The sequence below is a fragment of the Eleginops maclovinus genome, chromosome 13 (genome assembly GCF_036324505.1).
Source record: "Eleginops maclovinus isolate JMC-PN-2008 ecotype Puerto Natales chromosome 13, JC_Emac_rtc_rv5, whole genome shotgun sequence".
Lineage (NCBI taxonomy): Eukaryota > Metazoa > Chordata > Actinopteri > Perciformes > Eleginopidae > Eleginops > Eleginops maclovinus.
The window spans coordinates 14,579,702-14,817,341 of record NC_086361.1 but is presented as its reverse complement, the minus strand read 5'-3'; the positions used below and the strand labels follow the sequence as shown (position 1 = coordinate 14,817,341).

At 40.6% G+C, this 237,640-nt stretch overlaps 5 protein-coding genes across 7 annotated transcripts; 2 read left to right on the top strand and 3 right to left on the bottom strand.

Annotated features, from left to right (window-relative positions):
- Positions 1 to 63,544: 63,544 nt before the first annotated feature.
- On the bottom strand, positions 63,545 to 191,991 carry triqk (triple QxxK/R motif containing). 2 transcript variants are annotated; one of them, XM_063898463.1, is made up of 4 exons: positions 191,693 to 191,991; positions 80,896 to 80,970; positions 72,258 to 72,343; positions 63,545 to 65,288 (listed from the first exon to the last, which is right to left on the bottom strand). In XM_063898463.1, exons 2-4 carry the CDS (start codon positions 80,954 to 80,956, stop codon positions 65,181 to 65,183), a joined length of 255 nt encoding a protein of 84 aa, XP_063754533.1. In that variant the 5' UTR covers positions 80,957 to 80,970; positions 191,693 to 191,991; the 3' UTR covers positions 63,545 to 65,180. The 2 variants fall into 2 exon arrangements, with proteins under 2 accessions (XP_063754533.1, XP_063754532.1); XM_063898462.1 differs by lacking the exon at positions 191,693 to 191,991 and adding an exon at positions 83,423 to 83,601.
- On the top strand, positions 137,412 to 144,031 carry cibar1 (CBY1 interacting BAR domain containing 1). The gene is made up of 9 exons (XM_063898500.1): positions 137,412 to 137,547; positions 138,500 to 138,734; positions 138,846 to 138,914; positions 139,959 to 140,060; positions 140,272 to 140,277; positions 140,812 to 140,916; positions 141,209 to 141,322; positions 142,286 to 142,405; positions 143,620 to 144,031. The coding sequence occupies exons 1-9, from the start codon at positions 137,519 to 137,521 to the stop codon at positions 143,737 to 143,739; spliced, it is 900 nt and encodes a 299-aa protein (XP_063754570.1). The 5' UTR covers positions 137,412 to 137,518; the 3' UTR covers positions 143,740 to 144,031.
- Positions 176,835 to 184,391, top strand: trib1 (tribbles pseudokinase 1). The gene is made up of 3 exons (XM_063899102.1): positions 176,835 to 177,523; positions 178,318 to 178,610; positions 181,820 to 184,391. Exons 1-3 carry the CDS (start codon positions 177,203 to 177,205, stop codon positions 182,292 to 182,294), a joined length of 1,089 nt encoding a protein of 362 aa, XP_063755172.1. The 5' UTR covers positions 176,835 to 177,202; the 3' UTR covers positions 182,295 to 184,391.
- A 14,858-nt stretch (positions 191,992 to 206,849) lies between the features above and the next one.
- lratd2a (LRAT domain containing 2a) lies at positions 206,850 to 208,789 on the bottom strand. The gene has a single exon (XM_063899961.1). It carries the CDS (start codon positions 208,276 to 208,278, stop codon positions 207,451 to 207,453), a length of 828 nt encoding a protein of 275 aa, XP_063756031.1. The 5' UTR covers positions 208,279 to 208,789; the 3' UTR covers positions 206,850 to 207,450.
- A 2,800-nt stretch (positions 208,790 to 211,589) lies between these two features.
- fam91a1 (family with sequence similarity 91 member A1) lies at positions 211,590 to 237,414 on the bottom strand. 2 transcript variants are annotated; one of them, XM_063899550.1, is made up of 24 exons: positions 237,141 to 237,414; positions 235,710 to 235,794; positions 235,223 to 235,374; positions 232,265 to 232,322; positions 230,126 to 230,193; positions 229,734 to 229,847; positions 229,137 to 229,227; positions 227,998 to 228,060; positions 227,421 to 227,527; positions 227,244 to 227,282; positions 225,401 to 225,513; positions 223,981 to 224,087; positions 223,332 to 223,444; positions 223,114 to 223,200; positions 222,827 to 222,956; positions 220,440 to 220,588; positions 219,727 to 219,861; positions 218,417 to 218,530; positions 218,200 to 218,272; positions 217,221 to 217,367; positions 216,667 to 216,768; positions 215,962 to 216,085; positions 215,795 to 215,864; positions 211,590 to 213,791 (listed from the first exon to the last, which is right to left on the bottom strand). In XM_063899550.1, exons 1-24 carry the CDS (start codon positions 237,210 to 237,212, stop codon positions 213,606 to 213,608), a joined length of 2,499 nt encoding a protein of 832 aa, XP_063755620.1. In that variant the 5' UTR covers positions 237,213 to 237,414; the 3' UTR covers positions 211,590 to 213,605. The 2 variants fall into 2 exon arrangements, with proteins under 2 accessions (XP_063755620.1, XP_063755621.1); XM_063899551.1 differs by having other exon boundaries at positions 223,332 to 223,441.
- Positions 237,415 to 237,640: the final 226 nt, after the last annotated feature.

Here is a 237,640-nt window from a genome sequence, read left to right as displayed (position 1 = left end):
GTGTTGACAACTTTATGTTTTATTTATGGTCGTTTTATATATATTTTGTTGAGTTTCTCTTGGATAACTCAATTATTTGATTTCACAATAGCAGATTGAGATCTGCCAAAAGCCTACAAATATATTTAGATTCAATTAAATACCTATTGTTAAATGAGTATGGCAGTACTGTAGAGGACTTTTGTTTCTTATCAGCTAATGGATAAAAAGTCAGTGTTTCCTTAGTGGTTGCAATCATCACACTGTCCAACCAAATTCCTCAGAGGGAGCCTGCTGCATTCACCAAACTCAACGTATCGAGGGAACCCTCCCACCTCTGGTATTGAGTTAACAATGATATTACCGCATGTTGGATGGGATTTTAGATTTTTCTGCCTGGATCAAGAACAAAAAAAAAGTACTCTACAGACAGGAGAAGAAAAGTAAAATTGGAAAGAGGACCAAGGATTATTGCGAGGTAAACAGGAGGGAGATGACTGATTGAGAGAAAGGTAAAGTGGGGAGATTGGGTGTCTGAAAATGTCTGCGTACCTATGGGATTGTAAAGTATTTGTCCTACACATGTATGTATAATAGCTGCCGAGGGTTGCTATGATTGGCGTCGATGCTCCAGGCCCCATCCATCATCATCACCCACCTTGCTACACCTCGCTTGTGGACCCGACTTCCCAACTTCCCGCAAATCATCGGCCAGATGGCCCTCACCAACGCTCGCCCGCTTTATACACCTGATATGAAGCTATCCGTCATCTGATAACGACCGAGCTTTGGCGGTCCCCCAGCTGGGGCCTCTGCTGCAGCACTGGGCACTGGCGGGTATCGGGGATTGGGTGGTGGCGGGGTGGTGCACAGGCTGACTGCCCCTCTGATGGATTAGTGCCAGGTAGTGTGGCTGGGGAGGGGGTGGCAGTGCTGAGAGGTGTCCCCTAATAGGATTCACAGTCATCCAGTGGACCATGGAACAGGTGGAAGGAGTGAGAGGGACAACGGGGAGAAAGAGAGGGTGTGCAGTGATGAAACGTAAATCAGACAGCAATATAAATAGGAGAAAATGGTGGAAGAGCCGTTAAATTAAAAGAGACTATCCTCCCAAGAAAAATGACAAGATAGGTTATTTGATTGAGGATCTGTTTTTACTTTTAAGTTGAAGTCATTTTTGTTTATACTTCTAAAAACCAAGGTGTTTTCAAATCACTAGGACATGACATCTTCCTGTTTCATACCCACAGTCGATGTTTGTTTCTTCTAACTGAAAACAATTGTTCCCTAACCTCAAGAAGTTGTTGTGCCTTCACTCAAAACTTAAACTGTGGCACTGTCAGAACAGAAAAGGGTTTTGTGCAACAGTTATTTATAGCTATAGTGATTTATGTTTATGTTTGCATGACTGAACAGGGGTGTCACTGATTTATTTCGCCTGATTTTTTATGAAGACAATGCTACTATTGAAATATTTCAGCTATAGTCTAAAATAAGGGCAAAATCACCTTCAGCTGACTAATATGATTGCCATTTTCACATTGCATGAAATGTATTCAGCTCTAAATAACTCTTAACATAATTAGATAGAATACTTTAAGTGTTAACAATATCTTGCTGTGGATGATGATTGACAAGATAAAAATGCCTTAATGGCTTATGTTGAACATTGTGTAGCAGTGTTTCTGACTTACATATGCTACTGCACAGCGAGGGAGGCTGGCAGCACCGATACATTACACAAATACACATACCCACACATTCACAGACATACATTTATTCTGCCTCTCAGACACACACACACACACACACACACACACACACACACACACACACACACACACACACACACACACACACACACACACACACACACACACACACACACACACACACACACACACACACACACACACACACACACACACACACACACACACACACACTCACAGAGTAGCAGTTCTCATTAGTGAAGTCAGTGTGCTCTAGGCAGGCAGGAACCCTGCAGCAGTCTTCAGGAGTCAGAGGAGCCATTTGTCAGTGGAAAACAATTAGCGGGGAATGATCCGTTCCATTGGTTTTAATGAGTACAGCCGGGTCACTCTGCTCGCAGCAGCAACACGCAAAAGGTCATCAAAGGCTGAGAGACACGCACAACCAAGTCACATACGTAGGCGCAGAAACACACGCGCCACACACACACTTCTATTCATTTTCACCTCTTTGGGTTGCTTCGAATGTGCTGCATGCACACACGCTGATGCAATCACAAGCTGACAAATGGACACTCCCTGACACCTCACCCCCAACCATCCATTTCTCATCCCTTTGAAGCAATCCATCTCCCTCCACATCATAGCAGGCATTGAAAAGCCATCATGATAAGTGAAGTCTTGTATTATGTTAGGAGGGTATTGTGCATATGTGTGACCTTGGAAAGTACCTATGGCATGCTGATACATTATGTTTGTGTGGCTTATTAGGTGCAATATGGTAACTATAGTAACACAATGAAGAACAGTACAATAGCATATGGGAAGAGCATGTCAGTAATGGAAACGCTTGAATGTCGAGTACAGAGCTTCTGAGGTTGTTGAATAAACTACACTCAGATCTAAGTATAAAGGAAATCCATTGATCATGTAAATGTCGGTCTTTACCGTGTGACACATGCTGCACTACGGTAAATAAAACAAGTAGGATTTTGATTTATGTTGGAATATTAAAGACTTAAATTCAAAATGACTCTAATGGAACTGCTAAATGGTTGTGAAAAAAGCAGCAGAGATAATTAGCTACTTTGGAAGTATTTAATCTGTTTACCTGGAGGTCAAGAATGATTGTTCAAATTATGCCGGACTGACTCCATATTTAGGTTAATTATATTAAACCTGAGGCACATTAACCAAAGCAGAAAGATGATTGCCTCATTTGACTTGAATGTCGCATGGACGTATGTTACAGGCAAATATCAGTGACATAAGACATATACTGTAGCTATTGATGTAATAATTATCAATAGAATATATTCAGTGTTATATTAGTGGTTCAGCCAATATGTTTCTTCAACACTTACTAAACCTTATGAACATAACTTTTGCAACTTCAAAGTTTATTTCTAATAAAATAATTAAAATGCAACGTTTCACAACATTTTAATATTGAAGTTCTTTGACATTGAGGGTTTTTTCATAAAATCATTAAATGCAAGTTCATGGCAACAATATAAATAAAGGATTACAAAGCTATTAACTCAGTCTATTCCATCTTTTATTGAGGAAACATAAAGGCTACGGTATTTTGACCATTTAGTTGTTGAAAGAGATGTAGACCAATACAGACACAAAACAGAGATAGGTTTTGTTTCATGCAACCATGTATTAATTTTACAAGAGGTGAATTATTTAGCTCAGATATTCAATGGAGACACTAATTGCTCTGAGGCACTGACCTTCAGCACTGCCCACACAAAACACCAAAATAACATTCTTTCAATCTGCTGAAGCTCTGCTCCTTCTGATTTTTCACTCGATACAAAACACTCTAACCTCCATTTTTCTCCTGTCCACTTCCTTTAACCCTTAGATACATCTGTGTGTGTGTGTCGGTGTGTGTGTGTGTGTGTGTTTGTGTGTGTGTACATCTACTGCATGTAGAATACTACATAAAATCAGACCCTTTTATTAAAAATGTTTTTCAAATGTCTCCATATCCTCTTCCCCCCGCTACGTAAACCATCCAAAATTTGCCCTGTAATTCAGACACACTTAGAAAATGCAAAATGTTAGGTTGCACATACACGACACTCACTGTCAGTGTGTAATACCTCTGGTTTGAGAGGGAGAGAGAGAGTAAAATAAATGGAGACCACCAATAGAAACACATCAGGGTTCATGCGTTGTTCACACAGGAACGGGTTGTCCAACACTTCACTGCCCTTAATGGGCACATTAAGTGAGCAACAGCCATTTAGCATAACAGCCCACCTGGTGGAACGGCAGCCCCCGAGCCCTTCCCCCCATCCCACGCTGAAACCATGGATAGACCTCATGAGGGTTTGTGAACACTGTGACAAGTAAATTGGGGTGGGGGTGGGACTTAAGGTGTTTAAAATTGGAAAGCCCAGCCCAACACAGAATCCACTGAGTTATTTATTCTGTAAGCTCAGTTTCATTTTATGAATTTGAATGTCTCACCTTTAGATAAACAATTATAGTAATGTGCTTTCCCCTTTCTGTCCGAAGCCCATTTCACCAGACGAGCAGAGCACTGCTACATACCGCTAACACTTTGTTCCCTAATTAGCACAATTAAGCATAGAAACAAATACAGTTGTAGCTCTGTGGATTCACTGACTTAACATTTGTTGAAAGCAACGTCAAACATGGATATATGTATTTTAAACATTACTGGAAGTAAACATTAACTAAAACATGTACCTCTCCAGAAGTCAGTTCTGGGGTGATAGGTAAAGCGTGCTTAAGTTCACACGATACAGGGACAACAGGGAGTTTAAGACTGGAGACACCAACCAATTGTTTCCAAAATACAAGATTTTGCAGAGTTTTATGACCTGTTCACAATAAAGCATCCGACCACTGTTGCAAAACCAAACAATGTTATTTATGTTTTAGTTGTTAGTATTTTTTTCTATGAATGGTGTGTGTTGTTTTGCTTACAATACCCAAAAATGTCTCATTTTCACTACAGGACAAATATTCTTCATTTGTGTTCAGCTCAGATATTTCAGAAAAGCATGTGTTTATGTTGCAACTGTAAGTGGTTGTAATTGTGGACATGACTTAGAGAATGTCTTTAATGAAGACATGTTGCCTGCATTATTACGCTGCCTTCTCGCCCTCTTTCTCTCCTTTCTTGCTCACGCACACATTTGCTTGCAAAGTGCATCGGCAAATGAAAGGACGTGTCACGGCAATCGGAACAATGTAATTAAAAGTGAGGGAGAGAGGTGGAAAGTCCTTTATGGTGATAATGTGGCACAGTAATTAAGGGGAAATATCATGACCCTAGTGCCCACAGCATTTTTAAAAAGAGTCATTTAAGCCCGAGATTACACAGTGATTGTCAAATCAACGGAGGAGAAGGAGGGGGAAGGACTGTGGAGAATAACCCTGTCTTGATGGGGTGCATCGGTGATATAAAAGGGACAGATTCAGTATTCATGTACACGCCTGTATGAGTGTGAACTCAGTAAATTGACTGCAGGTATGAGAGTTGTGAAACATGGATATATGTATTTGTATTTCTCCTACAATTTATCAATCCTACTAAAATCATCCAAGGGCTTAGAAAATCTAAAAATGTGTTTTGGAGCATATTAATACACATTCGCCAAGTGCAGTATATTGTAATGTGTGTGGTGTTATGGCACTCACTAATATTTTGACAATGTCAAGCTCCAGTTGCAGAACAACCACAACTTGAGGAGTCAGACAAAGTGGAAAGGTGGAAGGAGTTAGACAAAGGGAACAAGGGAAAATAAAAAAGGGAGAGATCTTGATAATGACAAGCACTTCACAGTCAGATCCGACCTCCCTCCACCCACGCACCCCGATGAGATAATTCCTTCTACAAATTGCAATCAAAGCTCAGAAAAACACTTGAGGAGCAGGAGCCCTTTCAGCCATTAACTCGCCAGGTCCTGGGGTGCTGCTTTTTAAATATTACATTTCTTTGAATGTGTTTTCTGCATATTGTTTTTTTATGTAATTATTATTCCTATTTCTCTTTGTCTTCAACTCACCATTAGCACTGTTTGGGATTTATTAATATTCAAGCTAAATTACCTCATTGACAAAAGAATATTAAAAAGTTCATGCACTTAATCATCCCAGGTCCCTTTGTATACTGACATGACCTTGCTAAAGTGTGTTAGACAAAGCACCACTCTCACAAGAAGGCTGCCAGTTTGAGCGGTTTTCTACTGTTTACTGTATCACACTGTGAACAGCAACACATGATGTTTGCTCATTAAAGTGTAGGAAATAAAAATGGAAAAATATACAAGCTGCAAAAACAACCAGCATCATTAAGGACACATCATGAAGGAGTCACTATTGTTGTAAGCAACCAGAAATCCAATTAGAAAATGCTGAGTTTTGATACTGAGTCCATATTGTTTACACATCCTGTCTCCTATTTAGATACTCTGAGACCCAACATTGCAAAGCATAACTAGTACATCCATTAACCAGTGTGGTCACCCATTTCTCCCGAACATGTGGGTGTGCTGATGAGAAACATCATGAAATGGAACAAGCACAATCTGCACAGACGAGTGAGACATGAATGGGGATGTTAGAGTGAAAGTGCTTTGTGTGGGTGGAAGAGATGGCCAATGTCATATTTTCATGAACAATAAGGTGAAATGTGAACAGGTCAGTGGCTGTAGAAGTAAACAGCATTCCTTAAGGGTAATGTGGCAGGCCATTTGGACATTATTGTGACCCGCCTGTGGTTCCCCATGCAGGACCTGAAAGACCCTGAATGGCAGAGAAAAGAAAGCTCAGTCCTCTGCTGTAGATTGTGTGTCAAGTGGCTCTATTTGTCATAATTATGTGGTTGTAAAGGGAAAGTCTATAAAAGGTCTAATCAATCTGATTTAATTAAGTGCAGTCAGTCATTTGAAATGAGCAGAATAGAATTAATAAGCACATTGTAAATTTGCATTTAAACCCATGTAATTATGCCAATTCAGTTGCCTCAAAAGCACACTCATTTTTTATCACAAGAACAGAAAAAATACGGAAATATGTTTTCTTTATTTAATTCTGTATCAATATGCAGTGAGAAATGGCTAAAATAATGCAAATACTATGTTAGGTTTATTGTATAAAAAAATATTAACATGTCCTCTGTTACATTATTGCCGATGCTGTATTTAGCGTTGTTAGGGTGCTACGATGCTTTAGTAATAACAATTATGGATCTTAACATTTACATGTTTTTGAATATGTCAGCGCTTGAATAATTGCCTTTTCCCATTAGACAGTGTTTTATTAATCATTACGTTTGATACAATACAATTTTCTGTTGCAATATTTGATTTGGAAAGATATGCATGTATCTGAAAGGAAACACCTTGATTATGTAGACAATGCAGAGCACTGTGTGTGGATGTGTAGTGGAAGGAAAGAGGTTTCTTGCCTGCAGCTCTCCCTAGCATCACTCGAAACACGGTTGGTGTTGGGGAGTTTGGAGAGTATAAGATGTGGGGGTGAGAAGGAAAATTAAATGATCACATATTGGTTGGCGTGATAAGTGGAGGACCGGTTATTGGCTTACTGATGGACCGGCTGACTGACAAGGTGACTGTTTGTGTGTTTGGTCCCTCATGGATGATTCTCTGAGAAGCATTTCCTCCAGAGAGCACGGCATGGCGTTCTTTCGACTTGTTTTCATTGGAAAACGCTCTGCAGAAAACATCCAGCAACTCTCAGTCAGCCTCCTCAGAGATTAGCAACTTCACACTGCTTTTCAAACCATTTTTTCCTATGTTTGAACAGTCCTGCTCTAAAACTGTAGCTGTGATATTGTAATTGTTCTCACAGTGCAACTTTCCCTTTATTGCTGATTTGTTTAAACCCATTTCATGCACATTTCTTAACTGTGCAAAGCATGTCAAACATAATTTTACATGCTGTGTGGAGAAAAACGTACACACAAATAAACATCACAGCCTTGTCGACCGAGCTTACCTGCCATGGAAACAGCTGAAATTAACCACCTCCCACAATCCTTTGTTCTATTTACGTTTCAAATTCCGCTTGAGCAACTCCACCTCTCCCACTGAAAACCATATGGGCATGATGCAGGCCTATGCTCTAAACAGATATTACACTTTCTGTCACCAGCAGCGCTGCACATCTGTCTTTTAACAAGCACCAGCTGAAAAGGGTGGATTTTTTGGGGGCAGAAAGCGTGCTTGTGCGTATGTGTGTGTGTGCAAGAGAGTGATAAAGAGATTCGTTATTAAAAGAGAGAGGAGTGACTGTCGGCAGAAAGATGCCTACGAGGTTTTACAGTATCTTACACATCTATGTTTTTTTTTCCTTGATATCACAACGGTGCCTTGCTCTCCCAAGATTTCCCAGGCGGCGTTGAATCATTTCCAAGCAGCTTCCTCCATCTTGCCGCTAATCAACAAAGTTAATTTGTTTCCCCGTTTATTTTTACGAATCCTCAAGCTACCACACTTTCCCTCCGTTCCACAAAATATTTCTCTAGCTAACTGGCAAAAGCTCTCTTCATTTATCAGATCCACACAGCCGGCTTATTACAAGAGTCCTCTTATCTGTCATATTTCCTTCCAGTAGCGCTGCAGTGGTTACAAATGGGACTTAGTCTATCTGGCTTGGAGCTGATGAGGGGGGAAATGAAATTATTGTGATTAGATCTGACCCATATGCTGGAGTGCTTGGAGTGTGTGTTGGTGCATGTGTGTGTTGTGTAGGCAGAGGTAGAGCTACTTTATTGTGGCTCACACTGTGCTGGGTGGCAGTGGCTAGCAGCAAGATTAAGGCATTAGGCAGGGCTTGTACCAATGAAGGTGGAGGATAATAAGAAGCAGATCTTTTTCAATTGGTAATATTATGTGACGTTCAGCGTTTAACTCGTCATCTTTCTTCTTTTTTTCTCTTTCTCTAGCTCTCTCTGTTTTCCTCTTTCTCTCAAACACCCCCCCCCCCCCCCCCACACACACACACACACACACACACACACACACACACACACACACACACACACACACACACACACACACACACACACACACACACACACACACACACACACACACACACACACACACACACACACACACACACACACACACACACACACACACACACACACACACACACACACACACACACACACATCCCTTTGCTCTTTCTGTGAATAATTGAACATCTAGCCTGGGCCAAGGTTTAGCGTTATCATCTAGCGTACCGTCTGACTGCCAATCAGTTGACTCATCTACTCTGGTGGGGAAAACAAACAAGAGGGCACTGATGCAAGCCAACAGACGGCACTCCAAATCCTGAACCAACAGAATGAATAGAGGCGTGTTATCTCCAGGCAATCCTTCCACAATGAGAGAAATACATGGATTCAAAAGATGCAATAAATTGATTAAAGAATAAACAATTCAATGGAGATCTGACGCATACTGTATGTTTGCAAGCAGCAGTGATGAAGTTAATAAGACATTCTCCACGGGGAAACATGAATTGCTGCTTCTTTCTGCAGGATGTTATGATTCATGGTTTACAAATAGCTGTATTAAATACAGACCTAGCTTCTGGTTTGGCCTTCCACGATATAATCAAATCCTTGATAATAGTAAAAACAATATAACTGAGTTTTGTTTATTCAAATGAAAAGTGCACTCATAAACAACATTTTGAATGAATCTCTACATTTTGTAGCTAAATTAATGATGATATAATGCCCTTTATAACCCTGGTGATACTATTCAATCAATTTGCAATCAACCTATGGAGTGTCTCATACCAAAGAAGTGTACAATGTTTTCAAAAGTAGCCCCAAGCAAAACAAATGGAAGCACATACACAATGACATGTGGCTTTATATGACAACGCTTCCCTTCTACCATCCCTCTGCATCCCTTCAGAGAACATCAAGGCTCTGCAGCACCAGTCTAAATGTCACCACGAGGTGCCCTCTCCATACTTAACGTGGCCCAATCAATAATCGTTGGCCAGGAGCGTACAAAGAAGAATAATGAGCAACAGGCTTGGTGACACACACATACAGACACACACATTCATGAGTGTCAGTATTTTTCCTTGATGTCAATGTGTTGTTCTAGACTGAATATTTCAAAGCCATTCTTCAGCTCCACCCATTCTACATGCTACAAACACATTGATGTTTGACCCCTAACACACACAAATACATCCTGAGAAAGAGAGAGAGCTTTCTTCAGCTCATGCAATGAAGTGCACACTTCAGATGGTTTACACCAAAGAAGACATTGAATTAGCAGTGCAGTTTTAAAGCAAAAAAAAGGGCCTAATTTGAAGCATATCAAATTAAAACGTCTCTTAAATGTCAACTTTTCTATCAAAATATTAATAATAACAAAACAGGTAAATGAAAAATGTCCCGCCAGCAGCGTGTTATCTAAAAAAGATTATTTTTTTATTTCTGACTGAAATGATTTACTGAACTATAAACATTGATAAAAGTTTAATTATTCGAGTCACTTACTTAAAACATTCCCTGGTACCAGCTTCTCCAACATTTTCTCTTCCATTTAATCGTAAAGTGAATATTTACTGTTGATCTGACAAAACCAGTCATTAGATGAAATCTCCATGGGCTGTGAGAGCTTGCCAAAAACATGTGTCACTATTTTGTGGACCTTTTAAAATATGAAATAAAAGGAAAAGAGAAAATTTAAAGACTCAATTATTAGTTGTCGTGGACTTATAGTCTTTGCTTTCCTTAGAGTTTTCATTTAATTCTGCTTATCCACCTTATAGCAACATAAAGTAAAGGAAGAGGCTAATACTACTAAAGTCAATACGATTTTAAATATGTAGATATGCTGCAGTCGAACAAAGCTCCTTTAGCATTAAACTCTTTTCCACTGCAATGTTTATTTCTGTCCTTACTCAAACTGTCATCTTCACCAGAACAAGTCCACTGCTTGCGTTACAATGATGACGGTTCACAGAACATAAGTGGGAATTGGATTCCTGCGCCTGGTTGTTCCCATTTTTTTTATTTCTCTGTAATGGCCTTAACGCAAGTGGTTCAATGAGGCTGTGCCCCGCTCATTTCATTAGCATCAAGTCCTTGGACAAGGCTATTCGAGGGCCTTCGTACGCAGCTTGTTTCTACAATAATGGGCTATGAGGCATGTAAGTACCGAACAGAAGAAACAGCAATATTTGAAACCATTTTGAAAACCATTAAGCTTGTCGTGTGTGCATGTTTAAGTAAAATGCAGCTGAGAGGTTTTGTACCAAAAGTCTTTGACGCATGAGGACGACTGTCTTTTTGTCTCTCAACTGTTATGTGTCTCTGCTCTAAAGTTTAATATTGGTCTAAAGCATTTTTTTTCCTGTTGTCTCTCTGCTTTTAAATTCATGAACAGTCCTGTCTCTGTATATGTGATATTCTGTATGATAATATGGACTTATGCAAATGTGTGTGCTCACTTTTGTGCTTTTGTGTGTGAATGTGCACGGCAAGGCAGATTAGCATCTCTTGGCCTCTAAGTGAACACATCTGCAGTCAGGGCTCGACATCTGGATCTCACATTTTCTCCCACCATCACTTCTCCCGCTAAAAATGAGCATGCAAGAGAGGAAAGGAGCGAGTGAGAAGGAAGTGCTACTCGAGCAAAGCATTCCACTCAAAATCACTTTTTACCTTTGAAGCCTTTTTTTCCCCGGGTTCTTCCTTTCTTATTTAACTATCCATTTGTACACACTCACATCTTTGGTGTCATAAAATGTATGTGAGCCATACACACACATTTATTTTACTATTAGCTGAACATGTTCATGGGCACGTAGGGCTGTAGCTACTGTATCGTAAACCTCGGTTTTTTCATCATCCAAAAAATACCATAACAATAAATAAGCAATTTCACAAAAGGAAAACTGTTGAAAAAATAATCTGACCTCAAGATCCATTCTACAGATGTAATGGAGCATTTGATATCACGTGAAATGTTACTTGTGTGTGTAGAAACATGAACCTGGACCTTCACCATCTCTAACCCCAACCCTAACCCTAAACCATAAATGTTTATTTTTATGTGGAACAGATTTTTCCCATATGGGAGGCGAGTCACTCACTAATAATCGTGCGAACAGATTATAGTCCCCACAACATGATAAACTCAAAGAAAACACACGCACACACACACACACACACACACACACACACACACACACACACACACACACACACACACACACACACACACACACACACACACACACACACACACACACACACACACACACACACACACACACACACACACACACACACACACACACACACACACACACACTCACTCCAGGCTGGATGGCAGCTCTTCAGCTGGGCTGATTTAGCGGTCACAGAGTCAAGCTCTCTGCGCTCTGGGACAGACAGTTGGTCACAGAGCCCGTCCAAGACCCATTTAGCCCTCTCACCCAAAACAGATGTCAGAACATAGGCCATAGAAATTCAGATCTCACACATAGTTTGACCCAAGAGCTACATGACATACCTGGGGGATACTTGATGTACAGAAAAACTGTTTAAATGTCAGATAAGGCACCTACAATATGTACTTTTTACTTTTAGAGGTTATCACTGTTTAGCAAAGTTTTCTGAAGGGCATTAGGTTTCTCTGCCTTTTTACCCCTCCCCTCTTTCTCATAGTTCCCCTTTGATCATGATACAAGTATATTCATTTCAAAAACTCCTGAGGCCTTCTTTCTCCTCCCTCCTCTATCTCTCTCTTGCCACCATCCATTAGATGACAAGGGACCAGTTCAGAGTCCATATCAAAGCCCATCTGGGTTTGAAGTCTGTCTTTCTCTGCCTCGCAGTCATCCTCTGGAGTCGGTGTACAGCCGTCCATGACCGCCCCACTGCTCACTGCTCCCAGCCCCTTTGACTAAGGAGGGATTCTGGGACTCGAGCCTCAAGGTGGGTGGCTAGATAGAGCATGACCTGACTCCATGCTGGTCAATACTTCATTATAAGGCCCATGACCAAAACTAAGCGACGTGTGGAATGAAACTGTGTCATACTGGGTGTTTATGTTTTCTATCCCCAATGCCAGATGAAATATAATATCAGCATAGTGTACTTATTTAAATACAAAAACAAATAATGCATGGTTTATCTAGGATATAACCACTTTGAGAGAGATGTATCTAATGGCGTTTACTGTAACATAAACAGGTCTTATTGTTTTTTCAAATTCAAGCGTCATTTGTGTTTATGCGCATGTTTGTAATATCAACCGTTTCCTTATTCATATGGCTTTCTCGACCGTGTGTTAACATTCAAATGGATTGGTTACTGTATGGGTTTTGACAAATATCCTCATATGGGAAACAGCAGCTGTGAGTCTATGAGGCAGAAAAACTCCAGAATGGCAATGTTTTCCTCGTGTGAAGCAGACACTCTGGAGGGTACAGGCAGCAACACACCCACACACCCACGCACGCATGCACCCACGCACGCACGTGCACACACACCCACACCCACCCACGCACGCACGCACGCACGTGCGCACACACACACACACACACACACACACACACACACACACACACACACACACACACACACACACACACACACACACACACACACACACACACACACACACACACACACACACTACATTGATTTCATTCAAGTCGTCCCTCTTATTTCCAGTCAAGTCAAGTTTACAGAACACAAAAAACGTTTTTAGAAATGTGATATGTGTTTCCGTAAAACTCAGATAGCTGAAGGACTATCACAATGCTTTTTATTCTTATCCCTATAAATATAAAACAAATGTCAATGTTTGTCATGCTTCCCTAATATAATATCTTTACTTGCACGCCTTGTACGAGCTTGTTTTACAGTGGCATGTACGATGTAGAAATTATGCGATAGAGACACAGTATGTCTTCTTCACACACTTGCTGACACTTTCTCTCATAACTGCCAACCACATCTCAATGCCTGTGCAGTGTGACACCATCACAATACCCCTTGTCTTCTCCCATGAACTCGCACACACATCATACACTTGATAAAATATTAACTAGATGCGTCCATTAGAGCTGCCAGCCCCTCTGAAATAAAGCTGATGGATTTACAAGTTCACACAACTGCTTCAGCAAAGGGACCCACAACTCCCCTGCCTTTATTTGGTGCTTTTCTTTTTTTTCTCAGTAGCCCCTCTGTGACCTCCTCCAGCTGTTTAAAGTACAGCTCTGTCTCTGGAGGAGAGGGGGATGGAGGCATTCTCCTAATTCCCTTACCACACACATTTGTACAAACTCCCTGTCCAATTCCAAAAGTCTTCACCTGAAGCCCCAGCTAAAATAATCAAAGCTAACAAGGGACTCCAAGAGCAAGGCCAATAGCAACAATAGTAAAACAAGCCAGAGAGAAGTGAAGTTTAACGATGGATAATTATTCCATTCTTTAGGAATTTCGACATTGTTTCTCTGTGGCCATGTGATCTTGAGGTGAAATGAATGGCCTTCTATGGATAACCTATCCCACAATTAAATTACGCCAGTTGGCTTATCTTTTATGTTTCTGTTGTTTCTACGTGCTCTTTGCCTTTTTGTCACTTTCATATCATTCTATTGATTTGAACAGAATCACTGTTACCCGCCTGCTTACACAACACCAACTCATGACCTCTGTCGGCATGGGGAGGAAGGCCAAAAGAAGACAAATGTCTGCTTTTGTGGAAATGACACAGAACAGCTACTTTCTCCTCATACCTTTTCCCTTTTAAGGCCCTGCTGGCTGTGAGAAGCTCAGCTAGTCAGCTGCATATAAATTCAGACGGCTCCAACTCTGTTCTGGGTCCCATTCTCAAACCGGGGTTACTGGCAACAAGCTCATTGATGACAAGACCATTTCTAGTCGGCTTGCAAGCTGCTGATGGAGTAAGTGTAACTGATAATCTGTGACAAGAATAGGCTAGCTTGCCAGAAAATGCAGAAAACTGCAGACGGAGACTCACCTAAACATGAATCTTAATCCTCATTCTTCTCCAAACCACATCTCTAAATCTAAGTGAATGGCTTCACCACTGAATCAACGTGCAATTTAAACGGGAGGCTTTTATGTCAGCTCTAATGTGATGAATAGTTTAAACGGCCTTAACATGAACTCCTGTTGGAAATGACTGCAGCTAGGGCAGATGATAAAACAAGGGAAAAGTTCAGCTACTTGTAGTAGGGAATTCACTTAGGAGCGATAGATGAATTTAAGCACACATTACCTCGTTCAAACACTTAAATACTACAAGAGATCAGAGATAAGCTTTCAGCCAGTTCTGCAACACTTACAGTATCTCGACATCGCAACGTCAAAACGGCGAGTCCTTTGAGTTGCCTGAGTGATCACAGTGGCTCCTAGATGTGGGAGTTGCTTGTCAAATAAGACAGGTAGATAGGATGCTGACAGGCAGCAAGGTAAAGACGCAGGGGAGCGTAGACCAGCCATTAGTGCGGATTGATTTAGGTTGAGGAGCCACCCACGTCCGCCTTGGCAGGAGCAAAGTCGAGGCCAGCAGCTGTGAGAAGCACCAGGTTAATTAGCGGTGTGTAGGTCTGTTCAAGTGTGCGCGCTGTGTGCTAATATAACTCTTCTTTCCCTTGTGGTGTGTATATGACCAGATGTGTGCTAAATTACACACATTACAAATGCCACCCCCCTGCAGACCCAGTCCCCCACATGGGTTCACATACATGAAAACACACACAGACAGAGAGAGAGAGAGAGAGTAGCATCGTTGGCAAACAGCTGGCTCCATCATGCTCCACCATTGGTTTGATTAGAATAACTCCATCCCAGTGTCAGAAATTGCATGTGGAGACAAACACACCAACCCTATAATCATAGATGTGTGCAAATGTATGCTCATGCTCATCATTCTCCATCTCTTTAGCTCTGCAATGCCTGATTTCTCACCCGTGGCAATATAAAAAGGATCAATTGTGGTTGTCATTAATCAGCATGGCCGCCTGGCAGTCTCTAATTCATATCTTTCAAATGCAATGGGAAGAAAGTAATAGGTCACAAATTATACACAGGGAGCCTTGTAAGGCATTGGAGACAGTGGGTTTTAACAGAGCACACACTGAGTCACATTGTGACACACACGTGGCTGAACAGACAAGAACGCACATATACACACTCCACGCAGAGGAGTCACACACCTTCTATTTCTCCCCTGGTGAGAGGTTTGACAGGACCTGAGGTGAGGAGAGGGGTAGCGAGGGGAGGAGGCAAGAGGAGGGCAAAAAAGCGAGCAGTGAGGAGATGAGTGAGCGACTGTTCCAAGTCCTTTAACAACAGCACGGCTAAAATGAAGCAAGATGTTTTCCCTCGACAGCCGAGCTCTGTTTTAGTGATGGCGGGAAGCAGCTGTTGGACTGGAGCCACATAAGAAAAGAAACCACAACAGAAACCCTCGCCATTCTCCTGAAATCCATTCCTCATCAGTTTAGTGATAAAAGCTAATGGAAAAAATCTTGACCCAGACAAGAACACAAAGTGACATTTTCAGTCGAATGAATGTCAACAGTCCAAGCCTCATCGTTCAGGGAAAGACGCACGTAAAATATTGGTAGTGGCCTGGATATCTCTTCATTACAAAAAATACGATGCCTTTGAACTGACATTGTGTTTTGTTTTTCGGATCACAAGTAAAGCCATGTAGTGAAGCATGTAGAACACACACACACACCACCACACATACAATTCAACACACTCTGATGTGATGCAACTCCCACATATGAGTTGAATTCAGCATGTGGGATCGAGAGCTGAATGATATAATTGTCACCAGATGTAACGGCCTGTTGAGCAGCAAGTTCTGGTTTCTAAATAAACAGGCTTTATGACTCACAGTGGTGACGGAGCTCCGGTTTCCCCTGTTGAAACACAAATAAATAATCAAGCGCACCCCCTCAACGTTCCACCATTACCATTTTGTTCTTGGCAAGTTGTTGCAGGGGACTGTATGGTTCGTATTAGCCTGAAGGGAAAGAGCTTTTTCAATATGGTTCTGTATTTTGTTTGTTTTTTTGAGCACAGTCTTGCAGACATACAGGCGCAAACAATACAAAAACCACACACTCAACGTGAAATAGTTTCTGCAATATTTAGCTTTTTCTCTTTTTCTCTTTTGATATACCTATATCTGCCATTCCTCTGCAAAAATATAAAAGACATGCTGCTGTACAAGTTGTTGAGTAACACTATACTTCTTGTTAAGAACTCATTGCAGAAACGACTTCAAACATTGAAAACAATATTAAACCATTTTAAATGATTGCAAACTCACAGAAACTAGTAGTAGTTTGACATTTTCGTTTAATTTAATTTCTGGCAGAGATTAAGGGATTGATAATCGCTTCTGTACGCAAAGTGTTTGCTCAAGCTAGCAGTTGGTTAGCTTAGCATACCATACTTGAAACAGGGTTAATCAGGATCCATTCAAAGATCTCCAAAGACCTTAAAAGCTCAATAATAAGCATGTTGTTCCTTTTTTTCTCTCCATCCATTCAAAAACAATATGTGAAACGTGCATGGATGGATTTACGAGTGCACTAACTTCCGGACACAAGTCTTGTCACTGCTAGTGGCAATTGTTTCGAACTATTACAGTCCCCTGCCTTCTCAGTGAGTCATAATTGGTATTTTTATGAGTTGCAAAGCACTTCATTGCTTATAAGCCACTCACAGACTCACAGGTTCATATTTAGCAGGCTGCAGAAAAAGCTGTGCACCAGCTATTCCTTCCAACCATTGGGAGTATTTGGAAGTAATGCAGCTGCAGGCGTTTAATCCTGCAGATGCACACATTTAAAATCTCTGCTATTAAATTGGACTCATTCGGGTACTCTTTATCAATGACATTGTGGGTCTTTGTTTAAATGTCAAGGCTCCATAGCTGTAAAATATTCAGTATGAAGTACATGAAATGACTGTCTGTCCCCATTTACAGTAACACAACCGGTGGCCAATTTTTTATAACATTTCGTACTGTTAAGCAAACGCCAGCCCTTCCTTTTTCCCCAACCCCTCTCATCACATATGCAATTATCCACTCAGTGTGCTGGGCCCAGTGTCAAACCTGCAGTACCCACGACATCACGCTCACATTAGCCCGTGCGTATTAGCCGTCAGTCTTTTTGGAGTCCAGAATGAGTGCAGAGCATCTTTTCACCTGCCACGTGCCAGCAGGTAGAATTTTAATAATTGACGGCCAAATTATAGAGATTCTGCAGAAAGGAGACAGGTTAATAGCCTGTGCAGAAGACAGGAGTGAGTGTGATTATGAAAAGCATATGCTCACACAACTATGTGTGAAAAGAAAGAGCGAAACTACATACAGCAGATCTATATACAGAAGAAGAAACTACATACAAGACATTATTCATATTTCTAATGCAATAAACTCGACTCATTCTCTCCATTTAAAGAGAGCTGCGTCCCTTGATCTCGCTAATAGTGAGAGGTTAGCCATGCATTGAACTGATGAGCTGTGTGGGGCACCCATTAACCATTAGTGCCGCTATGAATCTTAATGAGCCGATAAATTCTAATAAAGCGGCGACAAACACACAAAATGGAGATGTGAAGATGCGTTTTATATAATGGAACACAAAACACAAAAGGACAAAGTGAGAAATAAATCCTGGGGTCGGCACTTAGATGCAGTAATGTGAATGTGTGGATATAATCAAGTTCAAGGAAAATTCAAACGTTTTAAACTTTCGCTTTATCTACAAAGGGGATTCGAGTGCACACGCTGCTTTTTAATAAACAAATGTTACACACATTTTCATCCAACTTTCAAAAGTCCTTCACTTGGCAATTCAACAATTTCACAACCCAATATCCATGTATAGAGAAAAGTCTTAAAAGAAATGTTATTTATTTGTTGCATTAGAATAGGTCTGAAAAAACAAATACCTCCTTCATCATGCAGTTTTATTGTTCTTCAAATGGAAGGGAAAACTCACAAAAAGAGGACAGCTATTAGTCTCCTGGAAGAAAATCCAAACAAAATGAACAAACGCAGCTTTTCTCTGACTACAAAAGACTGTCGTCATTATCAGTATTGACGGATTCCAAAACATTTCTGCAAAAACATAACGACAGTCGTAACTACATTCTATGCATTGGGTGCAATCCACAACATTGTGGCAACATTTTCTATGCATGGGTAACAGCCAAGAATCAATCTGGTGTTGTCGACGCAAGGAACTCAAAAGGAGAGAAAATTGTTTCGGGACTGAGTTGAAAACAAAAATCAAGGATCTAGCTGGGTGTTGAAAATAAGTCAAGGTGACTTCAGGAGATGGTGACAACAATAGTTTCAAAACAACAGACTTTCCATTGTTTGTACTTATTGATTTGTTGGACTGATCCAGTTAAAGAAATGTGATGCAAATAAAACAAATAGCTTAATACACTTCCTCACATTAGAGGAAGAATATGGGTTCTTTCTAACTGTTTTTTCCCCTGTCAACTCTACTCTGCTTGTAAACACCTTCATTTTAGCCATTTGACTGTAAAAAGAAAATATCTCAAATAAATAGTCGAAAAAAAGATTGGTTTTGGCTCCGACACATGCAATCACATTAACAGAGCACCACTTTTCACATTTTCTGTTCCCTATTCAAGCCTGATGATTTTCTAAATTTCAAAAGCATTTTGATTTCTGCATAAGCAACGTCAACCCCCTAAAACTGCCACTTATCCATCAAGAAAACTCAGGATGTGGTTAAAAAAATAAAAATAAGAAATACACAAAAAGAATGACAGCAGGTGTTTTTAAAAAAAAGTTCCCCATCAAATATATTCAAGCCACTTTCTTTTTAAAAGTCAAGGCAATCTTTTCCATTTGACATGTCCTGTGTACTTTGTTGAATAAAAAAAATGTTACTTTTCAGAGTTTATTGTAAATGATAAAAGAATGTCAATCACTACGGGCTCAATCAGTGCAGTTGTGAAGATGAAAAGAGGCTTTTTTAAATGAATTGGATTGTTTGTCATTTCAAAAGTGGCAAATAACAAAATGGAAAATATGAAATGGTTTGTTTTGTAAATATCAATTTGTTAGGCACCACACAAAAAAGAAAAATATTCAGATCCCACAAACTGATTAATCTGTTCGCGCTTTTACTCAAGGACACACAGTCGACAACACAAACAAATTCCAAATATTTCTCGCTGCCATTGTTTTATGTATTTGGCTTTTGTGTTGAATAATTCCAGGGTTATTCAGAGGGGCCACAACTAGAATTTCGCAATTTTGAACATCAAACATGTGTATAGAAAATAAATTGATGGTTAAGATTATGGTTTTGAACAAGGATTCACCAGATAGGTAGAGCACATGACATTTTAAACATGTATCTGAATCAGTGAGATCAGGCTCAAAACTCATATAAATTGGGTTGATGAGATGGACTTGGAATGGGATTACTGTGTGTTAAGTTCCAGGTAAGAAAAACATACTGTACTGCCCTAAAGTCAGTGATATACAGTATTTTCTATTCATAAATCCAACCTGTGGACCCGCTGTGTTTTCACTTCCTCCATGGTTTCACAGCATATTACTCTAATCTTCCTCCCCCTTCATCCCCCTCCACTTCCCCACCTTCAGTAGCATCTTACCTTGCCGTCCTCCCTGCCTCCCCTTCTGTCCCCTCTCTGATATACAAACAGTACAACAGCTGGATGTAGATTGCTTCATCCAGGCTTGGCTAGCTACCAACTTTCTCTCTCTGCTATTTTAGGCTCCTACCTCCCTTTCTCTCTGTTTCTCTCTCAATTTAGTAGAAAGCATAAGAGACTGTGACAGATGTTGAATCCCTCCTTCTCTCTCTCTCTCTCTCTCTCTCTCTCTCTCTCTCTCTCTCTCTCTCTCTCTCTCTGACTCTCTCCTCTCCCCTTGCTCTCTGTTTTATTGGTGAAAATTTGTGCAACAGCCATTGACACAGATGTTGGATGTTGTACGCAGGACCCAATTCTCTCTCACTCTCGCTCTCTCCGAGTCTGCACCTGTGCAGAGTCTGTGCCAAGCTCCTGTTGCGTCTAAATGGGAGGTCCAAACATTCCCGGAGCTTAGCTCATGAAAGCAAATCTCCCATTATTATAAACTGTATTATGGGCTGTCGCTGGGGCAACCCTGTTGGAGAGTCACCAGCAGCTAAATGATGCGAGAGGTCACGTGCATGCAAAAGCATGTAAATACTCACATCTGCATGTAAGTGTATACATACACAGATTTACAGGCGCAGCAGTCTGTATAGCTCTGACCTGTAATTAGAATGACAGACATATATTTGTATGCATAAAGTTTCCTATTATCTGTACATGCTCACACAAAAATAAACATACACACACATCGATCCGATCGAATATTGCTTATCACACTGAAAGATGTTGTGACCGAAGTTTGATAAAAGCTTTTTTGTGTGATTTGGAAACTATGATTGTCATTCATGTAGCAGACCAGCTTGACAAGGGGAAAAAGTATTACTATTATATCTTATTGAAGTTTAAGGCTTAATAATTTGTCATTATTTTATAACTTTCTACCCTATATATAATATATTTTTCTTGAAATCAGTCAATATCAAATAGAAACATCTTCACCAGCACAGGCAGTGAGTTTTGTTTTTAACAGAAGGATGTTTAGGGCACTGATGCACAGCTGTGCCTGTTTTAGTCAGCAGGAAACAGATGTTGCTCTTCTTTTTCCTTCTTTGACCAATGATTTCATCAGCTTGTTTTTTGATAACCAAAGACATGGTGAGGAAAGGAAAGAAGTGTGATACTTTCAGGTGTATCATAGATTTTTATGATTGACATATTCAATGTATTACTTTGAAATATACACAAATCTATACTGCAGGAAAATTAAAAAACTTAAGGGAATGAGGATTATTTAAAGAAGTTAGTTCTAGGTGGGAACCCAGTGGGGTATTTCTCTACATTATTAAATATCTGGCTGAATCAAGTTTAGGAAAACAAATATTTAGTTATTTATTATCACGAGTTTGTCACTGCAAAACTGCTTCACCAGGAGTGCATTTTACGATCACACATATACAGAAATCTGAAATAATAACAGGTGCGAAAGTATCAAACACTATTATTTAACAAACACTTTGCTGTCGTACTGCTTAAAAACTACACCATACCTGTGACATATTTCAAGACTCATCTTCTGTTGTACATATTTGAACAGTATATTCTTCTAATACCTTAACAGAATGTATTAAATATTGTATGTACTGTATCAAAGTGGTGGATGTTTCATATATCAAAATCTAAAATAAATAACAGATGGAAGTGAAGAGGAAACTGAACCATGGAGGAAAAGAAGATAGGTATACTGTAGGACGGATGGCACAAGTTGAGGATGCAAATGAACAATATGTTATGTGTGTGTTCACCAAGGGAGAGGAGTTCAGGGAGCCAGATAGAGAGGGAGTAAAGGATGGAGATGAGCGAGAAAGCTGAAAATGAGTGTGAAACAGATCGGAGGCTGTGTGCAGAAGCAGCAGATGGACTGGGGAGCAGCAGAGCGAGGCGGAGGAACACAGCCTTTGTTCTCCCTGCTGTCTGTCTGCCTGCGTTTTCTGCCTGTCTGCATGTCTGCCTACCTTTCTGTCTGCCTGCATCCTGTTAGTTTGTTTGGAAAAGCTCACCAATACGCTCCTGTTTCCCTCATGGGGTTTTATTTCTCCTCTATTCTTCTTTCAGTTTAAAAAACTCTCCCATCTCTTCATCTCTTTTTCCTCACTGTACCTCGTTCCCTCTACCTCACCTTCCCTTTAGTCTGCCTCGCTTTGACCTCCAAACTACCTTTTGTATGTCTGTGTCTTTGTTCAGTTTCCCGTTTTTTACTTGATTACATCAACAATCCTACTGTCATTTATCCTCCTACCTTCACAGCATGTATGGTCCCTGGAGACCTTGAAGACCACCTCTCTCTCATTCTCTCTCTCACACACTCTCTCTCCCCCTTGTCTCTTATGGTTGCCCATAGCCCAGATGTTATGGCACATGCCATTACACCTACACACCATTACTCCTAATGTCTCACTGGGGTGAAAGTATGCACGTGGCGGAGCTCATCTGTGACAACAATTACACACACATGCACATCACACACACACAATGGCAAATGGTAGAGGTAGATTTGTTTTTATGCTGTTGGTGCTTTCACCCAAATAGTTTTTATACCTTAAGATTTTAAGACTTTGTTGTATAAGTTGATGTATGTGTAGGATAGCTTGCATCACAACATTTGTAGTAATATTTTAGTGTGTTTTAGTTTTGTCAAGTACAAAAAAGTTAGTAATCTCCCAAGTGGCATTTAAGTGATATCTTCTTTATCGTTGCATTCACATTTCAAACCTACAGTTGTGTGTGTATGATTCCATCTGAGCCACCCTCCACAGATCATCCCAGCTCTCCTCACAGTGGGGGGGTGCAGTGCCATGCCGTGAACAAAGGATTAGGATGAGACAATATATGTGTGTGTGTGTGTGTGTGTGTGTGTGTGTGTGTGTGTGTGTGTGTGTGTGTGTGTGTGTGTGTGTGTGTGTGTGTGTGTGTGTGTGTGTGTGTGTGTGTGTGTGTGTGTGTTATTGCACACATAACCCTATGTCCTCAGGGCTGACTGCTGCCTAGACTCTATTCTATCACCATCCATCTCTTGCGGTGTGTGCATGTGAGTGTGTGTACACGCGTGCGCACTGATGCTATCATCGTATTAACATAGATGACAATCTGGCGCGAAGGTGCTGATCAAAGATAAATTTTCCTCCCTGGCTCGCCTCCCGTTAATTACGCCATCTGTGTAGGAACGCAGCGTCCCGAGCGCGGGGGAGGCCGATCCGTCAAACGCTCCCGCTCTCCGGTGCCGACAGTAATCCACCAGAGACTGATCGCCTCCAACCCTCAGATAGGTTACGCACACATGGACGCGAGGGCACGCATATTCAATGCTCAGTAACACACACACATATCCCAATACAAACTGTTTTTGTGCTTTAAAAACCTCAAACCACACACACATGCAAACGAAACCCTCTGCTCACCTCTCACCGCCAATCACACACATTTCAACACCTCTCATGCAGCATTTAAGTCAAATCTCCCTGACAAGTTGCCATTTGGCCCATGTCAAAAGCAGCTTTCAGAGTTCAAGTTACACTTGGTTTAGCTGGAAGCCAATGGAGCTGCACCAACAGCTTATACTGAACAAGGAAACTCCTGCACAGTCAGGGCTGTAACAAGGCAATAGGTGTAGTTCACTGAGATATGATATACTTTTGGCAACTCAAGTCATTTTCACAGACTTCAGGCATTCAACCAAGACTATGATATATTTACGGAAGTGCAGCCTCAACGCACAGGACATGCAAACCCTGGTCTCAAGCCGGAATTATGCCTGTCCTTCAACCTTGTCATGCTTTATGAAAAGAAGAGGGAGAATGAATGTACAGGTATGAATTAAACAGCTTCACAGTAACTTCTGTGCATGCTTTCAGACAGACATCTTTCTGTTGGCAGGTTTCAGAGCCCTGTGCTTTGTTCATACCACTATTTACCCACATATGATAGGGATCTAGGCTCTGTTAATACACTCATATGTTTCTGAAGAGCAGTTTCGAAGCACTGCTAACTCCAACAAACTCAGTGCAGGGAACTAGCCACCCAAAGGTAACCAACATGGTACCAACATGTCACTCAAAGTCGGTACAGCCCTAATTATGCGTAACTTCAACCCTTGATATAATTTAAATGAGTAAGTAATGTAAAAAATATCATCTGCCGTACAGTACAGTTGTTACAAATTAGAAAATTACCTAGCAAGCATTTTTAATTTAGTGATATACCATCTAAATATTTATTGAATATAGCCTCAGCAATGCACTACGACCAAATCCATATACTTGTTTGCATTCATTTATATTCAATATGAGTAATCTTATCAGTGACTAACAAGGTAATTGTATTACTCTGTACATGAGGGTAACATGGAAAAACATTCCCAATAGGACGGTTAGTAAGTGCTTTAATTGACAGATGAACACAAAGGATGGAGATAAAGAAGGCTGTGCTCATAATGGCACATCACATCTCAGAGGAAAAGATAAAACACAAGTAATTATAGGTATAGAATATGACTATCTTCAACAGAAACCACAATTTAAGTTCCAACAAATTCATTACAGTGATAATTTGTATAGTACGCAGCTCCTTTGGCGGTCACTCATTACAGTTTGCCACTCTAGTTGCAAAAGATACTTAAACTACAAACTTTTAATGCCTTACCATCTGTAAAACTGCACATGATTATGAATTTTCTCCACTGGAACGCAGTACAAACAGTAATATAATATATCGTGATTCTTTTAATTGTGTATTGATTATTGCTGATTTTGTTTCTTTTTTTAATGTTTAATTGTGTCAACTTACCTTCTGTTGCTGCCTCTTGGCCAGGTCTTTATTGTAAATGAGAATCCATTCTCATTTGACTGATATGGTTAAATAAAGGTTAAATAAAAGAAATAAACACAAGGTAGAGTTGTGCCAAGAGGAATTTCTTTCCTCCAGAGAAACAGAGAAAGATGATTGTCGCCCCATGCCCAACGCTCGTGCCAGATGTGTGTGGGGGTGCTTTACGAGGGGGCGCTTGGCACAAAGTGCCACTGTGACGGAGACGCACACGCCATTAATCTCCCTCTTCTGGGATGCTTGGATGCCTGTATGCTTTAAGAGTCCTCCATCCCCCCTTACCTCTACCCTTCTATCCTCGTCACTCCGCTATCCCAGCATTCCATCAATCCTCCCATCTGTTATGCTGTAAAACACTGGCTATTTTTTTTATATATCTCTACGCTTTTCTAAATGAAAACTTGAGCTTCCATGCATGCATTTCACTCACTCCATCACTTACTCATCCATCCATCCATCTCCATCCATCCATCACTTAATTTAATTTACTCCGGCTCCCCTTAAAATATCTCATCTTTTCCTCTTCCTCTCCTCCAGCTCTCCCACCAGTCAAATGAAGCAGTCACAGCTGTGCAGCCATTTCACGGGGGGCCGCACTGATCACACCATTACGATTATTGACTACATTAAGCAAAGACGGCGTGGGGGCTGGTTGTAACATTGACCACAGTGCTGCGTGATCAATAGAGCCTTTGAGGGAGAGAAGGAGATGAAAGAGCTTAAGATTTAACACACCAGTACTTTCCATCAGGTGTCTGATAGAGGACCAATAAAAAGAGTTGCATACCACACTAAACAATATGTTCGACATGGTAATTAATCCAAACATTTGAAGCAGTGGACGAATATTACACATCTATAATTTCCTTTGAATTCAGAGGTCAGGCAATCCAAATGTGCTTTAGCTGAGAAGGCAAACACAAACAACCAGTTTACTTAAAACGTGATTTCTGAAAGAATGCTTACATCTTCACTGAGTAATTAATTACCACATCTACCACCCACCGGTGTCCTTGGGGATTATATTTGACAACCAGACTTTAGTCGTTTATGTGCTGGGGCCTTTGAACACCAGCAAGAAACACTGATGTGCTTCACACAAAAATCAAGGTCATCATTAAAATTTCAAAGACTTCAAAGCAATTCAGTCTGCCTAAATTGACCATTAAGATATAAATATATAGTTTGGCATTTTTTAATATTCTCTTTCATCCCTTGAATCGTTTTCATGCGATGAACCTATTGAGGGAAAGGTTTTTTAGGGAGAAGCTCTGGTAAGCCAAAGCACATCAGAGGTATATGTTTTGTTCACTGATGTGTTTTCAAAGTAAACAAACCATAACTCTTTTAAACAAATCAATTTCTATTACCTAGATGTTTCTGGTGCATCTATGATCATTTAAACTCTTCAGTTTTAAGTTAAAGCTCCCCTTGTGTTTTCTGCGTGGTGTGTTAATGTGCCTGGGCTCATCTTGTCTGGTTGGGCACTTGTGTTTATAATTTTGGGGCATTTTCAGAGCGCCATGCTCTCCCAGGATCCTCCTGGAGCTTTCCCAGATGGCCTGCAGAACTCCTACCCGTCTCTGAACTGGCATCGCTGCCAGGCCCGGCGCCCGCTTGCAGGGCGGACAAGACTGGGGACTTGGCACATTTACTACTGTCTCCCAGGACAAAGAAACAACTTTTGGAGGTCATCTCGTGTTATTGGACCAGCTGCACTTTCATCAAACTTGGGGATTTACAATACTCATTTAAAAAACTTGTAGAGAGTCAAATGGTTATGTCAAGCATTTAACAAATTCAAATATGCAAAAGTATTATGTGCTTACTGTCCTAAAAATACACAGAAAATAAACCTGTAAATATGATTTATTTCATTCACTTACAGTACATTACTAACTATGCTGATTTCAGTGACTGTGACTCATCAACAAGGCAGCAGAATTTGTATTTATTTAGTTATAACAATGCAGGATTGTGAATATATATTTAATAAAGCATGTGTCTATAGATGCTGTATGACTGAATGGAAGTAATTACATTTCTTCTGTCAACAATCTTAAGTAAAACCAAGGTGACATTCACTTGTCTCTATTCCTTGCTTTGCATAAACCCAGCTACAAACCATGCTATGCGACTATTTTGAAACTTTTCCAATGATTTCTTTTTGGGATCAGAACTCCAAATGTGGTGTCAGGAGAAAATGGAGGGGAGAATAAGATAGAGAGCAGAATTAAATGATACGGAAATTAGAGTAGGCGTAAATGACTCTGCGAGGGTGAAGGACGGAATAAATTGGATTGGACTGATTCTGCAGCCAGCAGATAAAATCCAGCAGGGATAAAACAGGACCATATAAGTTGCTTCATAAGACAACATGTGCATGTGAGTGTGTGCACATGCATGTGTGTAAATATCATTTTGCACACACACACAACCAAAACGCATTCATTTGTTCATTATTAAAGAATAAAAACTTGTAGCTTCTTTTTTTTCTGTCACTCCTTCTAAATTTCTCTTCCTATCGCTCACACAGACACGCTGACAGACACACACAACACAAACACGTGCATACAAGAATACCCTAATAGCATGGCATGCTGGTGACATTTTTGTCCTGGACTCTTTTCCTGTTGTTGTTTTCCTCTGAGAACTCCTGGGGCTGGGGTTTAGAAAGCTGTACGTACATTAGTGTGTGTGTGTGTGTGTGTGTGTGTGTGTGTGTGTGTGTGTGTGTGTGTGTGTGTGTGTGTGTGTGTGTGTGTGTGTGTGTGTGTGTGTGTGTGTGTGTGTGTGTGTGTGTGTGTGTGTGTGTGTGTGTGTGTGTGTGTGTGTGTGTGTGTGTGTGTGTGTGTGTGGTGGTGGGGTTATGTGTGTATGTTGCAGGATGTGTTGCTGTGATAAAACACATTCCTGCACGTTGCTATCTCTAGCAACCTCGCTACCCTAACATTTCCTCCTGCTCGAGCGGTGGGAGTCCTAAACCAAACCTGTTCTAGTCATACCAGCCTCATCCTTTCCTTTCCCTGTTTATTGTGTGTGTGTCCCTTTCTAGAAGAAGTGTTTATCCCCAAGGTAAAACATGTCAAAGAGTGAGAAAAAGATTGGTAGGTTTAGAGGGAATATGATAGGAGTAACAATAAAAAGAGAGACAAACAAAAAAAGGGAGAGTGAAAGAATGAGAAGGCGCCACAGATGGGTGAGGATCAAGAAGGCAACTGGAAGAGCATCCAGGGACACAGTCAAAGGCAAGCCCTGAGGGGAGTGGAGAGAGAGAGAAAGACAGTGTGTGTAAGAGGAATGAATAATCCCTTTCCCTCTAGAGAAAGCTCCTGACCCCAGACAAAGAGAATTACTTTTTGCATCAAAAAATGGCAGGTCAGCCAACAGTTGATAGAAAAAAGGATCCAATCGTCATCATGGGTTCAATTGTCCAGGGTGATACTATTTCTATTTTGTTGAAAATCTATTCATGCAGGTCAGGTTAAGGCAGGTTTTCAATATTGGATTGGGTTCAATATGTTGGACCTCAGAAGACCTCTAGTCTGCAAAAAAATCTATGCATCTAGGTATAACAGCATCGCCCCTGTTATATCTACCACTGCCTTAAATCCTATTTCCATAACTTCTACCACAGTATGGATTATAATACATTTTTTTAAATATGGGATGCACAGCAGTGAAACTTAGCCTGAACCTCTGTTGAAAAGTCGGAATGAAGTCAAAGTCAGATGACCTCTGTGCCTTCTGTTAAATGCTACAAGTTTTAACTCACCCCGAAGAAATGCGACCTCCAGAGCGCAGCGAGAGCGTCGCCTGGTGAGTTGCTTTAATTACTTCTCTACCTCCCTCGCCGCTAATACCTTTATTTTATTAGGCCTGATCTGATTCATATGCATAGTGCAGACATAATTTTGATTTGAAATTCTTTCTTATCTGCGGTGGCTGGGACTACCCCTGCATGACTGCATCCAAAATCAATTACCTTGCTTGGTCCCCTGGCGAGCATTTTGCAAGGAACAGAGTGGCACAGTGCGCAGGTTTGATCACAGACTTTTAACCTTAAACACAACGTTGTTTTTCACTTTGAAGGACATCTCTGATTCTGGAGTGATGTCGTGTTTTATGAATGAAGAGATTGTTGTATCACTTCAAAATATTCCCTCATTTAAATCACTCACTGTGAAAGCTGGTTAGATGGAGAGATTTTGTCACGTCAGTCAGGTTGGAACCGAGACAACCAGTGAATGCTAAATTCGACTTTTAAAGCTCTAAGTTTCTCTTCCTCCTTTTATACTCCAAAGAAAACAAGCTGCCTCCTTTACACACAAATACACCAAACTCTGGCTGGCAGCTTACCCTGTGATACGGCATCTCGCCATCATATTTACAGAAGGGTAACACCTGTGTTAAATAAACATCCCCAAAGATGTTTGGCTATTCATTTGCAGCAACTTCTCGTTATGGATCCATTATGGAAAGTGCCCAATGCACGGGGGTGTAATGACACAGGCAATGCTTGCTGTAAAACAGTGGCATATGGCTAAACTACACAACATTAAACATTTTGGAGACTGTGCCTCCCCGGTGCCTAAATGGCACAGCGCTTTGGCAAATAAACCATTACGCAGTGTGAATGACTTATGGACTTCTGTGCCAAGCTGAGCTTCTTAATCTACTGAGACAAACAAAGCAGCAAACAAAAAAGAAGCAATCTGCATTATAAAAATGTGCAAAGATACACACACACATGCTACATCTGACACTTTACATGAACATATTAAAACAACATAATTACAGCAATTACACATATGCAAAGATCCAACTTTTCAACCACCCATATTTAGCAAAGAAGTCCAAAAATGTGTTTTCTTTGCTTCGTCCTCCAACTTCTCGTTTGCCTGCTGAGGTGTTCCAGGCCCAGCAGGGATACATTAATATAATCCCTTGAGAGGGTCCTGGCTCTGCCTAAGGGCCTTCTCTCACTTGGCAGTTATTGATGTAACTCTACACTAAGTGTGGAATAAAAATCAAAATCAGATGCCCAGGTCACTCCAATTTGCTGCTTGCAATGTGGCAGTTAACCTCCAAGCTCATCTTTATATTGAAGCCCCTGCTCTGACCCCTGAAGATGAGCCTTGACACCCCTACCAAACTAACCTTTGTTTCAATCAACGAAGGTTCTCATCATTACCAAAAAACACTTTTGAAAACTGTATGTGGACAGCTGAGACCCAAACATAATTTCTCTGATGATTTACAAACCATTGAGAGCAACTTGCCTTTGGTTACAGGACCATGACCCCAGAATCAAATGGAGTTGCAAAATAATTTCCAGAATATAACAACCATAATTGCTCGTGAGAGGCCCAGTCTGACAAAGACTGGATTATCATCCGCCATACATACAGATGCAAACAGAAATCAACCAAACTGGGAACTCAATATTTCCAAATATCCTTAAAATCAGGTCAAGCATGCCCTCAGTGTTTACTGAACACCAACAGCATGAAGAACCTTCTAAAAGGACTTGTACCAGTAGCCTAAACACATGCAACCTGAGCCTTTCTAACATTTACACACAGACACACAGTCTGCAGGCAATCATCAACCAGCATCGCAACTGCACATTGAGCTGGAAGACGAAGTGGCCTCGCAGCCTGCCTCTGCATCTACTTCTCTGTGCAAGGCATGTAAACCGCCTCAGTCATGTAGTTCCAGCCATTTCTGTATGATTGATGCGAGTGCTTAGCTGGACGACAGAGGTCACAGAGCCTGGGAGATTGTTTTAGCCCTACCTGCTCCTCTTTCCCACTTCCATCTCTTTTCTGTTTCTCTTCCTCCCCTCTTTCTCTCTCTCTCTCTCCCCACCTGGAGAGTCGTGAACCCTCTCCACACTCCACCACCTAATTATATCCTGGACGTGTAAATGTATTCATATTCATGAAGGCACAGATGCTAAATTAACTGTGGCAGGGACACGTTGCACTGTGCCGACTGCACAATCTGCTTCCTCCACTTACAGAAAGGAGGGAGGGAGGAGAGGGGCGTCGGATCTGGAAGAGAGAACACCGGGGGGAGAGATAGAGTTAAACAAAGAAGGGAAGAGGAGGAAAAGAGATGGAGATGAAAACAAAACAGGGAAGAGAGGAGGAAGTGGGAAGGTGTGGAGGAAGATTAGGCAACAACAGATGGTTCAGAAGGTGAGAGCCATGGTTACAGCAAAAAAAAATAAAATCACTTATTCAATCTCAACAGTGACTGAATCACCTGAAATGTCACCATTCCTGATACCGCCGAATGCCCCCACCAGGCCCCTGCCGTCCTGGGCCCAGTCACATGGGCCTAGGCGGTGATGAGTGACAAATCAAAAAGGCAGAGTGCATAAAAACTTGGAGCCGGTGGCGGCAGAACGGCGCACAGGGAACTCAGGGGCAGATGGAGAGAGGTGCAGTGGTGCGCAGCGAACAGATGGCCGTTCCGAACTTGATATATGAAATTAATAACGTTTCTCAAATAGAATTCAGAAACAGGAATATATTACCTGAATTTTAATAAGTGATTTTCTCTCTTTTTTTTGTTAAGACTGGGGGTAGCTGGGGGTAGAGGGGATCATTTGCATGTGTGGGGGTAAACAAATGCAATGTGTTCAATTGTAATGGTTGTTTTTTTTCCCTCCCCCAATGGAAAAGCAGACAATGGAAGGTAAACGATGGCAGCTGCATTGTTCAGAAAAGTGGCTCCTAGTCATTCTTTTGTGGTACTTGGAATCACTTACATTTGGTAACTTCATTCTGGCTGAAGGCTTATTATATTGCCTACTTCCAGCATAACTTTATATAAGTTTTATTACTCAAAACTTCAGAAATGTCTTAAAATGTTTTATTTACAACTGGAATTTGAACTCTACAGTAATCTTTTCCTCCAATACCTGAATAATGAAGAAAAATCTTTGAACCGAACGGTGACTGGCTTACTTCTGCTTGAGGTCTTTCGTTCATATTTCAGAAATTGAAATTGAGTGAGAGGTTTGGCTACTTCAACAAAGAGCGTTACTCACTGCTGCTTGATTTGCTCCGACCAAAACCCGAACCATGCATATTCACAAACCTGCAGCACAGGGGCAGAGCCTATTCAGTAGCATATTATTTCCCCATTAATGCTGCGATCAGTAGGACTGTGATGAAAGAAAAAAGTCTCAGAGTAAGTTAGAAAAACCAAACCTGTATCAATCAATCAAGAACTGTATCATATATCTAACATTCATTTATAACAAATACAATCCTGCCTGAGTGAGTTCACATCAACACAAGAAGCAGACGAAGGACAGCAAAAAGTAGTGGTAGTCTGGGAACAGGTTGTTCCTAATCTGCCTTCCACTCTTCATGCTAACCTATGCTAACCAGCTGCTGGCTGTACCTTCGTAAAGACATGTAAGTGGTATCAATCTTCTGATTTTATATTCGGCAAGAAAGCAATTGAGCGTAAGTCCCAAAATACAAAAGCTATTCCTCTAATGCATGAGGAAATGAACTGGAGCGTCTTTCCTGTCGGAGCGAGTTAGGAGCAACATGTCCCGCCACTGAGTCAGTCTGCTCGGAGAGAGGAAACGGACCTCCTTGCATAGACTTTACTTAACTGCTGAAGCCAATTACACTTAGACTGTAATGTTTCTTTACCAATATCAGTGGTGTTAAAAAGGAATTCACTTTTGTAGCCCACAAATTGAATACTTTAAAGATCCAGTACTGAGAAATAAATCAAAATGTTATGCTTGGTTATAAAAATGCTCACATTGGTAGAGAAGAGTGCCTATACTTTAATGATGTTATCATACTTAACCTTAAAGTCAAAAAGCAATGATGAGAGTTTGAATCCCAAGGCTTCGAGAGTTGGAATAGGGCCATTGTAGAAGTCAGTGCAAATGACAGGCTGCAAGTCAAGAAACTAAAATGTTTTTTTGCACAACCGAATGTTTTTATGGCCTCAAAATGACGCTTGTGCATCGAACCAGATCTGTTTCTCTCTCTCTGCTAAATAATCCCAGATTTCAAGCAGGAAACGATGGCTCCAGGATAAAAAATGAACAGCATATGTTTGGAGCTGCATCAGTCTGCCTCATCTCCACTGTACTGGTAAGATGCATTAATGAACAGAAATGTTGTCTTAACACATGATAACGAAACAAACACATGGCCTCACATTTGAAAAATGGATGCATAATGAGAAGCATTTAATTCAAATACAGGCCCCTTCCTTACTACACTTTAATCAAAAATACACCATATTAAAGATTATAGATTCTTGACTATATCGTTCATTACTCTGGATAATCAACCTATTCATCTCAGGCATACTGGATGTTTCAATATTTTAGTGTTCATGGGAAGGTTATATTTTGGGGTCATTTGAGAGGGTGTCAGCGCTGTTGTTGGTATAACTCAGAGAAACTGCTGAAACGGATGAATATGCAGCACAAAGCTGGTGACAGTGATACTGTACCCCTGCAATATGTAGTGGGAGTGGTAGCATGAAAAACTTGGAACCGGTTCAGGCACACAGTCTGTTCACCTTCTTGGGTAAAATGACAGATGGCCCGGGTAGCATTCTGCAGTAGAGCATAGCACAGCAAAGCTTCCATGTCATGAAGAAGTTTGCATGTGTGGGAGTTTTGACAAGCTCTGGTCTACAGCAATCTGTGCATGCAGACATATGCACCTGTGCACTCATTCACACATAGAAACAAGGTAAAGCCGCCGCTACAAACCATTTGTTTTCCCTCCGAAACAGGTCGCTAATGCAAAATCTATTACCGTCGCAGCGTTATTATCAGTGGCGGTGGGGCAAGTCAGGAGCTTCAAGGTACGTCTCAATCCACGGGGGTACACGTTCCCTCCAAAAACAGAAGGTAGAAGTTGGCGAGGCGTTGTGCACATGGAGAGTGTTACTTACTGGTTATTGTGGTGGTCATACTGTGTCCCGTATGGCAGTGTATAAATGAACAGCATGCAAACACCTTCTGTCCAAACATCTGCGACAGGCACATTTTTAGGCTGCCATCCAAAAACTAAAAAAAGATGGAGGCAGAAGAAATAAAATCTCTCTAGCTGCTTGGCTCAGCTCATCTACTCTCAGTCTGTTGGGTTATTATTATTTTTTCCCCCTGTCATTCAATCTTTTAGAGCCATTCTCTGAAAAGAACACACAGCAACTTTCATATAGTTTGAGTTTCAAGGATGTTTGCAGACATCCGATTATAAAAGAAGTTCTGTATTAATAAGAAGCCTACCAGACAGTGTGCATTGCCTCAATGGGAAGCCAATGCGCATCTTGAAAAACAAATCCTCTATCGCTCATTGGAATTAATTTGCTGGTAGAATACACAATATAATACAATCTCATAAAACTCACATTGTCAGTTAAATGTATGCTACCGTAAAGTCGGTTAATTAGACTCTGTCAATGACTGCAAAGTAAAAACCAATTGTAGATATATTATTTATTTATTTTTAAATAAATGTATATAAATCACTGTTTAGGGTAGACCGATGAAATTGTAACTTCTCAAGTTGCACCAATAATGAACAAGACAAAATCATTAAATTAAAAAAAAGGATGTTTTTAAGTAAAACCATGAAATATAATCACAAATCTTCAGAACAATAAATAAGTAAGGTATAATGTAAACACATTTAAATGACCAGCGGTTTTGTAGCAGGCATGTAGAGGGTGTGACAATAGCAGGAGGGATAGTAAGAAACTAACTGAAACTAAAGGTTCATAGATATCATTTTTAAAGACCATATTTGTGTTATTATTGTAGTGGCTTGAAAGATGCAGATTACAAGATATTACATTTAATTAAATGTAATTCAACTTAAAAAGGTACACTGCCTGCTTCAAGACAAAAGCTTACGGACAAATGAAGTTGAGTATCGTTTGTACTCTAAAATTATGAATTCAGGGAACACTAAATAACCATCATTAAAACATGGTAAATTGATAGTTTATCACACTGGAGTTGATGGTTTTGTTTAATGTTTAACACATGAGGGATAGAACTATGATATTGTTTTTTTCCCACGGGAAATTTCGTTTCTGACTCTGAAAACATTATGCAATATTCTTTTACTTATTTTCCTTATAAAAAGCAAAGTGTGAGCAGTAAAAGCATATATAGGAGTGAGCTATCCTAATTATTTTCTTATTATTTTGAGTAATTCAATCTAGCTTCAGATTTAAACACTCTACAGTATCTATTACAGTTCTGTGTGTTCTCTAGTCACTGAACCTATCTGCAAAGATGTTTTTCATCTACAAGTCACATGACCTGGCCAACGCTGTGTACACAAGTACTTGGCACGACCATACATAGCTGGCCAAGGAGGCGCCTGTTATAAAAATACACAAGTGGAAGCTCGGCCGCAGAGACTCTGCTGCTCCTTCTCAAGGCATCACGTCATGCATTCCTTCTGTTTTCACTCATTTTCCAGCATTTTTTGTAGCTGAAGCTTTGCCCCCTGAACACGACTTATAAAAGACATCCAGTGTCAGCCAATTATTTTGGACTTTGATGGTCATAAATCAAGGCTGACCAATAAAAATGAAGACAGCCAAGTATAATGTTCGTGTGTGCCTCCAACTGGATTGTAAATGAAGCCAGATGGGCTGGGAGAGTGCCACTGAACAGAGCTGGATCCCATCACTAAATGGCTGTGTGTGTTTTCCCCTTGTGCACAAATTACGGCATCACCTCATTCAGCGGCATAAATCAAAGCCCAAGCTGTGATATGCGCAGGGCATCTCTCCATCTCATTACTAAAATAAATTCTCTGGCAGCCTTGGATGTGTGAGCAACTGTTGATGCTACCACAATCGGCACTTTTGTAGCTGCTTTTATTTTGAAGCCGTTTATGTGATCTCAAGCAAGCTGAGGCATGCTTGGAGATGAAACAGACCCTTGGAGTGTTACCTCATAGGGGATGTCTGGACACTTATTGAGGAGGACTGACATGTTTGGATCTGGGAGAGACTGAGGGGGGGAAGGCAAGAAGGAAGAAGAAAAGTCAGGTAGACATCGGATATAACTCAAAAAAAGGACAATAGGCAGAGTTGGACAGTGACAAGGAAAAGCGACAGGAGTGATGGATATGAATAGACAGATGTATGTGAGCAGACAGACACCGGCAGAGAGTGATGGAGTTATTTTAAAGTATTCTCCAGCAGACGTATGAGCTCTATATTTTCCAGACACACAATGCTGACCTTAATTCGTATGCTGTGACTTCCACTGTAGAGCGAAGAAACAGAACCCTCTGCGAACCTGTCTTTCTCATTCAATGATAAGACAGATTCCCCTTTGAAAAGAATGGTTTCTCTGCAACCCTCTATTCATCATTCAAAAGAGTACAAGGGAAGTTATGATGTTTTTGCTCTTCTCAGTACAGCTCAAAGAGAATATGACAGGGATAAGGGTTCTTTGTGGATTTAAATTAGGGTAAAGAGTTTTACATATACCATTCATGAATTTCCAAGGTCAGGGAAGCATGGCCAAGCTAAACAAGATTCCCCACTTCACGGGGCTAGAGTACTTCATCAGCCCGTAATGAAACAACACAAGGGTTGAAAGATCGTCCTTACAGCAGAGAATGATTCATGGGGGAATGAACGGCCTGACCTGTTACGCTTTCTGCATTATGCTTTCTGAAAGCGAAATACTCTCCCACTGGCACCTGATGAAAGGAAGCTTTCAGTCAATATTTTGGTTTGGCGTTTGACACTGAAGGTCATTGATATGAGTCTTTTAAATATGTAGGAGTGGGAGCTTTTGCAAGGTTGCTGACAAAGTTTGTCACCTGTCAGTCAAACCCAGCACAAACAGATCTATAACATTATGCAGTGGATGGTAACTGAGCAGCAGTGTTGCCGCAGGCGGATTGCTCTCCTTCTCCATCTCACTTTGCTCAGATGTATTTTCTTTCCTCAGGGAACTGATTAGCGAATATACAGCTGATTGGTTGGAGCCTGAACCTTTCCCATGTGAATGCTAAACCAATCAGTCAGTCCAGTTTCAAATCAACGTACTACAGTATGAGACTAAAGTATTTATTAGTTTGAGCCTTTATGTTTACTGCAATCATGGGAGATGTGTCAATTGTTGTAAAACTTTTGCTCTTATCAAATTAAAGATTGCTGATCCTTTTTAAATAAAATTGGCTAGAAGTGAAAATCAGTAGTAATGCAGGTGTTGGCGAAATACAGAGATAGAGGCTGAATAATGCAGATATGACCTGGTGTGCAGCATCTTTGGGTTCAGTGAGAGCCTAGAATAACCTTTTCTGTTTTGCAGGACCGTCTGCCCAATGTTGGAGTGCAGAGCATTGCCATGAGGCATACCAGGCATGCTTTCTGGCACAATACACACATCATCTGTTACACACTCAAGGAACTGTCGAGGTACGCAACAGCAGGCGTCAAGCTGCAGACAAGTCATATATCTTCCGGGTTTTGCTTGGAGTAGGTGATGGGGCCTGTGTTGGTATTTGTGTGTGTGTGTGTGTGTGTGTATGTGTGTGTGTCCAGATATGTTTGTTCCTGCATCTGAGTGTGTGTATAAGTGTTCCTGTACATGGTTGTTTGTGTGCATCTGCCAACGTTCATCGCAGTGCCTCAAACAAAAGAGCCCATTGGTTCATGTGGAAAAACGAGGACTTAAAGAGCAGAGGACCTGGGTCTTATCATTCCAGCGGTTTAACACTAGCCAGACCACCTCTCGCTAACTCCAGGCAGCAAATTAGGATCAGGGAGCTGCCGACTGGGCCTGTCACAGGGATGTGATGAAGAGCAGGCGGGCTGGGCTGCTTCACAGCTCGCATGGACCATGATAGGAGAGGAATGCTCCCCGTGTGCAGCCAGGATAAGTAGTGCAGGAATGGGCGGTGGTGCTTTTGTTTCACATCAGAAGTCCTTGTAGAGATACTCGACATGTAAACAATTCCAACAATGGGATGCTTTATTAATATAGTTACTCATCTGCCAGCAATCTGTTGCATTGCAGTGGATTTGAGACTGTATGGAAAGCAGGACAAACTAAACAATATGCCATACTGTACACACTGATAAAACAACACACAATGCTTTCTACCAACTTCTGAATGGGTTTAAAAATCAGAAATTATTATTAGATTGTTCTTTTAGCTTAACTTTATTCATTTGAGATAATCACCTATCCTGCATATATACAGGTGTTGCGATACACTGCCACTCATGCTAACCGTGATGTTTAAATGAGTTAAATATTAATGTTATTTTAATAATACACTTACAATAATATTGTGTAATAAATCCAGCCATTTTGTTCTGCTTTATTGCAGTTTGGTGTGGTAATAGACTCTCTCTCCACCTCCCAAACCTTATTTTATGAGTAATATTTAATTACGATGCATTTAAAACAAAAGTTTCAGTTAAAAGCTAACTAAGTTGAGTTAGCACTGTACATTTTTCTGGTTGGGAATAAAAGCTGCATCTGAAGGTTTAAGCTCCAGGTTTCAGACTCTGTGGCCTTGGGAAAAAAGGTGTGCTGATGCTGTCTGGTGTTTAGATCAGCTCAAATATTGAGATATAAAAAAGCACACCTACACTTACACACACCCCTGCTACTGAACTTCAGTGTTTCAGATATTAAGTCCCTGCCATGATAATGTGACCACTCGTCACCTCTATTATTTCCCATTTCAAGGTTATTTTCCTCCTGCCTTTCGCTTGCCCTTTTCCCTGTCTCGTGCTCTGTCTCACTCCATTTCCCCTCCACACGCATACAGTACTAAAGACATTGCATATATTTTACTTAGAGGAAAAGCATCTGAGTCACTCTGTTCACTTTGGACATGTGTCAGGTTGAAAGACATACTTCACTAGTCTGTTAAACACCTTAGCTAGTCTGAGGACTTTGGAAGGTTTCCCATATCTTTTTCCACAGGCCGGTTGGATGAATTATGTTCGTGGCAATACTCTCGATTTTTCTGTCGTATTTTATCCCTCCTAGCTTTCTGAAGTAAAATTGTTTTGATTTTATTTCCCCCTCAATGTTTCAAAATGTCTGTAATATACCAATTTACTTTAAACCAGTTTTCTCTGTCAAAATATAAGTTTAATTGAGCGTCTGTCCGGTGCAAAAGACAGACCTATGTACCGAACTAGTCTTTCCTCAAGAAAATATGTTTTCATGCCAAAAAGAATAAAAAATACTCAAGGGATCTCTTACAATTACCAACATTGTGTGTTTGCATTACCAACACAGTGGCCCTGAAGTAGGATTTAATGCAATAAACCGTTGCTTTGCTGTCGTATATTCCCCAAGTAACCCAGTTTTATTTGAACCGCTTCTCAAATAATTATCCTAAGAGATTCTACACAAAAATAAACACACACTCATGAACTCACATAGGTGGAAAGGGAACTAAAATAATGTTTATATAAATTCTTCTGGTTTAACCTTGAATGAAAAATTAGAAAGGTACTTTAACTGTTCTGCAGGTGAAGTCCATTTATTTAAATCCAGACATATGAGGAATACGTCGCCTCATTACAGAATATAGAAATCTTAATTTGAAAACTTTATAAAATATTTTCAAGAATGAATAGTCTTTAACTGGATTGCCATTGCTTCAGCATTGCCGGAAGATTACCAACTATGGAATATGAGAAAAATACAAATACTGTGAAAAAACTGTGTGTGTGTGTGTGTGTGTGTGTGTGTGTGTGTGTGTGTGTGTGTGTGTGTGTGTGTGTGCGCACGTGCGTTTGTGCACTTAGTGCAGTGGGATTGAAGCCAGTAGTCCCTCATGTAACCCTCTGTCTCCATTCCTTATCAACAGCACTTTGTCGTCCCCGCTCCTCTGTCAGTGCTGTGTGTCTGCACCACCTCCCTGCCTGATATCCAGCAGCCGCCTAAATACACCTGCACTGTGTCACACTGCCGCCACTCTGCCCTGCTCTCAAATCCCATATTTCAGCTCCAACCGCCCTTGCTTGTAGTGTCATTTACTTGCATCCCTCAACAGTTTCCACAAAGACCTGATGTATTCAATTACACATCAGAAATGGAATCAATAATCTGTAAATTATTTATACTTTTCACTGAAATGTGTAAAAACATGCTATAGATCATTCCATATGCAACCGGTAAAACTTAATAAACAAAGTTGTGACTTGATCTCAACTTTTCTCAGAAAAAATATAACTCAGTCAAATGAATGAAGATACAAACAGCCAATGCTTAGCTAGGCGTGTTTCCACACATGGCAGAAACAAATTGGACAATTAAGCATAGCTGCATGTCTCTCTGTTCTAGCAGCAACTGGATTGTGATGAGGAAAATGAGAAAACCATTATATTGAATTTGCATGCAACACTTTGAAAGCTCAAGCTGTTTTTTCCTCTTTTGGAGTTCAAACCAGTGAGAGATAAAAAAAAATAAAATTGTTTGACGAGTACTGCTGTTAAATTCATGTGTAAACTGATGTCTTTAAAGCAATGAGATAGTCCATGGAACATCAATCCTTTCTCCTGTTTGCCATTAAACACAGCTAGATGAAAGATCTACTGTGTCTTGCTGTAAGCCTCTTAAATGTATCCCTCTACACTCTACTCTTCTCCAAGTCACCAAATGTTTATCACATTGCTTCTCATATTTCTTTCTTCTGCTCTTATCCCTTCCAACGCTCCCTTCTCTAACATACTATAGTGTATATCTTTCCCCTCCATCCCTTTAGCCTGCTAGTGCTTCACCTTTCAGCTCCAGACTGTCTGGTTTTCATCAACAGAGCACGCTGGCAACATATTGACGCCCACCAGGCGTGCTACAAGTGAGGAGCCTGCGGTGGCTGATAACCTGCCTTGAGGCTGCCCTTCCACAACCAAAAACACTCGCTTTCTTAAAGCCCCCATTACAGCAGGACAGAACAAATCATGTCTTGGGACAAATAAAAGTAAAAACAATGTATAAAGAATTTTAACTATTTCAAACTTCCGTTCCCCCACATAAACACGTTTTATTTTTTAGTCCTCACTTTGACATGGTGGAAGATCTCCCTGTAAATTAAAAGACTTGAGGTCAAGACCAGCAGGCTCTACTTAAATATCCCTGGGAATGAATTTTGATTCCAACCAGCTGTGCTATAGTGTAGGTTAGTTGCTGTGTCACTTCTGGGGGGAATGTTAAAACTTATAAAAATGAGTCAGTAAAGTAGCACAAACACACCTCTATACTTTTTGTCTGTTATAGTTGAGCATATTTCCGACCCAGCCTGGTGAAAAGAGTGGCATTGCCAGTTAAGGGTGATAGCCGCTGATGATGGCCACAGACAGTATAGCGCCATGGGAGCTATTTAAAGGCTGCATGCCATAATGGGTGAAGTGCTGATGAAGTGGTGTGTGTGTATGAGTGTGTGTTTTAGTGAAAAATGTCCATCCTAGTTTCTAATGGTCCGAAGCTATGTCTTTAAACTTCTTGTTAAGTTCAAAACTTAAAGATATTATGTTTAATAGGATATGAAAGAAAAAGGCAAGCAGGACATATCTATATCTGAGAGTCTGGAAACATTGTTAGCTGCCAGTTTTGTATGAAATATTACTTAAATTGATCCATCAATCGTCAAAATGATTTTTCTAATTGCTGATTATGGCAACAGACAATACAGCACCATGGGGCCTATACAGGAAGCATGCCATCATGGGTGAAGTGGTGACAGTGTGTGTGTTTTTGTGTGTGTGTGTGTGTGTGTGTGTGTGTGTGTGTGTGTGTGTGTGTGTGTGTGTGTGTGTGTGTGTGTGTGTGTGTGTGTGTGTGTGTGTGTGTGTGTGTGTGTGTGTGTGTTTTTTGCACAAAGAGCAAACAAACCCCGGGGGAGGGTCAGGTATGTTGGAATGAAATTAAGGTCTAAAGCAGTTGCCTTTAAATTCCCAAAGGCTACTGTCTGATGTAGTATTAACACGTGATTGTATTTGAACAAGGACTAATTTTAAACAAATTATATACATTTTCTTCAAACTGTATTTCTTTCTTTGCACTCAATGGGGAACAATTTGAGAAACAACTGACAACATAATACACCCAAAACCCTTTCCATAACCCTGCATCTCTTTAAAATCAATCATCTGCCACAAATCACTCTCTCATGCTTTTCCCATCCACCTCATGTCCAACTATTTGTCATTCTCTCATGCAAAAACTCTACACCATATAACACTACAGACAGATCTGAACACAAGACAGGGCGACGCACACAGGAGAGTTGGGTGAGTACTTTAACAGAGTTGCTGGAACGAACAATAGCGTGGTGTGCAGGATGCTCTCTCTGCCCTCTGCACCTTTACCGGCAAACAGAAAAAGGAGTGAGAGTAGTAAGTGGTTTAAGATGTGTGTCTGTCTTGAGATTTGAGAGGGGCACGCATCTGTGTGTGGGCGAGAGAAACAGCAGAGTGTGTTTTGTGAATGATGATTACATGTTAACATGTACATCTATGCATATGTGCTAGTGTCTGACTATGTCAATATATAAGTTTTTCTCTGCCCACGCACTTATGCCTGGGTGGGTGGGTGTGTGTGTGTGTGTGTGTGTGTGTGTGTGTGTGTGTGTGTGTGTGTGTGTGTGTGTGTGTGTGTGTGTGTGTGTGTGTGTGTGTGTGTGTGTGTGTGTGTGTGTGTGTGGCCTATGTTGTGTAGGCTCTGCACCAGCTGTGTGGGCCATGTGGAGGAGGATGTATCAAGAGGTCAGGAGCTGGCAGCTGGCAGAGAGGGAGGGAGTCCAGCGCTGTGTCTAGAGGCACAGACATTAGGAGCTGCTTTAACACATTGCTCAGAGTTGTATGTGTGTGTGTCAGATGGGAGTTTTGGAGAGAAAAAGAGAAAGCAAGAGGGAACATGAGCGTGTTCTGCATGCCTCCATGTCTATTAAATCAGATAAGCGCATTAACACTTGCACAAAACACTCCCGAGTCATAAGAGTTCCTCTCTGTTGATAGTTTTTCCCCAGAGTACGTGCACACACTTAACATCCACACGCTGTGCTGAGTTTGTGGCTGAGCTGTCATTAACACCTTCAGCAGGCATCTGGTTTTCCTCTGACATCACTGATGGTTTTGACCTCTGGAGTTAAGGGGGCACACACCAGTCACATGTGTTGTTTCCAGGAGCCAACATCACCACGACATGTCACACACAGGATATGGCAGATTAAAGCTTTGATGTTTTCCTCTATACTAATTGGATGTTGGATAATTCAGGTTAAATCAGGTTTATTTAAAGAAAATCCTTATTACCTCTGCCAATGAGATTTTGTTTTAAGCTCGGTTTGTCAGTCAGTAGGATTACGGCAAATCTACTTGCATGATTTTTATGAAAGTCATTGAAAGCAACATCTTACAATGGCATGGGGGAAATTTTGGATCACCTGATCTCTTTGAGCAAATAGCAAAAAATAGCCTGAGCAATAAAGTACATCTACAACACATCTGCTTTGAATTGTTCATAATCATGTACTCAAAGCAATAGCTGAGATCTGGGAGCACAACAACATCTCTTAAACACCTGATTTGGCAACAGATGAGAAACCAGAAGGATTGTAAACTAACCAAGAGATAGTCAGACAATCCAAACCACAATGGGGGTAGAAGAGCAAGTAAGTGCACATAAAATGGCAATAATAGCAACTTATTCCATGGGAAAACTGCATGCATACAACTATGGGAAATAACAACCAGGAAGCTAGTCTGCAAACAGTGATATAATAATTGATAATGGTTTTTAAAGTTTGCTTAGTGTGTGGGTCAGTTCAATCATTGTATCCCAAGGTCTTAGAAATGGACTTGTGAGAACCATGCTTTGTTTTACCAATACCAACGATGGAAACCGGAATTATCCTTTAATAGTCACTTGGTGTTGCCATATTTTCTCACATGGAAGTTGCTCTCACTGAACGCCTGTTCCAGTAATTAGATTTGATTACACCAATAAAAGAAGAATATTTACTTTCCCTCTTGAAGTAACAAATATGTTTTAAGCCAATGGTGATGGCCAAAAAACAGTTGTGAAACATTACTGTCTATAGAACTGTAACCCCTAAATGTTATCCAATATTCTGTAATTTTCTAAACTTCACAAACCAAAGGCCATTCCAATCAAACCACCTCTAATCATTACTGTCAGTGACTCCCTGAGGTGGATGTAATGTGTCTTGCTCCCTGATAAAGCTTCTGTGTGCTGGCAGGACTAGAAATATGCTGCAACATCTGTGAAGCTACTTGTGGTCCTAACGTTTCACTCCGCTCGAAGCTAAAGCAAACAAGGGGAAACATATTGGGAAGGAATTAAGGGCAGATTTGAGACAGGCTGTATTGTTAAGCCTTCACCAATGACATTTCTGTTTCAGACAGCATGACCTGGCAACCGCTTCTTAGACCTGGCAACCTCAGCCAAGATTTGCGAGGTACTGATTTGCATGTGTGGAGGCCTAAAATGTACATATATTAGGAAGTGTACTTTTTGTATAGAACTTTCAAACTGCATATACGTTTAAATGTTTTGTTAAGAGAGAAAAAGAAATAACACAGAGGAAAACTGGGAAAATTGCTAAGATTTAACCTGCAATTTGCCATAACATTTAAACCCATTATGCACCTCACTATTCTTCCCATCCGATCTGATAGATTGGAAGTAAAATCTCTTCCGGTCCTCTCACATATGCACTCATGCATATGCACAAAGACCAGCAGACAGAGCGACACCCGCTCATTTGTTCATTGGCTAGCTGAAAAACCGAACAGATGACGGCTTCTCCTTTCGGCGTGCTGCCTGTCGTGGTGGCCGCTGCGGTGGTTGGCGGCAGCGCGCTCATCATTCCACAAAACCCCAGCCAGATGTCCCCGAGCCTGGGAGGCAGGTGGGCCGGGGCCCCCCTCTGCCGCACCGCGTCGGTGCTGGCAGCTCTTCAAACCTGCTGGGTATAACCTTTAATTCACATGCTTTCCCTGGCACGGCGGGCCGAGGGGCTGCCATCTGCCCCGCCTGTTGTGGTATACAGAGAGAGATGGAGAGGGTAAAGGAAATGAGAGAGAGCTGTGTGTGTGTGTGTGTGTGTGTGTGTGTGTGTGTGTGTGTGTGTGTGTGTGTGTGTGTGTGTGTGTGTGTGTGTGTGTGTGTGTGTGTGTGTGCGCAGTAAATGACCGTAGCCCAGAGGCCCCCTCACAGAATATTGTTCTGGTGGTCCATCACTTTGGTATAAGACACACTTGGCCAAGATGGTACCCACACAAACACGCACACACATACAACACTCGCGCTGCCACGATCAGTCGAATACTTGATTAATCAGCAGAAAATGTCTGCTAAATATTTTTGTATGATTTATTGATCAAACTAAAGTACTTTTTCATGCAAAAAAGAAGTTTATAGCCTCTTCACTTCTATCTGTTTAACATCATATTGAAAAAAATATCTTTGGGTTTTGGGCTTACAAAACAAGACATTTAAAGTCAACCATAGAATATTTATTCACGCATCAAAATATGAATGCAGACAGTAAGCCTATACACAAAATCATCTTAACTTCATGCTTACTATTACAGCTACTGTATCCTTAAGGAAACACATGCAAACTCAAGATGGCTCACCGGTATCCAGACTAAAATAGAAGAATTTTAAATATGCCCTAATGGTGACTGTTTAATTATTGCATCAAACATCAACACCTTGTTGAGTGAACAAATCACTGGTTTGGTTTCTCTGTGCAGATGCTCACCAGATGCAGGGATTTCCACTAGACTCAAACACTACTCAGATTACTTCACAGTATCCTTTCATCTTCTAGCTCACACAACCTTTGTTGCCTTTCGGTACACTCCATCATGGAGGAAGGGCTACGCTGCTTGGCTGAGAACAGATGTCATTAATAATCCCCAACATAATGAAATGCCACTGATCCCCAAGTCATGATACAGGCAACAAACATGGCAACACTCACCCTGGATATGAGTAGTAAAATGGGGCTGCTTGATTTGTAAACACACGGGAAAAATCATATTACAATGTGGGGAATTATTGCCAGACTGAATTAACTGATAAGATCATGAGGAGCGGGAAAACAAATTGAAAGTGTCTTATCGCTTGAAGAGGGGTAAATCTCAAAGAATTGTTTTTGCACCTCGTTGCCATTTTTATTCCTCTACATCAGGTGCTATGCTTTTAAATGATATGAGGAGGTTTGAATTTAGATGTTGAAATAGTTTATGAAAGCAAATTATGTGTTTCTATAAGCTAAAAAGCTAACAAAAAGCCTTTGAAATAACTTTAATTTAATTGAGGTAACACAATATACATCCAATATACTGTTATACATATAGCTGGGGAGCAAAATTATATATTCCTGAATGTAAACTGTAATAACACAGCCACCATTGCCACTTAAAAAACGAATTCAAATAATCTAAAGTTAATTGGTTTGAAATGATATATCAAATCCTAAGAACACATTTTCTTATAAGTTAATTATAGAAACATGTGTTCTAAAAATATAACAACCTGCATACATTATATTTAATTGTTGAACGATGAGTCAGACAATTTTGTGAGCATCATCACACATTTCTAATTCAGTTCTGTGGCCTGTTGGTGTGTCAATATGCAAATCCATGTCTGGGTCTGATTTTTCACAAGACAGTTTAAAGGCAATCTTGTCCCATCCCTACTTTCTCCAGCTTCAGAGGAAATGGAAGATAAAAAAGGAGAGTGTGTCAGAGAAGCAGAAATAGGGAGAGAGAAGAGAAAAAAGAAGACAGAGAGGGAAAATCGAGTGAGTCAGATCCAAGGAATTAAATAAAGTGTGAGAGTGATAAAGGCAGAGAGAACGAGAGCCGGACTTTGAGAGGAGAAGAAAGATGGTGAGCAAAACGCAGCACATGCGAAAGATAATGAATAGAAAGAAAAGGCCTGAAATAGAAAATAGGAAGAAGTAAAATGGAGAGAGAGAGAGACATAGAGAGGTGCTGCAGAGAGGCAGCCACAGGCCTGCTGCGCGGTGCATGGCGGAGGCTCATCATTCAGCTAATTATGATCAGGCTTTTCCCTGCAGGCACAGCAGCGCTGGAAATGGAAAGTCTTTGTTCTCACACACCCCAATGGAAGCGATGGGGCATGGCGCCATGCAGATGAGATGTGTGTACACACAAGTACACTGGTATACAGACACACATATACACAAACACAAGCAAGCGTGCAGCCTCATTAACACTACATGCACGCATTGTGCTTACTCCCACACTTACATTCTTGTGTGAGGAACACACACAATCACCATTCACACCACACTTCTCTCTTAATGCATGTTGCCAGACGTTTATACATTCCCCCTAACACAAACACACACATCTACCTCTAGCCCTCACTTATCAACTAGCAGTGCCCCACACACACACACACACACACACACACACACACACACACACACACACACACACACACACACACACACACACACACACACACACACACACACACACACACACACACACACACACACACACACACACACACACACACACACACACACACACACACACACTCTTATGGACTCAAACATGCAGAAAGACAATTTTACACAAACACTTTTTAACAAGAAGGCAAACTGTAGGAACTTTATGATGATACTATCAATTAAGTTTGCACCTACTGAGCCAAGTTATCCATCTCTATTACAGAATACAGACCTCATTTGAAAAGACCAGCGGGGTATTCAATTAGAAAAGGGAAGCAAGCAAGAGATTTATATCCAACAAAGACCAAATAGATTCCAAAAGGGTAAAATCAAACTTCTCTCTGCCAAATATTGAACACTTTATTCTTAAGCAGACATATGGGGTCAAACATCAAAGCAAAATATCCATAATGTCCACAACTACCTGTCAGGACCACGCTGGGAAGTTCATGGCCGGTGAGCAGCACTCATTAATTGAAATTTATGGGTTTTTCAAACAGCTAATTACAAAAAAAAGGACAAATAATTGCTTTATAAATAAATAAAGCAAAAGAGAGGCATGCCAGGATATTGCCACTGAACTGAATACATAAGTACACCCCTAATTTCTCACAATAGTTTGAGAGGGTCTTGTCAAAGTATTCAAATGACTTCTGAGAACAAAATGATGAATGCTAATGCTGTAATTAAAACTACAGTATTTACATTATGCAACTGTCGTAGCCATTAAATCAGGATGTTAATGTGTATGTTCTTTATCTGTTTTGATCAATGCTTATTATATGACAATAAAGAAAAAGCAACTTTGTAATTGTGAAAACACTTTTAAGCCTAATGAAACATATCAATGGAATGGAATGGAACATATTACCGTTGTAAACCGACTATACCCTCTCGATCTCATATAGCAAAGAGAGATCTGGGATCAGCCTGATTCATTGATTCTTTATCTGACGGAAGTTTTTGCAAGTTACAATCAATGGACCCCGGCCATGGCTCTGAAATAACAGTAGCCAAACTGTTCTGTGTATTGATAAATCCATGTTGCTGTCCGTGGTGCTGAAGTAGCAGACGGATTTGTAATGGTGACTTTAACTCTGAGTCCCGCTGTTCAGTAAATGTTGTCTTGGATCTATGTTCTATGTTCTAAAAATAGAGAACCTAAGGAGTCCTTCATTGGGCGGTTATTTCAGTGTGAGGAAACATTGCGGGACATGGAATTGCAAATGTGCGAGGCAGGGAGGGTCTAATGCAACAACACTATTAAGTTGCATGAGGGGAATTGAAGGACACACAACTCAAACTCAGGATCGTTCTGCTTCTGATGTTTTAGTTCAACCAATTTCTTCTTTCTAATGACTTGTAAGTGAGTCCATCAACTTTATTGAATCATTGTGGTCATACCTAACCACAATGACTGTCGGGATACACTTTACTTTTCAACTGTTATAGCGAAAATGATGTAATGTTTTACAATGCCAATAATAAAGTGGGCTGTATTTTGTGGTCAGAAAAGAAATCTGCAGTGATGGACTGAGCTTACACGGCCACTTTGCCTCAGTATTGCTGATAAAGCAATGTGCGACACAAATCACCTGAAGGAAAAGGACTGGAATAATATAGGCCAAGAGAGAAGGAAATAGCTTGAGGAGAGATTTGATTAACTACATTTTGAACTGAGGAGAGCAATAACTAGCTCAACTCTATTCAAAGGTTCTGATAAACAGAACGTCACTGAAATCAGCTTACGGGAGGGAACAGCACAAAGTGAAACCTCATTGTACTGCAGCTCAGAAAAGCAGTGTGTGAACAAGCAGAGCGATATCTGATCTGAGGCTGTGTGTGTAATAAATAAGAAATTGGTATAATTTGTTTTGTGAAAAATGAATGAATGCTTCATAAGGACACGTTGCAGACAAGTGACTCTGAAAGCTGATGAAAGCAAAGGATTCCTCAAACGATATTAAATATTTTTGCCATCAAGACTCAAACAGTTGGTTTGCTTTTAAATCCTTAAAAGGTGGTGAGCATGTTCGGCTGACGTGTGTGTAGGCGTGACACGAAGAGGATAACAGTGGCTTTGCTAAAGTATTGAATGTCTTTAACCGCATAGAGGCAAATAATTACATTAACATTTATTAGTGTGTATTGTTTTCATGAACTCTACTAGTGCAGCCCCCTGGCAGAGAGCATCTCTTGGCATGGCTCTGAGCCTCTCTCCTCTCCCCCTCTCTTGTTTACATTACAAACACATCTGCCTTTCACGCATAAGTGGCTCCTCAGAGTTGTGCAACAGTAAACGATATCCCCCTGCTCCCAGATAGAGGGGTGTGTATCGCAGAATAACGTCCCCAAAGCTGAGAGGACTTGGCAAAAACACACAGGTTGTTTTAATGAGCTGCTTATCATTGGGCGGGTGCCTGGTATGTGTGTGCGTGTTTGTGAGTGTGTCCAACAGATTTACACATATTCAACCAAGACTTTAAGTGTGCTTAGCTTCCATTACTGTGCGTCTTTTGAACCAGCCTATCTTTCTAATAGCTGGTAAGAGTAACAAAATGTCAGATAGCTATGGAAACAGTGAAGTGTATCAGTGGATGTTGGAAATTGACTTCTCAATAGTAACTTTTAGATGATAGTAAAATAAGTAATCCAAATGTGTGATTTATCAGATTAAAGATTTTCTATTGAAGTGTTTTTTTAAGATATACAAAAAGACAAACAAATGTACAATGATTGAAACATACATCAATATATGAATAGCTGTTTACAAAAACTTAAGCAAACTTCACTTCACATAAAAAACAGATATTTATTTTCTGAATCATTACTGATGCACAGTACACACACAACTCTGTCTGTAACCTTTGTGAAACTTCTTGCTGCCCAGACTCTCATTAGAGCTGAATCAATATGCCACAGAATGGGACACCTCTGAGAGGAATCTTGATGGGGGAAATTATGTGCCATTACCAGGCAAATGCCTTTTGCGTAATTATTACGTGCAGGACGTGACTACAAGCCATTATATAAATGCCCCATTTGTACTGTGCATGCATATTGATGCAGCTATACGTGCTCATTACTTCACTGCAACCCAGGTTTCTGGTGGGCAGGTGGTGAGGCTTTAAGTCCTGCAAGTTAGTGATGATATATGTTAAAATGTTGACTTGTTCTTTCCTTTTATGAGGAGAACTGTATACGCTGCTGTGAATGGCCAATTAAAGCAAAACTGTCAGGCTCATCAGATAATAATTAATACCAATATGAATAGATTGTATTTAGGTGCCTCAAAGTACCGAAGGACACCTTACAATTCAGAACTAATACAGTTAAATTAACTGAGGCAGAATATAGAGATTATACACAAACAAACCATTGTTGATGCGGAGCAGGTCATGGTATTTGTCTTTAAATAAAATGTGTTTCTATAACCAGGAATACTTCGCCCTCCAGTATTTTACTTCAAATTAAGGAATTAAAAGTAAGTGAGTAAACTTGGCACTGAATCGACCACTTTCCAACATTGTTATTGTGTAGCTGCTATACTAAGTCTATGACTCAGTCTGCAGGGAACAACAACAGCTAAATCAAAGAGCATCACTTGGAAATTATACATCTCTTTAATCTGCTGTACACGGGCATGCTGGGAAAGTGGGTTTGAGGTTATGACGGCAAGACATAAACACTGTCTCTCCTTTCTGAAACCCGCTTCCACTCCCTCCTTCTGTACTAAGTGCCTGGATGCGTGGCAGAGATGGCCGGAGGCGTGCAGAGAGCAGCGCACAGCCAAGCTGCGAGGCGGCTCCCCAACAACGCAACTAACCACATAGTCAGTCAAGTAGCCGAGCAGCCAGACCGCCAAGCAGCCGAGTGCCTCTGTCATGCTGCCAGCTCTCCGTTTCCTCCCAGTAGCTACAATGTGGGATTGTTTACAGCTCTTTTTATAGTCCAGTGAATAAGCCCTTATTTTCTCCCAATCTACCCCTGCTGTGAGAGCCAGCCCAGACAGTGGGAAGTGGCCCCGGGAAGTCGGAATTATAATTGGCAATGTGTGTAGAACCACCACACACACACACACACACACACACACACACACACACACACACACACACACACACACACACACACACACACACACACACACACACACACACACACACACACACACACACACACACACACACACACACACACACACACACACACACACACACACACACACACACACACACACACACACACACACACACACCCACACACACACACACACACACACACACACACACACAGAAATAGGAGTACATAGCAGGTACCCACACAGTGCTTATCTACAGTTAATACACTACAATACAATACTTCACTAAATGCCTGTCGCCATACACACCCTCACAGAAGAGACACATGCAAAATCCATAAAGGAGCTCAGACTCCTCCGCAGCTTTACAGCTTACCTTGAACTAGACTTAATCTTTGCCTGAAATGTATCCTCAATGTGCAATCTGTGTCTACAAGCACTCTGATTGGCTCTGGGGTGAGGGTTCAATGGAAGACCTTGGGATGCATAACGTCTGCATGTGTATCACAAGATTTTACACTGATACAGAAGGAAACACCTAATTTAATCTAAAAACACTGTGAGGCTCCCAGTAGAATAAACCTGATTATTGTATTTGTAGCACACTTCCCTACTTTCACAAAGAAGTCAAATTGGCAAGACTATTAAAGTGTATTTGTCTCCAAGACACTTTACAGATCTTTATCTTAAATGTGAGACCTAAAAGGACAAAAGTTAAATCGACCATTTGGGGAGCCACAATATGCAAGTGAATAAAAGTAACTGTTAAGTGTCGATGGCGGGATCTTCACATTTACTCCAGAATATATGTTACTGTGACTGCATGTCCAACTGATTTTCCAAGAAGCAGACTGGGTTTCAGACTCTCAAACATGGGTCATAAGGGAAATAATGGGAACAGTGGGTGTAATCGTTTTGCCTTTTCCTCCAGCAGCAGTTCCAGGGGTCCTCTTAAGTGCTTTTCGTGTCTGTGCAACATGTGTGAATGCGTCGTATTCCATTCTATTTCACAAATGCAATTCAGCCTTTCAGAGTAACAACATAAATGAGATGAATAGGCCATAAATTGCGCCACATAAGATTTGCGACGGAGGGCAGCACATGCAGTGGAGAATTGTACTGAACTGGGAAAAATGGTTTGTATTCTCCTTCTACGTCTCACAATCCCTTATTTTCACTTGTATTTTTTTTAACAAATAGGTGATGTTTAATGTTAAGCCGTAGTAAATAAACACTGGGAGCAACAACACCTTTCATATTCAGCTGATGCTTTGACAACACAATAGCTATGGGCGGAGGATGAATTGGATCATAGCTCTGCACAGAATCCATTGGAGCACTACAGGAACCCCATTTATCTGTGCGTGGTACTCAGATTGTGTTATCATAGCAACGACATCCTCTGCAAATCGGAGTTAACATGAAAAACCAAGCTTAATATATTTGTTTTTTTACATTGTCAATGCTTCAGCAACAGGTCACAGCTCAGGTAAAAAAACAATCGAGTATAAGTGAATACTTTTCCAAACGCAGTATGCTTTCTAGGTTAGGAAGCACTTGAAATTGTAATGCCGGATGTAGCAAGAACATCAACAGGTCATGGTATCACAACAATTTATCTGTTGTGGGAAACGCATTTGTGCAGCATACTGAAATTGTGTGTTTGTATGAGCTAAATGTTTTTGATATATCCTTCAAAATAATTAAGAAAAAAATAACACGGCGATTCTCAAATTTAAATCACCAATAATCTAGTTTAATCCTGAGAGACATCCATGAAAGTCAAACATGAAAACACCCACTGTCTGCTCCTTTTTTCAACACACTACTGTTGCCAAGATTGCCAGTTGCCATTCATCAGAACAACAAAGAGTCAAGCTAATTGATAACATATGCATGTCAATTGATTAAAGCCTGATTTCAAAGGGATGTGAATAGATTGAACAAGATATGGTCAGTTTAGTAGCTTGTGTATGACCTGTGTTTGCACATATGTGTTTACTTATTTGTAATATTTTGGTGTCTGTATGAAGTTTAAGTGTTATTTTCCTTGAAACCAGTGTAAAAACATAGGCACCTTAAGGCAGATAGACTGCTTTATCATGCAGTGTTTATATTTCAACAAATCAGTGTCAGGCTAGCTCAAAATTGGTTTGCACTGAACAATTTGAAGCTTCTGTTTGGGTATTTGTTCAAAGATAAATATATTCAAACAAAGGACTGTGTAACATGGTGGTTATTTTCTAAAATTAAACTTTTATTTTAAACATAGTTCCCTTTAGTAAACTGTCTTATTGTTTGGTTTGATTGCAGGGAACAAAGCACGGGTTATTTCCGAGGCAACAGCTTTCTGCGGATCACACACATGCAAACAATGAGGCACAATCCTCTGCTCTTACACAATCAAACTTGACCTTGCATTGCAATTTGTAATGAGTTTATAAATTGGGTTTATTGATTATTTTCTTAATATTATTCAACAACAGCAGAATGTTTTGTCATTTAAAGAGCAATGCAGTTAAATTAGAAATGTATTTCAGATCATATTATGACTCAGTGTGTGTTGATAATTTCACACAGGCAGGGTGACACTACAAAGATGGTAAAAAAAACCCTGCAAATTAGCAATGCATGCTAATTAATATATTCCTCCATATGCTCTGGTATTAATAATTGTTAGTGGCAGTGCATCTCATTATCATTCATGCCAGAAAGACATTAATAGAAAAAAGTGTGAAGAAGTCAAAATAATTGAATATAACATGACAAATAACAAAAATAACATTCAACGCTTATAAAACGGTCGGAAAAAGAGGTTAAGATGTGTTCTGATAATGAGGAAAACCAAACTAACCAACTAAAAACAGCAGAAAAAGAAACAAGGCAAAGAGAAAGGGGAGACAGATGAACTCTGAAGGAGGGACAGAGGGTGCGCGGGAGACAGGGGAGGGTTAGCTGGATGAGCTCACCTCTGGCTTGTGGGTGAGGCAGGGGGCAAGTATGCAGGGGATGCTCCCTGTTTCACCCTGGCACTGGCTTGCGTCGAGGCCTGGGATCCGTCTGGCTCACCCCCATCTTACACTATCTGCAGTTCAGGGAGGGGAGGTTGGGTCAGGGTTAGGGTGTGGGGGGAGTTTGTGTTGTGACTGAGATGTGTGGGGGTGGGGTCAAACATTTAAAGGAGGGGGTATGATGCCAAATAGTGTGTATGTGCGGCAGGGTGAGAGGGGCGGGGCAGAGGAAGGAGAGATGACCTGGGAAACTGACTGAGGCAGCTTCAACCAGCTTTAATAAGTCACATGTGGCGCGCGCGCACACACACACACACACACACACACACACACACACACACACACACACACACACACACACACACACACACACACACACACACACACACACACACACACACACACACACACACACACACACACACACACACACACACACACACACACACACACACACACACACACACACACACACACACACACACACACACACACACACACACAAAGAAAAGAAGCTGTGAGGTAGTCTGAAGTCTGCTACAGCTGGCAAAGTCAGTGAAATGAATGTAGGGGAATTCTACAAAATGAAGTATTGTTGTAAAAGATGCTGTAAGAGCATTATGGAAAATATAAGATCTGTAATATACATCTTTATGTACATAAAATACAACACAAAAGCTATAGCTGATGATAAACTTTGTCACTCTGTTTGAGACTCACTTTGAGCTAAAGATAACAGACTGTGAAAATCTATTTTCTTTTACTTACATTTCTGTGTTGTTTTCACCATCTGTTTATGTTGCAGGGTGTCACGAATTTCACTATTTGGTCATTGAATTTCTTTAAAACCGGAGAAAGGTATATATTGTTGTTTTTGTTTGGTATTGACAATACCCTAATGTTTGAATATCGATGCATCAAAGTCCTTTTGGAATAAACAGTATATAAAAACAGTATCACAACAACAACTGCCAATCCAAACTTTAATTCAAGGACCTGCCAAACTCACGGCATCTTCTTTCAATTACATTCTTTTTGTGTATTGTTTGTCATCTGAAATAAACTTTTTGTAATTTGTTTGCTTTGACTACAACAACAAACAGAGATGTATTCACTTCTTTGCTCAAGGAAGTGCTTTTTATTATTTCCAATAATTTCAGTGCACATCAAAATAATGGAAAGCATTGTTCGCTGCAGCAATATGTTTTCAATCTGAAAATCAAGATGTGACTTGCAGCAGAATGTTGCTTTCCTCAGATGCTTTGGATAAAAACAATTAGTCTCAGATGTTAAGAAGAACAAATATTTATATAAAACACATTGTTTGTCCTTAACAGAAAGTCACATTTGAATTAAGAGACATCCAGAGTTTTTTTGGAGGGTGTATTATGTAAGCAGCTGCGGTATTTTTTTGAGGAGGAGTGTTTGTGAGCTAACCAAATTGAGGGGAAGGGAAGGAAGCAGGATGTTATTTGACTTTAGTTGAAAAAATAATCATGTAGTGCATTATAGTCAATATGTGAATGTGATCAATCATTTTGTGGTGGTGGACACACTGAAATGGGCTGTGGTGGGGCCTCTGACAGAAATAAGGACAGTGTGAAAGCAAATACAGGATCAGTCCAGTGGCCAACCATGTGTTTGTGTGTGTGTGTGTGTGTGTGTGTGTGTGTGTGTGTGTGTGTGTGTGTGTGTGTGTGTGTGTGTGTGTGTGTGTGTGTGTGTAGGTAATGAAAGGCCACAGGTGTGTATTATCCAACTCCATCATTAAAACAGGTCCAGTACAAACAGGTGTCCCATGCACACACTCACATAGGGCCCTGTGATGTGAATTAAATGTAATGACGCACAGCCACTGTGGTGTCAGAGCCGACCTTCAGAAAGGTATTGGTATTAAGCCTGTCTGTGTAAATTTCACTCTCGCCCCAAGGCCTGTCAAGCGCTGTCTCTCTCTTTCTCACTCACTCACAAGGTGTGTGTGTGTGTGTGTGTGTGTGTGTGTGTGTGTGTGTGTGTGTGTGTGTGTGTGTGTGTGTGTGTGTGTGTGTGTGTGTGTGTGTGTGTGTGTGTGTGTGTGTGTGTGTGTGTGTGTGTGTGTGTGTGTGTGTGTGTGCAAGTGTTTTTAAAAAGGGAGGATATTTTGAAGTCACATGCAAATATCACAGGAAGTTTTTTCTTTCCTCCTTTGGAGGGCGGACACCTGTGTAAACTGCCGTGTCACTCGATATTTCGATGTGTGTGCAGACAGCCCGGCCTGTCAGGTGATGTTGATTCTGTGATAACTCCAAGCTCTTTGTACACAAAGGACTTAACAGCTCTGTAGAGCTAAACCTTACTGGTGTGTTAATTGTCCCACCAGCAATAAATTAGAAGTTCTAATCTTTTAATAATTACAATAAACGTTTGTGCTATAATAATAGATTAGCTCAATTCAAGCTTGTGTTATTACTTTTATAGCATCTCAGTGTTTGGATAATAAGAAACAACAAGGCCTAACAATGGGCTAAACACAGACCAATGCTTTCAATGTCTGTTCTCCACACAAGTATATTGAGTAATATTTCGAATAATATAAGTGTTACCTTGAAGTCTCTCTACTCTTTAGACTTTAGTAGGTTCATGATAGAGCTGCACAGATTGGAAACATTCTGACATTACAATATAAGTTTTCTCCAATACATGCGATATACATGCAACATTTTTTAGGTTACATTTGTCTTAAGAGTACATTTAAAAAGGTAAACATGTTGTTCTCTAGTAAACAATTGATTCATAAACACAGTGGGATATATTCACATGAATGGTGATACAATACGAAACAGAAGAATCTCATCCACAAAGCTGTTAATCTAATTCGACTGGTTCGACCCAATTGATTACAAGGCTAGATATGACGTTTAGGGGTTCCTTCTATGACTGTTCATCCTGTGGTGTACTGGAATTTTGTGAAATAGTAATGGTCAGACAAAAACACAAATGTTAATCTGATGGGAGGAAGAGGTACCCTACAAGTATCACCTCATAAAATGGAAAAGTAAAATGGAAAAATATTGGCCATTGGCACAAAATGTCATGGCATTTCTTCTAACATTTGTTGAGATATTTAAGCCTGGACCAAAATGGACAATCGATTAATCAACCGACCAGCATTGCCCTTGCTTTATTTAATGTGTCATTGGTGTTTCTTCGTCCACCAATGACACATTAAATTAACAGGTCTTAAAACAAAAAATCTAGTCACAAATATAAATGATGAAATGTATATCCAAGTGTCAGGGCAAAACAAAACCGTCAAACCCTTGCAGGCACAATAAATCCAGCATCTGCTGCCATGAAACATCTTTGAACACGGACCATTGCCCGTGGTCTCACTACCCTTTGACAGAGGATCTAGAATGACACAAGTGCAGAGATGAAAAAATGAAACAAGAGAAAAGAATGGCCCTCTGTCTTCCTCTAAAGCCCCTCTGACTATATGGTATCTGCCCTGACCTCAAGTGACCTTTGGCTTAAGGGGACAAGAAAGAGAGAGAGTGGACAGTGATGTGCAAATAGAGAAGGCAGTGTGTAAATCTGTGGGACACAGAACAAGAAGAGGAAAAGGGAGAAGAGAAAGAGCATGTGTGCCTGCTCTCCTTTTTCCCCCCGGGGTATGACTCCTGTGGCTCTGACTCTTCTGAATCAAAGACACTGCACCACTATAATCTCTGAATGACCCTCTCAACGTTTCCCAAAGGTAACCATTATGAGTCCTTGCTCAGGTGGAGAATAGAAAGTATAACGACTGCTGAATACAACTTATGTGCACATGGTCCCTAAAACACAGACTGCGTTCAGGCTCGTTACCCCTGTGCCATGTGATATCTGTTCAGGGTTGTTTCACCCACAAAGAGGGAACAAGTGAACAAGATGGAGAGGTGAATAGCGAGATTGATGGCCACCATCTTTTTGGACCGTGTATCATTTGCCATTGTCACTGTTGCCAAAACACTGACTGCTGCTTCAGTCCGTTAAATGTCATTGCTAATGATGTGGGTTACGTTCCTATGGGGTTTCGTAGCCTGCCCAAGTCAACTCTGTACCTGCGTGAAGACGGGAGAATGGCTAATTAAGAAGACTGAAATGAGAGAACAATCGCTTTTGGTGATTTCGATCAAACTGCAATCTTTTTCAGCTCATTGTTTTGGTTTTATAGCCCAAGAAAGTGTACACAATAAAGCATTTCTCATCTTAAGTGTCAGTATATATATTGGTGGAGAACAAAACAGAGTGTGCTAAGAAACAGTGAATGAATAATAGAGAAACATTTGTCAGGTGGCTATACACATATATCAACAAATGAAGTTAACATGTTACAAAAGCAAGGCAACCTATGCATCACTTACACGATTACGTTTCCGAGCTTTTTTTAAACTAGCTTGTGTTTGGAGAGCCTGATGGTTGAGAATCCACCGAGTGAGCCACTAAGCTACTTGAATGCACTCATCAGTGCTTGCCTACTCTCTGGAACAGTGACTCAGTGAGAGAGGCGGGAGCTGAGATCTCCTTACTTATTCCAGTAAAAAATCACAACAAACCAAAAGAACCGGAGACAACCTGTTTGTGTTATTCCCTCAGGTAATCCCACGCTCACTAGTGCATGGCAAAGAAAGACCATTGTGGGAAACACAGCAATTCTGCTCCATTTCTAGGAGGCCTTTCTTTTCTCACTGCATCAGACTTTGTCTATATCTCACAACACACAAAGGGAAGCTTTAAAAATAAATCTAATATTGTAGCTTATTTCTCTTATCCGAGACAATTCAAAACATTTTTTAAGTCTCCGAAATAACACATTAAAAGCAAACATTGCTCAAGATGTGTTTGAAACAGTCATCTGTGTTGCCACCAGGGAAGGTACACTGATCTAAACAGACAAGCCATGGCTAAATCTGGCATCTGCCACTGAAGCTTATTCACTGGAATTTAGCTGAAAAATCTCTGATGCACACTGCGGATGATGAAACACACTTGAAAAGGCAAAACAAATGGATGCCCAAAATAATCAGCCTTAGAGAATACAACTGAAGTACCTGATACTTATTAGCTTAACGCGCTAACAGAGTCCTCAGTGCTCCCCTTTTCCATTTAACTGTTGTGTACAAGAGGCCTGATTCTCAGGTGAGTCGGTCTCAAGTGGGTCCGACTTGGATGGTTTACTCAGTGTGTCGAATCTCCTGGGAACTGAAGGATAGGATGTCAGCTGCTGCTTCCTGCTCTAGCCAGTAACAGGAACTGGCAGTGTTCCATTGTGTGTGTGTGTGTGTGTGTGTGTGTGTGTGTGTGTGTGTGTGTGTGTGTGTGTGTGTGTGTGTGTGTGTGAGCTGTCAGACTGAAGACTGGGCAACAAGCCCAGGTACAGCAGAGCCCAGGTGTTCCTCTATGAAGAACACAATGAGCGTGTGCAAACATGGAGGGACAGACAGGCAAATGGAGAGGGACTGGTATCAGAGAGCACACCTGTTGAGCACCTGCCCTATCCGCTCATGACACACTGATTACGGATGCAGAACTAAAACACACACACACACACACACACAGCCACAGCCACAACTTGCACATGCACATTTTCTTCAAATAATATTATTGTAACACCTTAAAGGACGACCATTGGCGTATTTAGGGTTTAACATTGACTGTTCTATCAGATCAAACTGCTTTCCAAGTTTTCTATCACTTTGTCCCTGCTGTTCATCGCTCTCCCGCTGAGTTCTTCAGTCTCTGTGTCATTAGGCAGCGCATCAGGGATTAAGAAGGCGATGGGGGGATGTGATTCGCAGCAGAATCCTCTAAGTCTGGCATTACCACACACCTCACAAAACACAGGCGAGTTTCTAATCCACTGCACAGCAAAATCCTGCTAATGCATTCATATCAGACACACAGGCAACAGAGGTCGGCAGAGAATTAAACAGCAAAGCCTTACTGTCAAGTTTGGTGTTGACATGGTCATGTTTGTTTTTCACATTTACTGTGGTAGATAGGTAGGAAGATGATTTGTAACTTCTACATATTTCTATTACACAACGGTATTCTACATTACTGTGCACTCAGAATTATTAAGCACGTTATTTAATAGGGTAAAGATTTAAATATTCACCACATCATCCTGAGACAAAGACGCTTTTGTGTCTTCTGTCATTATGACCCCCTGACTCTGGATGTATGCTTCATGATATTAATCCATACATATTTTAATTCTTAAGCAGAACTGCAGAAGGGGTGCAAAAAATGCAGCAAATCAACGAGATGTGGAAGAATAAATGGTGGAAAGAGGGGAGAGAGAAAAAGGGAGGAGACATTGTGTGTCAGACTAGCAGAAGTACTTTATGACATGCATCATCGGCCCTGTCTTCTCACTATATCTCCCTAATGGGAGCGCAGCAGGGTGTGTTTATGTGTGTGTGTGTGTGTGTGTGTGTGTGTGTGTGTGTGTGTGTGTGTGTGAGAGAGAAATAGAGAGGGAGCAATGAGTCTCCCTGTCAGAGAGACTAGTGAAGAGAGTGTGTGTGTGTGTGTGTGTGTGTGTGTGTGTGTGTGTGTGTGTGTGTGTGTGTGTGTGTGTGTGTGTGTGTGAGATAGAGATAGGGACTAAATGAGCTCCTGGCGGGACTGACCCTCCTCACTTCTCACCGGTCCGTCAGAGAGACTGAGCGCTCCACTGGAGCATAGCCAAAGGCACTGTGCTGAATACTGAAAACACACACACACACACACACACACACACACACACACACACACACGGCAACAGCAAAAGTCCCTCCGTATTCTCACACACATAAAAATGGCTCCAAACCAGAGACAAAACAGAAAGTATGCCGAGGTCAACTTACATTTATGTTCACATGACGTCATGGTCATGGACAATGTGACAAAATGCACGTGTTTGTTTATGTCTAAAATAAATAACACGAGAGCCAAACCTAGCAAGCTCGAAATGCACAGTGTCGAGTTCACCAGCAGTCATAATTATGATTCATGTCTCAGTAAACAGCCTTACATGTATGAGAACGTTTCCTACCAGCTTAAGTGTGGGAAAGTGCGGGAAGATTTACGTTTTTGTGTGTGTGATGGTGTGTGTGTGTGTTGCCTTGTGCAAGTTTGAGGCTAAGTATAATTACTCTCGGTGACATCCCTCACATGACTAATGAGCAGGATTTGGGCGCGTGGCGTTTAGCTCATTTGTCACAGGATGGTAGGTAAAGCTTTGGTGCGTTCAACTCCTGTGGAACGCTGCTAAGGTCATGCTAAACGCTCATACAATGCTACTGCCTGATTAATTTCATACGTTTGACTGCCGTGTGCAGGAGTCAGTGAAACGCCGTCAATTAGTAGAGATATGTCGAACGAGGAGTGCTGACGTCACACACGTCTCGTTTTGTCATGGGTGTGGATTATCTCTGCTGTGCTTATCTCGAATCCACTCAGGAAATCCAGAATAAACATCCTACCAGTTACACTTGTTGACACACAAGCTCTTTTTAAGGAAAGGCCATGACATTAGGACCGATAAAGACATTACTATAGTCAATTCTATTTAACAACCTATTACTGATTAAACACAGTTTTTTATAACTTGAATTAAAGCAAATTCAAAGAAGCAATAGCAAAATTAAACCTAATAAAAGTTAGTATACCATTGGATTTATTTTACTTTTAACACTCGAGGTAACGACAACCTGTACTTGACAGATAAATATAAACGTTCACGGATAAAAAAGTATAAAACATTTCTGGTACATATTGTCAAGTTGTTATTGTAAGTAGACACTGCCATCGTGTTTAATTGCAACACTATTATTTAAAATGTGCAATATTTGTATACTGTTGTCCACTTTTATACTCTTCAGTTTTAGAGGCAACAAATACTTTAGTTTTCATCTTTAAAACCATAAATATTCAACACTAATTATGCTTATTTCACTGTAATGTAAAGCACTGTGTTGCATTAAACGTTAATGAGTATTATTAAAACAACAAAACCCAGAAATACACTGCCCGGCCAAAAAAAAGGTCACAAGCCTGTGGGGGGCAGTGCTATGATCTGGGGTTGCTGCAGTTGGTCTGGTCTAGGTTTAGCAACGTTATGTGCCCAATGAATGAGGTCAGCTGACTACCTGAATATACTGAAGGACCAGGTTATTCCATCAATGGATTTTTTCTTCCCTGATGGCATGGGCATGTTCCAAGATGACAATGCCAGGATCCATCGGGCTCAAATTGTGAAAGAGTGGTTCAGGGAGCATGAGACATCATTTTCACACATGGACTGGCCACCACAGAGTCCAGACCTGAACCCGATTGAGAATCTATGGGATGTACTGGAGAAGACTTTGCGCAGTGATCCTAATCTCCCGTCATCAATACAAGATCTTGGTGAAAAATTAATGCAAGACAGAAATAAATGTTGTGACATTGCAGAAGCTTGTGGAAACGATGCCACAGGGAATGCGTGCCGTAATCAAAGCTAAAAGGTGGTCCAACGAATATTAGAGTGTGTGACCTTTTTTTTTGGCCAGGCAGTGTAAATATACAGAGATTTCTTTTTCTAATGTAAGAAGCTGACACGTCTTGGTTCACACTTAAGATGTAATACAAATGATAGAAATAAATGTATTGAAACCTGAAAAGGTGCTTTAATGTCCTTCCACATTATATATCTTCACAGAAAGATACAGGGTTTTAAATCTTCAAAGCAATTTGACAAAGAAACGCAAAGAAAATGTATTGTATCATCACACAGTAAATGAGAAATAATGGCAAAACAAACCATAAAAAGGATTGTGTACCAATTGAAAAAATGACTCAAATTTCAAACCGTGGCTCTGAATAAATGTTGTGCTGCCAGATCTTATCCATTGCGCGGAAGTCAGATGTAGTTCGTAATGGTGACCTTTCAGATAACAGGTGTCCGGTATGAAGGTCTGTTAGGTCGGGCTACCTATTGTTACGCATGCGAGTGACTCAGATCAAAGCTCCTGGTTGAGAGTAAGGGGGGGCTTGCTTATCATAATGGTTTCTTGGACATGTAGTCTTTTACTAGAGGTTAGGGGGTCATGGGAGAATAGAGAGGAAAAACGCAGAAACTTAAAGCTCAAAAATCAGTCTCACATTTAATCTCAGCCCATACACATGAAGCACAGACACAAGACTTGTTACTGAAAAGAGACCTGGTCGAGGGGAAGGGGGGGGACATGTCAGAAATAAGCAACTAGGCCTCTTGTGTATTTGATATTAGCCTTTCATGCATCATATAAAATAATCATATTAAAAACAATGCTCTATTGCTTCGAGAAAACAGTATTGCTACTGATAGTTAAGGTTGATGAGTGCGGAAGATAGACATGGAATGGAGAGTGATAATAACTTGGAAAACGTTGCAATTTCAAACAAAAAAAGAGGTAAAGGATTCAGTAAAAGCTCCTGCCTGCACTGCGAACAAAGAATCTCTCAAATAATGAAAGCACTTGGACTGAGATGCTTAAAGGAAGGTCAGTCGTTGCACCTTGCAGTGTATGTGCATTGATAAAGAGGCTTTGACAAAACCTTCACACAATACCTACATTTGACAAGAAGGGAAAATTATCAAGGTGTTCCTTAAGAAGAATATACAGGCTCACCTCAAATCAGTCCCCGTACATGTCGGTAATTTCAATACAAATGAACGAACAGGAATCATATTTGTAATGCTAATCCTGTGAATGTCTCTCTTCGTGCAGCGAGTGTGTGCAGCAGGTTGAATGTGTTGTTCTGTATTCTGCACACACATTCAATCAGGGTGAGGGCTTTGTGGATTCTAATCTCACACTTTGTGATCTGCAGATATCTGGGAGGAGAGGTTTGTGCACTGGAATGTGAGGCGAGTGTTTGTCTCGATGTGACGAGAGCTTCAGCGGGAGATTTACATTTTTCTATTAGTGGAGAAAACAGTGGGACATGATTCTGCAGAATATGATTAGCAGAGGGTTGGTGTAATTGTGTAAAAAGGAAAGAGAATCAAAGATAGACACTCATATCTAGACGGAGGGAAAAAAACAAAGAACTAGTATAGTTAGTACTAGTCAGTATAATACATTTGAGTGCTCCCATGCAGAAAATAAAGGAAAGGAAGAAATTCTGTCGAAAAATGTCCTGAAACTTGAGTTATTTTATGCATTGTGTCATTTCTCCTTAAGGTCATCGAGGCACCAAAAGTGAGTTCAAAAGCTGACAGACTGTGTCCCGTCCTGGTCGATGAAGTGTAGGTCATTAATCCACATCCACATCCAGGTCAAGCTCTGTGCTCAGGTTGAGGTAGAAGAAGGCGTAGACGCAGAGTACAAAAAACAGGATTGCTGCTATGACCAGGAAGGCATCCTGAAAAGGAGAGAGAGAAAGTTTTAAGATACATTGTTCACCTGCAGAACTATTTATATATTCATCTGCAGGATCCCGTGTCTTTCTTTACTCACAGGAACAGCTCTACTTTGGCATGGTTCTGTTATTACTGTCCTAATCTATCAGTGTTGTTATTCTATGTTTGCCAAGTCCCTGTGTGTTTCTTTTCATCTCAATCTTACCAGCCTGACTTTGGGTAAAATAATATATAGTTTATTAGCTCATTTTGAAAAGCTGACAATAATTATTTCAAGAAAAACAATGTATTAAACTTATTTGTACCATACATCTGATCGTACCATACAGGAATCATCTCTGACTTACAGTTTAGTAGATCTCTGTTTCAGTGGTAGGATGACACTGCAGCAACACACTCTGACTATACTGTAATTTAATCAGGTTTGCTTTGATCAAATCCTAATATTTGATAATATCACTTAATTACATTTGCATATTTGACATGAAATAAATAAGCAACTGCGCAGTAATCTGAAAGCCATGTTAATGTTTAAAAAGGTTCGCAACTCATCATCATGTGTCAGGGTTTCCGTCTTCACAAGCACACAATAATGGCATTAATAATAATATCCACTCGGAAAATAATTTTTTCAAAAGCCTTGTTTACAGCGGTAGTAAACACAACATTACTACTAATGGAAGACCAAACAGATGTGTTTTCACATGTTTTTGCATTTGTGTGGAAACAGTTTCACACTCTTTAGAAGTAAACCAGGTCCCCGCAGTAGGTGTTCTACCTCTAGTGAGACAAACACTCTCAACTGCTTAGAGAGATTCCCTGTGGGAAACCGTTACCTGTCGAAATAAAAGGAACACTAACAATACATTTACTGAAGTAGAATTAATGTTGTTATTTATTTGTTTATATAAAGTACATTTTGTTCAGGTGTTGTTGAATTAGAAAGCTTCAGTAGCTCCCTTTCACACACTAATGTTGTGGGACAAAACAATCTAAGAGACCATTTGGGTCTGTATGGATTACTCCGAGGAAAGTATGACAGGGCAACACATCCCTTACTGGTATTGATGTTTAAAGATTACGTGGAAATGTTGCAGAGTAAATCTGGAGCCACATCTGAGATAAAAAAAAGTGGCATTCCATTTCACAAAGCAGTCATTTAGTGACCGCAGTATTTTAGTCTATTCTATCTGCCATCAGTCTCCACTGTTCTCCTGCCTCTTTGACTGAAAAGTTCAACTTTCTTCAACAAAATGGCCTAATTCTTTTCTTTTTTTTCAGATTTTCTATTGGTTAATTGTCAAACAAATTGAAGCTTTCCAGAGGAGTGGCATTCAACTTGAAAATGAGAATTTGGAGCGCTTGTTCATTATGTGGCGCTCACACGATTACAATCTTCATCAGCTGGAGTTTCATTAGGGCCACTCAGAGTATTGAACAATGCCAGTTATTTTTTATCAAGAGAACTCATTAGCAGCAAACTTTCTAATCAACACGGGAGAGCTTGGAGTGCTTTAAAAGGGTGCAGAGTACTGTCTGATTGGTGGTTATTCAAAAAGAAATATTTGATTTGAACATAGAAATGAGTTATTACATGCAATCTGGGCCACAACAACAAAAGGTGACAAGGTGGCAAGTGAATTTAAAACATGATTTTCATTCTACAGAAAGTAATTCATACCCTTTGATGACATTTGTACAAATATTTAGAATGTTATGCTTCAATTTATATATTGCATAAGCATCTAAATCTACCTACTATAGTTAAAGTAAAGGGAAATGACGATCACAAAATCAGCAAACAAGAAAAAATGAATGAAAATTTAAGAAGGAATCAGTTCTGTAATTGCTATACGTAGCACGCACGCACACACAGAGACGACTGCAATTCAACCCACTGGCCAGAGAGGAATGACAAAATGAAAAACAAGAGTGAGAACGAGCGAGAAAACAAGTGAGAGATAAGGCTCGGAATAAACGAGGGGTGGTGGGGGGCTAATAATAATTCCCATCCGTCTAAGGGGGTGCGGGGTTGTACGGGGGGCGACAATTAAAAGGCGTCACGGCTTCCACAGCTATCTGTGTACATGTTGTAGTGCCTAGTCATCAGCAGCATTGGTCTTCATTAGCCTCAGCCCACATTTATCTACATCCCGGCAGCCTCCAAACAGCTTTAAGTCCTTGCTTAATTGGAAAACTTTTAAATTTCATGCACTTTAGTTTCATATATTAACCGCCAGGCTCCTACCGCTTGATTTACTTTTCTATTTCGCCTCGGCCTCAGAGAAGAGAGAACTGTTATCAAATCACGGCGGCTTGATTGTTTTCCGCTTCTTTTTTTTTCTTGTGTTCTCTCGCAGCTTCGGAAAACAGGACAAAGAGAAGCGTTTGTAATGCTGCCGACATTATCGCAGAGAATATTTTGAGCTTCTGACGCAGGTAAGCTTTTCGTTGAATTGCCGCTGAAACAAAAGCACAAGCAGCCATGAAATCGCAATCCAGGTTTTCTTTTTCTTCCCCTGTCTGTGCTTCAGGTTTGAGAGAAAAGGACGACAGCTGGTTACAGTGACTCGTCTATGAAAACAAGCTGGAGGGGTTTCGGTGAAAACACTTGAGTTGTAGGAAGCACCTGCACTTGATTGAGATCATTGTTTTCGAGGAGAGTGGCCTACTGTGTTGACTCTTGCCTTGTCTCACAAATAAATGTATGTGCGCCCACTCAAACGTCCACACACACTCAGACAAACACACAGCCTCTCTCTGCCCACATTCTGATGGAGACACCTGGAGCGGGCCCAAGCACCATCATCTTCATCATGTGGCTCTCTCGGCACCGGCGGCAGCTGCAGCGCACTAGGCATGCTGGGATCTGGGTGCCTGTCACCCTGGCGACAAGCCACTACTCAGCAGACATCCCCTCATCTGGTCCGCCTTTTATTCTCCTCCTGGGTTTGTGTTTGTGTGTGTGTGTGTGTGTGTGTGTGTCTGTGTGTGTGTCAGTCCGTATGTGACTATGTGCTAAGCAAGAGAGATTCAGTGTGTGGCTGTATGTGGGTGGCAGAGAGACAAACAACTGTTGTTGCATTTGGGCTGCGGTTGGTAAGCAGGTCTCGTATGTAAAACTCAGAGTGAAAAACAAACAACCATTAGGTTATACTTCATCACTGGTTAAATACAAGTTGGACACGTATTGTTATTATTTATGGTTTGAAGGCAGTGTTAGAAGACCTCCATGTTCTGTAATGTAAAGTTACTGTTTTGTCAAAGGAGTACGGTGGCTTCAAAAGGAATATAGAAAAACCCTTTTATAAGGAAAAGGCTAAATAATGACTATTACACTTAGTTGGGTATTTCTTTTTTGGGGGGTAAAATATGTTTTGTTGCCCCATCAACAGCAGTACATTACTCCTGTCTGCTGTTCCAAACTTGGAGCATGCCAACTGCTTCACATTTCAACACTCATTCATTTAAAACCATTCCTAGCCTGCAATTCATAATTATTAGTCATTGATCTACTGATTTTTCTTCTCAGTCACGTAATAGTGAAACATGCCAAATTACATTTACCTAGAGCAAAGGGTAAAAATAATTGTTAATTTTACATGACCAATGGTTAACAAATGTAACTGAAATAATTACTTGATTTGATTAGACTAATGAAATAATTAAGGGATAGCTATATGTAAAAATGCGATAAAAATAGCTCCAAGCTGTGACCCACTTTCAGTTTGTGGCTTGCTGATTATCTTAAGTGGACAAATTGGCCCGTTACATACTACAGCTAAAACCATTTTCTTATACGACCATTCCCTTTTTTACGCATGCTTTAGGGACACTTAAAAAAAGCATCTCCAGGGATAGAAAAGTCTTATCACAACTCATTGAGTCTGTCATAAAGCCTACTGTAAATTAAAGACATAAAAGGCCATAAAACCTACAAATGCCCATGTGCTATCTGTCTACGCTCCTAAGCAGCAGTAAGGTGTGAATAGGCCTCATAAACCTAATGGCCAGCACAGACAACAGATTCAGGCTTCTTCAGTGAGAGGCTGGTGCAGATGCTACAGTTTGGCAGTTTTCAGCACACCACCACAGTTCTGACTTTTACTCAGCTGATTAGAAGCAATGGTGCTCAATCTGCTTCAAGCTTCATGAATCAAGTTCATGAAAAGTTTATCTTTAAGGAATGTGGCGGAAAAAGACATCAAACAAATGCAAAAACAAAAAAATTCAATCACATTCTATGCAGACTAGACTAGATCCATTTATGACAGCTGGAAGATACCTAGAGTTATTATTTGTATCCTTCATCCGGCAATCCCATAAGCACATTTTTCCAAACTTTCTAGGCTCAGCAGCTAAATAAAGCAGAAGGAAAATAGTGCAGGACTGAACAGAAGGCTAGTATGCCAATTAGACAAGGCAGCAGGCTTGTTTCCTGTGCTGCAAGCTAGTGTGCTGGAGCTACTTCGAAGGCGCCTCTTCTTCTCCTGGCAACCTGAGGAGAGACTGCAGAGAGAGCACTGCCATCCAGAGTTTGAAGGAGCAGGACAGGAAATATGTCTACACTTGCATTCGGGAAGTAACAAGCTATTTCCGTAGACACACCGTGACTCAACGTGTTAAAAATAACACCCTCAGCCATAACATGTGGCTGCTTTCTGCCACTTCAGAGGTGGAGGTTTTGTGCAGCCCGACAACTGATCGCTGTTGTGGGGAACAGACGTTCGCTCTCTCTTAGTCTCTCCATCCTTTTTGCTGCCAACTTCCCCAGACTGCCCTGCTACGAGGACAGCCCCAAGACAGCCTGCCCTGGCAGCTGCCAGATTCTCTGTGCCCACATGTCTGCTGGTCCTTCTGAGATGCCAGCTGCATCCGAGACCAGCAGCTCAACCAGGGACATGGGGAAAGAATGAGAAGGGAAAGGGAAGGCGAGAGGAGAGGAATCCTAATGCACACTGGAACATGATTTAAAAACCTGCTGATAAATCATTGCTATCAACCAAAGGAAGGAGATACAAAGACAGGGAGGGGGGCTTTTTACTGTCATCACAGAGCTGTGTTAAATCACAACTTTTTATTACGCTAAAACGACTCGATGGGAAAGCAAGCGTGACCAAATATCCATTACATTTGGGCTGAATTTCAATCGAACTCGGGGGCCAAAGGGTCTAAGTCAGTTTAATATCCTTGTCCCAGAGGTATTTTTAATCCGACCTCTGAAAATTCCCCTCGTCTTGGGTGTGAAAAACCTGAATTATTCATAAGCAATATCAATATTTCAAGATATGGACTAATCTAATTGGATTAAAGACATGCTTAATGAGGCCTTGCGTGTCTAAGAGATGCATATTTTAAAACCTGACCATTTCACCCAGTGTTTAATCTTCACTATGATTTGTTCTTCTCTGTGTACTACGTGCCAACTGAGGTCTAATGAGGAAGTGAAGCCTTGTGGCTTTTTATGTACTGTACAAAGAACCAATTCTCAATGCCACAAAGAAAAATAACTATGCGCAAAACAGACAACAAGTCTCATTTGAAGCTGCAAGCAGGGAAATGCAGGTCCTGTCACACCCATGTGCCTATGGAGTACCGGAGGGAGGTAGGTTGACGCTACCATGCATTGAGTTGAAACAAACCCTATGTTCCTCTATATGAGTGGAACACGCATGTTTTTTTCCATGTACATCTGACAATGTTCGTCACATGAGGCTGGCTTCCTGTTGCCAGTAGTAGTTACAATGATTATGACTCAATGTTAAAGTCCACAGGCCTCGACCCTTGAGCATGAACCATTAGGAGTCAGAATAAATTCAACTAATCCAACAAATAAAATAAATCTCTGAGGATTTTCTGGAGAGAATGTCAAGAGTTGATATTTGTGATTTTAACGCTCGCTCAATGAGCCAATGAAAAGGCTTGTTCAAAAAGGCCAATCGAAGGGATCTTAAAATCGGTCAATCAGAAGGCTGTGATCAACAACCATCAAAGGACCAATCAGAGGGCTGCTTCTTTTGTAAGTTGTGCTAATAAGGCTCATTACTACATCAACGCACAATAATCATACCAGTTAAATACTGTAGGTTTAGCACTCTTAATTGATCCCTCTTTCTCCGTACTCGGACCCTAATTATGTTTTCTTACTACTGACTTTCATTTTGCAATAGCTTAAAGAAAAAGCACTGAACACCTTCTGTCATGTATCTGCAATTCCTAAGGGGTTTTAAAAACGTTTGACGGTAGATTCAAATGCTATTATATTGGCATTGGCTAACCCTTTATGGAGCGATCTTGAAATAGTAAAACTGTTTATTGGTGAGCCAGCAGAATAAAGAAAAGCATAAACAGCAGTACCATGTTTGCCAGAGTGATACAGGAGGAGTCATCCATCTTTTCCAGCATAATGGCAAAGGAGAGACAGACTTTTCTATCAACACCTACCCACCTTTTACTTTGGAATAACCCAACTCTTTCTTTATTATCACCTCAGTATTCCTGTTCTTTTTCCTCTGTGCTCATATTTTCCACTGTCTCTCCTCCCAAATTACTTCTTCACCAGTAAATGAATAAGGACCCCCTTGAATTTCAATCTTTTCAGGAATTCATTATGTGTAATGTCATCTTTTGGTAGACGGAAGAGACTTTTGTTAACTTTATTCTAAGGAGGACTCTTCTTTTTTTAAAGAAAGTTTTCCACACTTGTTCAGATCCTTTAAGGACAGGCATGGGGGCAACAGCACATCATTACAGCTGGATGTGTATTGTTATACTCATTCATTAAGACATGTCAAGGTTGTAAAAGAGCGAAGAGCAACGTATATGAACGTGATCTATTGAGAGACACTCTCAAACAGGTAGATGGACACACAAATAAAAAGAAGAAAGTTCAGGTCAGCAGAAACAGAAAAAGATGGGAGATAAAGACGTCAGTATTCCTGAAGAGAATTGTAAAGACCAGCCAGTCTCACCCTGAATCCAGAGGAATTCTTCTTTGCTTCAGCTCTCAGCCGTGTTAGCTTTAAATCTGACTTTGTCTTTTTGTAGTCCTGTTTACCTGAAAGACAGAAAATAAATGGGGTACACATTTAAAATGACTGTCACACATGTTTTTGGTGAGTTTAATTGGATATGTTAAGCAGACTAGTTTAACCTAAAAAGCAGAGCCAGGCTTGCAGTTTCCCCTGTTTCCAGACTTTATGCTAAGCAATTATCAATTAGAGCAATATTGATCTCATCCTCTAACTCTCTGCAAGAAAGGGAGTAAGAATTGTTACCAAAATGTTGAAAATATTTTTGTTAGTCTGCTGCAATTTCAAAACCCAACTGCAAAAGCTGCAAAAAAGTGAGGCAGGTGAGAAAATAAAGATACGTGTAGTTTATGTGAATTGGAGTTTCTCAATCTCTGCAATAACATTTACCTCCACACTGGTTCTGCACAGAAAACTAATATTCAGAGAATTATTTCTGGACTGAGCAGCACACAGTTCACCTGTGCTTGCTTGAGGCTCAAATCTCAAGTGTGTGTCTTGTGAGCAAACAGGCCACCTGGAAAAAACCATGTGTGTGTTTGTGTGCGTTTGTTTCACATGCTGAGCTGGCTGTCCTGGTCTAATTAGAAACAACACACTGCAGAAACGGAAACTACTGAAAAGGAACGTTGCTAACAATAGGGTGGAAAGGCAACAGCTTGCTGAACAGAGTGTGTATGTGTGTGTGTGTGTGTGTGTGTGTGTGTGTGTGTGTGTGTGTGTGTGTGTGTGTGTGTGTGTGTGTGTGTGTGTGTGTGTGTGTGTGTGTGTGTGTGTGTGTGTGTGTGTGTGTGTGGTTGTGTTCTACTGTCCTTATATTTGTGTGAACCATGTATAGACAAGGACAAGGATTGCAGACATTTTTGTGAGGTCCCTAAAGATGTTTTTATTTTAGAACATTTAGTTAATGGTAAATTTAGAAGAGGATAATGTTAAAATCTATAGTGAGAGTTCAGATAATTACATTTAAGCTAGTAGCTGGGAAATAAATGGATGGAAAGGTACAATACGCGTGCGTGCGTGCGTGCGTGCGTGCGTCACAGACAAAGCCCCTGGGTCAGCTTTAAGGCTTTCTCAATGGGTGATGTGACAGGCAGAGGCTACTTGGTGTTTTTACTCCAAGCCAATTAAGACTCATCTACAGAGAGGGAAGAAGAGAAGGAGGAAGGAGAGGGAAAAGAGTCAATATCCATCTGGAAAGGTTGTGTAAGAGAAAAGAGTGAAAATGAGCTAGTGAGAAAGGAGGGGTGAGGAGGTGTGTACGTGTTGTGTTTCTGTAAAACAGAGCTGCATATCATCGAGTATCATGTCTCTTGGGGAGCAGAGGTTCTCCTCTTCTGTGGACAAGCCATGCAGGAGAGACGAGATAACCATAAGCATGGTGTTAAGCACCCTCCCCCCCACACACACACTTTTTTTCACCCCCCTTTTTCTGAAATCTTGCACTCCATTTCTATTCCTTTCTCGATTTCTCCATCCCTCCTGGTCCCAAGCTCCTCCTCCACCTCCCTCTGACTCAGTGGAAGGTTAATAGAAATGGGGAGCATGTTGCCAGAAGCAGAGAGTGAGCGAGTGGGAATTTATTAGGGGAGGGGGGGTCACTGGATGTCTCCTCTTGTCAGAAAGTGAAGCGGGAGAAATTTGATTGGAGGGCACCTCAGGTTGCTCACCATTCACATACATTCTGCAGGTATTTTCAGACTGCAAACGGCTGGTAATGATCATGTAAAACTACAGGAAGCTTTATCAAATACTACAAATTATATATTAAAATGAAAAAATACAGCTTGTAAAAAATATATAACATGCACAGACTCTACTTGGCTGCAAAATACACATTCGTAGCACTCCTTTCGTATGATTTAACTCTTGTTAAGAGCAGTGTCACAGTGGTAAAGGGAAATGAATCGGTGTCCCTTTAAAACTAGTTGGCAAACAGATGAAGCTAACAGGCTAACCACCAGAGGAAAAAATGCTAGTTCTAGTCACTCCTATTTTCTCTTTACTTGTGGGATTACCCCCATTTTTTCTCAGTATTGTCCATAATGTCATTAAATAAAGGGTGGAAGAAGCTCTTCAAACTGTAAAGCTTGTTAACTGACTGTTGCTTGACAACTAACTGGTTCTTGATCAATGGCCCAAATTGATCTTTACCTGAGCGGGCAAATCCACTGGTCACACTATTTTATATGACTGGGCCTTTATGCTTATACATGTACCCTCTAATAAAATAATATAATACCCTCTCCAGGAATCCTGGGAACATTCTTCATATACTTAACAGGAACAACAATTGAAAGTTGTTGCCTGGTGGAAAATCGTAGGCATCCATAATCTTTGTTTTGCAACCTGTCCTGTACCCAGCCAGTCAGGGGGAAAAAGTTGTAAACTTCAATTTAAAATTGATGCCCACAACTTGAACAAGTTCATTGTTGTTTTTTGTCTCGCTGTCTGTCCTTAGGGAACAGCTTCTGCAGTAAAGTTCCCGAGGATACTCAAAGACAAAATCATTTTGAAACTTAAACAAGCTGGAGTTTACATTTCCTTTGCAGACTTTTCAGCATTTACAACAATTCCCATAAACGAATTTAACAACATCCACCTTTGCTGTCTTGCTGTTTTTCCTCATTCATGGGGCTGAAATTGTTGCTACATGAAGAAATTATGTTTGTATGCAACCATCTGGTAAGAATCAATACTTAATTGGAGCAAAATAAAAGTAATTACACCAAGGATGAATAATTGATATGAAAGAGAATGCCAGAAAATTACACCAGGCTGTGTAAAATATTGTAATGTTGTTGTATCACAGTGGTTCTTCTTAAAGCCTCATGATGCCTCTCCTGTGGTTTGTTTGCATATATCATGTACGCACATTCACACACAGTCCTGATGATATTGCATTTGGCCTATGAGCACTGCTATTTGTCATTGCTGCACCGGCTCTGTAGACACTTTCTGTCACCAATTATCTATCCTCCCATCCCTCCCTACTGCTGCCTGCCACACTGAAAGGCCATCACTGTCCTCCTGTACAGCAACGACAATGGCGTGTCTGAGAGAGAAATTAGGACTTGTAAGGCAGCGCAGAGTGCCTGCTGAGAGGCTTCCCTGAGTGTACCTTTCATTGAAGACATCACCAATTTCATGTCAAGGGGGAAAGAGGAAAATGAATGTGATCCCCCTCCCCCACTTACTGTACATTCCCTTAGATGTGTGCTTTATGGTTTTTCCTTGCTTATTTGCTGTTGCATTTACCTGTAAATGGTGTCGAATTAAGGCTAAGGAGAAATGATTTTTATCTAGAGCTATTGTTCTGCTTAGCATAACGAGACAGGTAGGGGGTATTAGCTAAAATTAGCCTCAAGTGATTGAGCACTCATGGGAAGGAGGGGGTAAAGGTATGTAATTTGTGTCATCTCAATTGGCCATTTAAGGGAAGCTAGGGGAAGGGTAGACAGTTAAGAGTGTAACAGTTTGTGTGAATGAAAAAAACATCAGTAGTAAAAAGGAATACAAATAAACTCTGACCATAGGAGTAATGATAAAGTGTCAAGATGTTGCATTAAATGCATTCCTGCCTACTTGAACTCCAGCAGTGGAACAATTGGAAGCGGCAATTGCTGCAATTCTTTGAAAACTTAGTTGTTTAGTCACAAACAAAACAATTAAGGGAATGTAATTCATAGTTCTTTGAGATATTATAAATACCAAGGAATAAGATATTACCACTTTACAATATAACACTCAGCAATAATAAAGTGGCGACCTGATATTTACAGTAATTAGTTCTGTAAAATACTTCTAGTGGTCAACAAATCAACATTACAACCAAATCCCTTCTAACTCTGAATGTTTATACATACGACATGCACAGTTTATAATGGGAGGTTTTGCCCTTTCTTACATTGAAAATAAAATCCTTCTAGGTTAATTAGGTATTAGCTGAGGTACTGCACCACCTTTGCGTCATTTTGAGCGAAGACAAATCCTTTCAGAGTCAGTGGTGGGCCGTCAGGGCCAGCAAGGCCTTCTCTGCTGGCCTAAACATCATCAGAATATAAATTAAATGTTGATATATTTTTTCCACAAATACGTATTAAATTATTCCCCATAGTCTATTCTCTTCATTTTATAGCGTTCGTCTTGGCTGCGCTGCTTCCAGCCTCAGAACGAGATTTGGAGGGCTGGCCTTTATGTTAGAGCTTTTATCCAATCATATTTCAGCCATAATGTGTTGCTAGGGTCAAAGAAATCTGCCCTTAGGCCTTCAGAATCAACAGTGGGGCGCCTGTAGCTTAAAGTGAACGCAAACAAAACTGTGGCGTTAACCAATCAGATTTCGAGGTGGCGACAACGGGCCAGTTAGCAGCGTACGCTAACGTTAGCACGTGCACATCTTCTGATTGGATACGCACTATTGGAGCAGAAGTCAGGCAGAGGCAGACATACATCTATGGCAAAGCAGCAACAAACTAGAACTTGGCGGCTAATTTTGTAAGTTTTGTACAGCAGTTTTTTTCAAGCCCTCAATGCTGAAGGAGGATAAGAGAATCAATTGATCGAAGATATCTATACAACTGCATTTTCATTAGCGAACTTTCTAGTAAGACACTCTGATCACGAACTACGACTCCACCTACGAGCCTAGCACAGCAGGGAAACCATCACTGTACCCCTGAGCACGACAGCCTCGAGAGGAGCAAATTGTATGCTGCGCAAGTGCCTGTGAGTTCACTGAGTGTACCAGAACATCACCAATTTATGTAGGGAACATGAAGGGATAAAAATGAGGAACCCCTCATACTGACATTCTTATTCTTTTTGTTTCTGAGCCAACCAGAATGTGTCATTAAGCTAGACAAAATACAGACATGTTTTTACATGGACGTTACAAGAGCTAAATAGCAAAACGGAGGGGGTAGTATTATGTGCTATTGCCTTGAAGTGAGTAGAAGGATGAATGATGATCAAAAAAATCAGTAGTAAAAAGGAACACATATTGACCTGGTATGATAAGTGTGATGTGATACAGCGTTGCACTGATGAGGGACAATTGAAGCCAATGCTGCACTTGTTGTCTGCTTATGTCACAACAAACATGTCAAGGAATGTTCAGTTCTTTGGGTCAAAAAATCATGATTAATTTACATATAACTGTAAATGGCCTGATGTACAGAAATTATGAAAATACTTCGGGAAATAATTAATATCAATCCGTTTACTTGAATGTTATACCCTGCAAAGATTCAAGTATTTTTCACGCAATCTTAATATTTTGATGGGATTGACAGGCAGGAAGGTGTCCTGGTAAAACTGTTGTTCGCCTCGTGCCAAGTTAGGATTCATTCAAGACCTCGCTTGCTGAATTTGAGGTTACCTCATACAGTGAACTTCATTCTGGTTTTTACCTCTGTTGATGTTTTCATGTCAACTACAACGAGAATAAATTGCTCCTCAAATTCCAAACTCTCAAACTCCAGTATACAACATACAGCAACAACACCTCTAGCTGTGTTGGTCTGACAGATGCAGAAAATAAAAAAATCTACACAATATTCACCAACATGTAACAGTGACTTCTACGCCTTTATTGCTGGCTTGAAAAATCAAGTTAAATGTTTAAACTGGTGCAAATAATTTAGTGATTAACTTTAATGCCATTTATGAATTCATTAGATTCTATTATAACGTTGCTGTGCTTACGCATGGATACTTATATACTTATAGTTCTAAAGAAACAATCCATTATTTATTGTGTCGTGTTTTGAATCACAACATCTACAGATGCTTGCAATAACACGGTCTGTTGGTATATGTCAAATCCAGCCAGTACTGTAATGTTTAAAAAGCTGCTGTGCAGGAATAATTGTTACAAACAAGTACATAATTGTGTCAATTGCAAACCAAATACACCTGAGGAGTTCAGTGTGTGTGTTTTTGAGTTTTTGTGGTGTGGGACCTAAATGGGGTGATTTGGCCAGACAGACCACTGTCCGTTACTCTCCGAGAGCCCTGGGACGAGGCGGGCAACACACTGACAGCATGTCAGACGGTTCCTCATGTTTGCTTCTACGTGGCATGGCAGCCAAATAGTCAGTGACCACATGGTGCGCATCGCTGGCATCTGCCCGGATGGATGGTCGAGGAACTGGGGGGCAGATGCCAGAAACATGGGAGAAATGTATGCCTTGTCCTATACCATCATGTGCAACGAGGTGAGAGAAGACCAAATATCACAGTCTATGTGAGATTAAGAGCTGAATAAAGATAATCTACAATTGAAAGACAAAAAACAACTATACTTTTATGATTTATTGTAGTCTACAACAACAACTGAGTACATTTCCAACTACATCAATTCTCAACTTTGCCCTACCCAAAATCTTGGGTGTGGTTATCCCTGTCAAGTAGACTATTTGCCCGATTTGTTCAATAGGCAGCTGCTATCATAACTTGACCAGTTACATGTAGGAACATACAGCTTACCTCTTCTGAGGCGCAGTCAATTATAACAGGCTTAATAATGGTATTTAAAGGAAAGTGTCAACAGTGGCCCCTTTATGGTCCATTGACATGACAAAAGCTCTCCAGCAGAGATGATAGTGGAGCTCAACCACCAGCCTGGACTACTGCTGATGCTCTATGAATAAGCCATTCTTTCCAAAAAGCATAAAAAGTGTTAGAAATTAAGGCTTGAAAGAGGCAAAGGCAGAAAGAGGACCATGGAAGAGGATTAAACTGTGGGAAATGAGCTTGTTATTTTAGGTTTCCCTCTCTTTTATTGAAGCTGCCTAGTTTTACACACTAACAGACAGTAAGGGGATGTCTGTGGACTAGATATTTTTCAGTCTGACTATATAAAACATATACAACCATCATGCTGCTCTATGGCACCTTAGCCCTATTAAGGATGCAATAATAAACGGGAGAAAGACAACAATCTCAAAAGGTTATGCAATGCCTCCAATATTGCTATCAAAATAAAATAAAATAATGTAAAATAATTAATGTTAACCAAAAGGAAAGAACTCTTGAGAGGCACTCTTTGACAGAAAGGTTACAAATCAGTGCACAAACTATAAGACCCTCTCATGACTCAAGTTAACACATAAGTAACACCAGGAAATATAAAACCTGAATAATCAGAGGGTGTGAACCACCAGGGACCCAACATACCATCATCCACCGGGGGGAAGGGGACACTTCCACTTTTAAGAACAATGTAGGTTGGTTCAGATTTGTTTTGATGTTTGGTTTAAAGACATATAATTCATCTCCATTTAGCCTAACCTGTAACACTTGTAACCTGCATTTCTTCAATTTTTGCAACACAATAAATAATGGTACGTAAGCAATACCATTATCTCTTCCTATCCACTCCTCTAGTCAAGAAAACAACTTTAAGAGTCCTTTAGAGAAGACTTGTGTACAGGTCAGCTAACACATAAGTTCCTCTTAGAGATGCTATGAGATCCAATACCAGGGCTTTAAGAGTCTCACTAAATCTAGTGGAAAGTGTTCTTTCGTGGACTTTTAAGTGGGCATCTTTTGCATCTAATTACACTACTCAGTCACATTAGATGTACACAATAAGCCACTCCTGGGATTGATGTGGAAACCTTAAAGAGAACAGACCTTCCTTTTGTGTCTGTGTCAGTCATAACTTCTCCCCATTAACCAGCTTTGCCACTGGCGACCTTTTGGTTTTCACACACAAGAGGAAAACAAAAACAAAATGACATGATAGGAGCTGTGATCTTCAAGCAACCACAGCTGGCATGCTAAAGGGGAACACAATTTTGATTGATACCGAACATATTGCAATTCTGAGGCCTTTGTGATGTAAGGGGAAGGATGGGAAACAAAATACGGCAGCAACAGAGTGGTATAAAAGTTTGATAAAACAGCTCCTGACATCAAATCGAAGGAAGAAGCTTGTTAAGCACGGAATTCACTATCTGCCAGTAATGTGACCTCAGATTCTGCTTGCTTGACTTCAAGTTAAATTCATTCTAAAGCTCGTATACTGATTCTCCTTTGGTAGATCTGGTCAAAGTTTTTCCATCAAACACAAATTAGAAAAATGTTCAAGCACTGTGTAAATAGATAGTGCTCATGTTTGGATTTCCAACGTTAATGAAGTTTGGGATACATGTAAAACCACAAAAGAAATGTCTCACTGCAACACATTCGCTTGTTTCTATGAGAGAACACTGAGTTAATTACAGTTCCGTGGTTAAACTGCCAGCACATCCAGCACTGAGCTATGTTATTTATTAAAAAGGAGTTACACAAGAAGCCAAAAACCAATCTCATCTGTCAAAAAGCATTTTGGTCTAATTTACAGAAATTATTGTTTTAATTGTTAATTAATGCATTGATTATCTTTTTGATTAAACTATAAATCATCTAGTTTACAGAATGCTATATTAATAGATCCCTTATTATTCAGTTTATGTTATGAAATAATAAAAGCTATTAAATATCTAACCCATGTTTAAAGATGAAATAGCCTGACAATACCAAATGTTGTTTCTTGAGTTATTTCAGTTGACATGGATGAACGAAGACTCACCAATCTGTTTTCTGTACTGATCAACTGGTAACCTGGTCGCAGTGGCATCCTTCTTCCCCATTCTCCTTCTTCACCCTAACGACAAATGAGGAGAATAAAACACCTTCTGAGTGAGAGAGTCTTACAGCTGGGCTTCAATGCAACAGCAGATCATTTAGATTCATCAAATACGAATATAGCTCTGTTCCGGCTACTGTAGCTGGATATGACTTGTGAAATCTGCAGATAGGATTCAAGTTAATACACAATCATACATAGGGAAGAGTAGTCAGTGTTGATCAGGCAGATGGTTTATCTTTCACATACATCTGCTAGACATAATTAAATTAATTCTCCCTATCTTCCATGTGTGATATGCTCGCAATATGCACACTTCCTATCCATCTCATTTAGCCTAACACCATTTCCCTTCACACCATGAGCTCTCTTTGATTACCCTGGCAGCACAAAGGGAAGATATAGAGTAAAAGCATGGAGTAAGACAAATAGTATAGGCTAACATGTAACTATGTGACAGCGTAAATGTCAGTTGGTTAATGTCAAAGCATGCGCATGAATAGCTGTATAGTCTCCAGAAATAACTCAGATTTTATTATACTTTTCTTTACAAAAGTGCTAAAAAAAAACTCAGTGTGGGTGTTACATGCATCCATCGAACATGTTTGTTTCTCAGTGAGCACTCTGCTCTAAATTCCAGACAGGTCCCCTCAAAACACACTGCATCGATCAATATTGTAGCCTTTTGTTTAAAGTAGTGAAAAAAGCAAGTATGAGTCGAGGGGCAGATCTGTGCTCTCTGATCATACTAAAGTCTCTTTGACCTGGCTGAAAGACTTAAGCATGAGTGGAAAGAAATGCCTGATATGTTTTGACAAATAGTGCTCCCAATATCTGTCAATTTCTGCCAGAATAATGATAATTGATATTCGTTTTTAAAGAAGCATGTTTACGTTTGATAGGAAGAGAAATGTGTGAGCAGGCGTGCACAGGGGAGAACAGAGAGTTGAATACGAATGGAATAAAAAATATATCTTTGTGCATCCAAGAAGAACAGGAGTGGTGAAGAGTCTCAAGGTGCAGCAGGGGAATAGAGGAAAGAGACTGAATTAGCATGTTCAAGGAGCGTGGCTGGCTGCCTGTGCCGACTGATGCCTTCTCACGGGAGACTGCTGCCTTGGGAGACCTGAATTTTACCTCACACTAAAAACACCGTTTTCTGCTACATTTCAAACACGGTTAGTGCCAGCAGAGAAAGAGGATGTATGCCATTGTTCTCCAGCGATTGGAAACCAGAGTCAGCAAATTAAAGGATGCGAGAGGGAACAGAGGAAATTGTCCAATTTTAATGTTTACAGTCAGACACAGTAGGACCTTGAAAGCTGTGTTTTACTGTGTAACACATCACAGTATTATATGTAAATTGTCAAAAGCAACACATTTGAAGCCTCCATCATCGCCTATGGTCATTCCACTCTCACATTAGATTACTAACAGACTAACATGGATTTGGCATTTGCAACAGTGGGGTATAAAGACATTGGGCTGCACAATTTGGGAAAAATAACTATTTACATTTATTCTGTCTTATATTGAAATGTGATATGATTCGCGATGTTGAATGAATGATAATTTCTGAAACACTACCCAAATGATCAATAAAAAATAAATTGAAATGATGGGGATCTCAACTAAACAATGATATGTTATTAAATCTGAGGATTACTGAAAAAAAGCTCTGCAGCCTCGCAATTCTTCATTTAGAGTAACATTTTCACATGTTATGCTTTTATCAATTATTGCCCTTACTGTGATTTGGATATTGCACAACTCCATATTGTGATTTTGATTAAAAAGTCACAAGACAAAGTCTCTTGAATAGTGCTGCATGGAAATTCACTCAATTGCAAGTTTAAAAGGTATATGCGTTATCAGTGATGCTGTCCTGCAATAAAAACACACCCCATGAAGTGTTCAGTTTTACAGAATGTTTTTATTTTATTTCTATTTAATATTAAGAGTCACTCATCTATATAATATTGAATGATTTCAATACGTTTTAAAGTGTTATGTTCATTAACTTTACAAATCAGTTTTAACAAAAAAGTAGCTTTTAAATGTTCTTTAAATCAGTAGTTAATAGAGGTCAGAAGTTTTAGCCTGCATTATCTCAAGATCGATGGACATATTGAAATAGGAACTGAAAGTAGGTACAGGCATCCCTTATAACATAGTTTGGCGTTTTGGTGAAGTGTGTTCTCAGAAGGCGTGTTTCTGTTAGCGTAGTGGAAAATGACTACATGCACTCTAAAATGGACAGACTCTTAGGTTTCTGAAAAACGCCGATGCTTGCATTTCCACTTGTTTCTTTCTGCAGTCGCTAACACGAGGAAGAAGTAGGCGTTTGCGAAACGCTTTTGCAGGGCAACGAGGTTAGCTTTCGAGCAAACTGATAGCATTATTTACTTCCGAGTGGAGATGTAATTGACAACATGCAGCATTCATTCATTGTATTCGCGAGGATACTCACACTGCTCTTGTTTATCGAGAGAATGTGTCGCTTAGTAGAGCTGTTTCTGCATTAGGAAATGTCGGGTGCTGTTTGTGGAGACGCAGAACGACAGCACTGACAGTTTTATTGCACTTTGATCCAAATGTTCCCAAAACGCCAACACACCACTACTCCCAATCCTAGTTCCTGGTTTCCACGTCCACGCAGATGATTAGCAGACCTTTGATCCAATCAAATTCGGTTATTTCTTGAGTTGCCCAATAGCAACAGAGTAGGGCGGGGCATTCAGACCAAAACACAGGAGCAGCACGTGATATATTATGTTTGCGATAATGGTAGACAAAAAACAGCTTTGACGTTTTTATCCAAATCAGTTTTCATTCATAAAATTCTAAAAACAGTTACAACATTTCATTATATGCTGTATTCTGTTGTAGGGAAGTACAATGGAGAAGTGAAAAGTAGGCTACATTTACTCACATACTAATATACACTATTATATTATAATATTACATTAATATCTTACATTACAACGCATCTTTAAGGGGTTTTTACTTCAACTCCACTATATAAAGGTAGACTTGTCAATATAAATAACCTAATGCCGTATAAGATGCTAACACTTATGATTTTGAATGCAGGGCCTTTACTTCAATACTTGTTTTTTATGGAATTGGTACTTTTAGTCAGGTAAATTATTTCATGCTTATTTCACCATAGAAAATATTGACTATATTGACCTTTTACATGCCTTTCATCAATGAAAAAGTCATATAACATTGACTCGTTGGCCTTAAGTCATTATAGCCTTGTCAGATTACAACAAATGGCATACTTATCCATGTTGAAATGATGTTGTGACAATTAAAGGAAACAACAGCCGACCTCATCAAAGACGAGGCAATCTCCACAATGTTTATTTCTCTTTCATTAGTCTTTTTACATGTTTTCTTTGTTTACTGTGTAGAATTTTATTTTCCCCATAATTGCATTCAGCCTCATTGCTGCCTAGGGCATTGTGCAGATTATGTGTCGACTTGCCACCGCATGTAACTTATTGAAATTTAAAATGATTTTCTTCTCTCCCATGGGCATGCCTTTTGCAATCAGCACAGCAGTAACTAATAGATGTAATCTGCCTATAATGTGCCTGCATAATGCTTTACTTTATATTAAGATGCCATTGATAAAGAGCACTTTACACAGCTCGTTGATGGATGGACACATGTGACATTTCTCAATGGTTATGTATTTATCCATAGAATTATGGCTCAGGAAACAAGAAATTCTGCTGCATATTCAAATGAAACGCTTTCACTCATTGGAGCGTGTCACTAAAATTACACAGAAGTTCACAAAAGGCATGTACTTGAGCATTTTCTAACCCATATACATTTAACATAGGACCAAAGGTTTTGTAAGTCCAAAGGCTGCCATGACAGTTAAGTCAGAAATGTTAACAAATAGCCTCAATAAGAACTCTGAAATTGTTATCTTAATATCGCAATACCAGCACGAGTGTAGTTAATGCAGAGCTCTTAATGTTCTCTTGTTATACTAAATGTGTGTGATTAATTTCTCCCATTGAGTGAAACAAACCAACGTGCTGTGCCTGTCACATTGATAAATATGAAAAGCATTAGCATTGACTGCTGGTGTAAATGAAAACTAGGCAGGATGGATTTAACTGTTGAACAGTTTTAGTGCATGGGCTATGCACATCACTGTAATGTATAGATAACACATCCCTCAGGGCCTGTTAGCGTGAAGTGAAAAATTTCACCAGTGATTGAGTACGCCCTTATACATTAAATAGAACTTTAGCCATACTAATAGCTTCTGTTTTAAGTGACCACACCACAGAGACAGCAATACATAGAGTTAAGCCTTGGCAGTTTTCCTAACATTATCATCTAGTTTTTGATATCTATTTGGGTGTGTGTCTGCCCATCTTAATGTGTGTCTAGCACATCTTTTCTGTTTCTCCCCCCATCGCTATCTTTGAACATCACTCTTTTACACTCAGAAACACTCCCTCTTTTCCTCTCTCTCTCTTTCTCTCTCTCTCTTTCTCTCTCTCTCTCTCTCCATCACTCCTTCCCTCAGACAGTTAGACAGCCTTTAATTGCCAGACATTAAAAAGAATGCTAGAGAAGAAGAATCCCCTGGGGCCATTGGCAGGCTAAATGGCAGCTCTGCAGCCGTCGCCTCCTCCTATATGCAGCAATGAAGACGTGTCAACATAGTCTTGGGCAATTTGCAGTCATCATCAGGGGGACTGATTAATTTTCTGACTGTGCGTCAGTTGTAAACAGCAAGATTTTCTTTCTACATTTTCATGTCTTACTTGAAATGTTCAAAGAACAGAAGTGATCAACAGTCCACACAGTGTATTCACATGAATACCTACCTTAATCCACCTGTTTAAGATGTGGATTATTTTAAAAGGGGCTTAATTCCAAAAAACATACCAGCCTGAGTTGAAGTGCCTCACTGCAAACAATAAATTGTTCTTCAGCCCCGGAGGAAATCCTTTGTAACAAGGTGTTATGGGGGTTAAAGAACTCTGTACTGTTTGGTTGAAGGTACTTTGTCTGCAATTCTATGCTAAGAGTTCAATTATCCGCAACTGCACTTTGGATCAGAATCAAATGGCCCCCAGTTCGCTGAGCATGGCAGATCCCTGCAGGCCGCACTTAATCACTGATCAGGTGTACATTTGAGGCAAGAAAACTGTAAACTAATAGATATCTTTCAGATTAAATGTATGTCATACAGTGTGAGATAGATCTAGCAATATTTTGGTCACAATCTTTGTGCAGTTGTACACACAATGACTGTACAGTATTAATTCTGAGGCATAAAGTTTCCAATGTAAATTGGGGAAAAATCTGCATGTGGAGACACTTCAACAACTCATGTCATCCGTCTGCCCTGCTCTCACATTTTGAAAATGCAGCCGGTGTATTTTTGCAACAATTCATATTAATGCCATATTCAGATGGATTTGTTTACAGAAATGATTTGTAGCAGCTGTCATATAGTGAGAATTTAGTCATAAATGACTTACAGTAAGAACATTTTAATGCAGACATAATTGGATGCCAAAGCTTTAGAACAGCAAATGGTAGACATACAGTGAGCTCTAGGACCACAAGTTTGACTGAATTTCCCATATTAGCAATTTTTCATGAGCCTCCAACGCTTGGAGTCTCGTTTATCTGCCCAATATCATGATTACATAATTATAGCCTTAAGACTGACATGAATCCTTAACTTTGATGCAATACAAATTCTAGCAGTCCTATAGTTGTACTGAAATAGCATTGCACGAAAACATTTTTTAACAATACGTTTTTCTACAATAAGACACTATCACACACAAAAACACACTGTAACACGTTCTCTCAAATATGTGTCGTATGAATTATTGGAGGCTGAAGTTGAGTGTTCCCTTTTCATTTCCAACCACAGTTATATTATTGGTTTAGAGGAGAAGACACAATTCTTTCTCCTGTTTAATATTCTTATCTTGGTTTTCCCGCTATGCCTGCAGTCTGCGGCATGCGTCGCTCCCCCTCTCTATCTCCCAGCCGCAGAGTTCACTCTCATTGACAGAGAAACTATATCAGCACAGATACAGAGTAAAATGAATTTGGGGTTTATGAGACGCAAGACCTCATATGAGAAAAAAAACTGACGTAGAGAGATAAGTTATCGTACAATGGATTTAGTCCTGTTTCACTTCAGTCATTATCCTGTTGGCTGGGAGTTCTCCAGTGTGTGGGGAGGGTTTGGATGTGTCAGGACTATTGGAGCAGACGTGTCTTTGTGATCTGCAGCACTTGGCAACACTTAAGAAGATAGGTAGGGAACAAAGTTTGGATTCAAACACAAAAGTAACCTACAAAAATGAATAGTTATATCGCAGACTTGTCTTTAAAATAGTTTGAGGGGAAAATATGTGTACATTTCTGTTAGCATGCAGCTCTAGCATAGTCTTTTAGTACAATCCTTACACACACCCATTGAGTGAAAATAAAGGCTGCGTCCCTTTGACAGGGCTCTGATATTAAAATGAGTCCGTATGAAGTATTAACAAATTGGCCGATGTCAGCATTCTCAACCAACTCATGGTGCAAACATTAGCTCAATTAGTTAGCTAGCTTAGCTGAATCGATGGTCTGGGGTTAGATATGAAATGAACACTTTTGTCTAGTTACTTACAAAAAGAACTTGTGTAATTTTTTTTGTGGTAAATACACCTCTCTTTTTCTTGTTAACTGCTTATGTAGAGTAAGAGCAGGAAGCTTGATAGGCATGGCAATTTAAGCATAGGGTAACAGGGCTAAGTTAATTGTCATTTCTGAACTTGACATTTGCCAGAATTGAGATATAATTAGATGGTGAAAGAAGTGAAAAAAATGTTGTATTGCCAGAGATGACGTACAGCTTAGTATATAACATTCAGCTATAAATGTAAATGAATCCCAATTATCTTCTATAGTATGGTGGCTAGCACTCCTGTTACAGATGATATGCGGCCTTGCTATTCTCCCTCATCCACTGTTAGTTGAATGACTGCAATCCCTCTTAGATAAAAATGGAAGTCCTTGCGGAGAGCAGTGTCTACTTCATTCCCCCGAACTCAGTGTTTGTGTATGTCCCCAGCTGTGTGGTGGCTGTCCATACTGAGTTTTAGTGTGTATGCAGGTGCTGCAGCTGGATCTCTGCTATAGGTCCCCCCATGGACACACTGCAGACCGGCTGACTTGCCTAGAGTATTTCTTTTCACTGTTTACTCTGGCAAGTTAAATCTCGGCCCTGCTGAGAGCTGTTCTTGAGGTGCTTAATTTTTGTCACTTTGACTCATGCGGTGATCCACACCAGGACAGACTCATGAGCACTCATTCTTTCTTTATTTATCTCAAACACACTCACTGACTCACTCTGCAAAATACCCATAATAATCCACATGACACACACACACAACCATCCACATAATCCTACGCTACCCTGCCAACAAAATTTGGTACACCCCACCACCACCACGCCTGGTAGTCTTGAGACAGCTGCAGAGTTTTGACATGTTAATTTCAGCCCTGAGTTGACCCCCAGCTAATTATCCTTCAACTCTGTAAACACTAGTAGCACCAGTTAACACCAATTAATGGCCACTAATCATTGCCAGATGCTGCACCTTGAGTAATTTGCCCCACTTCCTACTCTTGCACTTACAATTTCACACATTTAGTAGATGCCGGAATTCTATGGTTTTTGAACCCTTGCACAACTAATACCAAGGACGTTTGCGCACCACTGATTTCAAGCTCAAATTTGTTCACGTAACATTATTTAGTCTCCAATTTGTCTCTATATTTGATAATCAAGCTGAATGTCTTTCTTCACCCTAAAGTAGTCTAAATGTGGCCCTACAGTAACTATTACAATATTAAGTTAATGCAAGTGAATTTACCAAAATATACATTATAAACAAGTATGGGGTTTTAAGATGACAAACAAGGAATCAGATGGTCTAACACTCTACAGCCTGGAAATACATCTGACAATATTTTACAATGCATGCATTGTTTTTACTCCTTTAAATACAAACAGATAAAAAAGAGTTGATTATAAAAGCACATTTTACTAGATCCCAAAACAAGGTAATTTCTGAGACGCAAATAATCAGAAGCTTTACTCCCCATTTCTGTCTGCTCTGACATTATTCTTGATTTGCTGCTTCATTGTTTGTATTGATTAGTCGAGTGTGTAGTGCTTGCTGTCTTGCCTGCCAACTGTACTGTTGCCAAGGGAAAGCATGAACAAACCTCTGCCAGCACCAGCCTCCTCCGGCAACAGCTGTGCCACATATGCTGCCGATCAATATAAACAAACGTGGCCTCCCTGCACCAGGGATACAGATTGACAGGTATGATTCATCTTCAGTGCTACTGGTGGGAGGTGCAAGTAATAATAAGCAAAGACAGAGCTTTTTCCCGTTGCAAGACAACCACTGGGGTTAGTAGGGGTAGATCGGGGAGATCATTCGCCCCCCAAGGTAACTGGCAGGGTTCCCCGTATAACCCCTTACGGTTTTGCTAAGGATTAGAGCAGCATGAAGCCACCAGGGCTGTAATTTGTGGCGTTCCGTACACAGAGCGAGCAGCGAAGATGAATGGGGAACGTGCATGGATCATTGGTGCTGTGCCAGTCGCGCTGCAACTGAGCATATTCAACACAGACAGTAGGGAAGATCACAGTATCCTAGTGATTCATGAGACTCTGCCTTTTAATAAGAACTCTGTACGCTGCACCATTTCAGCGTATGAACATCTCATCAAGTGAATGGTTTTTGATGCATTTAACTCCCACAATAATGATGAAATTTCTATGCAAGCACCATTTAAGGATTTTGATCATTGCACTGTGGTCCTTAGAGGATACATGACAGGACATCAGCGGCTGGTACATCAAGTATGCCATCACTGTCTCAGGGGCACGGCTAAAGACACGGGCCATGGAGGACAATAGCTGCTGAGAGTGGGTACGACGTCCGCCAGATGAAGAGTAATGGCTTGAAACAATATTTCCCAAAGGAGTGGAATTGAAATCTGAACAGTGTGATCGCCATGTAATTTGAAGATGTCATATCAGTTTTGCTGGAGCCACCACAATATGAAGGAGCAACGAACAACCACAGAAGGGAATGGATAACAAAGATAGCAATACTGTTTTCATCAGCTGCAAAAACCTGGGTTATCTAATGGCGAATGAGTGAATAAGTAATTTCTCAGAGTAAACATATAATAAAATCACAAGTCTGTGGTTTTCATAGACCTGTTTACTTAAAAAAATCTGCATAATGGAACTTATTTAGGAATTTTGGTGAGATCCGCATTACTCGTAGGTCACAATAGAAGTGACTTTAGCTCCTTTTCCAGGTGTTTTGGTGAAAAATGTGTTTAATATAAGTAATTAGTTAAATAAGTGTCCAGAAGGCCAATTTGAGTTTAAACAAGTATTCTAAGTATCCATATTTCACTCTGTCACTCATTCAGTATATTTACAAGGTGCATGATTCGTGATTTAAAATCTTAATCTCATAATTTTAAAAAAAGTGACATCCATTCAACCTTAAACGAACAACAGAGAGACATTAAATATACTTGCTCACAAAACTCAAACAGTCCTTTCTTTTGATGAGTTTTGCCCGAGGTGGAATTCCTTTTTTAGTTCTACTCCCAAATTGTAATTAAGCAAACTTTAATTAAATTCCATGCAATAATGTGATGCTCTTAAAACCAGATATTTGCAAACTGGTGTCTCCCTGAGCCAAGATTATTGGAATAATTAATAATAAAATGTCTTTAATCAGTGCGACTGATATTGAGCTACTTAATAATCAGGGTTGATATTTAGATAAGGGTTGATTTGTGCATTTAAATTAGACCCATTGTGCGGTGCAGTCATTAACAAGACCATGACTCTGCTGGAAACCGCTATCACGCAGGCTGTCAAAAGTCACTAGTGACAGTTTCCTCTGTGCTTCACACACTGACATCACCGCGAGATACTGCTGCGAGAAATTAAGTTCAGAGAAGTTCAGGCACAAGACGGTTATATTAGTTAACTAATGGTTACATTTACTCTACATGGGAAACATAGTCAGAAGAGGAAGCAGTTATTGGTGTGTTAACAAGAAAACACTCCTACCACAAGTAGGTTGACTTCTTAACATGGGCGGTTTCTAGGCGGGGCCAACAGGGGCCAGGGAGTTTCGACCCCTCCAAAAGAATAAATATATGATGATACACTTTCAGGTAAAATACTTCATTACTTTGCTGTAACCTCGGCCAAAGTTAACAGGGACTTTTTTTCCAGTAATTAAATGTGATAAGTAAGTTACTGAAAAAAAATGTTGTGACTAAAACAAACCCCAAGAAAAATTTAAACAAAGTTTGGCTGCATATAGAATGTATTTATTACCCCAAACGTCTTTTAATGTTCTGTATGTTGGGCTAAATTGTAGCAACGGCATTGACACAAACTCTGTAAATCAAACACCAATAATGGTATGTTATGTTTTCTTTTTACTTTACACTAAACTAAAAAGGTTCTATCTCCTTCCTGCATTAAATGTGCCCCCCCCAGTAAAAATAGTCTAGAACCGGCACTACTTCTGAATCCACAACAAACCTCAAAATCGAATACTAATGCATCTGCTACCAAGGCCATGGCAACAGTCTTTTTTCGCCTATTATTTGACTGGAGCTGCACAGCTGTGGAGATAATTTATTTGTTTACTTTATTTACCAGTCAATTACATTTTAATGTGACTTGCCTAATGTCCGCATTCTGTCTTCAGATGTGGCCCATGTAATGACTGTGACGGTTTAATTATACAAGATCCTAATTGTCTCGATGCAAAGCCCTCCATTACAGCCGCCTTGAATCTATACCATCATCGTGAGGGAATGAGGATAATTTGAAGTCTTTGTCTGATGGCTGATATTATAGCTCACTAAAACCATGAGGTAAATGTTGCCCGTGGGGCCACAGACAATGACAAAAGGTTGGTAGGTAGCTATAGCAAAGTTGGAAATTGGTCAAATGGAGGCAATGTTGGAGCGAGTCCCTGCACCTGAAAACAAAACAGCTAAGATGGAGATGTAATGTACATTTTATGGCAACAACAGCTGCACTGCTTTCTTTCTCACAGTGAGAAACGCCCACGTAGTTATCATTCTGTCTCTGTGCGATATTGTTAAGAGGAAATAGAATATTCTGGTCATCCCTCGCAGTTTGCTGGGTGTATTTTAGTCCCGGCGTGATGCCATTCATTACTGCCCTGTCAGAGCTCTCACGACTCGGGGCTCAACATCTAATTGAGATGACATTTCCAAATACACACACGCTGCCTACACTGCCATCAGCTATGAGGAGTTTAAGCCACACACACAAAAAGAGTCCTATATACTCAAGCAATGATATAAAACCTTTATAAGGGCTTATGGCACCGTGTAGACGCCTGGTGCAGCAGTGACTGCATTATTTTGCTCTGCACACAAAGCTGGAAAAGTCTTCTTGAAACTTCTGGAATGTGTTCTCTTTATCTTTGGTATCCATTGTCAAAAGGGTTGTGAAATGGGAGAATAGACAGAGGGCTAGGGACTTAAGAAGCCAGTGGTAAAAATGAAAGACAGAAGATCCAAATATTTTTCCAGAGATTGCAACATTAATAGTTTCCATTTTTTCTTGCGCTAAGGGGGGTGCTGCCTTTATAACTGCATACAGCTCAAGCCACTCATTCAAAGCCTCACCCATCACATAATGAGCTTTCTGAGAAAGAGGATAAACTATACTAATTTATAAACTGCTTATTTTAATTATTAGAGGTGTTTAGGATTAGAAGATGAATGGGATTTCTGTAATTTTTTCAACATTTTTTTTAGTTTTTTCACATTTCTTAAAATATCTGGGTATTTATTAAACCAAAACGTATTTATGTTCAGATCACTTCCAGTGTCAGATCCTTCAGTTTGTTGTTTCATTTATTTAGTCAGCTAGAAGCAGTGGGAAACATTTTCATTTGTTGTTAACTGAGGGTGCTGAATAATGATTTGATTAAAACACAGACATGCGGCGCACACACACACACACACACACACACACACACACACACACACACACACACACACACACACACACACACACACACACACACACACACACACACACACACACACACACACACACACACACACACACACACACACACACAGTATCCTCAAAACATGGGAGACATCGCACATGAAAGGTGCTCGACATCAGAGGGAGTCAAATTGGCCTTGGCTGGGAGGATTGGTCCAATCAACCTCCAACCGTATAATTAGTAATTAGATTGGGATTAGAGTCAACTCTGAGTGGAGGAGCGTGGCCAATTCAAATCAGCATATGAAATGTGATTAAATTAATAAGAGAAAAATTGAAATATTAATGTCCTTTTTTTCCACTGGGTCTCAGTTGGGTTTGGTTGAACTTTGGTTACTTAAAGACTCACACAGAGTCAAATATTGGTGACTATTTTTTAATAATGTTTCTTGTATTATACAAAATAGCAGACCGCTTTATCTGAAATATCACCCCCCCCAAAAAAAATGTTCACATATATGGGATAAAACTTTTGTTTGTGATTTTTGGAAGTTCATTTTATCCAACATTCATCACACAACAGTTTTTATGACTCAAACAGGCAGCTCCCTACTGTCTGCTGGTTGTGTTGCTTTATTTAACACGTGTGTGCCATGAGTTTTAAGAATAGATAGATGGTTTTTTTTCATTGTAAATACCAGTCAAATAAAATGGGGAAATTATACATTTGAAAATACAAAACTCACTTATCTGAGAAGAATAGTAGGCTGATATAATCCCTTGCCAGCTGATTATTTGGACTGTTACTCTGCTGCCTCCTGCCCGTGCGGTTTTTCCTTCCCTGAGATCGTCTACACTTGCTGAAGCTAACTCCTGATCACCTTGAATTTTCACACTCTAGTTTTGCAAAGTTTTCACCGATCGGTGCAGGCTGGACTTCTCGGACTAATGGCCTGAGAAGCAGGAGCGAGTGCTTGACTCAAAATTAGACACGATGATTGAGCCCTTTTTGATTCAAGCCATAGGAGCCGCAGATAATTTACAATCAGCCTCCCTTTCAGTTCTCCAGTAACCATTTATGTCAAAAGTTTCCTGCATGATTAGTGCTTAGGCATTAAAAATGATTAATTCTTAACAATATGCCTGTCAGTATGATCAGGATTTTAAAAAAAGGTTAATAAGCGTAGTGATCAAAGGGGTTCTTATGTGAAGTTGACAACCACTGATTTAGAAAGGGCAGGTATTTCTACTTACTTATTAATAAGAGCTAATTTAAAATCTGTCTAAATTCCATTGTTCAAGCTCACACGATTCACTTTAGCCTTGTGTCGATGTACATTGGTGACCACTTCTTTGAAACCTTTCATTGAAGGTGCATCTTCCCTTTTCTGGCTTTAAACGCATTTGGTTATTATCATTTGGTTTCTGCTTTGTATTTAAACTTTGTTAGACACTGCTGGGCTTTTGAGAATGCATAAAAAATTCAGCAACAACAAGACATGTATGAACAGAGGAAGTTAAATATTAAAGATGTAGAAGTGTGTTGTGTTTTAACAACAGGGAAAAGTGGATTTTTACCAGCAGCAAGGTGTGTTTTACAGAAAACAATAACCACAAGTAATTCCTGTGAAAGTTGGATCCAAAAACAGGTAGACCAAGAGAGAAGAGGATGATGGAGAAGAGAGTCAGATAAGTCAAGCATGTGAAACGTGCTAATAAGTATGTATAATACCCCTGGCTGTGCCCCAAGCTGACTGCCTCAGCCTCAGGTCACTGCTGCCAATAACCTGATACTGTATCTTTTGTTTAGAGTATTAAAGGTGCAGACCCGAAAAGTTCAGGGGGACCAGAATTGTGAATTATTTCCAATACATATTGACAGCTTTTATAACTGTTTTAATTTGGATAAGATTCATTTGGCAATACATTTCTATTATATTTTAAAGTAATGTTTTTTCTGAATGACAAAACACACTTTAAAAAACACAAAAATGTCACATGTTTTGTTCATGTTTACAATGTTATATAGCTAAAAAACTCCAAACACTGATTCACATCATTTCATTCATTTTTTCACAGTCAAAAAATATAATCAAAACCAATAAACCTACCATTCTTTTTAATAACAGAAAACGTTCAGTATGGCTTTGATGGTTTGATCACGACACCAGAAGATGTGTAATTTTAATTTTAATGGATACACGCTTGAAAGCTAGCCTATTGTACACCATATTTATTGAAAGCGAGTGATTCTTGGCACAGGCACCCATGATGTTTTATTAATGAAGTTGCTTGTACTACAGAGGGAGGGGTAGAGAAACTCACGCACACCGCTTGCGGGACGTGATCACTCAGTACATTAAAATGTATGATACAAGGGAGTTAGCGAGACGGTTATCTACGTGGAGAAAAAAAAAGAGGAATAAATATTGAAACATCCTTATGAAATATTAACGCCAACACAAACAATGAAAGTAACTAAGGGATTTAGGAGTGGCCAAAAAGCCTGCAGGGGATCCAATTTCAAAGGCGGAAAAGCTGTATACAATCTTAGACATCAGGGGGAATAGGAGCAATTTTCTAAAGCATTTCAGATGAACTGCTTCACAGCATGAGAGAATAAATATTTCTTTGAGATCACAGGTTTCGCCTCAAAGACCAAATTATGTGTTTTTAATGCCTCACCGGAAGACTGAGGAGCAGAAAAAAGAGCTGTGTATTAAATTTGATGACTCCTGAGCTCTTTGATATATCGGGGGGTGAATTTTGTGATGCAATATTTACCTTAAAGAGCGCATTCATTCTGATGGACAGGTTTGTCACGATGTATTCATTGTTGAACTGGTAATGTTTCAATCTGCTCCTTTGATTTGCCTGTCATCTTATCATTCCTGGCTGTAGCGATTTTCCAGTGTTTGTCTTCTCCCTACCTTTTATGTCGATACCTAGCACACAAAAAGTAATGTATATATTGAGGAATACACCTTCGTGGTTCATATTAAACAGGTATGAGTACATGTGTTTTTCAGTGTCATGTTGCTTGTCTGCTGTCTAGTTTGCAGTGCCAATTTGTTTAGCTTTTTCCTTCCATCACGAAAAAGCTTGTACTGTAATTGTTGACTTGCATACAATCTGATACTGCTCTATGGATCCAGCCTGCAAAAAAACAAAACAGAATCCTCTTCTGAGGATTAGAGAGGGCAAGACAAGTCTAACCTCTCAGACAAACTCTCACTGCAGGAGCAAGAGAAGGAGACAAGGCCAGCATGCTGATTGATACACTTTTGATCTCTGTACAGTGTTCGGGGAGCAGAGCTATCAACTGTGGTGAGATTGTGGAGAGAGATGTTCTCTTCTGGGAGAAACACATTTTGAAAGATACAACACGCTATCCATTCTAAACCAAACCAATGTGATACACTGCACATTTCTAAAAGTTTCTAAGTGTGGAATCAGAAAGAAGTTAACATATCAATTTGCAAAGCCCTTGTGGATTCATGCTTTGCTATATTTGAATACAATGTGAACTGCACTTTTTGTTTTATCATGGCTATATTCAAATGTACTTTTCCAACACCTTTTATCATTGTTTTTTCAGCAGGATGAGGCCTTATAGCAATTGTCTGGCTTTCCACAGATTCCTTTATTGCCACCTGACCACACAACCTGACCACGCAACATACCTGGTATACGGCAGCTGCACCGCCCTCAACCGCAAGGCTCTACAGAGGCTGGTTAAAGCTGCACAGAGCATCGCCAGGACGGAGCTGCCATCCATCGAGGACCTCTACACCCAGCGGCTCAGGAAGAAAGCCCACAGGATTGTAAAAGAACCCCATCATCCCAGCAACAAACTGTTCTGTCTGCTGCCGTCTGGCAGGCGGTACCGCAGCATCAGGTCTAAAACCACCAGACTCAGGGACAGTTGGACAGTTTAATTCCTCAGGCAATAAGCACTATTTAACACCAGAGCTTGCACTATTTTTCTTGTTGTTTTTACGATTTGTTTTAATGTCTTTTAAATTGCACTGTTGAGGAACCTGCAATCATAATCACACCATAGTTGTGTATATTATGACAATAAACCTTTGAATCTTGAATCAAATACAAAAGGACAGTAATAGGATTCCTTCAGAGCAGCTAGAGCATAAGGTTTCTCCATGTTCTCTATTCAACGTTTAACAAGCATGATGGAGAAATTCATAGTAGTAGTACCATGCACAAAGCAATTCTCTTGTAAAGTTTAAACAAGAAGCATTAGGCAAACAATTAAAATGTGTTTTAGGGAAAGCCTGATGTGATGGCAAATGACAGCAACTAAAAGGATTGTAACCTTCCTCCACGCAGTTAGGATCTTCTGAATTTCTCTCCCAATTTAACTGAAGTTCCGACAGCATCCGTCATTTTAATTGGACCAAGAGTGAGGTTAATAAGACTGCAGCGCCTTATTAAGGAACAGAATGCTGGTTTGGTCGGCTGGATATACCTTCCTAATGCTCCTTTACCCAAACATGCACATACATTAAGAATAATCATGCAGACACTGCAGGCGGAATATTCAATATGCATTGTTTTATTACTCAAAAGATAGAGAAAAGAACGCAAGACAACAACACATTATCTTCCTCGCCCTGGTCACACCGCCTCCTCCTTCCCCTTCCTTCCTGCCACCACCGTAGGATATCGGAGTCTCTACCAATCCATCCTAACCACCTCCACCCCTCTGCCATTTAAGTACCAGGCCCTCAGGTGGGAGCCTGAGGCATGGGAAGGAACGTGTGTGTGTGTCTCGTCTATGCGTAGGAGTCCACAGCTGCATGGCGCGTCTGCTTCCCTTGCCTGTAGACATGCTGCCATTCATCGCCTCATTACCATGAAGGAGAGGAGCAGAGGATGGGTGAAGGTAGGCTGCACACGCTGCAATCAGCTCCCTGTTGCTGTTCTTTACGCACTACATTTCACATTTTAGTTTCTGCATGCTCCACAGCCTCCAGTTCTAAAGGTTACCACATTAAAATTAAAATAAAAACACTTAGTTTGAGGATGGGGGTGTGAATCATAAACTTGAATTAGCAGGAAATTGGCTTAGGGTTGATTTTACAATACTTTAAAACTCTTAATGCTAATGTGCTGACACTATCTGCATAGTAGTGTGTCATGTTATGCAGACATCATCACTGTCATTTGTTATTATCTGTCATTTATTATGATTTATGACCTGGATTCAAAAGTCGGTTGTCTGTTTACTGCCAGCCTTATGGGGGTTTTTGTTGTGTTGCCTGCACAACCTTTTAAAGGCCTAAAGGTAGATTGGCATACCGCATAGGAACTCTTCTGCAGGCTATCTTGGATGTTATAGTATTTAACTATTCAGGTCATTAGTGCATTTTTCCACATAAGTGAACAGGAAATGGTGTATGGGAACAAAATGATATTCACAAGTACAACAAAACATACATATCTGAATTATGAGTTGTCAAAACAAAGCACATACAAGATATATAATTATTCTGTTAATCTTTGTCAGGATATTGTTTAATAACTCTCTCTTAGATCGAGGGTTTCAAAGCATACATGCTTAGCAAATAATGTAACAAGATGAATTTCCATACAGTGGCGTCTCGGCGTTTCAGCGCTATTTAAAGTTCGACCATAAATTAAGCAATAATGCATTATTCATGGCACCAATTCTACACTCTCCCGGGGGGGTTATGCAAAGTGGGGATCTCTCTCTCTTATTCTATCTCTTATCTATCTCTCTCGCTCCTTGGCAACTGTCTACATTATCTCGCTAATGGTCTGAGTCAATGAGTCACTCTTACACTCAGACATGTCCAAGCCGCGGGATTGTACAGGTTGTTGAGACAAAGTTAGCAGCAAATGAATTGTGTCTCGCAGAGTGCAGGAATTCAACATGCTGAATAATATTATTGTACGCAAAACACTGATTTGACTTGCTTTGATTTAAATACTACACACCTTTCAACATTTGTTTTCGTTTATTATATCAATGTTGGTTACAGTTAGCTCCAATAAAGTAGCTTTTCATTCAGCAAACATTTTTTATTTGATATTCTCAAGACAATACCTTCTCATTTGACTGCAAACTTTAGCTAGCTGTAAAACCAATTCGCATCTGCACTCTTGGTTTTGTGCAGCAGAACACAGAAATGAAAGAAAGCGAGGTAGAGCTAGAAACGCACAACACAAAGAAAACAATCATTTTCTCCAATGGAGAGCCAAAGGTTGTAAATGTGAAGATGTGAATGTAGCATGGTGTTCCTCTCGATGGGGGAGGGGTAGATAGTGGACAGAGCAAGGTTGCTTACCAGAGCCGACCAACGCTGAAAGGAGGGGAAAAGTGTTGACAGCAATTTCACCGCAGGGTAGGAGCACACACAGAGCGCCCCAGGTACCCGGCCCATACACAGTGTCTGATTGCAGTAAATTGTGGTGCTGTTTTTAGTACACAAACAAACCTGACTGTGTGTCTGGCTGCTCCTACACTGAGCGGGTTTATTGAGGACAGAGGAGAAGCAAAAGGGTCTCCTGGTGACTGTAAGGGTTTTAATGCAAAGTATAATATGCTTTTTAGTGTGTTTTATGTTTCAGTGAGGAAATAAAAAGAACGGGGATATTGTCATACAATATACAGTATATTGTTCATATACTGTAGGCGTATTGGAAGCCTGTTTGTGAATCTTAATTAAGAGTTTGTTAAATGCATTATTCATACGTATGTTTTACTACAATATTCAAATACATGGATAATGTAATTTTGTGAAGGAAAGTGCTGCGTACTGCTCTGGATGAACAATCCATTATAAAACAAAATGCACTCCCCTAACTTGCATTTTACAATCACACTGACTGCCATTTTATCAGTCAAAGCTTTTTATCAAAAGCTCTGCACACTTAAAGGTTACTACAGCAATACGCTGTAAGAAAAAATTATGAAGCATGGCCATTCTAATAGGCTACGACATCTGAGATTCTCACTTTGTCTAACAGTGCACTTATTTTCCGGAGAGAAAAGTGTTTTCCTCCTATCTCATCCATCTCGCTTATGCAAATGAGTGTCTTAATTTGGTTAGGGGCAGAGTCATGTGGGAGATAGGAGAACATACAATTTAGTTTACCTTAATGGGGAATGTTTTCAGCCCAGTTAACCAATACAGAGGCTCATTTAGTCATGCAAGAAGCAGGAATGAGGAGGCTAATAGAACATGAATTTGACCACAGCGTAGAAAAACATCTTGCATTTAAAATTAAGTGCTGGCTGCAAACTGAAATGCACATCATACATGTTCTTCATATATCTTGAATGTCTCTTTATAATGTATTCAAAGCTGGAAAATAAATTCCTATCCGAGTTGCACATTAGTAAAAACACAGTTAAAATAAGACGATGCATAACAGTCCATCAAGCCGCTGCAGCTAATTAAATATTTGTTATTTATGCGTCACCACATGCGTGCAACATAACATTTAATGTAATGTAACACTTCGCTGCAGATGGAGATGTGAGCAGCTCCTCCACACAAAGTAACAATAATGATCTGAAAAGGTTCGGAGAACAAAAGGGTGGAGGTATAATAAGTTCAGCTGCCTCTGACCCTTCTGTGATAGCCTGCACAGCGAGAGGGCACAGGAGAGTAATTATAGTCAGCTGAATTCAAAGCATTTATCGGTGAATGTCCACTCTCTGTGTGGTACGCAATGCTCCTTTCTCATTCTTTCTTTCCAAGATGAATTACTTTTTTTCCTGAGTTATTCTGTGGTCAAGGACATTTTTCTGCGAATTCAGTCATGAAAGCTTTGTGCAATTATACATACATGCCTTCGACATGTTACATATACAGTATGTCCTTTCATTGAAATGCATGTTTACCATTTGCACTGATAAAGAATTTAATTATTCCTGCGTAGGGACATGCTACATGAATCATTTTTTATTCAATTTAAATCTTTATGTCTTTAAATAATGATTCATCTATAAAGATACCGCAAATCCGGAGAAGGAAACTAAACAGTAAAGGAATATAATATTTATTTAGCATATGGGAGTAGACAAGATTTCATTGTGATCATGAAAAACATATTGTATTATCGCAACATAACAAGTTATTTTACTTTTTTTCCTCATGAAATTATAACATTGTTATAAAAGTAGAGTTCATTATGCCCACCTTATGAACAATCTATTTCATGATTACAGTAAAATAAGCCATTTTTTCTAGCTTTGTGTAATTGAGCAAACATCTATGTATTTTAAAATAATAAAATATCCAATAACCAGAAAGCAACCAAGTTGGAATCAAAGAGTTAAAATAATTAAGTCTTTCCTAAAATGAACTATTGCTATCGGGCGAATGCATGTGCAACCTCTAACAACACCACCACCCACCACCTCTCTATCTCTGCAGCAGATTCCTCCATCAGTAAAGCCCGAGAGTCACACCAGCACGCTCCACTGCGCCCTCTGAAAGGAGGTCAGTGTGAAAGGCAGCCCGAGGGACTCTTGGTGTGTGTGTGTGGGTGTGTGTGTGTGTGTGTATGTGTGTGTGTGTGGGCAGGTAAGTAGACATCCAGGTTATCGCCTCGTAGCCATGCCAGCTACAGCGCATCATTACCTGTGCACTATAATGGTTGTGACATTCACCTCACACTCAACTGGGGTCATTCACCCACTCAACACACACCAACTAAGCACATGATTTAAAAGCGAACAAAATAAAGTTATACAAGAAAAAACCGGTGAAATAATAAACCAGAGATGGTGTTTTCTTTTTCATTTTGCTTTCATTAAAAGTAAGCGTGCTTTCACCAAGTTATTTTACACATTACTGACTGTTGAGATACAATGAATCAGTTCGACATTAACTCACACTAGTAGGTTTTGGATAATCTGCACATCTTTGTGTTATATCATCCCACGCAGTTCTTCATAGCCTCGCAGTGTCTGTGTGTGAGCATTGGAGCCATCTGTTGGGGTAAACGCGTTGTCACAAACAGTGGAAGTGAGATGGCAGCGAAGAGACGCTCGCCCTGAGGCTCTTCCTCTATCATCACTCCTAGTATCCCGCTGTGCAGACCATGAACATTAACTTCCGAAAGCACTCTGGGTAATCACTTGCCGCCTCACACTAGCCAAAACAAAGATTGCAGGGGATTTTCTGATGCACACAGTTGGCACATGGTGCAGGAATTGACAGTGAATGAACACTTCATTGAAGAATGTTTTATATAAACAGCGAGTGTTGAGAATCAGGCAGACGTGAAATGGAAAAAGTGACTTAATTTGTTGAGAGATCAGCGTGGCAGATCTTTTGTTGATGTTCATGCTAATGAATGCTTATCTTGAAACCATACCAATTTCTAGTAAGCCTTCATGTCCCCAAGGGCGGTGCTTGGCATCAAAAGACAATCTGTGGCACAATGCTAAGGTGGATGTACGGAGGCGCTAATCCACTTGAACAGTTTTTTTCCTCTGCTGCCTTTTGCAGCATTGAAACATCTGCTACAATATAAAAACAGACAGGGTGATATATGAGGAAGCAGACAGGCAGCTGTTGAGAAGATAAACAGGTAGACAGACAAGGAGACAGGCAAGCAAACGGACAGAAGCACGCACACAAAGTGTACTCCATGCAGCATCATCGGCCAATTTATTTTCTTCGAACTCCATCTGGACATGGGACAAATAGAGTCATCTGTGGTCCAACGAGGTGACTATAATTTGTTTGCCTGCATGGCTGTAATATTCTGTTTCTCTCCAGGTTAGAACACAATTACTTCCTAGCAAACAGGGCTGGACCATATCGGCCACAGCACTCAGTCCGGCCATCTGTTGCTTGCTTGCAGAAGGATGTGAGCATGGTTGGAAAAATGGCTCCTGATTAGATGTTTCACAGAGACTATCCTATGCCCTCGTCTGATACACGTATGGACATTGAGACGTCAAGAAACATCTATAAGCATACAACGCTCAATCATGCTTGCACATTGTAGACACATATGGTAGACAAAGAATTGCACGCATATGCAAAGTAAAGCCTCACTGGGATTTTGTACTTGAAGTCGGCAATCTGGCTAGAAAGGGAGCAGCTTAGAGTTTTTTTCACCATTATAATACTCAATACATATGGAATGTGTTTTCACCCAAACTCAGCTGGATGCCCACTCTCCTGAAAGTGTCTTTGTGTCTTTCTGCAAAACTGTCAACTTTAGCTAGAGAGAGACAACTTTTCCGGAGCGATTTTCAAAGAAATTGTTCCGGCTCCTGATGCTGTTCTAAATTCATGCACTTCCCAAGAGTCTTTTCCTCTAAAACTACTATTGAGATGAACCCTAAAACAAAACTTATTGAAATTATCAAGAAAACATTTAGAGAAGAGCTGTAAACATAATCATATTAGATAAACTGTATTGTCTTTATGCCAACAAGCAAGAGCGACACACCAGAGGGTGGCTGTTTGTTTTACATTTGGCGCAAAAAGAAAGAGTCCTCGTAGCAACAGAAATCAGCCCCTGCACTTCTAGCCCTTTGTGTGTATAAACCATGCCCCCTTTCTCATTCCAAATTATACCTTCTTTTGGTGCAGCCCATGAAGAAATAAAATAAATACAATAAGTAAAACCATGCATAAGCTAATTAGCAGCAGGCTGCTTCACAATGAAGGAAGAATACAATTAATCAGGGTGTGTGTGTGTGTGGGTGTGTGTGTGTGTGTGTGTGTGTGTGTGTGTGTGTGTGTGTGTGTGTGTGTGTGTGTGTGTGTGTGTGTGTGTGTATGTAGGGGGTTGCAGATGAACACATATGCCGGCTTTTTATTGACGCTCCCTTTGTTTTGTCCCTGTTAATCTTCCGCCTTGTGTTTTTATTCGACAACATTGTTCTATGAAATCAGTTGTTTGCATGCTTACAGTTTTGCATAAACGGAGGCAATGTGGGCTTATTTTAAATGCATTCCTTATAATAGATAATGCATTAGGAATAGGCGGTTGTCTTTAATCACATTTACATTCCCTGGTAGGTAACGTACCACAAGTGTATGAGATAAGGCGGTCTGCTTTGTGCTTTCAAGCTCGGTTCAGTAGGACTGTGTCCACAGTTGGACCGCTTCCAGATGCAACTCACAATGTAATGATGTAGGCCTATTAATAGATTGGATACAGTGTTGTCTGCTACAATTTATTAAACATGATTAAACATCTTGGCAGCAGTTCCAGCTCTGGTAACAAACCCTGGAATGAAACAACCTAACTTCTCACAGTTATAATCAATTAAGTTGTCAGTTTGTTGATTAAAGTTCTGTAATGAAAAGTCTTTTGTTATTTTATAGTAAGTCCCCGAAAAACTGGAACGAGGCATCTCTCCTCATTTAATAGAGTCACATAGTATATTTGTGATCCAGACGTTAATACGCCAGGATGATTATCAGTGTTAGGCTGAAATCTAATATGAATGAAATCTTTATATCTTTATTAAACAACACATCATTTTCATCCTTTGACAATAGCACCGTCTGATGTTAACTGTGGAAACTGTGTGACAGTGAAAGCATCAAAGTCTTCTTCAACAAAGAGAGCTCTATGGCCGGGCTGATGGCCTAACGTGTGTGTGTGTGTGTGTGTGTGTGTGTGTGTGTGTGTGTGTGTGTGTGTGTGTGTGTGTGTGTGTGTGTGTGTGTGTGTGCGTGCGTGCGTGCGTGTGCGTGTGTGTGTGTCCCTCCCCTCCTTCATCCGCACATCAGAGCGGGGACAGAGGCTGGACCTCATCTCACCTCTCAAAGAGCTTCATGACCCTGTTGCTCCCAGCTGCATTCACGCCGCCTGACACCAAGTTCAAAGTCATTTCTTTTCAGTGCGTTGGTGTGTTGTGTGTGTGTGTGTGTGTGTGTGTGTGTGTGTAGGGTGGTAGGAGAGAGTAAATTAGGGAGTTTGTTCAGGGTGTAGTGTGTGTGTGTGTTTTTGTGTGCACGCAGGAGTGTTCTAGTACAACTCTTGTGTTCATACTGTGTGTGTCTTTACAGTTTGTGTTTCTCTTGTGTGTTATTAAAGCCTCTGTTTAGCTGAATGAACACCGGTCTCAACAGCCTGCTCTCAGGTTGATCCACCTCTAGTGGAAATACAATAAAAATATGTTGAATTGTGTGTAGCTTTAGAGCAGCAGATATTTTACACATACAGTATACATATACTAAAACTGATATTTTGCCCCATGTGAAAACAAATAAAGATATTTCTCTCATCGACTGAGAGTCAGAGTCTCACGAATATGCCTTAAGAGAGTAAAACCACCCCATGGCAACAGTGCCTTATCAAAGAAACTATAAATGTGGTAATTCACATAGTGTAATAACAACATGAGTTCTCTGTTTTGTTTTATGAATACAAAAACCTTCAAATGTACATCATGTTTTGAAGAGAAGACAGAAAGAAATGAGAGAAGAAGAAAGCTGCACAGATGTAGGTTGATGCACCTCAAAGGAGTCATCTTAACCCCATTCTCTCCCCTCCATTTATTTCAGCACAAAAGCATTCTCCTCTGTCTACAAGACCCATTTAACACATGAGTGGCAGCGAGCTCACAAGGGGGGTGAAGGTTCATAAAATTGATGTACCTCGACATCAGCTGACCTCTGTCAGATAGTCCTGTCGGCTGAGTCTCTCTCTGACGCATGCAGCAGTTTCCTGCTCAACCAAACTCTTTATATTATCCCTGCTAATGCAAGTCCCCCCAAAATTCGAGAAGCAATTTTTTAAGACCGTTTTTCAGAGGTAATTGATCATATGTTTGAGGAGAGCAAGGCATCAATTTTATTGCAGGGAGATTTGTATGGAGGTTTTTAAAGTGACGTTTCACAATGTAGACGAAGGCAGGCTCAAAGAAACGCCACCATAAAAGATCGGAGAAGCATTTCCAACAGAAAGGTTGGGTTAAATAGAACGTGTCAGTATTCAGCAAGAGAAACTAAAGATATATCATCAAGTCGATCCTGACAAAGTTGAACCAGGTAGAATACTATTACCAGTAAAATGCTGATCTCCATGGTGCTCAGTCAGAGCAGACTACCTAAAGATACGTCTTTCACAACGTCGACCAAAATTACTCGCTCTTTTGGACTGGATTTGCATGTGAATTGGAAAAACTGACGCTAACATACTGGGCAATTTTTCATCTTGTATAGAGCACCATTGTGCAAAGCATTCGATCAATTTGTCTTGCTGTGTAATACCAAAACTACTCCTGAAAGATTTTGCTCTTTTTTTTCTAAATATATGAAAGCCTTTACGTATCTTAACAGCTTTTTTAAATGTATATCACAGATTACTAGTTCTGTTTTGACATTATGTTAAAGAAAATCTATTGCATTGACAGACACCTTAAGTTGTATTATTTAATTTTGACTGAGATGTGTTCAAATTAAAATGAGTAAGCTCATGCAAAAACCTTGACTAGAGTCAATAGATGTTTTAATGCATAGGAACAAAGCGGAGTCAGGGAGGCAAGGACACGCAAAGAGCTGACTTCACTGGCGTTCTTTCAAAGCCCACAATAAAGCTTGAGACCTTCCATGTCATTGCCATGAAAAATGAAAGCTTTAATTTGTCATTGTGTGCAATGCCAGCAGAGGAAATAAATAAGACACAAATGAGTCCCCCATAGAAGAGCCACAGCAGACAGAAGTGAGCAGAAGTAATTGACAAAACATTTCTTAATAGGCTTTTCATCGTGGATGTCTGAAATGGCGGCGGATTTTCTGCTACCGCATCAATTAGTAAAACTTTTCTTTCTCTCGCCACCGCCTGACACAAAAAGAAAGCCTTTTATAATGCTTGCCTTTCAAACAGGCTGTCGACAAAACAAGTTCTGCCTGCAGTTGCATGCTATTGAGGACCTGAGAGGGAGAAAGCAGCATCTTGCCAAAAGGGCTTGAATTGGGTGTGACCGAGTTTGCTTTCTGGTCTCTTTTTCCCTATATGTGCTCTGAATATGGACCTTTCGACATACAGTAGACGGACTGATGAGGTTACTAAACAAATAAATCAATTTCCATTAATAGCCACATACATTGTCAGACTTGATTCACATAGTTTTTATCCAGGCTAATTGAAATCATATTTTAACATATTTAAAATGTTTTGTTTCTTTGTCACAACTTTTATATGACATCCAAACTAACTCCAGTTAAACCACACTAGTACACACTAGGGGATAAATGATATCAGCTTGACCAAGCCTGTATTTTACTGAAGTGGAATTTTGACTTTTTAAAGAATGCTAAAGCAAAATAGAAAAATACAAACGATCACACATACAAATCCACCCATCTGCTCTTTCTTTCTTTCCCATTACTTGGCAGATGAGGCTTCAGCATCAGGATCGCCAATCACTGCTCTGGTCTGTGTGTGAGAGTGTGCGTGTGCGTGTGCGTGTGCGTACATGTGTCACACAGACCTTGCACCCCTAAGTTCTTCGCACAGCCGACAGCTCAAAGCGGGCTGAAAGTGCTGATGGCATTAGGCTGCACGGGGGCCAGGAACCAGCTGGCCACCAGCTCCCAGCAGCCCTCCCAGCCCCAGGATAGGCATGAAAGGGCCCCTCAGACCTCTGGGGAGTGCTTAGTGTCTTGTCGGCCATTGTGGTCCTAATGGTCCCCCGCAGTCACACTCAGCATTCATAGCTGGCCATTATACTGGACCGAAACCAATCGCTTTGCCACGCCTGTTGGAGTCAAGAGGGGACGTAGCCTCCTGTTGAAGCCGTGACAGCGCTAAAGAGCTCGCTCAAACTCGGACACGGGACTCTCCAGTTTTATTTGTCTCGCGCTCTGTCACTTCTCTTCTAGTCTCTTTCTATTTTCTGGTCTCTTTTGTCTCCCCTCCACTCCACCCGCTCTCTCTCTCTTTCTCTTTCTCTCTGGTCAGCTGCTTGACTGTATGGGGTTGACAGGGCCCTCCAGGCCCACCAGTAGCCGCCACCTGTCCACCTTCCAGAGGATGAAGGGTCACACAAAGACACAGTGGTCGCCATAAGTCTGGAGGGCAAAATAAGATCCTATGTTGTTACTCTGAAATAAATTGATTTTTCACACTTTTTTTTTACAAGTCAGGGGTCATTTTCTTTAATTTAGGTCTGTTTTCGAGTTACATATTTTACTATGTATTTAGAAGAAACCATTTATCCCGAAATGAGAAGATTTCAGCAACATTCATAGCAATGTATCATAGCTGTTGGCATCCTGTGTCTCCTTGAAAACTTTTATTCAGGCTGATTAAAGGCTCACAACAGGGTGCCTGGTAATAGCATTTGTTACAATAATAAAGAGCGCAGAGAAAACGGAACAGCAAAATAACTAATTCCTCCCTGAGATCACACAAACAGTGAGGCACAGCGAACAGCTAACATGCAGCACAGTTACTTCAGCGTACAAAGCACTAATGTACAGTCTCAAAGTCACCCCATCAAAGCTGTTATCATCTGGGCGGCGAAGCACTTTGATGTCCCAACTGTCTCTCAGGTGCTCACGGGCCAATTAGTGCGAGTTCTCTTTGTGCGGAGGCTGTATACAAGTGACCTGATGCTCGATGTCACAGTGAGTTCAAAGGGCTGACGGTGTCAAAGAAAGTCCCTGTGGGGACTACATGAGTGAAAGTACAGCCTCTGCTATGCAAACGAAAACCCCCCCAAAGCCCCAGAGCTCCAGGCAGGGGAACATTATCATGTGGAGCTGGTGAATCTCTAATGCGGAGAGGAGGAGATGTTTGCACGTACGCAGGAATACTCAGGAGCACCAGAACAGAATTCTCCCAATTTTAAAAGTACACAGACTCGCTTACACAAAGAGATGAGGAAGAGACTATGGAGAATAATTCAGCTTTGTGAGCAGGGAGGCAGGTAAAGTGTGGATTGAAATTCAGGGAGTGGCGAGAGATTTGTCTATAGGGAGGAATGATGGGAGAGTCAGAAATACAGTTTGAAAAGTTGGGTAACTCATACCGAACAATTCTCAATTCTACATCGCAGAAAGGGATAACTTAGTATTATCTTTCCTAGTAGTGTGCCTTGTAGAGTCGTGCAGCAGTAAACGCCATTTAAACTCGGTAAATGCCTGAACATCCTGATAGGACTTGATAAAATAGGGGAGCTTATATTTTAACGATTTAGGGCTCAAGTTAAAGGAAAAAAAGATCTATAGCCCCGAATAATGACAACAATTTGTCTCAGGATATACCAGTAATCCTAGCTGCTATGGGGAGCCATCAGCAAAGTACCATTTTGGTTTCAGGACCCGTATCTCCAAGAAACACTTCTATTGTGCGTCCTCTAAAAGCCTTTTTTTTTTGCTGCAATTCAAGATACCATTTTATGAAGATGCCTCAGCAAGAACTATTTTGTTGAGATTGTTGTCATGTGGGAATGCAGGCAATACAACTTCAAAAGTGTGTTTGGACTTCTTGAACAATTGCAGTCTGGGGTGAAATTTAAAAGTAAGGGCTTGATGAAAGTCTTTGAGATTGTTTGCTGTGAGTCTGCACCCACCAGGGGCCGTGGAGAAGGCAGCCTACAATATTAGTGAGTTGGGAATGGAGAGGAATGATGAGAGGGCATTTAATGATATAATGTGTGTGGACCTCAACTTATAGCTCAACTTCTGAAATGTGTCTCTTGTGATTCCCCTAACTTTATGAAGGTGCAATATTTAATTGCTGAAGTGGATCTTTAATAAACTTGCTGTAGATTCTTAGCAAGTACTTAGATTCAAGATTTGGTCAGAAAGTACTTACAAATTTGAATTTTTTTGTTGATTATTTTGTCTCTGAAGTGTTTGGCTTGAAATAACAAACAGATCATGCACTGTAGCATGCCATACACCCGTCTGTTTCAGCCCTGTCCCAAAAGTGCTGATTATGTGTCCGTAGCTTTAGATGCTAATGAGCTGCTGCTGGTCACGCCCCCTCTGTGGATGATTGGTTAAAAAAAACACAATGGGAGGAGATTCAGGTGATAAGGTGGTTACTTTGGTTGTTAATTGGCTCATGGTTACACAACCCAAGAAAACAGTGTGATATCACAAAGTGGCCAAAATCTTATCAGCTCATTTTCAGACAGGTTTCTATATAAATGGATCAGGACAAAAAGAGGGAGAGTCTATTTTCCCGAAAACTTTCCAAATCTCTTAACATAGGAAGGACACATATTTATGAATAAAAGACATGAAAAAGTGGATTTTGCATATTAGGTGACCTTTAAAATTGTGTGCACCATTGATTGATTCTAATTGCATTGACATGTGTTGAGGTGAAGATTCTTGTGAGACAGCTTGTACTCTGGTTTATGTCCTTCACCAACCAAAACAAGTGTTCAGTTTCTACTATATGTGTGTATACTGGAGGGGTACACCAGATTAATAAATGAAATAATAGGAACTTGTGTGTAGACAACACACCCGAACACGAGAACACACATTCAAGTTTGGCGCGCAGTGATATAAACACACGCAGACACACATATACACACTTGATTTTCCCACTCAGCAGTGCGGATAGGATGTTGGCCCCCTGCAGCATTACCTGCAGCCAAGTCAGAGAGCACCATTACATTTCAACATGCTTTCGTCTGCTCCCCATGACCCAGGAAGTGTTTAGCATTCTGCTCACACAGCAAACAGCAACAACTCAAGCGCACACAATCCATCCCCATCCTGCAGCCTGCTCTCTGAGCACACGCATACATTGTGAATTCTAGCCTATGTGCATCCGTTTAGTATATAAAAAGAGACATTTTGTTTTTAGCCAAAGGCATTTGTATTGGAAAAAGTACGTGTCTGTTGACGTCTGTCTCTTTCTCTCGCTGCTCTTTTCTTTTGAAGTTCAAAGACGCTGCACTCGGTGACAGAACACAGAGAAACTGTCACGCCACCCCTCAACATTCTTTTTTCTCCCATTTTTTAAGTGTCCTACTCTATAAAACATTCCTCTACCTTCTGCGATGAAGTCAAGCAAAATAAATAACAAGGCAGGAAAAGGGCTGCGGGGGAGGTGACACAAAGGTTCACAATGATTCTTGTCATTCCCCAGAGAATAAAGAAGAAGAAAGAAGAGCGCTCGGAAGAAGATGAGGTAAAAGGAGATCATTGATGGTTACAGTACTGTAATGCTGTGTATGGGTTTGATTGTTGTTGAGGTCTGACAGATAAATAAGATAATACAAATAATTACTTTATTAATCTCAAACTGGGAAGTGTTGGTGTTGCAGCAGCATAATACATGATGAAAACCGAATCAAAATGAGGCAAAGAAAATATGATGGTTTCTGTGTGTTGTAGCTTTGGCTTGTTTTTTGTTTTTATCAATCTATTCTATCAGATTGGACTCACACAAGGAAGTCCGGCGGTGGCTTAGTCAGTAGGAACTTGGACTTTAAATATGGAATGTGGTCTGCTTCTTGGAGAGGTCCAAGTTCACATCCTGGAAACTGCTGTTGTGCCCTTGAGCATGGCACCCCCACTAGCAGACCAAATTTCACAAATAGAGGGTTTGATCCTCCGATTCTATATTGAATTGCTGCGATATATTGACATAGCATATAATGAAGCCTAATGTTTATCGGTCTCATACTGATACATAATGTATACTGTGTCTGTATCTTCAATGATGCAATTTCTCCTTTATACTCCTTTACTGTGTTCCTTTGTTTTCATCATAATTTCATCATTTTCTTCTCTATGTTTCTCCATGTTTTCCCTGAATTCATTTATCCTGCATGTCTGTTGCAACAGTTGTTGTTGATATCATACATGCTGTTTTATGAGGTGAATGTCTACACCGTGTTACAGTATGGAATATTATAGTATGTGTTATTGTGAATGCAGGTGTGACTTCCAGTGTATTTATTTGTGTTCACAACTGGAATCACAATTGATTCTTTGGGAGCACCCATCTCATATTCCTGTGCAGTTATTTATCAAGGGCTGCAGAGCTGATGCAGCCTTGCAAAAAATCCATTCTGTCTAGCAGGGAGGAAAGGAGGCACTCATGAAGATTTCAGCAGACCTCAGTACCTTTGAAATAGTTCTTTTCAAAAGCACCATGGTGTGTATCCATACATATTTCATTGTGCATGCTCACAGAGGCAATGGGAATTATTTATGTGGTCCAAGAAGAGAAGGAGATAAAGGAAAAGAGAGATAAAGAGAGAGACAGTCAAAGACAGAGACAGGTCTGAAGCCATTCACACTCAAACTTTTTCACAGATTTCACAGGGCAGAAGCCAGAGAGATACGTGCTCAGCTAATTAAACGTCTAAATTAAGTCATTAAGTCTGCAGCCTTTTTTTTTTTTAAATCAAATAGCCTCTGGTTAAAAATAATTAAATCTCCCCTAAGTTACTCTCTCACACTCTCTCCTCCCTTCTTTTTTTCCTCTCCATGCCTTTCTACAGCTTTGTTTCATAATACCACTAAAAAGCTATGGCAACAGGTCCAAAAACACTGCATGGCGCACGTCTCTCTCTGAGGGCGAAGTGTGCGTAATGCTGGTCCTCGCACAAACAATCGCCGGGTTTGATGCTGCATGCTCTTTGCTCAGCTCAAGCAGGGTAAAACAGGCCGCTCTCATAACATGTCATTAAAACAGCGACTGCAAAGACGATCTCAGGGAAAGATTGCGGGTGTGAAAAATGAAGAAGGTGCATAACGTGTGAGTTTATGTAAGTGAGTGTTCGAAGGTGAGCGTGCAAACGCATGTGCCGGGGGGATTAGTGAGCACAAGAGGTTGAGCATCTGCTGACATCTAGACAACTTGTCAAACCTGTGACTCTGCATGTGTGGAGGGGATAGCGAAAGAGATACAGTATGTGTGTCTGTGCATGTGTGCACGCGTGTGCGTGTGTGTGTGTGTAAATGTACTGTACTTCTCTCCATGGTGTGGTAACATTGTGATGTAGACATCTGCTAGGGTTGCTGCAGTTCTGCCTGGTGTCATGTCTCGGGGGTGGCTTGTTTTGCCAACTTGACACGTTCCCAGCATGTACTTTACTTCCATGTCTAAGCTCAGCACAAAAGAGCAATGAAATACTTTCTTTCTTCCTCTTCCTCTGTGTCACACTCTCTGCTTGCATCTCTCCTTTCACTTCACTCACATCCCATCAGGTCTGAGAGCAAGCTTTGATATTTTCTTTAGAATTGTCTACATTTTTCTTCATGTTCTCCTCAGGGGGCCATCTGACGGCTCATAACTTATTCTCTGTCTCTAACTAATTCTGTCATCTTCATATATTTGTTTTGTTTGCATCAAGAAATACAGGAATAAACTCAGAGGGATGCTAAATTTGTAAGAGCTGTTACACTGAAGAGTCAAGTCATTGTGCACGACACTCTCCTTTATTGAGTGGAAGGGAAGGAGACAAAAGGATAAGAATGTATGTGTGTGTGTGAAGGGGGGATATATTTGTCAATTAGTATGCAAATTCATGCGGGTGCCTCCCTCAGATATCCAATCAGGCTGTCACCCCAGCAGGGGGTGTGATTATGAAGTCCCTATGAAGTGTGGCTCTTAGGCTGCTATGTGAAAAATGGAGGGGGCAAGCTAGGGACAGGGCGACACACTGGTTAGGTGGCCATGTATTGTTTGATGATGCAGATCAGAGACGTAGATGTGTGTGTAATCTCCACATGAAGACTGATGCCACCTCTGTATTCATGGTTTGAACCTAACCCGTTTAGAGATTTATCAGGACTTTGATGCATCTTAAAAGGACAAAATGTATTCTTGTTTACTTGATGTGAGCTAGCTTTAAAGACTTCTTGTCATTCCCTGTCTTAACCACTTGGGCCTCATATAAGAGTGAAATAATATTTTCAAATAGAACTAAAGAAATATGTGACATTACAAGGTAGAAGTCATTTAACAATGTTTGAAGACGTTTTGTTTTTTTGATAAAATCTCCAAAAAGTTGCCACCCTCTCTCACCTATCACTTCCTGCTCTATTTTGTTCTTTGTCACTCTGTTAATTTGCCCCAAGTCAGTGTGTGTGTGTGTGTGTGTGTGTGTGTGTGTGTGTGTGTGTGTGTGTGTGTGTGTGTGTGTGTGTGTGTGTGTGTGTGTGTGTGTGTGTGTGTGTTTCTCATGGCTGTCACCGCACACTCTGGCTGTCACAAGGGGAAATGGCTCGTGAGAGATTAAAGCTTTGTCTTGTCATAATGAAAGGTTATAGCGATGGAGAGATCTGAGTCCAATGAAACGCGAGGGACAAGACAGACAGAGAAAGAGACGGAGAGAGAGAGAGAGAGAGAGAGAGAGAGAGAGAGAGAGAGAGAGAGAGAGAGACAGAGAGACAGAGAGACAGAAGAAGTGAGGAAAAAAACAGGGGCGGTAGAAAATGAAGATCAGAGGCACTCAAGCATCGCCCCGGTGGAGTCTCGCCATTTTTCTCCTTGAATTCAATCAGGCGAACGACAGACTGCCACTGACAAATGTTACCTCTGAGTTCTCTTTCTCTATCTTTTCCCTCTCCTATTGTTAAGCCCATGGATCAAGGGGCAAACACTGGTCTATCTCAACTGGATGGCTGTACAGAATTAGCAATTACAGAAAACAAAGCAAAGCCCATTTCCACACAGATATACAGCCACAGCCCCTCCCATGCATTGTTATTTTGTCCTTCAAAACAGCCTTATTTTTGAAGATAAAAAAGTTATCTTTATGATCTTTTGAAATACTTCATGCAGTATGCAGTATATTTTATGTTATGTTCCAAGACATTTCTAAGGCATTGCTCTGCCAAAATACCATGTGAGCCCTCTAATAGTATACCACAGCTCCCCCTAGTGGAGGAAAAAAACGAATTAACGATATTGGCTCCTTGCCTCAGTACCTCCCAAACCTACTGTAATATTGCTGACAGTTGGGAACTGAGGTATTGAGATAGCTTTCTGGTGTGAATCAGCAGTGTATTCACTTGTCAATGTAAAGTTTTTATTCCAAAATTGGATGTGTGCAAAAGCGGTTGCAGCTCTTGTTGTTGCAGCAGTAAAAGTTAATATGGATCATGAGATTCTATAGCTACAAAATTGTACATTTTATGAGTGTAATCATTTATGCATTGAAAATATAAAGCAATAAATCATCTCTTTTATGTGGGTTTCTATCCTTTTACCAATAGTGTTTTTTTATTAGTTAAACAGAAGGTCTGTATGAACACATTTCAGCTGTGACTGTAACAACAGCTGCCACAAAGATTACCAGTATTACTGCTCACTAAGTCACAAATTGTCGTGCAGGCTTTTCAGGGGTGGGCTTTAAAATGCAAAGGGAAACCTTCTGATTCAGAGGGTTCATTTTGGACCTGAGGGGTGACATCAAGTGGCTCTTGAGCTAAAGAGGGGACATTTAGGCAGATCAGAGGGGCCCTTGGAATGAGAAAAGGGCACTTGGACAGAGTTTCAAAGTGGCAATCGGTGTCTCTAGTGCCCCTCCACTGTAGCATTGTGGCGAAAATAAAGAAGACAAAAGCCCCAGTAGAGCACAGACATTGCTAGGTTAAATAAAGGTGTCAAAAAAAAATAGAACCCTTGTTGCCGTTCTCTCCACATGCAGATCACTGCACTCGCACATTATCAGTCATATGTCTTATGCTAAGGCTACCAAACAAAACCTAAAGACCCTTTCACAGTTGTTAGATCAACCATTCTAAATGTGCAAGAGGAAGTAGTCATCGACTTAAACTGTTGCCTAGCAGTGCAATTCCATTAAAACAGTATAGGCTAACAGGTAAACAACTCATAAGGCCATCAACTCTTGTTGTTCAAAGCCAAAAATCCCTGATTTATACTGTAGTTTGAGCTACATATCACAACAGCTTTAGTGTTTGCTAAATGCTAAAGGAAAGGATGATAGCAGGATGGCCAGTCAATGTTCTTATTTATTGTTATTATTATTATTATTATTATTATTATTATTATTATTATTATTATTATTATTATTATTATTATAATAATATAATATTAATAATAATAATCAATTATATTCATGTACTCTACAACTCAAAGACGCTTTACAGTATAAAGAACAAATAATAAGCTGTCGCCAATAGTCATGTAGAATATGTGAGGGAATTTATGGATCATGTTATAAAAGCATTTGACCTTGCATTGCATGTGTTATTCAGCACCTTTGAATGAGGACTTGTCTTCCCATCACAAGCTAATAGATCTGCAATTTACTATTCAAGAACAGTTGAAGGGCAGAGCATCATTCATCATCTTTCCTCAGCACCCCCAGGATGATATTCCCCACAGTGTCTGAGACTAAAACATAAACACATGCATATGCAAGCATGCACCAGCTCATTTAAGCATGCACACACAAAGAGACACATCAGCACAGCTCCTTTGGAGATTACGAGACAAGGGAGAGGAGGAGGAGGAGGAGGGAGGAGGAGGAGGAAAAGACTGTGCCGGAACAGCCAGAGAGATACCTCAAGATGTCCCAAAATGCCTCAGGCTCGGTACTAGGAAGTGAGCACTTCCAGACTTCAAGCTGGATCCAGAATCCTTCAGCGCTTCTGGGCACATGGCACCTACAACAATGCTCTTAAAATCACAAATATAATGATCTCCGGCCCATTCTTTATAAACTAATACTCTAATTTGCTTCTTTACAATTCTGTCTGAGCATAACGCAGTTTCAGTTGTGATTATTATGTAGCAAAAAAGAGATGTCAAGCAGTCAGCCGGGGTGATAATAGTTTTACCTTGGCTGTGGATATAACCAACAGCTGTGAGTCAGTTTAAAGCAGTATTTGAATCTCTCAGTCCCCTCCAGGTAATCTGTTTGTTTTGTGTAAAGAAAGATGTGTTTGACGTTTTCCATTGCTGCCATTACTTCTTCCAGTTGTGTTTTTTTTTTTCATTTCCTTTCGTGACTATTGCAAATTGGCCTTCCCAGTGTCAGCTTAGCAACATGGGAACCAAAACAAGCTTGTATAATGCATTGGCCACCGCTGGCACTGTGGCTAGCATGAGTGGCTAAAAAGAGAAAAGGCTGGCTGTTGTCTCTTCTGTTCTGCTCTGTACTGGCATTACTATTTTACAAGCAAGCAGGCTCATTACAGAACCATATGCTTGGTAACGATGAAAGCTGTGGGTGCATCCCTTGTATGAGCTGGGATGCTTAAATTATTAAATGCACCGCCGAGGCTTGATTCAGATGTGGCAGGCAGCCCAGTTCTTTTTACACACACACACACACACACACACACACACACACACACACACACACACACACACACACACACACACACACACACACACACACACACACACACACACACACACACACACACACACACACACACACGGAAATGAATAAAGGCATGGGGAAAAACTTCAAACACCTTTCCTGTGCATTTAGTGTAATGAACAATGCCTTAATTGAGATTGGCTAATTACCCAATTTCAAGATAATTAATATGATCCTAATTAGCATATGTAAATGGGACATTGCATAATTGAGAATCCCTGTTTTGAATTAGATGGCTCTAAAGTGAACCCGCACGTGAAAAGGTTCAAAGCAGCTATAAAGAGTTTGATGTCGCATTAAAACAGGCCATCATTCAATGTGCGCTGATGAAACTCTCAGCACCTCGCAGATGTTCAGAAACATTATGGAATGTTGTTGATTATTCTTGATATATTTTTGGGACATTGCTAATTAGAAGTCATTACCTTCTTATCACTTTTGTGCCACCACTTAAGCAGGAATGAAAACAATCCTGGTGCCGGAATTGCCGTTCATATGCAAAAGGCAAGCGATGGCGATGTGCACATTCAGCATTCAGCTCATCGGCGTCCTTGGAGCTTTGTCAGCAAAAGTGTTACTGCAGCTAAGAACTTCTCAATAAGATGGTACAGTTATTATTATGAAAAATGCAGATTTGGCTGTTTGCTTGGCTAATCAATAAATGCAAATGCTGCTTTCGATAGCACACATCATTGTCAGTGTCTGCAACTTTCTGAAGCATCAATTCATGATGGTTGCCAGCTAATAGGAAATATACAAAACAGAATAAATGTTGAATTTCGCTCACTGTCCAAGCTTGAAAGCCAGTGACGCAGTGTAGAAAATAGTTTTATAACTATAGGTCATTGTTTTGCACAGTTAACAAACATACAAACATGAGATGCATGCACTTAACATTGTACATTTACATGATACTGATTTAATATTCCATTTCATTGCCTTATTTGTACATTTGCATATTTCTCATTTTTATTTTTTGTTTTTTGTTCTAAATATTTGCTATTTGTTTTGCTTCTTTTTGTATTTCGCTGCTGCAACGAAAATGTTTTCCCAGTTTGGGATAAATAAAGTATTTCTGATTCTGATGATATATGTACACAGGCAGAATACCAACCAGGGGTATTCAAAGCATCAACCTTTATAATGTTACAATTCACAATTTTACAGAAAACACGAGATTCATATTTAAAAATAATATCAAATCAGTAGTGAAGGCAAAGTACTAGAACAAAATATAATAAAAACAACAATAAAATAACAAATGTCGAGATGTGATTGTGAAAACTTTATGAGTACGTGTGTGTATATAACAGCAGATAAATAGCTCAGCATTTTCCCAATCATTTTATTAAAAGGGTTGTATGTGAAAAGCCAATCCAGTTCTGGAAGTTCCTAAAGTGAACGCCCATTTCATTCTTAAATATCTGTTAGTTATCAGTAATACAGCACAAGTCAACACACGCAAGGCTTAACATTCTGATACAATATTGTCTCCCCGACCGTTTTGTACCTGATGCTGCCTAACAATGGGTTGTCTGACCCCTCAGTGGTGGAATGACATGCTGTCCTCGGTGCAAGCTAATATTGATCTGGTAGCAAGTGGCAGTTGACTGAGCGGGCCTGGAGGGCAGCAGTAATGGGAGGGCCAGGGGGCGTGAGGGGGCAACCCTGCACCTGGCTCACCCAGCTGGCAGAAAGGCTCCTAAGGCACACAGAGGACCCTGGCTGGCTGGCTGTGTGGCTGGCTGGCTGACACCCACGCTGCGCCACACACACACACATAATACACACTGCACAGACAGAAATGCACATACTCTCCTCTTCCGACTCTCTGTTTGGCTCTCAGTCCATCATACACTCCAGGCCCTGTCCAGACTCATGGCATCAGTGCTGTCAGGACACAGGCCTCCACGTTGGATTCAATCAGCAGCGTTGTCAGTCAATGGCACACACACTACGATACACACACAGGTCGCCGCTGCTTTCCGCCTTGGCAGAAGGGGAGCATGTTGTCCTTCCAGTGTGATTTCCTCTTCCCTCCCGCCTGCCATCTCCGTTCCCTCGGCCCTGTCAGCTTTGCCCCCCTCTCCTTGTCAGCAGCCATATGGCTACCCCCACCAACCCCCTATGTCATCCCCTGGGCTCCTTCCCCATGCCTCATCCCCCTGTTGGAGCTTCACTGACAGCTCTAAATGCACCACTCAGCCTCGGGAAAGCTGGACGTTGTAGTACTATACAAGTTCCTGACAATCATTTCTAAAGAGATGATACACAGAGTCTAGTTTTTCATAGTTGTACAAATAATTGATATGACAAATATTCCCAACAAAGCAACACGTAGCTAGGAAAACCAAACTGATATGGTTAGTTGCATTCCCTGAGCCGCAGAGGACAAATTATGTTTACTTTAAGAAATCCAATCTTATGAACTTACTTAAGGAACACTAAGGACTTAAGGAATAAGAGCATTTTCAAAACTGACACAAAAGCTCACGATTAACAGAGGGATAGGGAAAAATAAAGCAAAAGAGACTGCCAACTCCACCGGCCTGTCGACAAATCTGCAGTCAAGACTAAGGGTTGTAAAACTGTGATGGCCAAAAGTTAATGTCAGAAGTTATGTGGAGCTGTTATCTGCAATTAGAGAGGATTATTGCCACCATTTTGACTCCGAGAAGGACAGGGAGAAAATAAATGAGAGCAAGGATTCACAAGAGAAATGGACAGAGAGCGTACAAAAGAAAAAAGCTCTTATTGACACGAGACAAAACGGTTAAAGACATTATGAATGTTGAACGGTGACATGCTGAAGACTGCAGCACATACATTTAAACTGCACTGATCAACGCTCATGGCTAAAGGCGTCCTGCTCTAAATAACTGTCACAGTGTATCAGCCCAAGACTGACTGAAGAGCGGTAACAAGTCCTAATGGCCTCACAACTCGTCGCTGAACTCAATAGTGAGTTTGAATCCCCTTAAGCACAGAGTAATCAGGATAGAAAAGATTTTTATCTGATGCAACAAAGCAGATGAAAGATAATTATCTTCAAAACACACATACAATATCTGAGGAGTCACAGGGGCAGTTACACAGAAAGAGTTCTCTCCTAGATATTTATTTTTTGGCTGAGACACTCATGCTTATGCACATATATATGAATGCATTTGTGGCTATTTAATGGCTCACCTTACATTGTTTTGAGTAAATGTCTAAGTTATCCCTTGTAATTGCTTTGCTTTTTCTGCCCCATTAACACCCATAACAGAATGGATTTCCATTCCCTTATTTTGTTGTTGAGTGCACTCTGGGATTTGCTTTGTGATGAAGTGTTTGCAAAAAACATTTTCATTCTCTACCTGTCTCATCCAATTGTATGTCAGATAGCAATTTCCTGTATTTCCAAGAACGCCTTTGACAACTCTCAGAGATGCATTTCTGAATGAAAATTGAGCGACAGGCAACAACGTGGATACACAAACGCAAGACGCATCATCAACAACGGTTTCAAATCTGTTTCAAGTCTTTATGCTAAGCTAACTGGCTTCTGGCACCAGAGAGGTATTAAAACATATAAAAGGGGGGATAATCTTCTCATTTAACTGCCAGCATAGAAAGGGAACAACCACCTTGTTGACATTGATCATTGACTTGCCGTTGGACATTCATTTAAAACGTAAGCTGTGTAGCCAAAAACACATAAGTTACTTTTACATTTCAATAAAGGTTTTCTCAAGACACCAAATACATTGGGTCGGATATAGAAATGAATTCAACTTGATCCACGCAACATATACTGTAGAGTATTCCAATTGATGGAAGAGAGTAGCCATGAAAAACATGTAGTGTACGGTTCAAATATTTAATCGTGTCAGGATTACATACCTTAAGCTGACAAAGAGAATGGGTCATAGAGTGAAAATAAGTTTATTTTTTAACATTGAAGCTACTTGAAATAAAAGGAGAACAGTGAATGTTAAAGGAGATAAGTATAAGATAGGTTACATGACTCTCTCCACACTCTCATCAAGGATGCAAACGAGTGAAGTCAATTACACTCATTTAAAGAATCTATCACCCTTGAAATATTTTTAATGTTGTTATATAGCTTTATCCATCAAGGTGAAACCCCACAAAGAGTAGGTTTTAATTGAATCCTGTTTACTGTTCTGTTGATTCCATTTAATCTGCTCGCAAAGCATATTTCTCCCTCCAAGACCAGCGGCCTGTCAGTCATGATCACCCGCCGGATTCCAGTAGCAGCTAATACATAAAAATGACAGTAAATCTAGTAAAGGTCTGAACCAAAGGACTCATAAAGCAAATCGGCTGCTTTATGTTTACTGTGCTTAGGGGGGGGGCCAGGGCCAAAGGGAGTCTGAGCGCACTAAATCTGAAAGGATGCTGGGGGGGGTGGTGAAGCAGTGGGCATCAATCACATCGATGCACACATATGTAAATGAACACACACACCGGGAAGAAAAATGGGAATCGTAATATATGGACTTTAGGAGTAATGGTTATTAACAATGGCAGCTGCCTATTAGGATAGTACAGCATATAGAGTACACACACTTGCAACATACAACACACGTATCATCTGTCAAATCACGTTTGATTATTACTCCTCCTTCACGCACACACACGCTCATGATGTTGACATCTGCAGCTTGGTGGAAGGGGCTCCAAGGCATCAGTGTGTGTTGTGAAGTCTCCCACTACCACTGTGTCTGATAGTTGTGTTAATGGGTCACATATGGGCGTGACACATGAACTTTACAGTGACACAAATAACTGATAAGAGTTACTCACAGGTGATAACATGGGTGTGGGTGTTATTGCGGGAGTTAGCTTGTCGGTTTGCTTGATATTACTTAGCGACAAATGACTCTGGGTGTGTATGAGAATTTGATGACTTCGATTGTACTGACTGATTTTAGATTTAAAAGCTTGGTGTAATAGATTGTGTAATGACATGTGAATATTACTACAGGTGAATAAATGTGTCATGTACTATGATAAAACTCCTTTATTTTCCTGTGATTTCTTTTTATTTGCCTTATATTAAAGCAGGACACTTCTTGTATACCTGGTAATTCCATTTTCTGCACAAGCTCATAAATGTCACTGATAAAATATGCAGCAGATCCTGTTCACAACATAGAAGATGTAATGTCCACCCGAGAGGTTTCAATATTTTACAACACCAAGGTGTGCACAAACACTGCAGAGACAGAACTGTAATGCCTCCACCTGCTGTAGGAGACACGTCTGAATAATGCTCCCCATATAGTAGGCTCTAAAAATCATTGGTTATATTCTAACTGTGCATTCACATGATTTATGCATTATTACTCTTTTAATGCACCTTGTAGACCACTTTATGGCTGGCCACACATTGTTGGATATACTGTGGTGTCCTTATTGGTTAGAGAAAAGGCATACGATGCATTGCGATATTATGTGGTAATTTCATATAAAAAACGAAGTCAACATATGTTTCAGTCTCATGTGTGACCTATAGCAAAGCAACACCAACCTACCATTAATGTGCTTTGGTTCTGTTTTGTAAACTAAACATAGCAGAATCATTAATTACTCATGAATTGTGCACGACTTTGCCAACTCTCTGCTTCAATACATTTGCATACAGCAAGTTATGCACTGTATCATGCCATTCCCTCACCCCGCTTTCTCCCCACGTAGCTGTGGGTTCTTTCAAGCTCATTAACTGGCACAGTAGCCAGACTGGCAAATACAGCAAATGACTAGAGGATTTGCGCAGAACAATTACATATTTAAAAGAACATGCATCTTTATAAAGCAATGCATGCAGATGGATCAATGACAACTGGATTGGGAATGCAATAATCTGTGATATGTTCCTGAAGAAACATGTCTGCTCCAGTTGGGTTTTTCTTATAAAGGTGATTAAGGTTGCCATATGCCTTCAGTGCTTGGGGGGAGGAAATACTTTTTTTTATGCAGTCATCAGAAAAGGACTTTCTAGTCAAGCAAAGTAAAATCTAAAGAGCTCCATCAAAGGTAGGACTTGGAGCAAGGCCTTAGGCTTTTCTTTGGGTTTCTCAATGCCTCGCACTTGTTCTCACCGAACAAAGCTGGTCAAAAAAACAAGTTGGATTTTTGTTGTATCTCATCTCACTGTGGTTTGAATTATAAATCACTTTCTGGATGGTGAAAAAAGTTCTATTCAGTCTTTGAGAAAGATAACTTTAAACATAGGATCCGAAATAAAGGAGGATGAATGAGAAATAAACAGACTACAGAGAGAATCTTCTCCCCCGCCTTTTGTCCTCAGAGTGACTGCGTTTGTCCTTTTGTCGTGCTCTGGGTATGAGGGAGTGACGGTCCCTGTAGACAGCTGATACTGACCTTGTACATAGAAATCAGACCTGCAGCGAAAGAGTACAGAGTGTACAGGTGAGAGCAAGTGAGTCAGTCACAGAGGGAATAAGAGTGTGTGTGTGTGTGTGTGTGTGTGTGTGTGTGTGTGTGTGTGTGTGTGTGTGTGTGTGTGTGTGTGTGTGTGTGTGTGTGTGTGTGTGTGTGTGTCTGTGTGTGTGTGTGTGTCTGTGTGTGTGTGTGTGTATGCGTGCAAGTGTGTGAGTGTTTCTGCAGATGTGTACAATGCATGTCTCTGCCTGTTTGCCTGTCTTGTCAGTGACAAGTGTCTGGCGTGACTGCACCTCTGTGTATATGTGTGCAAGTGTAGATAAGTGTGATGGGTGTGTGTGTGTGTGTGTGTGTGTGTGTGTGTGTGTGTGTGTGTGTGTGTGTGTGTGTGTGTGTGTGTGTGTGTGTGTGTGTGTGTGTGTGTGTGTGTGTGAGAGAGAGTGTGGGGCAGAAATGAAAGGCAGGAGTCCCATCTGTTGTGGTGTAATGACTGTGCTATTTGGAGGCAGGAAAGGTTTGGTGCAGGAGCAGCTGGTACCTCGCCCGGTGACCTTTTAGCATTCCTCCTCTCACCATCTGACAGATGTGTCAACTCGATTATTTCAAAAGGCCCTGAATAAATAAGCGATTGTGAGAGAGCGCCGCCCGCTAATCCAAAGACTCGACGGAACGTAGGCACCCCACACACACACGCAGGTGAAAGTGGATGCAACAGGGAATACGCCTGCAAGCAAGGCAAACACACTCTTAATACTTACAAAGACGAAGACCGACACTAGCACCTGCACAGTGAACAGCACAATGAAATTCTCCTGCGCACTACAAAGTAAATGATCACCGAGGTGAGCGGACGCATCACCCCCGTCGTTGCAACGCTCATTTCCCACTTTCACTCGCTCTCCTCCACTCTCTTTCTTTTCCTATCATCTGCTAAATAGCTGTTGAGCCGCTGGTATGAGGCTTGGTAAAAGGGGTACAATGGGGGTGAAATGAACGCCATTGTGGTTCGGGTGCCCTTGGAGCACCGCTATTAACTGACTGTGGGTGGAGGGAGGGGGGCTGGGGCCGTGTTGCGGGGGGCGTCAGGTGTTGCTGCGAGGCCGCCGATGGACTCTCATTCCCTGGCGGAACCCACAGCGGACGGAGGGGAATTGGCGTCTGTTGTGCCTATCGTATGTGTGTGTGCGTGTCTGTGTGAGTGTGTGTGGAGGGGCGGGGGGCTAATTGACTCACTGAGTGATTGGGGGACTGTGAAGAGGCGACCGCAATCAGACCTGCCCTGATAGAGTTTGATGCCTCTCTAAATAGTTTTCAAATGGAGGAGCAGGTGCTGTTTTTCTGAAGCAATCCCCACTGCCCGGGTGTATAAGAGATGAAAGTGTGTGTGTTCTTGTGTGTGTGTGTGTGTGTGTGTGTGTGTGTGTGTGTGTGTGTGTGTGTGTGTGTGTGTGTGTGTGTGCATGTCAGTATTCACTAGTAAGACTGCATCGAGGTGATTGTGTGGGTTTTGTGTCATTGTATGGCTGTATTTATTTTAACAATAAGAGGGAACGTAATTACACTTGGTGTGTGTGTATTTTAACATGTTGAGGTGACTTCTACTTTTTAAGCTCAACAGCTCAAAACATCAAAACAATGACATCTTGTTAAGTCATAAATCTGATCACAGGCATGGAAAGATGACAAAAGAAGCGCAATTTAAACAAGATAAAGTGGTGAGTGAATACAGATGAGGGATACATCCCACAGGGGAGCCTGTGTTACCTCAGAATTCAATTTTGGTAGCAAAAATTGGAGTAAAGCCCTTCATTTTATCTAGTCCCCTTTGTTAAAAATGACTCCTTAGAAAATCCTTAGATGCTCTTGTCCAAAACCCCAGGGATTTTCACGGGCCTTGGACCGTCCATCTCTCTCAGAAAGTGTGAAATGGGCTTCATCAAATCATGTCCAGTCCTCTTGATTTTACGCGGTGGATCCAAACTGGTTTGGTCCGGTTATTGGGATGTCACGCTTTGAGATGTGTAGAGGCAGACTTGGCGCAGTCCATTCTGTGCCTGTTTCATTGCCTTGTTTTACATCAACTCCATATGACAAGCTTTGAATAACCCACCAAGTGCTTAGGAAATGGATTATTCACAGAGAATTTATAACACTTCTGGCACAGGAGAAAAGGCATGTGGGTGAGTGCTCCAAACATATGCAACACTTAACTGACTGAAATTGATTTGAATTTTCAAAAGCCAGTCTGGAGCTTTCTTGACAGTCCAAAGTCATACAACCCAACCTCAGCACGGATACGAAATTAACATCAGGGCTTTTGCCCGCTGGGTCAGGACTTCGCACCATAACCGTGGTGGTTCCTGGACTCCTGTTTCAGTGCTTCTGTCAGCACAGCAAGCACTCCCCATCATTCATCTGCATTGATCTACACTAATGACAGATGGTCGTTATGGGTGGGGGAGACAGATTGCCTTCAGCGCAGCAAGGCTTCACAGGCATGTTCAGGCAGCAGTCTGTGCGTACTGGAATATCTGATATGTTATTTCAAGGCCCAAGTCGACTTTTAAAAAAACTCACTAAGAGAGCAACGCAGCTCAAGGATGTTAAGAAGTCAGTCAGGAGTCATGAGCAAAGGCTAAATATTTCATCATAGTGTCAGCTGAAGAAAACGTCATACAAGTGCATATGAAGTTATTTTTCTGCTTGTCTTTCATATCAATGTCTTCCTGGTTTAATGTTTGTGTAATTTTCAAAGAGGAACATCTGTTTGTGTTGAAAAAAAAAAAAAAATTCTATTTTTTTAGACACCTAAAATCCCATTAGAGAATCTGGGTCACTAACCCATTCACTCATGTAATGCAGCCAGACACTATCCAGATGTGAACCATGTGGAACTGAGCAAGATGCTCACTTTCCACAGAAACATTTTTGCTGAATTGTTGCATATTATGCATTTTGTATGGGAGTGCTTCACAGAGAGCATATTTAAAGATGCACAAGCCATGTGTGCCACAATCCAGTGTTTTCACTTTAGTTTCGTTTCCCAAAAGCGTTAGCATGTGAAACTGAGGCACTAGAGTAGAGTACAGCATCTGTAAAAACCCTTATTGTGTTCCCTAGTCTTTAAAGTGATTGATATAAATTATGAAAAATCAATTCTAAGGAAGAATAGAATAGAATCTAAGGAATTTCATTTTCAGGGTTTCATACATATTATAAACATCATCATTGTATGTGTTGTGGAAATTCCACACTTAATCACCTTCTTCTGGTCAGAAAAGAACAAATCTACAAGCTTCAAATCATGGTTGGGTTATTTAATAATGAGCAGAGCATTTAACAGAATCAATTCCAGCTGGAGGACAGATACCCTGCACAACCAAAGTAGTACAAGGATCTGACCCCGATCAAACATTAAGCCAGATACTTAAAGGGAAGGCAGGAGGGGAAACAGCACATCAGATTCTACATTCTGACCATTTGATCAGCGGCACAAACTGCAGACAAAAAGGTAAGTTACATTACAGGATGCTAACACATAGGAAAGGGGTTGAGGTGATCAGAGGGCAGAGAGACAGACTGTATTCAACAACGTAATTTACATACAGTGGTGTGAATGTTGGCCAGAGAAGCAGACATGACCAGCTTGATGTGATCAATGTGGATTGAAGTCTCATTGCAGAAGAAACTTACAGTGACATATATTTAATTAAATGCGACTAGTATACATTTCTACGATAGTATGCTTGAAGAGTTCAATTAGTAAATTGATTATTTTAATAAATGATTCATTTTCTGGTTACCCCCTTGGTTAATGGATTTCTTTGTATAAAATCTTGCCAAAAGTAACGTGTTTAAATGTCTTGGTGTCTCCAATTCCCAAAGATATCCGTTTACTATCACAGAAGACTAAGAAAACCAGAACATATTTACAATTAAAGGGCTGGATCTGGCAGAATGCTGATTGTTTCCTCTTTTGTTTCAGCTTTAATATAATGAAAATAGACAATAAAGAAATAATCAAGATTATGCACCTGCAGTCCTGCTATATAATACGTTTATACCGGCTTATTATTTATATTATTTTATGAACAGCAGTACACACAGTGCACCCACTCAAAGACTAAATATAAACGATGCAATAAATAACAGCGAGATATCACTGTGAATGTTGGAAATATAATGAGGTCAGACGTGGTCATGAGAAGTGAATTTGTTCAGCTGAGTTTTTATGCTTGTGTTGTCATAGACTTCAGAGGCAATTAAAAGAGTATTGTGTTTCAGGTCACACAACAGCAGAGCTACTTCTTTTGTTTATTAACTGTGAACCTTGAAGTCTGGCTCTAACTAGCCCAGTATGATTTATTCATAAGACTATGGATCTGCATAAAGCCATGTCAATGCTACAGGCTCGCTGCAGAACGTCAATAAATGGTCGATACATATTGTGCTGGCATGGGAATAATTCATCATTCTGTTGACTGTTCATTCACCATCATGTCAGTACATCAATATCAGACTTCAGTTACCCCTCTTATTATTGGGAAGAGAGTAGGTGGGTTGTCATTATTTCAGTCATTTGATAAATTAGCAGGAATTTGGTAATGAGGTTGGCCCCATTATTGATTTTATCCTGCAAGACCCTAGAAGGTCAATTCACATACATATATGAATACAATTATATCAAAAAGTCATTTCATGCAAAACACTTTAGGGATTATCACTGGGCTACAGCTCACTGTTTGAATAAAACAGAAGACCAATCAATAGAAATAGAAGACCCCTTGTCACTTTAGGCAAGTATAGTTCAAACTGGACTCTGAGCTTCGTGATGAAGACTCCAAATATGTGTTTGCATTAATATCCATTTAAAGAATTATCGTTAATAATTTATGGTTTATTAATAAATAACGAAATCAGAAGCGATGCTATCTTAAAGGTCAAGATGTACACAGAGATATTTATTTAGAGGAATAATGACAAACAAATAAATAAATGGTAAGATAGATGAATAAGTATAAGACTGGTCAGTTATTGTCTATATCAGCAGAATAAGAACCACGTTTCTCTGTTGTATAAAACAGTACCACCGTTTCCACAGATGTAAGACATTATCTCTGTCTCTACAGCACACAGTCATGGAACACCAAGCCTGCGAACAACACACATCTGAAATCAACAGGGGTAAAAAGTTCATTTTGAAAACGACTTGGCTTTTCTACCAACAGCTGCATTTAGGCTGCGTGAAATGACCGGGACATGTAAACATTATTCCTGTGCTGCAGCAATAATCATTCAAAATAGGTACTATGAGCAGTCACAGAACTGTCCCAATCCAAAGAAACCACCATCATTAAACTTAGATATCCCAAGCCTGTGCCCTCGCAGGGTCCCTGAGGTGTGCAGCAGTCAGTGGGGCCCCTTGGATCCGGCACCAGCTCGGTGATTTAGATTAGACTATAAAATTCTAAATGGAGATGGGAGGCTAGTTGCTTAATTGACCTTTATTGGGCTTTCTGCTTCATTTGAAGACTGGATATTAAATTAACATGATAATTCAGGCCCAGCGTGTTAATGCCACAATTGCCCCCCGCCCCCTTCCCCCCCACACATTTTAATATCACCCTGTAACTTTTACGACCCCCATTGATTTAGCACTGCTTTTTATTAACTGGCTTTAATTTTCCATATTGGCACGCACTTACACAAAGAAGGTTTTACTACAATTGAGCAGCGCACTGTTACAGGATTAAGGGTTTATGAGGCCATTTCTATTAAAAAACCTCCTCTATTCTCACAGAGACGTACTGTATATAGGCTGTAACATGGAGATGAGATCTAATATGTATAAGGGGAGACGTAGGGATGCTTATTGGATCCATGGCAATAATTCTGGCGTCTAGGCGGGTGTTAAAGGAATGGTTTAATTATGTGTCATGACAAAGGGCTGAACATAAACACTGGCAGAAATATTTAGCATAATAAAATAATTAGAGTCATAAGAAAAAACGTTTCATAAATAAGAAGGAAGAAATACTAAAACACAAAAAGTAAAGTTTTAAAGACATAAAAAAGAATACATAATATACAAAAAGTATATAAAATAGGGTATATATAATGTCCTCCACTGTTCTTGTGTGTTTCAACGTCATATTTATCCCTTTAGCCATCCCTCCAGGTATCATATCAATTTTCAAAGACTGAACATCAATACTCAGTTTGGTATGGAAAAATGTTCCTCACTGTAGCGCTGAATATGTGAATTATTGTAACTAATAAAGTTGGTAATTGACATAGTGTTATGCAGCACGTTTTGTGATCAGGCCTTTAAGGAGGAGCCTGAGAGAACGCTACTGTCCTCTTGTGGAAGCAATGGGGCTGGCAAGTGGAAGCAGTGGGGATAAGATATTGATTTCAAAAGGAACGATGGACTCCAAAAAGTAAAACTTGGCCAACAATAGAGTGTTCTGTCAGCTGGGAGTCATTATATATTCACTTCCCATCCTGCTCCTGCAAGAGCTTTTAGTTATATGTGAGTTTTGAACGTTTATTTTAATGTGTTGATGTTCATTAAAATGTTTTGAACCTTCGGCTTTGCCTGTGTCAAGCTTGCTCGTATTCGTTCCTGACTCAAACTGAAGCAGTGATCAGAACGTCAAAGCCTCAAACCCACACAATGAGCAATGTGTGTGTGTGTGTGTGTGTGTGTGTGTGTGTGTGTGTGTGTGTGTGTGTGTGTGTGTGTGTGTGTGTGTGTGTGTGTGTCTGTGTGTGTGTCTGTGTGTGTGTGTGTGTGTGTGTGTGTGTGTGTGTGTGTGTGTGTGTGTGTGTGTGTGTGTGTGTGTGTGTGTGTGTGTGTGTGTGAGAGAGCGAAAGCACTTAAAATGTAGATGGGACAACTCCACACAAATACACACGAGACAAATAGGGACACATACTGCCAGTCTGACAAAAAGCCAATAACCCAGCAGCACATTAGAGGTGAATTGCTTCCCGGATGCAGCCCCTTTTCCCCTCTCCTAAGTGGATGCATTATCATTTTGTCTGTCACAAAAAAAAGAGGAGCCAAAGAATATGAATATGCGTTTACATCTGTCTTCCATTAATATGCATGCCTGAATCCACATCTCAACACAAAGCCAATTTTCTGGCCATCTGGGGGATGGCTGCTAGAGGTAATGAATATTCTTTATGAATATGTTTTATTTTGCAAGGTGGCGATACATCACAAGCATGCCGCTATCATTCTCTACTCTCTGTCGCTCTCACTCACTCTCTGCTGAGGTGCCGTCACTGCACAACTTGATGAGTTTAATTAGACTGTATGGGAGGGATGGATGGATGGACAGATGGAGGGAAGGTTGGATGGAGGAAATGAAAAAAGAAATATTTTACCACACTGACTCCCTCTCTCTCTTCCTCTAATAGGAGCCTTAATAAGCCACACACCTGCTCTGAATGGCAATGCTGGAGAGAGAAATACGGCTGAAGCTAATAGCTATCATGACTTTTGCAGTAACCAGTCTACAGTCCTGATGTTCATTTAATTACCAAAGTAACTCATGACTGAGGAACACCGCATGGAATACTCATTCGTTTTACCATATTTGTCTGTCAACACAGCAATTTATATACCAGTTTCTCTTTCTTACAAAATGTCTGAACAATGATATGATGCAATAAGTCAAATATTATACAATTACCTAAATAATTTCTGGCACAAATCCAAAACAGTAGCCCTGACATATGCTGAGTTAAAGTACATGCTGCCTAATTGCGGGGCACATACAAATGTATGACAGCAAGTTAAGAAAAGAGGATAGAGAGGTGGGGTGTAGGATATGTCAGCCTGTAGGCACCTTTATATGTCACATCGATGATTTAGATGTCAGTGACAGTATTACTGTTGCTCGCACGTCTCTGGGGCCTTGGCACAGTCCATTGGCTAGTGGTGTCCTTTAATGATTTATGATTGAAGTTAGCCCGTGAAGTCCCCAGAGGATCCCCCAGAGCGAGAGGCGCAGGGAGTGACCGGTTTTATGGCAGGACTGGGAATCAATTATGCTAACGGTGGCTAATGAATGCACTTGAGGGAACTGCTCTCTGCACTCAAGGGCCATTTTTTCCCATTTGCATATTGATGGCAGAAGGACAGTGGCCACTTTCATCCGCATTTGATAAAGCACCATGGAGATGGACCTTTGTGTGTTCCTTTCAGTCTTACTGTGAATCACTTGTTCTTTTCCTTCCCTTTTTATTCCCTCTTTATGATGAATAAATGGATTACGTTTAGCCTAGAATATAATTAAGTAAACACACGGTAGGGAAAATGGTCCACACAAACAATCTTTTCTCCACCACTTCACACTAACAAATACACACAACATTGTGGCCTCAACCAAGCCTCTTCTTCAATAGTCTGAAGTCATTTTCAATTAGGGGTCTTTTGCGGTCGGCCTTGGAAGTGCTCCAGTTTCTCCCCAATGGACTCTGATAGGCACTGTATGGTTTAAGAGGAATAATGGTGAGGCCTTTTACTGCCGCCAAGGTTAACATGCATTAAAGTCATCTGTTTGCATAGATGGACGTCTGGCAACAATCCCTCTCACTCCACTAAAATGCATTAAGGTAAATAACGCCGGGCCGAGAGAGAAATCACTATGTCCGATGCGTCTCAGTGAAGTAAAGAAGGCTATGAATATAAAATGTGCTATGAATAAGTTATGTGGTGGGGGTGACATTGCAAAAAGACTGTGTGTGAGGTCAAGGCTTTTCAGAAGGTGTTGCATCCTCATTCAGTGAGATAATGAAAATGAATTATTAGACATGAAGAAGAATATATTCAATATTTCTTGGAATAAGCTTATTCCCTTTTTGCAGTTAGTTAAAACAAAAACATTGATACAACTGTAACTTGTGTGTCAGAGAAAAGGTGAGCTTTTCTTGGCATAAAGACTTGGAAGAGAAACCTAGCATGTGTCCGAAAGTTTCAAACCACCTTCCAAAACCTTTAAAAGCTCACTAATTAACACGTTATATCACGCTGTTTAAAAGCCATTCAAACATTATAGATAACCAATTTCCAATTAGATGGGTGGATGCATGCATAACTAGAAGCATTGCCTTCTTAAAATCTGTCATTGGATGCACTTTACAGAAGCAGGAAGAGTGGAGCTGTTGTTTTTGAAAGGGTAGCGCTTAGAAATATACATGAAAGCAGAATATTAAGGTGGCTAAAATTTGGTGTATTTTTGATAAGATTACGTCTGTCTTTATAAATAAACATTAAACGGACAATTTCAAATCTCAGGAGTTTTTTTAGATGTTTGGATTACACAAACATTGAATCTATTATTTAGAATTTGTGTGTCAACGATTTGAATAAAACTTAAAACGTTACAGCACTAAACTATTCCTTTCTTCACCATTATAGCCTGTTTATGTAAGCCTGAATCATGCCAATCCAGTAAAAAAATCAAAAAAACATATACCGTATGTACCTTTCAAGGGATAATACAAAGACAACCTCAATTATAATCAAATAAATATGATGGGATATGTCCTTTACAACAACTGTAAGAACCAAATACTGTATTTCCAGAGTCATACACTACCATACCTGGGGAAGACAAAGTTTGGACACAAATAAACTTCTCGAAAGTTCCATGAGTGACGCTATCACTCGTTGAATAGACAGACAGAGGCAGACAGGCAGTGTTGGAGGCTCCCACTAATTTGATCTGGTGACATTTTCTTCTGCAGCTCCTAAGGGGAAAAGAGCAGCAGCCAGGGAGTGAGGGAGTAAGAGAAGGAGGTGTTAGAGAGAGTGTAAGAGGGATAGAGAGGGCGAAAGACAGAGAGGGAGAGAGAGATGGCGAAGGAGACACTAATGAACGCAGACAACAAAGACCCTAACCTGAGCTCCGAGCCCCTTGAGACACGGAGAGGTTTTTCATTGGGTCAATAAAAGCACTGGACCGTGTCTGCGTTGGCTTGCCCTTCAAGCACCCGCTTAACTGCAGAGGGAGGACTTTTGTTCAAGGTTGCTGGAGTTAAAGTGGAATATCGTTGAATTTCATATCCGGACTGTGTGAATCAGAAACCATTTACAATGGCTGTCTCAACACGAGGAGAAAAGATCTTTGACATCTTGTTTATGCGTGATGTTGAACTTATGTACATAAAGACTTTATCAGGACAGAAGTGTTGCTATGACAGTAAAAGCACTCCTCCATCAATGCATTTTATTCAGAGCTGACAGTATAGCTTAAATAAGGTAATGTCGGACGTGCAAGCTGAACTTAAAAAGACGGACATGTTGATCGTGTGTATAATAGATTTGGGAGTTTCGCTTTTTTGTATCAACCGTATCTACATGTACATAAAGAATTCATAAGGAGAGAAGTTTTGCTATGACAGTAAAAGCATTCCTCCATGAATGCATTTCATCCAAAGCTGACAGTAAAGCTTGAATAAAGTTCAGTTGGATGTTGAAGATGAACTTAAGAAAGATGGACATGTTGATTGTCTGTATAATAGATTTGGGAGTTTAGCTTTTTTCATATGTCCACACTCAGGGGAAGCATTTCATCGCATCTGAGAACAAATCAATTTTTAATTTAAGGACTAGTTAAAAGTTCCAACACTGAAAACTATGTTTGAAGTGCACAGAGAGATGCTGGATATATTTCCCACTGGACAATTCAGGGTTAATTTCTGCCAGAGCTCAGTGCTGTGTCCCTGGGCAAAGTCGCAGGAATGCAACCATTAGAGGAAGGAGAGCAAGGTACGCCAAAATCAGCATGATGAGATATTGACTCTTGGCTTGTAAATTCATTTTATGCACCAAGTGGCAAACAAGATATCACACTGTTCATAATCCTCAGCGTCCCTGAACACACACACTCACACACCTCCCACAGACTCCTTCTTGTTATTAACGGGGAATCTAAAGCTGTGTGAGGGCCTCTGTGAGGGAGGAGAGCCTCAAGTCTGAAGTCTTCACACCAGGGCTCACACCTGAAGCGGGAGAGTCAACACACACACATGCACACACACAGGCACGCTTGGGGACACATACTCAGTTGCCCTGCTAAGTCCCCCCACGTCTGACATATGTCACTCCCAATCTGTTCAGCAGGCCACACATCGCTCCAGTGTCGCTCTGCCACTGTGGCGAGGGGGCTGCAGAGGGGGGAAAGACAGGCAGGGAGAGAAACAGAGAGAGCTGAATACTGAACAAGAGAGCACAAAGGGGCAGAGACAGGAAGAGAGAGAGGAGGAGAGAGCATGAAAGAGGCAAGGAGAGCTGCTACTGGTTGCTACCCTGTCTTTGCTAATTGGTAGTTTGGAAACAACACCATCTGTTCTTTAAGAAAGTCTGATGCACAGTCTAAAAAGATGCCACCACTCCTGAATACATTTACCATAAGCCAATGCAAATAACTCAACATCCCCGGGCTTCTTTCAACACCGAGATCCTGCAGGACACAGGCTAGACAGGCATCTGTTATATTTGTTAGAATGTTTAGGGAATCTAGCGCTGGGTTTCTGCCAGGGAGACCTGAATAATGTAAACATATGATGATGGAGATAGTGAGGAGAGACGTGAGTCACTAGACTCTTATGTGCCTAAAGGAATACTTCACAAACAGCTCATAAATCCACCTGTAACCATGCAAATTCCTAGTTGGATCTAAAACCAAGTGACGAATGGAAGTTGATTGCCACCATGTGGTTAAGAGACGCAATCACACTGTGAAAGGTGGAAACTTAATTGTGTTTGAAGGCCCTTCTTACTATAATTGTATTTTATTGTGTCATTGTTAAATCATGGAAAAAATAAGGGAATTAAATGTTCACTATGAGACATTCATAGTAATATACACATCTTTGACTAACTGCTGAAATCCTGTACACTCAACCATTACATCATGATATTAGTGTATATTGTTTCTTTGGACAAGAATACCATATTTGATGGTATGATATGAAATTGACTATTGTATTACTGAACTCTGTATGGAAATGGTTAAAACAGATGTGCCATAGTAATGTTTAAAACAAGACGTACCTTGAAGATGATGCTAGTTTCTATGTTTTTACTTTACAAAGAGATTGGGTCACTATAATGATATATTGATACAGATTGATGTATTGTTATTTCTCTAGCCAATAGAGTCTTAAACTCCCCTTTACCTTAACCATATAAACTACCACTCACTTACTTGCACTACAGGATTTTCTTATCCATGTCTCATATAGTGAGCTGAGTACACAGTTTATTTTAACTCGTATGACTTTGAATCACAAAGTTTGCCTTGTAAATTTAGGCCGAGGCTGGTTAAACTCAAGCTTGCCTACCATCTTTGCCAGGGAATTCCTCGCACAGCGTCAGATTAACTGACTTTGAGTTTGTTAGTATTTTTATTAAATGATCAAAGAAAGAATAAACATGGTGTAATGACATCTCAGCTGCAGCCGAGGAAGGTTACATCCGAAACATTATACAATAAATTTAATCTATACAGCATCATCTGTACTAGAGAGTATACACCAGATCCTCTTGGGATTTCAGGCACACAGCTCAAAGCAATGACCGTGTTTTACATCGGCAATCTGTTACAGTGGGATCTCCCCTGCTTCAATCCCATGGATGATTAAGCGCGATAATTAAGGTTTTTGGACATTTTCCACAGAGGAGCAGACGTGGCAGCTGGTGACATTCATGCATTCCCAAACACAGAGGAGGGAATTACAATGAGGCCTCCATTCATTTCAGTGATCACAAAGTCTGCTCTTGGCACCAGTTCAAAAGCACTCAAGCTGTTGTTGAAAAGGATTATTTGTGGCACGCTTTGTTGCGATGTAGGCAATGTACCTTGATCTATTTGGGGAGTTATAAAAGCTGGAGAAAGTAGCCAAATGTTTTTTTTTTTCCAGCAGGGATTTTCACTTCCAATTGCCAAGGAAAGAAACCATGGAAATCTAATTACTTGTTTGATATTTTAGTAAATAGCTGTAGTAAGCATTACATAATGTTACAAATAGTATTACTACTTGTATAGCCTTGTTGGCTTGATTTTTTTAAAATGACAAGTTAACTTGTTGCTTTCATACAATGCACATGTTTTTTATGTTCTGCAATACTGAACCAGAAGAAACTTTTAGAGGAACTTTGCACCAACTTGAACCTCTCCTAAATCCATGTTAAAAATGTTTATGTTTATTTAGCCCTTATCCTCCTTGAAACAACCTGAACTTTAAAACATACTGCATGTAAGTCAATTAGAAAGTAAAAGTATCAGATATATGCAATACTATATTACATCACTAAAGTTCTGCATTTTAAATTCACCCTACGATAAGTTACAGTGTCCTACCTGTGGCTGTGCAGATAGAGAGGTTGTGTCCTGCTTGTTTTTATTACAATATTCTTATAAAAATAGAAAAGCATTCAAATCTAAGAGAAAGAGGTGTATCTGCATGGCCTCACCAAAAACTCAAAGCTGACTCTTGTTTCTTCCTAGCTTCACACTTAAATTCAATGACAATACATTTCAAGAAAAGAGAAAAAAGTCAGCCAACGACTCAATATCCCAGAATGCATTACCAAACGGAAATGCCGAGGACTCCATGGAAACGGCAGACTGGCGTGCTAGCTTGAGAAAGAAAAAACACCCCTAGCTAACTAGCTAGCATTAAGTCTGGGTCCAGATTTCTGCCGTTCTGCAAACATGAGCCGCACACCCGATGCAAGAGTGAGGTAAGGGACAAACTGAGTCAGCTAACTCCTCCGTTAACGTCTGGTCATTTAACCTTAACGCATTAACAACCGCACAGAGCAGTGAGGATAACACAGGTTAGCTAGCTGTTATTTAACTTCTGCTTTCACGATTTACATGAGTAAAAGATATATCTGTAACTGAGTCAGCGGTTGATCATCACTATGTGTAAAGACAAGACGCCTTTATTGTTTGTGATGCCAACACGGATTGTTTTCTTTATCACCCACACACCGCTAAAACGGATTTCAGTTTACAATCCTCACGTTACACTTTAGAAAATACCTTCATATTTCAACCATCTCCTGGCTTAGTAAATGTCAATGATGATGAAATATTAGGCGTTATAAAATAATGTAAAAACAAAGCACACAGGATGTTCTCTATATCGATGGCCTGCCTTCCCATACATGTAACAGGGGGCGGTGACCCCCAGGGGGTCCTCAGAATAATAGCAGGGTTCAATGTAGGTACTTTTCTAATGTCTACAAAAGCACATTAAGGTAGCAGAAATCCAACATATTGTTATCAAAGATAGGAACATTTGGTTTACACAACACTGATGATGAACTGTTGCCCATAAATCTGCATGAAACCACGAAAGCAGGGTAAATGACATATGCTACAACTATTTGTTACAGCGAGAAAAATAAGCTACAGCCTCATATTTGTATTATTATTTCAAGTTATTTATTTATAACTTTAGGCCACCTACATGTTAATGAAGGCCCAAAATAATAAGCAAGTCAATTGTATACAGATCTAGGAGGTCCCTGCTCTGTGTTTGATCTAAGACCCCAGACCTAAATTACAAGATCTAAAATAACTAGAATTTCTTCCCAGCATAAATGTTAGATAAATTCACGTTTGTGTTCCCATACACCGTTTGATAACTGCTGTCAGCCTGTAAATGTTGTCTTTTACCTTCTCCAGAGACAACCAGACAAGAAAGATCCAGGAAAACATCACAAATGTGGAGAAACATTTTGGAGAGATGTGCCAACTGTTTTCTGCCTATGTCCGTAAAACAGCCAGGCTACGGGACAAGTCAGATGTCCTCGTCCGGGAAATTGGCCTGTATGCAGACACAGAAACACCAGATCTGAAGAGGGGTATGAAGCAGTTTGCTGACCACATGGCCAAGATTCAAGACTACCGCCAAGCTGAGGTAAAACCATGGTGTATTTTTTACTGCTTTGACTCCAATCGCAATATTCACAGCCACAGTCTCAGTTTGTTTGATAAGACCGAACCTAACATTTAGTAACTTGTGTTACAGGTGGAAAGACTTGAATCCAAAGTCATAGAGCCATTAAAAAGCTATGGAGCTGTAGTGAAACGTAAAAGGGTAAGTTTTGCTGCAAGTTACCGCCATTTAAACACTAATTGAGCGAAATGACAAAAACAAAGCTAAATTAGTTACAATTATTGGAAAAATAAGAACAATTTCACTTCCACAAGAAACAACTACAACTATGACTACTATATTTTTGGTGCTGTGAATGCCAATATTCTCTAGATATATTCACCTTTGAGCAATTTATCAGAGCACTGGTGTTACTTTTCTGGCTTATCCTTGCTCATTGAGATAACACATTTTAAACAGTTACAGATAAACCAGACCAGACAAAATATGGACGAGAACCTCAAAGACGGTGGAATTGGGGAAACCCTTTTGCCATGACCCCTCTCCATATAGTGCCAATAACTTTGGTTCCAGTTCCTAAAATACTGAAGCATTTTACTGTCATTATTATTACCACTACATGCCCACATGAGGGCAGTGTTGATTTAATGATTTAACAAGCCCTCAGCCTATAACCATGGCCCCTCAGCCAGCCTTTGTGCCATTGCACCTCACGTTTCATGTTATAACCAGGATTAAAGGATTAAAATCTTGGACATAGCATCTCCATTGTGCCTTTGGGACTTTTGTAGTGTATCAAAATTCATTTTTGCTATGAGTTATATGTGTCAAACGTCCGTTGTTGCAAAGTACTGTCGAAAGAGATAACTTCAACTTTTTGTAAAAAATTAAATACTTTCAATCTGCAGATTTACCAGAATTTATAGTATGCGGTGATAAACACATAACACTTAAGTGGCTAAGTCATACAAAATGATGGTAAAACATTATCTCATCCTTTAATATCAACTGTTTCAATTTCCCTGTAAGGGATTAATAAAAGTATGTCTTCTTCTTCTTCTTCTTCTTCTTCTTCTTCAATGTAAAGATAAAACTAAATCCTGCACAACAGGGTGTACTTGAGTTCTTGTTCTGGAAACGCATAACTTCTGTTAGATGTCCTGGAACACATTTATAAATAATCTACATTCATTATTCATTTTCATAATGACTACTTTGTCCTTGTGTGCTTGTGCATCCATGCAGGAGGATCTGAAGGCGACTCAGAGTGCCAGAGACAGAGAAGCCAAACAGATGGCTCAGCTCGAGAGGACCAGACAGAGAAACCCCTCAGACAGGCAGATCATTGTATCCTTGTTTCATATTTCCCTAATATCAAACACACAGACTTTTAATATTATAACAGCCACCTGCGTACATTTCAGTGTAGGCGAGATATTTCTAGACAGCTTAATTCCTTGTTAGCTACAGATAGATCTATGCTGCTACAGGAAAATAAACGTTTCATTCTTTTTTTCTTGTCAAACTTTTTGGGGTTTTTCCTTGACCAACCTTTCAGTCTCAGGTTTGTCCCGTTATCTGTACATCTCATCGCTGGTAATGTATGATTAAAAAGGAGAAACACATTACGGAATAACAAATATGATCCTTTTTTATATGTTGTGAATCACATTATGACAATAGCTTGGCGTGACACTCTTTGCAGTTTCTCCATTGTCCCATAAGTCGTGTTAAAGCAAACCAGCAGCAACTATAGGACGCATATATGATGGCAGCAGCTGTTTTTAGTTCTATCTTTGTAGGTAAGGTGTGACATTTCTTGTCTAAATGAGACAAGGGTCAAAATAGCAAACGTTTCTACATCCCTTTCCTGTTTAGAGAGCACATTAGCATGTCAATATCTGAACGTGCACGGGAACTAGTACTGCACCTCTGCTTTTGGATGATATTGGCCCAGATATTAACAAGTATTTATTTTCTAATTCAGCAAATTAACAACCATAAAGGGATATTGTTAAATGTATATCTTTGAGCACACTATGGTGTTGGTTCTGATATGTGTTGAAGCATGTTGTATATTGACTTGTTCCCCCATCAGGCTGAAAGTGAACTCCAGAGAGCCACCATGGATGCCACACGGACTACCAGGCAGCTGGAAGAGACCATAGATGAGTTTGAGAGGCAGAAGATCCGGGACATCAAGGTCCGGAGCTTTCTATCCCACCTCAAATTAAGAAGCATGATTTCAGCGGTTGGAAATATGTCTGTTGAAGCTGTGGGTGGCAGTCAAGTGAAACCAGACAGTGATGCTATAGTCTTTTTTTTTTCACACCTGCCCACACATTTTTAATCCTCCTTCGGTTTTCCAACAATTTCTATTTTGTAATTTCAGAACTTCTATTTCATGTCTAGTGGCCACAAGGTAGTTGTGATTCATTTGAAAAGGTCATAATCCTACTCAGTACTGATATTTATCATTATATTTCCCTTTGCAGAAAATCTTTGGCGAGTTTGTGACAGTGGAGATGTCATTTCACGCCAAGGCCTTGGAGGTGTACACCTTGGCCTTCCAGAGCATTCAAAGTGTGGATGAAGAGCAAGACCTGGAGGTGAGCTAATGCTAATGTTTAAAAGAAAAAAGCCATGGCCCAGTCATTATAATTAGCCTTCCAAGTTAGCTTGCAAAGAAAATGTGAATTTAGATGTTACCATTGTCCTGACAAAATCATCACAGTGCTACTCACAGGCAGAGAAAAGGGATCTATATTTAAATGTGTCTGTCAGCAGTTGTGTACCTGATTAACCTGATGGGTATATTGTACACGTCCATACTATCATGATCTTATTCACCCATTACTCATTAACCCATTACTCATACATACTTTAGTCCACACCCTTTTAACTTGTGTGGTAACTTTGAAGTAACCGGCGGCTACTCTCCGTGATTCAGTCATTGCTAGCTTCTTTTTTCTGTTTACATTTCGTTTGATATTAGTAGACAAAGCCTGTAGTAATACAGGATCAATGATATTCAGTGAGCGAAGTTAATCCTGCAGATGTCCTTCTGCTATTTCCATCCACCCTTTGCCATCTCATCTGTGTGTTTTTGCACTGAATCATCTCCCTTCCATTCATAGTGAAGCGAAACTCCTCACCCAGACAAGGCTGTTTTTCAATGACTCATAGCACAAAGCATGGGAGATAGATTCATCCAAAAAAGGCACAATGACAGGCATGAAGGTAATCATGATCTAGAGTTCTTGTGGAATTTATTTCTGGCATAGTTGAAGTGGCAGTTTAACGTGTTATCTGAGGCAAACCTTTTTCAGCCGCTTTATTTATGCTTGATCAAAGAAAGATTGTCTTTTTCTGATTCTTTGATGGAATATTCCAGGTGTATAGAGTTAGCTTTTGCTCCTCAGACATTTTATTAACTGTTAAAAACATATTTTACAGTTACGTTTTAAATACATGATGATGTTGCATTGCATTAAGAGTGCAAGAGTGTGTAGGCATTGCTTCCATTCTCTTGTTTCTCTCTGGAAAAATATAGCGCCTACTGTCTTTGGCAGGTGTTCAGGAGTTCGCTGCACCCCCCTGACTACCAGTCACGCTTAGACATAGTGCGAGCTAATTCCAAAACCTCCCTCGATCGGACCGGGTCCTTCCTGAGTACATCAGGGACCTTACAGGTAAGATACAGACAGTGCATAGATGCTCTAATACAAAAACTACAAATTCCCCCAGGGCACTGCTTCTTTTATTATTTTTTTAATCTTTGACAGTTGCATTAGTTTCATTGTGATGATAAATTCCCTACTTTCAGCCAAGTAGTTTTTTTTCTACCAGTCAAGGCTGGTGCCAATGTTCATATGCACCATCATCCCGGCCACTATTCAGTTTGAACCTCCACACGTCATTGCATGCCAGTAACATCATGAATTTCCTCTTACATTTACAATGTACCCTAGTATCACAACAGTGATTCTATTCATCTTCAGGTCTCATAGCGTGATTTCAGACATTATATCTTGTATCTAGAGATGTAAAGATTGCAGCGTGCCGATAAAGATTGCAATCCGCAAATGTAATCAGAATGTGCCCTGAATGCATGTTGCACCACAACTCAAGATCATCTTTTGCTTCCATGATTAAGGTTGATGTAATATGTAGGAATTTGCAGTGGCTGCTGAATACAGTTGCAGTCGGGTAAACAGCACCGAGAGAAAAGTGGATTGGAGACCCTGTTTGTATGTTGAAATACAAAACAAACAAAAAACGTGAGAATGCACACCTAGAAAGTTCTGCTTTTAGATTATACCCATGCCTTAATATAAACAGGTACATTTTATAAAGTAATAGTTTTGCGTAATGAACCCAGACAGGGTGATGCTGATGCACCCACTGGCTGTACATTATTACTATTAATTCATAAAGGATGTTATGGCTTCTGTTTAAGAACTGTGTCAGTAGCAGACATTGTGGAAACCTATAACCGACCAATCAAAATTGAGTATTCAACAAAGCTCTGTGGTACAAATAAACCCTCAACTGAACCCGACTTTGAACGTTGGCCCCCTCCCTGGCTCAACGTCACAAGCAAGCAGGTTTAGTAGTCTTCAGTTTAGCAAGCTAATGGGCTTAGTATTTGTGTCCACTAAATAACATTGTCATTCAGGACAAAGCAGAGGAGCGCTCGTAGGGAGAAGAGGCAGAGCGAGGGACAGAGACACGTTCATAAACATCCCAAAACACAGCAAAATTCAAAAGAAAACTACAGGCAGAGGGCAGCAGGGTGTCTGCAGATACATCATACAGTGGGTCATTAAAAAAAGTCCTACTTTTTATTCCTTTATTGACTGCTAAGTGTTTCAGTTAGATCCTGACTGTTAATTTGTTGTCACAGCAACAAAGAGATAGCAGTCGGCAGACAAGAAGAGAGGAGGAGGATGACGATGAAGAAGAAGATGAAGATGATTCTGAAGAGGAGGAAGATGAGGACGAAGACACAGATGATGATCATTAATCTATGTCGTATTGTTTTATCTTGTCTGTTTTCTCTGAAAAGGTGTATTATTGTGTCATTGCCAAAATCCCATCACACAGTGGGTCTGAGCAGTATTGTAGTGCACGTGTGTTGTAGTTGAATGATGTTCATTAGAGAACACGTTGTCCTTCCCTAGCATTTGTCTTTGAAATTCCAGCCAATTATTGTCTTATGTATTTTTATATAACCTATGCTGAAATGAACATTACACATTGAGTTGTTATAGATGTTATTCATCTTCATTCAAATAAAAAAAGAATCTGTTTTCTCATCGTGCATTGGTTTCCAGTGAATTACCACTATAATAAGTACATGGTGTTCCCTTACTCACTTTGCATCAAAATGGCAGCAGATATTTTTATTTTAGAAATTGTACAGAGTGTGAATCAGCCTAAGTGACAGTAGTTAAGTGACGACTGCAGTAGAAAGTGAGTCATCTCTACCACAGAAATGCTCAAGTTGTGCGAGTGAAGCTGGGGAGATTTTGCAACATTCTGTGTGTTTAACAGGAAATAATATGTGTGTGTGTGTGTGTGTGTGTGTGTGTGTGTGTGTGTGTGTGTGTGTGTGTGTGTGTGTGTGTGTGTGTGTGTGTGTGTGTGTGTGTGTGTGTGTGTGTGTGTGTGTGTGTGTGTGTGTGTGTGTGTGTGTGTTTTATCTGTTGGCTGATTGCTCCTATGTCTGTCTTGCATGAGTCACTCAACACATTTACCCTTCCTCATCTGCCTGGGCCATTTCCTGCACATCAACACATATTACATTTTTTTCCAATAGTAAAAGTTTGAAAAAAAACTGTTTACACACATGCATAAATTCATGTAGCTGTTGAGCACGAAACTACATTTTAAAAAAGCTAAGGACTACTCAAACGTCCCTTACAGCAACACGTATTATCTCAGTGACTGAGATAAAAGCAGCGTAGGTGGTGTGTCATTAGCCCTTTGCGAACAGCACCTTAATGCATATAAAGGTTAATGTGTATGCAAACACAGTCACACACACACACACTCATGTACCAGTTTTACTTGGTATACAATGCATCTAAATGGCCTGTGTTGCAATGAGTCATCACTTGTAAAGTGTGTGTTTGTGTGAGTCAGAGAGCTTTTCCAATCGCAGATAAACCTAAAGGCTCCACTCCCTGATCACCGAGAACAAGAATGCACGGTGACGGTTTAAAGAAAAGCGTATGAAAGAGAAGAGAGCATCATGGGAGGCCAGTGATAAAACAAAAAGACCAATCCTCAGGTTAGCCAAGAGTCAAAGGTACAAAAGAAGGCAAGAGTTAGTTATGAATCAATGACTAAAAAACAAAGGCTGAAAAACAAACAAGGATATCCATGCTTAGAATCAGATGTGAAGAGAAAGGAGGAATGCAAGGTGAAAAGAGTGACAGTTGAGAGAGGTCAGTCATAACCCAAGGTCCTTATCGTTGGCAGTGACGCATTGCCCCTCGGCGTCACGCCACTTCCATCAAATCCAACACCCACGGCACATGGCACTTGCCAACCGCTGCACAGCCTCATGCAGCTGCTTTCATATGCAGCACCTTTACCTTAAGCCGCATGCCACTGATCTTCGAGTGCCACAGGTTTTCTTCTCTGAACATCAAACTGCTTGTTCCTTCCAATAGGATTGTGCAGATTTCTTCCATAACCACAAATTGTGGAATCAGCAAAGTAAAAAATAACAAGCCAACAAATATTTTTTTCTCTTGGGATTGCAAAATCTTTTTCTTTGAAATGCTGTGGAAGTTCCCCTGACTCACCACCAGAGGCTGATGTTTAAACGTTATCCTAAATCGGCTCCTCTCCTTGAGGAAGCCGTGATATGGAGACATTGTGTTCTTTTCAACCTGTAGAAAGCTGCTGTGTGCATGTGCGTGTGTGCGCGTGCGTGTGTCACCTGTTATCAGTTACCTCTCTTAAGAAAGCAGACTAATTGAAATTGGTCTTTGAACTGCAGGACAAAAACATCCGGATATATCATTTAAGCATCTAAAACTTTATGGAATCATTTTGGCCTCCACCCTCATGACAGGGCAGTTTTGGCTCCTGTTGATCCCTATCAAAACTATAACATTGTTAGTAAGAGCCAATGTGTTTTGCCAGCTTTGCAAGTTGAGCACAATGAAACAGGAGGGGATTTGATCTTCCTTCTCAAACTGACATATACACTTGTGACATTTTAATTATACACACCTTTCCATGTTTTCCTCCACCTAAAGCTGCACAGTCTCCTGTGAGAATGTATAGGGGATGATTCATAGGTCAAACCTAATGGAGTCTGTATCTGTAGTGCGGAATCCTATGATTGGCTCTCCTATAGATGTGTCTCACACAGTGGTAAGGATTCCCTGCTCTCCCCCTCTGACTCATCTGCAGTCATCCCCAATGACGGGCGCGCATCTGTGTGTTTTTTGAATGTGTGTGTGTGTGTGTGTGTGTGTGTGTGTGTGTGTGTGTGTGTGTGTGTGTTTGAATGAAGATAAAGGGATGAAAGTGAGTGTTTTGTTTGTATATTTGTGCATATAAGGTCTCAATGTTTTGTGCACCCATATTTGGCTAAAGGAAATATGTGTGTGTGTATGCAGGTACACTACATTACAGTGTATGCTGATGTTGATATATGTGCATGTGATCCTCAGAGTCCTTCAGTACAGTTGTTTGGAATATTAAATACAGTGCCGTGCTGGCGGCTGTTATAAAATCGAGAGGCAGCATAGCCGGAGTGTGACTCACACACTGACTCACTGACAGCGCTGCCATGGCGTGTGTATGTTTCTGTGTGTGTGTCTCACACTCTGTGGTTCCTCTGGCAGACATGCTGTGTGCTGCTGGTGTTCTAAGATCTCTGAACCCGGCCACAATCCCTGGATTTCACACCAGCAAACAAGGTTACATGTGTGTGTGTGTGTGTGTGTGTGTGTGTGTGTGTGTGTGTGTGTGTGTGTGTGTGTGTGTGTGTGTGTGTGTGTGTGTGTGTGTGTGTGTGTGTGTGTGTGTGTGTGTGTTAGAGTGAAGGTGTGTGTATTTCTTCCCAAGAAAACCTATATGTTTTGCGTGTGAAACAGTTCAGCAAAGGATTAACACATGCACTGATAGCTCCCAGCTAATTTAATTTAGCAGCGCAACGTTTTGATCTTAGCAGAATCTTCATCAGGTACTTTCAAATAAATCATCACAAATCTGAACAAGCAATAAATATATAGACACAAACAAATTCATCACTCAGGTGGTTGTAGTCAATCTACTATCAGGCTGGACCAATCAGAGCAGAGCTTTGTCTGATACACCCACACAGGGCACAACATGCCTCTATGGAAAGGGCAAAAGTTCAGAAAAAAACTCTAAGATAAATATTTTCCAACAACATATTAAATCTAAGACATCAAAAAGAATGACTTAACTGCAATACAGGAATCACATGAATCATCCAAAAAGGTAAATGTTCATAGATTATAGTTATGTTAATGATAAATGGAAATAAAAAAATAATGATATTAAATAATTTTCCCTTAAGGGTTCAAATGACAAAAGGCAAATTCAATCAAACAAAAGAAAAACTATTTTAACTAAAGTGCCTTCAGTAGAGTGCAGACCAGGTGAGTCTCCTTCTCCCCTCCCAACAAACAGAAGTTGAATGTCAATCAATCAGCCTTCCAGGATTACTTACAGTCAGTAAACATAACAGAAATGGGAATCTAAATCTTATTGAGTCATAATGTAGTGGATCATATGTGTTATTGCTTAAAAAATGATACAAAACTTTTCTAGAAAAGTCAGTTTTGAGTCTAGAATCTAGTATAGCCTATAGCTTGGAATGTCTTTTGCTGCTGAGGCAGTTTTTGACCACTTGCTGCCTCTGATGTCTGGTTCAGCAGAGTGAGGGGAAAAGACATAAAACAGTCAATAACATACATGTCTCTCAAAATTCACTAATCATTTTAACTGCAAAAGGTCCTTGAGCATAAAGTCATAAAAAAGCACAAAAAATAATAGGCTTATGGGACCATGAAAGATAAACTGTGGACAGACAGTCACACACACACACACACACACACACACACACACACACACACACACACACACACACACACACACACACACACACACACACACACACACACACACACACACACACACACACACACACACACACACACACACACACACACACACACACACACACAATTCCTTCAGACTGGGATGTATCAACAAATATTAACTCCTGAGAAAGTTGATCCCAATACATTCAGATATATTCAAAAAGGAGCAAGATCTGTCATTCATGTTTTCAAAAATTGTTAGCTCCAACGATAAACATTTACAAAAAAAAGGCTCAAGATCAAAATCTAAGTTTAAACCCTTAGATGATGGCGTGTTTAGGAAAACGATAAAGAATTCCTCCCCTCTCAGAAGGATGTTGGTGATTTCCATGAGTGTGTTTAAGCTAGATTGCATGTTTTCAACTGCAGAAGTGTGTTAGCCATTACCAGGATAGGAGACCTGGGGCTGCTCGGGAATGTCTTGCCAACATGTATATAACAACTGCTCATCCTCCCATATCCCTGATTTATGCACTAACATGAAAGGCAGTGAGTGTACTCTACCTGAGCAGTAAGTCATAACAGTTATTGTACAGTATCGTCCCGCATTCCAGGACCCCAGGTACAGACATAAATCAATGGACGCCTGTGCTTATACAAAGGTACAGTATTGTAAATCTGCATTAGTATGTGTCGACATTGTGCTGCTGTGCTCCGTTACAGTACATCATCCGACAGAGATAACGCAGACAGGGACTTCTTATTTACTCTCCAATGCCTGATAGTGGCGTCATTTGGATATCCCCCACTCAGCATAAATCACATTTTGCAAAGAATAACAGGGAAGTGAAAAGCCCATGTGTGTGTGTGTGTTCCCTACAAATTGATGTTTACATGTATCAAGTAATAAATCCTTCATGATAAAAAAGACAGGGAGAAAGCCAGCAGTGCGAGTAAAAGGATTATTTATCCAGTTTGTCACTCAGTGTGATCATATTATACGGTGAGTCTAAAAGCATGCGCGCCTCTAAAATGTACAAGTGTATTTCAAATTTCATAAATCATGTTTGCTGTACGTGTTTCAGTTTTGTGGGTATGTTGTATGTGTACCTATTATGTGTTGGGCCTGATTTCAATCTTTGGCTTCAAACTTTGCCTGCCAATCCATCCCGCCCCATGGCTGTTGTTATGATGTCGAAATCATCCGCTTTCAAAGAAGAGCGTGTGTGTGTGTGTGTGTGTGTGTGTGTGGGTGTGTGTGTGAGAGAGAGAGAGAGAGAGAGAGATAGTGCATGCTTGGGTATTGCACAAGACGGTTATCTTACAGAGCTGTGTTGTGATCAGTGAGGGAGGCCTTGGCTCACGCCTGTTCAGGAGCTCACTGTCGCTTCAGCCTTGGCATGTAATTCTGTGTGTGTGTGTGTGTGTGTGTGTGTGTGTGTGTGTGTGTGTGTGTGTGTGTGTGTGTGTGTGTGTGTGTGTGTGTGTGTGTGTGTTTCCATTAGTCTATGCCTTGTTTTTCTGTCCATTCCCTCTCATCAGCCAGCGGCCTAGTATCAGAGGGTCATTGTGAACCTGTGTGTGTGTGTGTGTGTGTGTGTGTGTGTGTGTGTGTGTGTGTGTGTGTGTGTGTGTGTGTGTGTGTGTGTGTGTGTGTGTGTGTGTGTGTCTGTCTGTGTGTGTGTGTGTGTCAGGTTATTGCCAAGTGAGCGGCGAGTGTGTTTACAGTTGATCAACCACTTCCTAGTATAGAATTAAACCCCTATCAACCTTACTGTACCGCAATCATTCTAAAAATAACAAACTGCTGAAAAACACACAGAGAACATTATCATTTAGTCTGTTTCATTGTCATTTAGTATTGCTGAAAAGAGGCACATCAGCTCGGTTTAATACGTGCTTTGCATTTGTCTAAAATGTGCGTTTATTTAAATTAGATGCAGCCACCTGGTGCTTGTTGCCCACTCAGTAATGGATCTTCAGTCAGGAGCAGGAGATGTGAAGCAGAAAGACAAACCGACAGACAGAACACATGGTACCTGCTCTTTGTTGATCATCTTACATCAAAGTAGAGCGATGATTGACACAGGGAAGAAATATAACGAATACAGTAGCATTAGGGAGATATAGATCAAATATAAGGCATATATAGTAGGTATTATTCACAGAGAAGCGTCATTCTCTTAGGCAAATATGATAATATATGTCTTTTTCTTTGGTGTCTCTACAAACAAAAGGTAGTGGTTACCACAGACTTCACCTTTCAAGTAAATAATAATTCACATGAAAGTGGGAAATGGCTGAATGTGCACACAGGGGGAGTGAAAGAAATACGTTTATGCCCTCTTGCACAACAAAGACAGCTCTCTCCTTCCACATTCTGAAAAATCTGAACAGAGTGTCTTCCTTGAACGCTGCACACCCTCCCCTCTCGCTTTCCTCAGGCTGAAAAATAAAGTGAAACCAAAGACAGAATGTGACAGGGGAAACTGTCAGGTCTATCTCGGGTCAACCACGGGGGGTCAAAGCTATGTCTGGAACCACGGAGTCACTGAGTGATGTGCTAAGTGTCTCTCAGGGACACTTTAGAACATGACAGCACAAAGGAAAAGAGAGGACAGAGTGTGAGTGTGTGTGTGCATTTAATATTGTTCCAAATTGAGAAGAGTACATCAGGCTAGCTATAGTCCCTTGAGTACATCTCATCCGCTAGACTTTACTGACCTCCCCACGCTCACTTCCTGTGTCAGAACACGGACAGGAAGCCTAATAGAGTGGTCTAAACCTGTCCTCTCAAAGTGCACACAAACAAATGATATCATAGGAGCATCACAAATTACAAACAGAGAAGAAGGCACACAGAATTTCTCACAAACAACAATAATAGGACCAAAAAAAAGTGTGAACAAATGTTTTCACACACACACACACACACACACACACACACACACACACACACACACACACACACACACACACACACACACACACACACACACACACACACACACACACACACACACACACACACACACACACACACACACACACACACACACACACACAGAGCAAAAGTGGCTTTAAGACAGCCTGGGAACAGCTAGTCCACTAATGAGGTCTATCCCATGAGGATTTAGTACTGCTCAGAGGAATGCAGGCCCTCCGCTCTCATGACTGACCTGCCCTGACACACAGAGAGACACACACAAACACACACACACACAAACTCACACAGATGGAGCTGCTTTACTGTCCACGAGTTGCCCTCACACATGAATGAGAATTGATAGAAGGCCTCCAAGAATACGACACTTATAATTTGGTAGGTACTGCATTAGAAACAAACATAACAAGCACACTGGGGAATTTGACACTAATTTGAGAAGAGAGCTGTTAGAGGCAGGAAGACGGGGGGAACGGGCTGAGAAAACAGAACAAGACGGGGGAATAAATAAACAGGGGCACAGACGGGTCAGCGAGAGAAGGCAAAGAGAGGAGTTATGACGATATGAATCTTTCAGCTTTATTTGCACTCAACATTTGTTCGCGAGATTGGCTCATGATTTGGAAGTGAGAGCCAACTTCAGTGAGTTTACTAGAACAGATCTGGTGTCTGAGGCAGACAGCCCCCATCGCTGGTGGCCTGTTGACGGAGCCGGCTGCTAGCTGATAGACGGACAGCATGAGTGCCCGTCTCAGTCACGACTCTCTCAGAGAACATCGAGTGAGTTCTAGTGAAAGAAGAAGTTTGAGACAGATTACTTAATTATTAAGTGTGTTCAAAACTTTTAAACCTAGTGCACAAGAAGTGGCTTTGCCATTCAAAGCATTTAGAGTGTGAATACAGCATTTAAAAGTACAAAGTCCCTACTGCGTTTAACTATGAATATAAACAACACTTTATCTTAGTGATAGATTTAGAGATTTAAGAACGTTACTCATACGATAAACTACAATGGACCTTTTTTGGTTTACTGTTTAAAAATGTAATTCCAAATGCTTCTTTTATTGGCTTGAGAGAAGTTTGGACTTTTTAATAAAGCTTAGACAGTTTATAAAAGGAAGATTTAGAGCCTATAGTCAAGCTTTGTGGATGTATTCAGGACACAATGCTTACTGCTAAATGCTAACCAAATACTAACATCTACAACCTTATGTTATATCCTTACAGTCAGAATTTGCAGGTTTTATACATACCATTGTCACTATCTCAGCTAAGAGTGTTGAATGCAAGCTATTGCTAATTTCAAACGGTAGAGGATGTTGACATAAATATTTTTTAGGTAGTTTGAAAAATGTTGAACATTGAAATCAGGGGAAAATATCAATACATCACAAATGTCAACCTCAATAGGATTTAACATCTAGGAATAATGATAATCACACACACACACACACACATTCTATCTTTCTTACATCTTTCCATGCACAAACCTCTCTATTTCACTCTACACTGATACTCTGGTGGTGGTGATACCACGAGAGACACTGCTGCAGCATGAACTTTGGGGGGATCTAAGTAGGGGCTTATGAAAATGACTTGATGAATGTGTATATGCATATTCGCAAATTTGGATTTGGTATGACAAACTGAAGGTGATTTGATATACTTTGCATAATTTAAAATGTTTAAAGGTGCAACCTGGCTCCATATGCTTTGTTGTAATTGATTCGCTATAGCATCACAATTAGGGGCCGATATGATGGAGCCATATACAGACTTACATTATTTATTTCATAGTTATACATTTATTTTATTGCTGTTTTTGTTTATTGTAAATTTACTTTCTTATTCTCATGTAATCCAAGCCGAGCCAATAAGTTGTTTTATGCTTTTATTTTGATAGCAATTTTTGGACACCGGGGGAGAGAGACCTGTGATTATAAGTTGGTAACAGGTGGTGGCCTCTGCACACCCGGTAGGCATACGTTTTTTTCCATAGGGTATGCAAGAGGCAAGGACAAAAGGATAAGAAGTAGTTGTACTCTGTGATGTGGCATCGACATAATAAAATGCACAGAAAAGACTTCTGCCCAGGTCCTTTCTTTAACCCATGAGTAATATTCGCTGACAGGTGCCTCAGCGGCAGTTTGTTTTTGAGTTCTTTTTTTTATATATTTTTTTTTTATTTCGGCCGCTTCACGGATAAGTCAAATGTAGGTGGTACTGGATGAAGATTACAGTTTAAATTAAATTTACCAAACTCTAGGGATGACTAGCTATTTAACAAGTTAATCTAGGAGCAGTGTTGCCTTTGAGTGCAGACTACTGGCCACATACTTACAGTACAACTGTAAAAAAGGCTAATGTCCTGTCCATTGATATATTCTGCTTTGTTTCAGTACTATGGACAGCGCAGCATCCACACCATCTTCTCCAAAAAAACACTGATCAGAATGTATTTGATAAATTCTTAGGCATGATGCAGAAATTTGATTTCAAAATAATCTTTCTAGTTGTTTGGAAATAGCAGAACAACTTTCCAACACTTATTAGTAATACCTTCTTTAAAAAAGAAGATATTCTTTGCTTTAGGCCTCAGTGATCTGTTTATTGTTAATTAAGACATGAAGCATTAATGGTATATAGCATTGTCTTTGAGATGACGAATGCCCTAAAAAAATGATTATGCATCCGATGTGCACCCATCCTTAGCAATAAACAATGGCCGCTGCTAATCGTCCCTGTGTCACCCATGCGTAACACCATGTCACAATCGGCCCGCATGCTGAATGCCTCGCAGGACTTTGTTTTGGAAAATGTGGCCGGGGTTGCCATGGAGCTTTTGTTTGATCTATTGTAATTAACTGAGCCCATTGATTGCACAATGCTTCTTCCTGGCTCCACTCCATCATCGGGCAGCCCTGACTGGACGTCTAATCAAACACCACGTAAACCACCGTTTATGCAGTCTCCTCCCCCCAATGATTTGTCCCTACATGGCCTAACAGGGATGAAAAGAGTACAGGAAGTGGAGGGAAGGCAGAACAATACGGATCATTAGAGGATTTAACAAAGCTGATGTTTACTGTAGATAGGTGTTAACTGATTAGTGCGTGTGTATGTGTGTGTGTGTGTGTGTGTGTGTGTGTGTGTGTGTGTGTGTGTGTGTGTGTGTGTGTGTGTGTGTGTGTGTGTGTGTATTTAGCTACAACTAAACTTCTGAAGCAAATCAAGAGTCACATTTGCATAAACATTTTAAATTCTTTATAAAGAACCTATTTCCTTTCTTTATGCTACTTCCTAATATCTGGAAACAAAACATTGTGTTTGCATAACATCCAAATGAATAAAGCTTTATGTAATTTAGGATATTTGTTTAGAAGCCTCTTGCTTTTGGCTAACTATGAAGCTAGAGCCAGCAGCTGCTAATATTAGTTGTGTAATGGGGGAAACAGCTAGCATGGCTGTTTAGCAGTGAACAAACTAACCCTTAAATAATCTTTCACTCTGGCACATAATCCTCCGTAAAACCTTTTAATGTTATACTTGTTGTACAGATTAAGCAAGTTACACATCACGTGTTAATTTGTGAGACTTTGGACTTAGCCTTGCTAGCTGTTTTCCATTGTTTACACTTCCATGCTATTCTGACCATCTCCTGTAATAGCTGTAGCTTTTTATTAACCAGAACAATATAACCTTTATTGATCTGTCATTCTCTGCAAGTGAGGGAATGAGCCTATTTCCATAAAAGTAGGAACCATCCATTCAGTTGTATGGAGGGGAATTCCTGGTAATTAATCAGCATATACTGATTACAGCAATGGTGTTTTACAATAGCTATAATTCCTCTGAAATCCTGTCACACTACGATTTCATACTGAAGAAATGATAAGTGACCACATCTCTCTGTAAATGTGTCCCTTTGTAGACCAGTCACTGTGTCCTGATGCGTGTCATGCAGCCTGGTTTAAAGTAAATTAGCCCTGCTTCCCAACCCCAGGGGTGAAAATCCTGGGCTCACATGTCCCATCAGGGCTGACCTTCACATGAGGGACGGAGCCAACACTCACATATGGCCGAGCCCTGGGGTGGGAAACTGCCTACACTGGCCAAGGACAGGACTGTGCCTGAAGGGTGGAGGGATGGTTGTGAGCTTGGGCATGTGATCTCCAAAGAACACACAGACATGGATTCTCTAATTTTACTGAACAAAAATATGAATAGTTGTTTTGTTGTTCACGTTTTTGAGTTTAAAAGGTAGGAGAGAAATGTAAGTTAAGTTCACACAATGTTTGGGTGTATGGAGTTTATTTTTGTAACTGATCAAATGAGTTAAACCAGTTTCACAGAAGTACTTTTAATCTGAGAATAAACCCCATTGAGGTTTACTGTTTAGGAGCCTGTTCTTTGAATCTGCTTGTAAAATGTTGCAATAACCCTACAGCTTTTTACATCATAGCCATCATTAAAGCCATTTCATGGAATTTAGATGACATACTGTATATATATAGAAACACGTCTCCATATTTGAGTCTGGACTTTCCCATAGCTGCTGTGAAAGCAACTTCAGTTTTTTTCAGTTCTTTCTTGGTAATCCAAGGTGGCTCAGGGGGAGTGTATCCCCCGAAGCAACAACTAAGATCTGCTCCATGAATCTGGAGACTGGGCTTTAAATATGGAACAGAGGACCACCCATCAGTAAGCTACTGGATATAAGGGGGTCCACCCAAGGAAGCTAATCTAGACCAGATTTTCACAGATGCATATTTCAGTATAAACAACAAGAGCTTATCCATCAGGGGATATTCCTGTGATGCAAGATGAACTTAAGATGCATAACAGGTCTCAAGCCATAACGCACTTTCACAAGCTTAGGGGTCATTGAGCAGGGACTTATTATGAAACGGAGGTCTCCCTGTGCAACAGTACAGTTTAATAAAAAGCTTGGGAATAGGTGTCTGAGATGATTCACTGCAGTAAAACAAGGTGTTTCTAATTTGAGGGTCTGTTAAATTGAACGGAATGGAAAAAGATTCCTGTAATGCAGTAAACTGCCTTGGCTAGCTTTACCGCACACTATTAACTGCAGTTTGTGTGTGTGTGTGTGTGTGTGTGTGTGTGTGTGTGTGTGTGTGTGTGTGTGTGTGTGTGTGTGTGTGTGTGTGTGTGTGTAGTTTTGAAGCACTGGTGGCTGCAAAGTTGTGCAACTGCAGTCCATTTGCCCAAAGCAAATAGCAACATTCTAAGAAAGAGGAAAGGGGGGTTGTGCTTTAGCGAAGGTTTTTCGCATCTTTTTTTCATTTTAGTTTCCACCAATGTCATTCACATTTAATCTGCAGGGCTTGCACAATTCTCTCTTACATTTGATGTTGAGCAACACATTGATAAAGGTCACAAACACTCATGGCACTCCTTTCAAAAACACCTCACTAAAATGCACTCAGGCACGGTGACGAATCCTGTGCAGATTGGTTTTAATAGTGGTTTAATCATCGTCTAAAATGACAAGCTACCGCTGGTTCTTGTGATATGTGAAAAGGTCATCTGGTTTGCACAAATGCCTTGCTAAAAAGGTGTTGGCTCAACTTGTAAGAGCCTGTAAGTCTGCTTGCATTCCTGCATAACCATAACCTCCTGAAGCCACAGGTTGCCAGGTGAAAGCCTCAAGCTTTAGTATGCTAACACATCTGAAAGGTAAAAATGTAAACTATGGAACGAAATGACACCTGACTGAAAAAAGTGCAGTAAAGTTTAAACTGTTCAAAATAAAAATGACACACATTTTTAAATTACCAAAATTAAATGTGTAACTAAACCAGGTCAGTCCATATCTCTTCTTTTGCTTCTCACTAAGGGACTATATGCAAAGAAATACAAATGAAAAGCAATAAACCTGCATGGTATATCACTGAATTTATTTTAACCTGTAGTAAAACCTCAACCACAGCAAACAGGAAAGCAGAACACCTGTGTCGAAAGACAAATATGAAGCATGATGAAACAGATGTTTCTGCAAGGTAACCCTGTCAGCACAGAAGTCAACAATGAACATGTGCACAAGTGCGTGTGTATTTGTGTGTGTTTGTGTGCATTCACGAAAAGGTAATATCCTCTCAGCCTTACTGGTAAATGTGTGTTTACTGACAGAGCTGCAGCCAGCGGGATTTTACCAGAAGGCTAACGGCAGGAGGTGTGTGTGTGTGTGTGTGGGAGTGTCGGGGAACACCAACCAGAGTCGGAATTCAGGTTACTTGTTATATTTCCATTCCTGCAGCGAAAAAGTAGTCAGAGCAAGCTGGCTTCAGATCGGTGTCAAGAGGGGACATTTTCCTTCTGAGCCACCGTAACTGTTAATACCTTTGCCAATGGGAATCCTGTGTTTACTGACCACACAAACACCAGTCAGTGCCTGGTACCAGGATTGCTCACAGTCACTAAGCACACATATGTCAGCCAGTTAGTCAGCGCACTTCCCCGTCCAGTGACATACGGATGTCTGCTCCTCCTATAATCAGGATGTAAGACGGTCATCTGTTCAGTGGTTCTCCTCTGCCCAGTCTAATGCTGTTGGAAAGTCGTCCTGTTTACTCGCCACATGTCCATAATTACAGTCCTGTAGCAACATATGAAGATAGCTTCGAGAGAGAATAAGTGCAGAAATGAGCGTTGGTGATTATGCAATGCAATTAGAGAATCAGGCTTTGAAAGCAACACTGTTGTTTGTGCACATAAAACCTATTGTTTGTTATGAGGGACAACAAAACTTTCTGTTGGTTTATGTATTTTATCTGCACAGTTGTAATACTTGTAAACTGAGGAATGAGTTCCTACTCATTTATACACATCACTGGCCCTCTCAGTCATTTCAAGTATTGTGTAAGAGGAAACTAATTTCTATCACATGTTGTGTAACAGTGCAATAAAGAGGTGGGTGGTTTTGGATGTTTTCTAGTTTTTTATGATAGTTAACATTATGCCCATTTCTTTAACTTTCCTAAACTCCCTTTTTGTTTTTCTAATTGTTTGCACGCAGTTCTTCTCGCATCAGGGTCGACACATTTTCAATTATTCGACATATGATGCAAAATGTGTGTCATATGTAACTTGTTCCAACACTGAAACCCAAGGTCACATTTTAATTGGCTGAAGCAAAGCTGTGATACTCTCATATTCCCTGTAATGATGGGTTTCCAACCTAAGCAAATTCCTAACCACCTCTTTGTCACTCGAGTCATCTCGCCCTGTGCAATCCTTTGTCTGCCAGCTCCATACAAGCAGAACCCACAGACAGTGGAGCTTTTGAAAGGCTGCAAATTTGAAATGTAAAAATGTTCCCTTTTTTTGTTTGATTAATGCGTCAGACCACACATTGTGTGGGGGAGCAGTGGAATTTTTCTCCTTAATAAGCATGTTTCAGGTCAAAACAGGCTTTTTCTCTTTCATTCATATTCATGTTGCAGTGTCTGTGAAAACAGGCATGTCTGTATCATCATAGCACATCACAAGGCGACTGTGTATAGATGGTAACTTCAAAGAGGATGTCATTTACTTCCCAACATCAAAATCACTGAAATTATATTCATTATCTGACTGTAAGGAGCATTTAGCTTTCCGAGGCTTCATTACGTTGCCGTGTGAAATCACTCATCTGGCTCTGAAGTTACAGCTCCGACAAATCTGAAGCTTAAAACTTTTCTTTTTTTAAACACAAAAAAACAAGACATAATTTTCCACAAAGCTAAATGAGCACTTTCCCTTGAAAAAAACAAAGTTGTAGTCGTAAATACATCCCTTTTAACATTAAAAGGCTTTGGCTTTGAGACAGACATACTTTCTTTATTTTCCCTTTCTTGCCTTCCTCCAGCACCAACTCCAGCACCTCTGCCATGGCTCTTGGACAATAAGTGGATAGTCTTTGGAAAGAAATATTAACCGTGGAAAGTATGCTCATCCCTGGAGTTGCACATTCCACCTTCACTATTAGATATCTTATCTTGACAAATGTGTCATTACAAACATTTTTCTGCCAACTCGAGCCTATATTAGGCATGGAATGTTGTCCTTTGTACAACAGAGAAGATCGACAGAGGATCTTTAAGTGCTGGAGCCATATTAACAATATATTGTTTCAGCTCACACCAGCTGATTTACTCCAGAGCCTCGACACTCCTACAGAGTTAACACTGGCAAAGGTTTCCCTTACAGTAAAACTAGTTTGTATCTCCCTCTTACTTTCTATCTTTCTATACTGTATTTGTCGTTATATAAACCAAAAGGGCACTCGAGGGCAGGCCTCGGCCAAGGACATATTCATAAGGGAAAATAAATGTATGTATCTGACCCAGGATTCAGATCTGCTCGAACATTGTATGGGTTCTTTCTTAGCCCCTGTTTCACGCTTCCATACAATTTAAAGAGAAACAGGCCAGTATTTAACCTTAATCCTGCTGATAGAAAACAAATCAATTACATAACCTTCTTCCTTGAGGTAACCGTATTCTATTCTCTACATATTTTGTAGTAGACTGGAGAGGGACAAGTAGTGCTACTCTTTTCAGTTCTTCTGCTTTTGGTCAAGGATATTTTATTCACGATCAAAAATGAAGCATTTTCTAAAGATGTTGATCATGTTATCTGTAGTTTAAAAGGTTATATTAACTTTAAGACATCCTATGAAAAAAAATGTGCTCACAAATGTCAATGAAATGGGTGGATTTTTGATTAGAAAGATGTGCCTAACATTTCCCATTCAAAGAATACAAACTGATAAAACCTTCAGTGCCCTTACCTAATATATTTCAACACACGAGGATATTGATAGATAAATCACTGATTCATTATTCATTCTAAATGAGTGGATGGAAAAAAGACCAGAATTTCAAATTAAACATAAAAACTTTTACTAATAAAATATTCCCAAAATATATGTTAAGACCTAGGGAAGTACAGGCACTGCAATCCTTAGTTTCATTCTCATAACCGTAACATAATAACTGATACTGTATTTTAAAAGTGAATAGCCTTATTAACATCGACACAGCATCAAAGCCATGATTATTGGAGGTAACTTTTTTTTGAATAAAAGACATGCTCTGTGAATGTTGAGCAGCCATTATATTTAGTTTTATAGAGCTGTGACTGTTGTAAAACTTTCAGCCCTGCAGCACAGCCTGTACTCAACATAGAGTTAAACCATTGCGGTTAAAGATTTTGGGGATATTTTGCAGCTGATGTCTTAACACATTTTGCACGCCACTTTTCTTTGGATGACTTCAGCGATAAGTTCATTCATGCCTGTGTTGTTTCCTCAATAATGTAACTCTATATTACGCCCCTGACTGAAGGGAGATGCGTGCGTTTGATCTACGGCTGCTTCGGAACATGTTCTGTCTACTCAAGGTTAGATTGTTTCATTACACCCCATCAATCATTCAGTGATGTAAACATCCCCTGAGCACAACGGTTTGCCAAATGCCCCTTTAGAGAGGGAGCAGGCGGAAGGAAGAGAGACAGGATGATAACCAGAGGGAGAGAGACGGATGAAGTAAGGATGAGAGAGACACTGAGTTATAATGAAATATCCTGAATGAGAAGTAGATGGAGATTCGGTCAGTGTCCTGTTCTCCCAGTGGAAAATAATTTGTTTAGGCTAGACAGGAAACAAGAGGTACATCTGGACAAATTAATCCAAAATACAGTTTACAATGTCTTTCTTTCTGTGTTTAGTCAGGTCCTTTTCTCAAGAGGTGATGACCTCTCTCTACAACTACAACGTTAGTGTATGTGTTCATCAAAACCAACTATTTAAACACTATATAGACAAAAGTATTGGGACACCTACACATTACACCTACAGGAGCTTTTTATGACATCCCATTTCAAATTCTTGAAGATATAACAGGTGCCACTCTTCTGGGAAGGCTTTCTATAAGATGTTGGAGTGTGCCTGTGGGAATTGTTGCCCATTTGTCCAGAAGAGCATTTGTGAGGTCAGACACTGATGTTGTACGAGAGGGCCTGTCTCGCAATCTCCGTTCTAGTTCATCCCGAAGGTGTTCAGTGAGGTTGAAGTCAGGGCTGTGTGCGGGCCGGTCAAGTTCTTCCACACCAAGCTCATCCACCCAGGCCTTTATGGACCTTGCTTTGTTCACTGGGGCACAGTCATGCTGGAACAGAAAAGGGCCTTCCCCAAACTGTTTCCACAAAGTTGGAAGCATAGAATTGTCCAGAATGACTCGGTAAGATGAAGCATTAAGAATCCCCTTCACTGGAACTAAGGGGCCTAGGCCAACCCAAGAAAAACAACCCCATAAACACCTGTGGCAATGGGACTGAGTGAAACAGCCATTATAGTATGCATCATGTCAGCCTTCTTATTTGGGCTGCTCAATTGTTGCAAAACTCATAAACCACATTGTTTTAGTCCATAGTGAGATCAGCATTATTTAATCGCACAGCCTTATCATTAATAATATCATTTTAGACACACAAAACTTGTTTTAAAAAATGTGACTTCCCTTAATAGAAGTCTGACGAGACAAAAAAATATGAACAGTCACCATGAGATTATTCATTTTACCGATTTATCAGAAAATCTAAAACTGCATTTACCACATCCAAGGTCAGAACATTTTGTATCAAACTTTATTGTGAGAAACGGACAGCTGCCCACCACTGAAAATTATTTGATATCTACCAGACATGTGGACTTGAGTCACATGACATGATTTTAATGACTTTAGACTTGACTTGATCAAATTCGGCATGACTTGCGACTCGACTTGGACTTGAATACTTTTAACTCAAGACTAGACTCGGACTTTGACTCTTTTACTTGTAATGACTTGACATGTCTCGATTCAAAAACTAAATTTCCTGATCATGGACATCCTTCCCTGCAATGCGAATTTGCGAAGCCCCGAAGAACGTAAAGTGCGAGAGCCAAGCGCGAGCGATGCAATCATGTGGCGGATTTTGGCCTTTTTGGATTGGACCAGGGACTTAACCAACGTGATTGGATAATCCCCGGCTTTCCCCTCATTAATATTCACGATTTTCCCCGATTTCACCTACGGAAAAGATGCAATTGCGCCGCGGAAGGGAAGCCTAGTCGAGAGCTGTCCGTCCGGTCTGTATGTCTCTCTCTCTCTTGTCTGTCTTTCCCACACACACACACACACACACACACACACACACACACACACACACACACACACACACACACACACACACACACACACACACACACACACACACACACACACACACACTTACATTTTGAAGGCAACACCTGAGAAAAAAAATTGTTCACTTTTCATTTTCCCGATATGAACCATAAAATAACTGCCCCTGTTTTTCTTTCAACTCTGCTGTTTTTGTAATGTAGTTTTGTAATGCAGATTAAACATTGTTTATTGAAATATTAAGTCTCATTGTAATTAAAGGAAACATTTTTACGTACTGTAAACTGGCATGCTCAAGCACTGCTTTCAGACATCCACACAGCTCATATGCCTCACTGGTCAAGGCGCTTTACTGACTTTATGGTCACATTGGTGCCTTCCGTGCTAATACAATTCAAACCCAATATTCACTCTCACTTCTTCTCTAAGATACTTTGAAGGTCTTAGGGCGCATGTGTATATCGTGAAAGATTTAAATAAAGAAACATTGAACATATTTCAATCTGTATTTATAAAAAAAGACTGTAGATTAGATTGATATGTTAAAATTATGATCGATAGTCTAATAAATGTAGAGTACATGATGACTTGTTCAGGACTTGAAAAAGATCGGGACTTGGACTTAGACTCGACTTGCCCTTCTCTGCCTTTACGTGGGACTTGACTTGGACTTGACTGCTAAGACTTGGGACTGACTTGTGACTTGCCAAACAGTGACAGGTCCAACCTCTGATATCTACTGTTCAGCATAGTTCAAATACAAACATTATCAAAGTCCAACAGCTCTTTTATCGTGAACCTGATTTTTTACTCAGCATCCTCTGCACAAAAAACATTCCCTGTTTTATTTTAGGTCTAATTTCGCTGACAGACATGTCATTCACTTCAACTCGAAAATGAACACATTACTGCAGGGGTGCCCAACCAGTCGATTGCGGTCTACCAGTCGATTGCGGGCTGAGTTCCAGTTGATCGCAAGAAAATGTTGTGTGTAGGCTATCCTCCTACTGTTGTGTTAAATAGGCCTACATTAAAACTTCCAACTTAAAACTTCTTAAATAGGCACAATGAACTGCTGATCGCGTGAAGCAGTGTGTAGATTTGTACAGCTGTAGTAAGGTAGATCAGGCATAATCACAGAAAAAATCTCACGCGCTTCTTTCTATCTGCGCGCGCAGGGTATGGTTGCTAGGTTCTAACTAAGGACTCGGAAGGGACGCGAGAAGCTTGACTATAGCGAGTGGATACTACCATGGCGGCAGAAGCTAAAAAATCTAAAACTTATCATTTTCATTCAGAGTGGGAGGAGGATTATTTTTTCGTGTATTCGAATGCAAAGTCCATCTGTCTTATCTGCAATGCAAATGTGGCTTTACCAAAGAAAGGGAATTTGGAGCGGCATTTCAAGACGGTCCACAAGAGCTACGATACAAACTTCCCAGCTAAATCACCACTGCGCGCCCGAAAAAGTCAAGGAATTGAAAAGTCAGCTAGCAGCACAACAGTCCATTTTTACCAGGCCCAATACCACGAGTAAGGCTGCAACCACAGCTTCTTATCGTGTCTGTCGTGTTCTTGCAAAAGGAAAGAAATCTTTCAAGGATGGTGAGATTGTGAAAGAAGCGTTCATGGAAGCCGCAGATGAGCTTTTTGCCGATTTTAAAAATCGAAAGGAGATTGTGTCTGCTATTCAGGATGTGCAGCTATCAGGAGATTCTGTTACACGGCGATGCGAGGGAATGGCGGAGGATATTGAACAGCAATTGAGGAATGATGTTGACACGTGAGTGTTTTTCTCTGCAATTCGATGAATCCACTGATGCTGTGGATGTGGCTCAGCTATGTGTGTTCATTAGAATGGTTTTCGACAATATGAGTGTAAAAGAAGAGCTGCTGACCATTTTGCCATTGAAAGGGCACACAAGAGGCACAGATATTGTTCAGGTTTTTATGGAATTCGTTAGTAAGAGCAAGTTGCCCCTCTTCAAACTCATCTCCATTACAACCGATGGGGCTCCAGCAATGATTGGACGTACTGCTGGGTTCATTGGATTGTGCAAACAGGTCTGAATCTTTCCCAGATTTCCTGAATTACCATTGTATAATTCAGCAGCAAGGGTTGTGCGGGAAGATTTTAAATATGAAAGACGTGATGGATGCCTGTTCTGTTCGGGCCAGGAGTCTGCAGAGGCGATTATTCCGTGCGCAACTGGAGGAGACCGGTGCAGAATGAGATCCTCACACTAAATAATGACATTGAGCTCAAATCAAGAGCTATATCTGACACAAATGTCCAATTCTGGAATCTAATGCAGAAAGAGAAGTACCCCAACCTCAGACAAACTGCAAAGAATTTGACTGCACTTTTTGGATCAACATATTTGTGTGAGTCTGCCTTTTCACATATGAAAATCATTAAGTCAAAATACAGATCCACCATGACTGATGACCACCTTGCGGCCTGCTTACGGCTGGCACTCAGCTCCTACTGTCCGGACTATGAGAGACTAGCTTCCTCCTCTCAGTGCCAGAAGTCCCACTAAGGTAGAGAACGACTTTTCCAACTTAAATTAGGCATTGTATTAATTGGGTTGTATGTTGTTGTTGTGTTGTTACGGGCCAGTCCTAGGCCTTCTTGTGCTTATTCTTTGCACGACGTACATTTACTTCAATAAATGTATTATTATTGTTAAAACTTGATCTTTGTGTCAGAACATTGTGTTATTATATAGGTGCACAATTAATTGTGGCTACGCTATGGCTTTCGATATGGCTTGGTAGATCTCGACACACTATCAACTTTAAAAGTAGATCTTGGTTCAAAAAAGGTTGGGCACCCCTGCATTACTGGATAAGAAAATGAGCAGGTGAGCACAAAAAAGGATGATCATACTAGCTGTTTTATTATTTTCTATTTACATGTTGCCTGTTGATACTGTGTTATTGTCAAAGAAAAACTGAAGGCTGTTTTTTACCCCAAAGGATTTCATCGTAGTGTTAACAGCAATTACTGTTGAGGGCATATGTTAACATAACCGATATACAGTCTTACCACTTTTTTTCTAATTCCACTGCTCCCCCACACAATGTGTGGTCTGAGTAATCTAACGCGTTACTATTTCCAAACCAGTAATCAGATTAAAGTTACTTATCCAAGTCACTGTGCGTTACTATTTTTGTCATTTTCCTCATATTTTTGCTTTCTTCTTGCGTCTCGGGGAGTGACGTCCATGCGACAATTAAGTCACCTTTTCAGCATGAGGACAACTCACGTGTAATACCACGCAGCGACACAAACGTCAACAACAATGGAGGGAGGAGAGATGTGCGTTTTATAGCTGGAAATACAGTCACTATTTTGAGTTTGTGTCAGCTAAAGATGACAATATTAAGGTTTGTTGTACGTCCCACCAGGTGGTGCGAAGCAGAGCGCTGCGACTAAAGCAGGAGGTCCCCCACCACACAAACAACAAAAATTGGCAGTATGTTGGACTCATTTTTATGTTGAGGCGGCGGGGGGTGTGGTCGGCAGCTGCTGAATGTAACTAATAAAGTAACTTGTAATCTAACTTAGTTACTTTTAAAATCAAGTAATCAGTAAAGTAACTAAATTACTTTTTAAAGGAGTAATCAGTAATCAGATAATTTTTTCAAGGTAACTGTGGCAACACTGCCGATATATGAGATAAAACATTATACAGAAGTTGCAAAAATAGGGAATTCCCCTTTAAAACCTCCCATGCAGTACTGTAGTCCTTTGTTTGAATGTCAAAACAATGTACTGTGTGCATTAAATGTTAGCAACCATAATGTTGTTGGAGGGACTTACAGGATGACATAAATATAGTTTGAGGTTGAGTTGACTAGCACAGGAATGGACGTGTCAAAATGCTTGTAAAACTTGTGAAAATAAAGAGAGTGTTACATAAGTGAGTCAGTGGAGGTAAGCAAAGCGATCATGGTGGTCTCATTTCACTACCAGACACCCTTTTATCATGATCTGGTGGGACAATGTTTTATCGTCTATTTTCTTCTGTTATTATGAAGTCTGCACCTGAAAATTACCACGAGAATGCAGTTTCTCTAACTGCCTTCGTCTTCTCTTCTCCTCATCCGGCTGTTTCCAGTTACCTTTCAACTGGTTAAAAATATTTACTCCTGAAAATGAAGAGGATAACTTTCCATCTCCGACACTGTTCCAGAAGACATCTGGCTTGTGTTAGAGGGGCTTTGGTGTGTGTGTGTGTGTGTGTGTGTGTGTGTGTGTGTGTGTGTGTGTGTGTGTGTGTGTGTGTGTGTGTGTGTGTGTGTGTGTGTGTGTGTGTGTGTGTGTGTGCGTGCGTGCGTGCTTCAATAATCAAAGGAGAAGTCTATTGTTTCACTGTCTGTTCTCTCTCACAGGGGAAGTCAGCTGCGGTTAAATCGCACACGCATGCAAAGCCACAAAGCATCCCAAGAAATAGCATACACACACACACACACACACACTTTCACTCACACACTACACAAAATGGACACAGCCATTGTGTGTACTGTGCGTGTAGGAGGTTCCTCCTCTCGTATGAATGCACGTACACATTCAGAGAGGATCCAGTGGTGGAAAGCTTCCCATTCATATACCAATGACCTAAGGTCAATCACGATGTGTATACAGTCTTCCTCCAACTTGCTCTGGGGAATTGGCTCCAATTCTTCTCTTGTCTCCTCAGCTAGCCTCTTGCACACTAAACTCAACCTTCGGACCATGAACCAGCTCACAGTATAAACCACATGGTTGAGTAAGTGTTACTGCTGACAGCTTTCAAATAAACAGACCTCAGTTCGTTAATTATCTGATCGTGTTCTCCAAGGATTCACATCATGTGTTTATAATCGTCCTGTGTGAAAAAGATGTGATCTATTCATTGTCGTCTAATTATAAAGATAATACACTTTCAAGATTGTTATAGCTGTGATTGTAAACAGCACATTTCTATGTCAAAATGTGGATATGGGTTTACTTTTGGTATTGCTCCATAGAGATGTAGTTGCGAAAGGTGAGAAAAACCAACAGTCTGTCAGGGTTTTATGAGGTTATTTAAAGGTTTGAGATAGACTATCATGCCTTACAGCCTCCTGCCAGCAGTAGAGTCATGAGCAGGTTGCAGGGTTGTTAGTTCGGCTCAATAGGTACATATACCACGGTCAAGAAACTATTTTAGTTTCTGTGAGGTGATAAAATGAACTGTTGGCACTTGTCCCTGTCCACACAGTACAGATCCCCTCCACTCAAAGATGTATTTCTTTGTCAGTAAGAAAGATAAGGGTTTTGAAACTTTGGCATAATGACTGGTTATACTGGGAAACACCTAGCTTGTCTCTGTCCAAAGGTAACAAAATCTGCCAACCAGAGTTTTTAACGCTCACTGATTAGCACAATATTTCATTTTGGTTTGATCCGTACAAATAGTATAAAATGAGAAGTGATAGCAGCCAGCTGAGGCTCCAGGAAGTCACGGGTCCCAGCCAAGAAATTTTCCACTCATGTGCCGGATTGATTGATTTTAATCTGTTCTCAGTCTTTATGCTAAATTAAGCTAACCGGCAGCTGGCAGTAGCTTCATTTACCATACATACACTATGCGAGTGGTATTGATCTTTACATCCAACTATTGTCAAGAAATGTAACAAATGTAGTTCTCAAAACGTTGAACTATTGCAGGTTTCCTGACAATCCCACAATAAGTGCAAGGTGGTTGTGTCTGGCCAAGAAATACAAAGGCATTTACCTACCTTCAGAACCACAAGTTGTCCATTTTGTTTCTCTGTGAACTGTTACCTCCTTTTTATTTAGACAACATGAATACTAAGCTCCAGGCTTTAGCCATATATTTACTATCTATAAGATTGGTGTTGATGGTCTCATATCTGCTGCTGGTAAATTATGACCAAAAAGCATCACATTTCTTTCATCTCTGGCATTTGAAAACTGTTCTTAGCCACCGATACATTGTTTCTTCTTTTTTAGCTTGAAATGTATTTATTTGGCTTCTGGTTTGAGCAGATTAAACCCTCACATATTGACTGGGCTTTCCTGACATATTGTTAGTCAGACCTCAGCAGCTACTGGTGTGGTGCAAACAAAAGAGTGTTTTCCTCCTCCTTTTCTCCACACACCGTGACTACTTTGGACATCATTTCCAGGCAAGCTTCCACACAGGTTTTAGCTGTTCTCTCAGATGAACAGCCAGGCGCGGTAAAGTATAATAATATGTCAAAGAAGCTCACGACAGCAAAGACCACTGAAAATAGAACACGCCTGAGGGTGGAAAAACACTTCAAGATCTCTTGCAGTGCTCTTGAATTTATTAAGTGCCAAGAACCCTACCTACCGCTCAGAATCAGGGGGACAACAAGCAGAAAACAACGAGGCACAACTAACCTAATGACCTTGCTTTGCTACAAGTTAACCATCTGTTTTATCAGAAGTTGTATTACATTACCAGATATACAATATTTTGTATAAAAACATCTTTCTCTGCTGTCTCAGACCATAAAAAGTAACACCTGAATCAGTTTTTACACATCGGAACAGTATTGGGACAAATATGTTTAGTTCTGATTTGGTCTGATTCATTCAAGTCAAATGATATTTGTGGCCCAACAAAATGGTTCACACAACATTCATTTAACATACTTTACTGTGTGAGCAAAGCCTTTACTATCTGCAGAGCAAATGCAATGTGTAAATAAAGTACCTTAAGGTAACCCAAATAGTAATCTGTTCCTGTTTCACATTTATTTGAAACTACTTCTTGCTCTACGGCTTTAGGCGTATTCTATCATCTGTGAAAACAACTTTCTATAAACCCTCACAAGACTCTTATTCCATTAGTTACAACACCGCTCAACTTGAACTTAAAAAAAAGGGACCGGATCAACCTAAACCCAACAGAATTTACCCTCTGGGAAAATGACATAACACCTTACACAGGGAAATCGACACTAAACATTGAGTCAGAGCCTGGTAACTTGCCTAACTCCAAAGCCCTGCCTCAACACAGAGCCCAGGGCTCCTCTTAAGCCCTGCCACAAATACAAGATTTCTGTCGTAGTTTGTTTGATTGTGAGGGCCTTATCACGACTATACTCAGAATGTTTTGTTGTACTCTGAATGGAAAAAAATTCAAGAAAAACAAGACCATATCAGAAATGGGACACATACCATTCAAAGCACTCATGCTGAAATAGGTCAAACAACCATTTGTTTTTATTCTAAGTGAATCACAGACTGAACCATATTTTTCATACTCAACATCATAAAAGCATAAAAATAAACACATCCAAGCATATAATACTTTCCTGTTGTGAAGAGTTTTTGTCAAAGGAACCAAAAAAACATGAGAAACACACACTTACACACACGACCAAACACACACCCAGGGGCTGTGGAAGCAGCCGGGCATGAAAGATCACGCTGCCTCTCCATTATTACGTCGTGTTACGATTAATAATGCATGTTTCCTGACACCTTAATTACCTCCGCCCACACCCTATAGACACACACAAATGCACACATCCAAGACTTCAGTCGACACCAGCTCAACCACATCCACACACACACTCCTCTCTCTGCAGAGTGAACACATCAACAGCACCCATAACAGTGGACGAGGTACTCGAAGTAACTGCAGCTGTCTGTCCCTGAACATACACGGCAGGACGTGCCGTTCATAGGCTGTCACGCACTCATAGTGATCCTGTCACACTGACTCACATCGAGTAGTGCAGCATTGAAGACAAAACCTGTTTACTGCAGGTCTCATGGACTGGGTTAAATTGGGTGCGATGAATCACCATTGAACAGAAGTGTGCATGACTTTAATGTCAATGGGGACTTTTGACCTGCAGGAAGAGAGCTGCAGCAAAGGACTATCTACTCATGAGGTGTTTAATGAAGGCAGTTTGACACGCTTTGTAAATGTTTGTGAACATTTGCAATCCTCATGCACCTTGTCCACCTTATCTGATGTTTGACTGATAGTGTTGCAGAGCAAAAAGAGGAAATGCATTGGTGGGAACTGTTATCATTTCTTTAACCTACTTCCATCCATGCAGATACTTTCAGATTAATTTCGTAATTCTTTGGAAAACCTCTGTAACTGACTGAACGAGACCTTTTACCACAAAATACATACTTGTTGTGAGCAGCTAGCAAACTACACCGACAACCCCATCACTCGTGGACAAGAGGCTGAAATCGGGAAGGGGGAAAGGATTTTAGATTATGTTTAACCATTCGAGAAGTACTTTGGTTGTACAATACAGACACCTTTAGTCACCTCAAATAAAATGGACTAAATATCATTTGATTTGAGGTGTTTACACCATGCTCATTTACATATGACTTTACACTATACCTTTTTGTGATATACATTTTTACCTACGATGATCTTGTGAGAGCTGGATATTTATAGATTTTCTTTTTTAAATGTCACTTTTCACTGCTTTTTACTTTATATATGTTGATCTTTCATACTGATGCTCTGTGGGAAAAATGACCCCAGTGAAATATGTCTTGCAAAAAGAAAAATTCAACAAGTTCTGGATAAACAATTTCAAGCTTTTCATAGCTCAAGTCGTTTTGGGAAATAATGTGCCACATTATGATCTACTATCCCCCCTTAATTAGGAAAGTTATACCATCGCGATTCACCAGGGAGGCACAGTATGAATGAATTCCTTTGAAAGAATGTAGTGTCTGTTTCAATAACATCATGTGTACTTCTTTATGATGACACTCTGCTGTTGAAACTCAAACTTCATGAATGTTAACCCACATTTTCCACATCCTTCAAAACTGATGAAACGCCAAGAAACGCCGGGCCTTATTTCCAGCAGCCACGCAGTCTGCAGTTAATGGAGCAACTCTCTGCTTTCATCTTTCTCCCGTGAGTTGTAGCGCAATCATATCATTAAAAGCTCTGCATTAGGTAATTTGTGAAGAGTGACAGGTTGTTGTTAGTGGCTGAATAGTTAGTGTGTATGTGTACACACAAACACTTTCTTTTCCTCCTGCTCCTTGCTTCCTCTTTTCTCCCGCTGGCCTAGCCCTGGTTCAGGCAGTGTGTTCTAATGCATGGGAAATAATTGGTCATCCCTTTCATCACGGGATTATGAGAATAAATCTCCTTTTGGAGCGGAGCAGCACTCACATTCATTGAAATCCTGTTACATGGGGTATTATCCTGCAATTAATTGCTTTTTCCAAATGCTAAGCTCTTCTCTCCCTCTCGTGTTTGCACACTTTGATAAACGTAGGCTACTACCGGTTGACTGTCTCGAGGAAGAGGTTTGGGGTTATGGGACTTCTTGTGACAAAAGTGTTTTTTTTCTCTGTAGATCTATCGCAATCAAACTCGTGGTGTCATTAATGATGATTCAACCTCTCGTGTTTTGGCTGGAGGTTGTACTTTGTGTCCAGGCTCATTGAAGAGAGACGGAGGATCTGCTCCCTTCAGAATATAATTTAGTGCTGGTTCGTTTAAAGCGGACACCCCTTTTGAACTGCTGCTGTAACTTATCTTTCATCAAACAGCACAGAGAAGATTAATGTTGGATGATACTTTCATGTGACATCCTCTCGGGCGATGTTGGTAAAAGAATATTTTTAACAGTGTCGGTAAAATAAATCAAAAGGAGCTGAAAACTGGGGGGAATTGTGAGTGAAAAAACACTAAGAACATTTGGAAAAACAAGTACGAAAAACAGTTTGTGCATTTTTGACCATGTTAGCAGGGTGTGGAATGTCTCTCAGTAGCTTCAATATTCAATATTTGTATCATAATGTGTACAGATATGTGTGCAGGCAATGTAACCTGATAACTTTGGTGATGCTTTTACATTTACTCTAGCGCCACCATGAACTGACATTTTGTTGATTCAAGCGAAACATCTCGATGTAGCTGAGCAGTGTTAAATTCAGATTAGAAAATGCTAGCATGCTAACATGCTAAAATATAGAGGTGAACGTGTTAAATATTTGAACTGCTTCACAACAGATAGCCTAAAAACTGCATTCATGTTAGCATGCTAGAGTTAGCCATTAGCTCAAAGCAGCGTAATGTTTAATTACAGCCTGACAGAACGCAAGTGGCTATGACTAGCCTGGCTGTAAGTCTTGATTTATTTTTGGTGAATTCAATTACAATTGTTCATGGCATCCTCTTTCAAATTAACACTTTGATCTTATACCTCCTACTTTGGCTAAAGTGTGAATGTTCACCAAACATACTACAATCTTCCTCTTTATTTCTCCGCACAACAATATATCTAAAAAAGAGACTTTGTTTCCTTTCGTCAATCAGTGTTTTCTTGTTCCACTGACTGACATCATACGCTCGACCCAGCTGAGTGGAGACAGCTTGTGTAACCTCAGTGATGAGCTGGTGACAGTATGCTGGTGACGTGTGTGTTGTTTTGGCCACAGCACACACACAATTGCCATGCACTTCCCATTAGCAACAGGAAACCCCTTGAGTCATCCTGGAGTGAAGCACTGAGTGTAAGGCAACTATTTCAGTGAAATCATGTGTTGAAGAGGGACTGACAAAGAATGAGTTATGAAATGAATTTCTTGGGACTTGAAGGAAAGTAAGCTGACTTCAAGTGAAATGACCTTATTCAGGAAAGTGTCAAAGATGGAAATAGTTGATATTTGGTGGATGTTGTACAGTCTTTCAACAAAATCCATGAACTGGTCAAACTAAACATTTATATTAAACATTGAATCTGTGGTTATATAAATGGGCATAAACAAAATCAACAGAGATTCTTCATTGAGGGCAGTGTATTGTTTATTGAGTAAGAACACCTATATTGTACACCAATGTATAAGATAGCCACTTTAATCAAAACCCTTATCGGCTCTTCTGGAGGCTTGTGCTGGACCAACACCTCAATGACAAACTTGTACAGATCAGTATCACAATTCAATGCCAAGTACTACCAATCACCAATATTTATACAGTTATAGCGACACAGTTGTGGTTTTTTTTGTGTAAACATCCTAGTGAAAACATGATTTGGCAGCCAAAGTGTCAATCATTCATAACTTTTATTGACCCTGGAGATCAATTTCAACTTTCTGCATGTTCAAACTACATTAGGAAACAGAGCATCTATTTGAATGGTTACCTCTGTTGTTGTAATTATGAAGCAAAATGTAATTAACTAAGTATGAAATGTGATCATAAATATATTTAGGATTTCTGAAAGTCTAAAGTGTGACGACACTGGGATTGCCGATAGGAACCAACATTCCCATTTAATATCTGGGTAATGGATTGTATATTGCATATATATATTTGCCCAAAGTAAATGCATTGTTATCAGTGCGTCACCACATTATTCATTACAAAATGAGGAATTTTATTTTCAGCTGAAGCTATAGAACTTCTCAAAAGAGCTTTAGGGAAGTGTTTGTGGTGAGTATGTGCAAACATGACAACTCCCGTGTGTGAGAACAAATGTTTTCAATCAACCGGGAACAATGTTAAAGTGTGTGTCCTGATGTAAGAAGCTATTAGTGGCTATTGTGCTATAAAATCAGAATACAGTATATTGTGAAAATGTAATTCTGTATTTTATATGGTTTTGAATTTCAAAAATCATTTGTGTTGCCAACATTCAGTCTCTCCATTCTTACCACCCCAGACTCTGTCCAACAGATCAAAGAAACAGTGATGGACAGGTTGGGATAACAAGCAAAGGAAGGCAGACATTTTGGGCCCAATTACATTCTGGAATCCATCCACATGAAACAATCCCCCATCTCAGCTCCTGGTTTGACTGATTGTCCTTGAGGTCAGCCAAGGTTGTGAAAATACAGAGCATATTCAGTAGAGATGGTTATTGCAGGATGATGACTAATTTTGGAAGTAACCTCACTTCATGCAGTTCATACAGTTCACACTGTCTGTGAGCGTAATATATACTGTAGACTGAAGGAGTATCACACACTTATAAGATCTGCTTTCTGTTGTTCTAAAGACTACATTCTTAACATGATGGAAACTCATCATCACTCATCATTTGTATTGCTTGTACAGAATTGAATATCAAAAAGCCCACTTCTATCTCCTACACTCTATTTCTACATTCAAAGCAAATTGTCAGCTGTCCAAACACAATGATAATGGCCTACAGACAACTTTTAGAAAGTAAAATAAAATGTTGCCAGTATATAATACTATAATAATATAATATAGAGGAATATGGTGGAAACCACTGTTGCATACAGTATCCTAGCTTCGTTCTTTTCTCAAATGCCCTTTTTTAGATCCTATATGGGGTTCAAGTGCAGCTTTGATTAGAATAATACAACATAATATTACAACATTTGGAAGGGCAAAGTACCCAAGTACTGTTTTGCTATTTTAGTGTCCTGGTGTTTTGCCTGCTGGGTTACATTGCTAAGGCTAGCGCGGCATTAATGTAAAATTGTTCTGACCGTAATTATGAGCAGCCAAGATGGAAAAATAAAAATCCACAACACATCCAGGCCGAATTGAAGGTTAAAAGATTATTTTAGTATGATTAGTGAAAGTAAACGTTAAGTGCAGTAGAGTTTTGTGGAAAAGGTTCATCCTAAAATATATTTTATGTCATTCATTATTTGGAGACATAGTCCATGATGGTACACTATGGTTTGATAAGCTTATAACCAAATGTATATGCAGTTTGTTGTTTTTTGTCCCTAGACATTTGAATGCAAGATATCAATAAAAGGTTACTTCACTGCTTTTACTTCTAACTGATAAATATTTCCCTTTTAAGTCAAGTCTCGAGGCAGACAAGTTGCAATTTTTAATTATCGTGACTAACTGTTCGTCTGACTCAAGTTAAAGTCTCGTACAGCTATGCTCAGAAAAGCTCAAATGAAGAATAATTCACAGCGATGGCTGGCTGTCAGCCAGATCAGATTGAACTATTCTCAGAGCAGATCAATTCCCAGCCTCTCTTTACCGCTGCTGGTGGTGAGTGACTCCGCTAATTATAACAAGGAGAGAGCATGCCCTGAATACTGCTTTCTCTTCCAGCTCACTTGCATGGGGACTCAGCCACACTCCTACTCAGACGCTGTATAAACAAACACACATATAACACACACTCACTTGTACACTACAACATGCTGTCCAGCAACATCTTGCATAAGAGTAATGTCCAGCTCATACATGCAGTAGGGTGTGACCTGGTGCAATGATTCAAATTAGAAATTAAGATCAGACAAATTGTCATGTCGCATACATGCAAAAAACAATGTGTTTTTACATGTTTTTTTACAGTCTACACATATAAGTCAGTGTTTCCAGTGTATACCTCAACACTGTGTCACACACAAACAAGCAACAAACATGCATCATCACTTTGAAGCCCTGACACACCAGGTGTAGCCTATTGTCAGATAACAATAAAGCTCCAGGCCTTCCATAGCTCTGCCGCCTATTCCCACAGTGACTGTTCATCTTGCTTTTTGAACTCCTTAAAAAGAGAGTGACAGACCGCCGAGAGAGAGAGGAAACCTGTTCCTGTGCCCGCTCGACGGCATGACAAACACACTTGCTCACAGAGACGCACGCACACATCAATCAGTTGGTGAGTCACCTTATTCATAGGACGACCACTGCACAAAGAAAGAATGCAAGGCCTAAAAATAACAGTCATCATTCCTATGGAATCTGCAGCTCATCCATGTTTGGTTGGCCTGCAGAGACAGGTTCACATGACCCCTCTGAGTCAAGCTGAGCTGAGCTGCTGTGACCTGCTCAAGTGTGTGACCTCTTGGGGAAGGAACTGTGTTGGAAATGTGGAAAGAAATGGTTTGGAACAGCATGCTTCTGTTTGGCAGGAGGGGTTGTGCAAAAGAGGGGCGATAGTGCTAAAAAAAAAACACACACACTCAAAGGCCAGCTGGTGCACTGTGTTTTAGTAAACGCTCAGTGAGCCTCTGCGCTTGTGTGACATGAAGCGGTGGAAAAGAGAACTCTTGCACAACTAGACACATGGTCACGCATGTGTACACACCCCAACAAACACACATTTATAATTACCTCAACACAGGAATATTTTTCAAGGTGACTACTGTACTTCAGCATTCAATTTCTGGTTCTTACATTCTTAAGTAACAGTTCATAGTTCACTGATTATATATTTTTTCAAGAATATTGCATAATTTTTTGCACTGATTGCACAGTATTGGATAGCTTGTTTTTGTATAACATAGTTATAACTTGGGATCAGTGTCTCTGGGAGCTCGGCTGCTATGATGTTGTTTATGGAGCCACGCTGGCATATTTTATGTGAATGCTTATAGCCCAGCACCACGAAAGGCTTTATGGGGGTGAGTCATATCCACATAACAAACAAGCCCAGCATGGGAAAATATCATGGTGATGTTAAAGCTAGAGTTAAGGCTCATACACTGAGGCTTTGTACAAACTCGTTCACACTTGAGGCCTAACATTTGGATAGCAAACACCTTAGGTGCCATACAGGAGGTCTGTGGAGAGATTGTTGCAACAACCAGTAATAAATGGCAATGAGAACTGAACATTAGGGAACAACTAAGACAGAGAAAGAGTTTTAAAGATAGTTAATTATTGTCTAAAGCATGTGCATGCTTGATGAGGCAGTCATGATAAGTAGCAGATGATTTCTTCATTCCTCTCACATGGTCGGGTTTTTTCAGTATCAGCAAAATCTTAGCAGAGCAAGAATTCTTAGATTCATGACACCATAACAAGCACGTGGAAAAATGACATGAATGTTTGCACCATATGCTTGCGCAGTCTCCTGTGAAAGGTAATACGGCAGGCAGTTTCATCAGAGCTGAGCTGGAGTCGGTGTCGTTACAGGATTGCTCAACGTGGTTGTGTGTCAGCAGGAGGCTGGACTGGTCGGGCGGAGTGTTTGAGCTCTGAGCTCAACATCACCGGAGCTCACTCACTCTCCCTCTCTCTGAGTGTGAGGCGGGCTCTCCTTCTCTCTCTTTCTCTATCCCTCTCTCTCTCTCTCAGTCTGGACTCTGAGGGATCGGGATTTTCTCACCAAAAGTACACAGACCTGAAAGCCACGGGCATTCACTCCAAAAAAGGACGTGGGTTGGATTATCGCTGAAGTTTCATTTATATTTAATGAATCTCACACTGGGAAATGGAGCGCACAGTTTGTAGTTTGTTTTAAAAGGACTCATCCTTAACCAGTCGGGGTCTCGTGTTTGCTTTCATGGTGAATCGGTCTATCAGGATGAACTTGCAGTGGAGCAGCCCGGCACCCTGCATCCGCACCGGGAGAGTCGCGCACAAGCGGCTGGACTCTGATGACCAGCCGCCGGCCAAATGCGCCAGGCTGAGCACCGAGGCGGGGGACACGCAGGGACTCCTCGGCACCTCTCCCGGGTCCCCGGTCAGCCCAGTCTCCAGCCCTGTCCCGGCGACCCACCAGGGGCCGTCCAGGATAGGACCGTTTCTACTTCTACCTCTGGCGGACCGGGATAGCGTGCACAGCGCGATGAACACCGACACTGGCGATGAGCTGCTGTGCAAGGTATGCGCAATCCCCTCATTGTGCAATTTCTTTGAATGAATATTGTTTCGAGACATCGCGTTGCTCAATCGTCTGTCTGACATGTCATCAGTATTAAGCCGAGTTTCCCCCCCCCCCAATTGTCATTCTCACGCGAAATGTGTCACACTTTGCGTAATTACAGCAGGTTTGCTTCATTATTTTGAAATCATGAAATGAAATGGTTATTTTCAACCTGTTTACAAAAACCCAAAAGGCCAGGCAACCACTTTCGCCTGTGCCTGTGATGGATACACAGCCTACCTTTAAAAATCCAGTGATCCTTGGCACTGAGGCTCCACAACACAATGTCTGTCAACTCGGCTCATTTGCATACACGTCACTGCAATACGCCATGCTGTGACACACACAAAATGCAAACACGAGGGGCAAAGAAAGACTCCAATGATAAGGATCTGCTTTGATAAGGACAGGGTCTTTCACTGTTCCACATCCCTGTGTTTATTTTCCATGATAGACCTGCAGGCATTTGGCTTTGTTGATTAATAAAGTTAATCACTTCATGCTTTGGTGATTCATTCGTCATGCTCTTGCAATAGCAGTGTATTGAGCTGGAATCAAAGCATATTCTATAGGCCTGATTTTTTTTTTAAACTCACAGCCAAATTTGCATGCTTGTTCCCTCACATGATCATTAAGAACGCACTGACCGATTGCCTCATCCCCCTCACACAAACTCTCCCTCCCTCCCCATCTTCCTAATTCCCATCTCGATCTCTGTCCCTCCTCTTCTTCTACTTTCTTCTCCCTCTCAGGTCTTTGATATGGGGGTGTACCAGGAAAAGATAAGAGCCTACGGGATCCTACCAGCCCACAAGAATGTGGCCGGCTTCAGGGACATCATCCTTGGAGAACGCAAAGCTTACGTGTTCCTCGACAAGGACTTCGGGGACATGCACACCCTGGTGAAGAGCTGGCGCAGGCTGGATGAGGATCACGCCTGTAGGCTCTTTCGTCAGGTGGCTCTGGCTGTGGCACACTGCCACCAGGCAGGCATTGTGCTGGGTGACCTCAAACTGCGAAAGTTTGTCTTTGCTGATGAAAAAAGGTGAGAAAACACACCAACACTTCACTAAAACATCGTTTATCCACTTGTTAAGCACCACATTCCTTTTTCTCCGTCTCCTTCAGCTCTTATAGTATCAGTTAACTTTATTTGGATACAGAATTGAACACATGCAGTGTGATGGGACGAGCCAGTGAAGGCAGCAGCTGATACACACAGGCCATGTGTGCAGATAGCAATGTGGGCACTGATAGAGTAGGAGGTTCTGTACTTGTGGAGGCAGACAGCATAGCTTCCCAGATTTTCGCCCTCTGTCTGTCTCCCTTTCTCACTCTCGATACGCTTCTTTGTATGTCTGTTGTGTGTTTGCTTTGCATGCGTGCGTGTTTGTGCGCATACATGTGTGAATGTAGTGGGTGGTAATTTGGCAGAGCTGCTAGACGAGGCTGGTGAATGAGACAATCGTCCCCTTCTGCTGTCTATATATGTATTACTCATTATTTATTAAATAATTACATCACAACTTGCTTGCTGCAAAAAGGATTCATTCAAATACACTGGCTTCCATGCAAGAAGGAGTTCAAAGCACCCCCGCACAACCGCACACACATGCTCCTTAATATTTGTATGTGTGTACTACACATTATGTCCATGAAGACACACAAAACCCCTGCTTACAAAACTATTTGTCGGCTCTTTGCCCTTGCGTCACACTCCTTCCTGTAAGTGCCTGCTGATGGCACACAACCCAATCCCCCCTTTCCAGCTTTTCAAAGGCCCTTTTTTCAAGGAGACTTTTCAACAGTAACATTCTCCAGCCATGACCTCTGGGTTTGCGGGGTCACCCTGGATGAATGAGAGCAGACAGCCAGTGAGAGAAGTTGAAGTCGGTTGTGTCCCTCTGATAGCTATACGGCTGCAGAGCGATGAGTCACAGTGTATATGTGAAGAGGGGAAGAGGAGGGGGGCTGCATGGCTCATTTTCCTTCTTGGTGTTTGTGCGTGTGTCCATACATGCATGTTTGGATGAGCCCTCATTACACATTCAGAGCAGGCTCAAAAGCCTTCTGGAATTCAGTATTTTGTTAGCAGGGTGACAGCATTGCAACACTGATGCTCGTGGAGCCACAAGACCCACTTGACCCTGGGGTTGTGGGATGACATCTTCATTTTTAACTTCTCTTTACACTTTGTCTGGAGACATCCTGCAATGCCACTACCAATAACCTTTTGTTTTGCGACTGTAAAAAAGGCTGCAGATTATTCTGACAGCGTGGAACTTAGAACACCTTGAGATTGCTGTCTCTATCCATTTGCAGACTTATCACACACACACAACTTTCCTTGAAATGTTGCGATGCTGCATATAGCCCTTCATGTGGTCTTTCAAATTCACAATCAGGCATCTATCAAAGCCCAACACGCTGTGATGCAATGCACTGGCCAACAATGCAGCACTCGAGCCAGAGCAAGAGAGTAAGTCACAACAATTTGACAAATGCTATTTTGATTCACACACACACACACACACACACACACACACACACACACACACACACACACACACACACACACACACACACACACACACACACACACACACACACACACACACACACACACACACACACACACACACACACACACACACACACACACACACACAGTGCAGTTGGAAAAGCCAGTTTAGGGAAGGTGACTAGCACTATGAAGCATGCAGAGCTTCACTGCCGGGCCAGCCTCCCGTGCGTCACTGATGTGGCAACAGTCATTTGAGGGTAATTATGGGATGGCTGGCGCCGTGAGTGTGGGACCCAGGTGCAGATAGCCGCCGCTCGAGAGAGAGAAAGAGGGGAAGAGAGGGAAGATATGTACTCTCAACAGAAGGATGAGTCACTCCTTCCAACCCTTTAACTCTCTCTGTTCTGTTTCCTTTTCTGTATGCTTTTCTCATTCTCCTCTCCTGACTTATCTCCTTCTCTATCTTGGTGTTAAAATATCAGTTCCTTCCTATCTTGGTCCTTCTGGCTGTCACTCTTTTCATCCTGTTCTCTGGCTGTCTATTTCCCTCTCCAGCCACTCTGTCTGACAGCTGAAGTGTCTCTAGATTAAGCTGCACACTTCTTGTGTGCGTTTGAATTGATAAAACTTCAATCGGCGTATTAGTCTTGGGAGCACATCTAGAGAGGCACAAATTAAATTAGAATTTAAAACACATCATGTTTGTTGCTGTATATGAGAATTGATCACCCATTTTTCCATTCCCATCCATCATTTTGTAAGAGTTTCAGTGGTAATGTCTCTATCTGCAATACACATTTTCATAAGCTTAGTGGCTCTGGTGCTGTCCACTCATTAACATGGCTAAATATAGCATTGTATGTGTGAGCAGGGGAGGAGGAGGGTGCTAGAGTTGTATATTTATATGTGTGTTTATGTGACCATGTGTGCCAGGAAGTCATTGGAAATGTTTTAAGGCAGCTCTGATTCTCAAACAGGACTAAATGTGGTCCTCTTAGGTCATAGTGAGTTCACTGGTGTGTGTGTGTGTGTGTGTGTGTGTGTGTGTGTGTGTGTGTGTGTGTGTGTGTGTGTGTGTGTGTGTGTGTGTGTGTGTGTGTGTGTGTGTGTGTCCATCTGTTTGTCTGCTGTGCTGCTTAAGGCTTAAGGAAGGATGCTTGTTTTTCCATGATGCAATCAGTGACTTACATTTAACAGCTCTCTGAAATGTTTGGCAGTGTTAAACAAAGTCTCAGTTGGATAAAGACTCACTCACTCACACACACACACACACACACACACACACACACACACACACACACACACACACACACACACACACACACACACACACACACACACACACACACACACACACACACACACACACACACACACACACACACACACACACACACACACACACACACACACACACACACACACACACACACACTCAGTGCTGCGCAAAATCAAAAATTGTTTTTTGCTTTAAATATCGTTGTACATGGGGTCTCTGACAAAACCATTTCCAACAACAAATTGACATGACTGCAAATAATATTGTTATTGTTTTATCATGTGAGTAAGATAGTTGAAGCCCTCAGTAGTACCTAATGTCCTTTTGAAAAGCGGATTCTCAAATATTTTGGGGAAATAGTTACTGTTAGTAAGCGTTTAGCTAAGATACATTTCAGTCACATAACGTTCCTTAGAAATGTCCTGACCTTCTTTTGCCTTTCTCTTCACAGGACACAAGTGAGACTAGAAAGCCTTGAGGACTGCCGCGTCCTAGAAGACCCAAACAACGACTCCATGTCCGACACCCATGGCTGCCCTGCCTATGTCAGCCCAGAAATCCTCAGCGGCTCTGCACCTTACTCTGGCAAGATGGCTGACATGTGGAGCCTTGGGGTCATGCTGTACACCATGCTAGTTGGCCGCTACCCCTTCCACGACCCCGACCCCGCCACGCTGTTTTCCAAAATCCGCAGAGGCCAGTGCTGTTTGCCAGAGGGCTTGTCGCCCAGGGCCAAGTGTCTGCTCCAGAGCCTGCTGAGGAAAGAACCCTGGGAGAGACTCACGGCGAATGAGCTGCTCGCTCACCCGTGGTTCCACCAGCCGCCATCGTCGCAGGAAGTGGCAGTGGGTGAACAGGAAGTGAGCTCGGCAGAACAGATGGTGCCATCCTTTGACGTAGAAGAGGAGGACGATCTGTTCTGCTGACAGACTTGAATAAGCTGAGTCTGGCTAAAGGACCAAATCAGAGATTGCTATAAGGGATCCATTGTTGTCTTTTTACATTGGCACTTTTTAGAAAACCCATTTGTGTACTGTTGAGTGTACATACACCCTCAAGCTTTCTACAAGAACTTACTGTACTGTATTTGGTTGTTGTATATGTGTACTATAAGTGTTACTCATTAAGGGCATTGTTCACAATGAACATACATTGTGTTACTAGGTGTATGATTTAAAAAATATTTGGTGCTAAAAGAAATGGCGAGGAATTTGCCAGATTATTTTCACAAAACGATCCCTTCAGGCTACGATGGGTGTATCATAGAAAATGAACCCACGGCAAACAGTAGTCACCAATGCTTTGTCTCAGCCTGGACTCACAAGGCTTCAGAAAGCATTAGAAGAATCCTGCTGAACGGGAGGCGAGGAGACATGATGTTGTTCCTCTCACTCCCTGGCTGGGCTGGAGGCTCCGCCAGATGACTCACCAACCGGCTTGAGGAAGGCCTAGCACAAGCTTGACGTCTCGCAGCAGGCAGTGTCATAGAGTGAGAAAGATGCTTAGCGGAGGACTGATGTGTCACACACAGCGGGGATGCTAGAAAGGTCCCTCACTGCCAATCTGGCAACGTATCAGCAAATGGAGAGCATTTACAAATCTCACACCAAGCGCAGAAGGTTGAGAAAGGCAGGGTGTTACTGGAGTGAAACTCACAGAAAAGTGCGGAAAGTTTGTCACACACACTTAATAATAATCAGTGTCGCTGGGCTAAGGACAGGAAACGGTACAAATCTCAGTCCATTTTATGTTTAACAGTTAAAACTGAAGCAATTCAATTGCTCAAACTATAATTCATTGTAATATTAGTTGCATCAGCTATTAACAGGGTCTCAACTTTCCATTTTTAACTGTGATCAATCTGGCTCTTCTTTAATGCTGTGTGTGCAATTAGCCACAGCCAAACCGAACACTAATGCCTCTAGTTGAAAACGTAATGCAGAAAGTAGGCTTGGTCACATACCTTTGGAGCAACAGAGATGATTGGATAAATCTTACGCCTCAAGGCATGCCACAGTAGGACTTTAGTCGGGAAAGTAATTTAAATGGTACTTCCTACTGATGCAATATGAGTTAACTCACAATCCAAAAATGTTTGTATTTATTAAGAAATGTGTCTAATATCCAGTTAAGCAGCCCATCAAGTCAAAAGAAAATGAAGACTTCCTGTGCTTAGAAGTTGAACCTGTTTTTGTTCATTTCTGTTGGAACATTATGTCAAGCTGAGTTGCTTTCACAGAGCTGTGCTGAGTGTTGTGCCCGTATCACTGTGTTTCATAAACTGAATGTCTCTGAATCAGTCACAGTCATATCATATTTGATGTTGGTTGTCTGATGATGACTCAACGCTCGAGCGTGTCTGCAGAGAGCGGTCCTGACCTTGGCTGGAAGAATCTGTTCTGACTGTTTCGCCTATTTAATGGTACTTCTTCCCCTCTTCCTTTTTATTTTCCCATTGAAAGCTGTGGATTCATGGAGACTAGTCAAATAGTTAGTGACATGATTTAGAGCATTCTAAAATATGTGTTATCTTGGATAGTGACAGGCAGATGAAGCGCTTCAGTGAAGTTCATCCTTACAGGCTACTGTTGACCTGCAGTCAGCTACATTTATTTTGACGCTGGTTCTAAATGTGGCATATCTGAGAAGCGCTGTAGGCTAATACCACATCTGCTGCAGTTCTCTAATTATTTTCCCTCATCTGCTTGAAATACCAGGTGGTTAACCGACTTGTGACAATCTGAATTGTTCCGAACAGAAAAGTAATTTAACAGATTTAGGATTTTGTTCCTGAATCATATATGTAAATTGAGTCACACATTCATGTGATACGTAGAGTAAACTGACACGGGTGCACAAACTTAATATTGCACTGTGAATTATGTATTTGTGACACAACCTAGAGGCTTTTAATGGTCTAGACAGGTTACACAGGAAATATATTCATTGTAAAAAAGATGTAAATATGTATATTTCAAATACGTGTGAAGATGTTGAATAAAGATCACATTTTTTCATATTCACATTGCTTGTTTTTTCATTAATGCTCCTTGTATGTCTCCCACACACACCCATGCAAACACCTGCACATTTCACAGCATGCCTAGAAGTCTTCCCTGAAAGAATTCTCTCCACACAGCTCTTCATCACTGCGAGAGAAAACAATGCATTTTCAATTTCCTCCTTGAAAGGGAAAAAACTCTCCCTTTCCCTCTCTCTCCATCTCTCTCCATCTCTGCCTCTAAACGTTTACTCTTCTCTGACCTTTGTGTAATGTAACATTTAACTCCTCAAACACACAAATGTCAATAGTGGGTCAGTGTATTTTCCTGGAACAAGGGAGAGCATGAACCCCATCACTCCTTTATCCTCAGCTTGAGCTGTAACCGGTGGAACTCATCAAACACTGAACACCAACGTTATTAAGTCTTTATTTCTTTATTTTCTTTTTTTCTATCTAATCCACTTCTGCCTATGAATCATTGTTTGACCTATAAGAGCTTGGCATGTCTCCACCGTCGTTGTGTTATGACTACCTTAGGCATAGCTGGCTGTGGCTTGCGTAAGCGCTCTGTGCGTGTGTTAATGTGCATACCTGCCTGCATGTGTGCGTCTGTGCGTGCGTGCGTGTAAGCAGAAAAAGTCAGATTAGGTATCAACAGGGTAGCTGGTGTGTCTCAGTAGCTGGGAAACTGCCAAACTAGCGATTTCCTAACACTTCAGATCCGGGGTTTGTCCACACAGCCATCAAAAAGTAGGTTAGTATTAGGTCATGTAATGAATATCTGGAGAAGTGTGTGTGTGTATAAGGGTGTTTTTAAGTAAAAGAGTTGGTTTGAGATAAGGTGTGTGAGAAAGTTATATCCATAAAGAAGTCTGTAATTGAAAGCTCTATAAGTTTAAAGATAGGGAAATAGTTTTGGGGAAATAGGCTCATGCCATTTCTTTTTCCTAGTTAGATAAAAAGATTGACCCCAGTCTTTTGTTTGTAGCCAACACTTAATGCAATGCTGGATGCTGGATAGCTTAGCTAGCATAAAAATAAGGAAAAAACCAAATCTAAAAAGGTACGCTGGTGAGCAAATGTTGTAACTTAAGTCAAAGCCATGTTAGCTGTTTCCCAGTCTTTATGCCAGGATAATCTAACCGGTTGCTAGCATTAGCTTCATATTTACAGTACAGAAGTGAGAGTCTTGTTAGTCAACTCATTTAAGGAAGAGAGTGAATGAAAGAGTTTCCAAAAGGTCAAATAGTTCGTTTAAGGGGTTGTAATAGAAAGTAATGGTTAGAAATCAATCAGTACTCGTGAGAAGTAAAATAAAGTTAGGTCTTCTCCATTGGTTTTTTTGGGTGATCTCATCCTGTCCAGTCCCTTAACCACAAATGTAAACTTTATCCTTCCTTGTGATCCAGGATCATTAAAGTTTCCCAACCACAGTAACCTTTACATAACACAGTTCAAAAACGTCCTTACTGGATAGACATACACCGGATTGTCATAGGATACTTCCTTGATTCTCCATTAGCCAAACTCATTTGATGAAAGAGACATTACAGAGGAGAGTATTTTCTGGTATTTCAGGGGATGTTTGAAGCCATTTCAGTCGCATACAGTCACATATCGTATATCAAAATATAACTTTGACGAATCCATTTTTTTTCAGAGGAAACCTATTTTAGTTGTTTGTGTGGACCACACAGGATCAGGGGATCACTGTGTCACAAGGCCCTGCTTTACACACATAAACCACACAGGGAAGTGAAGAAGCAGATCTGAGATTTGAAAGTCGAGCACCTGCTTCAGTCTTCGGTCTGAGATGATGTTAAGTATTGTGTTTCTTCCTGGAACTCTTTGGCACTGGAAAGCACTCCACTGATGCAATGGAAACGGTCTCCACTATTTAAATAATCCTTGACCTGATTTATTTCATGATACAAATTCCTGAAGGAATAAGAGTTATTGTGTTGATGATAGTTTGGTGTGGAGTCTGAGTGCTTGTAATAGGGTTGGTATTTACAAGGGTAATCTTAAATCACAAAGGCATACCTTTATTAAAATCGTGTCAGTTTGTGATATCTTCTGCCATCTTGTGGCTCTACGGCAAACTGCAGCTTGTGGCAAAAACACAAGCTGTGCTGTGATACGTGTCCTTGTAGGGTAAATACTGTTACACTCCTTCTCTATTGCTGTACCTGAGGGCTCTTTTATTCTCTCCCGAGTTCAAATATTTGTTGTTCTTGTTATTTTTTAAATTATTGATCTGACTTGCTTTTATGAGGACCTTATGGCCATTCTTAAAGCCATTCCTTGAAGGCATTTCTAAGTAAGCCTTATTTGGAAAATGCACAACAAATATTTCTCAGTTCTGAAATTAAACTTATTTTTAAATGAAGCCTACAGAAGAACTGTGAGATATGGTTGCTATTCTCTGTTTTCTCATTTTATATTATGGTGAATTAAATACATTTCCATTTTGGACTGTCAACCATACAAAAACAAGACATCTGACACTTTAGACATCTTGGATATTTTATGATATTATCTAATGATTAATAGACCAAACAATCCATTGCTTAAAAGGTGTAATAGAAGAACAAAAGTCCTCGAGATGTAACAAACATGTTGAAGGCATTTCTTTCTTTACAGTAATTCAATTGTTTTTAAAGTTTTGAGACCTGGATTGTTAAAATCCAAGCTAAGGATTTTTGCTGTGATCCTTTCCACATTACTGCCACCTGTTGAACAGTAAAAGTGTAATCATGTGAAACCACTGGCAGGAATTTGTATTGTGCCCACAAAAATAAACAGGAACACACCCATCCAAAAATAGCTAAATAGCACTACAAATTGCCAAAGCTCTTTTGAAAGACAAAAGAATCATCAAATGAGTCAGTAATAAACACAATTGTTATTTGTTGCCGTAGTAAAATGATGGAACAGCATTATATTAAAACAGCGTGAGACTCCATTGGAGGTAAATAGTAATCTTGAGTGTCGTCTGAGTCAACAGGCTCTTGTAAAAAGACATGAGGGGAATGTTTGTCTGAGGAGGTTATTTCGAGCAAAGCGGCCCCTCAAGGCTCTGTCTGTGTCATCATCACAATTGTGTATTCGGGACAAAGAAAGCAAGACAGAAAAACATTAACATTTTCCGATGACAGGGCCCTGGGATGCCCGATTTGCAGGGTTTGTTTGCCTCATGTTAATCTAGCCTTCGGTGCTTGGCAGGTTCACCTGTTTCTGAGCCTTAAATCATATCTGGACGTTTAAAATATATAGCAATGCAAGTCTGTTCCTTAAAGCCTTGTTGGACAGGTATATATTGAACAGTGCTTAAGCTAACTTCACACTAAGTGTTAAGGATTCACTCGCCACATCAGACTCCTGACCGTGGACCACTCAGTATATGATGACTTTGTTATGACAACAACAGTCCAGCAGAGGGCGATGTTTTCATGCACCTGGCTAGGTTATTCTTCATCTTTGCAAGTGAATTACCCTGTTTTACATAAGAAACAGGTGGATCAGAAGAGTATTACATTATGGTATGGGATTTATAACAAACAAGCATTGAAATCAAAAAGCATGATTAACATGTTATGAGCAACAATTCTTTTGATAAAATCTACACAACTAAAGGACATCTGATCGGTTTTCATTATATTAGGCGAATGATTGGCTATCATTCTTTCCAAAGGAATTTAAATGTCATACTCTTGAATTCCCATCTATATTTTTATTTGAGGCAAACATGGTACTACCTCAGATTTGAGCTCTATGGGGTTTTGAACAGCCGCAGACCAAATTTGTTTAAATAGTTTGGTTGTAAAATCGTCCATCTGTCAGCCTTTCTGGCCTCAACTCAGACTGTTAAAATTGTTGCCAGATTACCCAATCAGTGTAAGAACACACATAGGGCTCTCCAAAAACATGCTTTAATACAGCAAATGACAAACGTTTGAATAATTCTCAGCGGTACATAAAAAGTCTTCTGCTCTGCACAGACGTGTGTGGTGTGAGTCAAGGATAATTATACTACAGTCATTGGACAATTTTAGTTTACTCTTCAGTGTCAGAACATTTAATTAGCAGATCCTCAATGTGGCCTTGAAGAAAACTTAAATGGTAGATGAGTTTAATTTGTGTTTACTGTTCTGGAGTAGTGTGCGCACACCCTATTGTGTCCTTTAATGTTCGATGAGATCTACCCTTGACTGGAATATATACTCTGCAAACAAAAGGAATGATAAAGGGACTGTGGTAGCTAATATGTCTACTTTTAGACACACCTATCGCTGTCCTCACCTATCTGTATTATTGAGTCTATCCCTCAGTTGGACATGGATACTGAATGTGTTTAATTAAAGCAAATGTGTCTCTGCCAGGTGAAAGAGACCAAACAAAGAGAAGTGATTCTAAGTGCTAAGCAAACACCACATCCCACAAGCGCTCATCATTACATCCATTCAGTTCTGCCCGTTTTGCTGCAGATTCCTGGAAATGTGTTATTCTATCACCGGCTTTGTGCGCTCCGCCTGCCATGTGAACACTGACATCACTGACTGCTGCTAATGGGGCCAATGGAGTGAACCAAAGCTCCTCTAAAAGGCTTTGTCTCATACATAAAGCCATACTGTCTGACAGCTTTGAATAATCAGAATTTTTAATTCCGACATTTTGTACAAATTTCTGATAAAAGTTTAGAGGTGGTCGAGCCTAGCCCAGCATTTACTCGGCCAAAGGCAAGGAAACATAAAAAAGATGCTGCAAAACCATCATAAGGCTAATATAGATGACTCACACATGTATACTTTGATCTGATCTTAAACTTTGGCTGTGAGAAAATCCCAGACACAAAAATATCCAACCTCACAACAGGAATAAACAAAATCACAACTGTATATTTTGGCACACCATGCTTCTTATACACTGCCCGGCCAAAAAAAAGGTCACAAGCCTGTGGGGGGCAGTGCTATGATCTGCGGTTGCTGCAGTTGGTCTGGTCTAGGTTTAGCAACGTTATGTGTCCAAAGAATGAGGTCAGCTGACTACCTGAATATACTGAAGGACCAGGTTATTCCAACAATGGATTTTTTCTTCCCTGATGGCACGGGCATGTTCCAAGATGACAATGCCAGGATCCATCGGGCTCAAATTGTGAAAGAGTGGTTCAGGGAGCATGAGACATCATTTTCACACATGGATTGTCCACCACAGAGTCCAGACCTGAACCCGATTGAGAATCTTTGGGATGTACTGGAGAAGACTTTGCGCAGTGGTCTGATTCTCCCGTCATCAATACAAGATCTTGGTGAAAAATTAATGCAAGACAGGAATAAATGTTGTGACATTGCAGAAGCTTGTGGAAACGATGCCACAGCGAATGCATGCCGTAATCAAAGCTAAAGGCGGTCCAACGAAATATTAGAGTTTGTGACCTTTTTTTTTGGCCAGGCAGTGTATTTGTCTAATTTTCCAAAAGAAATCACTTGAGCGGGAACTCTCTTATACCCAGATGATGTGTTGAATACAACACCATTCAGACAGAAAACAAGGCAAAACAAAATGTTCTAGTCCTCTTCTGACCACAGTGGTATTTTTGTCTTCTGAGAATTATTGAAATGAAGTAATATTCTACTGTAATCCTGAAGGGTGTCTTCACTCAAAAACATCCTTTCTTGCATGTCACTCACGCTTCAAGGAGTTCACACTATCTTTTGCTTTCAGGGCTGCCTTGTTCAAAAGCCACAGCTTCTACCGACAAATTCCTGACTTTTTAGTTTCCTCCTTCATAGTGAGGGCTTTTACACAATCTCCACAAATCTCTCTGCAATTAGGCCCATCTGTGTGAGGAGAATAGAAAATAGGAGGCTTTGTGTTCACCATTCATGGTACGAACTTGAACTTTCCCCAACCAGCTGTTGATTATTCCTCATAGGAAAGCAATAAAGATCTTGCAACATATATAAATACTAAACCGATCAGGGAGACCTGGCATTTGTATCGTATAGTACAAGTAAAAGCTGCTTAATTCTTAACCTTCTTTAAAATGATTATTCCGCACTTTTCCTTACTGATGGCATATAGAAAATGGTGCACGAGATTAGCTCAGAATTAAACAAAGAGCACAGTGTGGAGGGATTTTCTCTGCCACACAGGACCATGTCGTCTAAATGAGTATACAGTGGCTGTGCAGCCTTTGTGGTCTTTCATGCCATTGAGCTTCTAATCATTCTTATTCTCTAAAAATTCCCATTAGCCAACTTGATGCTCACTTCAAGCCTGTGGATAAGATGTGGAGTACACAGACCAGTTCAGCAGTATTAACCCTTGTCTTTTTGATATACTGGCATCCAAAATTGCATGCTTGAGCGCTGAAGAGCTGGAATACCCACCATCCAGTGGTGGAACATTACCTTCATGGGCTTTACAAAGTACTTTTTTTCGAGTACTTGTATTTCAAATATTTGAACATTACATTATGAACAATAAGTTTCCAACGTAGTTCAAAAAAGTTACAATAAGATCCATGTCAACCATCAATGACGGTTTGATGTGGATGAGATGTTCAAGCCTTTCACCATGGACTGATCAAAAGTAACATAATAATATTAAAACACTTAATCATTTAAAACTCTGGACCACTCTAAATAATTAGTGGTTTCACTTTTCAATTTGGCCTACTATGTGGTATTAATAATTACTTTTAACCTATAACCTTAAACCCGCAAACACAACAATAAAATGACAAAATCCCAGTATCAAGATAAACTTGTTTGCTTATTTACAAATCTGAAAGATACAGAGCAACAAAGGTAATCATTTAAAGTCTTGTTTCTAGTAAACATAACTCAATAGTTCCTCTGCTTTATAAAGAAACGAAAATGTTGATTGAATTTTGTACCGAAGCAACTACTTTAAATGTCAACATAGCAAATTCACTTATTGGAAAACATCTGAAATATGACCCTTGATGTCCAAACCGACATCATTTCCATTTCTAAGGACACACTTTGCATGTTCATAAAACTGATGAACACTAATACAAGTATACTAGTGTAGACTTGCGAGAATTAACTAAAAGAGACAAAACACACACTACTAAAATGAGCGACAACAGCAGAAAGCAACAACACAGTGTCGTGTATGAACAAAATCACAGCGGAAATACACAACGCAAAAAACACGTCAATACACAAACACACATCATATTAAAGCAAAGGATCTGCACAATGTTTACAACTTGCGTAACATGCGTCTGTTACTAGTGAACACCGATGGTCCTGTACAGTTGCAACAAGTCACAGTTTGCTTTGTACTCACCTTTAAGAACGTCAGGTTTGTGAGTCTTCTGTGAAGTCCTCCTCAGTTTTCTCCAGGCTCATCTCAGGTCACAGCCTTCTCTGTCCCACTGAGCTCCTTAATACTCCCAAAACTTTGCAGCTGAATGAATCTCTGCAGTAAGGTCACAAACTGCAGAAAGTCCTAACACACCTCACTGAGGGTAAAAGACTCAGTGAGCTGCCGGATGATGCTTCGTTAGCATCATAGACTGTATAGCACGTTAGCAATAAAACCAGACACAGTGTGCACCTGTTGATGACGCGCATAGGTGGGTTTGTTGTGTGTCACCATAACCGAATAATGAAGCCTTAATTACTTGTGCGTTTGTGTAGGCTATTGTTGGCGCCTGTATTCACCTCTGGGCCTGGCCCTCATTTCCGGAGTATCAGCTGAGTGTCACCGCTGTTGCTGTGCCCTCCCGCGGCCGCAGAAACACGAGCAGCTTCTTCTCTCATTTAATGTAAACAATCTCACACAAATTATCAACCTTTTTTTGTTTGATATGTAGCCTAGGCTAATTGATATCTTAATTAAAAACGCTAGATGTGGCAAACAGTATGTGAAAAGTTGGGTTGAGATGTCCTTGATTTGTCAATGATGGTGTTGAATATGTGTTGTAATGGATGTCTGGTTATATCTGTATAGGCTACAATGAATTTCCGAACTAATCTGTCTATCAAACGTAACTTTGACATGTGTCTCTCTGTGTTCACCTGTTATAAATTGTGCTATTTCACCTTTCACCTAAGCACCAGTGAGCACTTTATTCTAAGTGTGCTGCAGGTGCATGTATGACAATATGACAAGCATGCTGCATGTAATTGAACTAAACTGCATTGATCCTCAGAGGAGGGATTTAACACAGTTCCCCTGACATGCTGTCTTCCCTCTCATTAATTTTGCTACTGAAGCTCATCTATTGGCTCATCACCAAGCCATGTCCCTGCTCATTGGCTGGTTAGCTTGTCTCTGATTGTGAAAAATTGAGACCATTACCTTCTTAGACATCCTTTCATTAATTACAGTATCAAAGACAGACACACGTTTGTGTAGGGTCCCAGAAGTGTGTCAAACATGAAAAGAGATGTAATGACCAATCCACATAGTTGCAAAAACACCTACTCACTTTCTTTCAATTTTCAATTTACTCTGAGCTTCCAAGGGGTGAGCCAGGGGGTTGTGAACAGGAGAGCTGTGAAAGGGGTAATCTTCACTCCTTTGCATAGCACAAAGGCTTAGCTGGAGATAAGCTCACACTCTGCAGCATGCATGGCAAGTAATATGAGATAAACACCGCTTGCTTTAGACGAAAAGTTGGTCACACATCGGAGATACCTGAAAGGTCGTACATGAGTCAATAAATTATGAATGCAGACGCCAAAGACCATGGACATAAAAAAAAAAGAATGAACACACAGACCAGAAAGTGTTTACTTGCATTCAAGCACATGGCCTTTAAAAGAAATACAATGACTTACAAAAGTGAAAAAAAAAGCTTCAGGAGAAATCGATTTACATCGCTCTGTTTTGGAATGACCGTGTGTGTGGTGCAGGATTGAGTGATGCTGTGTTCCATTTATTCACTGCTTCTGCACATAACAGGTAACTCGTGAGTCAGCAGGTGATGGATGCAGGGGAGGAAAAACAGTCACAGGCTGGACAAATGATGGACAGATGGAGAGAAAACAAGACAGGAGTTTGGGTGGTGATGGCTGAGGGTTGGGAGTCAGGAAACCGAATAATATGAAGCAGTAGGATGTGAGAGAAAATAAAACAGGAAAGAGGATAGAAAAGGAGAGAGAGAACAATAGAAAGGCGAGAAGTAAAGAAAGGGTGATGCAGCAAGCTGGGAGTTCAGTTTGCATGGCTCCACTCTGCAGGTGACTTTAATTACTTTTCAGCATCACTGCCTCTCCTGGTCATGAGCTGCATGCTTTGATCACCAGCTTCTGATTATTGGGCCTTTGTGAGGGCTTCTGCCTGCTGTCTGGTTGTAATTAAGTTTGCACTGGAGAGCATCTCAGCACGTCAGAAAGCTTACAAAGCCATCATCCATGCTCTCTTTCTCTTTGGGTTTAAACTGCACAGTGCTGTGGAACTCAAAGGCTAAGGCAATTGTATACAGAAGTTCTGTTATATTAGGAGATTTTTATGTGTTATTATAATTTTTCACATCTGTTCTTTGGAGGTTAAGGTTAAAAGCAAGCCCCTGACTTGCAGAAGGGTAAAATAATGTGAACCCAGTTTGAGAATAAATGTGATTCATGATGAGGCAGCATAATAAAGCACTGAATCATCCTGTCATTCTGAAGCACTTATGATTCTTTTAATAAAGGGAAATAATGCCTTACACACCTAACACTATCCACCGTTTAGGCAGTGAAGTGGTAAGATAATGAATACCAGCCTTGAAGGGGAAAATGAAGCCACTACATGCTAACTGTCCCCTTGGTCACCATATACACTTGGTGTTGATCTGTCTCCCAGGTGCTGTACTGTGATTCACAAACCTTCCTCTCATCTCACCTTTTAGAAACCTCTTTAATTTCTCTTTTATTTGCCAGATCAGATTCTTACAAATGTCTTTCTGTCCTTCAAGCATGCTGCATTCAACCCCTGACTGTGCAATCATTAACAGCAGTAGTCTTCTCACATCTTTTTAAATATCGCAAGTCAGCTCTTCTAAACGTAGCACATGACTGCCTGGAAATCATTACATTTTAATTTTGTACATCGTCAACCATTTCACAGTCTGGGATCGTCAGAACATTTTAGAAGGCATCTAAAGTAAGGCCTTGGGATGCATCATTTTTTATTAACAACATTAATACGTTTTAGTTATTTGTAATTGTATCCTTGTTTGCAACTTATAGCTTGTGGTGTACCTCAAGGTTCTTTTCCAAGCACTATTTTATTTTAATAATGGCTTTGTTCTTTGTCCTGTCTATTTTTGAAATTCCTAACCTTTCTATGAATCATTTGATGCATCTAGCCACTCCCTACAACCCTGCTATTGATCTTTGCTACTCCCTTTTTTTCCTCATCTCCCCATCCCTGTATGTCTCTCTTTCTCCCCCTGCAATCACTCTCCACTGAACCAAAAAGCAGGGAATGAGATGGCACGAAGAGAGAACCGCAGGTGTCTATTGAAGTAGTGACCAGCCAGGCAGCCCTCCCCTGAGCGGCCACATCCCACAACCCACTGTTGCATGTACTTGTCTGAAGGTCGCACCTTTCCGAGCCATCGCATGCAGCTGCTTGGAGCCTCTGAGCCATTGCAGTCCAACACCTACCTGCTGAGCAATATCAAAAGAGTTGGGAGAAACCTTGAATTGTACCAAAGTCAAAAGGTTCTCTGGACTTATTGTTCATCTGCCAAGAGCAGAGTATAGGAACATCTCTGCAGGGAACCGACCAATCTGTCTGTGGCGTTTGTCTTTTAGTGTTCTTTTTCAGCCAATATGTGAAGTTAAGTCATGAGAAAGAAACATTATGAAGAGAGCTATGAATAGCAGAGAGAGGACCCAAAGAGTAATCACCAGGGCTTCTTTACACTTTGACCTTGCTTTCACTGAAAGAAAAGTGTTGCAAGAGCACTATTGTATAAAACTGCATACAAATCAGTATTACATGACAACAAAATAGCTAAATCCAAATGTAACTCCTCTGCCCTGGTTACACTGATCTTGTGTAGGCTTTAGCTGACTCATTACTGGGTATTGAAGCCAGGCTGCAGATGACCCGCTCATTCTGGGAGACAGCAGGGATGTGATGATGGAAATTGACAAGATGTTAATTTAATTCTGCCAGAATAACCGCCCCCTGCCACCTACCCCACTGCAACGAGACGCAGTTATGAGTTCAGCTTTTCATTAAAAGAGGAATAACTTCAAGGTTTTTCTTTCAGAGAAAGTCTTTGTACTATAGATCAGTCACTAGTATTTTGTAAAGGTAGCAAAAACAAGTGCTCTATATATGTGACGGTGCCTTGGGGGTCTCCTATTACTATAAGAAACATATAGTAACATTCTTCTTTCTTTCATTCATTGTTTTTCCTTTTATTTTTTACAACTTGCAGGCAGGAGGACATTGCTGCTGTACATTTAAAAGATGACCTTCTCCTTTGTCAAAAGCCTGATTACCCACAATGCATCTCAACCTCTGACAGCCTGGTTGGAGATTCAGTTGTGTTAAGTTATAATAGCCTCAAACAGAACTAAGTCGGGGCCTACAGAGGTCTGTTTCTGTCTAATTTCTTTTTAACTTTTCATTTCTTTTTTCATTTTCCAACTCGTAGCCTTCACACCCAACCTTTGGCAATTTATAGGATTTGATGCAGCTCCCTTTATAGTCAGAAGGCTTTAGACAACTTACTTCACACATGCAGGAGATCTTCTTAAGACACTGAAATTGAGGGAATGGCAAATTACTCAATAATATAAAAATGTGAAAAAAAAGGTAACAACCTTGCGCGGTAAAAGCATGTTTTTGCAAATCCAATCCATCCATTTTACCATGGCCAACCACCTCACGTTCCACCACATTTACTGAAAATAAAAGTAAAAAAAAGTTTAAGCAGAAGAATTAGAGGGAAGATGGTGAACTAGCGCCCTGATTTACACTACTTGGCTCAGCCGTTGTTATAAAGCCTGACTGGAAATACTTTTAATATGAAGCTCTGTATCCTGGCAACCATAGAATTGGCCTTGAAATGTGATTGGAGGTTTCCCCTGGCCTGGAGCTCAAACATCTCCAGGGGAGATTTCTAAGACACAAATATGTCACATTCAAACTACCTCTTAAGTCATACAAATCCATTGTAAGAGTAATCAAACTCCAGGCATGGCCTTCCCTTAAGCCCTCCTCATTATACTCACATTCAAAGTTGGAACAGTTGACTTAGGATGTCTGGGTCGCAGATAAAAGCTTTTTTTATGTAGTGGTAATATCATCTGGAGCAAAAAGTGCCAATTGCCTTTGATTGCTGCCGTGCCCGAGAGCGTCTGTGTGTCTTTTTCCTGTCGCTTTCAGCGTGTTTGCTTTTCAGCACAGCCAGTCATCAGAGGAGCCTGTGCTCCCAAGACCAACTTCCCTGACACACAGCAAGATTTTCTTCAAGCTTCTACTCGAAGGCAGCAATGCTACCAATTACCTCCATGGAGCCAGCCAGCCGTCTCGCCGATTTGACAGATGACTTTGACCTCAGCAAACATGAGGACCGTCTCTTTGGTTGACACATACGCCTGCTGTTGAAGGGAGAGGTTGATGGGTTGAGGTGCGGGTATGGAGGATGCAAACCTTATTCTCAGATTGCATCCTTTACTGTACAAGCCTCCGGCAAGCAAGGATCACTGTTATCTCCATGGCATCTTTCTGTATGACCCCTTTCGAATGAACCCTCTATTCATTTTTCCACAAACGCTGGTAACCACAGTGACATTTTCCCCTAATGATAGGGTTCATAACCTGTCTACTGCTAGGCCTGAGAGCTCAGCCTTACTCTTACTGAGCTGTGACTGAATGCAGCTTCCTGCGATAAGAGTCGTTGAATGAGAATGTTTCTGAGTTGTGGCAGAAACATCGAGGTGAGGACAATAATAAAGCAATAACTATGTTTATTTATACCGGAGCAGTTATCAGAACAAACATTGCAAATTGTGTCTCGTAAAAAACGAATTACAGGAATAAAACCAACAATATCAACAAAGCGAACAATACCAGGACATTTCATTTAGCTTCCAAACAATGCAGATCACTGAGCAGCTAGTTCTGTAGGCTCCCTTGTGTTTTGTGATGAAGCAGATATGACTCCGCTAATGCGCTTCCATTAAATGGTGAATACACAAAGCAGTGCACATTTACTATAAACTTTTACCCTCCTCTACAGCAAAATAGCCTCAGTTTATCAGGTTTATATCAACATGAATGCACAGTAAATATAAACTCACATGAAATACAGAATGTGCCCTTAGTAATTGGAGCACACTTGTTTTTCAAATTGTGGCGCAGCGTGACTCCCCATGCTGTTATTAACATTCCCCCTGATATTACATGCTGCTAAAACACCCTTAATCAGACTAAGGCTCTCCAGCTTTAGGCTCCACATGTAACTGACTTGATCCTTTGTTTTCTGTGCCGCTGTTGTTATTGTAATCAAGCTTCTTGACACACTGGAATTTCCTCTGCTTAGGCTGACACACCAGGCACAAAGTGATGAAAATGTACCTCATGAGTGTGGGCTCATTATTCTCGGCTTTACACACGCTGTGAATACAAACACAGAGTTAACGTACCTGGTGTACCTCACCTCTGGTAAATACCAAAGGGAATAAAAATTAGATTTGCTGGGTAACCACATTCTAGCACTTATTTAATAATCCTCATCTTAAATCCACAGCTAGAACAGGTTTTGCTGCAAATACAGGACCTTTGTATTAGACATTTGAACATGGTAACTTCCATTTAAAATGCACTCTAAACTAATCATGCTCTCTTATCCTCTTTCCAGATTTTGTCCCCTGATGTCCACAAGAAAACAGAGCTGTCTTGTAATGAGGCACAGAAGAATTGGTTGAATAAAGGATGCTACACAACAATATGACTCTACACACACCTTACATTTTAGTCTCAATGTTGCATTACTTAACTTTCTTTAATTGAGTTTCAGGTAATTATTTGATTTTAATCAAATACATTGTTGTTTCAGTGGGGACTTGCAGATATGGATATTTCCGTGATGTCAGGTCTGATTGTCAAACAATAGTAATTTCCTCCATCATACCAGCCTTGGGAAAGTATTGTTGTTTCAAGGTTAGAGTTTAAGAAGGGCTCAGCACCTGCCTTGCAGCAACTGCAGTGCAGGAGGCGGACCACATGGTGAGCACCAGAGGCAAAAATCTGAAACAGTGTCTTTGACAGTTTGTCCTCTGCCCTCCCTCTTAATAGTTTGCAGTGGGAAATAATGAGGTTCACCACTCTCATGTCATCCAGTGATGTTTGAAAGAAATTCAAAGCTGCTAAAGCTGATTTTCTGGCAGCTTATGTTTAGGCCAAGTGAAGAATATAAATCCAATAGTTTTTAGCTCTGTTTTTGGTCTCTCCCAGCTCCCAAGGGATACATTTGACTCTTATGCTGCTAAACGCTCAATGATTTTTCAACCTGCGAAGCCACCAACTCAATCAGTCTGCTGTTCTGAAACTTTTTGCTGGAATCAGATGATTGCTTCAGGACATAACAATCAGTTCAGAGTGATGAGATTGAACCAAAACAAAGGTGAAACAAAAACAGTCCTTGGAAGCTCAGGATACTGCAGTCAAATGAGGCATATTAACTTATTGTTATCATGAAAAATATTGAAGGTCCAGAGTGTCTTGATTTAGTGTCATCTGTCATTGAGGTTTCTCGTCCCACTTCTCCTTTTTTAATCATGTTGGAGAGCTATGGTTGCCTTCAACCGAGTTTAGTTTGAATATCCTGGGCTGTAGAAAACATGGAGGTGTGGCATGGCAAACTCTATGAAGAGGCCCCGTTTGTAGTAAAGATGTAAAGGGCTATTTCTAAGCTAAAAACAAAAACATGAAGATTCAGGCAATTATACAGAAATTAAAACAAAGTATTGAATGCTATTACATATCTACCACAGAGAGACAGAATTAAAGCGAAAATGGAGGTCGGATGTCACTCACACATGCCGAAGAGGTGACCAGCCAGCTGTTACCCCTACTTGCCACAATCCTGGCATCTGGAAACCACACATTTATGCAAATGAGAAGCAATTAGGACGTGGATGCTGATTTGGCCTAATGTGCTCCCCAGATGCGACCAGATCAAGGGGGACAAAGCCAAAGGAATTTAAACAGGAAATGAATAGTAACATTTTTATGAAGCACGCTGGCTGACCTCGCTGCATTCTACACTATACATGATGTACCATATACCAGAGGAGACAACTCTCTTTTCACAGAGATGTAAGTGACAGCACCTGGACCGACTGCCTGATCATTAGCACAGAAAGCTCAGTATGCTGACACTTTATCTGAGCAAATTGCCTCTGTGAAGGGACAGGTAATGCAAAACCCTTAACTCTGTAAAGAGACCTGACTGCCTGCTCCTGAAGCTCATTAAGTCACTGGGGGCACCTGGATTATGCCTAAAATGATAGTTTTTCTCTTTTCAATACACCATGAGTCTACTTTTTGCATCACCTCAGCCTCCCCGAACCTTGACCCCAACCACTGAAGTGCGAAATGAAAAACAACCCGAGGTCAGCATCCAAAAGTGATCTATGGCCGTCCTGCTCCGATTGCACAATGGAGATGACAGTGACACACATTTTGGAGGAACACCTTGGTCCCCAGATCTCCAGACAGATGGCATGTGCCAGTTAGAGCCTGCCCTCAGCTGTCTCAGCAGAGAAGGGATGTCACTCGACTATCTACTTCTCTACTACTCTCCACCCGCCATCAAAATGATATGACCAATATGCTCCCTTTCAGCCCCTGCCATTGTGGCCTATTTGCACCATATGCTCTTCAATCCAATTAAAAAGGAATGAAGAGCAGGCCAATATTTAAGCAATAACCATCAAAACTCTACATTGTGGAGGAAAAATATGTTTTATGCTATAATGTAAGTGCACTTTACCTTATATGAATAATTTAATCAGTATAGACACATATCCATAATAACTATCGCAAATGTACCAATGCCAGCAGATGTAACTCAAAAGATGGGATACACTCAAGTGAACTCTGAAAATTACCTTTTGTTTGAAAATAACTGTGAGCGAGGAGATGACAGTCATTAAAAAGTCTCACATGCATACATAACTGATTTGAAAATTGGCACTGTGGTGCAGTACAATTTTCTGTGCTTTCAAGAGCATCGCACTTTGAACAAGTAATTACTCAGCCAGCCTCATGAAAGTTGCCGTTAATTTGTTTGTTAAGGGGAACGCTGAACAAGGAGGAGAGGCAGAATGCAAATTGATTTTGGAGTAGCTCCTCTCGCTCCTTACCCTTTGTTGTAAACTTTTCTCTATGTTAAATGCTTCTAAAGACTGTAAATAAAGGCCGATTATGTAAACAGAGGAACACTTGTGGCCAGGAGAGATTCAAGTCCACAGTCTGTGCAGAGGCGGCCTCATAATGAGGATGTAAATGGATGTTCAGCTGCAATATGTCCCCAAGATCTAGCAGACACACTAACATATTGCATATTTATACATAATTCACGCATAGTGAAATACGTTTAGACCACTCTGTAAGAAGGACAGCGCTTGCGTGCTCAATGCACTTCACACAGTCTGGGATTTATGCAAAATATCAGTTGATGACTCAAAGCTTTGATTCATCTTAAGGTGTCATTTAGCACCAGCAGCATGAGAATGTTTCATTTTAGACTTGAAGCTTATACCCGATAGAGCTTATACTTACATTTTAGTAGAAGAATTCCCTACTAATATGGCACAATGAGATATTTTGAGTGAATGGAGTACTCTGCCTATAATAATCCGGAATAAGGTGATTTGAAGACAGTATAACTGCCAAATCAGTTGATCATAAATATAAAATATTTGGCTAATTAAATAATGTAACCATACAGATGTTCAGTTTGGAGCTTACAATTGAATTAATGAAGTGAAGCGTTTGGTTTTCTCGTTAAAAGCACGCAGAATGATTTGATTGTTTCCAAGACAGAATAGTCGTAGTGGTGTGCCCTTTCAAAGCCGATCTCGGCCTGCATATACAGCTGTGTCAACAGATAAGGGAGCGATAAGAAGAAAGTGTTGGACTACTGCGTCCTATGACTCACACAATCTGCTTGTGTCATCCAATTTAGCAGCTTAATGGTAAGTAAACCCTGAAGAGAAAGCATGTACTGTTTGGGTTACAGTATGTAAATTTGCATCTTATTTTCCGGCATCATATGATGCAGCAAAAGGTATTTCTAGTCAAGTATTCCATGAGATTGATGAATAAGCTGATCATCTGAAGCTATAGGACTTGTTAGTTAAAGGCATACATCTTTAACAAACCTTTTTGCTTAAAGCTTTGAATAAACATCATTAGAATTGGATGTGTTTACTTAGCTGATGCAAATGACCTGGAATACGTTCGGCTGTTAAAGTAACCCTGGTGCCCCCAGGCAAACACAAAGCCCTATCTGATCAGTTCAAAGAACCACTGAGAGTAAGTGCTGCTATGGGAAAGAGCAGGACAACAGCGGGATAAACAAAAAGCTGAGCAGACAATGAAGCCACCTGCCTCTACGCCATCTCAAGCCACTCAGCTGTGTCACTCGAGTAAGGACTTCAAATGAAAGACCACAGCTTCGGGCAACATTTTGGGTGAAATACATTGGCTGCCATCACGGTACAGGGAAATGGAAAAGTTAAGGGGTCAACAGATTGAATACAAAAAAGTGTTGAGAAGCTAAAGCTACCTCACTGGTGAAAAACATTTGACAAATGAAAACATAGTTCAGTCTTTTTCGGACAGTCATGGAAAAATGTATAGTTGTTTCTCATATTTTGATAGAATCATAGAATGTTGCTTTTGTTCAGAACTAAAACGATTGAAAAAAGATGGACAATCTCTCTCTTACACTGAAAAGTTAAAATGATGAGCAATGAAACACAGAGTTTCTGGGGTTAATAAACTCATGGATTTCACTGCCACGGCTTTACTTGTTGTTGAAGGTCCATTAGCTTAAAATGGCTAGCATTAGCATTTGCTCACATCCTGTAATTGCTACTTGTTTGCTAACATGATCTTGCTCTAAATCTCATCTCGACTACCTCTGAGATGTGTCATTATTCAGCATGCCAGTGAATCATCCTTTTGTTTAGCTTCATTGCACATTAGTGCTTTTTTTGAGACATTCCTCGTTTTGAAGAGTTTCTCACTATGATGTCAGAGTATAGTAATTGTCCCTGAGGCATTGAGGAGTTTTCCTGGCATCACTCTGACACACAGTAGGGACTTTGTTGATAATGTGGGCTGCTGTTACTCCCTCTCAGCATGGCAGGTGTGATCCAATCATTTTTCACAAGGCCTATCCTTAACATTTACAAGCGCCTGAGTGTTTGCCTACAGTTCAAATGTTTCAATTACTTTTTTCACATTTGGTTTTCTGTTTGAAAAAGGAAACCCAGGGTGGGCCTCCATGCTGTGTCCTTAATTGGGTGTTTTGTTGTGTTCTTGTTATAGAGTTATGACTCATGTGTACTTATATTTGTGGAAGACATTTTACTTTAGATGCTTCACTGATTTAACAAAGTAATTTAAATTGTAATGTAAGTTTCCCCGCTGTGGGATTAATAAAGGATTTCTGATTCTGATTCTTATTCATTTCTCTGCCCTTTTTTCTACTTTTACAGCTGCATTGTGAAATCTCTAGGGCTGGAGTTATAGAGTTATGAAAAAACAGACAATTTACTGTGTTCCACTATTACCGTTGTTTTTATAGTTCAGTATTTTGAGAAATACGGTTTTTGCTTTCTTGTAAGCACTCAGATGAGATCATCTCTCGTGTCTGTAGAGTAAACAACCTAAGTTTATGGTGTGGTTAGCAAGCAGCTGGTTAGCTTAGCTTAGCATCAATACTGGAAACAGGTGAAATTGGTAGCCTGGATCTGTGCAAAAGGAATAAAATCCACCAGCACTTTTCAAGCTTAGTAATCAACGCGGTATATCTCGTTTGTTTAATAGGTGCAAAAACTACTCCCTGTCCTGTAGCAGTTGCCAGGCAACCAGGGATACTTTAGGAAGTTACTGGTTCTGGCTCCAGCTTATTGTTTAGCATCCAGACACGAGGGTGCTATCGATCGCCTCATCAAACTCACGCCAAGAAGGTGAATAAGCCTATTTCTGATCCAACTCCTCCTTCTTTAGAGATATTTTACCTAAAAACAACTTCATAACTAAAGAAGTAAGGCACAGTTTGAAGCTTTGTCATACAGATTGAAAAGGAGTCCAACTGCCTCCTTCTCCATAATGCACTTCAACTAAATCAACAGAGAAATCTCTCAGGTCAAAAATGTACATTACATGCAGTCTCCAGGCTCTTTCATCAAAAGCCTTTTGGGTGTTTTTGTGGCGACAGAACAACTTGTTAAGTATTTGTTGGTCTCTAATGGTGTGCCAAGTCTCTTGTTAGAGTTTGAATAATTAAAAAATTGGACTGAAGATGAGAAATGGACCACCTCAAGATGAGCCTCTTGAACACGTTTTAAAACATTTGTTTATCTGCATGTAGATGTGTGGAGGCTGTTAACAGATGGAAGGAAGATTGGGTGTGACGAGTAGTGAGTATTCATTGATGAGAACAAGGCTTGTTAAAACCCAACCTTCTATTCCTCTTTCTCAGTGTTCCTCTCACAAGTGCAGCAAAATGATCTTTTGCATTTCAGCTACAGATAGGGATGAGCTCTGATTTCTCTCTCATATATTACAACCAATCTCACGGGGTTGTCACTTATATGAAAACAAACCTACACAGTAGCAGCAGAAGGATGAGATTCCCGCCCTGACAGGTGATTATAATTTCGTAAACGTGTCCAAGCTTTTACGTTGCATCAAGAGGAATGGCCAGGGAAAGAGTTAATGCCGCTTCACTGGAAGAGCATATTGCATTCCTCATTGTACTACAGGAATGGTCTATAAAAACGATAGGATGAGGGACATTAATGTCAAAGGTAGAAATCTCCTAATTTTAAAGGAATACTTCACCCACTGAATGATCATTTTATATCAAATACTTATGCCACCTTGTATTCTTGAAGGATTTATTTCCCTCTTGCCTCCAAACAAAGAATCAACAAGCATTTCCAAAAGTAAACAGGGTTTCGCATTTAAAAACAGCAAAAATAAACATCTGTTTAAACCTTGCACACAACTTGAGCAGAAAATTATAATGTCCAGTTATATGCTCACAACTAAAACTCTTGCTTTTTTAAAAAACACATTTCACTTGTTTTCCAAGCGTTAAACTGTTTATGTGGAAGTGTTTTGCATAATAAAGATTTAGCAGAAAAGTGCTCATTAACTTGGTTATTCTGCATCAGTTGTTTCAGAGTTGTAAACAAATGTTTTGATACTCAGTAGTTTTGCTGGTTTGAGACGCGGCTCCAATTTGTCTCAGTTCATCAAGATTTTTCTCAGTTTTTAGATTTTCGTTATCTGTGGAGGCCTGCAATTGGAACATAGTTTACTCTAAAAAAGTAACACAAAGAGAGCAATTGATATACAGATAATCATTCTGTAGGTTAAGTGTTCCTTCAAGGGGCCACAAACAAAGAGGTTGGGAAGCACTGCATTGATGTACCTGAAAACTAGAAAAAAGGTCAAAAGTTTGCTATCAAGTTCAACTGTTGCAAGATTTAAAGTGAGCCAAACATCAAGAATTGAATTTCATTTCTGTAAGGGATATCAAAGCAACTGCTTGAGAATGCAGCACATGGGGGCTTAAGCATCCAGATAGCTACAGTATAGCACAATATTGTAAGTAACATTTACAGTCGGTCTGAATGTTCCATGTTGTCATGAAAAAAGTATTTCACCACTTCCTGTTATTCTGTTGTTACAGTACACGGTAACATTTTCAAGTTTCAAGTTCAAGGTTTTATTTGTCATATGCACAGCAGATACAGCGTATATGTTGGCAATGAAAATCTTATGTCGCGTGCTCCTCCAACAACTCAACATGCATGGTGCAAAAGATAAATAAAGTAGTGCAAAAAGAGAGAAGAATATTTACAATGAAATTTAGTGCAACAAAACAGTTGCTCTGCATAAAAAGATAATCATTTGTACAATGTTTATTCCTTTTCAACCAAGATATCAGGCTCTTGAGTTGTTAGCCTTGAGAGTAGCATTTAAAGTATCCAAATAGAAACTTCATATGAGAAATACAAAAGATAATTGAAAAAAGTATCACTTTCTGACACGAGAGAATCATCATGGTCGATTACAATACATAGTGTTTTCTCCTCCAATGATAACTAAACAAGCTTATCACTGCCATCATCAGGGCACACTGAGCACTCTTTCCATTGATACAATGTGATTTCATCACACTGAGGCTGTCAAGACACTCTGTACAACAATGTTCCCTGGTGGTCTTTGGAGCTGGAGTAAAAAAAATAATACTGTCTCGAATCCTAGGTATGCTGTGGTGTTAATATGCAATAACACATTTAGTTTGTAGATATTATGACAGATGGCAGTGGTTTAAAAACGCTGCAAACGATCATGAAAGTTTGTCATCCTAACACTTTGAGCTATTTTCCCTTTACTACTATGCTATCAATTTAATGCAGTAATGTCATTATTAAATCATGTATGGCAGCTGCTAGACAATTGATCCCTGGACGAATTTAGCTTTCGACCCCTTAATGATTTCAAACTAAATGCATCACGATATCTCAGCAAACAATCATGGTAATGCTGGAGAGTTAAACTTTACCTAGAGTTGGATTCAGGTTTTGTCTGTTTATTTAGATATACAAGCTTTAACTGGTGTGATTTTATGCATACAGGCTGAACCTGAATTTTGTATTATCATAGACTGTAATGTATGTAATGTCACTATGACACGTTCTGGCAAATTAAAAAACTGGCCTATCAGCAACCTGTGCACACAGCTTTGTGGCGCTAAATCAAACATGTATTGTGATGGTTAACATACTACTGTGGCTTCAATCTCTCGACAGGATCACACCAATTGGGACACAAAACCAAGCTAGGGAATAAAGTGGGGGGAGCCATGAGCCCTTCACCACTTCCTACCCCAGACTTTTGTCACCTTGCTTAGACCGCATCCATCTTTGATTTTTGTCTCAACTACACGTGTTAAGTGGGTTCATGACTGCATCTGGCACGATTGTGACGCTATGGTGGTGACAAAATCTGTACGCAGACATATAAACATACAAGTACTCAAAGCTGCCTCTCTGGTAATTCCTGCTTCAGTATGATAGGAGCACATAGACCGAGCCAGGCCTGCAGGAGATACAATTTCAGTAGCGATAGGAAGAGAGAAGATCACAGCACATGTTGTGGTATGAATCAACCGAACAGTAATGGATGAATATCTTACTCTTGTGCATGTAAGTAAAACAGTAGGACAGAAGACTCATTTGAAAAGAAGACACAGGGTCATGGTTTACTTGAACTGTAGATACAGTAAAGACAGACTTGGATCAGTGTAACACAAGACCAGCTCCATAACTTTTACTCCAACATGTGCTGGTGTGAGAATAACCCTTAAAGGCAGAAAGAATCCTTCTTGTATTCAGCGAGCCACTCTGACATATTTCTGTCTGGGTAGAGCTGAGGGATGAACTGCACCAGGATCAAGTCACAGGACACACGATGAATAAAGAAACATTCACTCTTCTCACAAAAATCATGACAGCTTGAGATAAATGTTTAAAAAGGCTCTATAAAGACTTTACATTCTGTGTGGTGGGGCAGAGCTACAAACAAGCTTATGAACTAAATCAATTTGATTTTCCCAGATAATTGAGCTCATACTAAGGCCATGAAGCGTCTTAGGATTTTGATGATTGAGGCTTTAAGGCAATAACATTGTGACAGACTAAAATGATGCTTCCATTTAAAATAAATTGAAGGCTTGCTATAGATTAAAGCAGAGTGTATCAGTTTATGTTTGGTCAAGGCTACTCTACTTGCAAAAACAATACATTTAGAGCAACAGGAGGAGCATCCAGCAATCAGTCAGCGCCTGGTTCCTCACTTTTACTCTGCTCCACGCTGCTGAAGTGTGTGGCCAGCTCCTTCAGCACGGCTTTCCTGCCCAGATGATCGTTCCTCCTCTTCTCCATGATCATGTCCTCCAAACTCTGAAACTCCAAAACGTGCGAATGTTTCTCAGACATGAATATTTTCAACCTGTACGGCTGCTTGCCTATTCGGATCTCCCCACCCATTTTGAACTCCCTTTTGCCGAATCTGCACCAGGCGGCAAAGCCCTCTGAGTTCCTCCAGCTCAGCTCCCGGTCTTTTAAGCCCACTTGCTCCATCGCGTTCTGCACCACCATGTCCGGACCCAGAGCTTTGAATTTGTACAAGTCGTTTACAATCCTACACCGCCTCCCTTGACTGGCGTCTGTTAAAAAGCTGTTTTTCACCTCGGCTCTGTGCAGGTGCACAACCTGGAAGTCTCCCACGTACACAGCCCAGTGCGGGAACTGACCCGTGGCCACAAACTCCACCAGGTCCCCTGCCTTGCATTTGTTTAGCAGATTCTCCGGGGAGTAAACCTCCAGGTTGGCAGACTTGACACTCTTCTCGTAAATACTCTCATCTCTGTTGTACACGGCACACTCCACCTCGTCGCGCGGATCGTATTGTTTCTCTTCCTTATTCCGGTCCTTATCTGTGCCATCGACAGTGCAGCCGTCTTCCAGCTCGTCGTCGTCGCTCGAGAATATGTAAGAGACACCGATCCGTGGACCTTCCTCCGTGTCCACGCCGTTAGGGTCCACTGTGGGAACTTCTGCGTAACTTAAATGTGACAGCTTGTCCATCTGATTCCCCATGCCGTTGCTCACCCGGTAAAAGCCTGTGTAATACGATCTGATGTCAGGCTACCGGCTGCCAAACATCACCACAATCTGCCACACAAACTCACAGGTTACAACTTCCTTTGCCCTGCCGTCCGACAGGATTTTATCCAAATTACGCATAAGTGTATTTCCGCGGTGTGACTGCTCGAGTAGCTTGTTATTGCCCCATCAACAAGTGGAGTTGGGAAGAGAAAACAAACTGGTTTCAATTTTGGCGAGGAGAATTATCCTTCAGGTGCAGCCTCGTAGACTCACCTGCTGTTTCCCTGCTTAAAGTTCCGTCTTTAGGCGATCACGTAAAGATAACAATGAGACTTATTATCCAAATCCTCGCTCGTATGTTTGTCTACACCGCTACAAGTGTAGACAAACTAGTCCGCTGTGGTGACGGCGCACACACTGGGCAGAGAGACACGGTGAACTGAAGCTGATCTGTAGATCTGGTGCTCCGCAGCCACAGCGACTCAAGCTGCTGCCTCGCTTTAAAGCGGAAGTGTGAGGGCTTTCTACATCACCGCACCTTTCATATACACTCCTCAGCTCCACTTAAGACTTAAATACTTGTGAAAATGTTGTGCCTTTGTCTGAGCAGGTTGCAGGATAACACTTTTTCTTTTTGGCTTTAATTCAAATAGAATGCAAAATTGATGATTAGGGATGACGTATTCGCCTACCTTCTCTCCTCTAATGTATATTTTAACTGTAGTCCTATAACATTAAATTAATAATGAAAGATGTTTTATTAACATTTCATTGTAATTTAGTTTTATTTAGTTAAATACATGTTTGATTGATTGAATGGTTTTGTTGGATGGATGGTAAAGGATCTATTTAAAATATTTTAAATTAATTTTAATTCTATAATGTTTTGAGTTGTTTTTTATTGTTCTATTTATTGGATCAATTCATTGATTAAAACAATATGTATCTGTTAGGCAATTTGTATTGATGCATTTATAATTTTTTCTTGTAACTTTGATTAATTTTGTTGTTTTATTTGATCAAATGTTTTGTAGAAAAAAAAGAGAAAAAGCTAAATAGGAAAACATAAATAAAAACACGCTCGGTTTGGATAGGCCATATTTTACTGTTTTGACCACCTGCCTGTCCTTGAATGAACTGATGCTCCAAAGTCGTTGGCTCCCTCTCCCTCTCCCTCTCCTGGTGGGACTATAATGTCTCCATTACACATGTAGTGGTTTGTGGCCTAGAGTTGCTCTCAGTTATGGGCTATTTTCTCACCACTGTATCCCCGAGGCAAAGAGAATGAGCTATTCCTCAAAAATTGCACATGCTGCAGCAGCCTCTTCGTGAAAACACCTGTCCTGGAAATGGGAGGCTGGAGTGAGAGACTGGAGGATGCTTAGAGGTGTGTTTATGTTTGACAGTCTGTAAATAGAAACATGTGTTCAACTGTGTGAAGAAGAGGGAGACACAAACCACAAATATGATGATCCTGACATCTACCCAGGCACTGAGCTGAGTACCCATTGGAGGGACCGATTACAAACTGACTGCAAAATCATTAGGTACAGTAGAAATGATAGAGGACGTGTCTCATCAGGGGGAAAAAAACCCTCCATCTGATTCATTTGTTTAGTTTAAACAGGCAGAAAGGCTCCATGGGTCAGGGTGGACTCAGTAGATTAACATGGAGGCTCTTAGGCAGCACTCCTTAAGACTCTCAGGTTAATTATGAAACTGAGCTTTCTTAGAGCTGCTCAGGATCACGCTATGTGATTTCCAACTCTGGCTAATCCAGATTACATGTTTTCCCTGGTTAGTAAGATTCAACTTGGGTCACAGGGTTCAAATCAAACATCTTCATGCAGGTTTTGAGGTCAAGACAGAAGCAACGTTTAACAATCAGTGTCAAGTTCGTAAATTGGTCTAAACCATGACATTTTTCTGCATGCATTCATTTTCCTCATAAAATGTATCCCAATGATTTTGGGCAGCCCGCTTATTTTGCATTGCACCAGCATATGACACACGTTAACAGTCGGCAAAAATGAATCACATTCCCCCCAGCTGTACCTTGTGATTAGTGCTTATACAAATGTCAGAATGCTAACATGCTGAACTGAGATGTTAGACACGTTACACTACCCTACCTGCTGAGCATCTGCTTGTCAGCATTGTGACTGTAAGGCAAGGCAAGTTTATTTATATAGCACCCTTCAACATAAGGCAATTCAAAGTGCTTTACAAAAAGCGTGTTAGCATACTGATGTTAACCTTCAGCTCAAGTTAGCTCTGTTTGCAGTAGGCCCACAAAGCTCACACACCTGCTGTGGTTTTGTCTCCTTTTGGAAAAGCAAAATGAAAACTATTTTGTAATTATTTTACATCATCTTGAAGTTTAGGTTAGTTCAACGACAGCCTACATCACAGGGATAACTCATTGTGGACTGACTTCCCCACACAAAACGTGTCTAAGATGATGTCAGCTACTTGCATTTGAGCTTGAATGACGATAAAGCACACTATTTCAGCTTTCAAGAGACTGGTGTAACCTTCACTGACCTTTCATCAGGTCTGGTTCAACCGTTTGATTGTAGGCTACTGTGTATGTGAGCAATGTTTTTACATTTCAGCTTTAAGTCTTGGAGCAGTTTGACAATGCATGTGATGGAAGTCAGAAATGTAGAATCTGCAGAATGAATACAGCAGATGAATAACACCTTTCCCGTGTGAGCATCAGTGCAGGGCTGAGGGTGTCAGAAAGAAATGAACTGTTAAAGTGTTGACATGCAGGCCATATGACTGGTTCTTTCTCGGTGCGTCCTATCCACTGGTGGCATGACCCAGTTTACGCCCCTGGTGCCCCCCCAGTGACACACTGTAATTTGTGGTGCTAGGAAATTATTGGAGCAGGGAGGCCTGGGAGACACAGTCAATTAGGTGGGGATCCACCTGTCCGTTGGGTGCAGAGCCAACTATAAACCGACACCTTACACTTCCTGAAAAACAATAGTAGCCCTTCATGACGTTGCACATCCATGTTTTAGACGTTGTATTTCAAATAAGTGTTCATTTAAATCTACAACGATGGGTGAAGAAGTGTGTACTCGAGGCAGATGGACAGAGCATCCGGACCGCTGCGTCTTGCATGCCATCTGTTCCACCTGGCGAGGAAAACATCTACCGAGTGTGGCTTAATGTCATGTAATGTGATTGGCTATAGTTCAGAGGCAGTAGAGGCTGAAATCAGTGATACAAAACAACAAAGTGTAGATCAGGAAGAAAGACACAGACAGACATTTTCAGGAAGGAAAAAAGAGTTTGTTCTTATTACATATTTATTTATATTCTCATATACTTTTTACATATTTATTCATCATAATCACATGTATCTGGAGCAGAGGGGAAAATGGAGTAAGGGTGGAGGAAGTGCATGTTGAAGGAATGTCATTTTTTATATTTTTTAAATCCCATTTAATTACAAGAGCATTATGAACTCAGTCAATGATATTCACAGTCCCATCAAACGAGCTACAACAAAGAGTTCCTAAAATATAGGCTGACATATAAAACTAGCATTTTTTTAAACACTGTGGTGGAGGATGGGGGATATCTAGGATGACCAAGCACTGCAACTAGACCTGTGAAAGGTAGGCGCGTATGAAAAACACACCAAGAGTAAGGTGTACACCACACACGCATACACAACTTACACACAACAGTTTCTACACAGTCATCATGCTTCAACCGGACCTCTTGTTAGTCCTATTTTTTTATCTATTTCCGCATCATATTATTAGAAACAACAACCACAAGTGGGGTCAAAAACTGCAGGAGACAGATTCCATTAAAAAATAAGAAAAATGTTCAACTAAATGAATTAGCATTCTAAATGGAATTAAAAGTCTTCTATATTCTTGGAGCAACACTGAAAACTCATGAAAGAATTCAGACTCTCGGGCCAAAACAACTCTGAAATGCCGGTCAAAGCATTAGCATTTTCATCCCATATGTCTGAGACAGCCTTCACCACAAAGTTGCCTTCTCCGCTCTAGACTACAAACCCCATTTTTCAACACGGTGTAAACAGAAACCTTTGGAGAGTGTGGTGCGCTGGCGAAGTGCACTGCTCACTAACTCGACTCGATCCAGGTGGTAAATACTGGCAGCGGCAGGCCTTGGTCAAACACACAAACCTGTTCGGCAATCAGGTCAACTTTGTTAATCTTGGCACACTCTTCAACAAGGCGATGTTGTTAGTTTGTGGCTCTATTTTGATGATTTTATTAGTTGTAGACACTTGTTTATATGTGCGTAAATCACTTAAAAAAGGCAACAACAAAAAAAAAGCTAATCAACCTAGAGATTTGATTAAGTCCTGGTCATTTTTGATTGGCTGACAGTGAGAGGCAGCAAAATCAAGGAAAGAAAGTAAAAATTGAAGAAATAAACAAAAGGAAATTATTATACAGGAACAGAAAATGGTCTTTGGTGTTTCTTGTACTGAGGAAGAATGATAACAAAGAATAAAAAAAAATGGCAGTTTCTCTGATGCCCGTTCTTGTGGTTAACGTTTAAAACCAGATACGCAATACAAGGAATCCAACGTTTAAAAATAACTACAGGACATTACTTCATCCACAGGTTTGAAGAAATCCTGCACAGTGCAAATTATAAATGCCCCCGACATTGATTACAAGTAAAGAGGAAAGTATTTTTTTATGAGTTGTGCAACAGTATCATGCATCAGATCACGTAAAGTGAGACAACACAGGGGGGGGGGGGGGGGGGGACTCCATCTGTCCTGAAACTTGGTCCTGGAATATGCATATAGTCAAATGATTCCTGCAGATGTCATACTTCATGTAGTTTGTGGGTCATTTCCTATAACATCTATACAATTAATAACCACTTTACACTCCGCTCTCAAAGAACACCCATAAACTGAAGAAGGGTAAGGTGGGGGGGGGGATAGTCAGTGGAGAACATCGTGTGTGTTTCCAGGTAAATGGTCTTCCAGGTGAGGTTTACCTGTATCACTTATATACTGTGATAATAGCACCACTCCAACAGATAACACTGCGTTGCTACGGATATGAGGAATCACAGAGGGGAACAGCGAGGAGGGGTTTAACACTGTCAGAAGGAGATTCCTCATACAGTAGGTGATGAAGTGCTGGCGGGGCTAATTTTCCCAAGACTGGATACTGATGGATACGATGCAGGGCTGGACCTCGATTAACAAATTCCCTCAGTGAGAGGAGGGGCCTTTTTGGTGAGAGGAGGTTTTCCCTTATGGCCAAATCTGGAAGTTTTATTTTTTTGGGGAGGTGGATTTATGTGGATTGGTCCTTCTGCAGAGCGGAGATGTCGAGAGGAGGAGGGGCCCGCCCGCTCCACTCCCTCAGCTGCCCGTCCTTGAAGATGAGGTTGAGGGCAGGCAGGGGGACGCCGGACTCGGCCGGGGGCTGACTGAGAGGGTTCGACACGCCGTTGTCCAGGTCAGAGGGCTGGATGCCTTCCTGCCAACACAGGGCAAAACGGCACAGATCAGAACAACCAGGAATACAGGGAGACATGGGTCATTTCTCAAGGATGAAAAAGTTACTAAAAGCCAAGAAGAATGGCTCCGTTTGATTTTGACTCATTTAAATAATTATGACGAGCTCTGCTCTGATTGGCTGGTTTACAAGTAGCAATCCATGGCTGCCTCAGAGCCCACAGAAGTAAGTGAAGTTCGCGAAACTGTGAGAGATGAACCATGGAGGCTATTGACATCCAACCTTACATGTTAGAGCCTTTATCGGAGGAGGAAACCGATGAATTTGAAGAACAGCCAGTTGGTCGGAGATTGGAGTGCAACGTTACGGAGTGGTAAGTGTTAGCATTAGTGTTTCCAGTAGCTGGTGTATGCAAATGTTGGGGCTGGACTACCATGTGTTACGTCACACACAGGGATTGTCGTAATTCACCCGTTTTACTGTGATATGCATATTCATGATTTGCACGTGAAGGAGGAAACAACGGTGTTTGAGGTTCACGGTATGTCAGTTCAATGTACCGAACTGTCCTTATTCAACTATGCCAAGGTAAACACAGTTTTCATTCTATGGCACCTTCAATGTTCGGTATGTCCACGGTATTGTCCTTCATCTGTTCTAAAATAAGTTACAATAAAAAGCCAAGGTTGCTTTACAGTATTTACCTTCACTTAGAAGTCTTTTTAACCCATTTATGCCTAAAACGCCTGTAAAACATGCCTGTAAAACCTATGGGCGATTTTAGAAGAACCCCCTAACACCTGAAGTGTTTCTGGAAATTCCGCAATTGTGTCAAAGCATACTAAATAATTGATTTCTCAGCCTCTGTAGCAGATAGAAACTAAATTCAAAAAGTAGTTGAGAGCTTACAGCTGTGGCTTTCATAAGTGGCCTCTGCAGGTAAATCAACTTTCACCCTTGGGGTGCGGTTGAAAAAACTCTGTGGATTAGAGTAGTAATTCTCCGTCCTCCACTCGGTTTCAAAACCTTCAAACTCATGGTCATCATCGTCGCTGTCTTCAAACATACGTCTTAACCATAAATCCCGGTCGATTGGTTCGACGGGTTCAAAGTAGTCAGCAATAATGTCATCAGCGCTGTGCAGATCGTCAATATCACTACCTTCACTAACTTCAGAATTCCCTCCGCGGTAGTCTAAGTCGGCCATGATTGTTAAAAAAAAATCCAAACAATGCCACGTGTATATTCTGATGGATTTCATTGGCTAAGATGCTGATAATTAATGCAAATATATACCACAGAGCTCTGTCCACAGAAAATGACGTATCCGCTTTCCCTGCTTCAATGGTAGAATGACGCAACAGCGCTCCTGGTTTTTATGGTAGAAATGCGGCACCGCTTTCCCGGCTTAAATGGGTTAACCAATCATCCCGCAGAGGGGCATGACCAGCAGCAGCTCATTAGCATTTAAAGCTACAGACACAGAATCAGCACTTTTGGAACAGGGCTGAAACAAAGGGGTTAACGGCATGCTACAGTGCATGATCTGCTTGGTATTTCGAGCCAAACACTTCAGAGACATGTTTCGTATATATCTGAGACCTATAGTTTATTGTTGCAAAGAGTAACATGGGGGACCTTTAAGCCTATTGCATCAAAATAGTTTTAGTCATCTCATTATCTCAAGATTAGAAATGCTGGCAATATTTATTTGTGTAGACGATTACAAATGAAAGATGTAATTAAGTGGTTTTCAAACGTGATAACACATTCATGATTGTTGCACTCATTGTTTTCCACATTTTAAAAATCCTTCTCTCTCACATTAAAGCACAATGTTGTTTCTACAGCAGATTAACTCAAGATTAAATTGGATATTAATTATTAATCAGTTTTTAATCTTGATTAAATCTAACAGACCTAATTTGAAATCATACATCTCGGATTGCTGATACTTTCAAAAGATAAATATTTCTGCAAGTATTCTCAAGAGTCAACCTGAAGAGAGAGCAGAGTGTTTTTACCTGGAATGACTGAACGAAGCTCAACACCTTCAGCGACAGCTTCCGGCTTGAGTAAAGTAGCTCTTGAAGGCTGAAACAACAAAGTCACAACAGACGTCTTTTACCCTTTTTTCAAAGTTTTAAACAGAATTGAAATCTTTGAGGATGCTCGGTGGTGTTTTTTGTACCTTTCGCTGCTGCACAGTTTGTGGGAGGCGATTTTCCGACACACTTTGCGGTTTAGCTCAGAGCTGAAGAGGGGCATGCCGAAGCACAGCTCAAGAGGAACCCACTCATCTTCAGAGGAAAAGCCTGAAGGAAAAGAGAAACGGAGAGGAGGGATGGCGAGGACATGCGTTACTACTTAAGACTTATAACATTAACATACATTTAAAGGTTAACTAATAGAAAATAAAGTACATAAACAGAGACAGTTCACCCCAAAATCAAAAATATAGAATTGAATTTTACCTGCTGTTTATAAATCTAGATTGGTTTGTTTTAAGTTTTGAAGATAGGATGAGGACATTTCTGCCTTCACTCAAATATAATGGAACTAGCCGTCTGCATGGTGATACAGACGAAGTTTGGTTTAACAAAATAGTCCCTACTTAAAACTGCTTACAATAACACAACCTGATTATTTTTGAGAAACCGGGTCATGATTTCTGGAAAGACACATTGCTGATGAGTTTGTGTGCACCATAAGCTGAGTGACATGTAGTTCCATTATATTCGAGAGAAGACAGACATCTCTACGTCCTCTATACCCAAACCAGACCAAATCAACCTTGATTGATGAATAGCACCCAGATAAAAGAAAAACATATTTTTGAAAAAAGTGGTATTTTTTTTGGAGTGAACTATCCCGTTAACCCAAAAATGAGCCGTACCGTCTGTCTTTCCTTTGCTTTCCACGTTGTTTTCTTCTGTCACAAGCTCGAAGGACTCCGTGCTGCCGTTGTTGTCCAGGCCTCCACCCAGATGAGTCTCTCCTTGAAGAGAAGCAACAACTCTCCATCAGCATTAAGACACATTAAAGGTTGTTTCCCAGCTAGATGACGGACTTCAATTAAAAAGCTGCATTAATAAAGCGTTTGTATTCATTCTCTTTTGCTGAATACATTTTTAGAGGTCGGTCAATTAAAATGAAATGTGTAAATATCTACATTCAAAAGATAGATGTTTCATTTATGTCAGCAACATTTAAATCAGTACATCTCAAGGTAAAGGCTAATGGTGTTCGATCCGTGTCCATTAGCAAAGGCTATTACAATCAGGCACACAATTATGCAGCAAACAGAATAATTAAACTGGACTGTGGGCAATCTTTATCCAATTTGCACCATCAGTGTTAATGGCCGTCAGAGGCAAAGACATGGTTACTAATTCAAATATACGTCTCTAACATACAAACATCTGCAGAAAAAAAGAGTGTGTCCTATACCTCTGCACTCATTGCTGTCGCTGGGTCTGCGGCGGTGCCTGTTGTTGGCGTGGAGCATGGTGACGTAGCCACACTGGTGCTCCAGGTCCACGTTTTCCTTCAGCTTCTGCAGCGCCTTGTGCACACACATGTTGGAGTAGGAGAAGTCTGCACAGGAAAGGAGAGACACACACAGACAACGGCAGTGAAGCTCACTCCAACAAGACTCCATAGGAACTTCTTTTAAAACGGTGCAGCACGGCATTTATATCAATTCTGTTTCTGTGGACGATGTAATATTGTCACAGCAGATGTATTAAGGGGATCAGTGTTAGTGTTAAGCCCCACACAGAAAATCACAAGAGAAGGATTTGAGAGGATTCCAATCCTTTTAATGATGTTTGACGTGTTTAAACCCTTAAGCCCAAAAACTGAATATTTGAGGAACCAGAGAAAGGAGAAAAGCTTGACTCCTGTTATGTTAATTATTTACACACAGCATGACAGTGACATGACACTCATAGCGCAACATGACTTCATTTGAGTGATTTTCAAGAGGAACAGTGTGGCTTTTTACCTCCATGAACTCAAGCTTATTAGAAATGGAAAGCAAGTCTGCCATTTCTTGCTACGGTAGTTAATACTGATCTTTGTTCTGTGGTTTTAAGCTTTTGGTCTTTTTGTTTTTATTGAGATGTACTGGCTCAAAAACATGTGAACAAATAACAATCTCAGCCAAACATTCTCTACTCATGCTTAAACGATTTCTTTATAAGACTAAAATAAATGTAGCTTTAAGACTTGCTCTGGATTACTTTAATGAAATCATTCTTGTATCAAAACAAATTAAAGGGGCCCCATTATGCTAATTTCCAGAGTTCATTCATCTGTATGTTGTGTCTCTACTGTAACATGTTTTAATACTTAAATGTACACTACAGGAAAGGGAAACACCAACGGCTGTATACTCTCTTAGTTTTATCCACGGATAAAAACTCACCTCCTTTCAGATCTTCTGCATCGAAGGGGAACGGGATGTGAACGGTTTCTCCATGGCCGTGCAAACCGTGACCCTGAGGCGTACACACAGCACAGTTTATATATCCACACAGTGGCACCAAATGTGTTATTATTGAAAACACTCAAAGAGCAGTTACATAACATGAGAACACAACCTCAATGTTAAAGTGGCGCTCACATACAGTATGTGTGTTTACCTGGATTAGTACGGCAGAGTGTGTGAGCGCGTCGTTGAGCATGGTCAGCACGTTGGATGTTGGCACGACTCCAGGGTCGTGACCCCAGGAGGTGATCAACAACCTGTCGTAGACCTGGACAGAAAAAGAGTATGGGTCAAGGAATGGACTCTTCCACAGCTGCTAATCCCTGAAACCAGACTGTGGTGTGATGGTGAAAGGCATCATGGGAGAACAACAGCTCATTATTTACCATACCAAGTAATGATAAATAATAAAAAGATTGTTTTTCACATAATGAGGAACTTAACACAAGGGAAATGTAACTGTGCAGCTAGACCAGGGGTGTCCAAACTAAAGCCCGGGGGCTAAATGCGGCCCATGGTCCATTTTGAATAGGCCTCATTTAAAAAGTATAATGGAATACGGCCAACCCCTGAAACTTGTGCTTTTCTTATATTGTACCTCTTAAATATGTATGTAAATACATAACAGAGCACTATTCATGTGTTAGTAAACTTTCTATCAAATCTAAGTTGAGAGCTTCTGTTTTAAGGCCGCCAACACAATAAATGAAACCCTATGGAGAGCTTCAAAAACAAGGTTTAATGAGAAGACTTATTTTTGTTCTGTTTATTGACATGTTGTCTTGTCAACCTTTCACTGCACAAAACATCACACTGTTTAAAAATAACTTAACCTCCATCCTGTAGCTATAGTTTGACCACTTATGACTAAGAGCTGTTCCATGATATAAAGGTGTGAGGTGTTTGTGTTTCACCAGGAGGTCAATCCTTCAGTTAAAATGACTGTGCAAGAACACAGTTAAATGGTGTAAAATGACAGGAGAAAAAACACACGCTGTTTGTTCCGATAGAAAACCGTTCTCCATGATATATCCTGCTCTTCTGTGAAAATCAAACTCTCTTTTGCTCTCTGTCTCGCATTCCCCGGATAGTTAAAAATCTCCAGGAGTATCAGGGAAGCCTTTGATGCGGGAAATGCAGGTGCACAGTGTGATATGAATGTGATTGTGATGCGCCGAGTTACAAATGAAGGTGGAAGGAGATGAATGAAAATGTACCTCCAGTGCTCTGATTACAAGCTGAGCGACAAGGTCAACATTTCAAAGGACAACAGTCAAAGAGGAGGGGAAAAGTGTGCTATCACATCTTTGATCGGGCTCAAAAATTAGTTTTTCTTATCACATCATGCGGGGCTTTTCTTACCCAGCTTCAAAAACATTTCTTAAGCTTGTACAGAATCTTTATCGGCATACATTTACTTACTCAACTGTGCACTTATCTGATTAATTATTAGTATGCGCTTACCTGGAATATGTCTGGCAGTTTGCGGAGTCTGGAGCCTTTGGAAAGCAGCAGAGAGGGCGGGCCCTGGCCGGTCACATGATACAGGTATAATTTGAACCAGATGGAGCTCACCTCAGGGATAGCTGGGCCAATATGCTGTGGGCAGAAGCACACATGAAGGTTTTTCCCTTGAAGTTTTTACACGAACACACGCTTAAAGGGACGGTAAGTAACAGAGACAAAGGAGAGCAATTGTGTTTTCTGTAGAAGAAGCTGAAATTGAAGCTGTCATTGTGGAACCGAGCAGAAAACAAAGCAACAAATTCAATGAATTCCACTTCACTGAGTCCCAGCAGTGTGCGAATAAATAGCAGCATGAATGGCACAACAAGAGTTTAACTTCTTTCCCCCCGTCTCTCTGAGCTCAGCGAGAAAGCTGGAGCGAAGCCAGGCAGAGGAATTACTCATGAGCCTTTCTCCCTTCCTTCCTCCCTCTCTCTTTGTGTAGCCTTGTTGTTGGGGGCAACTGCAGGCTGAGTGCACACAAACACACACACACACACACACACACACACAGCCACAGATCACTCCGTACACACAGCACAAACAACTAAACAGACCACACATGCACAAACTGTCGACTAAAACACAATCTCGCAATTCTCCAACAGTCATCATTAGATCTCAGCGTGGCACAGTATCCCCTCTGCTCCCCCTCCCTCTGGGCAGTGTACCTGAGGCGTGCAGCTGCTGATGGGTCTGATTTCGTTGCTGAGCGGCGCCATAGAGACCAGCAGCTTGTAGTTCTTGTTGAGGACCCGGCTGCAGGTCGCCTGGTCCAGACCCAGCAGGCTCTCACAGCGCAACATGTCCAAGGGGAAACCTAGAGGGGACAGACCAGGCACGGTTTCAACTTCTATACCAAACAAGCTGGGATCAGACTGGGAGACATCAGGCTGAATGCATGTAGTTTGTGTCTTTTGTGACATGATTGAAGTTGCGTCATGGAGGGTGGAAGAATAGAAGAGAGCAAAAATAATGAATTACCAACTGTTAGTTTAATCTGGGATGACAAAACTACAGCTCATAACTAACCGTGGCTCGTTCACCTCTAGGTTTGAGCATACAGTATTATTTTTCATGATTTCTACTGAAAGTACAGTTCAAACACAAAATGTCCTCTGGATTCAGGGAAATTGTTTCTAAACATCTCTGCTATGAAACCAATATTTTCCCCTTCCTGCCTGTTCTGTTGGTTACATATTAATATTAGAGTTACAGATTCGCATCTTACATTTCCATTGCCGTCTTTTAAGCCTTTGGTGCTTCGGCTATGAACATAAACCAATATTTGGCATTTTCTACCACTTTTATCTCTCCCTGTTTTCAGATTTACACACATCATAATCTTCTTAGGCTTTAGTATTCCTTTAAATGTAAGGTAAGAGCAGCAGACATAGAAATACTTGTTGTAATATGTGGGTGCATCCACGAAATACTGTGATGTCAAACAGTAAACAGATTTGAAGAGGTGCAGCTATATTTCATGGATGAATATTTTTTCTATGGCACCATTTCTGGTCTACAAACGTTGAGTTTTGCTTTGTAACTGGTTGACAAATACGCATTTATTATTGATGGACCTGTTCATATTAAGAGTTTGGCTTCCACCTCCTTAAAGAAAAACAAGCCTAGGAATGAGTGCAAATAAAGATCCTGTAAATGATTCTGCCAAGTGGAGATACATCAAACAACATCTGGGTGAAACTCTTCCAGAAAGCCCAGTAAAGATTCTTTATTTATAACAGCGGTGTTAAGAGAAGTCTTGTCTTCAAAGAGACGCTTGTAAGAAAGTCCTCTCAAAAGGACAAAGTGTCGACCTGGCCTTCTTGGATTTAATGATCACCGCTTGCCTCCTAGAAATACCGTAAGCCTAACGGGTAACAGGTGTCTATTAATGCTAAAGGTGATAATTAATTCAAACAGAACTGGAGTTAAGCAGATGCAAATCACTAACTGAAACTCAGACAGTAAAAGAGATACGAGCCCTTCCCACCATGCATTGAGGATGATGCTTCACCTTGCATTGTCTAAGGTTTGAATGTTGGTTTTTGCAATGTGATAATAATTAGTGTTTATTCTCATTATAATTTGTATCACTGTAGGCTTCAGCCAGCGGGCTCTCTGTGCACTCGCTCGCAAGCAGACGTCTCGAGCAGCAGCTGAGGACGACTGAGAGATGAGACAATCAGAAGTGAGGCACGCTGCCAAACCAAACAAACAGCATCTGGTGGTAAAACCGTTGTTACAGGGAGACTCAGATTAGCTTTGTCATCTCCGACTCCCCCTAGAGACTCCAGTAGAATAATACAGCTACACTCTGGACGGACAGGCAGATTTAAGAATATTGAGGAGTAACTTGAATGAAATATGGCCATATATTCAAGTTTGAAACAGGTGAGGGGTGAGGGTAGCTACAGCGAAGGAAAGTTTGCCAAAAGTAGCACAAATAGAAGATCCATTTCCTCTTTATTGCTTCAAAAAGGTTTTCAGTCTCGTGCAAAACCTTCCCAGAAAATATATATAAATGTTTCCATTACTTAGCGATTGATTATTGAAAACCACACATACAATTACAGAAGTTGAAAAAGATTAATCAACAGCGGTTGTTTACCTCAATTGTGTTAATGATAACTCAAAATATGTTTTCAATAACAGACTCAAGGGGGAAATTGGAAAAGAGTCATACAGCATACATCTTTAACCCCCTAAAAATCATCCCTATACTCAGATATTTCCACGATTTCTATTTTTTTTACCTGAAGTTTGTCATTGTGTTGAAGACTACACGTACTATAGAAGACTATAAATATATCTGGCAATGAAAATAATATTGAGGCACTTAAGTCACCACCGTGTTCAAACTGCACTTTCCAGCTCTTACCATTTCTGATATTTTCAAATTTGAAAGTGATTTTAAAACGAAAATCTAATATTAAACTAAAACAACTAGGGAATCCAAGATCCTTTTTACAACTTTTCTAGACAGACGTGGGAGAATGACAGCTGCGTGTATTTACCCATAATGGGGATGACTGAGAGGGAGTAACTGTATAATTACCTATATTAGGGATATCTGGTCCCTGGTCCTGAGTGAGTTCCTTGTTGTAGCGCAGGAAAAGGATGGTGTTCTTCAGGGTGAGAGCGTGGTCAAAGTAACGCTGGGCCTCGCCCTCTGCTGTGCTCTCCACCTGGAGACAGAGAAACCACGAGATGCATGTCAGTATACTGCACACCTGTGAGCATGTACATATCACACTGTCATTAAACATTCACTGATGTTTATGGCATGACTTACTAGATACACTAGCAAGTTTTTATTTTCTTTGTTTACATTACAGGTCTCACCTTCTCTAACTCAGCCAGGAAGCTGTCTAGAGTCTCATCAGACAGCTTACCCACCTCGAACATGGTAACTGCATGACTCTTCAGGTTCTGATGGAGAGAGGAATACATATATGAATCAATTTCATCCAATTGTGATGAAATAATATGTCTCTATTCAGCTTTTCCTCACACACACACACAGAATCTGTCTTTTCTAGCGTCCACATTCAGCGACTAACCGGAGACAGGTTGCCCATCATGAGGAAGGCTGTGAGCGTGGAGTCAAACAGGAAGGCGATCCTCTTGGTGGGAGCAGCTGGTATGCTAAGGCTGCTAACGCTTCCTGTTTCTGCTACAGAGAGAAATAAAAAACAGACATACGGTATAAGAAATGTATATCTCAATGCATGAACATGAATATATGCAAAAGCACAAGAGTCATACACGGAGGATATGAGCTTAAGGTTTCATGCAGAATGTTCTGAGTCCAACACAAACCGTGCCTCTTTTCAAAATAAATAAATTTGAACAGATAAATGTTGGCAGACACTTTAAAAATATCCAATTTGTTTGTCTCAGCAACACAAAATTGCCTCCCTAATAGGCATAACAAAGTTATATTAAACCACAAATAAAAACTTCTTAGCAAAACAACTAATAATGTGAGAATGAAATTCAGAAGCATAACTAAGCTTTCTCTGGGATTAATTAGCACTGCTTCTACAAAACTTCTGAAGCAATATTTAGAAAAGGACTATCAAGATGTGTTTTCATTTGCGTCATTGCTGCTTTGTGTGTGTGTGTGTGTGTGTGTGTGTGTGTGTGTGTGTGTGTGTGTGTGTGTGTGTGTGTGTGTGTGTGTGCATGTGTGTGTGTGTCCACAAAGACCTTCTTCCAGACTGGTAGTGTCGGTGTCGGTGGCTGAGGAGCCTCCCTCCATCACAGGACTGCCCTGGTCCCAGGACAGCAGCATCTTCTGAGGGTCCACGGTGCTCCTGACAGAGGAGAGAGCCACAGTGATTGGACCAGAGAATACAACCAAACCAGGCGTAGTAGGTTATTAAATTAAAATGTTTTGAATAATTTAACATTAAGAGAAATGTGTTTTTCCTGATTGGGAGCCTAAATAAAGAATGAGTGACGCTCTGCCTCTTTGGGGACTCGTCGTTGTGAAGCAGCGTGGGATCATGGCAGATTGTTGATGCAGTGAGCTTCACCGGGTTAGGATTGCTTCATTGTTTCAAAGAGTTCAGGAGATTTTTACCCTAAGCCCAATTATCAGAAGATGTCTCCTCCTCTCCAGAACAATGGGACCCGCTGATAAAAAAAGGTATAATACTGGACAAAGCAGTTTCCCTTTTACATCAATGTTGCTCGATGCCGTTTGGCTGCTGGGTGCTTAGCTTGTTTCTCTGATAACTTCTATTAAACTATATATTTTAAAATGTTGAAGATCTGAAAAGTGTATAGTAAAACTCTGGCTTAAAACTGGATATTTGTCACAATTCCAGCAAAGAAACACAACACTGGCGCGTGCTCACAGGCCATACGACACCATGACAGAAGACCAAATGAAAGGGGACTGTAGAACTTTCCAGCAGAGGAAACTATTGCTTTATATATATATATATATATATATATATATATATTTATAAGTGATAGGAAGTTATGTTTATATTCATATTGTCATCAAACCAGGTTACTGTAACTGATTGCTGTAATATCTTTCATGTTATATTAAGGTTTATTTTGTTATCATACTTGGTTTCCGACCTGTGTGTGTGTATATGCACGACTCGCCACAAGGTGCCTCCCCCTTTTGTTGTTTTCATTCAAATGATGGTCAGGACTGGTACGCCTTGTCGGTGAGTGACTATAAGCTAAGCTAGGTTAAATGAGGAATTAATGTTAATATGAACGAGTGTATAATTTCATTGGTTAATTCGGGTTTTGTTTTGTGTTTGCATTGCAGGTTTACAACCTAACTAAATGTCACTAAGTAACTAACGTTACCAACGGGCTAGCGTAGCTGAAACACTTGGGATAATCAGTGGGTGAATTTATTGTGTATGTGTGCGCAATAAAACTTCGTAAAGTGACTCGAGTTGTATCCGCCGTACTTGTCCGGATAACCCTTCCAGAGGGGAGTTTATTAAACTATAGCAGGTAGTTTAGTGAAAATCTGGACAGGGACCATTAGCTTGATTTCTCTCCTAGACGGCACAAACCATACCGGTATGTAAAAGGTTAAAAAAATATGTTAGAACAATTTTGGGGAGGATTGGATGGTGTGTCTGCCTGTACATACTTGAGTCTGTTGGAGGACGGAGCGTTCTTCCAGGAGGGGTGGAGCTGTTCTGAGCTGATCACATAACCTTTCTTCACAGCAAAGCCGAGGCGGCAGTACATGGAAACTGCATTCTGATAAAAAATGAATACAACAAAAAACAAAAGTTGTTTGATCCACTCTTTCACCGTGATACGTCATCAACTATAATCAACTTTAAACCTGGCACTCTGCTGGGCTAATGTGGAACTGAAATACAGCTTTTTGTAAAATAAAAAAACAAGTACTTTGAAGGAATTCAAGACAAAATTATGAAGGATCTTGAAGCCTTTCCCATCACACAAGAGTTGTATGAACCCTGTGTACTTTAGGTGAGGATAAACAATGAGAAAGGGGAATGAAAAGGCAAACAACAAAGTGGATCGAACCACTTACTCACAGTATTGTTTTTTTGAGATAGTGGGTGGCAAAAATGGTAGCTTTCCTTTTTACAATAGCTGTCTTCCTATGATTGCTTGGGAAACATCATCTCAAAAAAAGAACATTGCTTTTGTCTCGAAAGGTCGGGTTCTACTGACAACAATGTTGACTTTTGAGGGTATAAGAGCGTCTAGACGATACTCGGATGCTCTTTCAGGTGAGGCTCTTTCAACACCAAACAGGAATTACAATAACAAGTGATTACTTTTTGTGCAATGACTTAACACTTCTTACTTTCCACTCAACAGTCAGCTCGCTTCCTTTCCTCATAGAGTGGTCAACTGGACTTGCCGTTGCAGATCTTACGCAGGCCACCTTAGTCACGTTAGGGGCTTGATTGCTTCTTACATCTCAACACACAGAGGTGCAAGCTGATGTCAACTCTTGGCCATCCTCTTATCATATTTATTTTTTCAAGTGACTCACAGTCAACACACAAGAGAAACTTACACTTAAGTCACAATGGGAAAAGTTCTGCACAAAGGACACCTCTCAGACATCTCAATCAATTCTAAAGTTACCGGGTTTTTCCTGGAGAATCGCTGCTTCCTCAGCCTTCAGCCATTTCTATTAAGTGCTGCTTTTAAGCTGCAGGCATGAACTGAGGCAGAGGAACGGAGGGAAGTTCAGCTCTTCACACTGGAGGTCACAAAACTGGGAGTTTGGCTCAGTGTCTGATCGACAGTGAATAGGAAACCCGGAAAAACTGGGTCAAACTCTAGCACCAATTCAACTGGAATGGTGCTGCACAGCCCTCTTCAGTCAGAGGGTGGGTGTGTGAGTGTGTGTGTTTCACAGTCTATAGCTCAGATGTATGTCTGTGGGAGCGTGTGTGTGTGTGTTTGTGTGTGTTCAGAATGAAAATAGACAAATTGTGCATTAACATCTGCTTGCTAGGCTACATATTAGCCCTGCTTTCTCATTCATTTGCACATCATTTAATTTAAAATCCTTATGGCAGCCAATCTACTACTTCAACATGTTATACAACCCATAACCAACAGTCAAATTTCATAAAATCATACCTTCTGAAAGCAAACACTACAGGAATAAGAAACAGACAAATGGTTTTGTTGTAACAGCTTTCATTCCAAATTTAAATCTCAATATTTGGCTCAGAAAATGAATGAGCAATAAAATGTTGTTGTTGTTTACTTCATTGTTTCATGCTTCTACACTGTGTGCTTTCAAAACATGCAAAGAGGCAAAACTCATGTCCCAAAACCTCTTCCAAACCACAGTGGAACCAGAGGAAATTACCACTCTATTTTGTCGGTGTCAATTTTGGAAAGCGCACGCAATATTCCCCAGATCTACCACTTTTCCTTCCTCTCGTGAAAAACAGAACTTTAGTCTGTTGTAATAATAAACCATAGATACTAACCTTCACCAAGTCCAAGTCAATCTCCAACACATTCGCCAGCTGAGGCACAGGAGGGTGGCGGATCAGGAGAGAAAGTGAGAAAAACGAAATAGGACTCAGTTGAAAAGTTCGATGAACACACACACACAGAATCATCTTACATGCAGCAGAACAACAACACGTGTTTCTGGAGCCTACCTCCGCTACGTTTGTCTGCTCATCAATGGACACAAAGATTTTGTAGAGAAGCGTTTCGAAGTAATCGCCTTGGACGCGGTTCATGACAAAGCCTTCCAGCGGGGGCACTGAAACACACAGAGGAGGGACACTCATTCACACAGATACTTTTTATTTTAACATAATTTTACTTTGCAATAAAGTTGTTCTTTTTAAATAGCTTATGTTTCTTTAATGACACTATTAGGCCTCTTTTCAGAACAGTCAGTTCCCCTTAATGCTTATTTCCCCACAGTTGTAATTAAGGGACACATAGCGTTCAGTTAAGGAAGTGATCAGCGGGGATTAATGGCAGGATGTTAAACACACACACACACACACACACACACACACACACACACACACACACACACACACACACACACACACACACACACACACACACACACACACACACACACACACACACACACACACACACACACACACACACACACACACACACACACACACACACACACACACACACACACACACACACACACACACACACACACACACACACACACACACACACACACACACACACACACCATACCTGAGATGCAGCTGTCATCAGATATGGGAACATCCACGTAAATGAAGCCCCGGTTGTACAAGCCTAGAGTGAAAAGACAAACATATATTATTAGTCTGTTGGCATAATTAACCCAATTATATGGCTGCCACATTCAGTAAAACTAATTTTACAATATCAACTTGTTATTGTTGACATGTACACAGTTCAGTTCTGTGTATTGCACATATGAGAATGGCTTAATAAATCTAATTTGAACTGCGACTTGTATTTAAATTGCCTGTGTCTCCTGTGTATAATTGTATTTGGTCCAACTCAGTCAGCAGCACTCCAGTGGCCGGGGTTCATGACTGTGAAACTCTTCTTTAATTAACATTTAAACTGCGTGGACACGACCGCAGTCCCTCTGCTTCATCTGTGAGATTCACACCAGAATACCATAAGTGAATTTTGCCTCTTGCTAGCTGAACTTTGAAGATGCAAACTCAATTATCCATTATGCCAACCAATGTCATTTTATATCAAAAGAAGTTCTGAAAGTTAATTCTTGCTGTACCAGCTGGCAAATAATAAACGGTTTAAAAAGAACTCATTTCCAATAATACTTAATGTTTTTGTGGCACCATAAGGATTGTAAAGCCGGGAAGAGACTACCCCTCTGGGGCAACTTGTTCCCATAACTCCTGTTGAAACAGGATGTAAGGGTGGGACATGAGCGAGAACTAAATTCTAATTTGGAAAAAGTAAGACAGAAGCAATGCAGTCTGAAAAGCTTCGTGCAAAATCTTGAGCGATCACAAGTGGTGTAATAAATACTCAGTCCACCTCAAATTAAATATGCAGCTCAAGGGGGACAGATTGAGACATCTTTTTAATGCAATAACATATGAACTAGACAAAAGCTGAAAGCATGAATAGGTGCAAAGGACTTGAAAATTGAGAGTCACAATGTCAACATCCTTTGCTTCTTAATGTTAAAGTTTCTCTAAAGTAAATAAATAACTAATATTTTGTAGAACATTATTGCTAAGTAGGAAAACATTATTGAAATGAATAATTGTTGTTTCTTTTATCACAGGGAGTAAACGTCACTTTATTATGACACTGATTATGTAGTTTCAGGCGTTTTAATGAGACCATTACATGTCACAGATACTCACTTAAGACCACATTGTACTCCATTGATCCAGCCAGCTGAGCTCCAGAGTCTATCATCTTATCAATGGCTTTCTTCTCTGCTGTGGAACAGATCTGTAATCAAACAACAACAAACACACAACATAAGAGCACACCATGTGGTCTTGTTTCTCAAAAACCCTCCAGTGTACAAGTGGAGTGCAGGGTCTGGGATGATGAAATACATATGAAACTGCAAAAAGATATTCTACTTTTGAAAGGTAGGAGAATCGTTGGCAGGTCGGCAGGTATTTATTTTCAGTCAGGTGAGATCTCCACGTGCAGTGCAGGTGCTCATGCGATTAATGAGTGTAGCTTGGTGGGTGACGTGTATGAATTTTAATTGAAAAGTCAAAACCAGTCAACATATTTTCTCACTTATTTTGGAAATCAATGATTCATGAAACGTAGAAAAAACTTAATTAGGATTACATTTGTGCATTTGCTGTACATAAAATAACATCATTAAATCTGCTTACTCTCCTTCCACTGTATCCGTCCCCGCCTGCCATTACTAAACATTTAAAATCCATACACAAGGCCAAACAAGGAAAGAAAAAGAAGCAGAGCACTTATCGCACCCTGATATCGTCCTCGGTGATGTAGCCTGTCTGTGCCGTCCACCACGGCTCGACAGAGATTTCCACTGGTTTGGATGGGAGCAGGTCTCGGGCTGATTTCCTGCGAAAGAATTTCTGACAAAGGAGACAAACTTAGAAAGTGAGGTCTCTAGTCACTAAATATCTAAGTGGAAAGATATTGCGTGTTTTGGCTCGAGTCTGTTACATTTTCTGGATTTATTTACATTTATGAGGCTGTTTCCATCTATTGAGAATTGCCATGCAGTTTGCTATCGACTAAATCAGAGAAAATACAGCTGGATTAAATATTCAATATTCCCATATGCACTTTGCACTGAATGTTCTAACATGAATACATTTATTAAAAAGGCTGTATGAGAAACATGTCTTACTTTGGACGACCTGCACTGGTTCATGAGGTCAATGTACTGATTTCTCCCGATGCCAAGCAGCCGCAGACCTGTGGGATGATGAGAAAAAAGGAGAAAGTCCGCCAAACTCAATTATGACTCAGCAACTGGCCTTGAACATGTTATGTCCGTACATACTAAGACATATTAATCTGACTGCAGTACAGCTGGAAAGAAATGTGTGAGAAGCATTTCTACATTGCAGACTTTGATGCTTGTAGCAGAGAATTACAGCAAGAAGAAAGAAGTTTGACAATTAGTTTTTGTTCGGATATTTCCAACTTCATATTTGAGAGAGGCTTCAGAGAAAGCTTGCTGTGAGTGAGCAGTGACTCATCCCAACTCTGCTGAGGGTGTACGTATACAGATATACCCACACACCTTTTCTGAGACAATCCAAACACACATCCAAAAATCCAGACACAAAAGCACCACTAATCCATCTTGGGAGTTATCTTAAGAGTGAACGTGTGCATGAATTTTAATCGGTGATTAAATGAAGACGTATAGTCTGTGTCTGAGAAAATACTGGTCCATAAAGCACAGTTGTAAAGCCGTTACAGAGGTAGCGGTATAATTATCTGACTATATCCCACCTTGTCCTTTTCCTATGATGTGCATGGGTGGAAGGGGCAGAGCAGAATGTGCTGGGACAGCTGCCAGTTTATTCAGGAACCAATAAGGGATGTCTGCATTTCGGCCTGCTAACGCAACAGAATCCTGCACGCATATCCTGCCGCTTCACAGAGACACAAACATCCGCCTACGTAAAACACTCTCACACACACTTTGCTGTCTCTCCATCCACCCACTGCTGGATGACACACTTCCAAAGCTCCTTCAGGGAGATTTGAGGAGAAAAGCCCCTGCTGGCAGCCTTCTGTCTCCACAGCGTGAAGGTCCTGATTAGCCAGGACTCGGTCACTCACAGGCCAATGCCGAAGCCCTTTACACTTGACAGCAGAAAGACAAAGAAAGCTTCAACTGCCTGTTCACTTCCAGCTTTGACACAATCGTAATCATTTCTGAGAACCATAGCGCCTCGCAAGTCCCCGAACAGACTTGAAAATATGGAAAGTGGACGGCTACTTGGAGAGGTCCCAGTTCACCTCCTAGGCCCTGCTGTGGTACCCTTGAGCAAGGCACCGGACACCTCCAATCCCCCCTCCCCATTGCTCCCCGGGCGCTTCAATAGCTGCCCACTGCTCCTAGTACTAGGATGGGTTAAATGCAGAGGACAAATTTCACTGTGTGTGCTCTGCTGTGTGCATGTATGTGACTAATAAAGAGGGTTTCATCCTCCGATTCTACTTCTACTGCCTTGGTGAAGTATTATCATCGCAGAAGAGCAACTTGTTATGATTCCCAAAGACATGAAATGATATTGGTCTAACCAAAAGAGCGATTTACCAGTGCTGGATTGTTGGGGAGATACAAATAAATGTTTTATATTCATTATTGCTTGTCACTGGATTCTGAAATCATTCCTCTAATAAGCCATCAAAACCATAGTGAGATGTGTTTGTAAGGCATGCCTCCACAAAGCAAATTGCTAACACTCAAACTGGGAAATTATTATTATTTTTATTTCCAGTTTGGGATAAATAAAGTATTTCTGATTCTGATTCTGACGTGCATTTGTATTGTTATCAACACATAATACATCTAACTTCCACATACATATTTGATTTGGCTTAACTTACTTTGTATATGTCTGTGTTGAAGAAAAACAACAACATTTGAACAAAAACAGAACATCTTTGAGCTGAGGGAAATGTCTTTAAATGCTCTTTTTTTTCCGACCAAAGCAATATGTTTCATTTAAAACAATTTATGTAAATAATGAATTTGGATGCTGATTTCGCCCCGTGAATAAACAAAAATGTCCAATAACCCTTGAAGATTTCCAGTTTATATTCAATGTGAAAAGACCTTATGACCAGACCGGAATACAAATCCTTAAACTTCCTTTTAACTTCTGGTCTTTTCACTGCGACCTCATCGCTGAGTGTCAGCTTTTCAAAAACAAGAACTTGGGAAGATGTAAAAAAAGAGAGCACAAAGATCAGGAGTGGGGGAGTTACACACAACCCTAGTAAAGACGGATGAGGAAAAACTCACAGTCAGCAGCAGTGAAGTTGGGCAAGGAGTCGTAACTCTTCTCGCTGTTCATAATATCCTGGAGGTGCAATGAAGAAAGGGAGAGTTAGGATAGGAGGAGACAGGAAGGACACAGGGAAAGAATCAAACTCATTTTCCTCTTTCCCTTTCTGTGGCCCTCTGCCTCTGGTTAATAACAGGATTAGCAGATCTGGGCGGCTGTGCTAATTTCTACACCCCATTTTCATTAAGTGCTTAAAACGGATTATCAGAATATGACATAGCCTTTGGCAAATCAGCAGGCACAATTAAAAGCTCAGTCAAGTTAAGTTGAGCATGCACGGCCAAATGAAAGAAGCCTTTTTAAGTTAAGCTGTACGAAAGAGCTTTTGGGCTTATTAGTCATATCTGCTCTGTAAAATGGGAAGTAATGTGAAAGTGGAACAATCAAATGTGGCTGCTGGCATCTGCACACACCCTCTCTGAGTAAACACACAGGGGGTGAAACTGAAAAGATATATGCGAGGGCATTATGAAAAAAGTTACACATTATAAATTATCAGGTTCGAGTGTAACAAACCCGAGGGTACTAAACTACGGAAGCTACAGAGAAAGTTCATACTTTTAAGAGACAACTCGAGACCTACCTTTTTAATTTGACTTTTTATTTATTATATAGATTATTATTATTATTATCCTTGTTGTATTAAGTCCTGGGTTTATTGATTTATGGTGGTATCAAGTGTTTCTGTTATATTAATTAGTACTACTCTGTTTATCACCTTAGAAGGGGAAGTTACTATTGTTTTTATTTTTGTCTTTTGTTTTTTGTTTGTGAAGCACTGTATCTTACTTTCTGTGTATGAAAAGGGCAATTACTGTCATTAAAAACAACACAACCATGATATGTATATGGAATACTTTTCAAGCGACAGCACTGTGGACACACGAGTTCAGTTTTTGTACCAGGCTGGCCAGAGTCTAAGAGAAAGTGTAGCGGCCTCACGGACGTAAGACTTATCAGGGAGGGTGAGGCGTGACGCGGACAAAGCCCAAACGGACTGCAGAGCAGCAAACATTTTCTGGGTGTGTTTATCCTGGGATCAGTGCTGTGTGGCTGGGCTGCTACAGGAGGCTTCACTAGACTCTGACTGACACCTAGTGCCTGACTGAAGCCAGGTCTATGAACAGAGGAATACATTTTAGAGACAAACCGAATATATCTATCTGATGATGGCGGTAATGTACTCCATGGAATAGGGAAGTAGACAATGTCTTTTTTTAAATCAAAGTTTCTATTGAGGTTTTTCGAATAAAGCTGTCGTCACATTGTGTGAATTCATCGCAAAAAAAGATGGGATTCTTTTTATGAAATGTCTTATTTATGAATTCATCTCTCTTATATAACCCAGTGTCTGAGTAAATATCACTTTGTGTCTGTTGCTTATAATATAATAAGCTACATTTTTTTAATAGTGTATAATATGGCATTGGCTTAAAATATGTTGTGATTTTTTTAGATTATTACTTTGATTTTTCAATAAATTATGATTTTTGGATTGTCAGTGAAAATGTTATGAATGAACCTTGGCACTATTTGGTGCAGCTCTGTCATGTTACAACATTTCCCTCTTTTTTTCACATGCAATTTACATCTAATTTAAATTGTGTGGCTCAATAGCTCTAGCTACTCTCACATACTGTGCCTAAATGATTCATGTGTAGCTGCAACAAAGGGTATTTTTTCAGTAAATCTATTCAGGTGTACCATATCGTATACTTTATTTCCAAGAACAAAGAACACATTAGAAATAGCTGCAGGGGATTGTGAAAAGCTTAGATCTTTTTGATTATAATGACTTTATGGATTCTCTGTTAAGTCTAAAATGGCTTTTTTCCGCAGTAGTTTCCAGGGATGCCAAAAATGAGGCAGTGTTCAATTTAAATTAAGAGACAGGATGCTCCCAAACCAATTAGTGAATCTTTGCGGCTGAACAATAACAACTCCTGCTTCTCGCCTTGGAGTTTACCCAGCTCATTGTTCTGTAAGCTCAGATGAGAATGTGGAAACCACCTTTGTTATTGTCTTTGGTGTCAGAAGAAAGTAATGTTAGATGACTGAATCAGCCAGAGCTTTCACAAACTGTGGGTACAAACATAGATGTTCAGGTGTTTGAGGAGACTAACAGAGAAGCGGTTGAATTTAAGCCTTTCCACATTAAAGGTCCCCTATTATGTAAAATGCACTTTTTGACGTCTTTTATAGATGAATCTGTGTCCCTAGTGTGTAAGGAGACTAACAAAGTGTCAGAAAATACAACCGTCTCTCTTTTCCTCCTTACTCACATCTCTAAAAACGGGGGTACAAACGAGCTGATCCAGATTTGCTGACGTCATAACCGAAATGTGTGCTGGCTTTACATTGAACTTGGCAACGTCCCGCCCACGTGACACGTCCCAACCTATCGTCCCCAATATACGAGGTGAATATATCAATCACCTCGATAAGCTCTGTGTGTCTGTGTGTTCAGCAGGATGTCTGCCGGAGGGACTGAGAGTAAAGTGGTTATATAATACATATAATGTCACTGTTCTACTTTTAAACACTGAGAAGTGTTTCAGAAATAATCTTGACGTGGCTTGGAACATAATATTTAATCACGGCAGAGTTTAGCTGAGTATTTTCTCCCAGTAGAAAACTTTCACAGAGTACAGAGAGCTGCATGACGCTGCAAAGGGGCGTGGCAAGCTTCAGCTCAGCTCAAATTTAAAGCGACCCCACAGAGTCAGCACTTCAGGAACAGGGCTGAAATAGAGGGGCATGGCTACAGTGGGTGATCTGTTTGGTATTTTGAGCAAAACACTTCACAGACAAGTTTTGTATAGATAAGGCCCTACAATATATTGTTCAAATATAGCATAGACATTTAAACCCCATTCTTCCCTTTTTTGTTCTGCCATGCAGCAGGAGTAGCTTACCTCCATGATTCCTATGTAATATGAGAACGGAGTGATTCGCAGCCCTTTGACCATGATGTCAGACAGGTGGTAGGGGTATAGCATCAGGTGGTCACGGCTGTACTTCAGGAGCTCCTCGTAATACTTGCGCTCATCCTTCCTCACGTGGCGCACTGCTCATAAAACACACAACAGTAGCAACACAGCAAGGGGTGAGTTTTCATGCCGTCATACCTCTGGGAAAACTAAAATAGCTAAATCCAGGTAATAAAAGGGGAAATTATCCAGCACTGAATAGAATATTTCGATACTAAAAGTGCAAGATATTGTAGTCCAAATAATATTATTCTTTTTGCAGGGTTGTTTAATTACGATGTATTTTTTTAATCTAATCAGTATCTGACAGGCTGGGGCCATATTTGGCCAGTCCACATATTCCATATGCCTTTGTGTGTGTGTGAATCGTTGTGTATTTATAGCACTGGCGTGAGGGATAAACGTAACTCACCTAGGTTATTGCGGAATCGCAGCTGGTTGCGGATGCTGTAGAGCAGCACATGCTTCTCATATTCTCGCTGAGAGTTTCCCAAACTCTGCAGAGCAAAAAACAAAACAGCACAAGGTTAGGATCATGATTTCACATTTTAGGGGGTAAAATTACCTACTGGGCCCCTTTTTACCAACATCTTTCGACCATTGTCTGTGCAACGTGTATCATTTTCCCATGCTACAAAATGTCCTGGCCCCTAGTTTTCCCATTCACATTGTATTCACTTTGTCAGTGTCATGATAGAGTTCATTGTTTTCGCTACAGCAGGCCGTCGACTCAGTTAGGGCCACAGAAATCTCTGGACAAGTTTGCTCCACTGCCCAAAGGCACAAAAAGCCTTGAGGTACAGAGCCTTGGGCAGTGGAGCAAACTTGTGCAATTCTGTTGGATATTTCTTTGAACCAGCAGCCATCCTTTTAGGCACTTGGATGTTTTTATTGTGCCTCTGGGTAGTTGCACATGTGACTGAGTAAATATGTGTTTACCACCTGAAAAAAATAATAAACTTTTAATGTGGTTGTGGGCTTATTTGGAACACAAATGGGCTTAAATGGTACTTCGGTACCAATTAAGCCCATGCCAGACTTTTAATTTGTTATTGTGCCTCTGGGCAGTTGCACACACATATCTTTGGGCGGCAGTTACTCAGTCTGCTGGGAACCAAAGGGAAGCTAGTTCAAGTCCCTGTACAGACGACGATCGTATTCCGTGTGAACTGATAGCTGGAGAGGAGCCAGTCAGATCCTGGGCATTGCCGGGATGCCCTTGAGCAAAGCACTGAACTTATACATGCCTGGGCTGCTGTGCTGCAGCTACACACCATTTCTGAATCCCTCCACGTTGCTACATGCATGTTTGTCAGTCAAAATGAATTACAACATAGTGAAAAACTGATATTCCCCAAGGGTGCGAATGAAGTACATTCTCTCTGCTGAGGATGCACAGGGATGCACAAAGCCTCTGTGTGTTCATACACTCGCCTCCACTTCAGCACGACATGCTAGTGTGATAGCACAACGTTTATGCTGGAGGTCTAGGTTATGCAGACTATTCATAATAAATTAACCATCGCAATTCTTTAACATTGCTAGCCTATAGTTAATACACACATCATGCAAAAAGGTGTGAATGATATCCACGCGTTAACATCATGTGACGCCACCTATTGAGCAGCATGTCATGTGATGCCAGTGTAGCTTCAGGGGCTGTAATGTAAAGATGGCCAGCTGTGGCTCCGGCTGTATTTCTGCAGAGGTTATTTACCGAGTGGTGCGACACTGACAGCTGTATGACACAAAGCCCCGCGGTGACATTGACAGGTTCACCCCCCAGCACACAGCGGTGTTCCCCGCTCACCTCCCCCCTGAGTATAGTTTAAAAACACTGTACCTGTTTGACATTAGCAGGGAGCTTGGTCCACGGATAATTCTGCCTGATGTGAAATTCCACGTCCGTGTTCATCGCTAGCTAGCTTGCTGGCTACAAGCAAAATCCCTGGAGACGAGCTGAAACCTCGGGCAAGTCCACGGTGACTTTACCCCCCCCGACACCCAACAACCGAGCAAAGCGACCCCCGACGTGAGGAGAGTGTTTATTATCCGGTGGTTATTTTCCTTTACAAGAAACGTTCACTTCCTTGTTGTATTTTCGAACAAGCCGTTCGTCACGCTCGTGGCTACATCCGTCACTTCCGGTTGAGGCGTGACGGTTGATATGAATGGGGCTCGAAAATACGATGAGAGATGATGAGATTATCAAACCTGATTTATATCATAATGTAAGATAGTGTTTCACCTCAAAAACCTGCCTCAAAGGATATAACTTATTGTGTTTTCCTATTATCAACACACATCAATAAAAGCCTGCACTCAGCCCATTCATTTCTATTT

Excerpts from the sequence above, each read along its gene's own strand:
- triqk (XM_063898463.1), bottom strand. The coding sequence starts at position 80,956 with ATGGGGAAGAAGGATGCCACTGCGACCAGGTTACCAGTTGATCAGTAC. Across the intron at positions 72,344-80,895 it reads TCAGTACAGAAAACAGATTG|GTAAACAGGACTACAAAAAG; the intron begins GTGAGTCTTCGT and ends TCTGTCTTTCAG. Across the intron at positions 65,289-72,257 it reads AGAATTCCTCTGGATTCAGG|GATGCCTTCCTGGTCATAGC; the intron begins GTGAGACTGGCT and ends TCTCCTTTTCAG.
- cibar1 (XM_063898500.1), top strand. The coding sequence starts at position 137,519 with ATGAGCCGCACACCCGATGCAAGAGTGAG. Across the intron at positions 140,917-141,208 it reads AGAAGATCCGGGACATCAAG|AAAATCTTTGGCGAGTTTGT; the intron begins GTCCGGAGCTTT and ends TTCCCTTTGCAG. Across the intron at positions 141,323-142,285 it reads ATGAAGAGCAAGACCTGGAG|GTGTTCAGGAGTTCGCTGCA; the intron begins GTGAGCTAATGC and ends TGTCTTTGGCAG.
- trib1 (XM_063899102.1), top strand. The coding sequence starts at position 177,203 with ATGGTGAATCGGTCTATCAGGATGAACTTGCAGTGGAGCAGCCCGGCA. Across the intron at positions 177,524-178,317 it reads GCGATGAGCTGCTGTGCAAG|GTCTTTGATATGGGGGTGTA; the intron begins GTATGCGCAATC and ends TCTCCCTCTCAG. Across the intron at positions 178,611-181,819 it reads GTCTTTGCTGATGAAAAAAG|GACACAAGTGAGACTAGAAA; the intron begins GTGAGAAAACAC and ends TTCTCTTCACAG.
- lratd2a (XM_063899961.1), bottom strand. The coding sequence starts at position 208,278 with ATGGGGAATCAGATGGACAAGCTGTCACATTTAAGTTACGCAGAAGTT.
- fam91a1 (XM_063899550.1), bottom strand. The coding sequence starts at position 237,212 with ATGAACACGGACGTGGAATTTCACATCAGGCAGAATTATCCGTGGACC. Across the intron at positions 223,445-223,980 it reads CACTACCAGTCTGGAAGAAG|CAGAAACAGGAAGCGTTAGC; the intron begins GTCTTTGTGGAC and ends TTCTCTCTGTAG. Across the intron at positions 223,201-223,331 it reads TGATGGGCAACCTGTCTCCG|AACCTGAAGAGTCATGCAGT; the intron begins GTTAGTCGCTGA and ends TCTCTCCATCAG.